Source organism: Poecilia reticulata, chromosome 12 (assembly GCF_904066995.2).
Source record: "Poecilia reticulata chromosome 12, P_reticulata-male-v2, whole genome shotgun sequence".
NCBI lineage: Eukaryota > Metazoa > Chordata > Actinopteri > Cyprinodontiformes > Poeciliidae > Poecilia > Poecilia reticulata.
In genome coordinates, this window is record NC_088841.1 from 18,786,877 (window position 1) to 19,075,234 (window position 288,358).

The 288,358-nt window shown below is 37.9% G+C and overlaps 7 protein-coding genes and 1 long non-coding RNA gene across 12 annotated transcripts; 4 read left to right on the forward strand and 4 right to left on the reverse strand.

Moving 5' to 3' along the window:
- The first annotated feature begins 30,207 nt into the window (after positions 1-30,207).
- mmp17a (matrix metallopeptidase 17a) lies at positions 30,208-134,419 on the forward strand. 2 transcript variants are annotated; one of them, XM_008423921.3, is made up of 11 exons: positions 30,208-30,453; positions 32,918-33,155; positions 82,986-83,118; positions 84,910-85,045; positions 95,952-96,238; positions 105,796-105,972; positions 106,433-106,535; positions 112,605-112,687; positions 117,635-117,787; positions 117,914-118,171; positions 130,047-134,419. In XM_008423921.3, exons 2-11 carry the CDS (start codon positions 33,006-33,008, stop codon positions 130,370-130,372), a joined length of 1,806 nt encoding a protein of 601 aa, XP_008422143.2. In that variant the 5' UTR covers positions 30,208-30,453; positions 32,918-33,005; the 3' UTR covers positions 130,373-134,419. The 2 variants fall into 2 exon arrangements, with proteins under 2 accessions (XP_008422143.2, XP_008422141.2); XM_008423919.3 differs by lacking the exon at positions 30,208-30,453 and having other exon boundaries at positions 32,390-33,155.
- Positions 134,420-142,600: 8,181 nt separating this feature from the next.
- Positions 142,601-165,175, forward strand: ulk1b (unc-51 like autophagy activating kinase 1). 2 transcript variants are annotated; one of them, XM_017307954.2, is made up of 27 exons: positions 142,601-143,279; positions 144,061-144,153; positions 144,830-144,871; positions 148,125-148,157; positions 148,698-148,734; positions 149,337-149,510; positions 151,062-151,135; positions 151,258-151,359; positions 154,007-154,065; positions 154,416-154,498; positions 154,697-154,747; positions 154,935-155,026; positions 155,193-155,358; positions 155,470-155,524; positions 155,682-155,768; positions 157,248-157,391; positions 157,532-157,677; positions 157,970-158,232; positions 158,344-158,522; positions 158,869-158,987; positions 159,330-159,449; positions 159,718-159,902; positions 160,114-160,298; positions 160,878-160,996; positions 161,098-161,255; positions 161,692-161,827; positions 161,972-165,175. In XM_017307954.2, the coding sequence occupies exons 1-27, from the start codon at positions 143,190-143,192 to the stop codon at positions 162,025-162,027; spliced, it is 3,048 nt and encodes a 1,015-aa protein (XP_017163443.2). In that variant the 5' UTR covers positions 142,601-143,189; the 3' UTR covers positions 162,028-165,175. The 2 variants fall into 2 exon arrangements, with proteins under 2 accessions (XP_017163443.2, XP_008422140.2); XM_008423918.3 differs by having other exon boundaries at positions 142,602-143,279; positions 158,317-158,522.
- Positions 165,176-165,762: 587 nt separating this feature from the next.
- On the forward strand, positions 165,763-169,896 carry ccdc74 (coiled-coil domain containing 74). Its single transcript, XM_017307788.2, has 7 exons — positions 165,763-166,307; positions 166,944-166,991; positions 168,051-168,153; positions 168,784-168,991; positions 169,138-169,238; positions 169,336-169,395; positions 169,631-169,896. Exons 1-7 carry the CDS (start codon positions 166,028-166,030, stop codon positions 169,755-169,757), a joined length of 927 nt encoding a protein of 308 aa, XP_017163277.2. The 5' UTR covers positions 165,763-166,027; the 3' UTR covers positions 169,758-169,896.
- A 4,989-nt stretch (positions 169,897-174,885) lies between these two features.
- Positions 174,886-185,220, forward strand: crkl (CRK like proto-oncogene, adaptor protein). The gene is made up of 4 exons (XM_008423916.3): positions 174,886-175,450; positions 175,601-176,080; positions 177,122-177,575; positions 183,145-185,220. The coding sequence occupies exons 2-4, from the start codon at positions 175,770-175,772 to the stop codon at positions 183,277-183,279; spliced, it is 900 nt and encodes a 299-aa protein (XP_008422138.1). The 5' UTR covers positions 174,886-175,450; positions 175,601-175,769; the 3' UTR covers positions 183,280-185,220.
- A 1,803-nt stretch (positions 185,221-187,023) lies between these two features.
- LOC145554143 (uncharacterized) lies at positions 187,024-191,125 on the reverse strand. Of its 3 annotated transcripts, XM_081613559.1 has the most exons (3): positions 190,953-191,125; positions 190,533-190,758; positions 187,024-190,412 (listed from the first exon to the last, which is right to left on the reverse strand). In XM_081613559.1, exons 2-3 carry the CDS (start codon positions 190,745-190,747, stop codon positions 190,211-190,213), a joined length of 417 nt encoding a protein of 138 aa, XP_081469685.1. In that variant the 5' UTR covers positions 190,748-190,758; positions 190,953-191,125; the 3' UTR covers positions 187,024-190,210. The 3 variants fall into 3 exon arrangements, with proteins under 3 accessions (XP_081469685.1, XP_081469686.1, XP_081469684.1); XM_081613560.1 differs by having other exon boundaries at positions 190,545-191,125; XM_081613558.1 differs by having other exon boundaries at positions 190,533-191,125.
- Positions 191,126-191,138: 13 nt separating this feature from the next.
- On the reverse strand, positions 191,139-194,397 carry LOC103473579 (T-box-containing protein TBX6L-like). Its single transcript, XM_081613557.1, has 5 exons — positions 193,761-194,397; positions 193,189-193,339; positions 192,948-193,050; positions 192,176-192,340; positions 191,139-192,076 (listed from the first exon to the last, which is right to left on the reverse strand). Exons 1-5 carry the CDS (start codon positions 193,798-193,800, stop codon positions 191,888-191,890), a joined length of 648 nt encoding a protein of 215 aa, XP_081469683.1. The 5' UTR covers positions 193,801-194,397; the 3' UTR covers positions 191,139-191,887.
- Positions 194,398-203,531: 9,134 nt separating this feature from the next.
- Positions 203,532-204,967, reverse strand: LOC145554383 (uncharacterized). Its single transcript, XR_014090352.1, has 3 exons — positions 204,713-204,967; positions 204,107-204,221; positions 203,532-204,012 (listed from the first exon to the last, which is right to left on the reverse strand). It is a non-coding gene; the product is annotated as an uncharacterized LOC145554383 (long non-coding RNA).
- A 1,454-nt stretch (positions 204,968-206,421) lies between these two features.
- LOC103473902 (matrix metalloproteinase-17-like) lies at positions 206,422-286,516 on the reverse strand. The gene is made up of 10 exons (XM_081613511.1): positions 285,936-286,516; positions 255,048-255,180; positions 254,812-254,944; positions 238,985-239,271; positions 223,216-223,392; positions 221,195-221,297; positions 219,050-219,132; positions 217,666-217,818; positions 216,509-216,766; positions 206,422-207,799 (listed from the first exon to the last, which is right to left on the reverse strand). The coding sequence occupies exons 1-10, from the start codon at positions 286,068-286,070 to the stop codon at positions 207,474-207,476; spliced, it is 1,788 nt and encodes a 595-aa protein (XP_081469637.1). The 5' UTR covers positions 286,071-286,516; the 3' UTR covers positions 206,422-207,473.
- Positions 286,517-288,358: the final 1,842 nt, after the last annotated feature.

The following is a 288,358-nucleotide window of genomic DNA, read 5'->3' on the forward strand; positions in this document are numbered from 1 at the left end:
AGGGAGCTGAGGCGTGATATAACCATGTCTTGTGGAATCAAGAGTTGTGGTCTTATTCAGAGGTGAAATTTGAAGCACACCTTAAGTTCCCTGGTATGATGAGCCAAATAAATATGTTATGTTGTTGTGCAAATGAGCCAAGCTACTTTGTATTCCAGCTCTGCTTCCTCCCTGGGTTTTTATTTTAGTGTGACACCCCAAGATCATCACTAGCTCAAATTCAGCAGTATTTAGAAACTTCCTGGATACACCCCTGTTCAGCAGTATTAGGAGGCATTTCATACATTAATATCCAAGCAATAATACCTTTAAATATTTTGAATATGACACTCTGAATTAAAACTCTGTCAAGGGTTAAACACTGCAGATCTGACATACAATAAATACTGTAAATACAATTTCTGCCAAGGGAGTCTTTTTTCAGACTTGTATAACTTTTGTTCTGTTTTTATCTTAACTTTGGTCTTTCAGAATGCAAAGGTATATTCTCCAGCTGTATTTTACACGCCTATCATTAATACATGCCTTCTCATAACACAAACTGTTACAGCAGAGATAGAATATTTTCTTAAAACAGAGACTTTAGCAGCAGACCTGGCTTTCTACTTAATTTCAGAAAGGGAAGAAACTACTTATGCAAGTTTGCACAGATTTAGCATCTCCTCATTACCTTATGAAATTGTCCATTTGCTTCTCTCAACAGTTGAAGATTGCCGGACTATTTAATTAAAAAATAAACTCCTCAATAGATACCAGCACATGGGTTAAGAATTTCAAGTATGTGATTTTCTTCTTCAGATGTACAGTACTGCTTTCCCATCTCGCTTCTGCTAATGACTGTATTTGCCTGGAAAACGCATAGATTAATTAGTGCATAATTATTCTCAAATGAGAATTTGAAAAGCACAGTCGGTTTGATATCGTTAAGCTTGGCAGCATTTTGACAGCTCTTCCCCAGAGACACAGAAAGAAATAACACATTTAGACTAAACTTCTAATGTCTTTGTTCATTTTTTTCTTTTTCTTAACAGAAATATCTCTAGCACAAAGACCAAAAACAAGTTAATTACACCAAACGCATTTTATTTTTTTACTGAGTGGGTTAATAACTGGCACAACCTACTTTAGGATCTTGTCACAGTGAGGTGTTTTCTTTGTACACTCGTCTCATAAAACCTCAGTGCTTAGTGCTCAGACTAGATCAGTGGAATGTACTGAAAACATGTTCTGCATGCACAGCCACCACCAGGGAATTGGATGAAGGAGAAATTCCTTAGAGTTTTAAGCACAGATGCAATCGTTAGCTCGCTTATTTTCCAGTGATCAAGCTACCACTCATAGGGGGATTAAAGCTCTAAAGGATCAAACATTATGTGTAAATGCAAGCTGGTCTGCTCTCAAGGTGCTGTTAAGGCATATGTTGATGGCAGCTTTTTACACATCAGACCGAACATCCATTTGCTTTATATGCTCTCTCAGCAGATGCACCTTGTAGTTGGTGTTGTAGCTCAGCATCATTCCAGCCATGACCCGTCATGTCAGGATACTGGTAGAGTGGCCGGCCTATTGCATCTATTATTAAAAAAAAACCCGTGTGTTAGCAGCTGTTCCCTGCCTCATTAAACCTAGATCAGAGCGGTACTGATGATGCATGTTTAGCTATGATCTGGCTTGATCTTTGAATGTTGCTCTACTGATGCCACAGAGCTTATGGGCAAAGCCACAACCAACATAAGATGAACGAAGGCATGTCATTTACTGGGACAGTTTGTCTGCTGTGGTCAAATCCCAGAGAGCTTTTCTTGTCTATGCTGTTCCAATAAAATATAAATTAACACACTGAAAAAATATTCAAGTTGTTGGTTGTGATCGTCTGATCTCTGGCACTGGTGGAAATTCACTTGAATTTTGCAATTCTCAAAGGTAGACCAACATCTGAGGTTTTACTACTCTAGGCAGGCTGCGGTAAATTTTCTGACAGAGCTTCTGCTGCGTCAGACAGTATTAACCTGACTGCTAAAGTCTTTTATGTTTGTCTTTTTGTTGTTGTTTTTCCTTTCTTTGGACAGGTTTCCTGAGGGTGCTCGTCCCAGTAAGGCTAAAGAGTTTCTGTTAATCATCCAAAGAAAAATGAAGAAGAAAAAAATAGAAAATTTACAGATATTGGAGCCTGCGGCAGAGAAACCTCACGCTTTTCAGATGTCTATTTATATGATTAATTCTGTTTCGACTGAACTAGCTAAGATGAGCCGACTCTACAATAAATGAAAAATAAAAACATGTACTTAGATTATATGGGTGGCAAGGAACAGAGTGTATAAAAAGCAGGAATAAACCAATTCAAGAAACAGTCTGAGCTTTAGTGACATTGTTCTCTCTCTTACATGGTGACATTTGCCAAGCTTTGTTGCAACTTGAAATCAGTTGATTTAAGTTTATAATTTTCCCTTTTGTGGAAGCTATAAACGTTTGTGGGAACTCAAAGAACTGGACACTTCACATGATTTGTTTATTTAAAAAATGTGAGACTTTCCTCAGTATAGGGCGAGGCCAGAGCAAACTGATCTCCTGATTGCAGCACTGTAATTATTTTCATAAATATGTTTTTTTTCTCCTTTTCAGAGCACATAGACTGCTTTAGCCTTTTAACGGCCCGAGGCAGCAAGACGACTGCCACTGTTGCCCCACCTGAGGAGGAGGGAACTGCAGTCTTTATGTTTGCTGTCATATTCTGGAGGAAAACATAAACCTTATAGAGTGGAACCCAAACATTTTCTATAGTTTTTCGTTGCTTAGTGCTTAGATAACATTTTACCATTGGTAAATGCAGCAGAATCACCAACTTTTGATCAAAAAGCCCTGCGCTGCAACCAAAGATACACTTGCAAACTGAAGAAGCCTTTAATGTCAAATTTGAAAAACAAAAAAAAAAGACAAATGTTGGAGAAGGGTTGTACCAGCTCTGGACTTTATTAGAGATGCTCTTTGATCCCCCTTGTGTCTTCTCAGGTGCTCAGGTTGCTGAGGTAATTAAGGAAAAAGCCAGAATCCCCCATAAGTCCTTTCTGGAATGGCCCATCCTGCCATTTACTCATATCCAGCTGCTAATTAATGAAGTGCTATGGAAGGGTCATCCAATCAAATCATTGTCTGAATAAATCAGACTTCCATTCCCATGGGGTGCTTGTTGTGTAATCAAAGAAACTGCTCATAAAAAGAAGCAGTAGATCTCTGAAATGGCAAATTGGGTGTTTTTCGAAGTGTTTGTGTTTTCTCCAGAGTGTTTTTGCACAGCAGAGAGTTGCAATGTTTTTGTTTTGTATGCTCACGTATGAGCGTGATGGCAAACATATATTTTTCCAGACTGGCTTATGAGACATTTTGAGTATGAGATTGCACTGCTCAGTCACACAAAGACCGGGACCATTAACCGGATTAATTTAGGAGATTGACTGTATGTGAAAGGACAGATGAAGGGAGAGCGGACAGAAACCATCGTGGCAAAGAAGGGTAAATGAGATGAAATGACAGGCAGTTGTGTGGGGTAGTAAAAGGACCTGAGTCACAAACACACGCACACGCACACACACACACACACACACACACACGGGGAGAGAAATGAAGAATGATGAAGAAAAAAAGTAGGATAGAAGGTCAAGATCATCGGGATAAAAAACAGAAAAGGATTGAAAGCAGGCAGGAGATGGTGGAACATTACCAAGTGAGACACCAGAAAGACAGGGGACACAGGGTCTTCCTGTGGATGATAATGGTTTCACTCTTCTCTCTCCTGTGCTCTACCCTGAAGGTCATGAGTATTTGTATCCAAACATTGTGAATTAACTCCTAGATAGCTTAGACGCTTTTTAGAGCTGTGGGATCCAGGTGCTAATCCAGCTGCTAATCTAGCTGCTAATCTAGCTGCTAATCTAGCTAAACTGAACGAAACAGAAAATACAATGGATGCTTTAATGAATCCTATTTTTTTAGAATTAGGACTGAATGAGGACAAGGCTTGCCACCCTGTTAACCCCTTGAAGCACGGGCTGTGAGTCATACATACATTCACCTGAATGGGTTTGCATTTGAATAGCAGGTTTTAAGTGTGCTTCACTGAGGCTTCAAAATAAATAAATTCCCACATTTTGGAGCCTGTCTAGTGTTTAATGGAACACTTAAAGAGTAAGCACAAAAGGTTCTATTACATATTAGAAAGAGTGCGCTCATGATTTTGTTTTTCAGCAAACCAGTTGATTAGAGAGTCTGTAATTGGAGGCAAAAGTCATTGAGCCCAATTTTGTTTTTACTGCAGTTGTGAATTTAGATCTGTACTACCTTTTGCCTTGTTTATGCCGGTCAGCTTTTATGGTTTGGTGTGGTTAACGTTCTTGTGTTTTATTGGTTTTTATAAGTGCCACAACATGTGTGGGTTTAGCTGCTATTAAAAGGAGTCCATGTTCTGCCAATGCAAGACAGGTATTGGTGACATGCTGGGTGTTTAAGACCTATCTGCTTGTTTTTAATTAGCAGTGTGAAGAACTGGTTCAGACTTCCTGTGCAACCACAGCAATGACGAGGGAGCCATGGTAACGTGGCGAGCACAAATTATTTATTTTAGGTTTGTGTCTTTATTCTTCATTCTCTACCATCATGCATTATTTGTTCCTATTGATTTGAATTGTCTGCTTCATTGAAAGAAATACGTTTATGACACCCTTAAGCAATTTGGGAAAGCCCAGAATTGGACAAATAAACTCTATGGGGAATTTTCCAATTAGCATAGTGACTGAGGAAGAAAACCAGTTCTGGGTTCTAGAGATAAATATGTTCAAGTGCCTAAAGTGTGTATCCACTCTGGAACAAAAGATATTATGAAGATTTTGAATGAGGTTGAAAAGAATCTTTAAAGGGTCTTTATCTGCAAGTTCTGTACTGATAGATGCTGAAACAACCTGTCCAAAAGTAAGATTTAAAAAAAATACTTGATTATAGTTTGAAATTGCACACAGTCACAAAAATATGTTTTCTAAGCATTGAAGGTTTCCAGTTACTTCATATGTAGTTTATGAATTCCATTTTTTTCCCTTTAGTTTTAATATTTAAGTGATTTCACTGAGCAAATTAATCACTTGATAAAATCATCATTTGCCTTCAGGCCCCCCATTTTACAAAAAAAAGTAACATTTGAACTTGCTTTAGTTGCATGTAAAATTATGAAATAAAAATGCAAATATAAATTAGACGTAGGGCATCAGCATATTTTAAAATAGAATTTCTGCTTCTTCTCTAATAAGTGCATGGTAAGAGAAAAAACAGAGGTTAGGGTAAAAAAAAAATCATGGAAAACTTCATTATTTTTAGAAAAGTCAGTTCACTGACTATTCTGCTAATGAGGAGTCAAGTTAATAATTATCCAGTTCTGTGTTAATTTTTGTGCTATCGTTATTGTTTTATCTTATAAAACCTGGCCAATATTTGCCATACTTAAGATTCCTCTCCACTGTTAAACATTCCCACATGTCGTCATTTGTACCAATGAGCTGTGTTCATCAGCTGTTCTTCTAGAGCTGATTGGATGAGCAGGGAATTTCAGACCAGGTGGGACAGCCTGAGGCAGCTTCTCCCTATGACAACCATCAGCCAGCCACATGCCCTGCTGAACCCATCTTTTGCCTCCTTTTTTTAATTATTTCACTTGGGAGCCTCCAGGACTATGTGTTTTTTTTTTTTTTTACTTTTAGTTTTGAGGTTAGCTTTTTGTTTGGTCTGAGGTAGCTTCTTGTTTATTTTTTAATCAACCGACGTCCTTTGGTTTTTTGTACAATTTTAACTGTTTACGAGATTAACCTGTGCACCTAATCTGACCTTCATATTATCAAGAGTTAATTTAGATGAACTCAAAAGCAGCTCCATTTTGCAAAATGAGTGTTTAGTAGGAGTAAAGTGTCACGTCTGCTGGGCTGTGTGCAGGTTTTGTGTGAATGTGCTTCTGTCATGAGTCTTCCTGCAGCAGGAGGGGTGTGGCTGGCAGTACAAATGGAGTACCAGAGCAAAGAGAAGATCGACAGATTGTTCTCCAAAATGGTGACAATCAGCTCTTCCCTCCTGGAAGTCATTTTTCTACTGCGAGTTACTTACCTCCTGCTTTCTCCGTGTCTTAGATCCTGCAGTCCCTAGTGCTTACTCTGAAGGTTTTCTGCTGCTTCCTTTGTTGTTCCAGAAGGTTTTTGCTCCTAAAATCTACCTCTCGTTTTCTCACAGAATATCCACCGATACCTTTGTTACTCAGACTTCCTCCTCAACCATGTTCAGTGCTCTTAATCTTAATCATTCTGAAACCCTCTAGTCTGCCTGTCCGCCCTCAGTCAATTATTCCACTATGCAGCAAAGATGGAAAAAACATGACTTGATTTATACCACACTGCTTCTTATCAATCAGCTATGACCAGGTATGCAGCTCCCTCGCTCTATGGATTCAAAGATTCTCCATCCCACATAGAGAGTACAACCACCTGAACTCAACAATCCTCTTAATTCACAAAATCACAAATCTTCCCATCTAAGGCATCACCTCTCCTCCCAATCCTCCTGGACTTCTACTACCAAAGACAACAGGGTAATCAAGCTAACTGTCTTTTAAACTGCTGGGAAGGAAGCAATACTAATGCTTTTTACAAGCTGTGCAATACTATAATTGGCCGAATCATTCTGATAAGACAAGATTTGCCCTGCAGTGCGTCTGTTGTAAATTACTAATCTTTCCCTGAATGGTGGTGCATATTTTGCTATTAAATATGGGGTTTATTACACTATTTGGTATTCAAACCAATTTGAAGCTTTATCACGAATGCTGTAATCAAGACAGACATTTGCATAGTTTTAGAAAAGAATAATGAATTAACAACCTTAATTTCTGCTCACTTCAATGACAACAAGAAACCATAGCGGTTGAGTACAGAAGGCATATTAGGAGAAGAAAAAAATTAAATTACTGAAGCAACTTTTCCAGAAGAAAACATACGGTTGTAATCCTCGTGTCATTTGAGGGATTTTTAATTTATGAATTTGAATATTTGGGGGGTCGTCCAGGATTGTAACAACCACGGTTGACCCCCTTTTTTAATGTGACAAAAACAAAAACTGTTCATTATAAGATTTAAATGGTATCTATTGCCATTCGCTCCAATTATTCACCCCTTATTAACTTTTGTATGTTTTACCTTCGTTGTCCCTTGGCATGGTTATAATCATGCAAAGCTATATAAGACACTGCAGTCAAGAACAATAGTTAAAGATCGAAACTTTACTACTTACAGACAGCTGTTGTTGTCAGATCAATACCACTGGTGATCCAACTTGAGCCGAAAAATTCAGCACCAAAGAAACTTTAAGGAGATGCGTGGAGTTTTGAAAACTGACATCCACTTTTCCGGTGAAGCAAGAGATATTCCACTCGCACGATATTCCAACCTTTTTATGGTTTTCGTGTGTATTGTAGCACTTTTGTCAATGTTGATTCTTTTGACCTTAAAGGAAAGGGAGAAAGGAGCAAGTGTTTTAAAATACAGCAATCACACTCTTCCTTCTCATTTGTGTCTCACGGAAAGAACAGAGGACATTCTCCCCAAGATTTACGAGGGACATCGTCTCATAGAGGATGCTTAAAGACTGCCGGTGGGCTGTGCCTCAGTAAATCTAAGAAATGACATTTTGAAGTTCTGACCCTTCTAAAGGGCACATTTATCTTTTCAGGAGCATCACATGCCAGTCTGAGGCCACCATGCTCTCCATTTCAGAAAAGGTAATAAAAGGAGCCTCGGGAGAATACAGGTTTAAAAAAATAAAGAGGATTTCTGCACAGAATTGGAGATTCGGGACGGTTTCAATTTGAGACACTCTTCTTGTTATACACATTTATTTGCTGCCACAGGAATAATGTATGGATTTGAAGTATCACACACTTAATTTCCTGAAAATAATTGTCTCTGTGAGATTGTTTGCTTAAGAAACTCACTGTCTGTCTGTACTGAGAAATAAGTGTTTGAAAGCTTTGTTAAAGGATCATGGAAGTATTTAGGATGTAGCTTAAAACTTGCCATATAACTTTTTAAAAACTTATTCCAATAAGCAACAAATAGAATGAACTAAAAAATACTTACGCTTACCGTATTTTCCGCACAATGAATGGCCTATTTTAAAAGATTTTTCATTATAAGGATTATAAAGCGCATAGAATAGATGCTACAGTAGAGGCTGGAGTTACGTTATGCATCCACTAGATGGAGCTGCACTAAAGTGACTATCAACAAAACAGTCCGACTCCGGTCGATGAGGAGAGCCTTCCGCGACTGGACCGGGGCGTGGTCGGACGATGGTCACCCTTCTCCGTTCGCGCACAGCATGTTCGTGGAGAACGTGGTGCTAAATGACCTGCAGACGACCTGATACTAGACGGTTGGTAGGTAGGTAGGTCAGTCAAACTTTATTAATAAATTACAAACCAGCGTTCTGACAACTATCCCAGCATGCACCGCACGCTTCTTCTTCTACAGGCAAAAATGAAGTCGGCGGCTGCTTACCGTAGTTGCTAGACCTGTTGTGGCTCAATATTGGTCCATATATAAGGGGCACCGGATTATAAGGCGCACTGTCGGCTTTTGAGGAAATTGAAGGTTTTTAGGTGCGCCTTATAGTGCGGAAAATACGGTACTTAAATTTACAAAGTTAGCAGTATATTTGATATCAAGAAGCAGCTGATCTCGTGGTCGTGGGAAGGGCAACGGCAGAGCTGTCTCCTTTACGTTTGCATCTTGATGTAGGGCTGGATCCTTTGCCGTTTTATACCTTTGTCGTTATATGCCTGACAGTCTTCCATCAATTTGAATCTGCCTGGGAGACATTTCATACTCAGTTTGACAACTGCCAGCCATAAGTAATTTCTTTTACCTTCCTCAGTGTCAACAGTAACAAAATATGGTTTGGTGCCCTAGGTAACTAATACCCAGCACACAAGCAGAACATTTTGAGTTGTTTGGGTTTGATCAGAGTCTGTTATAGTGTCAGATTTTATAAGAGTTGTATAGCCCCGCCACAAAAATAAATTAAAACAGGGTGTGGGACAAAGCAAACACTATAAAGTGGGCATAAAAAGTTTATGTATCCCTGCTAAAACGCTTGAGTTTTGGTACATAAAAGAAATGAAACCATAGGAAATAATTTGAGAATTTATTAATCTTTTTTTTTTTTCATGTTTTTTGAACCCATAAGGCAAGTAATACGTAAAGTGGCCTTCCCATTCAGGGTCGTAAACACAACATATCCATCCATCCATCCATCCATCCATCCATCCATCCATCCATCCATCCATCCATCCATCCATCCATCCATCCATCCATCCATCCATCCATCCATCCATCCATCCATCCATCCATCCATCCATCCATCCATCCATCCATCCATCCATCCATCCATTTTCTTCGGCTTATCCGGGGTCAGGTCGCGTAAACACAATATACAGAATCTTAAAATGAATTCTGAATGAAATGTGCGGTCAGCACAATGAGGCACCCAAAACACGATGTGCTCGTGTTTTGGGTGGCACTCAGCAGGCCTGTAGCAGCAGTTTGGACCAGGAGCAGCCCCTGTAATTGAGCCTGAGAAATGTCTGCGTAGAACCCATTCCAGTAATGTCATAAATTAATGAAGGCAATAACTGTCCATATCTAGACACTAAAATGCATTTAGGTTTGGCAATGATTCTTAACTGATTGTTAGCTTTGCCATCTCTGATCATCTGTTTTCCAGAATGGAGACGTAAATCTAGAACACCTCCCATGTTTTTCAGTGAGGCCGTGACAAATCGAGTACGCCGTTCCGTTTTTTTTTTTACTTTTATGTAAACGATGTAATAGCATTATTTTTTTTTTAAATCTTGCGGTTTAAACCACAAATAAAATAAAAATTAACTAAATAAGCTACACATCAACTTTAGAAGTAAAAAAACCCTCCTAATAACAAATTTGAACCATTACTGCAGGAAGACCCCACAACTTCCTCTTTTCTTCTTCCTTTTTTGAATTTTTTTGCATGATTATGTAACTTTAAAATCCAAAATGAACAAAAGAACATTTAGATCAGAAAAGTTAATGTTCAAAATTAGTCAGCTTCAGGGGTAAAGAAGTATGTGAATAGCTGACAGAAGATCCACCAAAACCTTTCAAATGGAGACAATCGTTTGTGTTTACCTTGTGTAGCAGCCGCAACGCTCTTGCCGCCTGTCTGACTCAGACAACACTTTTTATAAGAAAGCAGACCGAGACCCCAGTGACCACTCAAAGCATATCACCATGGTCTTTTGAAGCAGCGTATCAAAAGAGAAATTGTGGGAAGACTGGCGATGTTTTGAACACCTAATGGCGTATGACAGTACAGCTGGGATTTGTTGGGCACTTTAGGAATGTTGAACATGAATGAAAATGTCTTGAGTGCCAGGTTCCGCACCTGGGAAAAATTGAGGATTGTCTATCAAGGACCTGCACGAACTACAAACCGTAGACACAAGTATGAAAAATACACCGAAAAAAGCGCATCAGCAGTGATATTGTATGGCAGAGCTTTCTAATTGTCCTTCAGTGAGAATGCTAATGCATCATATGAAACAGCAGTCAAAAGACCCACTATACAAGCACTTAGAAAAAGCCAAACGATCTGAACTCTGCATAATTGCAATTCCATAAAAAAAAAGTCTCTCTTGGCTTCAGGATCACTTATCACAAATGACAGAAAAGGCCAGACTTTATAGTTTTTTTATTTTATTTTCTAATTTTCTCTTTCGGGACCTTGAGACTCAACAGTTGTTTTAAAGGAAAACAAAGTTGGATTTTTTTCTTTTTTTTTTTTTAAGTCAGAAACACATCAGGGACACTAAGATTATGGATAAACGGCAAAGAAGACACAGAGCTGCAGGCTCGCAGCTCTGTGTCTTCTTTGCTGCGAGAAAAAGACATTTCTCTTCTAAAGAGAGATAAATGTTGTTTCTCTCTCTTTACTTGCAGTCTGATTGTTCCATTAATGTTGAGTCACAGCTGTAAATCAAAACTAGGAAGTGGAATATATCTGAAAGCATAAAACCAAACAGGATAAAGTTGTTTGAAATTATGGTCAGGTAGAATTTTATATTTCTTCTTTCTTGTTTGCATTAATAAATATGTGCAAGTCCAACTGACAGCAAAAGGCTGATTCAGTGCAAGTTTTATAATTTATTAATATTTACTTGCAATTATGGATTTTCCAGTTCATACAAATAAATTTAGTTCAGTCCAACTAACAAAGCACCAGGATCCACAGCAGACAGCAGAGTCATAGTTAAACACACCGCTCTGCATCTTCTGCACCGGTCATCCACCCATTTCCCCATAGACACAGTGTTTTGCCCACGGCCAAAGTCAAAATAACAACAACAAAAATGACTCTAAATGGAGCAAATCATGAAACCATCATTAAGACAAATATGACTCTGACTGCGCTGGAAAAAACTAATAAAGCAATTAAAATGTGGTTTATTGAAAATAACATCCATCTCTTCAAAGACTTTGATTGCTACAAATCAAGTCATTAACCAACAGTGTGATTTATTCTCCTCGCAGAAACCTGGCTGCAGCGAGGGGATTTTTGTTTGCGCAAATAAGTCAGCTCCTAATCATTTACATTTTCACATTCCTCAAAATACTGAGTGGTGGAAGAGAAGCAGCAACTGTCTTCAAGTCAGAGTTATCGATTAATCTCAGGCCAATTTATTGCTACAGAAACACCTCCCTGGGAAGGTGCTTTGCTTTGGCTGGGCTACTGCTGCCAACAGTTTTAATATTCTCCTCCTATAGATGATACGCTTGGCACTGTTACCCAGCGCTTAGCTTTGTCTCTCCTAGACATAAGCACTGGCTGAGCTCTTACTGTGACTAACTGTATGTGCTCTCTTTCATCCTTCAGAAGTGAAGACTAGTTAAGCGTTTATCTTCTTAGGTCTGTTTCTCTCCTAGTTGAACTTACTAAAAGGGCTAAAACTGACATTGATATGTTACTCTTCTTCAACATGTAAAAGGCTCCTGGATTAGAACTTCTGAGTTTTTTGTGTGTTTAGTCTGTCTTCTCAACTGTCTAGAGCAACGCTGGGATGTATGATGTACGTAGGTGGCCCACTCCAACAGATAAGCTTTTGGAAACTTATTAGAACATTTTCAGTTTTTAATTGTTCAGAAGTAATGATAAAAAACAAGATTTCATATGGCCTTGGGGTGTTGAGGGTGTTTCTTAGCAACCTGGACTCCTTAAATGTTGCATAAAACTCCACATGGGGTGAGTTTTGTGAGTGGCAGACTTGAGCTGCATCGCCTGGAATCCTGTGTGCTTGTCCAGCCAGTGGAGAACAATAAATTATTCCTGGATAAAAAATAAATAAATAAAAAAAAATTACATGTTTTCAGTCACAATGTACTGCAAATAAAATGATGTCCCTTAAACGTTTTTCACATTGTGTCCCATCACAATGACAAGCCTCGATGTCTTTTCTTGACATTTTAGACCAACGAGTAGCCAAACATATTTCTGGAGTGACGGGAAGATGATTTAGTTTTGCTTTTCGCTTTACAACATAAAAATTGAAAAGTGGCCTTCATTTGTAGTCCTGTTGTCGGCTTCCCGGAGAACTCTGTACTCCTTTTGTTTTGCAAAATACCTCAATCTAAGTGCAACTGGATGCATAGAAGTCTGTCAGCAGCACTTTTTTGTCACACATTCTCAAATTCCATTAGGTCTGAACTTTGACTAGGCCATTCTTTGGTCTAAATTTTGCGTTGTATCTCTGGCTAAATATTTAGTGGTGTAGATCTGCTAGAAAGTCGACCTTTGCCTCAATGTAAAGTGTTATGAATTTTAAACATCAGCTCTGCTACAGTCTAATACTCCCACAGAATGATGCTGCCATAATAGAGTAAAGTTTATGATTATAACAGGGCAAAAAATGTGGGAATGTTCAAGGAGTGTGGATACTCATACAAAGTGCTCTAACAAATGCACACTTTTGCATTTAAAAACTTAATGTAGGGTGATTTTTCTCCCTGCCATTCTACCTGCCCAGAGCCAGTCTTAAATTTTGGTGGCTGTAATTGCTAATGAATAATAGAAACAAAGAAGCTGTAGTTAAAAAGTCTTACAGAAATACTGCAGCTTGTAGCTGTTCTTCTCCAGATCCCCTTTTTGAGTCTCTTTAATCACAGGTTAGTCCAAGCCTAATCTCCATCTCTAAAGTTAAAAGGGCTTTAACCCCTTAACATGCAGCAGAACGCAGGCATGCCGTTTTTCCATTTCCAGGGGTGAAGGTTAAGATAAGTCTACCACTTAACAGATTTTGGTTCTCAAGATGCAGCTTTTTAAAGCACTACCACTTTATTTAGAATAGTGTTAAATCAGTATAAATTAGTGGTTAATTTATCTTAGTTTAAATTGACTGGAATAGAAATCCATGTGGGGGAGTATTAATGTAAAAGTTTTCATTTTTTTGGCTGTAGTGCCAACAGAAAGGAGACATTAATTACTACCACAATGGCACTGAAAAAAACACTTTACGTGCCACTCCACATTTATTTTTCTTGCATGCACGGCAGCATCCATCATGTTTTTGTCAACTTAAAGGCCAGTCGACATGGGATCACCTTTGTTCTCATGCAGAAGCTGTGTAAAGGATCCTCGTCTCTGAGTGCGTATTTATTTTTTCTCAACTTCACTCATCAGAACACCAGAGCATATGGCAATGCGCTAGAAGTTCTTCATTGAAAGCCATTTCCACTCGTTTACTTGGTTGCGGTGGTAATTTGCAAGCACTATTACATTTTCCTCCAAGAAAAGGACACCCATCTGGTTAGTTCACTACAGATGGTCAAATATCCAGGACGTCTTAAGGGAATGGCATCCTTATTTACCCCTAACTAACACCATCAGTGTAAGCCAAAACTTTAGCACAGCTTCTTTATCATATGAGGGGTTTTAATCATTCATGGTGCCTTTGGAGGCTTTTTCTTCAGAATGATCTATAAGATAAAGTTGCACTTGAAGGTGCTGCAGTGCATTGCTCAGGTTCCACTCTGAAGGATCGTTTTAGTAAAGCTGAACAGAACATTGGCAGGATGGGGCATCTTTTCACCTCTGTCTTGTATAACCACTTCAAATTTTAATGTATTTATGTTCGATTTACTGTACACAAGTAATGAGATCAAATGGGTTTTCCTGTTATTTTTCATTTTTATTAAGGAAAAGCATTACTTTTCTCCCTTTAAGTTCACATTTTATAGTCATTAATATTATAAAGATCTTCAAACACAACTATCCCATATGTTGGAAAACACTTTTAAATAATCACATAACATAAAAAGAGTGTGTATTTTTCATTGCGTGTCCTTAAGGCTGGTAAAGTAAGGTTTTATTTGTCAGAAACAAGATGCTACTACTGCTCACAAAAAAGAGACTGAGGTAGACCGAACATTTTTTTTACGATTTCAGAACAATAAATGACTGAACTTTTGCTTCTCAGGGACACGCATCTCCAGGTCACATGAAGCAGCAGGTGACTGAGTTAATTCAAATCCTTCCCCTGCTTGAACATTTGATGAACTCTGAGTTTCAACCTTGTAAGTTGCTGCATTCAAAACATTTAAAACACAAACCAACTCCCTGCCCTGCACTTACAACACATGCCCTTGGAGCTTTTCCACCTTAGTCAGTTCACTGCAACCCAACACTTTAAAGTACTTTAGGTGGCTTTCATGGTACATCCATTAAATTTGCCTTAGCCTATCCCTGGATAGGCCCTTGTTTAAACTCTGGTGCAGATTATAAAGGCTTACTGTTGTCGACATGAAAACATGGGCCCCTGTTTACTTGGAAGTTCACCTACAAAGGGAAAGCAAGCAGACTGGCAAATCAAACAGGAAAAGCACGCCAAAGGAAGGAAGTGACATATGACTGACCGTGGATAAATGTGATCTCAAACGTCAGAATTATTTCAGTGCCTTGCTTGGGGCTGTGTGACAACATCAGCATTTATATTCTCTCTCTCTTTGTCCTTTTCTGAAACACTCAGTTTTGTCCCATAAATGGGCTATGTTCTCCACCATTACATTACAGCCTAGGCAGTGTTTTTATGGCTTTTGTCCTGTTGGAAGGTGAACCACAACCCCATTTTCTAGGCTGTTGCGGCTTCTCTCTGCCGCCTGAAGCACCGGGTGTCTGTGTGCCACATGTGGAATTTTGTTTGCGGGACAAAAAAATTGGTTCTCCTCTTGTTTAACCAGACGGCCCCCGTCATGACTTGTGGGCAACCAGGCTTATGTCTTTCTTTCAACAAAAGCCAGATTTGTGAGAGCACAAATATTGTCTGACCTGACACCAGACTGTCCCACCTGAGCAGTGAATGTCTGCTGCGGATGTCTGGCAATTGGCTTGTTTGCTGTTTTAGGAGGATGGCCTTGTCTAACAAGGCTTTCAGTTGTGTCGTGCTTTCGCTTTTTATTTTTAGATGATTGATAGAGCAGTTCTCTGTGAGATGCTTAATGCATCTGCAGTATCGTTTTATAAACCAACCCATCTTTAGAAGTTTCCACAGCTTCATCTCTGCCCCGTCTGCTTTGTTCCTCACTAGCATGTTAACAAAACCACAAAGGCATTCACAGAGCAGCAGAGTTTATACTGAGATTATATTCCTCACAGGTGGGCGCTCTTTGTTAGCTGGGTAACTTCTACAGTCTAATAAATGCGCTGGATTTTATTCAGGGGGTATCACAATAACTGGAAATGAAATCACGTTTCTTCCTTTCCTCAATTAGGCATTATTGCATGTTTTCCTGTCACATAAAATTCCAATAAAGTTTGTGCTTGTTGCACAAAAAATGTGGACAAGTAAGTCAGTTAAATTTTAATGACATGACCAAAAGACTTTGGCTCAATGGGAAAAGTAATAGCCGTCTTGCAATCGGGAAAGTTCCACTCACATGCTTGATTTCAAGGCATCTAGGGCCAAGTTGCCTATTGGTCTGTTCACTTATGGACGAGTCTGGTGGGGTGAATGTCGTTCAGGGGTTAAACATGGGACAAACAAGTAAGTTCATCCATTTAGCACTTCAATCCTCCCTTAATGTTTTAGGATTCCAGGCTCGCCTCACAAAACTTAAGAAAGACAACTTTCATTGGGATTTATTCAGAGGCCTAATACTGTAACGTCAGATTAAATATGTGTCTGTTGTCTTCAGTAGCAGTTGGAGACATGAACCTGGTGGAGCCTAAGGCCTTTCAGTGCAATGCACTGCAAATCTGCTCCTTGTACAATAGCACTCCCAGAATGCTTCAGGCTGGTAATTAAGATGGAAAACTAAATATCTATTAACCTCATTGTTTTTACTGTTACTTGCTAATATTAGAGTGTTTAATTAGACTTCCCGGGGCAATTTCTTGGCCTAATTCTGTCTGCTCCACAGAAAGTGAGACAGCACTTTCGTGCAGAGACTCATGCATACGTGAGATTTTAGGACACCGTGTAATGCGTTCATGGCTAAAACTAAAAACAGGAAACGCCACTTTCTTTCTTATCGTTTTTAATTGTTGCTCTTCTTGCACAAGCATTACCTGTGGAAATACCACTGCATTCTTCTTCATCCAGGTAATTGGACAGCAGCGCTCCTTCAGTTGTGGAATGGCACATAACCTTGTGGCACTCGCAAACTGCCTAGCAAATGAGGTAGAACTGATGTTTTCTTTGAACCTGTCTGGTTGCTTAACACTTGTTGCCGACGCTTTTTATTGTTTTGCAGTCGAGACACATCAGGGCCTTCAAAGGCATTCCACGAACACAGACAAATACAAATTATGAGAAATGCGTGAACGATGGAGAAGCAAGGCGTCTGAAGAGCGGATGAAAGCAGAATATAGAGAAGCAGAAGGAGTGAGGAGTATTGCTCCCATGATGTATTGGTTTGCCGCATCCCCCATGGTGCAGCTGTTTGTTATGTGTCAGAATCCCAGCACTGGGGAAGTGAGGAGGAGCGAGCAATGCTAACTAGTCCTTGCAGTGTTGACATTTATTAGCACAGAATAAATGATGCTTAATAGACCACCCGAGATCTAAACATATACACAAACAGACGAGCGGCAATGCAAGATAAGATTTCAAGACACAGCGGGTAGAGGGGTCTGCAGGTGGCTGCCATGGATACGGTCCCTGTCAGCAGCTAGTCATCAGCATGAATGTCGTTAGAATTTGTGGCTTGGATTTGAGACCATGAATTAAAAAAAAAAACAAGAATTTGATGCGTAGCTTTGAACTTAATGCCCACATAGTAAAAAATGAGATCAGAGAAACCACACACTTTTTGTTGCTTTCAAAAAGGTTTTGCGATCATTTTGACTGGATATTTGACCACTCGGCCTATTAAAATGCGTATAATTTTTTTTTAATCTGTCACAGTTAGCATGGGCGAATGTTTTAGTGGTTTCAGTCATTTGAGTGGTTTCAGTCAGAATCATTCCAAGTGTTTAATGTTAACTTCCTTTATCCAAATGTTTACAGTCTTGCTATTTTGGGGTAAATTTAAAGATTTCAGAGATAATCCTCATTTAATCTTCAACTTACTTTGGGCAGAGCACCAATGCTAGTAAAACCGACTCTTACCATGATTCTGCCAGCACCATAAGTGCAACATAATAGTCTGATGTTAGGTTTGAAAGCTTTACCATGAATGCTCCAAGCGTTATTTTGGTTAGTATGACCAAATGGCTCAGTCCTTGTCTGCTCTAGCTTAAAAAAGGGATCCTACATAGGTGCAGATCCCTTTGACTTAAGTATGCTACGTTTTAACTGCACTTGTCCTTATTGTACTATAGTCATTTTTTCTTAATCTTATTTTTTATGCATTTTTAACACTTTTTAGTATTATAAAAGGTAATACAGATAACATTGCTTTTTTTGTTATAGGGCTACACTTTTAAATATTAATAAATTCATCTGAGGAAGTTTAATTTAAAATGTAGCATAGCTTTGTAACCCAATGCACTTAACAAGCTCAGGCAAGCAAGTTAATTTGAAGACAATTTTGTATCATGTTGTTTTTTTTTATCTTCAAGGCAAACCTTTCCATGAATAAATCATTATGAATTAACTTTACTTTTTCGCACTTTCTTTCATACATGATGCCTTTAATTATGCTCAATTAATGAAACAAAATAAGTTTTGACTTCTTTTGACCAACCGGTTTGCACTGGAGAAGAACTTTAATGAAGACAACACTTGTGCTTCTTTTCTCCAACTGAGTGCCTATCGTAGTCATACTTAGGTGTCAAAAGAACACGAATCCTAATCTTTGTCTTGTCTAAATATTGTTCTAAAACTCCCAGCCTTAATGATAGAACATCTCGGCATATAATCATGTAGAAACATTAGTAGGTAATTCCTTTACTCCTCTGTGTCAAGGAGGCTGTAGGCAATCTATGGGCAATCACCTGTGAGTTCGCTTTGATGAGCTGGAGAGAAATCCGCCAACCCAGGGAACATGTGTTTAGGTGGTGTGTTTATTAGAGAACATTCTGAGCGGATTCTTACTCATCCCATGGTTCTGCACTGTGTGCTTTTTCTGAATGCTTTTTTTTTTTTTTTTAAACAGTAACCCGTCTTATAAGCCTGGACGAGAAGCTTGGCTTTCTGTCTGTTTGGCAGGATGGTGCTCAGACTCTCCATGAGCACTAGGGATGTGTTCTGGGTGTTAATGACCTTAAAAAAAAAAGAGAGAGAGAGAGAGAGAACTCTCAGTGGTTGCACTTGTTGTGAATGTACTACAGCATAAGCACCAGTTGACGGCAGACGAAAATGTCAGTCGTCTCATCAGTTTGAATGGCAACTAAATTGGTGCTCTTGCAATCCAACATGCAATCTAGCAGCTTACTTAGTACTTGTGTTGATATGCTGTCATAAATGGTTCCTTTCCTCAGATCCTCTTAGAGCACATTATCAAAGAAGGCAAAACAACCTATCAGTGCTCCATGGGCTGTTGCGTCAGGCCCAAATGACACACAAAATGTACAAAACAACTTTAACCAAACAGTTATCTTGGAGTATACATGTCGGTTTTTATACATCTAGATGTTTTTTGGACATCAACCACCAACTCAAAGCTGTCATTTTGCTCCAAATTGATATTCTGATGTCCTAATGTCAACCATGTGTGTTAGTGCTTTAACCATCACCAGTAACTAAACAAGTTAAATCCATTACGGTTTTGAAAACACATTAAAACCTACACACACTACTAGCTCTTCACCAAAATGTAGAGACATTTGACTTTTGGATGAAAATTGTGGAAAATGTAAAAAGTTCATGCTACAATGATCTATCATTAAATCATGTATTGAATCAATAGCCAACAACACAACATCACAACAAAAAACATTGAGGTCTCAATAAGTGATCACACTTAGTGGCCACTTCTGTCTGAGACCATTATGTTTGACGCCTCGCAAAGTTGATGATCTGATCAGTTGTCAGGTGTCGATTTAAACTCACGATGTCAAAATGTGAGCTGGATGAGAAAGACTGTTTTAAGTAGAAGTTCTGACTGAACCAGGAAGTGCATTGATTGACTCATGGATCAAACACCAATTGAGAATTTTGTTGTTGCTGAGCTCCCTGTTAGAGAACAACACGTTGTGCGAAAAGCAATGTAAACACGAAAAGGTGAACAGGTGCATTCCAAAGTTTAGAGAATGTCACATCAAAGTCATCTGTAAAGGTTAGAGAGCATTGTAGATTCGACCTGAAATTTCATCCAGAAGTCAAATATAATTAACTTTTTGTGAGGAATGTATGCTTGAGAAAAAAGGGGGGGACGGGGGGAAATGCATTAAGGGGGTTTTCTGGTATTGCTTGGAAAAAACCTGCTCACTTGTGTTGTGCTGTGCATGCAATAATACAATATGTAGCTGAAAACTCTGCTCTGAGTCGAAAACTTCTTGCAGGTCAGGCATTGTGTTCAACTTTGAAAGGAAAACTTGTCCAAGAGCTCTTCTGAATCATGACTGCATAGAATAAGACAAATAAATAATTTAACAATCTATCCTATCTGTTCAGTTTGTCTTTAGAAAAAGTGTCAGGGTTTGAAGTTAGGTATTGAGTTTAGGTTTTAAAGTTATGAATTTTGGAGTTAACGTGTAGCATGAAATTATAATTTGAAAACTGCCTGTCCTATTTTTTCTGGTTATTTCTGTCACATGTGTGTGTCTGATGATCTGAAATGTCTTTGTGCGACAGAAAGAAATCTTCGGGACGTAAATCCGTTTTCTCAGCACTGTATGTATCATTCTTATCCTACAAGTCCCCTCTGCTTCCCTGCACAGTTGGTGAAGGTAAAATTGCCCCATCTGCCTAACCAGTGGAGAAGCAGTGGGGGTTAGAAAGGTCCTCTCTTTTTCAGAGAGCTAAAGATTCTCTACATAATTAATGATCCATTTCAAACAGCGAAGACCTCTAAAGGAGCCCTTTAAGGTTGAAGAATAAATCTGATAACGGCATTATCCACTGCAACTGAGCCAAATTTCAATATATTATATAGTCGCTGTGAACCTCAGTGGCTTTTTCTGAAAAAGGATGAAAGGTAGCTATCCTAATTCCAGATACAAACCTCACTGTCACTGTAGAGGAAGTCAAGCAGAACCTCTCCTCCTCGCTTATCCCTCCCGCCTTCAAAGACACTGCACTGGGGCGCCTTACAGTTTAAGTGCCTTGGGTTTGGTTTCCATCCCATTCTTAATCAGTATGTGCAACCAGACTTTAGCGTTATGCAAAATGCACATTTCCATGAAAAATAAATGTATTCTTTCCATACTTACTGAAATAGTACAAACATGCTGAAATTAAAAAGCAAACTTGTCGCCAATGTCATTATACACTTTAAGGTGCATTTTGTTAAAAAGGTAAAATAAAGGTTTATTTTAGCTAAAAACAAACAAACAAAAAAAAAACTTCCTAAATACAAACAAAAGGCGAGGACAACTGTGCAGCTGTAGTGTCAGTGAAGCTTTTCAAATGATTTCAAATGCAACCTTATTCTTCTTTCTCTTGACGTTCTCTCACCTGTTCCAAATGATGAATTCTGGATGACCCCAGTGCCTCGGTGAGACTAGTAGGCAGAACCATGTTCGAGGAAGCGAATGGATCTTTAGGGCCAACTTATGATCGGAAGAGGGGCAAGCTGGGAGGTAAAGAGGATATGAAATAAAAATAAAGCAGCACGAGGCTTACTTCAGGCTGATGGACAGATAGTGAGGCTCTTTCTTAGGAATAGCAATGAAGACTGTGGCCTCTATTTTTGATGGGGACCTGAAATGAAATTTTGTTGGAGCTGCTAGATTCAGTTGAACGTTGCATCACTGAGGTATGTGGATCACAAAGCCACTTAGGGAGGCTGGGAGCCGGCCAAGGAAGAGCTCATACACAGAGAAACAGAAAGATACTGCTAATTTATCTGAAAACAATAAATAATCATCACAGCAGATATGAAGACATGTAAAGTAAGTTGCAAAATAATTTGTACTGTGGGCTGCACAGTGGCACAGTTGGTAGAGCTGTTGCCTTGCAGCAAGAAGGTTCTGGGTTCGATTCCCGGCCCCGGTCTTTCTGTATGGAGTTTGCATGTTCTCCCTGTGCATGTGTGGGTTTTCTCTGGGTTCTCCGGTTTCCTCCCACAGTTCAAAAACATGACTGTCAGGTTAATTGGCATCTCCAAATTGCCCCTAGGTGTGAGTGTGTGTGTGCATGGTTGTGTGTCCTGTGTGTCTCTGTGTTGCCCTGCAACAGACTGGTGACCTGTCCAGGGTGACCCCGCCTCTCGCCCGAAATGTTAGCTGGAGATGGGCACCAGCAACCCTCCCGACCCCACTGAGGGACAAGGGTGCAAGAAAATGGATGGATTTGTACTGCTAAATAATTTTAAAAATTATTTTTATTTTTTAGGATTTTTATGTGATAGTCCAGCAGAATGCAGAGCACGATTATTTAGGGCAGTGGTCCCCAAACTTTTTCCTGTGAGGGCCACATAACTTTTCCCTTCTCTGGTGGGGGGCCGGAGTCAGTTTGTAACAGAAAAAGTGTTACACGTTTATCACCTGCGCTGCCGGAAATTGTTGAGGGGGGATGGAGGGGTGTCTGAAGGTTGAAACTGTTCATCAGAAGGGGGAAGGGGGGGGGGTCGCGTTTCTCAATTGATTTTTACCCAGAAAGTACATGGGCAAAAACAGTTAGTGAAACGGTCACTGGGACTGACTAGTATATATTCCATTGAGGGAAAGTAACTTTAATATATGAATTCCTCATATTTTAACATAAAGGCTCGTTTTGAAGTATAAGCTGCTAGTTACAGGCACTGCTTCGAAGAATTCGACCTGGAACAACCATACTAATTAAATAACATAAAAGTCAAGCAGTTCCCTAAAAGTCCAACAGAAACAAAACACCCACAGTTTACGGGACACACTTCCTGCTAAAGAGCCCCATGGTGGTTGAAGAAAAATCCACGTATAAACCGGAAAATACAATATATGAAAAAAAATCTGAATGCTCTCTGGTATTGTTCAGGGGGCCGGACCACTGATTTAGGGGAAGGAAAATTACTCAGTTTTACAATAGTTTTGAGAAATAAAAATCTGGAGGATTTTGTGAATATTTTCTTAGACTAGCAGGTGAGACCACTTGCTGCTTTCCTTGAAGTATTGAATGTAAATATTAAATATTAATATTAAATACTAAATATTATCCTGCAGTCAGATTCCTCTACATGAGCTGTGGAACTTACTTAGCCTCTTAAGAATAACTTTCAGTTTCTTTGGCTGCTTTTCTGGTTATTTTATTTAGTTTAATTATTTTTAAACTAAACCCTGTTTTAAAGTTTTCCAGTCACTTTGTCACTGACCTGTTTGCTGTGTCCTCTGGTCTTTATAGCTTTGTTTGCTCACTAATTTTTTTTCAAACTAGGTGACATATGTTCGTAATTGATTGCACTGGGTTTTACCTGAGGTGTCAGAGGAAATGGACAGAAAACATCCCAGATTTCCATTTACTGTCACCAAAATCTGGACATTTTGATAATGGTCAGATGAATTTTAAAATATCCAGTTTCAAAATCCGAAAGCTTTTCTGCACTTTTTGTAAATTCTTCTAGCGTACTAGATAAATGAATTTTAGAAATTGTAGATCTAGATTTTTATTTGTATTTTATATATAAGTGTTGTTTTCCCAATTGCATCAGGACAGATTAAGGTCTTTTTCAAAAATGATCCCATATGTCTTATAATCTTTTCTGCAAGATGTTTCTTTCATTGTTCACAGGTAAACCATAAAATTCCACACATGTTGTAAAATGAGGATCAGTTCAGGTTTCAATAAATTATCCTGGAGCCACTTCTGTGATTTCTTGCCAGCTTGCTTGAGGCTGTTATCCTACCACCCCCTAAAATGCTGGGCGCTGCACACAATATATTCAGCTGAAATCGTTCTAAAAATTTCTTCATCCATATTTCAGAGTTTAGATCCTTGTCACAGAGGACTCTCTCACCGAAGACCTGCTGATGCCAACATGTTTGTTTGTTGTTGGATTTTTTTACCCTTTGGGCAGTAGGCTCTGTTTTTTTCTCAAAACACTTTGCTGTTGTTTTCTTAGGACAAGCAAATAAATGTGTTCCATATGATCAGAAGATTTTGCTTTCATCAAATGTTTCTGGTCATTCAAATACCTAATGGCAATGTCCCAGTTGGGCGGGATACCATGCGTTAGAATAATCTTTATAGTTATTTTTACAAGAAAAAAAAGGTTAGCAGCTCTCTGCATTGCAGTATTCATTACAAAAAGATACACAATTACATTTCCCATGAGACAATTAAGTTCTTATAAAGAAGAGTTCACAAAAAAGTACACAGCAAATGTGAGCAGCATATGGTCAGCTTAAATTACATGCAAAAGATGTTTGCATATAATGTTTTGCTAAATTGATGTAAAAAGGAAAACTTCAAGAATTAAATTGTTTGGCCACAGTGGTGAAGTCTTCAATTGCGCACTAAAAAAGGAGAATCATTCAACCTCAAGGACACAATCTCCACAGTCAAACATGGCGGAAAAGATGACATTTTTCGGGGGAGTTTCTCAGCCAGTATGAGAGGCAACTGGTCAAAGAAAACACCAACATGAAAAGAGAAGACTACATCAATGCTCTCAACAAAAATACCAGGCAGCCTACAGAAAACTAGATTTGGTGCAACACTGGAATTTTTAGGCTGACAATGACCCAAAACACATCACTAAACTGGTAATGACATGGCAACCCCAAAAATGTCTGGGAGTGGCCCAACCAGAGTCCTGACTTGGATCTGATAGAGAATCAGCAGAGGAAGTTAAAGATGAGATTGGTGGCAAGGAACCCTAACAAAGTCACTACAAAAAGATAAAATTAAAATAGCAATTAAAAGATTATGTTTGATTACTGTAATAACAGATTTCTCATTGGTTATTGAGAAGGATATGAGCTATTTTGTAAATTACATTTTTTTCATAAAAATAAAAACAGATTTTTTTTTTTTTAGAACTTAATATCTTTGCGAGATGCATTTTTTATTTTCAATCACAAAATAACTGATTGGTTCAGTGACTATGACTTTAAATGTCATTCCGTCAGGCTTATAGATAATGTTGGGAATAACTAGTGTCCCCAGTTTCTGTCTGAGTCTGACAACAAACAAACTAAATGGTTTGTTATCATGAGGTGGAAGGACTTCTTTTAATTAGTGCTCATTAATCACACTTCTATTAACAATAACGTTTGTCAGACAGCAAAGATGATTGATACAAACAGATGTTATGCATTGTTAAAGAAGCAGATTGAAACTGAGGGCCCACTGCTTGTGGTGCCGCCTTAGGAATCTGGAGGAGAATTCATAATATTCTCGTGATGAATGATGATGCCGGCACACCTGCGGATTGTGCTAAGGAGTGAGGAGAGGGCTGTTGATCTAAATCATTGATGGCTTTCAGTGATGGCTCATGCTGAGGTCCTACCAATGAGGCGAGCAGGTTCCTAACACAGAGCACGTTTTCTATTAGAGCAGTCCCTGTAACAAGATAGGCGCATGCGGAGGTCTCTTTTTGCAGCTATCCATTGCTGTAGGACTGACAGTAACAGATATCCTGTTGAAGCATGTAAGGCGGGAGGGATCCTAGAGGTACAACAACAGGTTTATCCAGCACTCCTACACACCACATTCTTACACGACTGATTATTCCTGTATGTTGATCTAAAAATGATTTGAAAGAAATGGATGTAGAAATCAGCATCTTGTTCTTTCTTGTGTAGTAACATTGTTATTTCCTATCTATATGGGAAATAATAACCCTAAGCCAGATGTTTCCAGCTGTGGAAACATCTTTAAATCTTACATGATCTGTCTAAAATTGTGCATCTTTTCAAGGCGTTCAGTTCCATTTTTAAAATGTATTCATACCCCATTTAACTGCTCCGCATTTGTCACATTGCAATCTCCAATGTGATTTATTGTGATATTATGAGATGAACTAATAAAAAAGGCTGTATAACTATGATAAGGGAAGAAAGTGATACATTGTTTTCTACCTTTAGTGTATTGTACATTTAGATTCAGCCCCTTTGGATCACCATTTGCTAGAACAACCTTTTGTTTTCCATTTGTTTTATGTAAAGAGCTTTCCCCCCCACCCACCAACACATGTAGCTTTCTACATTTACAAGAAAAACTTTCAATTTCTGTCTTATCTGACAAGAACATGTTCATCCATATATTTGCTATGTCCCCACATGGCTTCCAACAAACAGCAAATAAGAATTTTTTTTATCAAAAGCATTTTATCGTTTATCAAAAAAAAAAGCCTTCTTCTTTCCACTCCTCCATAAAAGCTGGATTTGTAGATAATACTGTTGAAACCAGAAGTTTAAATAACCAGAATAAAACAGAAGCATACCAACCTTTTCACTTGCAGAAGTTTAATCAGACCCAGTTTATCTCGTATTAGGTCAGTTAGAATTACAAAAATAATTTATAATATCCTAATTGTCAGAAAACGTGGCAAGAAGATTTCTGTATAATATTCTTCAAATTCAGAGGTTTACATGCATTTGCTCAGTATCAGTTCTAATTGTCCTTTGCACTATATGTCTTGGGGTAAATTTTTTTCTTTCCAGAAGATAATTGCAATAGTTTGCTGAAAATTCTGCCCTTTTTTCCAGACAGAACCGGTGTGACTGAGTCTGGTTCGTAGGCTGCCCAGCTCTGACACGCCTCTTCAGATCTACCCACAAATATGTTCACTTTGACTGTTTGCTTAAGGTTGGTTGCAAGATCCATTTAAAGCCTGATCATGTGCATGTGTTTGGTTAATGTACTTTCCAAACGTACGCCTCTGCACAGGGCTTATTTATCTTCCATCTTCTATTCTTTAGTCAAAGCTGAGCTCTGTGTCTGGCCTGAGTCACATTATGCAATTCGAAAACATTTGAGATTGATTTTGTCACCTTACGCTCAGCACCAAAGCATAAAAGGATGTCTCTAGATATTGAACAAGTCCCTTAATTTAATTTAAAGCTAGAGTCAAATATTTTTGGTTTAAGGGCAGGAAGAAATTTAATCTTGTGTCAAATAAAAAATATATATATTTATTGATCACACAAGGAAAATGTTTGCAGGCTTTACTATTTGCATTTAAAAGTAAATGCTGTGGAAAAAACTAAATACCCCAAATTAAAGCTCGAGTAGATTATTATCATTTTAGCTTTTCGAAGCCTAAGATTTTGATTTTCTGAACACAATTTGCTGGCAATGATACACTGATCATTGCCAGAGAATTCTAATTTATATTTTGCACTTTCATAATCAAATTCTTTGCTTATCTCAAACCATTTAGACCACATTTATATTTGAAAAATGGAGGACTTAAAAACCCTTTTCCAAATTCAAACTTCCCCCCGCGGTGACAGATTTGCATTTGTTACAACTCGGTTTCTCCCAAAATCAACAATGCTCTCAATCTCTATGCGATGTTTTCTAACGGTTTCTCTCATGCATGTTTGCATGAAAATGGCTGTATTGTCTTTTTACACAGACATATGCAAATGTGATGTTTTTGCTATTTCTTCACTGTTGCAGCAAATTTCTTGCATGCAGGCAAAGATATATGTATGAATGTTACCAAAATTTGCATATGCATTAATTTGTAATTAAAGGTAAAGTGTGCCACAGTGTCCATGTTGTGAATAATCAATGATCTGCAAGAAAACCATGCATGCTGGCATTTAAATTGGTATTACTTTCTTTGACACTTTACACCCATCTGAAAGATTTTGCAGTCCACAATCACTAACACCAAAACCACAACAGAAATATACGTAAATCTTTTTTTTTTCAAATAGTCATCATCGTCTAGACTATTTGTTTGATATATCTTATAAGATAAATAATACAAGACTGACAAAAAGTACCGTATCTTTCACAAAGTATTTACTCCCCTTAATCTTTTTTGTTCTTGTGACAACCACAAACTTTATTTGTATAGCACATTTCAGCAATAAAGTAGTTCACATGTTAGAAACATAACACAATGAACAAACAAATTGCTGTGGTAAAACAGAGAGAAACAATAAAAAATCTCTGCTTCTCTGATAAATGTTCTCCTTTTCTTTCAATTCTGTGTGGTAGTCTGGGTATGCTTGCAGTTTTGCCATGTCAATGTCAACCTTCACAGAACAGCTACATTCATATGCATATTTATGCATGCTCTGAATTATATACAATTATATCCTATTTAGAAATTAGAGGACTTCTGATGTCAATTACCAGATTGAAAGGTGCTGCAAAACAAAATGTTGAAAACTAGGTATAATTTTCCTTCCACCTCAGAGATATGTGCTGCTTTGTGTTGATTTATTCTGTGGGAGTTCACAGTTTTAACAAGACGAGGTATAAGGATGTTAAAGGGGTGTGATTAGTTTTTCATGGAAGACAGAGATTAAGTATGCTTGCATTATTTTTTTACCACGTTGGCATGACTGATGGAAGAGCCAATTAAATAAAGTGTAACTACTCAATATAAAATGTGTGGGGTTTGAATTTATTTATTAATATTTCATCTGATAGTGTCTCCATAATATTATATCATCTTATTAGATTTCATTATAACGTGGTTAATCACTCTTAAGTGGAAACTGACAGGGATTGATGAATCTCAAAGATGTATTATTTTTCTTTGGGGCTGTACATAACAATGGTCATGTACAGCCTCAAAATCTTGATCGTCAAAGTTTTTTGCTGCGGTTCTGATAAAACTATAGTGTCTCAGTTTGACCAATAGTTCTGAACACAGAAGGGGGCATAAAGTTAGCTAGATGAGTTGTGAAGAAGGTGAGAACAAAATTAAGCCGTTTTCATCATGCAACTGCGACAATGGGAACCAATTCTGGCAGATTGGCATTCAGACCATTTAGAGCCTTTCAGGCTTTTCTAATAAATTAAAGATAAATAAAAACTTAAAGTTGCATATGACATGCATGGATTTTGAAGTTGCCCCCCGATCATCTGCAACTTGGTGTAGGTCCTGACTTTGACAAAGGCATTCTAACACAGGTTTAGTTGAAACCAGTTGTGTCCAAACTTTTTGTCTTTTGAGCCAACATAACCAAGTGAATGTTCTCAAGGACCCCAAAGACACAAAAATAGTTTCATTGTTATTTTGTATATGTGCCTGCTCAACAGTAAATTAAACTCACAGTATTTTAATGGAACAGAGTTGTCTGCATTTTGTATCGTTAAAAGAGTATATTTAACCTGTTAAAAGAAGAAATGCAAAGTTCTGCATTTTTTACATATATTCTGTTGCTTTCTCTTTTCTTTGTCATGCAGGTTTTAGGCCTCAGCTCATTCCTATCATATTCACTAGAACATTAATGGCACCAGCTATCTAGGCTCACAGGTAAAAAGAAAAAAAAAGATTGATGTATTTAATAAATAGAAAGCAGCTTGAAATAAAGATAAACTGAGTAAAAAGGATTTTTTAATTTATTTTTATTTTTTTTGTGGACGCTAGAGCCCAGGCGCTTGTTATGCAACTTCTTTTAGAGTCCAGGCTGTGGCTGTCGTGCACAGAAGAAGAGCAGTAAATCATTAGTGACAGTGCGGTTAGGTTATGGATACTGTCGATCAAAGCAGATACAGAATGGTTAGGATGCTGGCATGGGCTGCCAATCTAAGGACTTTTTACAGAGGTGTGTGTATGCAGCTATATTGTTATTCAGGCCTAAAGCTGATAAGTCACCTTGACACAGCAGCTAACAATGACTTCCCAAAAACAGACGTGGGGATCTGTTTTTTGTAAAGAATTTTTTGTTTTTGAGGGAGGAGGCTAGAACTTAAAAAATATATGTTTTTGTTTGTCTGTTTTTTTGTTTTAACTTGCAGTGAATAGATTTTTGTGTGCAGGTAATGTTTTATTTTTAAGGTTTTCTACAAGTCCGTGAAGTAAACCTAAAAAGTTGGAACTAAAAAGTTGTTGACATGAGAGCATTTTACATGAGTGGAAAAAAAAGAGATTTATAATCTCCATGATAAATATGTTGCGACATACTGGCGACCTGTCCAGGGTGTACCCTGCTTCGCGCCCAGAGCGTTCTCTGGAGATAGACACTTCCTGACCCCACTAAGGGACAAGGGCGTACAGAAAATGGATGGATGGATGGATGGATGGATGAGAATTATGTTGTTAAATACAGGTTACAAAAAACAAAACAAAAAATTCCTATTGTCTGCATCACTGAGACAAAACATCTTGCTATGAAATATTACATTTTCCACCGTCTCTGTGAAGAGATTACATTTTTGCTTTCTTCTTAAAGATGCAGTATAATATATGTTCCAGCCATTTTTTTTAGCACAATCAAGTAACTATGTTACCTTCAGTTGTTATAAAAACGCAACATACATAAAACAACTGACACCTTAAAATGTTCCTCTGTCTCTTTAAGAAGCTCCTGCTCTTTCCAAAACTCTGCCTTCAGCTCGTCATCACAAGCTGGAATTTTATGAGTGCTGGGCTGAGCAGTAGTTTGTCTAATAAGCTCTCAGACGCACAGTTCCTCCAGGTGTTTGCTAAGTGATGCTGCTGCTAGTCTGTTGGAGCTGAGTGGGTCCTCTGTGAAGCAGAGCCTCGGCTTGAGACTACCACTCTAAGGAGGAGCTTTGAGTAAATATGTGAAACTTTGTATGAGGAAGCATTTTGGCACCCTTCAATGGCTGCCACGGGAGGTGGAAGACTCAACAATTACTCAAACATGCACGGAAGAAGCAAAGCAAAACTCCAGGTATGTTTTTGACGTAGAGGGGAAAAGCCTTGAGTGCAAAGCCCAAGATCCATGATATGCAGAATAATTCTTGTTGTAAGCTTGCTTGTAAGGTGCAAGCTTCTACATATACTATGACTAAAATGTGCTTTTTAGGCCATTAAAAAGACATAATGCATTTCATGTCATCCCAAAATGTTGGCCTCCAGACCAAATGTTTCCCTAATGTAATTATGTCACTATGCCATTAGACTTGCCCAGGATTATGCATTATATCCCATATGGAAAAAAAACAAAAAACAAAACAAAGCAAAACAAAAGACTAACAGCAGCAGCACCTGTGATCAATCAGCAGTATAATTTCTGGCACAACCTCAGATCACATTAGTAGGCTACTCTAACAATAAAGCCATTTCTTAATTAGCCTTTAGGACACTATCTTTTTTTTAATCTCAGATGAATCATGATCAAAGTCAAAAGACATTAAATAATGGACCCCTTCAGCTGAATTTAAATTCTCCAACAGCTGTTGAAATCGACTCATAGCAAAGTCAATGGTAAGTCAAAGGATGCTCGAGGACTAAACTTCAAAATAAAAGCACACAGAAATCCAGTAATTTTGGAGGATGGCGTTGATTAAGTGGGTAATTTTTCACTGGAGCAGAAAATCTTAAGGTCATAATGACTCAGGGGAATAAATACCAAATGTGTTAATTTCAAAATTAAAGCTCGTTTTGTTCATGCTCCCCTTTTAACAGCAGCGGAATATTTTAAAACTTAAATGTATTTAGATTTATACCGTAAATTGTGTAGTGAAAATAAATAAATACAAGTTTATGCCCAATGTATATGATTTTTGTATATTATTGTTCCTCTGGGTCAAACTTTGGACCATGTTTTCAGGGTTGATGAAGTTCTCAGAAATGGTTTATTTCACCATTGAGCAAAAGATAATCAATAAATAGAAACACGACTACATTTTCAACCTATCACACAGGCATTCTGTGACTAATAATTTAAGCATTTTAAATTATTAGCACCGTTCAATAAATTAAGCTCTTTAGAACAAATTGTTCTGATCATTAAGTTATGTCTTATTCAAAGTTTTTATTCATTTCTAAATTAAAAGATTCCTTTGGAGGTTTTTGTGTCTCGACAATATTTGATAATTTCTGTATCAACATCTTATATATTCAAAATGGTCGAGCCTCAGATGAACAGTGAATATTTGAAACCTAATTTGAGATTCATAAAATCTCTATTCTCTTTGAGGCCACTTAAAAAAGTTAGATGAAGTAGCGTCTCCCAGTGGGCCAAAGTCGGTCTCCTTCAGACTCTTTTGGCCAGACAGTCCTGAAAGATTACTTTTTTTTAACTTAAAAATTAATATCTATAATGACAATTTATTTATTTATTTATTATGTATATGTTCATATGCATTGACAGACATACACATATGTGTCAATGTTTGTCAAAGAAAAACAGAAATTGGTGCGCTTTCTTCTCTAAAGTGCACCAATTTAGAACACCCAACCTTGCATGTAAGCATAAGATAATGCCCCAAAATGGCCACTGAATATAAGTGGTGAAAGTTTTCTGGATGTGCCTCATTTGATTGAGTCCAGCATGAAAAATACAATATATAGAGCAACCAAATCTGGATTGAGTACAGTGTTGAAAGATGCCTCTGTCTGTCTATCTATCTTGATCAACTGTTATCTGTATTTGTTTTAGTTCTTATCATTTCTGGGCCTGTCAGGGCAGTTAGTGCCTGTTTGAGGGAGCATGGGGTGGAAGAAAAAAGAGTTTGCCCAAGCCGCTATTCGTGGAAAGACTTCCACTGCTCCTTTTTTCTGTCATCATGAAGTTTATAACATTGCATACAGAAATGCTCCTCACAATGTGCCTACTACATTTCATTGATTGATTTCTGAAATATATGGGACAATATTTGTATAAATATAATTGACAATAAATTATTTTTGCATTGTGTGTGACATTTCCACAATACATAATTGTGATGTAGTCAATAGGTTTTTCTTCCATCAATATTTTTACTTTGGGATTTTCTTCCGGAATTTGATTGGGTAACCGCGCCTGGCTTGGGGGTCCTACTTGCGCGCGACATAACCTCGCGCAGCTGGCGGTGGCTGCTTACATTTTTTTTCCTCACTTTGTGCTCGAGACTCTACAACGGAGCGCGGAGCTCGCGCGTGTTGCCACAAGGATCTCGGCTCTGACGGACCTGGCACGAGACAGTTATTTTGTCTCTCGCAGACAATATTTAGGTGTTTATTGCAAGTTTTTTGTTTTATTTTCGGGTGACAAAGTGTTCTGTTTGCCTAAAGTGTTTTACTGGCAGCGTGTTTCATGTGTTTTATGTGTTTGCGCTCAACAGTGAGGTAGACTTGTACTCCCGTAGTTTTTTTCTTTTTTCTTTTTTTCTTGGATTTTTTTTTTTCTTTTTTTTCTTTCTTTTCTACAGCGTCTTTGCTTGTGATTTATCCCGCGGATGGATGCTGCCGGCGGGGTGGACATTTGAGTCCAGCAGGATCAACCTGTCTTAGGGCATCATGAATTCTCTGGTTCTCCGCAAGTGGATGAGGAATATCTCCCATGAGATGCTGCTGCTGCTCCTGCTGCCGCTGGTGCCGGTTTGGTGTTTTCTGCCTCTGACCGGAGCGGCTCCTTCGCTGACGACCGAACAGCTGGACATGGGGGTGGTAAGTTTTTTTTTTTTTTTTGCCTTATTTTCCCTGCTTAATAATCAGAAAACAGCGGACTTAGAAGTTTCCCCTCCCCTTCACAGATTTTAATTTAATCATTCTCACGTCAACCCGGCTGGTTTGATCCTCTTTCTTATCCACTGGCGTTCTCTTGAACGTCCACTAAAAAGCAAGTGCCGTCTTCTCCAAATACTTGCTCTGAATTTTAATACCGCTCTGCAGTCCAATTCACAAAGTAGAGAGACGGTGTAGCATACAGACGGCATGATTAAAAATAAGACTCTTACACTCCAAAGAACAATCAAGTCATGAAAATAGGCATCGAGTTGTCTTTGATAAATGCACGTATTTGCCTCAGGGACTCCCTTTCCACGTTTCATTTCCTTCTACAGATAGAAAAAAAAAATAATTAAAATGGTCCAGTGGACTGTACAGCAGTCTGTGAGAGAACTGAAAATTCACATAAATAAAGAGAGCACTATTGATTAGAGAAACAGGCAGCTGTTTGAGTTGTGACTTCATCTTTAAAGTGTGTCTGTTTTTTCTGTTAAATATAGATTGCACCAGAGCTCTTTATTGATTTTAAAGGTTCTATCTATCTATCTATCTATCTATCTATCTATCTATCTATCTATCTATCTATCTATCTATCTATCTATCTATCTATCTATCTATCTATCTATCTATCTATCTATCTATCTATCTATCTATCTATCTATCTATCCTGTCTGGACCGCTCTATCATAATTTATCACAACATGTATGGTATACAATGTAAATGTAGACTCATTTGTGTGTGTGTGTGGGTGTGTGTGATCTTTCTTATGGAGGGATTTTGATGGAGAATGCATCAGAGCTGAATATGAGTGCAAGAATTTCTTTGAAAGTGAGTCCGTTTATGCCTCATAAAACTAGATTATCTTCAACATTTCCCTCCAACTAGATGCATTTTCTCCACGTTAATGTCTGACTTAAACTTTTCCCTGTCTCAGATATGCTTATTTCTATAAAGATATCTTTACTTGATATTTCCTTCAAGTTTACTCTGTCTGATCCTATACATTATATCTTTTTCCAAGTCATCACTTTTATCACACAGTGATTTGAACCCAACTACTTAGAAGAACATGTGAGGAAGTTATGTAATAGGAATACTAGTAATGAGCACAAACTGTACATCCAGCCAGCCTATTACCAACACATTATGATGGTGTGGAATACCGAGAGGCTCTGCTGTTCCTGATGATGAGAAAGCAGACATTGAGACATTATCTGATGCACTTTACTTCCAAACAAATTGTTTCCTGCCTTTCGAAAAGGTTAGTCTGGTCACATCTGATAATGTTTTCACCAAGTGCAAGCTGCATAGCTTTGGACGCAAACTACTAAAGCCTTGATTCAGGGTGATGCATGAACTGAACAGTTTTCCGTCCCTTTCACTTGTACCTCTATGCTTTGTTTTACTCTCTGGCCTCAACATGACTTTCTGGTTCTGCATCTGAACTTTGAGCCACACAAGCACTTTAGCTACTGAAAAAAACACAACAAATGTTCATTGGAACATTTTTAAAAACGGCTTTCAAGTCAGAGAGCCACATACTTTTATGTAGCGTAAGGGGATTTTATTACATCCTACCATGTAACCATCGAAGGGTTTTAGCATTTTTTCAAGCAAATAAACTTCTTAAAATGTGCCCCCTTTAATTTAATACCCCCAAATAAACTCTGGTGCTACAAGTTGCTTTAAAACGTAGCTATTTTGCAAATACATCTGTTTTTTGTGAAGGCTTTGTAAGTGTGGTAGAGAATAATAAGTCAAGTTTATTTGTCCAACACATTTCCGAAGGCAGTTCAAAGAACTTTATGATATATATGTGAAAAAATATAAATAACAGTGGCAAAACAGAGAGAAGTAATACAAAACTGTAATTCAGACTATAATTGATTTATATTTCAGTTATTATTAATAATCAAAGGCAACTCTAAATAAGAGCTTTTTAACCCAGATTTAAAGTGTCTGTTATGTAAAATTGACTTTTTAAAGCTTTATATTATATTATTATGTCATTCCCTCATCAAAAACACACATAGATGGTTGCTTTGATTATTTCATGCATGTTTGAGAAATCCTTAAATCTCCCTTGGCCACCATTTAGGGGTGCCTAAAGGCTTTCTTTCACTATTTCCAAAAAACTTCTTGTTTCCTGAGCTTCTGCCTCACAGAGCACTCTCCCCCGCACACGCCACACTGGGCTCCACCAGACTAGCAGCAGCAGTCTGCTGAGCTTAGCATACAAACTGCTTCTTAGCTGAACGCTCCTGCGGAGAGTTGTAAATGAGATGATGAAGAACATTTTTGTAATGATGTGCGGATGTTGAAGTTTCAGAAAGAGCAGGAGCTTCTTTAAGAGACAGAGGCCATTTTCAAGGCGTCTAATTGCAAAGTCAGATTTATTTTGAGTCATGTTTTTAACATTTGTAACCTAATTGTGCTATAAAAAGGCGCCATGTCCCTGGAAAATACAGAAGGGAACTCGGTGTGTCAACAGTTAGTGAACAAACAGGATTTGACAACACCAAGCAAGATAAGGCATAGAATTTCAGGGAATTTTAAGGCACTGGTAGGTTAAAAAAAACTGTATCGGAAACTTTGAACAATTCACCAGTCTATTTTCAGAGAACTGAAAGAGCAGGGCACTTCCAACTACTGTCCTCAACAGCTACTGTCCTGCAGAGCTTAAATGCATCGCTGTTCCAACACAATTTAATCTGCATAACTTGATGACTCACTAAAGACAAAATTCACTCCTTTTATTTAGATGTGTTCAAGTAGGGATGCATCTAATATTGGCAGAAAAGTAGCACTTGCAATCTAGAGAGAGTCACTTTAAAAGGGTTTGGCACACTTGCAAACTTAGCAAAACATAGAATGCCACCAAAAGCAGGAAAAAAAATCCCTGCAATGACTTGAGTGAGCTGCAGATAACAACTCTGGTTGTAGAAAACGTCAGCGATAATAGTTTTGCTTTTCCAATGAAATACATGAAGTTGGTGGTAATAATGTGACAAATTGCAAAGATATAAATTAGGGCAATGAATACTTTTGCGTACTACTGAATGGAGTGTGTGAAATTATACTTAAGAGATCATTTATTGTTTTTGTTGTATTGAAGTGCATCTGTTTTCTCAGACACCAGAAAATTGTGTAAATAACTATACAGTTGTAGAGTAGGGTAACGGCAGCAGGACAAGAAAACGGCAAAAGAGACCAGTGGCTCATCTATATTCATGTTTCTGTAGTAAAATTAGCAGTTTGTGTGTTGGTATGTATGCTGGATAAAAGCAAGAGAGTGGGAGAAACTCCAAGAACAAGGGATAAACATTTCAAACAGGAAGTATTGTGAGCATACAGACACATACTTGCCTGTGTGAATGCTCTTGACAATTATCTGTTATATCAACACATTCGGACAGTTTTCAGGCTTTGGACTTGAGAGCTATCCAGGAACTTCAAAGTCTGATCCATCTGATGCAAATGTCTGCGCTCCCTTGCACAGCTCCTCTGAAAAACATCTTGGAAATGTCATTTCTACACAGCTTGCACGGAAGCAGCCAAAGAATAATACTTGACACGGCCGTCTTTGTTCTTTAATTGCTGTTGACTTAAGAGCATTAAGTCGGAGCAGTTAGTAATGGTAAGTCTTGGACAAAGTTCTTTTAAGAGTTGGATAAACAATGATGGACGCACACAGCGGTGGCTGCAGATGAAAAGCTGTTACCACAGCAGAAAAAGTAGAAGCTCTTGCAGAATGCATTTGTTGACCACACTGTGCAAACCACTCAACTTCACTGCAGCTTTATGTCTGAAAGACTTCAGTTTTGATGTGGAGTTTGTGCTTTATTGAACGTTATGCCCCTGTAAATGCAAAATAACATAAGGTAGTTGTTATGTTTGCATTTGTTCTTCAGACTTGCGGAATATAAGCTTCAGGTGTGCATTTTATGAAACAGAAATGACACCTTTCTTGGATTTCCCTACTTTCCTCTTGAGGATAAAAAGCAAAAACATATTTTTATTGCTTTCTGTCACATAAAGATGGAACATTTGATATTTTTCATAAGGTTTGCATCAACCAGCAGAGTCTTGTGTGTGCCATTTTAAAAAGTTTTATACTTTGATAATTTCTTGCAGTTAGATAATTAAATTTGTTTTCCCCATTTCCAACTGTCAGCCGTTTATACTCTTTTCAACAAAGCTTCAATAAAATATATATGTTGTTTTTTTGGTTTTTTTTTTTTAACCTATTTTCATAAAATGAATGTAACATTGTGTTGTATCACAATTGGTGTCACAATCTTGCCAAAATGAAAAGAAAAATGTGCTGCAAAATTGTTTCAACTTTATAGACAACAGTTTGCATTAGTATAGTTGTTGCTTGCAGCACTTTTATAAGCAAATAAGTGGTTTGAAAAGCCTTAAAAATATAATTTATTGTGGTAGCACAAACTTGCAGTAAAAGAAAATCTAATGCAAAATATGTTTATTTTTGTAATACATAAATAAATATAAATGGTTTCTTTTTTGTACTTTATAGTTTTTCAAGCTCATCAGAGTGCCACAGACCAAATGTTTTTATTTTTATTTTTTATACCACATCTATGATAACGTGGCTTATCTGCTTTGGACAGCTTGAGGTGGCTTCTGATGAAAAAAGTAGATCAGGTACACTTTATCTGCAAACAAAGACCAGCTTTTGAAACTCCCTGTTTTGAGCGGACGGAGTCAACCATTTTTGCTGGCTAAATGCAACACACCCATCTCTGATGGAATGAATTGGTGAGGGTGCTGCTTGGACTGCTGGTTCTGTTGAGATAGAGATTGTCTTTCTGGAAGAAAACGTGTATTCCCATGAAACGCAGCCAGGCTGGATTTTTTCACTGTGCCATACATTTGAGAAAAAAAACAAAAACAAAAATGGAAGTAGCTTAAAAAGTAGCTGTGTTCTTCTGTGGTTCACCCTAGAAAGCCAAATGCAGGAAACTCTTGAGCCCAGAAACAACAAAGACATGAAAGTGGCTTTCAGGTTTGTTGTTTTGAACCAAGCTTGGCCGTTTCTTACATATAACCATGTGGAAGGAAACCTTGCTTGCAGTTCCAGGAGACATCTCGTATCTCTATCCCTTAGTTAGAAAATATATTTGGGATGCAGTATCTTCTGCTAATAGAAGCCAAAGAATGGAGTTCCTTTATAGGTATAAGAAAACTGTGCCGTCTTTTTAGGGTCAATCTCTCACTGCGGAGGTCAGCAGGCTGCAGAGTAAACTTCACTGCTGTGACCTTTTCACCATGATAAATGATTCTATGTCCATGTACATTACCATGGCTGACTGGTGCAAATAGGTACTGATGGCACAGACTTTATTCTTGTTTTCTTAATTGTAAAGCTTGTAGCAAAGAATTAGTGTAAAATAGTCTCCTTCAGCAAATAAAACAAATGAAATTAAGTAAAAATATGTCATCTTGACTGTTTTTGGACACTTGAAAAACTACGTACCTTAAAAAAAGAAAAAAAAACAATGTATAAGAATTATTATTTTAATTACTCTTACTATGGTTTCAAATGGTGATTATTTTGATTGCCTACTAATTTCTCAATACTTTTCCAGTTAGTTGGGACGTCAACGACTGTTTTAATTTCACCTTGAAGCCCCTACGTGTCATATCAAATCTAACAGTATTTCAATAAATAAGAAAATGTATACAAACTTTTGTTTGTATACAATCAGCTCTAATGTGAAATGCAAAGTAAAATCAATCGGAACAGGTTTATTTTTCACTAAATATAGATTTGCTTAATCCTAGAGTGTAATTAGTGAATCCTTTATTTTATTTGTGAAGGAATTAATTTAGTTGGCTTGCAGACCACCTTGGATCAGCTTTAGCACAGCAGCTGCAAGAAGCCTGCTAAAATAGATTGCTAAACAACAAACCCTTTATGTTATCTCACATAGATTGAAAGGTTTCAGAAGTTATTTGATTTTATTGATTTTCACTACACGTGAAAGTGTAGTCTTGATTTGATTTGAATTTGACTGAAAATGAAGGAATTGTAGGCTTTGATCCATTTTTGAGGAAAAGCGATGAATCAAACTTGATATGGTTTTTTATTCATTTCAAAAAGTACATCAAATGCATGCTGTTAGTTTAAGCATTTATGGACTGAAAATTCAGGGACTTTTTGTTTTGATGCAACTAATAAAATTGGAAGAAATTTTGAAATTTCCAGGATATGATCTGCTAAATAATTCCAATTCAGGAAAAAAAAAGCCAGATTCCAATCACCAAGTGACAAATTCATACTTCGAGACTAATTTGTGTAGAACAACTCAGTTCAGGTTTGACCAATATTTAAAAATTTGAGCTAAGCTGAACAAAGATAAGTCAGATTTCTTAAGATTCGATATACAAACAAAACCAGGAACAAATCTCCGTGGGGGCATTTGGAGATATTTTCAGATTCTGAAAGTGTGGATTCTAATCTTTCCAATGGCGTCAAACACAGTGGGAAAAAAAAAATCACATCACCACAGCATGACATCTGAGACCCTTTTAAGCTTTGTTCTATTTTCAAGCATTTCAACATCTAAAGAAACTATCCATTGGAAAAAATACAAGACTATGGAATACTTTGTAGCCCATTCCAGTTATAAAACAACATTTATGCAATATTTCAAAAGTCAAATATTTTTTCTTTGTACTCGATGTCATTGACTGGTCATTACAGCCATACATCACATTTATCAAAGTGATTCTATACCGAGGCGATTGCGGCTCAGGAGGTAGGAGTTCATCCTGTGACTGGTGGATTACTCCAGAGGAATGATTAGAACCTGGTGAGGTGGTATGTAAAAGTAAAGATTTGAATGTGTGAATGGCTGAATGGAGGATAAAATGTCTTCTGGACTAGTTAAAGTGCTACACAAGTACAGACAATTTACCATATGTCATCTAATTAAACTTTTTTGTTCCCTGTGAAAGACAGGAAGGGAATAGGGATATAGCTTTACTTTATTATTTGTTGACCAGTGAGATTTGCCATCACTGTGGGGTCAGACTTTAATCCACTTCACTGAAAGGTCTGTAAAGTGCAGAGATTTTCAGATCGAACACATCATTTTCTGTCTACAATGGACATATGTTTGCATGGATGTATGCATGCATGTCTGAATGATGGATGGCCACTCTGAACATGGAAACAACCACTAAACTGCATATAATTCACCTGACTGCTATCACTGCAACATCCAGTCCCATTAAACTCATATGCTGCTCATATGTTGGGTTTAATACATATTGTCTTTGTCTATTTTGCAACCATGCATTAAGTCTTTTGGAGCTCACACGCTTACTTGAGCACATCTCAGGAGTGTTCATTTTACAGCTGTGCAACAATCTAGCTTTATCTATTAGTCATTTGCGATTTAAGCGCTTAAGGGAATTACATCAGCTAAAATTGAATGTGCGCTGTGTTTTGTGCTCATCATATTATGTTTCTCTGGAGGAATATTTTCTCTACTGAAATGTAGCTGACAGCATCTCAGTGGAACTATTCGCTCACCACACAGAGCTCTCCCTCCAAGAAGAGAGCATCAGCTGACCAGATTAGCAGCTGATGAATTTCCTTAATCTGCGTATTTTCAGATGCATGGAGAGTCAAATCGATAGAATTACATCTGAGTAATGATTAGAAACAGGTGAAGCGGTATGAAAAACTAAAGATTTGACAATGTGATTGTTGTTGGTGGGTGTTTGCCAGCTTATTTGGCTGAGAAGTTCCTTTTTTATGATTTGATAATAACACTACATACGTACAATTAAGACGATACCTATAAAAAATAAAATTCATTAACTGATGGTTGTGACTTGCTTTGCTTCCTAAAAGGGGCATTTAAGCTGGTAGCATTGGGGACCTGGTAAATTCTGATGCTTCTACAGTGCTCCCTGCACACCTTTTTTTTAGGTAATAAATTAATTTTAGCGAAACACTTTGCAAGCTCTGAAGGGTAGGGCGACCTTAAATCCTGTCAGCATACTTGGAGTTGCCTCAAGGGCTCCATTGAGGCTACTGAGAAGCACTTTCTGTCTGTTTCCCATCATGCTGAGGTGTGGTTCAGTCTGTGTGCTTAAGAATGAGGAACTGGGTGGTAGTGAACTCAGTGGAGCTAGATAGAGCAGGATCAATTTCTTCAGGCATCCCTGGGCAGAAACACTCATGTTTACATTCAATGTTACTGCTACATAAGGGTTTATGGAAATGTATCTGATGGCAGTAACTTGAAATACCAAGCAACAAGCTCTTATGCAAAAACTATTTGAATAATTCGTAGGACTCCGTCAATCTTAACCAAGACCGCACCATGAGGTCTTTGTAAAGTCTTGGTCAATACTTTGCGCTCCCCATTTATGGACTAGGGAACATGAGACTAGCCTTCCAGATTGTCTTCATCGTGCAGAAAAACTTCTGAGGTGAAACTGTGTTGGTTTCATTAGTCTTGGGTGCCACATGGAAAGTAGCAGTGGCAGTTTAAATACAACCTTTGGACCTATTGCACCTGCATGCCTTGGCGATCAGACAATTTAAAATATTACTGCCGATGCTGGCTTTATCCCAACACTACAATTTAATCACGTCCACAATAAGCTGGCAGTCCTCCAGGAAAATTTATTGCACTCTTTGCTCCAAGCAAAGAGGATTCCAAATAGAATCTCACCAAGGAGCTACAATTAAAAATACATGCTATGCTCAGGTCCCCCGGTGAGAAACGCACATACCTCCCAATTGTGCATGCAGGTTGAATACAAGAATACTGAAGGAAGCTGTGAGATTTTTGGCTGCATCTCAGACACATTTTTTTTCAATGCTGTAAAAAGATGTCCAAAAATGTTCACTGTTTTGAATAGACACACCATTGACTCCCTCCTGCCATTTGGAAAAATGTTATTTTGAATTTTGAAAATCTATGCATGTCCAAAAGGACATGAAATCCAACAATTTAAAAAGGGTGCATTTTTGTCTAGCATTGCTGTGTTTTGCAACCACTTTTTCTGTGTTTCAAATTGTTCTTCCTAGACAAGAAAAGTCCAGATTTCAAAACTGCATAATTTTCCATTTAACCACATTAATGGCATTTTTTTAAAGCCTGTGCTTTCCTAGAACATGCTAGTGTACTTACCCTCACTGTCTCTCCCACACAGGAATAATTTAAGTTTCTGTTGACAGTATGTTTCTTCTTGCTCCCATGGGTCTCAGGGAATGTTAGTAACCTCACCTATGAATACCAAAAGATGGCCTATTTCCCACCTTGTCAAACACTTATTATTTGATGCTTGAAGTGAAAAAAAGGAAATATAAGAAGTCAGCCTTGTGAATAGTGAAAAGTCTTTCAGTAAGGACCACCAGGTCTTGCTAAATCCATTTTTCACTTTTGTTCTGCTGATAGATTTTAATAATTCATAGAACGATTAACGTCAAGAATCTGTAACCACAGGATTTTCGTTTTGCTCTCACACCTTGGCCACTCAATTCTCCCCGACATCTTATGTCCTGATATTTGATATCCCATTGAAGATTACTATGCAAAAAAAAAAAAAAGGACTAAAGGAGCTTTAAATAATTAAAATCAATGAATTATTTTGTGGTGACTTTTTCCCTCCCAATCTCAACTACTTTTTGTATTTTTATTTTTTGATTTAAATGTTTCAATGTTTTTTAAAGAAAAAAAAGCAGGGTCAATGAAAACCCATCATTCTCTTTGTAAATTTGTTTAATTATTAGTGGAACAGAGGAGCTTCTTGGATCACTTCATTGATATTTTAAGTTGTTTTTTTCTCTCCAAAAATAAAGTTGTAGCTTCAAATAGACCAAATTTATTTCCTTCACGCATCAATTTTCGACCAGCCAAAAAGCAGAAACCCGGGAGGTATTTTTATTATTAATATTATTTCCATTCAGAACAGTAGAAATCAGAAAGTTTGAGCTGGCAACCAACAGATCTTCCACTTTCATCAGCATCTCATATTTCTAAAAGTTTTAAAGTTTTCTCATTCATTCTGTGTTTCCATTCTTTTATTTTGCTCTTGCACGTCACATTGCACACTTTCCACCATGCTGCTTACTATAAAATCATGATTCCTCTGATTGCACGCAGGAACTGGGGGATAGAAAAGGCTGAATGCAAAGACTAGACACCGATTTGTGCTCTGGAATAACAAGTCGAGGAAAGAAGGTATCATCTAAATGGCGGGTGCCCAGCTGTAATCTTCGGGGCAAAAGTCCTCCAAGTTTGTAGTGTGTCTCTGCTCCAATACAGCTGATTTAAATGGTATGTCATAAAGACCTGCAGAGGCCTGCTGTTGAAGCATCAGGTGTGTTAATTCAAGGGAAGAACGAAAACATGCAGAATCCTGGCCCTGGAGGACTGACTTTGGACACCACTAGGATTCCCTGAGGACATTTTTATTACTTAACAATAGTTTTAAAATGAATAAAAACCATCCAATGGCCTTTTTTTCTGGTTCATTTCTTCTCATGAAATAAAATTTTGTGGGTTGGCCCATTCTTAAATGATCTATCTTCTTTAATGTGTGCGCTATAAACCTTGATTTAACTCAATTAAAGTAAGTAGTTCTGAAAGTAATCTTAAGAGGAAGGCGGCTATACTTTATAGAAAGTGCAAAAAACTGTAGAACAAATAATTTATCTGTAAATGTATTTATATTTATCAAGTTCAACAATTTTGTCTGGATAGGAAAAAAAGAAGGCTGAAATTTGTTATTGACAGGAATCCTTTTTTGTGAGTGCTTCTTTCTTCACGAAGCCGTTTTGTGTTTTTTCCATGTTAACAGTCTGAAGCCCGGTATCTGAAGGTTAACTGTGCTACATCCTCTCTTCGTGAAACTCAACAAAAAGTAATTCTACTTAAAAGCCTGTTCAACTATAGGGATTAGGTGAACTTCTGGAAATTAAAGTGCATTTTTTTGTGTGTGCCCATATGTAGTCAAATGGTTATTTTATGATTTAGTCACACATTTTTCAGTTTGACTTTTTATTTACTGATTTGAGATGATAAATGAAAATGTCCCCATTTCAACTAAAGTAATTGTGTGTATGGAAGAAACATGTTGGAACCAGGAACAGATGTTTTATCAAACTGGCCTTTTCTGTGTTGTTCACACCTCTTACCCTCATGAAAACCATATTTTTGTGAGATTTCCATAAAATGAAATGATTAAAAAAAACTTTTTTTTTTTTTAGTTTCTGTGTGCACCTGACAAACTGGCACTTTGGCAAATCAATAACATTCCATCCTACACCGTTCCTGCTCACACAGCTTTCTGTATTGGGCATGTGCTACAAACCACCACAACAATAAAAAAATGTTTTACAATTTTTTTAACATCTGACAAGATTCACCTGTACAATGTCACAATCAAATTTCCCAGGTGTGCACCATCTGAGGTTTTCCTGGTCAGTACTGAATTTTTGATGTCTGACTTGCTGGAATCAAATTTGACTGATTCTGATTTTTTTAAATGACTGTAACATAAAAGAGAAATACTTTTCTGTGGGCCCTGTCTTTTGAGTCCAACAGCAAATAAACGCATCGATGCACATGACCCAACCTTTATCTGATCTTCATCAAAGTACCTGTTGCTGACCGATGCATTTATGATGCAGTAAAGAAATACAAAAACACAAACCCATTAGGTTTTTTACTGCTTCACCTGTTTGTTTGTTTTTCCCATTCAGAGTCAATTACAATCTCTGCTTACTCATTTAGAACATTCACATTTTAATAATGAAAAGATTGTGCATTTTGTCATCTGATTAATTACAGAGATTGTCACCACCTGCTGGATCAACACAAATATTTCAATTGCTTTTAAATTCCACCATCTCAACTGGATTATTTTGCTGTTGACAAGGAGGAAAAGTATGTCTTTTTCTTTTAACCCTTTTTAAATACTTGATGTTGTGATGAAGGCCTTAAGAACAGTGGTGCTTCTAGGGCAAAAGCATCCACTCACAGCTCAAAGGTCCTATTTGCATAGTTTGAAACATCAAGGTGTATGCAGATATATTTAACAATGGATAAAAAAGGACAAAATACATTATTTTTATCTTCATCCAAAGCTTGGATCCTTTTGCTGTTCCATTTTCATCAACCAGTTTGACCTCCCGTCTGTAGAAATGTATCATGGGACTCATATTCAGGACAAGGAGATTATTTCAGGAACAGTCACGTGGGATATGATTTGAATCTCGAGGACGCAATATTTCTCCATAAAGATTGACAGGGAGCAATTGTTCAGCATGTTACACACAGAAGACATTCTCAGCTTTGCTGGAAGGGAGAGCAGACTACTTCAATCAGCGCACATCTAATCTGTCATCCATAGGCTGTGTTGAGCGGTAAAGTTTCCGAAAGGACATGCAGGCTCCTGAGAAGACTGTCAGCGTTATTGAGGAGTTCATGATACCCCCAGAAATCAATTCAAAATGGATTTCAAGGGCTCCAAAAGCACATGGTTGCCACTCGGTTGCATGGTGATGTTTTATTTATGTGTGGCACTGCCAAGACTTTTGCAATTTGGTGTGATTTTCTTTCAGCCAGCGATTGCATCAAAACACAGCTAAAACACAGCAGCATGTCCCTGCATCCTGAATTAACCGTCAGCTGTTCTCATGCTGACTTGGAAAAAACAATAGAATAATTTTCCTAAACGAGTAATCTGGATTTTACAAACGTGTCCACAAATGACTGTATATGGGTTTTGGCAGTTTGAGATATGAGAAGCTGTTTGCTGTCATTGAGAACAGGATGTTTTTTGGGGGGTGTAGTTGTAAACAACAGATGGATGTGTTTACCAAATAAATAGACACATGAATCACTTAGATCTGGTTGCTAAAGGCTGCATGTTGTGAGAAGATTTTGTATATCACAGTTTTTATCCATATTTGGCATTGTGTAGGTCATTCATACGACTGAGCTATCTTTTGTGCAGAGTGAATTTTAAGCTTTATGCCCCTAAATAATTCCAATAAAATTTGAATATTAGGATGTAAGAGTTGGATGAATGACATTGGTCAATTTTTTCTTCTTTCTAATTTTGTGCAATCACATGGAAATACAAATAGAAGCTGATATATAGAAGATGCTAAAGAAAGATGCTATTTTATGAGCAAAATCCTATATTATATATCCGAATGAACAATTACTGATAAGTGTTTGCAGGAACAGTGGAAAACCCCCCCAAAAAACATTGTGTTTAATTATAATTTTAAAATAATAATCTGAATCTGCTTAAATTAGTTTCACCAGCTTGTACAAAAACCACATATCAGTTACAAATTTTCTTTGTCAAGTTGCAAGGTGAACATTTGGAGTATTCTGAGGGAAATAGCTTACGGTAAATTTCAGTAATATGTATTAATTGCAAGTAAGGAGCAAAGTGACCGTAAACACAGGGCAGTAGTAAAATCTCCCATGTTGATGGTTAAAGCTTCATAAATTGTTGCTGTGGATATGATTCTCTGTGATTTCTTTATGTCATTGTATAATTGGAAACGTGTATGGTTAAGTTTTCAGACTCAAGGAAGTAATCACATTTTGGTCTCTATTTTAAATAACATAATTACTTTCAGTAACACTGCAGCTAATGCTTATTTATAATAACAAAGTTACTGATAGGAAATGTTTCCTTGCAAAATATGCACTTTGGTTCCTGTTTCAACATTTCTTCCAGTACCTTGTTGAAGCACCTTTTGCAGCAGTTGTTGTTTCCAGTCATTTTAGAAAGGATCCTATAAACTCGGCACATCTTTCTTCTGAAAGCTTCTCTCATCTTTTTGACAGAAACATTCATCTTTAACCAGATTGGATGGGGAGCATCAGTGCATAGCCCTTTTCAGATCATTGCAGAGATACTCTTCAGAGTTCAGGTTCAGACTCTAACTGGGTCACTCCAGGACTTTCTCAGAGTTTTATTTAGCCCCTTTGGTGTTTTCTTCTTCATGTGCTTCTGGCTGCTGTCTCATTAAAATGTGAACCTTAACCCGAGCCTAAGATGTCAGGAACTTTGGGGGGTGTGGGGGGAATCACAGGCTCTTTACAATTGCAAATACTCAAATGCTACAAAGGCTACATCTGTGTTGATGCTTCAAATCATGTCCATTAGATGAAAACGCAGGTAGTGCAGGACATGAAGAAAGAGTTCTAAAAATCAAGCGTAGATTACTAATTGTGTTTTATTTAGGCACTTCACTTGCCAAATTTAGAAATACAATCCATCTGAAAATAACAACTTTGCCAGGAGGACACCTTTGGGCAATGAATGAAATGGGTGAAAAATGTAAACAACATAATTTGAGACAGTTCATAATAATCAAAGTAAATGGTCTAATTTACTAAAAGTGACCAGGAAACTTCACATGATGATGATGATGTTGATGACAGATATGCTATAATATTTGGGTAACACTCGCATATGTTTCCATTTAAATAAAGTAATGTAAATGTATTGATGGGGAACTGATTAGATCCATGCCTCCTCTTAATTACTCCTGTCATCCACTCAGAACAAAGCCAGGCTTCAAGGGTAAAGTTACTTACATGGCTGCTTTATCTGAGGAGATGCTGTATGCTCTTCTTTCAGCCTTTGTAGCATAAAGAAAACACCCTCTCAGTATACTATAGCTTATTACTGTTCTTTTTCTGTCATTTCAAGTACAGAGTCTATGAAGAAAGCCTTCTTTCAAACACTCAGCTCTTATCATAATAGCCCGGAGACACAGGAGAAATGAAGAACCTTCTGTGTATTAGAAAGAAGTGTCTTGTTCTTGTGATCCCAATGCTATGTATCATCCGACCCTAGTGGCGATGCATAAGTTTACTCTTCAGTACAACCTTCACAGTTGTAAATCTGTTACTGCATATGATTTAAAGCACCACAAACATACAGCATCATGAAAAAGTATTCATCCTGATACACACTTCTTCAGTTTTTGCTTTTTTGCCACACAGCAATGTCACAGATTATGAACCTGAATAAATGCAGAAGATGTCAAATGCGGACTTTGTTGAATAGTGGCGAAAAAGCTATCCAAACCATCCAACCCTGAGGTAAAAAAAAAAAAAAAAATATATATATATATATATATATATATATATATATATATATATATATATATATATATATATATTGCTGTTATGCACAGTAATTCATATTGCAATGTAAATTTTTCTACTGTTTTGATGCTGTGAGAAAAAAACGACCACACTTCCTTTAAGGTGGAATAAACGTCTAACAGAACCAGGCTCTTTAAGACTCCTTATCAGCTGCAATCGCCTGAGGGGTTGAAAGAACAAAAGGGACTTGGTCAGTGAATAAAATCAGCTAATTTTCCTTTTAACGATCCTGACAGACAATCCAGTTCATTAAAAAGATCAAAACTTAAACATGTCTTTAAATGTGTTAACAAACAGCACGTTCTTAGATTCACTGTGAGTTTTCAGTTCAGCATAAATCAGGTATATATGATATAATACGTGAATATCGCGCTAATATTTCGATACAAAAGCACTACTTCTGCCAAGGAACCTGCAGTGTGCTCGTTTCTTTGCACCTCTTGTTTTAGTGTTTTGCATTTAGAACTATTGGTCTTTTCAAACACATGAATATTTTATGTCATGGAGCATCAAAGAAATGGCATAAATATGTTATACATGATTGACATTGCTGATGTTTTGACCATCAGACTTCTACAGCACAACACTGTCATTGTGATTCATGATGTCTCATGTCTATATGGCAGTCGGTCTCTGTAGACTTTTCAAAAAAAGTTCAACTTCTGAGGAAAATGCACAGAGAAGTTCACAACTGATGAATCCCATTTTTCCAGTGTTTTCTGTGTCAGAATAGAAGACAAAATTGTGAGAACAGTGCGCCTTTTTTGTTTTTCTGCAAAAGCCGGCTGTTGTTTTCATGCGAATTAATCAAAGTAAATTGTTGTTCATGATGACATGGAGCTCAGTTGCAGCCTTTCTCACGTTGGAAGCTGAAGATTTATTAAAATTTCTTTCTCGCTTGCTGTGTTCAGATGGCTGTAGGGGTCTGAACGAACAAGTTTTGTAACGAGAAGCTGATGCAGACACTGGATAAAGTAACAGGAAGGTAATTATAGGCAGATGCAGACTGATTAGCCGTCATTACTGCTGTAACCACAATAAACAATGTGGTTTTGATTTAAATGGTGAAAACGGTTTAATTAAAATGGTTAATCTGCACTTTAAGCCTCATTCTGTCTTTTCCTTCTAACTGCTGCAAGTACTTTGGGCTTGATTGGTTTTGGCAGAGGTGATAGATCCATGTAAACTGTTTGGATGAACATTGTTCGCTTCTTCTCTGAGTTTTTTCTTTCTTTTCCAATGCTTACTGTAACTGGTTCATTTTAAGAAAACCCCAAATCAGCTCCATGTGGCCTTTCTATTTTCGGCGAGGTGAACCGCCCTCCTCTTGTTATGCACCACATAAAAGTTGTTTGTCTGTGCCAAAAATGCCCATGTAATCATGGTTGCTTCGGGGGATTTACACACTGCAAGTTGAAGTTAAAATAATCATGCAAAAACTACCAAACATCTTAGAGATGATTGATTTTATTCTTCTGCTAGATTCTAAGATGATCAAATGTTTAATATAGGAACTTGACCAATTTCACCATTCCTGGAATTAGATTTATACTGAAATAAAATCCCTTCCAATCAGCAGTGATAATAAAATGATTAGAGATGACAAGTAGTGACATAGTCTAACATAAATATAGCATCTGCTGTATTTGTGCTTACTTCAACATGACTCTTCAAGTGGGCAGGCTGTTGGGACCTTGCTGACATACACTGTTTACATTCACACTATTTTTGTCTCTGGCATACCACAGCAGTCTCCTCACAGTGTTTTTCAAACCAAGTTGTCTTGTTTTTCTTCCTTCAATCTTGGTTTGACTCATTTTCTTTATGGTCTGCTGTGTGTTTGGCATTTGTTGATTGAGAGTTTGATCCCCTCATATTCCTTGTTGGCCCGCTCATTTGGGATGGTCACAGACATCCGGATAGGAACCCGCTACATATTTATAGTTTTACACATACTGCGCTTGTCAAATGTTATATATCTGGTTAAATCTCACTACAAACAAGCAACTCCAAAACAAGTTCTGAGATTTATGCAGCGTGAGAATTCAAGGGATTTTAATGGCCCCCTGCCGGATCGGGGTTCCTCAGCGGCACCTTTGTTTACTTATGCCTTCAGGCGGCTCAGGTAGAACTGATCCAAACAACTTTAAGACTGATGCCCTTTTGTCGACTTTCACCTCAATCTTAACTTAAGTTGATAGATTGATAGGTCATATGTGTTAGTTACAGATGTTAACAGAGCACATCTTTAGAAAACATTATTTCTCTGTTCATATACATATTCACACTGTTATCTAAACTAGGATATATATGGAGATATATAGTAGAATATATTTTCATATATATCCTAGTTTTTAAATGGCTGTCTTCCTGAGAGAGCCAGTAGATTGCATCTCATCTATTCTTAATTTGCTTCCTGATATCAATCCTATTTCAGTGAAAGGCAATAAAAAGGAAGAAACAACTTTCTTTTAAAAAGGAGAGATGGTGAGTAGAGACAAGTTCAGGTAACTAGCCTCATTTCGTGGCTTAAATAAGATGAGAATTAAATTTATGAGCAGGCACCTTCTAATTTAAATGATACCTTCTAAGTAATTAGTACATGTTATTTGTACAGTACATTGTACATTTTTTTCCACATACTTCCTAGATACTGGACAATGTTTACGTATTTAATTTTGACTTGTTTCCAGATCCTCTTTCATCTAATTATGTTTGTTCTTTATGAATATAAGATGCGTAACAAAAAAAAAAACCAACATGAGTTAATCCACTGTCAAATTCACCTTACATTATAGATTTACGCAGTTTATTTTTATGTTTAAAGTTGTTCATTTTAGCAAATGCCAGGTAACTTCTTGAATGGCATTGTTATGTTTTTCAGTTAATAGTAACACTTAGAAATTGTATATTCGCATTCAGCTGTTCTGCTATTGTTTACTATTACAGCAGCAGTGTTTTCTGCCTTTAGTATGATTGTGCTTCAGTTCATCATAATCCTCCGTCAGATGCTGCTCGCTTCGTGGGAAGTACGGCGCACACAGTTCACCATGTGATCTCATGGTCTATCACACTTACCTGAATTACTTAGGCCTGGCTTGACATGGTCACACCTCCAGAGCCTGGTTTGTCAGGATGAACTGATCACATTATGTCAGCCCTGGCTTTATCTCTTATCCTGGATTTCTGAATCCTGCTGTGTGAAACAGCCCTCTGCAATAGGGAAGAGAACAAAAAGACGAAGGAAAACCCAGTTAACGTCAGCAGTAACCTCTTATGTTGGCATGTGATTGGTTTGTGATAGGGAATACGGTAGAAGTATATGCTCCAAGTATCTGAAATTGTGCTGCTTTGTTATTTGTTTATCCCTTCTTTTCAATAAAAGAAAAGAGGTTTTACAGGCCTCTGGCCCAGCCGATGAAAGGCAAAGACAGAACTTTACTTCACGGTCTGAAAATGGCTGCATTGGGGAAAACAGTTTTTGTACATGGGCATATAAAAAAATGTGTTTCTTCTCTGCAGCGCAATGCATAATGCTTTTTATATCACTTATTTTTCCTGAGAAGTGATGGGCACTATTGGGTTTTGGCTGTGAATTAGCAATCTTTTGTGCAAAAACATAAAAAAATTAAAAGAAACCCTAAGAGCTGAGAATAAAATTTAACATTTTGACTATGGGTTCTAAGCTTGTCACCTCACAGAAAAAACTGGTTGTACAATTGCTAGTTACATTATCTCACATTTAACGTATTTTGTCTTAATGAGACTATACACATATGAACACAAACAGTTTCAAATGTATTGGTCTCCTTTTTAGGAGTGGACCATTGCATACTAGTGTTAAAGACATTCACGAGTCTAAAAGAATTAGCATCAACTTATCGAGTACTTGACATTTAGTACTCAATATTACATCATACATTATTCTTATGACTTAATCCAGTAATAATTTCATCTTAAGTTTTTATTTAAAGCTTATGAACTTTCACAACATGAACCTGTCTGAGCTTCACCCCCATTGATAGATGTTGTTTTCTGCAGCTGCATGTGAGCCAGACTGTCTCTAGTGTTTATGATTCTTTGTCCTTGGTATAAAAACGATGTGTTCTGACAGACTGTGTCTGTCAGAGCTTTTACTCTGACCTGTTCATGAGTGTCTGATTTTGTGAGCTCTCATAACATCCACCTGGCATTAATAAACCTGCCTGAGTGACATTCACCTTAATGCAGTTGAAACCAGAAGCTTACATGCACCGAATAAAAATACTGATGCATATTTTCTTCTCGCTGTCTGAAGTTAAAACGGACTAAACTTGTTTTAGGTCAGTTAGAATGCATCATTAAAAATTGCAGATGTATTGGTGTTGATGTAGTTACTGTTTTCTTGTGTTCAAATTGTTAATTTTAGCACTACACAATGCACTCGAAAGTGTTTTGAGGGCCAATTCTAAAAAAAAAAAAAGCTAACATCAGCTGACACTGATGCTATTGCTGATGTATCATGCATCTCTAGATTTTAGTGAAATTTGGATTGGCTATGATTAATTATATCAAAGCTATAAAAAAATCGGACGCAAATCACTAAAACAGAACTTTCTGTAGAAATTGGGTCCTTGGTGAAAATGTTTGTTTGTTGTCAGGTACTTTGTAGGACTGATAGGGTTGCATGTCAGCCTTAAATTCCCCATTAGCCATCTCTGATTTTAGATCCTAAATGCCTCCAGACTCGTCTCTTTCTATACTCCAACAGCTGTTGCTTAGCACACTTATCACGTTTCAGCACAATTATCTGAATTTGCTTTATTTTAAGTTTTAGGGTGCTATATAATTAACCCTCCGTGCCTTTTGCTTTCAAAACGTGGCTGGAATGCATCTGTAAGTCTGAGTAAAATTAAAAAAGGAAGACGGTGAGACACAGAAGCAATTTACACAAGTGGAAGACATTCAGAGTTTGGCCAGCGTCTGTGAGTAATGTGTTTATTAGAATTGCTATAAAGGCTCGGATACAATAAGCATTAAGGCGTAAAAATGTGTCCTTGCCACAGAGAGTCGGCTCCCTTTGTCCCATGGCACGGCGCACAGCAACATTAATTTGGAGAGTGACTACTTTCCAGATTGTATCTTGAGATGCGTATTAGCTCAGCAATTTTTCAACGGCTAATTAGATGTTTGCTATGTCTTTTTCTCTCCTCAGCCCATGGGAAAGAAACAAAAAGAGTTATTTCTCAGTATGTCTCTCCCCAAGTAACAATTAAACTAATTAGACATCCTCCACAAAAGAACAAGTAATTTGAATATCAGTTTTTTTAAAGCAGCATACTCATGGAAGTTCATGACTAAGAAATAGAATTGCTAAGCAGCGAATATACACACAAGTAAAACTGATCCCTCTTTGATGTTAATCGAGTGCAAATGTGATCTTAGAGCATTTGACGCTCTCTGAAATGAAAATTGAGAAATGTCATTACCAGTCTGAATTGACAGACGCCTATAGATTTTAACAGCGTTAACAATAGAACTGAAATTTAGCTGGTCCTTTTCCATAGCGGAACTGTAAATTCTCCATTGTCTGTTTTAGGAGTGGAGGAAGCCGTAGAGTTTCGGTTACGATCCCATCCCGATCGATCAGGTGGAAAAAAAACCTACAGACTGAACTAAAATAATTCCCAGAGCAGCAGCTGCACACCAAACCTGCTGTATGCCTCAGTCTGTGTGGTTGTTTTTAGACCGAGATGAAATCTTGCTATAGCAGAGGGAGACTAACAAAGTTATTAACTGAAGTAATGAGACGACAGTAAGATTAATCTGATACTTGCGCAGCTTCTTGATCTTGCCACGCTTAACCAAAATTAGATAAATAAAGATACTGGCCTAGATCAACTCACTGAGGATCCTTGAATAGTTCTTTATGCAGCATTAGTCCACTGCAACTGGATAGGCTTGTGCCTAACTGAGTTTACAGATAATTATAGTTGTGTATTTTCACATTGAGAATAGAAATGCGTGCATGTTAGATTGTACAATGAATGATAAAACAAAGCTATAGCTAAAAACTGATTGTGAAGAACTGCATCATGAAACTTTCAAGTATTTCTGCAAATCTTTCTGCATTCCCATCACAACCCGACACATCTTCACCAGGTGCTAGAAGGTCTCTCATTGCAGAGCTGGGAAGCCTCTAGTCTGTGTCAAAGCATCACACGCTCCCTGTCTTGTTGAATATTCTCACCGCTGGAGAGCATTCTAATTCTTTCCTACCGACAGTCCTAAAAACAAACAGCAAGCTCAATTTCGCTGCACTTTCAATTGATGCTGCAAAAGTACTGAGGTGGCCTTTTGTCAATAGCGTCGAGATAAACAGCACAATTTGAAAAATTGATCTATTCATGTATACTATAAAGAACCGTGATAATCACTTGTGCATTGCACAAATGAGCAGCATGCTCGTGTTGGCCACCTCTGCTCATTCACAGGAATGTAAATCCTGTCATGCAACGCAAGCTGTGACTGTTGATTGATTTTAGTTTAGACACCGACAGTCAGTGCAGGAGTACTCAGCAGCCTGTGGAGCCAATGAACTGTAGGAAACGACAGAAATGCAAATAATACAAATGTAAGCTTGTGTCATGTGTTTAATTAAAGCACATCTAAAGAGGATTTTGTGGATGTCTTTTAATATATGTGCAAAAACTGTTTATGTTCATTTGGTTTGAAATGAGCATAAGAGGTACGTAAGAGGTACGCAACAACAATGTTTGTTTAATGGAGAAATAGAAATTCATAGGATATTGAAATTAGTTATAGAAAATAAATATTTACATGATGCAGCAATAAGAAAAACTGCAAAGCAGCAAAAGTACAACCTCACTGCTTGGACAGAAAATTAGCAGTCAGATGCCGTTTGTTGAATTCAGTTGATTAAAGGCAGCTAGAAGCAGAATAAATTTCATTCTATTATTTCACTGTTAAAAGATAAGAAACAACACAAATATAAAATAAACGTATTTCTCTTCAGAATATTAATGTAGATTTTTGTCTTTGTTGTTAGTTAGAGCTGAGTTATCCAAATGGTTCAAACAGCAGATCTGCATTCAATGTATTCTTTTGAAACAAACATAATTGTTGTTTTGTTTTGTAATTATGGTTGTGATCTGACTGCTAGAGCTTGTTTGGCAGGTACGGATGACAAAATTCATGCCATTATAGATTTAGTTCTCGATTAGCAAGTTAAGTATTACACCCACTGTCATTTACAAAAGAAAAAAACCTAATCAAGTATGGTTTGCTTTCAAGGTTGCTCAGAAAGAAACTCATTGTTTTCTAAAAAGAATATGGTTTCTGAGTTTAGGTTTTGAAAGTTCCAATGTAGCAATGAACACAATGCTTCCAAACCAATGTTCTTTGAACGGACGAGACTAAAGAAAATGTGTTATTTTTTAATAAAGAGCACCAGGGGTGGACAAAACTAAACTTGCCATCTTTGCATAAAGACCTCACCCTAACTGAGGTGAGGTCTGTGTAAAGCATGGTGGTGGAGACATGATCATATGGGTTTGTTAAGGAACTTTATGCTGGATTGTTCTGGAGATGAAGCTAAAAGTTGACCTGAGCTGGTCCAAACATTGATCTCAGAGAACATCAGCAAGTCTGTTACAGAACAAAGAAAAAGAAAATAATTAAAGTGTTGCAACGATCCAGTTTATGTCCAGATTTTAACCTGGACTATTACAGCGCCGTGAGAGACATTCAAAAGGAAAGCATTGAATTTCCATTACGCAGCGTTTTCTTTTCTTACATAGACAGGCTGTGTGATAATATTTGACGTTTTTAATGTATTTTTCATGCATTTTATAATAAAACGATGGTGTAGCTTTACCCCATCGCAGAATCTACTAAGATTTATTTATAATTATGTACATAAAGATTCTCTGTTGTTTGAAGTGCTGCCGAGGAAAACAGAGACCATAAATAGCACAAAAGTGACAATATTAATTTTAAAATACTGTACAAGAAAGGAATACTCAAAACAGCCATGTCTGGATTATTTTTACATTTGTGGCCACAAAAAAAAACAAACATAAATGTGCGACTTAAAAGTAATTGCAGTAAAGTTTGGATATTTTTAAAGTCCACGCATTGAACAGAATAGCTATTTTTTGACTACCAGTCTGTCATGAGTATAACACAAGCTACTCTTGGATTTGTCGCCTACACAGTTTTATTGCTAGGCAGCTGGATTGTGGTCTGACAGACAAGCTTCTTATTACCTCACTACATCACAGTGTTACTTGGAGTGTGCTGAAAACACACACAGACACGCACACATCCAGCACGGCAAAAGATTTATAAGAATTAGAAATAAAGTGAATAACAGAATAAAATTAAGTTGTCCAAATGTGTTCCTACCCCTTAAACCTTTCCACATATTGCCACATTAAAACTATTGTATTATACTTTCGTTTTATTTGACAGACAGGAAAAGCAGAGCATAGTTTTGAAGTGGAAGGAAAATTATACAATAAAGTTTTTAACCAATAGAACTTTCAAAAGTCAACATTCATTTGTATTAATTCCCTGTGAGCGAATGCTTTGTAGAATCACCTTTTGTTGCAGTGACTGCTGTGAGTCTTTTGGGCATAGATTTACACTTCTATAGACTGACTTTTTTACCCATTCTTTTTTTTTTTTTTGCAAAATACCTAAACATTTTAGACTGCATGGAGAATGTCTGTGAATGGCAACTCTCAAATCACAGACTGTCTATGGATTTCTGTCTGGCGGTAAAAACTGTTTTGTTTTTGCTAGAAGGTCATCCAACTCCTTTTCTTCAAGGTCAGATTTGTTGAATGTACAAGTTATCCTGCCAGTAGATTTGCCCATTGAGTTGTGGATCTGTGCAGCTCCCCCAAAGTTACCACAGGCCTCTCAGCTTTAGTTGTATTTTGATAGGTTTGAGGTTGGTCTTAACGATGCTGTTTGTTCACTAATGTTTTCTAAGAAACCTCTGAGAACATTGCAAAACAGCTGCATTTATACTGAGATTCAACTACACACAAATGTACACAAATTTATAGTTTGATGACTTGTGAATACAATTATCCACGCCTGTTTTTTTTTTTTGTTTTTTTTTTTTTAGGGTTATCAAAGTACATAATTTTTTTAATGATTTTCTGACTCAGCTATGCAATAATTTGTGTTGGTTTATAAAAATTCACAAAAATAAAGTTGACTTTCTGGATGTAACATGAGAACTGTAAAGAAAAAAAAACATCAAGGAAATTAGGGCTGAAACGATTCCTCGAGTGATTCGAGTACCTCGATTATTAAAATTCCTCGAGGAAAATTTACCTGCCTCGAAGCTTCGTTAATTTATGTTTTATCATTTAGCGCACCGTGTTTCAGCCGGAACATTATTTGCGTTGAGCGGAGCTCTGACTTCCGCCTCTGAGTTGTTGACGGAAGCTACGTGTTAGCGGCATAATGTCCAATCTTCAAGTTCAGCCCGCGGGGATTTTACTGATTGGTGATAATTCCGGGTTTTCATCGTTTTTGTGGGATCCTTAAAATGACCGGCGCGATGCCGAGAGTTCAGCAGCCTTTCTGCTCCGGAGCTGCTGGTTGAACGGCGGGAAGAAGCTGAGGAGGATTTATACAGGTGAGCGGAGAGACTGAACATGGCGGGCGGCTGAGGGTTGATGCTTACAGGGTAAGAACAGCTTTACGGACGAACCGCACAATAAACTTATATCATCCCGGTCTGAACAAACGGGAGGCGGAACATGGCTGGTAGATGAGTTTCTGAACGGAGGAGCCGTAAATATCCCGTATTGCTCCCCCGGTCTACAAAAAAGTAACTGGTAGGGAAGCTCAAATGTGGAAAAAATAGACTGATGTTGATATCCGATAGTAACACTGGTGTTATGGAAGATTTACCAATATTTTATTTCATAATTGTTTTTATCCGATTACTCGATTAATCGTAAGAAAAATCTATAGATTACTCGATTACTAAAATAATCATTTACAACAGCCCTAAAGGAAATAAATACTTTTGCAATGCCCCATATTGTGTATATATTCTTTGTGGAAAAACCGTGTTAGCCCAGAGGTGTGGCTTTATTATTTGACCCTACTCTTTTTTTTTTCAGGCTGGATGTAATGCTAGAGAGTTTGAACTTTGACCCCATTTTCCAGGCTACAGCTATGTCGAGTTGCAAAGCAAGAAAGTTCCCTCGGCTCCTTATTTTCTCCAATTGATCTTTCCATTCTTCAAGTTTGAAGTTTTGTGACCTCTTGCCGTACAGACTCGCTGCTTTCAGTTACGATGTCTGGGCCGTGGAGGGTGTGCGTGATTCCCAGCCAGGCTGTCATCTCGCTGCAGGGTTGTTATTGCTGTAGGTACAGTACAGCTCCTCTCAGCCTAGCTTCCCTAATGAAACAGCACACATCCAGACACTTCATGGCTTCTTTTTTTTTTTTTTTTGCAAGGTGCAGCACAGATTCGCACGCTCGGCATCATCGCATTTCTTCCTCCCCTCTGGTACTGCTCCTCTTTTCTCTGAAAACCTTTCAGAGCAGTCACAATAACTACTCATCACAATAGATTTCCTTTTTGGCTGCTGGGCACAGAGCGAGTGGGAGGTTGTAAATAAAATACTAACTTTATGGTGTGTCTTTGATAATTTTTTTTTGTTAATGTAACAGGAAAAAGGTTTGTGCATGTGTTGGTGAGAGGGTTGTTTGGCACTTAAGGAGATGATCTGCTCTTTTTGTCAAATCACAGAAATCCCACACACAAGCAAATACAATGTTGTTTTCACATAGTGACGGGATCTCCCGAGTGCAGCATTTTAGCTCGCTGGATGGTGAACTCTGCGTAAAAGTTCTCACAATTAAGCATTGATTGTAGAGCCATTCATTCAGTACTAATGCAGAAGAGTATTTCTGCATCATGAGGCTCAGCTTCAGTACTCAACTGAGCTTTGTTACCAAAGTTTAACTGCCTCTGACAGATTGTGGAACAGAAAGCTATTACCATCATTTCACCTTCTCAAGGCTTTTTCAGAGTCACGGCAAAAGTAATATTCTTTCTTTCCATCCTGCCTTATCGTTGAAGCAGAAAGTTGCAGAGACGCTTCCACAATGATTTGTGTTTGTTTGAACCCAGCTCTGGGTCAAAGTGCTTCCTAATATATACATACTTTCATTAAGTACCAAGGTTCTGCCATTTCATTTTTTCCAGTTATTCCATAACCATAGACAAACCATTTTTGTATTAAAGAAACCACTGAACATCAGTTGTTTTGTTGTAGTTACTAGTGCTAAAACCTCTATTATTCTCATTTTGCTTAGACAAAACGTCACATAATTATGATATATTTGAACTCCAGAAATGGGACTGGCCTTTGCGGTGTTCTTTGTAAAACATTATTGTGAGCCTTATATATATATCACACACAAAAAAAATAGAAAAATGTTCACATTTGATCTCTCTCTAAACTTTCACCAGCATAATGACTTCCATGTGCAGATATGTTTTACAACTTGGAGGAAAATAGCTACGTCTTGGCATTTAATGCAGTGGTACTCTTTGGTTATTTGGCACACCGCACTTTTGCTCTGGGATGTTTGTGGGTTTTACAGAGCTGGAAACTCCAACATGGAAAAAGATCTGTTTCTGTGTCTGTATTTGCATGACCCTTTTCTACTAACCCTCACTGCATGTTGTCATGTTCTGGCTTCGTACCGAAACCCTCAGGCCTATAAATGACATACAAGCTCCATAAATACACTCACGCTTATTCCTGCAGTTTATTTGAACTTTAAGTTGACAGAGATGCAATTTCTCATTCATATGAATGTTTTATGAGCCAATAAACCTACACACAGAGCTACAGAGCAAAGAACCACATCTGACACTGACTTTCATACACTTAGTGCAGAAATTCCCTCACAATTTCACCCTCTCAGGCCCAGACTTAAAAGTCATCTCTCCAGGCAGGGAGCTCATATGTTGACAGTTGAGCAGATCTGTCAAGAAGTCAAGTGTGTGTACTTATATGCACATCCATTTGTGAGTTTTGCATATTTCGTTCTTATTCTAGCATATAGAATGAATGCCTCAGCAGGGACACTGGGCAGGCGTTATTTAATCCTTATGTTTGTGGGCTTTGGCTGGATGCCATGCCACATTACCGCCCACGGAAAGCGGAACTTCAAAGTGGGTTTGGGGGCTTTTATTTATTTTTTCGTTCCCCAAGTGGAGCCACTGAATCTTCAGCCTGTTAAAATAAAAATAAAACTTTAGTTAAAGCACACATCCGCTTTGACTCCTAAAAACATCAGTTTGTTTATCTGAAAACCGAGAATGATTATTTTCAATGGAAGCGCACAACGGGAATCTACGCTGGGGTTCATATAAAATATGCCATTCACTGGATAAATGTGTCTACTGTTCACCATAAGACCACATGATTCTTCCAGCTGAGGGCAAAGTTAAACTTTTGTTGACAGTGTGGTTCTCTTTGCTATAATAAGATGTACAGCTTCACACTATATCAAATTGCTTTGTCATTGTAATATCATTGTATGCAAAATTGATGTTGTAAAGTACTCCTAGATGGTGACATTTTGTGGGTTGTTATGTTTCAAATGTAATTTTTTGCATACTGGAAATAGGCTTGGACAATTTATGGCAAAGGCAATGGTTTCTAAACTATACCTGTACCTTCCCTGAGAGTATTTCTAATATTTAAAGTTAATTTATTTGGATTCCGGAAGAAATAGAGGGTTTTATTTGGTTATATGTGGCTTAGATTAAAATCTGATGTAATATTCTTGTTCTTCTGTTACCACTTATTGTGCTTAAGCAGATTTTCTGCTTAAAAGTCAATAGTTCATCTATATAGGCACTGCTTCTGCCTCACACGTTGCTGCTAGGGCTACATTTTTTGGGTGACACAAAACTAAAGGAGCGTGAGCTTTTCCTCTCAGGTAAGAGTGACTTAAAACTAGAGATGGACAAGTCAGTATGTTTCTAGCTGAAACTGATTCTAAGTTTACTTTTACATATCACCTGCTGGTTCAGATTTTTACCAATTCAGATGTACATGTATTTTATCTATAACCTATAAAAGAGCAAATTTGCTGTAACCTCTCCAATAGAGGTTGTAGCTTTGATGGCACAATTATTTTCAGTTGATGCATTAAAGCCCATCTGCGTCACTCCTTTCTGATTTTTATGTAACTGAAAACATACATGAAGTTGTGGGCTGATGTCTTTTTAGATAAAAAATGTTACATACTGTCCAAATAAATATGCAACATTGCAATCACAGTATTTCTTCATTTGCTGTCTTTACGGGAGCTAAACAACAATGTATGAAGTATTAATTTATAAATGGTAGTCAGCAGATGTAAAGTGACGTATGTTCTCCCTTGAGATGAATCGTACAAAAATAAAATAATACTACATACTGATACCATGTGTGCTTAAAAATTCTGAGACTGATCGTATGGTTCCTCTGGCCTTCAACTGTAGGATTTAATCAAACTTGAAGTGCACTGGTCGGGCTATTTTCAGCTGTAACTACAACTGTTCCTTTGTTTCTGTGCGTCTCCATGCATTGCATGGACTGCAGGATATGGGAAACACGAGGAAGATAAACAGAGGTGTGCTGTTTTCATCTGCACCACAATAGCTATATGACAGTGTGCCTTAATATTGAGCAGGCATTCAGGGTGCTGGAACTCATAAGAAGAAGTGGCATCAAGCCAGGAAGCCATTGGTCACTGCTGAGTGAAATAAAGCAGAGATAATACAATGCAGAAGCAAAACGCTGGTTGCTACATTAGATATAATTCTTATTGACACTTGTTCAAACTTTGGACCAGACTCTTTGATATGTCACCTAAAAACTGTGAGTTAAATGTTAAATGATGTTACAGGTATGCAAAATGTAGTAAAGTGGGAGGCAGCTCAAGCTTGAACATTGTGCGACACTTTATCTCACAGGAAATATTCTGCAGGAAATTTAGTTGCCTGGTAATAATGTTCGGTGTGGTTGAGCTATATTTCGTTTTGGCTTTTGAAGGCCTAATTATACTGAAAGAGAAAGAGCTGTGGCCAATGCCAAGATAAGAAGTGGACATGCTCCTGTGAGCATGCAGACGGAGACATATTTTATATACATGAGTCCTAAAAGTAATCGTTAGTGAGAACCGCAGCTTCTTTAGTGTTATCTGGCAGAATGCAACACATTAACCATGTTGCATTTAATTGTTCTTTGAAGTTCACTTGAAGCATATGTGGTTAGGAGACATTAAGTGTTGCTCACAACTCTGACATGTATCATAACAATAGACTGCAGTTGTCACACTTTAATTTATCATTTTAAATTCTGGTGGAAAAAAAAAAAATGTTTTGGAAAATATGTAAAGAACTAACTGCATTGCCTTATGAAAAGATTCTTCCATGAGTGACATTAGAGATTTTAGTCGCATTGTGGTCTCTGTAATCATTAGCTAACTTTGCTCTTTGCACACAACCTGAGACCCATTAAATGAATTACATTATATTGGTTTCTGTCAGTTACTTCCAGCATAGCAGCCTCTCAGATCAATTCCTTCTATTACCAGCCCCCTCTCAATCCTTCCAGTCTTTCGTCTCTCTTTGCTCCATATTTAACAGGATTGACCGAATGGCAAGCTCCATTTAGCAGACATGTCCAGGTCATTTAGTCTTGGAAATCTAGAAGAGAGCGGGTGCCTTTTTAAAATCCTCCTCTCTGTCTCCCTCACTGTCAGTCATTCCCCTTCTACTCCACTGCCTCGCCCTGCAGACTGCCGTTGTGTCTCAGCACCCTCTGCAGAAGCAGCTGTCATTAAGCCTCGGATTAAATGATTCACTTACCGGCCGCATGTTAATCCTTGATGTCACACTAACTCTCAAACACATTTTGTTGCCTCACGTGGGTGAAGGAAATTGAATTATGTCTGAATAATATTCAAGACAGATGCATGTATAAAGTGAAGCCTCGAGGTTTAAGCTGTTGAAGGGAATCGCGGCGAGAAAGCTGGCAGAATACTTTAAAAAAATTTAGCCATGTGTTTCGGTGCGAGCACATTAGATGGAGGTACTTGTCTAATGAGGTGATTGAGTGCCTCAGCTCACTGCCATCTGCTTGCAACAAAGTGGCTTTGAATTCAACAGATGAATATTAGTGCTTGTCACTTCTTGGCTCTCTTTGCCGCTTTACTTCTCTAGATGTCGGAGTGTAGTTTCCAAATTGATTTCATAATGCTTCATTTGGATTAATTGTTGGAGGAAAAGAACATTCTGGAGTGCAGTGTCTGGCAGAAGCAGCCGCACTGCTTCAAGTGTTTTACATCTTGTCATGCTACATTCATGTTTTAGCTCTCACACGGGTAATGTGTACTTCCCTGGTCTGCATTTATAGTTAACCCCCTTTACTCTGTTACCTTAGAAAATACTATTGAATAACTCAATGTGGAAATCATTAATTGAGAATTTTATTTAATTTATAAAACTTATTTGAAATGCTGTATTAATGTTTCAGTGATTATTTGGCTCGTCAGATGAACCCTAAAATCTGATTGGTTTATCTGTACAGCAACTAAAAACCAGACCTGTCACAATGTCTATTGCTGTGTTATTATTACCTATGAACTTTGGGTGACCTTGATGGATGAGACTAACTGATGTATTTTAATCAGTTAGGAATATGGAACTATAAAATAACTTGAAAGTGTTACACATTCTTTAACTTTTTTCTATTTAAACCATATTGTATTTAGTACACATGCTCAGTCGTTGTTTGTTTTACTGCTTCAACATGAGCTTTTTTTTAATGTGCCAGCCTGCACTGCTTCTGTTTTCTACGACGTCCCAAGGATATTATGTCAGTAAAGTCAGCATTTGGTGAGAATGAAATCCAATACAAACACAAAACAGACACTGAACACTGTTTTCTGCAAGGGGTAATCCAGATTTCATGTGTTTTTGTGTGTGTGTGTGTGTGTTTGTGCACAGATGCTACAGTGGGCTCTGCTGCACCATGAGGGTTGTTTACTCGTGCTTCTTCCTGTACTTCAGCAGCATTTGCTGATGACACACTCCTGCCAGCATCACAGATGTGATCCCCGCTTAGAGATGCTGTGCTTTGATAAATCTTAAAGCACAAAACTGAATTTTGCTCTTGCTCTTTATTTCTTACACACAAACATTTATTGCTTGCCTTTTTCCGCTTGTCCAATCGGGTCAACGTGCCTTTGTTGTTTATGTATGTTGTTGAACAAATTGTTTACAAGTTCTGTAAAATCAAAAAAACGTATTACATGCATTTATCTACTAGCTTTTATCTGACACTTCTAAATCACGGGTCTCCAACCCCAGTCCTCAAGATCAACAATCTTGCTCCAACACACCTAATTCAAATGAATGACTTGTCACCAGGCCTTTGTCAAAATGAATGACATGCGGAAGAGGTAATTCAATCCTTTGATTCAGGTGTATTGAAATATGTTCTGCAGGACAGGAGAGCGTGAGTACTAGTGTTGGCTACCCCTCCCCGAAAGAATGTCTTGTGAAACTAATTTGCTACAGAGGTTTGTTCATTTTTAAAAAGTGTTCACTTGTGAGTAACATAATCTCTGTTTTATTGTAGCTATTCTGTGAAGACCAAGAAACACAGCAGAGAGGTTAGAGTAGAGGTTTTAGGGAGGTTTGTCGCAGGGTTAGGTAATAAAATAATATCTCACACTCTGAATACTGAACACTGTTCCACCCATCATCAAAAAAGTTCATGGAAAGGGTATTACGCAACCACAAACCAGCCAAGACAGGAACATTAAACTGACAGCGCAGGAAAGGAGAACATTCAGAGCATCCTAAAGTGTCATGGTAACTCTGGAGGAGCTGCTATTATTATCAGCTCACAGCTGAATTATGCAGTTTGCCACTCATCCACAAAGGCTGGATTTAAAGACTAAAAGGAAGAGTATTTTATTTCACCAAACGAAAATAAAGGACAAACCTAAAAGAAAACTTTTAGTGGCTACAAAAGTCATGAGACAAGGGTGAAGATTCACCTCAGAATAGGCTAAAAGATTTCAACATAGATCAAGAGAGATATTAGAATGGTTTTGATAAAAGCTTTGTGCCTCAGCACTCCTACCTTACAGCAAGAAGCTCCTGCTTTGACGGCTGTTCGGAACTTTTCTGCTTGGAATTAGCCTGTTACAGTTTCCAGGCCAAACACAATGTAATACATGCTTACCTAAAAAACACTTATAACAACTATTAACAACTATAAAACGCAGCAACAATTTTCATAGAATTTTCCTATGAATATTTTCTAAAAACCCACCAAATGTTGTGAAAAGAAAAGCAGCCAAAATTCTAATATCCTGCCCAAAGCTGTTTTCCTAGGCTAGTGTGTTCAAAAGAAGCCCAGTTGCCCAATTTGGCAACATTGCTTGGGTTTCATCCCAAAACATTCTTCTTCAAAAACATGCATGCTAAGATTAATGTTCACTCCAAACCAGTCACAGGTTTGGAGCAGTGAGTAGTTATGTGCATCTGTGACAATACCGAAGAGGAGCGTGCAAAAATATAAGCAACATTCTACAAACATTTATGAAGTTCCCTACAAAGTCCGACACATAAGCAATTACAGATAAATAATAATGAGATATTTTCCCTCCAAAATCATTTGTTGTTGGTTGAAAATACATAGACGTTTGGAGTTGTTATTTGATAAAAGAGAAAAAAGTGCAAGGGGTAGGAATCTCAAAAGTTTCCAATTTAGATTGGCATAACATCTCAATTGTAATTATATAAATTAAGGGGGGCTTTTTGAACTGCTTTATTTGTATGGAAAAACTTACACGTCTTCTGCACAGATCAGTATAACTACTAACTAAATTTTAAATTTACTCCGACAAGATCCTCTGTTCTTCTGTTCATTTATTTTGCTGCAGAGGAACAAACAAGGCATGAATGCTTTAGATGAATTTCAGATTTGCAAAAGCAAAAACAGGGTACAAATGACATTACTGATATATATTCCCATACTTCTGCTTGAACAGTTAACGCCATTTATCGACCAGGTTGGATAAGGCCTTTGCTGCAAGGTAGCAGCTGGTCAATATTACATGGCTTGTCCCACACACAGATAATTGCTTTTCACCGCTGTTTTCTGTTTAACTTACTGAAAAGCTAAGATAAAGTGGAAGTGCAGATGCTGTGATTATTTGTTCTCTGGTGACCACTTTTATAAGCACACAGGAACTCATATGCACCATCTCTGGTGCCAACTTTTTATGAGATAATGACTGCAATATATCAAAATTGGACAGAGAGCGCACTATCACCAGTGCACTGCTTACAATCAGGTTTCTCTTCAGGTTCTCCCAAGAGTCTATCTGAACAAGCATGCATAGTAGGAAATATATTCCAAGCCTACCCTATTTCTATCCAGCGATATGTCCGACATATATATGTGTATGACCCTGTGTTTGTGGAAATTGTGCTTATAAACGAGGTGCTATGGATACAGTGTTTCATGATAAAACCCTGAAATACAATGAACTCAAAGAGCCAAACACTTAATAACGCCACACAAGATCAACACATTTCAGCTCCCTGCAGACGACAGTGCAGCTGGATATATCATTTAGAAGAAAAAGATTGATGAGATGCGATGTGTCATTCAAAGTTTGGGTCTTAACGTAAATAAAAGAAACCTTTAACTGTGAAGTTACCAGCAAAGTCAGACCTGTCCTTGCTTTGTGTAACTGAGGTGCAAACCTACCCGGAAGCAAAAGTTTGGCTTTAATTCACCAGGAGTTACAAGTGAGCTAAATGTACTGTCACCATTCTGGTTAACTTTTTAAAGATCTGAAATCTACTGCCATTAGATGAAAACTGCAGCGTATGAAGTTAGAGGTGTATGAAGAGTTATGCTCTGCAAGTGCTTTTTTATCTTCCACCGTGTGAATGGATTACATGTGACAAGTTGAGAACGCCTAAAGCAGAAGAGATTTGAAGTCTTTTTCTAAAATATTTCATGACATTGCAACCCATTTTCCATCATTTCTCCATTGTTTCTTTTTTTAGGGTTGAAAGTGCTTTTGCCCTCAATTTGTGGCCCACAGGCTATGTCAGCCATTTCTATTCCATTTCTTCTTTGTTTGATATCTAATGGATTCTTGTTTGATTTTGTCTACTCTACAGAGTTTTGGAGAAACCAACTTTCTCACCATAACATAGTTTTCCCCGAAAACAACTTAATTTTTTTTATACTTTGAGTTTTAGCAGTGAGCATTCCCTTCCTGTTTGAGCTTAAAGCTGCAGTGGGTCTGTGATTTTTAAAAAATTTTTATAAAAAGATGCTTTTCACATGTTTTCTAAAACTTATGATGTCCTGATAGTATAATTTGAGACAGATGATCTGTGAAAAAATGGATCTCCTCTTCCTCCTCCTTGTGGTCCTGCAGCCATGAACAGAAATATGAATAATAATAAAGGCTCAAGAGTGCCTGTATTTAGGTTTTGGTGCACAAATGACCATTACCTTTAAATTTGACTGATTCTGCTTTACTCCCACTGGTTAGTGGAAATCATCCTTATTTAATTGTCTTTTGTAGAATTTCTTTAAAAGGCATTTTATAAACATCTGTGTCCAATATCTGGCAGTAATTAGTTTGATGAATAGAAATACAACACAATTTATTGCTGACATGTCTTTTCACACTTGTTAATAAATCCCTTCAGATGCTGTATGTTGAATCTTCTGGGAGCTCTTTTTCCATTGGTAAAAGCTGTTTTGTCAATATCCCCATTGTGTCTTGAAGACAGCTACTTTATCTTACTTGCCACAATTCTTAAGTTTATCTATTTTTCTTAAGACAAAATAAAGCAGGTGGACTTAAATCTTCTGTTAGTACTTTTTACCCCCACAGATTCTCACTTTCATTTTGGCCTTTGTCTTTGTCTTGTTGACATCCCTAGAGGCACAGTTTTCAGCACACAAATGAGGCAACTAAACTTTGAGAGAGAACTAAAAAAAAAAAAAAACACTTAAAGTCAACTTAAATAAACGTAAATGGTTGCAGTAATCAGTGTGTTTGGCTGGCAGCAGAGTGAGAAACTCCGAACAAGGTTACTTCAAATTGGATAAAAAAAATTATTTCCCATTTACTTACAAGACCATTTTGTTCACTGTGATGCTAAGATGTATACAAGGCAACTTACTTGAATATTTTCAAAATATAAACTATAAACACAACAAACAACAAACATGGCCAAACATTTTGCACAAAGTCAGCAATAGATACACAAAGTAGTTTAATGTTGGCAGTGGATAGAATTTTCACGATAAAATAACATTGAGCAAAAAAAACAAAAAAAAAACAATACCTAACATAATCAAAGTAGTTAGAGCAAAATGACATGTATTTTTTTTATATTAATGTTTTATTATTAATATCCGTTTGACGTTTATATTTTTTCTTTGAATTTTGATGGAGCAAAAATCTTAATGAGGGTGAGACAGTAAAGTCAAGTGTGTTGATGTACTTCTTTTAAAAACAGAATTATGGAAGATGAATGGCTACTTAAGTAATTATCTGCTTAAATGCTTAACAGTGCTGAACTAAAAGTACTTTAATATGGAGAATAATCATAAATTCTTCCTATTCTTTTCATTGCTAATTACGGTAAGCCGCCTGAAAAATTGGAGTGTGCTGTTTATTTCACGACAGGCTTTGCTTGCTCCATTTCCAAACATTACCTTAAAATAAGATGCCTGGTCGTTCTTTTGTGGCGAAGAAATCGGTATATGTTTCTAATAGCAAATTGCACAAGTTGAGTACAGGAGGACTGTATCTGCTGACTGACGCACCAAAACACACGGTGCAGCAGAGTGGGAATTTTATTCTACATCGTACGCATGAAACCAGATTCAACTAATCTTGGTTTGGCACAGTGCATTGTCATTGATAATTTGAACAGCAGATATGCTACAAAATAACTGAGAAATGTACTACACCTTGAAATGAGAAACTGCTTCTCGACAAGGATGAATAAAAAAAAAGAAAAGAACAACTATACAAGTAAGTATGTGTAGATATGTATTAAGGCATTTAAAAATATTTTGAAGTAACTTATTCACATGCGTATGTCATACAGATTTTTTTGGGAAGTCAATTAATAAAATAACATTTTTCAGTTAAAAGATGACAGACGGTTCTTGCACACAAGCCTTTTAGTAAAAAACTAAGTGATACTCATTTCATGCAGTTCCATCATTTCTCGTGAGGCATCAAGTTTGCAAGTGTGAACATCAGACTACCCACACATAGTGACACACTTAGAGGCACATATGGCTGGAACATCTCAGATTAAAAATGACCCAGGGATCAACATATGCTGTTGGTGTTGTGTCTCAGTTCCCCCTCTCAATGCTCTTATATCCCACACTGAAACCAGCAACATGCAGAGACTACGCTCTGGAATTTTGGAGATGTTGTAGGCAGTAGCTAGTTTTCTGAGGATTTGTGTTGAAATGTACAAGTTTTACATTTAAAAATCTACAGTACATGGAAATAATATGTGGTGTTTAAGTGCTATGCAACACTTTTTTGTTTGTGCTCATTAGAATATGTTTTGGTATAAACAAAAAAGGCCTAACATTACTGTTTTTACAAGTACACTTTGGCACTGAAATTATACAATATTAATTTCTTTTCACAAGCGAATATCAAGTTTTTTTTTTATGATAGCTTAAAATCATGTTTAAAATAATAAGTATGTAAGGACCTCATTTGAGGTGAAAATAACACACAAAGGAAGTAAAAGGGCTTATTTAATGACACCGGTTGTACTCGTTGAGCAGGCAAGGTCTTTATAAATTAGTTTTTTGATCAATTTATTTCTATCCAAACATCTTTTCTGAGCAAGAAAATTGTGCTCAATTATGCCATTTTGCATGCATACTGACCTAAGCAATGTTGGTTGGACAAAAGTCTTCTTTCTACCAGTATCTGATGCACAGTGGTAGAGTGGTGGAAAAAGTCTTGTGAATCATTTTTGGTAGTCCTTGTACTGGATGCCAAGCTTAAAATCTCCTACTTACCTTCCCCCCTCACTATTGGTTGACAACCCACGCTAAATACCCTAATCGGACAACAGTTATGAAATCAATACTACACTTTTGCAAACAAATCAAGTTCTCTTAGGAAACCCAATTGTATATTGAACATGTTTTCTAAAGTATTCTCAGTTGGCATAGCCAGGCATGGCACAGTGAATTTGAAGTGGTAATTTTCACAGCACTGCATGATTTATGGGATTTTAAGTGACTTTCAATTTGCAGGTAATGATAAAGTTATAGTGAGGAAGTCAGGCCCTTGTTCATTTTTATCTGAACCCAGCTCTCACAAAAGTCAGTCGTGTTTGATGGGAAGACCTGAGACGACATTTGAGAAACATTCATTACAAAAACAGATAATGTGACTCAGCTTAATTTTTTTATTTTTTTTTCCTTACTTCTCCTGCTACTAAAACCTTTCAAAGCATGTTTCTAAAGGATGTGCAACCATCCTTGTATGTCAGCTGCAATACCTCTCTCCAGTTTTCTTATATTCTGTTTCTGTCAGCAGCTCTGTTTGCGCAGGTGAGACGGAATCCTTCATTTCTGCAGGAAACCTTATGTACTTTCAGGGTCTGCCTGTGACTTTCATTTTTATGAGGCCTTTAGTCAAGCACACAAGCTGTCATCATCTGGCTCTTATATCATCCCAGTGTAATGCTTTAAGTAAACGATTTTGCAAAATAAGCTGGTGAAATAAAATGGAAAGCTGCTTCAACTGATTAGGGAATCATAGTGTCACTACTTCTTTTGCATACTCTCCCAGGGTGTAATGGAAATCTGCTTTGCTGAAAGCTGTTGCTTCATGTGCAGATTCACAGTATTCTTCATTATTACACACTACATCTACTGAGGAACTCTAACCGAACCTTCACTTCTACAGATAATAAACACATCATCCTACATCAAGTCTGGGAGTGCAATAATTTCTGTTTGAGATTCGACACAGCAATGACGTTCAGAGGTTGCATCATCTGCTCCCGTTTCAGTTTGGTCTATTAGCTGAAAAGTCGGGAAGTTTTTCAACCAGGTTCTATGCTTACACCTCCCTTTCACGCTATTCTGAAAGTAAGGTGTCATTTGTAATTGGGAATACAAACTAAAGTGATGCACATTTTGTGGTTTAATGATTAACTATATAAAATTCTGGATAGAAGTTCAGGAAGACTTCAATATGAATTCCATATGAATTTTTCTAGGGTAAAATATTTGTACAACAAATAACTTTAAAAAAGATGTTTTTTATGAGCTAGAAATGGATTCATGAGTTTATGTAGTCCTTACAGACCCAAAATCCCACAAACTAGTTCAAATACATAGATGTAGTAATATTTCACTTGCAACCCTGGAAAATGTCCGTTGACCAGGCCAGAGGGAGGAAGATAGATAAGAAGCAGCTTATGTACTTATTTCACTATTTTATATTGTTTTTTGTTATGATGAATTAGCAAATTATAAACTGAAATAAGTGTTGTAAACCTTGTTCTGTCAGAATGTAGTTTATAGGGTCTGTTTTACATGAAGGAAATAAAAGATGATGGATCATAATCTATGCTTCATCCTGCACTATTTAACTTGCATCATACAGTTTTATTGCTCAGTGACTTATTTTGGGGTCTTATCATTGCAAGATAAGACCCCAAAACCATATTTAAAATCAGCATTCGAGATTGAACAGGTTAGGTTTCAGACTTAGTCGTCATAATGTTTTTGAAGTGCCTCGTTTTCCAGACACCAAAAAACGTTTGGGTTTTTTAAGGACTTGGACTGTTTTTAGGAGCAGTAGAGACCCAAATGAAAGTATACAAATATACAAAAGTGAATTTTGCACTTTGTATAAAACCTTTTGAAGATTATTTTTACACTTTTCTGGAAGAAGCAGCCAGCTGTTTAAAAACATAAAACTGTTATTCATCTTTTTGGCTTATCTTTATGAAATTAAATTAGGTGTATTCACAGTAATTTGTCAATGGTACACAATGTGTGGTATCTATTTGAAAAAGCTCGATAAGAATAGTTTTGGCTCCAGAAAAGGTCAAACAGTCGAGTGCTCCACAATATACTTTAATTCTGGTTATTTTCCAAAGTGTCTTTATCGATTTGCAGTCTCTCCATTGTATCATAAAACAAAAAGAGAAAAATCCAGGCAATCTAAGTCCCTGATCTAATGAAAACATTTTTTTATCTTTAATGTTTTGTAGTTTCACATTTTAGCAACTTTATCAAATTGCTAATTTAATACAAATTTCTAACACCAAAAAAAGAAAGAAAAATGTTTCCTTTTTTAAAGGTTACGGACATGACTCATTATTTGTCGCAATCTGTGGCATAGTTTAAAATATTTAGCTTTGTTAATTTACAAAATAGAAAGTTTAGTAAATCAGTATTCCTCACTTCCTCAGCCGAGAAAGAAAAAGTGAAACAAATATATAATTATTGGTGTTCAGTTCCAGTCAGGAATGTAATTTTGGTTTTGAAATTATTTCTTATTTGAACTAATCAGTGGGGTTTGAATTCCCGCTCTGTCAGTCTCAGTCGTTGTGTCTTTGGGCAAGACAGTTAACCTGCCCTGCCTGCTGGTCAGAGGGCCTGGTGGCGCTGGTGCATGGCAGCCTCTCCTCTGTCAGCCTACCCCAGGGCAGCTGTTGCTACAATCCAGTAGCTTGCCACCATCAGCGTGTGAGTGTGAGTGTGTGTGCATGTTTGTGTGTGTGTGTGAATGACTGAATGCAGTGTGAAGCGCTTTGGGGTCATCTGGACTTGATAAAGTGCTATAGAAGTACAAGCCATTTACCGTCTCCTAGCAGTATACTGGCTGGATTATTTTTACAGCTCTTGGTATTTTCTCTGTAGAAATGGCTGTTTTAAACTGTTAACAGAATGTAATTTTGTAGCAACCTTAGGAACCTCGAGGGGTCAACTCTGCCATGCAAGCTAGTAGAACATTAGTTACTAACATCAACATGAAATAAGAGACTCCTGGACAAGACAGAGCAATCTCCTCTGAAATTGACATTTTCAACTTGACTGACATGTCCTCAATGGACAAGTTAATAATATAATGCATCCATTCAGAAATACCGACTGTTTTCATATGTAGCGTTTTGTCAACATTTTAAGCTGTGTAATTCTGAAATAAAAGTTTTGTTTTCATTTTAACTGTGGCGCAAGACACTAACTCAAAACAAAACGAACTTTCTGTTGCTTCTGGTCAAACCTATGTAGATGTATAAAAATGGGATTTAATTTTCTTAGCAAAAATCCCAAAAGGCTGCACAAACTACAGAGGGAAAAGGGACAGTTAGGTTGTGCCAAATCAAAGAAATGAACAAAACAGGGCCTATCTGTAATCTACTTTAAGTGAAAAATAAAGGGAAAGAAAACCCTGATAATCTGATAATCCAGTGTGCTTAACAGAAAGAAACTGGTGTGATGGTAATGCACAGGATACCACAGACTTACCTGGTCCACTAACTCCAACCACAAATGTACAAGTGACCTGCTTGGGTCCTGATTGGTTCTTCTAAAATTTATGAGCCAATCAGGGCAAATTGGCACCAGTTTTCGCTCTGAACCTGTGGAGAGACAGGAAACAAAAAGGAGGGGGGGGGGGGAAACACCGTCAGGCTGACATGTTACACCTATCTATAATGTTGGATTGAAACGGCAATAATACCCCAAAAATTGAACCACTGTCTGAAGCCACTTCTCTTCAGTGTGATAAATGAGAAATGTTATCCTGAATGCCCATAATGTATACCTGCTTGGAATTTGGTATTGTATTGTATGGAGCTATGTGCTCATATAGCTCACAGAGAGCAATTTTGCAGCTTTATACATACAGTTTAGCTCTCTGATGCATAGCATTTGAAAATACACAGTTATTCACCCAGCAATATTGAAGCAATGCTTTTGCAGCTAACTTATAAGAAGCAGTAAATGTCTTGCATTAGTCTGGCGGTGAGCACCGTTACGCTGGAAAATCAGCTCTGTGTTGGTTCAGTTTCTCTCTCATGCTTTCTGTAATCCATTTCAAACACTATCTTCTTGATCTGGCACATAAATGCTCTAAGGCAGGTTCTTTTTACTTTAAGAAAATTAGAATATTGCAAAGATGTTTTTTTTTTGGCAAATGTGGAGAAGGGTTTATTTATGATAAAAGTGAACATAAATATCTTTTTTGCCAATCACAGGCTTGTGAGCTTGTGTGCAGTTGTGCATTCACTCCGTTATCTTGTGTTGATGATTTTTCTAAATTCAAACAGCTGCACTGAATCAAGCTGTCTCATTAGCAGTCAGATTAAACCACATGTTTAAAACCCACTGCACAACAAATGCAGAGGGACTCTGAAGGGCTCTCTTTTATTATTATCACACACTGGGACTATTCTGACCGTAATTCTTAACTAAACTCTGGTATTTTGTATTTTTCGATCCAGAATGACATGTTTGCTCGCTGTGTTGTTGTTTCACATCATTCCACATCACATCCATCTCACTTTTCGCCACTGCTTTTGTAAGGGATCTTCTGTTTCTCTTCTCTATGTTGACCTGGGGGTGGTAAGAAGGTCCAGCTGTCTCTCAGTTGCTCACTGTTGTGTTCTCATCAGTCTAGCCCTCTTTCCACTCTGTTTATTTTCTTTCCCCCTGTGCCTCTGTTTAATAGGAAACTGATTCAAATCAGGCCTGTACTGACTGACCTCATGTCAAGATGTGCAGGAGCAAGGCTGAGTCAGTGCAAGAGGGGGTGAGGTGAAAAAAAACGAGGAGTTGCATGTCTGTATGGCCGAGGAAGAGAACGCATTGATATTTTTGCTTGAATATGTTTCTCGAGGCAAAGAGATTGAAGTCGTGGTTGTTTATTCAGTGTAAAATATGTTTAAAGCAGAGAGAGAGATGCATTAACAGAATGTGCGCGTCTCCTGCCTGCTTTGGTTGCACCAGCTGTGTTTTTTTTTACCCTGTAGAAAGAACAACATGTCCATTCACATTGTATCAAAATTATCTGGAAAAATCCAGCACTTCATCTTATTGTGTAAGATATGTTGGCAAAATATACATATTCATTTTGAGCTTGCACCTCTCATCCACATGAAAGCACACATTTTGAGAGAACGGTATCACAAAAACACCTGCCAAAGTCTTGTGTTTCAGTGGCGCACAAAGGTTCAGAGCTTTGAATAAATAACACTCCATCATATTCTTATACATCTGGTGCTGTAGCATTTCCAATTTAACCTCCAACTAAACCAGACAGGGTGGAGTTTTGAACAAATAAAAAAACTCCAAAGAACAACTATCCAACAATATCATTACTTAGTCCCGTGAGACACTATGCAGATGCTGTGTTTTATAGATGAAGATATACTCGCATTGGGTTGAAAAACATTAGAAGTGGCTCCAACAGCAGGGAAGACCGACCTATTTTCTGGCAGTAGTTATCTGACCACTTGGGGGCGTTTAAATTTCGTCTCCAGATGAACATGGATGCAAATAAGATAAATATAAGTAGCAATATAAGAAAAAAAAAATTAAAGAGCTAAAACATGTATGAGACCGCAGCAGCAGTAACACAGTTGCACATTTTATCTGAACTTAAAACTTTAGTTGCATGTAGAAAGGTTTCATATCTGTTGCTGAAAATTCACAAGCTGTCCTCAAAATCATCTTCATTTGTATTTTGATGTTGTCCCTCGCATAGATGTTTCAGCATCTTTGGGGTTTCTGCTTTTTTCAAGATAAGAAACAAGGGTGAACCTTAGATTAGTCATTTGATACTAACTCCATTTTTTTATTTTCAAGAAAGCCAGTTTTTCCATTTTAATGCTTTGGTGTACTAACGGATCAATTCATTTTTTATGTTCTGATGGCAGATGCATTGATTTATTTTAATTTTTTAGACTTAATCGTACAATTAGGGATACAAATAATGTGTTTTTCATTTCTATTTTTGTAACAGCTGCTCTGAATTCTAAATTGTTGCACTGTTAACAGATTCCTGTAAATTTTATATTCTCATGGAATTATTTGGGAATTACAAGTCAGTGGAGAGTACAGATCAGATATTTTGAAGAAAACGCAGGCAATTTTCCAACCTTGACAAAGCCTGTTCTACACAGTTTACTATTTCTGGATTTCTGTAATTGAAATTATTAAGATAAACTTATTTATCTCTCTCCAAAATTCCAGAGTAAACAGTGAAACTTTATGTATTTACCCTGGTGCATTTTATTTATTTATTTATTTATTTATTTATTTATTTATTTATTGTAGATTTAATAAAAGTCAAGCTGACTGTTAAATAAACTGCAAATAAAACTGAAGTCCATGCTTTACAACCAACATCCTGCATTTGTTGATTAAAAATATTGGCTGGTAAAGACATTGTACTGGAACAAAACTTTGCATTGAGTTTTTTTGTTGTTTTTTTTGTAGAGTTTGCTGAATTGGAAACAGGTTTTAATGATGGAAAAAGTAATAAAAACAACCAGTGGAACTTCTTTAAGCTGCCTCACAGTAGAAGTTGTTGGGTACATCAACCAAGCCGGCATCATAACACAACCTGGGTGTGCAGCTACCAGCTGATCTCTGACCTGCCGTTCCTCCTTTCTTTGAAACACCACATGCGTTTTAGGTAGTTCATATAGAGCAATAGAAAGCATAATGGCCTGCATTGGTGTGTGTGTGTGTGTGATAAGAGCATCTCTGTGTGTTTTGTCGTCTTTCTTGTTGGCCCGCATTATTGATGCTCCTCATGCATGACTTGCATTTACACACTCCCGCTCTCTCTTGTGGTGTGTGAAATCATAGTCAGTGGTCTGGTTTGATGTTTACAAGGCCGTACAACAGAAAGCTCCCTTGAGCATACGCTGATGTTAAGACTCTAGAGATCTCCTTTTGTTTCACTCGGTGTCTTTCTTCTCCATCCTCCCTTTTGCGTCTGTTTCACTCGTCTGCTTTTACCGCTGTTTTTTTTGTTACTGTGTCTCTGTTCCGTGGGACGGGTTTTAGGAAGTAAACTTTTGACAGTTAGATTAATGACGGCGACTGGGGGCTTTTCTTAGTGTAGAACAACGACCTTGCTCTCAATACGCAAGCATAGCACAGTGGAGCACCGCTTTCCATTAGACAGCCTCAAGGTCAAACACATATTGGTCAGTTCTGAACTGAAACTGAAAGTTTTATGTAACTTTTTTTTTTTTTCCAGCTTTCCAGTTTTTATGTTGTTTACTCTCAAACTCTCACTTTTTCTGGAGAGGTCAAGCTGAGTCTTGCATTAGTCTCAAAGCAAAGTATTGGAGATTCATACAAAAATGTTTAAAATAATTAGCATTTCTGGAGGCATTAGGAAAGTGGATTGAGTGTACATAAGCTGGTATTTGCATTCTTGTTAATGTTTTTTTTTTATTATTATGCTTTGTTATTGGAGGGAAATTTGTATTCCCAAACCCTAAAAAAAAAAAGAAAGAAACATTTGACTGACTTGTTTATGTGCATTCCTGTTTCAGTTTGGCTGTTGGGACTTTATATGTGGACATCCTGAAACACAGGATGGAAGATGATTGTTCTTAAATTTTAAAGCCAATAGAGAAAGCCAATTCCACATCTGCATGAAACTGAGAACCAGCATGGCAGCGCTCATCACCCTGGATGCTTTTGTGTTGCATCTGATCCCAAAAATCAGGCCTTCCTTGAAGCACACATTGGGACACAGACACATCTCCTTCTTTTGGTTTCTATGTGAATTCAGAAAAAAAAAATGGAGTGCAAAGTTAAGCACATTGAGGAGGGCTTATTAGTGGTAGTGTAGAGCAATTACTGTATAAAATGGGCTTTGCCTCCAGCAGTGAAGTGTAACCAAATTCATCGTATTAATCAAGACACGAGAGCCTACAATGATCGGGCCTTGTAGAAGCTTTCAGAACTCTTGAACCTTTTCACGTCTTTGTGACGATATGACAAATCTGATTTGGGTTTGATCCTATAGACCACGCCAATGTTTTGAGTAAATGTGAATTAAAAAGATTTATTGTTAAACAATAAAAACGTGAAAAGTACTCCAATGAATAAAGTATTTTACTGGCTTCGGACGTATGCCATTTAGTAAATGTCTGCAGGAGCAGTAGAAGCCCTAAAACAACAAGTGTCACAAAATGCTACACAAGAAGGATAAACAAACTGAATTTGAAGCCATTTAAAACACAGAAACAAAAAATGATATATAAAGTTCTAGTCTTGCACTCCACAAAGAATGACGAGAAGAAAACCAATGTTGAAAAAAGTCAAGCTTGAACCAGCAAGTTATTTAAGGAACAGGGGGAATGTTTTGAAGAAGGTGCTCTGGTTATACGACACCAAAACTAAACTTTTTGGCCAACATGCAATTTGTTGTGCAAGGCAGAAAATGTAAACCTGTGCATAATCTCTAACAGAAGAAATATGTTGCCAGGGCTAATTTATTATTTTAAGACCAACATATTGATGTAACAGCTCTCTATTAACTCTTACTGGGCTTGAGCTATTTTGAGAAGCAGAATTGGAGAAATAAAATGTGGAAAGTTTATGTTGAAGGTGCCGAAAAGACTTGCAGCTTTAATTGAAGTGAAATGTGCTTCACAAAATACTGACATAGAGAGACAGAATACAAATACAGCACACCATTTTTTTTCCTAAATTTTAATAGTGAAAATAAATCATGTGTCTGTTTCCACAAATTCTGAAATATGTGTTATGGATTCCTAATCTGTCTTAAAATCCTAAATAAATTTGTAGAGTTATGAATACTTTTACAAGGCACTGTTGATGCACAAAAAATCGTATTATTCTTATGTGCTGAGCAGCATTTTTTTTCTTACTTTTTTTTTCCTGAACCTTCTGAATAAATGCAAAAATAAGAACCTTGAAAGCCATCTTTTCAGTTATTTATCTTCTTTTGCTGTGCTCTATAACCCTAACAAGAAATAAATAAAAAGAAATCCATACTTCTTTGCCAAACAGAGCAGAGTTTCTGAAAGATTTTACAAAAAGCGATTGTTCTAACAGAGAAGGTAGGCTTGGAAGTTAGTTATAAATGTTTCTCCCTCTTTTGAGACTGAGAGGCAAGAATGTCGCATAGCATTGCTTTGAATAGTTGTTGTTTGAGTCTATGTTTCTTAAAGGACGTGTCCTTTTTTTTGACACAGTTTCAGGAGGTCGTACAACTCTTGCCATTTTAAGGTGGCAGAGTGAGCCACTCCAATCAGACTTACTCCACTCTGCTGCAAGATGCCTCTTTTCATATTAGTAGCACAACTTTGTGCTGCATTGCGAACGGGAACTAGGACACAAATTACACTCATTACTTTCTGAAAATGATTATTACAATACGAGTAGAAAGAAATGCATTGCATGAGAGCTCACACTTATATTGAAACAGAGCTCATGGTACAAAATACCAAAGTGATTCATATACATGCCCTCTGTTTTTTTTTTACATTCTCTGGATAAGTGATGCACTATTTGATAAAATAAGATATGCATATATGTATGTGTTTAACTTTATTAGAAATTGCTTTGTGTTTACTTCAAATGCGACAGACAAATGAAAGGAGAGAAGAAAGGGAGAAAAGTGGGGTAAAATATTTAGATATTTAAGCGATAATACCAATCAACACTCTAGAAATCTGCTTCCACACCTGCAGAAAAATGTGTGGGGGGGGGGGGGAACGAGACAAAATTGGTAAGATTGTGTCATGTTGAAGTTGCTCTGTTCCCTGTGTTTGTGCCAGCTTAAAAATACATAAAATGTCAAGTGTTTTGCATAATCGAAACTACAATGCACTTTTCCTCCTCTTCTTCCTTTTTTTTTTTTTTTTTTTTTACCTAGGGATGCTAATCAAACATGGCCTGTAGTGTCATTTAATTTCCCAGAATTCATTGCTTTTGTGCCAGCATTAGCATCAGTACTATTTCACAGTCCCCCACTGATCTTTAAATTTAGACATTAATGCATTCGGCTAACTGCTGCAATGTGGCTTAATGCACAGTAGACTCTAGATTCTCCACTGTTATTAAAACATTTGCAATATGAAAGACACACACACACATATATATATATATATATATATAAAATATTTTTTATTTTTTTGTGTGTTTAGGCTACATGTTGAAGCTTTATGAAGGCTGCTATTTTATAGTTACCCCTGGGCTCCATGGAAGACTCAGGAAAGTCAACTAAAAATTGTACAAGAATCAATATCAGTATGTCAGTATGTTTGATGTATGGTTGAGGTGTGCTTTTTTTTTTTGCTGACTTATCATTCACTTTCTGAAAGAAGGATCACTTTCCAATGTTAAAGAGGTTTGTGTTCATAGTTACACCTGAAATTGAATTAGTTGTGTGTATCAAACTCTGCAAAACTATAGTTATCTTCACTCATGTCTCCAGCTTTCATGTTATAATCGCCTGGCATAAACACAGATTTTAAGAGCTCTGTGTTTATATTGACTCTTGCTTTGGTTTTACTGGCCAGAGGACCTCCCTTGTTGTATTTATCTAGTTATCTAGTTACCGTATTGTATACCGTATATAAGCCATGACTTTTCCCCCACACTTTGAACCATGCGGCTTATAGCCCTGTGCGGCTTTTCTGTGCATTTTTCTTCAACCACCACGGGGGCTCTTTAGCAGGAAGTGAATCATTGGGAGTCAAAATTGGAAATCAAAGAAGAAAGTACTGATTTTCATTTCAAGCACATGCTAGCAGCAGGTACAACTGAAAAATGTTTTCAAACTCATAGCCCTTCATTATGGAAACAACACAAAAAAGTTCATATGATGCCACTTTTAAGTTGAAGGCTATCGATCTGGCAGTACAGATCGATAGCCGCTGTACGTAAGCTCGGCGTGAACAAATCCTTGGTTCGGCGTTGGAGACAGAGGGCTGCGTCCTTAATAGCGGATGTATTCAGGTGGAAAACCGAGTGCGGCCGAGATTTTCCACTCTATAGTCCGGAAAATACGGTGGTAAAATATGTGGTATTATTTTCCAGAGAATGAAAAAAGAACTGTACACATTCCTGGTGAGGTTCCTGGGCTGCTAACAAAGGTTAGAAATGCTATGACTGTGTCTCAAGACATCAAGCAGAAAGTTAATGTATGGACACACAGACATTACGCAGATGTTTCTTTTCATATGCTAAATACGTCTGAGTCATTGTTTGATTTCTAAGTATCTCGTAAAAACCCGGTTTATCTTATTTTAAAGTATAATTTCACCATATTTTCTGATTCAGAAACAAAAATATCAATTTATTTTTCTGCTCATTTTGGACAGCAGCAATTGCCTTTGTCTTCTATAGGTGTTTTTTTTCCGTCTCCGAAGAGCAGGATATCTTGTTCTTCCTCCTGTTCATTGTAATTTCTGTGATTTCAGGTGAAAACATTTGTTACTCTGGGTTTTGTAACTGAAGAGTAAAAACATGCTTCTCATGCTGTACGTTAGACAATTGATGGTTAAGTCTGAGAGATTTGAAAAAAGACACAGACTGAGAGAATTTGTAGATTTGACAAAAATAATAATAATAAAAAAACACTTAAAATTGCAGCTACTGGAAATTGTATTCAGTGTTGCCTGACAAAAGGAGTTTTGTTAGAAAAGCTGAATCCAAATTAATTTGCACAGGGTCAATCAATTTAGTTTGTTATTCATTTTGTATGTGTAAACATGGTTTATTTGGACAATAGAACTGCTTGCACAAGTTTGAATTTATTGTGAATTTCCCTTAGTCCAACTAATTTTTGGTTAAATGTCTCTTAGCAGGTTGAAGCTTATCTACACACTTTGTAGTCATGAACAAACTGCAGTAAAGATTTTAAATATCTCCTGTTCTGCAAGTACAGCTCCAAAAGTTTGAATTTTGTGGAAAAAGTTTACAAAAAGAAAGTCATATTTTATAGATTTGTTGGACATACTGTGAGCTCTTTTAAACTGTTATTTATTGAAATGTTTATTATTGCAGCTTACAGATCATAAAAATCTAAAATGTAGTGTCTCTGTAAACTATAATATCACATAAAATCAATAAAGTATGTTTGCTATATGTATTTAATACTTTGTTGTGCCTTCTTTTGCATAAATGAATGTGTTAATGTGGTGTGGTTGTGAGAAGATTGTCAAGCTAAATCCATTGAAGAATTTGAAAGAGCTTCACAAGGCGTCAGCTGAGGCTGAAGTCGGCACGTTGAGAGCTCTTGTTTCCTTCTAATATGAGATACAGTTTTATCACGCTTTTCTATTAGGGCGTCATAATGTTAAAGTTGAAAAAATAAAACTCAATTGCGACTATATTCAGACACAAAAATCACTGTGAGCATAAAAACAGCTGTGTGTGTGTTGAAGTGTGTCTGCTGCTATTTCTCTTCCAGGACTGGCTGAGTAGGTTTGGCTACCTCCCGCCCCCCGACCCGGTGACCGGCCAGCTGCAGACCAAAGAGGCGTTGACCAAGGCCATCAAAGCCATGCAGAAGTTTGGAGGACTGAAGGAAACTGGAGTATTAGGTACATTTGTGGGCGTTCAGGTGCATTCCGCACAATCTGTTTTACTTTGAGACTGCAGAGGATGTCAAGCTAAGCAACAGTGAAAGGAAGTACAAGTGCTTGACTATAATGCAACAAAAACACAGAGAGTAGCTTTACAAGGAACTGAATCAATATATCTTAGACAAAACACTGAAAGGTAATATTTATTTGGGTTATATTTACTGGGTAATATTGCATTGCACAGCTGTCTACCCACCACAGGAGAGCTTGTAAACATGAATCACACTTGCTGTCACAAAGAGAGGGGGAGAGAAGAATGACAATACCTCCACGTGCGTACTGTACGTGATTGATGATGCTTATACGTGGGGAACAGAACAGTATATTGATTAGCATGCGTCCTCCTATTCTCTCCATGCAGTATTCTCATAATTCCCTGCAATTCGCATTGGCAGTCTTACTCACTCATAGGCACCACAACCCTCCTCTGCAAACAGTGCCATTATTTATCTCCCACATATACAGCAATGGAGCGTAGATGCGAGTAAATTTGAGTTGTAGAGGTTTGGGAGGGAGAAAAAAAAATACTGTTCTAGATGGCAGACACCCTAAAGAGTTTTGTTGCACATGTAAGCAGATATCTTCAAGAGCTTATGTATTTTATCAATTAAATGGGTTTAAAATGCATTGTGTTGATGCACATATGTTTGCATAGGAACACCTGAATTTCCAGGGTTGCTGGGGCAGCCAATTATAAATGCAGAAAATGTTGAGCCATCATTGCAGATCAGATGTATTCCTCTCCAAAAACACTAAAAGCCTTAAATCTCTTTCAGCGCCTTTGTAAAAGTACTTATGTCTGTTTGTATTTTACTGGAATTTTATTTAATAGATGACGTAGAAGGAAAATGATACATGGTTCTCAAAATGTTTTACAAATAAAAATATGAAAAACTTGTCGTCCACAGCCATCCTTTGCTTCTGTTACAGATGCAAGTTTATGTAGAAAGTTTTGATCGGTCAGACTGGATGGGGGGACATCTGTGGACATCACTTTATTAATCTGGCTACAGATGTACATTTACATTTAGGTTTGAACTTTGACTGGGCCATTCTAGTAGATGGGTGTGATTTGGCTTGTACTCCTCAATATTTTCAATTTGCCACTCTCAAGTCTTTTGTAATCATGCAGCTTTGCTCCCATTTTTGCCCTTTACTTAGCTCCACCCATGCTTCCCTGTCTCTGTCAAACAAAAGTTTCCCTGCAGCCTGATGGAGCCACCACCGTGTTTCCCTGTCACATAGTTCTTTCCACGCTGATGAGTTTAAATTTGGTCTCATCTAACCACACTACCTTCTTTAACATGTTTGCTGTGTCGCCTGTGTGGCTTGTGGCAAACTGAAAACATATTTTTTTCTTCCGACAGTGGCTTTCTTGCCTCCCTCTCTTAAAGGCTAGATCTGTGAAGTGCATGACTCATAGCTGTCTTCCGCCTTAGCTGTAGATCTCTGCAGCACCTAAGAGTTATCAGAGCTAAATAAAAGTGCATTCCTAACATTTCCAATTTTCATTTGAAAATAAAATGAAAATTTTGTATAATGATTTACCTTCCACTTTTACCACATAAAATCCCTAAAAAAACTACATTCAGGTTGTTGTTGTTGTTGTTGGCATTATGACAAATTGTGATTAAGACTTTAGAGGCATGTTCACTTTTGAAAGGCACTACAAGAGGATATTGTAAAGTTTTAATCATGGAATGCCATTTTATTTTTTAACTACTTCCTCTCACCTTCACTGTCCTTCAGACCCAGCCACACTAGGTCTAATGAAAACGCCCAGATGCTCTCTGCCAGATGTCTCTGATCCCAACGTGACGGCGGGGCGCAGGAAACGAAGCTTGAACACACAGAACAAATGGAATAAGAGGCACCTGTCATGGAGGTAGGAACATTTTTTGATCAGCCTACATGAAACCATTAGCCCACGCTCACCCAAATAATCCTTAAATAATAACCAAAGGTTACAAAGCCTTCAAAATGGAGCATCATATTATTTCTTGCTTGTGGAATCACTATAGTGTATGTTTGGACCAGCTACCATGTTGCAGCTCAGCAACTTATTTAAATTTTATTTATTTTAGATGTACAGTTTATCATTCAGTTACTGTTTGTTTCATTTTTTTTTTTTTTTTTTTTTTACTGAATTTATTACCATCTGGTGTAAAACGGTATCAATTGTGCACAGGGGCAGGCATTCCAATAGTATTGAAATAATGGGAATCATATTTAGTATAATTTATCTCACACTGTTGCGTATCGAACCAAGGAATGGAGGCGCGATCTGTTGAGAAATGAAAGCAAAATAATAACTAAAACTGTACACTGCACTGATCACACTAGCCCCACTATAACATGGTGGCAGCAGCAACATGCTGTACAGACTTCTTTGTTCATCAGGAGCTCTGGTTAGAGGTGATGGAAGGAAAGATGGAGCTAAATGCAGGTCGACCCTGAAAGAAAGGTTATAGGCTGCAAAGTTCTCTAGGCAGAAGTTCACCTTCCAGGTGAATAACAGCCCCAAAACACACAACCAGAATGGTTTAAATCACAGGATATGTTTTAAAATGGCCAAGTTCAGAGCGAAATCTGATATACCGTGGAAAAAGTGACTAATATGACTGAGGTTGAGCTATTCGGCAAAGAAAAATGGGCAAATATATCAGTGCAGCTGTAGTAGCAGTGAAGGGGGGTTCTGAAAAGTATTGATTTTTCTCATAACCTCCTTTTCACCTTTAACGATTTTTATACCTAATGCATTTTAAAAACCATATGTCACTTTCCCTTCACTTCACATTTATGCTTTGTGTTGATCTGTTATATAAAATACCAGAAAATACATTTGCTGCTATATTATGACAGAGCGCGAAACCGTTCAGTTGGTATTAATATCTGTAAATACGTTGCCGTCGATGTTCAATTTGAATGCTTATGTAAATGTGGACCTGAACAGATTGGCTGATAAACATGCTCTCTGTCAGGGGCGACTACGCTGGGAGACGGTTTGCGGGACGTTCATGCGTCTTCCAGCTTGTGGATCGTGTGTCCAGCTGGGCTGCCGAGATCAATGTAGTATATAGAAATACACATGGGCTCACCAAAATCAACCATCTGAGGAAAAACAAGTTGTGTAGGACACAATCACATACACACATACACACCTACACAATCAGAGAGAATCATTGTAGAGGAGATAAATTCTCTAGGATGCAAACATTTTCATTAAGTCTCATCACTGTTGCATAGCTAAGAAAAATCTCAGCACCACCTTCAATTTTATTTATTTTTTTATTTCTAAGATTGTGTTTACATAAACAGTTCAATTTTCTATATGATTAACAGCATGAGTGTTAGATTAGTAAATAAAACAAGCTTGCTCGCGGCGTTTTATTGTCTTTGCCCAGATAATTTATCATTTTCAATAGGCAGAAGTCCATTAACAGACAGAATAAAAAGCTCAACAGTTCACTTATCTTTTTGTGATTACTCTGGCTTTCCTGGCAAAACATTTAACTTAAGATTAACATTAAATGGATTTGGAAGAGAACCTCCTGTCTAGATCCTGATGGTGGGGGAGCTATCAGGGTGGCTGAGTCGTCAAATGAGATTTTTTGTGATGTCATGAACAGGTGAAGGTTGCACCACAGACACTTTGGAGGAGAAATCACAGAACAGAAACTCATTTTAAAGGGCAATAGACTGATAAAACTTACATTTTGGATGACATCATCTTGGGCCTGACTGATGGCAAGACTACTTTAATAAATATGAGTTAGAAGTCACCATCATAGTGGAAAATTTGCTAAAATATGACAGATTTGGAAACACTGAGTGACTTCACAGGAATGTTTGGATGGTTTTCAGCTACCATATTCACCTCTGATCAGAAACTTTTTTTTAATCATTATTTGCCCTCGTCTTTATGTCAGTCGAGGTTTACACAGAGTGTCACGTTGTATAGTGCTCGTATGTCCACATGTTCCTATTTGCCTTAAAATAAAATATTTTCACATTCCCTGAAATGGAAAGGAAAAGAAAGCAAAGAAAATTAGAACCATTTTTTAGTTATACAGCATAACACAACTACAGTAGAACAAGTGCAGCAGAAAAATGTGCTTCAGCATTAACATATTTGATAAATATTGTATGTAATAATCTGCTGTCATTCATTTTATTTTCGCCAGATACGCCTGAAGGTACTTTTAGTGAGACATAAAGGTGTGAAGGCCGACGCAACAAGCCAATAAATGATGAAATGAGGAGGCTTAATAGATGTAAGACAGGACAGAAGGAAAGCAAAGTCAAGTGAGATGAGGCAAGAAAGCAGGACATCAGGGCGCTGGAGGATTGAAGAAACAGGTCGATGAGCGGGAACCTTCAGCTGTAGGGGAGGCTATTGGAGCGAAGCTGGCAGAGTATGGAGGCTGTCCTGGTTAAAAGCAGAACAAAAAATGAAAGTAGAGTTACACAGTGGCGATCAGAAACCTGTAGGATGAAAACTGTTCTGTGCACATATAAATCTTCTTACTAGAAAAAAGTGAGACAATCATTGTAGTTTTGTTTAATCACTTTTGAGCAGAGATTCTCAGACTTTTTGAAGGAGAGGGATTATGTAAAGTCAAGTTTTCTGAGCTTTGCATCATGTTATGATGAATTTCCCCCGTCCAAAACATTCCTGGACTGTTGCTTTGATTCTTTTATGCATGTTTGAGGAACTCTTTTAATGTTAAATTAGGGTTAACGAAGAAACACTTGTGATAATGTTCTGAAGGCAGAGCGTCAGAAAGAGCTGGAGCTTCTTAAAGGGACAGAGACCCAATTTCAAGGAGTTAAATTGTGAAGTTAAATCTATTTTTAGTCATGCTTGATATTTACAGCATTCAACTGAAGATAACAGTTACTTGACAGTGCTGGCACGGTATGCCTGTAAAATACACACTACTGCCCCTTTAAGACATGTACCACACCTGTAAATACTAAGGTTTTCAAGTACTGCCATGTTGACACAAATTTGAAAACATTAAAAAAACAGAAGTTTTGTCAAGAGCATAACAATAAGAGTGAAAAACTCCTGTTTCACTTAGACCAGGCGTGTCGAACTCATTTTCATTTTGAAAATGGATTCTGAAAGTCCTCAAATGCCCGGTTGTGACAGAATGTATTGATAAAACTACCTATTATCAAACTGGTAAATTATGATTAAATAGCTGTCTCTACATTTGATGAGTACTTCTTAAATTGAAATAAGATATCACATTAATATATTCAAATTGCAAAGAAAAGAGACTTCAACATTATTAGCTTATCATGCTAGTATTATACACAGAAATTAGAACATCCCTCTGGCTTTCTGATTTGCAACCAGAACATGGATGAATTGGTTTTGCCCAGATCCATGTTCTGACTTCAGCCTGACTTCATTATTGGATATGCAGCTATGACGCTGATAAGAACCAAAGTAGGCACTAAAACCAGTATGAAATAGCTCAATAGCTGATGTGTTTGGTAGACCACCCCCCTGTAGCTGCAGTGGACATAAATTGAGGAAAATCACCCACTACTGATTCCCAGGGATACACGTCTGGCTCATCCAGCTGGAATCCGTGGAGCCGTGCAAGCGTTTTCAGCAGCTGCTCAGGCTGTGAGAGTGATGAGTTCAGAGGGATGAATCACCTGTCACCAGGGGCCAGGATAGTCATGGCTTATTGAAAACAAATTACCTGAAGACTCCTGTCCCTGCAGGCAAGGCCTTTTTGAAATAATCCCACCACATTTCTGAAGGCTCTCAGTCAGAGGTTCAAACAGATTTTGAGGGCATCATGATGGGAGCGTGCGAGTGTGGTCTCAGCTGACCTGGAAAAAGAGGTGGCAACCATCCGCCGCTGCTCGCCGTACTGGATTGCTGAAGTCAGCCTCTGCTCGAGGGGACCAGCATGCAGACTGCTGTGAAGGTCTGCTGTTAAATAACTGCAGCATTTATCCTTTTTTAATAGCCCATACCCTGCTTCTCTCCATCTTGCCACTGCCAGCCAACTACTGCCAATCTCCTGACCTGACCCCCACAGTTTGGCTCTTTAAAAAAATAAATGCCTTTCTTTTTAGCACAGTGGAAGCCACCTCTCTACTTTCTCACCGGTAGATACAGTAGACCCAAAGCGGGCATAATTTGCTGAAAGCTGAGCTCTAAAGAATGTATGTTGTTATTGGGGGTTTTTTTAAGTATGAAGTGTTACCTTTATTATAAGCATGTGCTTTATTAGATGTCAAAAACTTAAAAAAAACATACATGAAATTTTGTAAGGATTCTCTCTCTAAAACCCTCATTTCAATGTGAGGGTATTAATTATGTTATATGGGAAAAGGAGTTTTATTTGCTGATTTCTGACTAGCCTACCACAATGCCTCTGCCATTGGGTGCTGGACCGGATTGGGATGTTTTCTTCATACAACCTGTCGTTAATTTTTTTTTTTTTTTGTCCTTTGATCACTGTCAATCAATCACAACAAGGCTCAAAAGCCTAAACTGTGTTTTCAGGATACTTGAAGCATCTGCCACTCGGCTTATTTCACACCATCTACTACTTGAGCTTCTCCTCCTAATTACTCTCATTCTACATGTATGTATCTACCAGAGCCATTCTTTGACATTCTGACAGGTGTATTCTTTAAAAACACAACCTTTTTTAGTGTGATGGCAACCAGCAAACATTGTCTTGGATGCAACAAGGAAGTATGTGCGCTTTTCTCCAACTGGGAAACTTACAACACAAGAGCTCAGTGTGCATCAACATCTTTTCTTCAAGGTGACTTATCAGGGCGTAGTACTTTTTGTTGTGGAGAAAAAAAGTGGATTATTTGTTGGAGTTGCATGCTTAGATTATTTTTGATTGCATCCAAATCAGCAGCTGGATGCAACAGCAGTTGAGGTGCTAAGCGCGTGGCAGTAACCGTTTTGTGGCAATGCCAGCTGGTGAGCATCATAAAGGCTGTAGCTTTAGCACGAGACCAGCTTGTCTAATCCAGCTTCAGATTCTCCGACGACCAGGCAGTATGGATGTGTGTCAGCCCCACCGATTTGAGACAATTTGATTCAACCTAATAATTAATCGCAGCGTCCAAAATAATTTTACATAAGTTGTGATTTGTTATATCAAATATTTCCTGAATAGTTTTTTTTTTTCGTTTACCATGACACTTCCAGATAATGTACGATCAATCTAGAAACTTCAACTCTGCCTTTTGTGTTGGTTTCTCTTTGAACAACGTGTTCATTTAATTGGTAGCTGTTTGCTTGATTGATTTGCCAATTAGAAGTAAGGCCTCTGAGATTTCATTACAGAATGTTTAGATTGTAATGGTTATTTAGTCCTTCTAGAGATTGTACCTTAATGACAGCAGTTTTATTTGGTTTCAACTCAGCAATAAAAGGTGTCAGTAAGGGGAACCTTTAGCCCTCTGAACCAGATCAGATTAGGTTGTAAAAGGTGCACAAAATGTTCGTCCAAAAGGTAGGACAGCTGAATGGCTGAGACAGAGGACAGGTGATTACGCTCATCATGTATCAGAAAGCCGGAGGTAAGCTTTTATGACTCCTGACTCCTGAAATTTTAAGTAAAAAAAAAATAAAAACATTACGAAAAGATCTTTGTACGTTAAAATCAGTAAACATGAAGATCTACACTCAAAATGTGTTGCTTTCAAGTTCCTCTTTTGGCTTTTTTCGAAAAGTTACAAACAACTGCAAACTCATCCCGATCACTGGAAACTCTTGCTTGCATATTTCATCTCTTTTCTTGCTCTCACCTCCAGCATTCCCCTCAGGCTTTCACAATACTCCCATCTCTTTCCTCTCGGCCTTCTTCATCTCGCTCCTCTCCTCTCCTTCCCTCTGTTTGCCTGTTAAGCTCCATAGCAAATGATTCCGAGTCCATCCCGGACTGCCGGCTCGCAAGTGTCAGGGTGTTCTTTGATGTAAGCACTTCTTTATGTAGGTATTAAATTTGATTGATGTGGAAGCGTCTGACAGCACACTCTGTTCTCAGATATTTATTTGTAAGTCAATGATGCACACTCTGAAGCTCTTTTGCTGCTAAACAGCCCTCCAGCCACGGAGCAGCTGATGACTCCCGCTTTGTACTGGAGCCAAAATCTCCAGCGTCTGCGTTTTTGACTAAACCGTGCTTGCTAATGCCTTTATCGCCATATAAGTTTGCCTAAGTCATGATTAGAATATTATCAAGAAAACAGACTTTAATGCTGCAGTTGGAAAGCGATCAGCTTAATCCACAGACTTATTCTTTTAGAGCTGAATAGCAGCTGTCAGTGCAATGCACTTGTGCTGCTGCCTCAACTAGAATTTCAGGCTATTTAGTCATTCGTTTCACACTGTGCCGACAAGTATTTCTGTAAAAACATATCTCTCAATTATTGAACAAACATCTTTCAATCAGCTCTCTAGGAAAGGATTGTTAAATGGGAATCTGTGTTCAAATGTCTGACTGTGACCTTGTCTCCCCTCATGTGGTAAACTGGAGCAGTGGCCAGTGATGATAATAACTCCTCCTCAGGGAAAGCGGATTCTTTGCAGATGGATGTGAGAATTAAGGCAGGGTTTAATTAGCAGCAGCAGCGACAGCAGTTTTGGTAAGTGTCGGTGTGGATCTGAGGGCTATCCTTGCAGCCATGTTACACCAGAGATGCAACATAAAAAAAGTAAGCAGACTGCTTAATACTTGAATTATGGTTCTCTTTGTGAGAACTGCATCAGCAAGCTAAGGCCCAAAGTTAATTTGCAGCATGCACATATTTGGAGGAAAGGATCTCCACTGGCTCTGAGGAAACTGAGGATTCCTCTAAACTGTGTATTTTCTTAATTATTAATAATCAGTAAAAGAGAAAAATCCACATGCCGGGATTTTTTTTTTCTGATTATGTAACCGAAAATTTACAAATCAGTAGACTATCCATCCTCTTTAAACAGTTTTTATTCATTCTGATTGCTTTATTTCAACACACATTCCAGAAGATGTGAAGAATTCACAGTTGTTCTCCAAGGTGCATTTGTCTTCTGTTTACCACAGCAGAGCAACAGGAACCACGTTCCAAATCCCATCGCTAGCTAAATAAGTGATGAGGATGTTTTAAATGAGTCATAGCCGATGGAAAATGCAATGAAATGAGTCATCCCTTTAACAGGTTCGTTCTAAGATGAACAAACATTGGCTGATATTAAAATATATTTAATTGTAAAATGATTACACTCTGCAGTCTACCTGAATATGCTTAGCACTAATTTGTGTTTACTTTTTTTGTCAAAATAAAAGAGAAATTAAAGTTTATTGACCTTTTACATGCACTTTTTCCATTTCATAATATAAAAGAAGATTCTTAGTGTCTGTCATGGGACGGTGACTGTGCTACCATTGCTTTATGAGGATAAATCTTTAGTTTTGTTTTAAAAATGTATAGCATCAAAATGTTGCATGATGAGAAGGTTTATTTTTCAGATTTTAAATAATTATTAACAATGCCCCCGTTTTTGCATAATACATCACAAAGGTGTGGTCAAAACTACAAGAGCAACAGAGAGGCTTTTTTTTTACTTTAATCGTATTTTAATAGCAGAGCAGTCTGACAATAATAAGGATGCCAAAACTCTAGCTTACAGAGATTTGTCAAATATAAAGTCTTGTGTCACTGTAACTCATTTGATCTCACTCTTTTATTTTTTGTAAAATGTATTCTGGCTTAACTTACTTTTGTTTATAGACGTCACAACTGATATCACAATTTGTTTTCTTGACAGAAAAGATAAGAGATGTCTTAATAAACCAAAATAATCCTGGATCATTGTCTGTTGGTGTGGAGCGGTTTGTTTCTCTACCGCAGTATATTTGAGGGAAAAGGAAAAAAAGATGACTGATACATGCATTGAACTGTTGCAATCCTCTCACAGTCATAAAACAAAACTCTCAGGTAAACTGGTCTCTCTAAATGGTCTTTGGATGTGAGTGATCAGCTCTCTCCCAACCCTGCAAGGATAAGTGAGTTTCAAACGGATAAATAGATGGAGTTCTATAGACGAAGCATTATACTAATTAATTACACAGACTGAGGTTTAAAGCCTTCATTTTTGTGAATTACGGTGATTTTCTTCTTAACGCTAATAAAATGACCACTTAATGTCTTAGAACATGAGAATAAAATGGTACAGAAATGTAAGTTTAGTAAAAAATATGTTTAATTCCTGATTAAAGGTCATTTTCAAAAGATCCTTTGAATCTGAGAAACGACCGTCAGCTGAATGCATATTCCAATTTATATGTTGTACAGAGCTGTTTGTTTCTCTACAGCAGCATATTTGGACTTTTCTGCATTCTTCAGCCTTGTAACAGATGTTTTGACTCAGAGTTGAGTTACACTGTGTAAAAAAAAAAATTGTCATTGCAATGATATAACACTGTTTTTGATATCGTCAATAAATCTCAGTGGAAACAACCAGAACGTAAATTCATAGTGTTGTGGGCTTAATTAGAACAAGCTGTTTAATAAACATCAGATCTGACTGCAATTGGTTTCTTGATTAAATGTAATCAATAAGGCAGTTAGAATCAAGGTGTTTGACACACTGGCAAGTTCACACTCTGTAAAGATAATCAAATTTAAAGGAGGCACCATGGGGAAATGACACTTGCTTTAATTTTCATGCGAGTGTTGTCTCGGCATGTGGGCAGAGGCAATTCTCTGAGACTCCTTAGTTCATCTGAGATGCAGCGCAAGAGTGCTCTGACCTTGGCAGTCTTACCTGTAATTGCATTCACACACACACACACACACACACGCACACACAGTTGCACACGCATGCACACACAACATTTAGATGCACATACATGCTTGCATCTGACAAAACCATGCACTCTGCCTCTCCATCTTTCTCTCCCGAATACTCTCCCTCGAAAACACGCAGACATACACAATCACCCTCCCTCGTCAGTCTGAATTAGGACTAATCAGCAGGTGAATTGTCTGTGGAGGCGCTGATCCATTTGCAGTGACCTTGTCTAACTGTGGTTAGCAGCGACGGTCACACACTCAGGTTGTACTGTATGAATAAATAGACTGTGCAGTCCCATTTAGGTAAACAAATAAAAACAAAAGTTTTGTCTCACTGTACGCCACAAGTTTCCATCCAAACAAATGGTCCAATTACACGTAGCAGCAACTCGCTGCGACTGCATTTGCATATTAATGGAGAAAACCCAATTTTCAAGCGCCCAGTTCGTTATTGCTTTGAGCTAACATTGCATCCAACCTACCAGCGTCCATCTGTTTTGTGACAACATGTTGATACAGACATGTTTGCTAATTATTGCATTAATTAGCTGCACTAATGAACTCATTTGCATCACTAGATGGATTAAAGACGTTCTGGTAGCAGGAGAACAACAGACAGCAGGCAAGTGTGAAGTGAAGCCATGGATATTGGCAAGAATTCCTGAAAATCTCCGAAGGGTTTAAGTGGAACAATCTGGTATGAAGTGGTTTTCTTTTCACACCAGATATGTAAACACACTCGTATTATTTTCCAATCTTCTGCAGGGGCATCACAAAAGTATTTGTGCTCCTTGAAATTTCCAGTTGAACTTTTTCAGCCCTTTCCTGGAGAGTCAGGCAGTTGTTTTCCATCCTCTCTGAGATAAAACTTTGTAGAACAACACGCTGCAGCTTTCTGTACTGTTGTCGATAACGTTCCACAACACTCTAGAGTAAAATGATAAAATACAAAAACGCTCTTAAAAAGTTGGGCGAAATAAACTACCGTAGTGCAGTTTTCTTATTTACCTTTTGGGATAAGCTTGTATATACATGAAAGTAGAGATTTAAATGTGTAAAGAGATCAATTGCAGATATGAGCTCCTTTAGGTGTAAACATGATGATAAGCTACTAGTGATTCCACTCATGCAGGTTTAAATAAATGCATGGAGTGGTCAAATCGTACTCAGAAGTTTCATACTTCTGGGTGTGAAGTAAAAAAAAAAATCCCACCTGGACTACAAATGTAAGCCTCTACATCAGGCCTTAAGACCCTCTTTGATGTGAGGTTTGGCAACGAATGGCTCAGCTTTCCACATTGATTTATTCAGACCGGGTGTTACTCCCACTATGTGACAGGGCCAAAGGAAGTGTAAGACATGGAAATTTCAGTTTATTACATTTCAAACTTAATTACAGTTTGAAATGTGCACAGTCTCAGTGCGTCTGACTGTTTATATCCATTTCCCATTTTAAGAGGAAATCCATGTTAAGGTTCCATAACGTATTTCTCACCAGAAATTGCATTTTTTTTATTTCAATTTACAATAAATGCTGTAAACATCTTCCATTCTAGTTAGTTACTTAATTTACTTGAATTTCACTGCGTTGTTAAAATGTCCTTATCCCAATATTGAAAAACATACATGCTGTTAGTTTTTTTTAACATGTCAAAAACTGGATAGATGAAGAAAAACAAAAAAACAACTACCTTTTTTAGATGAAAACTGGAGAACATCTACAGCACAAGCACTACATACATCTTTAAATGATATTAATCTATGCAATTTGTTGATGAATAAATGAATAAGAAGCAAAATTCTTCATTTATTAACCCCCACACCAAACACATTCTTCTAGGCTAAAAACCTCACCTGTTCATAAAACCTCACCTGTCGTTCTGTGTGTTCTTCAAACGCTGAATAATGATCCCGTCTCATCTGTTATTCATCCTGCGGTCTCTTATTTGCTTTCTTAGAGTGAGAACCTTCCCCAAGGACTCAGCCTTGTTGGGAAGGGACACAGTCCGAGCCCTCATGTACTACGCCCTGAAGGTCTGGAGCGATATCGCACCTCTGAACTTCCACGAGGTGGCCGGCAGCGACGCAGACATTCAGATCGACTTCACCAAAGCAGACCATAATGATGGATACCCCTTCGATGGGCCTGGGGGAACAGTGGCACACGCTTTCTTTCCTGGGGAGAGGTTCACAGCGGGTGATACACACTTTGATGACGACGAGGCCTGGACCTTTAGATCTCCAGGTGAGGAATAAAGACTCTCTTCGTCCGTTTGAAGCACATGAACGTAAATGTGTTGGGTTACATGCTGAAGGAAAAATGTGGGTCTAGGAAAAAAAGGATATACAGTGGAAATCTGGTAGACATTTGCATGAGTCTGTAAAACAAAAACGGTAAAAATATATATATATATTCAGCATCCAGAAAATCCTAAAGAATATAGTGCAGCTTTTATGTTTGAAATCAAAACTCTGACTGCACCTGCAAGGCAAGCTGTGCTTTTGTCTTGTCTGGTCATGATCCAGATTTTATAATTAGCATTTCATTTGTTTGAAGTAACAGTATAACATTCGATGGCCTGTGTGTGGCAACTAAAGCGGCGCTGATTGTTATCACAAGCTTATTAGGAAACATAAAAGGTATCCTTTCATTTTCCACAGCTGCCAGAAACAAACAACTCACACGTACGCGCCTGCTGATAGCCATTAAATCTGTTTTTAGCAATCAGCATAAGTAATTGAATTTCACTGTCAGCTTTCATCGATTCCAATTTGTTTTGCCATGGGGTTCTGTTACATTTTGGTCTTTTACCCTAAAGTTTTGTGCAAGACAGAATGCAACTTACTTTGATGGAATTGTACATTTTACATAGATGGTGGTTTGTTTTTTTCTTGTACTATATCAGGAGCAATTTTTATCTGTGCTAGAATTTGAAGCAGCTTGGTGAGCAGTAAGGTCGTCTAGCAACTTTGCCAACTTATGGTCTTCAGAAGAAGGACACAGTAAAACAGGAAGTAGATTTCCCTCACTTTTTAACAGTTTCGTTCTCAATCCTTTAATTTTGTTGTTTTAAGAGAAGATAAGCAGTTCACACAATTCTGTGGCACTCATATTTGAACTATTCCATTATCTACTGTCTCAGTTCACATCCAATTTTTGTCCTCAGCCTGCATCAAGGGAAATGCTCAGTAAACTGCAAGACAGCACTTTCTAAATAATCATTACCACACCTGCTACAAAGATGTAATTCTTCATCCTCCTTCAGAAAATGGTCCTCCAAAGTGGTTAAGTGCTTTGAAAGGCTTATCATGAAGTATAAAGTAATTCTTGTACTTATTTTAGAGCCACATTGTACTAACATTTTCTCTGATGAGCTAGTCATCGACACACACACATTGATTTAAGTTTGTATCATCATTTCAGTGAGGAAACTAACCTGAAAACTTCCCTCTGCACCCGACAACTGGTCACGGAGACATTTTGCAGACTGCATGTGTAGATTTACTCAGCTTGGAGCTCTCCAAGAGTGCCCTCAGTGCCTTAATTTGATCTAAAGTCAATGTATGATGACTGTAGTCATTCAACTTACATATTGGGAAATGTGGTGGAGAAGCAAATTACAAAAGAGCTGAAACGACTACCTTATCCCACATAAAAAATAAAAACCTACATTTGCTGAATTTTTTAATTAATAAAATAAACATACGACCACCACATTTGCAATGCTGCTGTATGGTAAACATATGGTTTTTCTGTATAATAATGCCATATGCACCACCACTCAGGGTGTCCCTCTACGTGTTTCTATAGTTCCTGTAAATCCATTAGAGAAACGGAACAGATGAGCCCAAAAAGAGAGGTAGAGACATGAGAGTGGATGTCTTGCTTTTGAAGTGAATGTTAAATAATAAAGGGAGACATGCTTGTTGTGTCTGAGAGCTCAAAGTGTTAGGCTAAAAATACTTTTAATAAGATCCTTTGAAACATCACACATCATGTAAGCCACACTGTTTAGCAGAATGCTGCTGACCACAAAACAACCTCAGTGTAGGAACTGGATGTGTCTGCTCAATAACTGCACTGAACTCTGTTCTTTGGCAAAGAAAAATACAGTAAAACTTGTTTTAATTTTATTTTGTGACCAGATTTACTTTATGATTCTTAGAAAATAATAGGGGGAAAATAAAACAAACACATTATATGAGAATTGTGTAAATGCTATGATGCTGTGATGAAATTGACCCAATTCCTACTTTGAAGCACTGAAGTATGTTTACTTGTGTTTTGGGGATGTATGAGCTTCAAAGACCCAGGAAGTTTGGTCAGAACCAAAGGTATGATGAATGCAATGTCTGAATAAACACTGGAAGAAGAAAATGTGCACTCATCATTTTGGAGGCTTTGTAAATAATGACGTGGACGTTTCAGCGGGACAATGATTCAAAACACAAGTCCGGTTTAACCTGCTTCTGGCTGCAGCAAACATGTTGAAGTTCCTGGATGGCCATCTTCGTCTCCTGTCATTGATTTAAGAAATTTACTGGAATTAACAGAAACAGGAGGTGAGGTTTTTAGCCTAGAAGAATGTGGAGCTTTACAGTGCGAAAATACCAAGATGTGGAAACCAGAAAGGGTTTCAATTGGTCTTGATATTTAAAAATGGTCACTACATGGTAACAATGTATTAAGGTAGGAAGTTCCTGCTGTCATTAGGATTTAAAGGGGTAGACACAATTGCTTAAAAATAAATATATATCTTCACCTAGCCACTCACCAAGAGAGAGAGAACAATGTTTGCATAACAGTTTTGTTCAAATTCTCTGAAAAATGGCCCCACAAGTCTTAAAGTTTAATGTAAACTTAAGAGCAAAACTGTATACTTTTTACTATGTTTACTTTAAAGGTGTGATGATGCATTTTTACTATCACTATTACTTAAATTGTGGCCTGTAAAAATAAATGATGCATCTAACAATAAAGCTTCATTTAATATTTACTTTTTACACTCTTATCCATGGGTTTTAAATTTCTGTGACAAATTTGAGTACTTTATGCAAAAAATGATTATTCTAACTAAAATAATTGCAAAGTGTTTCACTAAAGATTTACATATTCAGCCACAAATTCATGAATTGCTTCCATAGATGGTTTGTGGTTCTTGGCAGGGCATTGGCAAGACTATCAGATAACCTCTGCAGAGTTTCTCTCTTGTTTACCTCCAGTGCATAATTCTTCCATCTCCCCCTCAGATAAGTGCCATGGATGCGCTGGTTTATCAACATGATTCATCAGTCCAAGCCACCCTCTTCCATCAGGCCATGGTCTCACTCTGATGCCTGCATTCCCATTACAGGCGTGAAAGCATCCTAACATCCGGACAAGCAATAACTACTTTGTGCTATGCATGAAAGTCGCTGCATGTCTTCCCATGTGTCTCTGCAATAACTAGTATTAGTTTTTAGCCATGCATCTCTCTTCAAATTGAACCGCACAGGTCAGGCTTTACTTCCTGTGTGGATCATTAAGTTCTTGTGTCCGTGACCTTAGCCGTAATAGCAGACTATCATGGCATCTGTTAGACATCTAGTTTATTGACCAACGCCGCATGTAAAAACCAGTGTAGGAAGCCGTATAAATACTGCAGTGATGTACAAAGTAGTGTGGAATTCTGACAATTTTATCTTTCACTTAAACTGTGGCTCTTATTGGGGTTATGGTTTCACAAGTTTTGCACCTGTAGACACAGAAATTTGCCTGGTTCTATTTGTAAAGATTTGTTTTATTTATTTCTTTTCAAAGGAAGAATTTACTTATAAGGTTCATGTAAATGTGCCAGATTTAGCTATAGAGAGAAATTTTCACCAGCAGTGTTTTGTTGGTAGCATTGAACAAGGATAAGTATTAAATACCATGGTTGTTAAATTATTAAATGCTGGAGAATCAATAAAGCAAACAAAAAATAAATAAAGCTACAAGCAGCGTTGGAGGCCCTCGCAGCTCAGCGCCGCTCTGGCCTCGTGGTGACTGCGGGAGCACCAGAAACGCCACCCACTTGCCATCGTCGACTGTCTCGCGCAGTTGGTTAAACAATGCTCTCCAATTTGTTGACCACTGATGATGCACAAAAAACTCCAGTGCAGATCAGTTGATGTATCACCTGTTGGAAAAATCTAGGGAGTGTAGTGGAGCATATTGGGTTAACAAAGGTCAATTATAATTATAAGTGGAGGTTATTCTACTTTGTGGGTGAAGTTTGGTGTGTTTTTAGATATAAGGTCTCCAAAAAGCTGCATACTTTGTCTGAAAAATAGTAATAAAAAAAATCCTAATGATTACAAGAGGCCTTCGCAGAGCTTCACTGCTCTGGCTTAGTAAAAATGTGTTCAAAATACTGAGAGACAGCCGAGATGACTCATTACCTCATCATTGGTATATCATAATATAAGATGTTTCTCCAGTTTTTTTATATTATCTATGTTTAAGCAGTTCTTGACTTAGATTTAACAACTAAAAGTTATTCTCAGCATTTTTACGACTACATTCTGGTGTATGTAAAACCTCTAACCTCACACAAATTTTTTGTTCTCTCGAGAGTCAGACCTAAAACCCAGAGTGAAAGTAAATATGATAATGATTCACTTGAAGCGCTATTGAGCATGTTTTACAATTTCTTCATTTGACTCAGTTATACTAGCACATTAGTACTTGCCCGCAGTTGGAAAGAAGCATTTGTACCTACAGGGTTTTATGAACGTGAGCAGAACAGAAAAGAGGAGAGGGAATCACATGTGTATTTTTGACCTGTGTCTGTTCATCTTTCCGAATCGTACAATTATCTCGAGCCGTATAGAGAACTAGGACAGAGAAAATATTTTCTGTCTCTGATCTGAAGTTTCTCACCAGGAGTGACAAGACAGCAGGCTGTGCTGTTCAAGAGAATAAAGCATGTCATTTGGCCTTGTTTGATTTTACTTCTTTCAAGGCCACGTTCCACTCTGTGACAGAAGGTGGAACATTGCTTTGTTAAAGCATATAAGACATTTTCATTCAGATGCTGTATGAGATATGGCTGAATGAAAGATGTCCCTGTGTTCTGGTTCTGGTTCAAAGGGAATTCAGAGGTCCTGTTTTCCTCTAAAAACATTGTATTGTTCAATACGATACAATTAATCAATTTCTTTACCAATCTGGCGACTTTAATAGGCAGTTGGTTGCTCTTTATTTTATTTCACGGTTTCAGATAAACAATGCATAAATGTGTGCTGCTTTTTTGAAAAAGCAGCACTTTTACACCAAATCCCAATAAAATTAGTCAAAATTTTTGGGTAAAAGTGACAGAATGGGCAAATGTTTATGTGATAAATAGGTTTCTAACATCTAACTCTTTGGCCTCACATGTAACTTTTTAACCCCCTATATTCACATTGTTTTCACTCAGTTTTCTGCTTGATCACTGCTCCTAATGGTTCCTTTTAAGCATATTTACAATTTCAGTATTTGTTTTGGGTAGCATTGAGTGCTAAATGTGTTGAAGGGGTACATTTGTACACATTTCACACACTCAGGAGGCCCTTAGCATCCCTGGCATTCCAGTAAAGCCATTTGTCTGTTTAGCAAATTTTAAACAATCAACTTTTTCTGTCAGCTGTGTGTTACATGCTTAAGTAGTAACTATAGTCAGAGCTGATTAAAATAATGAGAAGGAAGATGGAAACAAAACTAATGGATACACCACACTTTACAAACATAAACTTGGAGCAAAATGGAAAACTAGATGAAGTCAGGCTAGTTGGACTGTCTGCCAGCATAAAGGTGGACCAGTACTGACCTCAATGCAAGAGGAAAGTAACCTTCATGACAGCCAGGATGGAATGCTTATAAGACAAACTGAGATATTTTAGTTATTAATTGCTACGAGCTAAGATGAGACTGTCCCACATCTTTTCTTTTATCTGCCAAGCATTTATCCTGGTAATCAAGGAAATGATAGCTGATTTTAACTTACAGCCAAATCTCAGAGAGAAGTCATCCCAGAATGCAAATTTAGTAGCTCCAAATTGGCTTTTATGTTTAGTAGCAATGCCTGACTCGGTGCAATGGGGTACAGTGTGTTATTGGCTGATATCTGCAAATTTCTGCAAATATGCATCAGGAAATTGCAAAACGGCTTCCCAAAATGTAATTGATGCAATTTCGAACAACCGTCATGCATATATTTGTTGACTTCATGTTCTACTCAGTCCATAGCTTGATGACAGTTATGCAATTTCTAAGGTGCACCATAATTTACAAGTGAGAGTTTGAGACTCGACTTACAGTTTGGCTTCACATTTCAGAAGTCTGCCAGAGTTCATCAAACTTTGATTAATATTTCAAACTATTTATTTCTCTAGAGACTCTTTTTTTCATAAAGTTTTAATGATTCAAGTTTCTTTCAGCAAAGAAATGTCAATATTGGGATTTGAGTTGAACTGAAGATGGGAAGACAATAAAGGCTTTACTCTACTTTCCAATAATCTAGTACCTATGAGTTGTGCCATGCTTACTTTATGGATTAAACATGCAGCAATAAAAAAAATGTTTTCCTTGAAAATGAATCCCTTTTGTACAAAAACAGTCCTTTTTCTTCTCATTTAGTTCACTGATATGTAGTTACACTTTCATACATCCTGATCTTGGATTATAAATGATTAAATGGAAACAAATCAGCAGAAATAAACAGGTTTTTCAAATGAGGTTTGGGGTTTTTTTGGGCAAATTGCTGCCCAAAACAATATATAATTTTTTTTTTTAGCAAATTGATATAAAATCACTAGAGATGATTGATTGATTAGGAGCCTGGACTTCTTTTGGTTATCTCTATCTAGTTCAAAATGTAAAAAAGTTGGACTGAATAACGTTGAAGGGAATAGTTTCACACCAAAAAGATCCTTTAAAACACAGCTTGTCATTAAATTTCTGAAATAATTTTGTTTATGAAACACACAGAGGATATTCACTGCATTTGTAGCAGCAGAATCCCCTTCAAATAAGACAAGAATAAAATCCCAAATATCTCACTTTGTAGATTTTAAGAACCCTTCCCTGAGGAGCCACCTTTGACTTATCTCAGGTTCCATAAATATCATAATGTCTCTTAATATCAATCAATCAATTAATGCTTAACAGAATCCATCATTGTTTTTCAATTGTAGCTTTATCAGGATCAACTATTGATTTTTCTCAGATGTTCATAAATATATGAACCGCACACTGGAAAAAAAGTTTATTTTCATTCATTTTGTTATTAATGATAAAACATGATGTTTTGCTTGTATGCTTACTTTATGTCAAAATTAAACTATGGAATCTATAGTTTACATTTTTCATATAGGTATTTTGTCAGCAAAGTTGTTTTTTTAATCTTTTTTTCCCTTCTGTTTGTTCCATATAAACTCCAGTCATCTCCTTTACCAGCTCTTTCCTGCTCAGAGTCTTGGGGGGGGGGGGGGCCAGCAGGCAATGAGTAAACCAGTTATTGGTTCATCACGGAGCCAATGCATATGAAAAATGAATGTTCATGTTTTTGAAATGGACCTTTTTCTTCTATGATGCAACAGTGCTAAGAACTGTGGCAATGTTCAGCGCTGCTGTTCAAACTGGTTAAGTCTCGTTCATCCTCTAGAATTAAAATGACATATTTTCTTCTCAGGCCCTGCTCTCTCCCTCAGTCTCTACTTTATATCCACTTTTCCTGTCTTCTCCACATAGTACCGTGAATTAGACTTGACTTTTTAGCCTCTGGATGTCCCAAACGCTGCAAGCACAAGCATACCTCTTTTCTTGCCTTTTACTTTTGACGGAGCACGGCACTAAAATGCTCCTAAAGTAAAGCCAAAGAGAGTTTAACAGAATGTAGATTTGTTCTTAACCACCAAGGAGCTCTAAGCTAGCTTGCCTTGACACGCATGCTCTCACATGTTTGCAAATCTTTATCCCACCCATGGTTTTTTTGTCTTGCTTTGCAGAAGCAGACAACCCGTTTTTGGAAGCTTTCCATTTTTTTGACCCAACATCCATGGAAATGTGCTCTAATGGCCTGCAGCCTCTTTGGGTATCTTTCCACACATAGATTTTGATTGGCAGCCCAGGGGCTCAGGCAGTATTACCACAGTTATCTCACTGCAGCACATCCCAAACAGCACTCATAGCCACCAGAGCTGTCTGTCACGTCGGTTAGTTTGCAACCCACAGACATCTGAACACTGGGATGAAAATTCAAACCTACCCTGAGCCGTTACCACTAAAGAAAATATTAAGAGACATTATGATATTTATGGAACCTGAGATAAGTCAAAGGTGGCTCCTCTGGGAAGGGTTCTTAAAATCTACAAAGTGAGATGTTTGGGATTTTATTCTTGTCTTATTTGAAGGGGATTCTGCTGCTACAAATGCAGTGAAAATCCTCTGTGTGTTTCACAAACAAAATTATTTCAGAAATTTAATGACAAGCTGTGTTTTAAAGGATCTTCTTAGTGTGAAACTATTCACTTCAACGTTATTCAGTCCAACTTTTTTACATTTTGAACTAGAGATAGAGATAGAGATAGAGATAACCAAAAGAAGTCCAGACTCATTCAAGCAGATGAAAACTTTAGCATTGTTCTGGGCTAGCAGTGGCTGTGATATTCTAAGGCTGCGTTCACACTGCAGCCTAAAGTAACTCAATTATGTTTTTTTTTTTTTTTTTGACGTAATGCGACCTGTATCTGATCTTTTCATGACAGTCTGAACAGCACAGGTCGGATTCTTTTTCGAATGTGACCCATATCCGACGCGTATCCGATTCAAATGCGACCTAACGTCCAGGTCGCATTCATCCGAACTGAACGTCACTGATTCTCAACAAATCTCACTATTCTGCGTCCTGATGCGCGCAAGCGGGAAGAAAAACAATAACCATGACGGAGTATAATGAGGATTAAGTTGTTAATATGCTTCTCCGGCCGGACAACAACTTCAAATATGTAAGCTAAGCTCCACTGTTAGCCTCCATGTTTACTTCCGCAAACACTTCTTCTTTTGATGGCGGTTAGCAGAACACAGAGAACGCTGACGCTATTGCGCCCTCTACTGCGCATGTGGGACACATTCAGGTCGTTTGCGTGTACACACTGCAGAACGTATACAGGTATATGCTTATGGTATATGTTTATGTCGCATATGTTTGGCAGTGTGAACAGCCAAAAAATCCGGCCTGACAAAAAATCGGAATTGTGTCACTTAAGGCTGCAGTGTGAACACAGCCTAATAGTGCTCAGAAATCCTAACTTAATTTCAGAGTGGCTGACATGCTTCGAGGCTAACATTTGTTTCAAGGTTTGTAATCCTTAGAAAAGTCTTTAGTCACTTTATGAGTTAAAATGGACAGATTTAGAGCAGTTTCTATTTCCTTAAACTCAAAACATGTACAACCACAGCTACATGTTTTCTTGCATTTCCCATATTAAGAAGGGGTTTGTACAAATATCCCTGTTTTACATGAAACAAGATTTTATGGATTATAAATTAAAAGGTGAATCACACTCTGGTCAATTTAAAACTATTGCATGAATTAAGAAAAATAAACAGACATTTTAGATATAAATTGTGGCGATAACTTTTCTAACTAAATTCATATTGTTTTCATACTGTTAGATTATGCTTCTCCAAATCAGAAAGTAGTTAATTTTGTGTATCCATCCAGGGGTGCTGATGCTTTTAAAACGCACGGCATTTATCAAATAATAATCATTCTCATTGCCTCCATGTGTTTCTTTCAGACTCCCATGGGATGGATCTGTTTGCAGTCGCAGTTCATGAGTTTGGTCATGCCATCGGCCTGGTCCACACCTCAGCTATGGAATCCATCATGAGGCCGTACTACCAAGGTCCTGTGGGAGACCCGCTGAAATACGACCTGCCCTATGAGGATAAAGTCCGTGTCTGGCAGCTCTACGGTAAAAAGACACCTCCATTCTCTCTGTGTGTGTGGGTGTGTGTGAAAGGACACTATTGACTCCAGTGGGTGAGGTTATTGATTAATGAGAACATGGATGGAGTTAATTGGAACTCTTTATGGTATATGACCTTATCATACAATTCCCTGCTATGGAGAGGCCTGCAATAGAGAGAATAATGATCATGAAGGGCTGCATGAAAGGTGGGAAAGACCGTTAAAGGACAAGGCTGCAAGAATGGATGGTTTCTTTTAAATGAGGGAAATTAAAGATAAACACAAGCATAAAGACAAGAACGACAAACATTGTTGCCTCAGATTGATTGCAAAAGATAGAAAAACAAAAACAAAATATCTGTCTTATTGTTGCCATTTTATTTATATGCGACGAATCGACCAGACTTTTCTTTGTTTTAACAGCTGTTTTCTCTCTCTCTGGAATAATCGTCTGAAACATGCAGGTGTCAGAGACTCTGTGTCTCACACGAATCAGCCAGGCAGCCCGTCTCAAACCCCTGAGCCTCCCGTCCTCCTCGACCTTCCTGAAAACAGATCCACGCTCCTGTAAGTAAGAGAAACACCTAAGAAACATTGAATGATCTACGCAAATGTCTTCAGCTTTCATATGTTCCTATTATTCCCAACTTAAACTAATTTGATGAATCGGTATTGGGGAATGTGTTACAAGAGGTTCAGTTGAGTTTAGGTTCAGCCAAACATCCAAGTTAAAATACATGCTCATACTGGAATTGATTTTATTGTGATTGCATGTGATATAAACATCAGGAATGAAAAACATGAAAATAAGAACATTACAAATGAAAAAACAAATCTGAAAAGTGTGGTGGGTAGCATGGTGACCCAGTTGGTAGCAGTAAGAAGGTCCTGGGTTTCCATTTTTCATGGTTCAGTTTGGCTTTCTTTTTGCTTCTTTTTTACTCTCTTTTATAAGGGTGTGAGAGAAATAAACTGGTATTTTTTATTTTTTTATTTTTTTTGTAAAATTAGTTGAACCCTTCAAATTCACATCAATGTCCACTACAGTTCCAATAAGATGCACTGAAGTTTTTGGTTATGAAAAAGATGAAAAGGTATTGCAAAAATACTTTTGTCTGACACTGTATGAAATGACAATAGGGAACTCCTCCTCTAATAATATGCAAGGAGTTTAAAGATTGACTGAATCATGTCATTAAAATTGTCAGATTCAGAGATTACTCATCTCTTGAGCTGAAGGAAATATTAGCATGCTCAAGGCAATGTACTTCCACATACATATACATGGCGTATCACTGCTAATTTCACTTTTCAAATTTTGTGACCGTTTGGGCATTAACTCATCATTTAACTTCTGGAACGATATATAGTCTCAGCTGAAGTGCACTCGACGTCGAATGCACCAACTGTACCCACTGTAATAATGAGTCAGAGCTGAGTCTTGAGAAGAGGGAACATTCCAGTAAAAATGGTCGGAAATGGCCCAATGAAGCATAAAATGATTGGTGAATATGTATTAAAGGAGATTAAACTAAAAGAACAGGACCGATTCCATTATAGTCACTTTTTGTATGTAGTTTAGTAGAGAATTTTTGACTTAAGCTTGAAGATTGGGCGCATTTAGAGTCATTAGCGATCATCATACATCATCGGACTGGAGGTGTTGTCTGAACAGAAGCGCAGTAGACAGGAGGGATATGAAGCATTTAAAAGTCTTTAACTCTGACATTTTTTTACATTATGCAAGAGTGCACTGTAAATGTATTAATAACTCAAATTCTTCCACAACCTCACTATATTATTATTTTTTATTTAATGTGAAAGACAAACATAAAGTTGTGCATAATTGTGAAGTGAAATAAGAATCACTTTTGGGTTTAAAGTTTTAAAAAGTGTTCTGTCCTTTTTACTTGATCACCCCTAAATAAAATCCAGTGATACCAAAAGTCAATTAAATTATTAAATAGAGCCCAACTGTGTATAATTTAAATACAGCTATTCTGATTCAGATGCTTACAGAAAGTTGGTGAACAAAGAATATCAGGACCACAGCAGAGCAGATAAAGTTCTGGAGACGTTTGAAGAATGTCAGATTATAAAACAATGTCGCAAGGTTTCAATATCTCACCGGCAATCATTCAGACTGCCATTTAAAAGATGACGAGACACAAAGCCATACCTCTCTGGTAGTGGCAGCATCATGCTGCTAGGAGTTGCTTTTCAGCAGAAAAGGGATGCAGAGATGGGTGAAGCTAAAACGGGCAAGAGTTACATTTACTTAGTTACATTTATTAGAGTAACATTTAATACTCCTTGGAGTATTTTTTACTGCGCCATACTTTTTACTTTTGCTTGAGTAATATTATTATGAAGTATTGGCACTCTTACTTGAGTACAATCTCTAGCTATCTTCTATAGTATAGCACCAGACATAAATACACACTTACAGTTTATGTTTGAGTGAGACTTATTATCTCTATCTGTTGAGTCTGCTGTACCATTTGAAGGTCAATTGAATATATAGAAAACGATATATAGTCTCAGCTGAAGTGCACTCGACGTCGAATGCACCAACTGTACCCACTGTAAGCACTGGTTTCAAAAGTTTAATGGGGCGAGTAATTTGAAATTGGAAATGTGTTTCTTCTGCCTTGATGATATTTTATTGTGTATTTTTTCTTTAAAGCGATGCTACAATCACACTGTTATTCAGTCCTTCAATAGGCATTTTAAGTACTTTTTTTTTTCTCGTGAGTCAGTTTTCCGGATGACAACTTTTCAAGTTTTAGAAAAGTTGATGAGATTACATCAAAGCGTGTGGCCGTAACCTGACAAAAGGTGTACTGAACAGAACCTCAGCACACTCGTCACTAGATTCATTGTCCTTCAGTTTTAGCTGTTGCCTGTTTTAAGAAGCAGAACGTGTCTCACGTTTTATCTCGGTGGAGGCTGTTTCCCTACTAAGAAAATGCAGAGCCCTGTGTTTATGCATCACCGTAAGACGACTATATGCTGCATGCAGACTTCCAATTTGGTAGCAGTGTGTTTGACCATATAAATTAAGCTGCGTACTTAACCACCTTTAGTAGCAGAAAGCTCACATAGATGTGAGTGTTTGGGGGGGAAAAAATAATTCTTCTGAAATAATTCACATGCAAATTCTATTAAATGCATGTTTATATTCCTGTCACTGAATATTAGCATTGCCCTCCTCGAAATAACCTTGTTTATTGTTGTTGACATGAAACACATTTATAATTCGAGTAAACAATGCATTAACCTTCAATTTTTCATACTGCTAAGCAAAAAAAGCAATGCTTAAATATTCTTAGCGGCATATCCAATGTTTACTCTTTAGATAAGAAGAATCAGGAACAGCAATGGTTATGAATCTTAATAGATTTTACTATATATTATTAAATGTGGAGAGGAAAACCCATCGGTATGCACTAAGATTGGGATCATTATGTAAGATGGACGATGAAAGAAACAGTAATTCCCAAAGTTTGTCAAGACAAGCTGGTTTTAGTAACTAGTTCTAAGTCACTGTAATAGATTTAGGATTATATTCATCAGTGGTAAATGTGGTAATATAGAAACAGCAAAATGTTGGGTTTGTATTTAAGACCAAACAAGATCTTTTACACCTTAAATAAGTTTTGAACTCTAAAACAGCTATAAAAGAACCAAATATGTTGAATCCTGCTTCAAGTCCAGCTGAACATCTGTGAGGAGAATTGAAACCTACACCTGTGAGAAAGAAGCCAATAAATTTTAGATGGCTGCTGCAGTTTGTTCAAAGAGACGGTCAAAGCTACGAACTGAGAAATCTCATAAAGGGTTTAAAAGGCATTAGCAGAGACTCCCTTTATGTGTGCAACAAAATGATGGCTTTGGACGAGCTCCAGCAGTCTGTCTTTTATTTGTTTTATTCTGACTCTCCTTCATGCATTTTCATTTTTCTCCTCTACTCTGTCTTCATTTTCCTCTTTCTTTTTTCTGTTCTAACCCATTTTCCTTTTCCTTCGATCTTAGATCCTCCCTCTCTCTCCCCTCCCTGAACCTTTTCATGTTCTGCCTTCTTCCTTTTGTCTGTCATAATCTCTTCCTCTCCATCACAGTCATTCCCTTTCTCTTTCCATCAACATCTGTATTCTTCTCTTTCATATTCTTTCTCCTTCCTCCTCTCCTCTTCTCCTTTCCCCACTCTTCTTTTCCTATATTCTTTCTTAATTTTGTCTTTCCTTTCTACCTTCTTTGACTATTTCCTTTATTCTTCCCTCAACTCCTCCCTTATTTCTGACCTTCTTTAATTCTTTTCCTCCTTTCTGCCTTCTTTATTTCATTCCTTTGTTTTTTTTTCCATCCTTCATTCCTTCCTCTTTTCCCTCTTTCCTTCCTGGCTTCCTTCCTTCCTCGCCTCCTTAAGCTGAAGAAAAAGTATACACAAATTTAAAAAACTTTGAACACAACCCTGTTTGTTCAACGTTTCCTTCCTCTTTTCCTTTTTCATAAGCCACATTCATTTTGTTCTTATTTAAAACTATAATATCAGTGTCTCCTCTCCTCTGCAAGCCCAAGAGTTAATTATTTATCCGGTCTATTACTGTAGTTTTTGTTAATTAATGAGCCTTCAGAGGGTAAGTTCTTTGTCGTTTTGTGATCCATTATAATTTTGTATTATAAAGATGTGTATTTAAACATGCTTGCAGTGCAGATACAGCCTTGGTTCCTCGGAGAATATTCAGACTGTGATAGAGTATCTAACACATTCATGCTAAAAAAAATAAAATAAAAATTAAATTCTGGTGATAATACAAAGACTATCAGACTCACAGAGAAACAGCTGAGGTACTGATGGCTTTATCATTAGCAGACCGATGCCTCAGTGCTCCGAATCGCTTACTAATAGAACAACATGTTGCAGCTACTACCTAATGTTTAGCCCATTCGTCTGATAGAAACACATCCAGTGCAGTTTTACCTTTTTTTAGCCTATGTATTCAAATGACATTTAACTGATTTAGTAAAATAACTTTAGGTCTTCTAACCCCTGTCACACAGTCACACACTTGTTTTTCTTTTGTTTGAAGATACACAGCTTTCAGTAGATAATGTTCTATTCCTGCACTCTTGATACTGAAAATGTGTAATTTAACCTCCAGTCAAGCCAGACAGCCACAGATTCCTTTGGACATGATTTAAAATAACAATGTGGAATGAGCATCTCAACTCAGACATGCAAAACATATATATACTGTAAATATGCACCACAGTTTATGTAAGTTCAACACCAATGTTGCAGCAGCGACCCGATAATTACAATGTGCAGCTTTATGCAAACACCCTGTTGACATCGTTTGAAGTGGCAGGTCCACCAGGGGAGGTCATGTGATTTTCTTATTAATTCAGCTACAATTAATACAGCTTTCAGATCAGGGAGCTTTCTCGGTGTGAAAAGATTATTGAATTTTGAGCCCTAGATGATCAAATGATCATTAAGTATAGTAGACAAAAATGATACGGGTTACACCTCTGCCAAAATAAATACCAACATTCTTATGTAGTAGCACATTATATTTTTTATGCCTTTCATCCTATTACACAGACTGGATGTAACGGAGGCATAATAACACACATTCATGACAGAATTCTGATCATGTTTATCATTATTAAGAAAATACACGAAATTTGTAAGTGTAAGCTCATGGAAAAGGCATTTTAATATGTGACAACATACATTGCAAGACAGGTACAGTGATGATGATTTTATGCTAAGCGAGCATAGAGATATGTAAAGTTGCTGATGGGACATGCATACAAAATTATATAAGATAATCATGTATAAATTAAAAAACAACTTGGAAGAGTTTAAAGCTCCATGTTCAAGAGCAACGTCTTAACAAGCAAAGTAGCCTCAGCCAACCATAAAAATGATGGTTATATAAAAATGACAATGTAGTGGAAATAAGAAATGTCCTCTCACCTTTTCTTCACCCAACAACAAGATCGTCTGTGTTTTTTCAGGGTTTGTTTTGTTTTGTTGTTGCTGTTCTGTAATTGCTATTGTCAAGTGGTGGTTTACAGCCTCACTGTTTTCCCAGTCTGTGTCCCCATTTCATACCAACACATTGCCATTTCATACCAACCTGCTTCCATTTCATACCTTGGTTCTCGTTTATATCTGCTTGGTTCTTGTGCTCAATATTTTAAGGAATTGTGACAATAAATGATCATAAAACCCTCAGATCTCAAATAAAATTTGAAACATTTGCAGGTTATTGAAGGTTTTCAGTTGCACCTTATTGTGGCTCTGATCCTTATTTGGACTGGATCAACTTGAGAAAATATGGCAGGTTATGACATCCGTTTTAAACTAAAGAAACTGATAGAGATCCCTCCTGGTGTATGTTTATCAGATTTTCATAACTAGGTTTCATTTTAAAAAAAAGGCTTTAAGTAGATTAAAGAAAATGACTTTGAATCATCTCCTGTCAAACTGGGTATGAACCGTCCCATGGGGGCAAATTATTTGTGGCCGGCATGGCAGAAAACTCTGTTTTCATTCCTTGCGCTCTTCAAATACTGTTTTGTTCTTTCAACTTCTTACTCTTAAAATTGCTCTGTCTTTGTCAGACTGGCGCAAGATGCTCCGGACAGGTGCACCAGTCACTTTGATGCTGTAGCCCAAATCCGAGGAGAGGCTTTCTTCTTTAAAGGTAATTAAAATGGGGGTAGGTTGTGTTTTTCTTTAATATTATTATGATCTATTTTTTTTATATAAATATAGCAGATGGAACATACAGTATTTATCTGGTGCAAAATGATATAAAATCATTTAATTTACAGATGAGTAGGTACAGTGTGGTAAGTAATATCAGGTGAAGATGATCAACCAACCCATTTATTGTCCTTATAATGTAGCTCCTATATGCCGTATTTAATAGATGTTGAAGTATAATATCCAGAAAAGGTTTGTGCTGGGATGTCAACTGGAAGAAAAGTGGATTAAGCTTCTGTTATTGCACATAAAAGAAGAATCATGTGATATATACAAGTCATATAAGAGAAATGGAAAATGATAAAAAGGATGACACCTGAGGAGCACAGTGTACCTTTGCTTTATTTTTCATGCTTTACCATTCTAAATATTTTTGTTGTTGCAGTGTAATAAGGGAGATGCATGCATACGAGTGCATGTTTGCTCCAGATTCTTCTTAAGATAACGACAAGACAGAAAAAGAATATCAAAGGTCCAAAAACTAAATCCTGCGAGACACCCGGAGATGGATTATAATATGATTGGCCTATCAGGGAGTGTAATGAAAGTTTCTGTTTGCTTAAGCTAGAGTCGAGACACAGGAAACTCAAACTTCCATCCATCCATTTTCTGCCGCTTATCTGGGGTCGGGTGGCGGGGGCAGCAGCTTCAGAAGGGAGGCCCAGACTTCCCTCTCCCCAGCCACTTCTTCCAGCTCCTCTGGGGGAATCCCAAGGCGTTCCCAGGCCAGCAGAGAGACGTAATCCCTCCAGCGTGTCCTGGGTCTTCCCCAAGGCCTCCTCCCGGTGGGACGTGCCTGGAACACCTCACCAGGGAGGCGTCCAGGAGGCATCCTTACCAGATGCCCGAGCCACCTCAACTGGCTCCTCTTAACGTGGGGGAGCAGCGGCTCTACTCTGAGTCCCTCCCGGATGACCGAGCTTCTCACCCTATCTCTAAGGGAGAGCCCAGCCACCCCGCGGAGGAAACCCATTTCGGCCGCTTGTGTCCGTGATCTCGTTCTTTCGGTCATGACCCAAAGCTCATGACCATAGATGAGGGTGGGAAAGTAGATCGACCGATAAATCGAGAGCTTCGCTTTTTGACTCAGCTCTCTCTTCACCACGACGGACCGGTACAGCGTCCGCTTCACGGCAGACGCTGCCCCAATCCGCCTGTCGATCTCCTGCTCCCTTCTTCCCTCATTCGTGAACAAGATCCCCAGATACTTAAACTTCTCCACTGTGGAGTGAAACTCAAACCTGCTTCCTATAAATTATTTTTCATCCAAAGTGGAGACTATGAACTTTTAATTGTCACTGGTAGTTAGAACAGTATACACAAACAAGAAACCGATGCAGACGGCAGCAGGTGACGGTTTCTGGATCGGAGGGGCAACAAGAGAAGGTGTAAAAAGCAAGAATTTATTTCCAAAGACTGGAACAAGGCTAACAGAGACGCTGAGTCACTGTGCTGGCACGACGTGGTAGAAAGAGACCCACAAGACCAGGGCTGATTGGATCGGACTTGCAGGTGAAGCCAATCACTCACACACCAGGATGGTGTCTGAAAATTAAGCAGAAGGGGGAAAAGAGAGAGGGAGAGCAATTTCCCCAGCCATGGGAGCAAGAAACTGGCAGGCATGACTGTAGACCCTTTGCAGCAAATGCCTTCTGGCACAAAGTACTGGGGTTACAGCAATAAAAATCACTAAGGAGAGGGTTGGGTGATCTTTTGGGATGAGACCATCGCTCTTCTGGGCTATAACTCTTCCAATTCACCAAAAATTCAAAGCTGTGCTCAGAAGCTCCGCTGTCTGCCTTTGACATTGGGGGATGAGAGAGAGAGAGAGGACACTGGAGACGGAATGAGACCAATCTGAATTGAGACTCATTAAAGGAGGAATGATTGCAAAGAAAAAAGGCAACTTACGGCGGAAGGCTCATCTCTAATTAGTAGAAGAGAAATGGAAAAGTAGAATGTGCTAATTTTTGTATTTAACTTTAAGAAGTATTTTGATGTCATTCAGCCTTTTAATAGGAAACTGATTAAGTTTCTTGTAAAAAAAATTAATTTCATACCCGTTGAACTCTTCCACATTTTATGTGATGTCGCCATGAACATTGATATATTTTAAGATTTCATATAATAGACCAACACACAACAGATTTGCCCAAAGTTTAAGTAAAATTATGTTTTACTCATAAAAATTGTGTAAGAGTGACATACCTCTGTATCCCACTCCTTTCTTTCTAAATAAAATGCAGCACAAACCAGTTTTGAAGAGTCACCTAGTTAGTATATAGTGTGTGTACACTGTCTAATATATTCTCAATGTACAAAACAAGTTGTGGAAAAGTATAAAAGCAGGGTTAGGTTATCAAGCTTCTCGCAGAGCACATTCAGTTCGTCATTTTGAAAATGGAAAGAGAATCCCATCACTGCAAATCTACAAAGACATGACCATCTACCTGAACTGACGGGCTGGGCAGGGAGGGCATTAATCAGAGAAGTAGCCAAGAGACCAAGGGTAACTCTTGAAGAGCTGTAGAGATTCACAGTTCAGCCGTGAGAATATTAGTCTTACACTGCATAAATCTGACCTTTATGGAAGAATGCCAATGAGGAAATCACTGTTCAAAGAAGGTCATAAGAAGAATTTGCATTTTGCCACAAGTCATCTTCAGAGGGAAGAAAGTGCTTTTGCTATTTGCAACATATGTTTTTCTATAAATTATCAACAAATTTGTGTTGGTCTGTCACAAAAAAATCTCAGTGCAGTGCAAAAATGCAAATAGAAATGTGTTGGTTTTCTTTGTCCAGAGCATTGTGTGGATGTTCTGTGCTGCACAGAGCTCCTTGAACATGACTCTGTAACATCCTGCAGGGCAGGATTGGTCCTACTCTTTAGTTTGACTCTGAGGATATGATCATACAAACCCATGAGGAGGTACAAAAATACCTAAATACTCTGATCTTTGTGAGACAGGAACCACTGTTTTTACTAAGAGGTCATCAGTTTCTTTAGCTCGTGAAACATTATAGTCAGAACTTCACAATTTACCCCATCAGTGTGGTATTAATAAAGAAAAAGGTGACACGTTAAAGGCACTATTTGCTTTGTATTTGTATATTAGCAACAAGCATAACACTTGCCAAAATACAGTTGAGTATGTGTTGTCTGATTATTCAGCCTTACACCATGTTAAAACCTTACATCTCAGTTTGAAAATGTCAATAATTACAACAGTCAATTTTTACACACAAGCTGATAAAGTTATGGTCTTTGTACATCTTTCATTTTCATGCAGCTGTTTGATATCTTAAACTGAATCTTTAATCCTTAAATTCACAAATCTTTAATTCTGTACTTTATTTGACTTATTCGGTGGCCATCCTGTCCAGTCACCATTCAGTACTGAAAGATACAACATTTGGTTATGTGCTTTGTCAACCTGACTGAATTAATTTGATCTTATTTAGACTGTTTCCCTGCAGAGGTCTTGACTCTACTTTAGCATAAAGTTTAGTTTGATAAAAGAAGGGGAAGGGGGGATATTTGAAGGGGGCAGTTGTGTTTGCATTTCCTTTGTTTCCTCCTATACCTTGAGTTTTTATTTATACCATTCGTCTTGATTACATAGCACCACAAACTGAGCCAGGAGAATGTTTTCTGAATTGCAGCTCTTTATAAACCGCTCTCGGATGTTGTGATTGGTCTATTTTCCATCAAGATGAAAGAAGGCAACATCCATCTGCTGTGAGAGATCTGTCCAGTGTCACAATTTCGAAAAAAAATCTGTGCTTGTCTGCTTGGCTTGAAGATGTTTGAAAAGGTTAAAGGTGTGCCTCCTCGGGCTTTTGTTGGGTTGTACCAGAAGGAAACAAATAGTGGCAGTGTGGAGGAATAAAAAAAAAGAATGGAAAAGATGAAAAGAAAAACACTAGATCTGACATGATGGAGTGAACAAAGTGCCCCCCAGGGAAATTGATGGGTGTTTCTCCCAGGTATTGGCTAATGCACCATTAGGGTGTTGTAAATAAAAATAACCAAGAAGCAGAAGCAAAAGGGAAGCAGGGCCTGAGTCAAGTAAAATACTTTCATGACAAACTAGGAAGAGCTCTGGAATTCCAAGAACAATGTTAGAATGGGACAAAAAAGGATTCAACTCCACAAGCCCAAATGACAACAACTGAAAACAGGATGGCAAAAACTGTCCAACAGGAGAAACAGAGATTGAGTAAGGAAATTCTGGATTAGCAGCAGTTGTGCTAATAGCAAAGAGGGAGTTTCTGAATGGTCAAAATCTCTCCATTTGATGCATTTCCTCATAAATTCAGCTAATAATTATTTTCATCATAAAGTATGGAGGAAAAAACTTAGACGGTGACATGATAGCGGCAGTAATACATCTTGCCATGACACACCAGAAAACTAATTGTATCCAAATACACATGCTATGTACGAAGTGGGCGTACATTGAATGTTGTCACACTTAATTCAAATAAGTGACAGGACCTTTGCTCCTTCGTTTCTTGACATTTAAATCTAGTAAAATTCCCTGTTTAGGCACAGAAGTGGTAAAATAATCAGTGAAACAGCAGCTTCAATCAGACTCCAAGCCTCACCAGCCTTGAACAAGTTATGAACAAATTCTGCCAACTAAAAAAGGTTATTACATTAAACAATATTTTCTGCTAAAGTATAAACTTAATCTTTCCAGATAATTGTTAAGTTCTTTAAGTTGTTTTTATCCATTGTGAATTGTATTTGTTGCTGGAACACCTTACTTTTTTTTTTTTTTGATGAAAGCAGCCGAAAGAAGTAAAGTGCAGCCAACACTCCATTTGGCAACATTTCACCAAAATCAACTTGCTCTAAGAAAGTCTCTTCTGGTTCCTGTAGGGAAGTACTTTTGGAGGCTAACAAGGGAAAAGCACCTCGTGTCTCTCCGTCCTGCTCACATTCATCGCTTCTGGAGGGGGCTTCCTCCCAATTTGGATAGCGTGGACGCCGTCTACGAGAGGCCAGGGGACCACAAAATAGTATTCTTCAAAGGTGAGTATTTACTCCTGATTCAGAGTTGCTTTTGTTTTGATTTGCCTGTCTGTACAAGAACAAAACAACATTTGTATAGCTTTGTGAATTCTTTCTTTTATTGTAATGTTTGTGCTGAATCATCAGGTCAACAGTATTGGGTATTCAAAGACAATAACGTTGAGGAGGGTTACCCACGTCCAATTAGTGACTTTGGCCTTCCTGTGGAAGCAGTGGATGCAGCGTTTGTTTGGTTACACAACGACAAAACCTACTTCTTCAAAGATAACTACTACTGGCGCTATGACGACCACCTGCGACACATGGACCTTGGTTTCCCCAAAGACAGCACGCTTTGGAAGGGGCTGCCGCTCCAGCTGGACGATGCTATGAGGTGGTCTGATGGTGAGAAGCCACAAACATCCACACTTCATTATTTTATACTTTTATATTAGCTAAAAGATGGTAACCTATAATATTCTGCATGCTATGCAAACTTGTTCAGTGAATTAGAATATTATTGAAAGGTATTTTCAGATTGATGTTTTCAAGCTTTTATTTATGTTAATTATGGTGATTTTTTGTTGTTGTTGTTGTTTACAGCTAATGATAAAACCATTGAAGGTTAGAATAATACACCAGATGGATGCAAAGGCCATCTTTAATTTATGGGTTTAATGAAAAGTATGTTTTATACCTGAGGTTATTTTCAAAATCTGACAAACGAGCCTCATCTGAACGCTCTTATGATTTACAGAAATTACAATAACAAAGACATACAACCTAGTAACAATAAGAACCTGCATCCACGATTTTCTGACCTGTGCTCCACCTTTTCAATTGAAATTAAATTAAATTGCAATTTGAGCCTGATTTATATGAACATACAGAAAAGAACTGAATAACATCCTTCATTGCTGATACTTTACTTTGTTTTTATTATAAAATGTAAGACGTGTTTTTTTAACTTTCATTTCTGAAAAGGTTATTTTAGCTGCTGGTGTGGGTGCCAATCATTTTTCAATTTCAACAGGAATCCAACCATTTTGCCATATATTTATTACTTTTTGATAGTACCGGACCAATTTAGTCTCTGAATGTTTTTATTTTTCCATATTTTACAAACTGAGTGTTGGTAACTGGGATGTTTGTCCCTCATGAGCACATGTTGTTTCCCATTACTTAATGCCCTACGACTAAAGCCTTCTACTATAATTAACTTTTGGAAAATGTTTGTTGGAAAAAGGTTCATTTGCTGTTTCACATGATTGAACTATATATTTTTTGACTTTGTTTTTATTCCCATAATATGAGGAGTATTTTTAAGATTTACCAAGTTATGGTAGAGTTTAAATATTTGTTTTTCATTTTGCGATATTTGCGTTTCCCAATCCAATACTATGACATAGAATTTGTCCACTTAAAGATTTATTCAGGTTTTTGTCATATTTACATGTTTTGGATCGTCAAACACTTGTTAATATTAGACCAGTGGTTCTTAACCTTTTTTGAGGTACCGAACCCACCAGATTCATATCCGCATTCACTGAACCCTTCTGTAGCGATAAATAAAATAATTTTTTTTCCCAAATTCAAGACATTTGACCCAACTAGACAATAGTTGGGTCACTTTAAGAAGATCACTAAGTCTTCTTTAAAGGTAGAGTCTCTGAGAACAGTTCTTCAAAATATAGTCGGTGTTTTCAGCACAGTTGAGCTGACTGTCCAGGAACGACCCAAGGAATTTAAAATTTGCCACAGTTTCAACAGGTTGGCCATCAAGAGAAACTGGAACCACTTTAAGGTCTTGTTTAGATCATTTAATTAGCTCTACATTCTTAAGATAATGAAAAATGTATAATAAGTAATAAAGACTTTGCAGTATTCTGATTTAGTAATGTAATTATATTAGTTGTGTTACCACCCCCACACCACTAGAGGCAGTACCAACCCCGAAAAGATGCGACTAAGGAGCAGATTTAGAAGTATACCGAAAGCTATAGAATTTGGTAAAAACTGTGAGCTTTGCTGAAGTAATTAAAGACACAACTTCAAATCCATGCTGAGAGTGGAGCTTCTTCAATCAGTGCTCCTCCGCAGCTCTGATTGGCTAAGCAATGTAACATGATCCTCTGCAGCAAGTGATGGCAAAGCGGGGCGTCATCACGACTTTACACAAGTGTGTCTTTACCTCCACGGCAGAGGCTCCGCCAAACCCCTGAGACCGACTCATTGAACTCCTGGGGTTCGATCGAACCCAGGTTAAGAGCCACTTTATTAGACAAAGATAACCTAAGTAAATATAAAATATAGCTTATATTAAGGAAAAAAAGATTCAAACAAGCCTGGTCCAATGGTTCTTTGTTTCTTAGTTTTACAGGACTGTCAGTAATTATGACTGAATATCGCTTGTGAAATTATAAAAAAAAAAAATGTGGGCAATCAGAGTTAATTCATAATTTAACAATGGGTGCAATTATATTTCACGCAGAGCCAGGTTAAGTTGGACAGCCTTTTTCCCCCCTAAAAATTGAAGTCATCATTTAAAAGCTACTCTTTTTATTTAATTTGATCATCTTTGTCTCATATGTGTGACAAACAAAACAGAATCCGTAAATGCAAATACTAAAAATGCTTTTTCAAAGCACAGAAGGACCTAATGAGTTTTAAATATCGGGTCGCGACAAGTAAAAGATGTTGAACTTGCTTTCTAACATGATAGAAATCTTAATACTCTGCTCACTCTTTAGTTGGGAAAGCTTTGCAGGAAGTCTTATTGAAATTCAAATTTCCATTCGGAACTCTGTTTAAATAGCTCAATGTGGCTCACAAAGAACCCCGTAAAAAACTATGGATTAAATAAAAGAAAGCTTAATGAGGAGTCAGAAACAACATATTTTATTACAAAACAGGTTATTAAATGTGGTAGAGATTTTGGTTCCAGTTTCCTGGCAGATCAGTTATTTAACAATACATCCAGACCCCGCTGATTCCTTAATATTTTTAGAGTTTTTGAAAGCCAGGTGGTCAATTTCTATTCCCAGCATTGTTCCGTATTATTTTATTTATGAGTGCATTCTTGCACAAACAGCAGTTATTGTACACGCTCTTGGAAAAGAAGATGTGGCCAAGTGCTCCACAGCAGAAGCTATAAAGCACGCTGCGGTCTTGGAAAATAAAATATCTGGACTATAAACCTTTTAAAAACTAGCTGCTGAAGTTTAAAGACTGAAAACTTTTTTTCAATTACACTTGGTCAATGTAGCACAAGAGCGTTGGCCTTTCCACCATAAACACAGTAAAAATCTCTGTCAGGTGTCATGAATCCACTAGGTGCCACTGTGAGCTTAGTGGTTCCACAGGGAGGCACAGATGTTAAAAAAAAAAATCTAAAACGGGGTGACAGGTTCTCCAATCTCATCAAAGGAGTGAGACAGGGAACATTTCTCCAGCCTTAACCTCTGCACACGGTTGAGTCCATCATGATCCATTCCTCCAGATCTATCTACTGCTGCAACAACAAGGAATAAAGCAAAGCTTGTTTCAGACTGTTTGGATGCCACCGAAGCAGGACAAAAGGCTATAAAAGTAACGACTGATTTTGCTTGGCGGCTGCCCACTTGTTTCACTTCAGTTCAGTCCCTCAAACTCTTTAGCCCTTTCATCACAATCACAGTTTGCACCCACACAGGCAAACATCAGCAGAAACACACCCTGTTTCTACATTGTGCTGATGAAGCTTAGGTATGGAAATTAGAGGTTCTGTGATTTATATATATATATATATATATATATATATATATATATATATATATATATATATATATATATATATCCACAAGTCTGTGCTTTTACACATTGTGTTTGAAGCATTTCTATGAAAACTCATACTTTTAATTTCAGCCCTCATTTGTCCAATTGGATATCATTGTAATTGCACCGAGGCGTTTATTCTGATGGAAATGGCATTAATGCTGCTAAGGTATGCAGGTTAATCATTTCTACTTACATAATGAAACATGACTTTTTTTCTACATTTAACATTTTTTATTTACAAAGGTGAGACAATTAAGAGCTGGTTCTCACTTAAAATCCCAACTTTGGAAGAACCAGCAGTAAAAGCAAATACTACAAACATTATAAATTATAAGGACAGAGAGAAAATCAGAAAGCATCACTTCTATGCAATGCATCCAAATGAGAAGAAGGTGCATGGATCATTTGCAGTGAATTATTAAAGGTAGTCATTGGGATGTAGGTCTGAAGCTTTAACATGTTTTTGCAAGTCATTCCAGTCATTTAGGGCAACAAACTGAAATAATGAACGACCAATGGTGGTGCAGACCTTTGGAATGGTTCTGGTGATAAAATTACTGGAGCATAAATGTCTTCATTTTATGGGGGAAATTTAAAAAAAACAACATGCAAAGGTAAAGCAGAGTTTTAACAATGTTTGCCTTGTAAACTAATTGGTACCAACCTGCAAGAATATAGAGATGGCCCTGTTACAAAACGGACTGACTGCAGTGACATTCAGTTTATGCAGAAGGTCATTTTGATGTTACTAGACAGAAAATTGATCGCAGTTACTATTTGTAATGTGTGCAGACTTAAACCTCAGTACAATCTCTCAGATACTTTTATTTCAACAGAACCACAGAATGCAGAAGTGATACTTAGATAGTGTTTTATATTTTTTCTTTGGTTTTCTGTTACAGCTCAAACCTTTACAGAAAGATTCATTTCTAGTCATCTCAGTTTTAAAATAAAGGTTTGTGAACACAGTTGTGCTGTTTTAGATCTCATCCCAGATATCTCTGTTCCGTTTTGTTCCTCGTCAGTACTTGTAAGTTTTGTTACCTTGCAAAAAGGAAGGGACCGTTTTTCTTGCACATTTGTCGGAATTCAATTTTGTTAGAGAGCAAAAATCAAGAGAGATGGTTAAGGATTTTTCTCTTTTTTTCTTTCTTTTTTCTTTTTGCAGTGTTGATTCTCCCATTAATTAATCCCCAAAGAAGAACCGTGTTGTATTTGACAGGTGGATCTGGCTTTGGCTGTTAGAGCAAAGAGAAAGAGCTACAGCGAGAAGAAAGCTTGAAATGATGAACAGAAATTTGTTCGTTGGCCTTAAAAGTCAAAATAAATCTGGAGCAAAATTTTAATAAATTACAAATGTTGAGTAATTCTACTAAATTAACACTCTTAAAACCTACTAATACAAATGTTGCCCTTACTTCTACATATGTCCTTTATATATATTCTGCATGCTAAACATTGTGATCTTAGTTTTCTTTGTTGTTAGATGGCTGTTGGACAAGGTCAAAATGCATTTTTAACAATAGGCTGACTGATTTTAAACTAATTCACTGTCAGATCAGCACATCACACAAATTGCTTAAATTCATTGCCCATTATTTTGACAAGGAGCTAAGTGCTTCACCAAGACACACTGAATTTGAGAATAACTTTAAAACTGTGTTTGTGAATGTCTGATTATCCTTTTGGCGATCCAAACCCTCGGTTGTTATCGTGCTGATGGAAAGTTTTCTCCGTCTTTGAATCAGCATAAAAACCGGTGAATTCATCAGACCTGGGATTTATGTAATCTTTGAAGAAACGGAAAAGTGATTGTGGTTTTTGTGATAAGTGGTTCTCTGAAACAGGGATTTATTTCTCCAAGATTCAGCCTCCAAGCATTTCTCTCTACCTTGTTGATGTGTTTTGATGTATTTCCAACCCAAACATTTATGGTTGCGTACAACATTGATTCAGGATGCTGCGCCGGCTGATAGATCTAATTGCACAGAGCAATTATGATCTAAAGAGTGTTGTTGATTAAAAATGCGCCTCTCTACAATTCATACAACTAAGTTATATTGATTTAAAAAAATAAAAAACATCAGTGTGTATCCGTGTATAACAGCAGTGTCTGATGTATTTAGAGCCTAAACTAAACTTTATGGCACAAACAGGCATGTTTTTGTCCTCTTCTGGATGGGATACATCTGTTGTCTGATTCCATGGTTCAGGACAAGCATGTGTACTGCTACATCTCTAGAGATTCATGGATTTATTTATTTTTTTTAAAAAAGCTGCAGGCCATTGGTATTTTTGTTTTTGATTATCAAAAACCTCAGCAGGTCTGGATGTTGCCACTCCGCAACAATTTTTGTTGAGCTATTGGGTTGACAAATTCTCCCTCCTGTCTTCAGGAACTCCGCAGCTCCTACAGAGTTGCCACGGTTCTCTCGGCTGCTGCTCTGATTAATCTCTCTTTGCCCAGCCTGTCGGTTAAGGTCGACCACCCTGTTTTGGTAGTCTGGTGTTGTACCACGCTGTCTTTTTGGATGATGAACAGTCGCTTTACAAGTCAATCCTGCTTCAGCGTTCTCCAGAAGTAAAGCCCCGAGCTTTCTGCTGTGCTCTTTGGTCTTCTTCTTTCTGTTTCTTCTCCTATGTTCTCCATCAAACCTCGGAGGCCTTCACAGAAAAGCGGATGTGTATTGAGATGAAATCACGCACAGATGGACTCTATTTACTAGCTAGGTCACTTCTGAAGGCAACTGGTTGCACTGGATTTCATTTACCATTTTCAGAACACGGAGTGTTGAATAACAAAGTCAAGGATAGTTTCTTTCTGAGGGAGTATTCAGTGTGTTATAATAACTGATGCAATTACAAATTTGTAAAGAAAATCTTTGGATTCTTAAATGATTTAAACCAGCATAAGATACTGTTTCAATCGTTATTGAAATCGTTTTATTTTTGTTCCAACTTGTTTCTTTTCTAGATTTGTCAAACGTCCCAGCTGTGTGGTCTCGTAATATTTTTTTTGGTGTATGAATACTCACTCAGCCTGCAGCCTATACTTCTACAGCTTGTAGTTGGTCACAGTCAACACTCCATTGTTTTCAGCACTTATCTGCTGTCACCAAGCTGCAGAGCGTTAAAAAAAAAAACCATTGCGGCATCACAGGTGCTCCCTTTCTGTTTGCGTACAATTAATCACCTTGCTCAAAATGATTATTTTCTGTGAAGTTTCCCGAAAACATATCGCGGAGGGAGCCTCAGAGCCAGATGGATGACAGACGTTTTGTTTACTTCTAAATACCACAAATTGCCTCATAGTTTACTGACAAAGTGCTTGACAGTTGTTCAGAAAGGTCATCACCAATCACTGATGGCCCCTTTCGAACATAATTCAGCCTTTTGTGATCTTTTCTGCGCCGAGGCACACATGGTTCGCAGATTTTTCTGAGCAAGTGCTCTCTGCAGGGACTGTAGCATTTGCATTTTCCATTTAATAAAAAGCAGCACATGCTAAGTCAAGTGAGGCATAAAGATAGTTATTGAAGTCATTTTCACAAAAAACAGAATATTAATCAAAAATAGCTCTCACATCTCTTATTTTCCTTTTAGATGTGTTGCTGCGTTTAAAAATTTTGCTGTTTTTGCAACGGTTCCAAAAACTCCCACATAACACTTTTTATTTTTATTTTTTAGCATTTGAAATTGGCAAAACATTTACAGAAGTCCCTGGTGATTCACCTCCAGGATACTTTGCTTCAACCAAATGAGCATATGTGTTGTGTGAGCTGTTGGCAGGTCTGATGTCTCCTTCACCTCCCTATAACCTTCATCCCATCATCCCTTAATACTCATTTGGTTTCTCATCAAGTACCAGGTTTTAAAGGAGCACGTAAGGCGATGTGTGTGTGTGTGTGTGTGTGTGTGTGTGTGTGTGTGTGTGTGTGTGTGTGTGTGTGTGTGTGTGTGTGTGTGTGTGTGTGTGTGTGTGTGTGTGTGTGTGTGTGTGTGTGTGTGTGTGTGTTACCGGAGCTCATTATTCCAGGCAGGGCCAGTAATGTTTACAGGATGCAAATCCGTATTTCTTCTTTAATCTTTGATACAATATCATAATGTACAGAAAAAGGTAAATGCTTAGACTATGTGGTAGCATTGGAATGAGTAAAAAAATTGGAATGAATTGAATTGATTTTGGATTAAATTGGACTCATGCAGTTAGAAATGAATGGGACCTGTTTGTATGACATTGTCTTATTAATAAATTAATTAAAATGTAATTTATTGTAATGATAAGGTTTGTGACCCTAACTGTCTGATGCGTATGCAGGCATTACTAGTCATTTAACACAAATATTAATAACAAATCTATTGGGTTTTTTTTAAGTAGTACTTTTTCCAACTGTATTGTTGACAGAATTAACATCATTTTATTATCATATTTATTTAGTTTGATTCCTAGAGGGAACGTCAAGATGCTAACGTTGCTAATTCTCGACCCAAGGAGGTGGTCGTGATCCCAAGTTTCTGATCCACTGAACCAGCGGGTCAGAGTCTTCAGATATTTCTATAAAACATTTTTCATGTGCAGATTGAGTTATTTTTTGGAGAAAGATGTGACTCAAAAGATGTGATCCATCTGATTTTATTGTTCAAAGACTACCTCAAGCTGCCTTTTTGACTTTTAAGCTTATATCTGTCTTACGCTGCTCTTATGCCAACCTTTTGCTCTACAACTGCTGGAGATTCTTATATTATATTTAGACTCCAGGAAAACAAAAAGTCACGGATTGCTTTTTGAAAGTTCATAGACAGTCAGACACAGGTGGCGGAAAATAACTGAGCTTAGATCGTTTGTGATTTCCAAATACGCACGGACAAATTGGTGACAGCCAAACATCTGGACATTGTGATTATTGATAAGCAGCAGAGGACAGCTGTTGTGATGGGACTCTGTAGGTGTGGCCATGCTAAATGATGGGAAGAGGAGGAAAAAGGGAACTGTGGAGAAATGCCGAAAGCGGTGGCAGATAAAGGACGCATTTCTGCTTTCACGCAGTTTTGTCAAGAGATATAAAAGAAACAGTCATTTAATTGTGCTAATCTAAAATTTAGAAACTCCGGGACATGTGGACTCAGAGGTTCTTTATGCCATTTTTAATGATTAAAATATTTCTAGGTTTAAAACAGCATCACATCAGGAAGTGACAGTGCTCAGATGTGGCTTTGAATCAACTGCTGTGATAATAAAGTTGACGCACTTCATAAAACATCCCCTCTCTGAAGCATTACCATATTGAAACTTTAAAAAGCTTGCATTAAATTTATGCCGCCACACATCAAGGAAAGACACCCCGAGGTGTATGCAGACAACGGACTCGGTGCAACCTAAAACAGCCATCGGAGAACAAATAAAAAAGTTTAAGGACCTAATAAACGGGGAGTGAAATGGGGTCTTCGCCTGAAAGTGTTGTAAAGATGGGCGCTGCGATATGAGATATGAATATGTGTAAACTTTATAGATGTGCAGGTTAAAATTTATTGATTTAATCATATACATGTGATCATTTGGTGAGAGAGAATGTCTCCCTAAAAAGTGTCACATCATCACGGTTGTGACATTTTCTTCATCCCTCAGATGCTGGAGAAAGGTTATCTGTTATTACCAGGGACTTACGATAGGTCAAATTTTCAAGTGCTTGCATTGTTGCAGAAACACTTGCATGACAGAGAACACCCACCAGAATATGTAATTTACAAACAAATAAAAAAAAACACAATGTAACCAGGTGACCCACTGCAGGTGTGCCTGGTGTATTTCTCCTAGGGACACTCATGTCTCTATTTCTTTTGTTTCTATCGGTGCTGGTGCTGCTTTTCAGCTGCAAACCTGGCGCTCTAAGTGTGCTTTTAGACATTAGCCATTGATTCAGGATATGTGTGATTCATAATAGTGTGTGTAAAGCTTTTTTGGAGGGGAATGATGCCTGCTTTAGAACTTTAACTGCTGGAAACATTATTATATTACTTTTTTTGTCTGATTTAGTAGTTTGATATGCAGCCAGCAGAAGTCTCTCTCTGCCTTCTTATAAGAGAACGGCACAATGTGGGAGGACCCAAGTTTGAATGCTGGCTGCATTCAAATAAAGGGAGCTCTTTATTCTTTTAGATCATTACACTTTACAAAATGAGCTATTCACTAAAAGGTTCTCAGGAAACTTTTCAAAGTCACCACCATCCTTTGTTTTGCTGATGGTGTTCCACCATCATCTACTGTACTAAAAGTTAAAAATGTTACTTTGCTTCAAATTAGCTGCTTCAAATGACTGGATTACCTTTAAATCTATGTCATCAAGCTCAACAGGAGTCTTTCAGTGGACAATAGTTTGTATTCTATTAAACATGCTGGAAAGTGAACCACAAAGCTCTGACATGGGGCTCCTACACCCTCAGGGAAAGTAAAGAATTGTAATGGAAGAAAGAGGGAAAAAAGTGAATTTGTATTTCCGTCTAATAAGTTGTGTCCCTCCATCTGTTCCATTGATATATATCACTAGATAGGGCAGTGGCTATTAGCCGCTGCAGCTAATGATATGCAACTGCAGGTGCCATTACTATGCTTTCAGTCATATCGACAAAACCATACTGTTCTGATGTGGGGTGAGGATGCATCTGTCACAAAAATGAACAAAGCTTCTTTATTTCTTATCCAATATCTACAAAATATGGCAGAGAAAATTGGGGCTAATTAGTTCAATTAGCCCCAAATTGAACTAATTCAATTTGGGGCTAATTGAATTAGTTCAATTCTATTAGCGATTGAACCACTGTTTCTTTGTCAAGATGGACCAAAAAATTCAGAAGAAATGTACATCCGGATATGAACTACCATAGAGACACATAAAGTGTGAACAATATGTGGTATGTGCCATAAATATCCTCTTTGCAGTTTTATAATCAGTGATCAGTATGAGCTTAAATCCATTGCGATGCGTTGAATTCCAGCTGAATTTTTACAGCATAAAACCCAAAATTTTACACAACGTAGGGCTGTAGCTCTTATCATTCGGAGCCCCACTCTTGACAGTCCAGGCCGATATTGAAATAAATTGGAGTTATTGATCAACAGTATGCTATCAACAGGAGAAACTCTGCCTAGCTGGGTAATTATAAGCATAACAAAGGTGTAAATTTTCAGCTCAAAGCAATTAGTCTGTACCTCTTTGAGCTGTCACCCTCTCTGGAATTCTAAACACATGCCATACAGAGACTGACTTCATTAGCAGTATTCATTAGACCTCCCCGAAACACACACACAGCCACACACACGCACACACACACAGCCACACACATTGCACCATTGTAAGCTGTCTTAAAGAAAGATGGGAATTTATTCCTGCAGATTTGGTGCAAACTCTCCCAGCCTTCATAAACCCAGGTCTCTGACCAGCTTGCTCATGCTAATAGCTCATTATGTACACTGAGCTAACAAGCGTATTTCCTTCTTGGGATAATGACCATTTTCCGCTCATTACTTTTCTGATTTTTTTTTTTTTTTTTTTTTGCAGTTCTAGGCACAAAATCAGCTCTTTACGTTGGTCCCCTTGTAAACTCTCATTTTGGGTCATTTTCTTCACCTCACTTTTCTGAGAATCTCTCTAATGACATCACTCTGAAACTCCTGCTAATGCATCTACGTGTGCTGAAGTTTTAATGTGGAAACAGCCGCTGTGCTCCGTCTCTGCATTAAGGGCCAGGGAAGGGTTGCCTAACAGAAAAAAAAACAATGTAGTGCATTAATGGAAGAAAATGGATACACAAATAAAAATCTGATGGTTTTTTTTGTGAACTTCTATTCAACCCCTGTGATTCTGTGGTGAATCACTTCTGCAGAACTAATTTGCCACTATTACAGCTTTTTGAGAATGTTTCTGTCAGGTTTGCTCATATATGGCCTGGTACTGTTGCCCATGTCTCTTTGCAAGGTAGTTCAAGCCAAGACAAACTGGAAAAAGGAAAAGAAAAAAAAACATCTGTGCACAAAAAAAAATTAAGTTACAGATTTCATGGCTTCCCTGTCCCTACTAGAAAAAAAAAACACACAGCATGATGGCACCACCACCGTATATCGCACTGTGTTCAGAGTGTCAATCTTTCTCCAAACATGTTATTTTGTTGACTTGAGCAAATTATTTAAATTCTTTGCTATATTTTCTTATAATTTTCTTCCAACATTTTTTTTTCCTTTTGTGCCTCTCTTCTATGAAGGCTAGATTGGTGGAGTGCCAGGCAGGTTCTGGATTAACTCAGTATTAACCTAATTCATAATCTAAAAGTTTGTGGTTGCAAATGTGGCAAAATATGGAAAAGTCCCTTTGCAAGTTCCTGATTTCTAACTTTATGTTCTTTTGAGTAACTGTACCCTAAATACAACAAAATCCCAACCATGTTTTCTCTTTCAATCTCTACCTTAAAGGATCATCCTATTTTTTCAAGGGAAAAGAGTACTGGCGAGTGCCGGGCAGCGACATGGAGGCGGAGGCAGGATACCCCCGCCTGATTGCCAAGGACTGGCTGCTCTGCACCGAGATGCAGTCGGACTCTCCGGACACAGAAGCCAAAAGCACGGAGACGAGGGTCAACGTGCACCGGCACCCAGACCACGCAGAGAATGGATACGAGGTGTGCTCCTGCACCTCTGACACCGCCTCGCCTTTGGCTGTCCACTTACCCCCGTCTCCGGTTTGGCTGCTGCTGCCTTGTTGGACGCTCTTACTGACCTTCCGCAATGAACTGCTATGATGCTGAAGCGCGGAGTTAAGTACTTGTGTTGAGTGCAAGAGAGAGACTAATTAGCAGATGCTCTGCAAGAAAGAAAGAAAAATAACTGGAAGGATTGGATCATATAAATACGGTTTATTTAGTTTGTTTTGTTCTCTTTATTTCTCTTTTTTTTCCTGGGAGTTATTTATTTCACATGCCATCTTATGGCCACTTAAAGAGCTTTGCAGTAGCCGTTTTATGAACAATTATCAGTTAATATCCACTGACAGTGACAGTATTAGATGTTTCATAAGCCGAGTTGCACAGAAATACAAGTTAGCTTCACTTTCCAAATGGCCTCATTAATACTGAGAGGGCTAAGAAGAGGGGAATAAGTGGTTATATCATTACAGATTTAATGGCGACTTACTTTGAGGTATTCAGTTTTATGAATAAGAGCTCGTGGCTCAACCTGCTAGGGTTTGAGAGCATTCACGTCAACACTGACAGAGATTTGGAAATTACAGCTTCTTATTGACAAAATAAAAGCTGAATCTTTTATAAAATGGGATTTAAAGCAATTTTATTTATCAGAGCATAATGCTGTAATGCTGATACTGCAAATGTTTGCTTATTGGTGATTTGTGTAGTTAGTTAAAATGCAGCTTAAATTAGAAAGATAAACATTCATTCACAATGCTGATTATCGTTCAAAGATACCTCGATCTTCTTTAGGCTTTGGGTAGTTACTGGCATGTAGGGCTTAAAAAGTTATGGTTTCAAAACCTCCTTTCTATCATCCTAATCCTGCATTATGACGTTTCTTTTTTTAGATACGTTTTTGAAGCAATATGAGGCATAGCAGTACTGGCCCTCCCCCACTTGTTGCTTGTTGAATTCTTTTAGCCAAACTGATAAGACATTCTTTGTATCGATCTGCTTCACCAGCCGATTTTAAAACCGTTGGAATAATTTTCAAACAACTACAAGACCTAGAAAGCATGCTAAAAAAAGAAAAAACATTTTTGATCCTACTTCACAACAAAAATCTATAAATTCACTCCATTGTTGGTGGAGCTACAGCAGACTAAGTCCCAAGGTATTTGTTGTTTTGATACTACCAGCAGGCTCAACCAACCTAAATCTGCATAGAAACACAAACACAGTTCTGCTTTAAAAACAGCACTAAACATAAAAGTCTTTTGTAAAATTGTATTCTGTTATATATGCAAATTTCCTCAAAAGTAACCTTATCACCCTGAAAGCGGTCAAAAATAGATAACGCAGGCCTTCTTTGGTTCTCATATTCCACCACTCTGAGAATATAGTTCCTTATTTTAAAATATAAATTAGCTTTTGTTGACAATAACTACACAAAACCTCTCAATCTACCAAATCTAAACTGTGTTTATTATGACCATTTCTTCAGTAAAAAAAAAACCACGAAAACAAAACCCCACCTTCTCAACCCAAAGTAACAAAATGCTGTCACGACAGAGACGCTCGGTGGATTCGGTTGTTGCGGAGGGGTTTGTTTATCCAAAACTATAGCCTCTCGATGTCCAAGTGTGCATCCTCAAACTCCTTTAATAGTTTGACTTGCATGTTCTGAAGCTATCTCAAGCGAGCACACGTTTACCGTTGGCCTGCACTGTCATCCAAACTGGATCCATATTTGTCTCCGTTTGATTGAACGAAGCTGTCGGCTTACCCCTGAGGTTAGCTGTAGCATGGAATCGAGGGGCGATGCCAGGAGGTGAGTTGCCTTTTTTAATGGAATCACTTCTCTTTGAAGTCTTTTGAAGGGTGAACTAGATAAGATTTGATCAGCGTATGCCATGTTGACGACTTTAAAGTTTTATGATAAGATGTTAAAGAAGCAGAATGCAGCTGATCCACGTGTGAGTGTTGCCCACTAGAAGTCCTCTATAGGCTACAGCAGCTGTCGACTCCAACCAGCATATCTGCTAAATAACTGTAAATCTGAGCTAATTTATTACCAACACAATAATGAACAAAACAGCAACAAAAGGTGTAATATCTTGAATCCAGAACCAAAATGACGATAAATAAATCCTACAGATAGTGTTGCCATACTTGTAATTCTGAACTTGTTCCATTATTTTGACAGCAGCAGGAATAATTGTAGCTTCTGCGCTTCCAATAAATCTATCTTCTGAAAAAGCTGTAATTTCTAGGATGTTTGATCAAGTTGAAAGTGAATACTCTCAGATGAAAGCTAGATTTGTTCTGTATAGCCAGTCTTCATATATATGTATATATATATATATATATATATATATATATATATATATATATATATATGCCAGTCTACATGGACAGCATCTTGGAAAAGTATTCGTTTGACAAAGTGTTTCACGCCTTTCATTGGGATTTTCTGTGACAGACCACTACTAAAAGAAATGTAGAAACCCGTATTTGGCTCTCATGAGAAATTACTCTATCCAGTCACCTTTCATCTGCAAATATTTTGTAATAGCTCTTTCTGAACAGAGGTGGACAACTTCATAGTGAAATATTACACAGTTTTTCTCAGCAAATTAGCCTTAAACTCTGTCAGATTGGTTGCAGAGTGTCTGTGAACGTCAGTTTTCATTGCCACATTTTTTACTTTTTTAAGATGGGAGTAATCTCTGATCTAAAGTACTCTATTATAGCAAAGGCTGCACACTTATAATTGTTTTATGATTTATGGGTAACCTCTGCCCCAAACCCAACTATTTTTTATTCTCTTAACATGTTCATTTTAAGAATTGGATTTCGTATAGCTCAATAGATTTCTTTTCACCTCTGACCAGCTTCCCTGTCCCACAGCATGATGATGACACCTCGTTTTGCAAAATGGGGATGGTGTTTTCCAGATGATGTGCAGCGTTTGTTTTCCACCCCACACCGAGTTTTGAGCGATGCCCTAAAAGCTTAAATTTGGTCTTGCACGCCTTGCCTTTAAACAGAATGTCCTATTTCTTTCTTTCAACCATGACTTTCTTCTTGCCACTCTTCTGTAAGGGCTAGATTTGTTGGGTGCATTCCTATTGTCAAAAGCCAAGGTTTCTTCCCATCCTTTCCATGCCCTGCCTGTCAGTTTGGGTAGATGTCCACGTCTCAGTATGTTTGCAAATGGTTTCCTTCCCATTCTGCACTTTTCACTAGTTCACGTCGATCTATCACACAAAAACTCAATGAAATGCATTTAAACTTTGTGGTAGCATGAAAAAGTTCAAGGGGTATGACTATTTTTCTAAGACACCAAATAAGCCGGGTTGAGATTCAGATCAGCCGATCCCAGAGGAAGAGACGGGATCCCTATTAATCTGAATATAGACTCCCACCAGGGGAAGAGCGACATCCCGAGGTGTCATTGTTCGACAGGCGACTGACACTGCAGCGCCCGTCTGTGCAGGCAGGTGTAATGTACTTTGGGATGTATTGCAGAGAGATGGTTGGGTTGACAGATCAATGGCTCTGTGGGAGCTTGACGTGTTGAAGACACATGAGTGGCGTGCTGGTTTTCAACAGGTACACGCACAGTCAAGAGGAAGACAAGGGAACATGGGATGTGGGGGAGGAAGACGACAAATGAATGTCGGACAGAACATTCAAAACCAAGATTCCTGCTGTTGCTTATTGACATTCTTCTTGCTTTCTATCCGTTTCCTGCACTCCCCCATCACACAGGTGGTACCTCCCCTGTTCAGATTTCTCACCCCTGCCATAACCAGAGGTAGTATTGGTTTGCTGTATTTTTTATTTTTTTGTATTAAGTATGAATATATTGTGAGCTATTGCTTTGACGAGACGACATCCCGTGGAGCATTTCCGACACAAACCCAAGCTCCGTTTGACGACATCTATCGCAGACCTCACAAAGGCAGCAGATTTGTTATTGTTGCTGATATATTTACCTACAAGTTTAAATATAGACAGATATATTTGAGTCACAATGTTCCATGGTTACTGCAAACCAAGTGGACTGTGTATATTTCAAGCTGTGTTTTCTAATGTAAAATATTTTTGTAGAAAAAAAACAAGAAAATAAAGATTCTGAATGGTTTCCCTGGCTAATCATGGTCGCATGTGTGTGCAGTACGAGAGATTACTTTGAGTACTCCGTCTTGAGGCTGAGTACGTAGTTATTTTGCGCCATTGAAAATCAACCCATGCTTGAAAACAGATGAAGGTAACAGAACAGCTTGCAGACACCAACTGCTGGGAGTTGATATCTATCTCTGTGGTGTTCTTAAGAATGTTTTTTCATACTTTTATTTTGTAATCATGAGTGTTCATGAATATTGCAAATTGTGTTATGATAATCACCACACAAAATCACTCTTTTTGCCGTTACTTTTGTTCTTATGTTGACACAAAGGTGAAAACGCTGCATAGTTTCTGAAGATGTGCATGAGCCGAAGAAGACAACAAAGTGAAGACCCTCTATGGACTTTTGGGGAAATCACAGTGGCAATTTTGAGAATTTATTCTAAGAAAATTTCAGATTTTAGGCAGTTTTTACCTTGCTCATAATTAGGAGGACGTATTTCTATTTTCAGATTTCTTTTTTCTTGTTTGAGAATTCTTTTTCAAAGCGTATTTCTGAAGATACCAAGAACCACATTATGCTGAACAAGGTTAAGAGCCGTCATGTCAGATTCACTTATAATGCGTTTTTTCCAACATTCAAATAATTGGTTATAACAGCAGTAAAGTATCTTAACCACAACCATTCATCTATCTGCTAGTTCATCAGTTAATTTACCCATCCATCCATCCATCCATCCATCCATCCATCCATCCATCCATCCATCCATCCATCCATCCATCCATCCATCCATCCATCCATCCATCCATGTTAAGATTCCATTTACACTTTTATTTATTATAACATTCTTAAGTAACTAAGTTTGTAACTTTGAACATATGTGAACAAAAATACCCATATGACATTATAAATTAATCAATTGGTATTCTCTCCACATGCTGCCTTTGACACAACTTACAGGCCACGGTGTGACGGCACTGAGAGCATTATTCCCTCCTCTTGACACTCTCGAGTGGTGTTAATTAACTGGTGTGTCCCGACCGCTGCCAGAAGAGCACAAAACTCCCTGGAGCAAAAATGATACCAGGTCAGTCCTTATCACTTTGTTCAGCTGATCCTGCTTGATCCAGATGCTAAGCGATCGAGTTAGTAGCAGTACGTACCATGCAGGTATTTCACTGTTTGTTTCTACTATCAAGTTGATTGAAAATTAAAAAAAAAAAATGTAAGGGGTTTGGATATTTAATTGAGATTCATATATATCAAGGTGGTATGGACTCATGGAAATAATTTTATTTGTATAATACTTAACTGATCACACCCAGGATAACTTTGCTTTTTTTCTGCAGAGAAATTCTCCACCTGAGGCATCTGTATTATGGCTTCTTCTAGTTTATAGATGTAATGTTTTATCTCTGCACTCTGGAGACAATTATTGAACAGCTCAAACAATGGCTTTTTAAACTTCAGGTCTTCAGGCATTGCTATGTCTCAAACCCCTCTTAAAATATATTTCATTTTACTTATCAGTTCTACCACAATGGGAAAGAAAAAATTGGATTTCTTGAGTGTGTTGGAAATTTATAGAAAGTGGAAAAACTTGAAATATAGCATTCAAAGAGCTTACATATAATTCAAATTCACATTTTCCCTCTAGGGTAGCCCCAAGTCTTTAGGGAATGGAGTTAACAGCGTCCCCAGAGAGGTTTTGCCTGTTCTACCTAAATATTCAGGGAGGATTTATTGCAATTTCACGTCCATATAAATTACACTGGAATAAAATTCACCCTGTGCCACAGGGAGTGCAAATAAAACAAAAATATAATAACACTGAACAATGCAATTTGAGGACAGCAACTGAATTGGATGGGATGTCAGAGTAGCTATTTCAACGGTGCATTTTCCATGGACAATATGACTCACCGCCTAGGGCATCATTCTATCTGGGGCAGCACAAGAATCAGAACCACAGTCTAAGTGTCGTATAAAATCTTCAAAAATAATTTGCAGTTAAATTATATTAGAAGTCAGATTTGAGCCTTTTTATTAAGGTAACAAATTCAAAGACATAACTGATGGAATGAGCGACTTTCTGAATTGGATCGTTGATCGTGCGTAATGATGGGAAACAAGACATAATTAGTCCTTCTTGGATGAAAAATCTTCATTGCCGATGTTGGACATTTCAACCTGTTGCCACTTTAGACACCTGTGGTTGTTATCATTTTAAATGTTGCTGCCTTTCACTGCACATGTTGTACTGACCATGCATCAATTCATAGCCACCAAGTGGATGTTTCTTACTTTCACAGCCAATACTTTAACGCTTCCAATTTTCTATATCATACACATAGTCTACTGTTAGAAAATGTAGCTATTTGATTTAATCACAAAATCTCAAAGGTAGGCGATTTTAAATTATTACTGTTTGGGCAGAGGACATGATGTTTCATACTTTATTTGAGTCAACATGCCCAGAAAATATAGTTGAACAGAGTAAATATGTGGTTTTCAGGTAACTTACATTTGAGTTAAAAAGTGAAATTTGTGTTTTATGTCAATACTTAAACACAATGTGGTGTAAGTACTTGGTTAGGAGTGAAACGGGTAGGTACCAAATAAGTGTGATGTACAATGGACATGTATATTGGTATCAAATGGTTTATTTATCGATGCAAAAAGGAATTACGAGGTGACAATATAGCAAAACGGAATAAGGAACAGGCAAAGAAGAAAACTATCCCAAAGTTTCCCAAAGATCATGAATACTGTCAAAAAGGGTTTTCTAAAAGCAAAAAAAACACAATCTTTTTGACTTGGTTTTTACTCCCACAGGACCAGTTTTATACTGTATGCAGCAAAACGTAAGATTTGTCAAATGCAAAAGGACGTTTACTGAATATGAATGAGATGCACTTTTGTCAAGATGTGTTTCATTGAAACGTCACATAATGGATTCACAAAACCAGTGTCTCTCTCCTGGCAAACAGATCCAACTCCCAAACTTTCAGTGACACTGAAGAAAAAAAAAATCTGATTAGAGTGTGGGGAGAAAAGAAAAAACTGACCTACGTACTGTGTATATGTGAGTGTCACACTCCGCCGTGGTGATGAGATGCTGTCAGAAAGCTTAGCTTGGCTTCTTCTTGATTCATGCTTGGTGTACCATTGAGGGAAGAATCTGCAGACTTGTCGAGCTCCGGCAGTTCTCCGCTGTCACATTCCACTAGAGGTCATACTGGATTCAACTTCTGCCCACACACGAGCCGAGGAATATGCTGGGACTTACCCCGGAGTTTGAGTAGAGGTTTCACCTCCACTGCGGCTGTAGGGATGGAGTTCCAGGGATAGACGGGAGATCGCTCACTTTAATGAAGCAAGTGCAAAGAAGGGTTTTTTGCTTTTTTAAAAAAGGCATGGATCGAGGCTTATCCTTCTGGACAAACTAGCATTTTTAATCAGATAATGAGCAGTTCGAACGCCTCTGACCATTTTAATTTAACTTAGATAAAATAGGAGCAAAGTCAAAGGGGACCAATTTCAGTGAGCCACCATACACAACACTACCATCCTGAAATTAGTCCAGCTAAACAGAATGCAGTCTTTATTTGTCAGAGGCGCTGGTGCTCGTCCAGCATTAAATTGCCTAAAACGGGGAGAGGGGGGGAATCCAACAACAAAGATGTTTTCACCTGAACCTGGAGTTACTTATCACCACGTAAAAGCTTCAAATCCAGTTTATGAATACAGGATGCCTCCCTCAAGTATAAGTCTCCCCTGTTTGTAGTAGAGAGTATTGAATTTCCTTGAGATTCTCAGTTTAATTATCTGCCATGACCTATTGGCAGGAATTACAAGGTTAAGCGGCGCGGTGCGCAGACAAAAGTGTTATGCTGATAACGTCTTGTACGTGCGTTGCAATGCAGAGTTGGGTATGAAGAGGCGGTGACCTTCTTGGCCAGATTACTAGCCATCTGTCTGCAGGAAAAGCTGAAGAGATGAGCGAGGCACGGCGCCATGAAACCCAACAATGGTTACTGAAAGAAAAGATTGCAGGAGGCAGTAACCCTTTGGCAAGCAATGAAGGCAATAAAGCTTATCATAAACAGCTTATCTTGCCCAGGATGGGCAACTGGAGGGATTTAACAAATAGAAAAGAGAGTAGTGAACAGATTTAAGTTAGCAGGTGATACTATATTTCATAACAGTTACAATTGGAAGAGTTTAAGATGCAGTTTGTCTTGTTTGCCAAAAAAAAAAATCCTGCAAGGATGAAAAATGAACTCCAACATTGTGTTGCATGGATTTACTTATCAATACATAATAATTAAAAAAAAAATCTTCTACTCTAAAAATAGTCAGTGCATGACATATTAAACCATGTCAGTATTTCTTTGCCAAAGACTTAGTGAACATTTAGAAAAAATAAGTACACCTAAGGATTAGATAGCCTGCAAAACCTCCTTCAGCAGATGTTAAGTTTGTTTCTGTAGGATTTAAACCTTAAGAAGCATTGTCTTAAATTGGAAAACATTCAAAGTTTAAAATCAAACAAAAGAGATAGACATTTATGGCCAGGAGGTGGCACTGTTGAAGGAAGCTGGAGCTGATGCTAACTGCTAGCCCAAAAGAAGCTAAGATCAAAGGAAACCTTTACTGTCTTAAGATAAATTAAGCTTCACAAACATCCTGTGTGTGCAATTTATAAATAACTAAAGTATCATCACATTTAATAGGTGACTATATGCTCTACTATGGAGGAAGTAGAGCCATTTTTTATATTCCTGTGAGAAACCTGCTCTGTTTCTAGCTCAGTCAATGTCTCATACAAAAGCAGAGCAGCATAAAAGGTTAAATAAGTATAGTGGTTTAAGTGAATGAGCAATTAACAATGTTTAAGATAAGATAGTAACTATGTAAGCTTTTAACAAAAATCCCAAACTACCCCTGAAACATGTCAAGCGAATGCTGTCGCTTTGGGTATGCAGACATGGTTGAGTCATTCACTAAGGTTGCCCAGGTGTAGCAGCAAAATAAGCAGCAGCCCACATCATCATTCTTACACTACCATGTTTTCCAGCTAAGATTTTTGTGTGGACATTGGGTGATCAGTTTTCATCAAAAGTGATGGTTCAGTCGTCGTATTCAAATCTGCGTGTTGTTTTAGGAGGGAAAATGTGCCTTGCACAGTACATCAAAGCAAGCCATAACCGCACTAGATCCATGTTTTTCAGCCAAGGACTGAACACTACAGTGTGAGATGCAGCTCTCAGATGTCTCTGCATTTGCATTCAGGCTTGCACAGCCTGGCCTACAAGTGGAATCACAGCAGTAAATTTTATCTTTGGTGTTCTTCACTGCAAATATGTAAATAAAAACAAAAGATTAACAGAAGTTTGTTAGATTTCCCCATATCATTTCATCTGTGTTTTATCAAGTTTTGTGCTAAATATATGACAACGTAGTTGTAAAATGTCTACACACCCTGGTCAACTGCAAGTTTTTGTGAAGTAAAACTAAGATAAATAATAGTCTAACTTGAGCTTTATGTACATGGAATTATTGAAATGATAATAAATAAATTTTATTAGGAAAATATATACCTACACATATTTTAAATTCTAGTAAATCTGATTAACTTGACATTCAGCAGTCCCAGATTAGGGTTGACAGACATAATTCTTTTTTCTTTTGTTTTCACAGAAAAAAATCAAGACCCCGTAAAAACATAAGACCTTGTAGAATTATGTTTCATGGTCTGATAAAACTATCCTCAAAATGTTGTCTAAAGTTATGTTGGGCACCGAAAAAGACGAGGTCCACGTATCATTTTTACTCCCTGAAACTTTACTGAGCGAAAATGTTTGACTTTGCCATCAAAAGGTTTAAAGAAAAGGTGATAGTGTCTGTAGGGGGCTGTGATTTTTAATTTTTTTTATTTTTTTGTTACAGGCATGATTGCCGTGAGTGTAAATATTTCATTCACACACAAGATCAACAAAACCCACCTTCGAAATCTGTATGCAGTGTGCACGTACTTTAGGACCCGTCTGGCTAGGAATTTCCATTTCTACCCAGAGCGAACACCTGAAGGCTCTTCCGCTGACTGACACAAACAGAAAGTTGAAGTAGGCCAGGAAGAACCAATCAATCATCCTGTTGGAGCCACAGAGCGACAAAAATAGTCAACACCAAAGCGAACTCCTGCAGAGTTAGACACCTGTAAGGTTGTGTGGTGTGTATCCTTCTGCAGAAACACCAACTGTCCTGCTCAGGCAAAAACTGTCTGGCGTGTTAAATCAAGCACAGGACTCAAAGCAGAATCATCATTTGTTTACTATTTTGTAAATCTGTCACTGTATTCGCCAGACTGCAACTTGTCAGCTTGCAGCTGTTTTTGACTGAGATTAATCAATGTGACTGTAGGAGTTTCAAATAATAATAGTAGATATAAATTCAATATTTTTTCTGAATTTATTGTTACATTTTCTTTCTTTATGTCGCCTATTGTTTTATGTCGTTAATATTTACATTATTATGATGTATATGGGAAAACTATTAAACCAGCAAACAGAAAAATAGCAAGGAAGTTTGTAATGGAATTTAAATGTTCACTATTTCTGGGATTTTCCCAGACTAAGGCACTCAACAGTAAAAATGTTGAACTGAAGTGGTTTACATTACATCACTGCCCTCTTCTGGTAGTTATATGGAACCTTTTTGTAAATATTCATCAGCTGACTCCTATTGATACTGAATGCATTCATATAATTTGTTCTTGTGGATACATTCGGTGCAGTGAGGGTAAGACCAACTTTTTCCTGTCAGCAGTATGTCTTCTAAGCATCTAAAGGTGCAGTAAATATAGTAATATAAAAACATACCAGAGGTTGTTTTTATATTACAGTTTTGGACTTACAGTGTGTCTTATAAGTCCAAAACACATACAGTGATAGAAATTTGATAAATAAGTAAAAATTATGTCGTATGGTAGACTTATTCGGTGCGGTATGTAGTTTCAGTCAAGAATTGTGAGTTTTATGAGTTGCTATATATTATGGTTTTCACCCAGCGTATACTTGGTTAGGTTTTCTTTCTTCCGTGCAAGTTTTTCCAAGTCTTTCAACACCCAAATACCAGTGACATCAACTATTGATTAAGTGTATAATTACTAGTTTCTCTTCACTTTGCATGTTTTCTCGCATAAGTATTCTACCAGTGGTTATTATTGTTTCTCAACTTCGCAGATTTTCTTAGACAGAAACCCTGTTTTAAGTCTTGAGATGTTATTTTAATATTTGCAGATGAAGTGCTTTCCATTTAATGTCATCTATTTTGTTAAGTGCACTAGTTGCTCCTGCACAAAACTCCCTCACAACATAAGGCTGCCACTATACTTCACAGCTGGAATGAGAGTCTCAGATTTGCTACTGTCTTTTTCTTTTAAATCAAATGATGGTCATTATGAGCCAACACTTCAATTTAGTTTGGTCAGACCACGGGCCTGTCTCAGAAATGAAGGCCTCTGTCCCTGTGTACTTTTCAAACTTATAATCTGGATGTTTATGTTGCGTCCCCCTCACTGAGTGGCTTTTAAACCTGTTGTTTCACTTTATGTAAACACACTCTCTTACCAACTTCAACAAGCATCTTCATCAGGTAGTCCGTTCTGGTGTTGATATGAACATTTCACAACAAGACACATTAATTTCTGAAAAATCAAAGTTGGCTTCTTTTTAAGTGGTTGGTAACTGGACATTCTCATACATTTCAATATTCAAAATGGTGAATGCGGAACCTTCATCCATGAGGAAATTTGACCTGATAATGAACCAAAGTTGTGTAGGATTATAATTTTCATCTTGATATCTTGGTTTAATTTTAATATTTGTATTAGCTGAAAGTCAAAATCATCAAAATGAACAGAAATAAAGGACATAAATCTGCGTAATGCGCGAGTTTAAGAGCTTAGTTGCAGAAAATAAACAAACGTTTTGATGACATTGTATCATGTAATGTTTCCTTATTTTTGTGTTGTTTACTTTCTTGTAAATTCAATACATTTTGACTTAAACTATTTTATCTGAAACATCTGTGTTGTAATAACAACTTTCCTAAGTTGATTGTATTATTCACTTCGATCTGCGGTTTTCGTTTTATGGCTGCTGAAGAAAAACGAGTGACGTCAAACCTACAGCTGTAATTGAGATGCGCATGCGCATTTGCCATCGAAAGCAGATTCTGCTTTGTTGTGAGCGTCGATGCTGTGACTTTCGGCGAAGTCAACTGCTATTTTGAAACGTATTGAGAGGATTTTTAAAAAAAATGTATCGCACTCACTGGACTTTAAATGTTGTCAACCTGTTTTAAGCTCAGTTTGTCGTCTTTTCGCCGGGTGGAAGTCTCAGGCGACAGAAGTCTGGACCTCCTGTATATAAACAAAACGCAGCAAGCTGCTTCTTAAGGTGGCACGCCAAAGACAGCTGTAAAAGGGCTACAGTCGTCGTCGGCTTCCAGTTTGTCAAGTTAGCTAACTTCGTGTTAGTCGCTTTGCCAGTGATGGAATTAAACGTACAGCTCTGCTAGGAGTTAAACTCCAACAGGGAACCGTGCGAACATGAGAGAAGAGGACAATTTGCTGTTGGGAAGCCAATCCATGGCAAGCGAAAGAGGGGGTAAACGTTCCTGCAGCAGCCCCCACTTGACTGAGGAGGAAAGACTATCCAACGAGAAGGGTGACCTGAGGCCCCCTGGTTATTGGCCCAGGTCTTAGTTGGAGAAATTCGGACTTTCGATATGGAGACGGTGGGGAAATTTGAGTTCAGTCGGAAGGACCTGATAGGACATGGCGCATTTGCTGTCGTTTTCAAAGGCAGACATCGAGAGGTGATTTTCCTTTTACACTTACGATGTAACAATTATGAATGACTAATATAGGATTTCCAAATGCTTTTGACGCATTCTTGAGGGATTATTCTCATTTTCCGGTCATTTGGGACGTTTGTTATTATTGTACGGCCTTAAGAGGCCTGGTCTAAAAGACAGGATATTCCCTGAAAACCACCAAGCTATCGCATAAAATGCTTAACTAATCTTCGCAATTCTTGCTAAATGTTTAAAGAAGGCATACATGATTGCTTTGTGGCCTTTTCCGTTTTTGTCGCCATAGAAATGTGCAGATGTTGCACGTCGACTTTGCAAATTCAAATATAGGCCAGTAGACTCGTATTGTTTCCTATGAAGCTCTACTAAGGCCAGTGATAGACATGTTGAAACACGTACTGTACACAAATGCATATTAATTATTATGGCTTCATTTACTTAACCAGTTTATTTCAGTAATATAAACAATCTGTTGGGTCAAATAAACCTGAAGGAGGCTAAATGAAATAACATAATGTAACTAAACCAAGTAATGCATGCTACATTTCATGTTCCTATGTGCAAACGCTGGACATGTCTAAACACATATCTGTTTTAGTTTTAAATCTTTCATTTCCATGTAACTTAAGTTGAATGCATAATGTTGGCAAATTTATTTTGCAGGATATATCGAATGAAAATACAAAAAAATCTGCACAATTTCTTGAGAATATCAGACAACTTTGCACTGCAGTTGTTCCCTCCACCCAGAAGGTGATCTTCTGTGAAATATATTTCCTTCTAGAAACTCGACTGGGAGGTGGCAGTGAAATGCATAAACAAGAAGAACTTGGCCAAATCTCAGACGCTGCTGGGGAAGGAGATCAAAATATTGAAGGTGAGCCAGAGTTATTGGGATTGCTGCATGTGGAAACATAGAAATACCAAATTGATCAACAATCCACAATTGAATAAATTGACATGTTTGTTTTTTTTTTTGCAATAAATAACCAGCATTGCCATATTTTGCAACATGGTGGTGGTAGCATCATTCTGTGGAGATAAATTTTTTGGGGGACTGCTCAGAGTTGAAGGGAGAAGATGAATAGATCTAAATACAGAGCAAACCTATAGGATAACCTTCTAGGAGTGTAAATGTATTGCCAGGCCTACAGTGGAAGGTGTAGATTAAAGCATAGTCTGTGTATTAAAATGGTCCAGTCAATGTCCAGACCGAAATTCAAGGACTTTGTGGCAAGACTTGATCACAAACACTGTCTGTCTAATCTCACGAGGCTAAGCTATTTTGGAAGGAACAAATGTGGGTAAAAATGTCTGGCATGTGCAAAGCTGATAGTCAGATGTGCTAAATTTGGCAAAGTATTCATCAATTTATTTCCATTTTACAGTTATTCCCAATTTATGTGTTTGATCTGTTACATAAAATCCCAATAAAATACTTTAAAGTTGGATGTTGCAATATGACAAAAATGTCATACTTTATGGCACTGTGTATCTGTGAATAGTCAAGGCTTCAACCTAAAGCCAATATTTATTTTCTGACATTTCTACAGGAACTGAAACATGAGAACATTGTTGCATTACTGGACTTTCAGGTATGTATGTATTTAATTAGGGCTACAATGCCAAATACAGTTTGGTATTTCTATTTAGTTAGAAATACCATCACATTCTTTCTTGTCGCATTTCCCTTGGTCTGCAATTGGAAAATGAAGATACATTCTTGCATATATGTTTAATATTTGCCTTCCCCCGTTCTCTTTTACTACATATGTTTATTTGCATTTTTACTCTGTAAAAGAAGATTTTCTTCATTTCTTTGCTTCAAAAAGTTTTGGCTATCTTCTGTCTGACCCTCATTCTTCAGTAGAAAACAGATCTTAGTGTCAGTTTACACCCTGACTTTGTGTCCCTTTGAGCACAGTCATCACTTCCTGTGTTTACATTTTGCACGCAGTCACAAAACCCGATCCTGTCAGTCTTCATTGTTAAGAAGCTCTCTGGGATCTGTAGTGCAAATTTTACCCATAAATCATGCGTTTTGGCATTCTCTGCAGTATTTACATCCAGACAATCGGGTAGCTATACATATTGATCTGTTAACTTACTGTCAGGGCAGCTGATGCGTTGTTAGGGGACAAACCTGAGTCCTTAGTGACATTGATGCTGTTGCCTGTAGCCTAGTTACCAATCTGAAGCGGCCTGCTGCAACACCTCCTGGATCGCTGTTATATCACGTCCCTCACGTCTTCTCACAAAATGTTATCTGATCTCAGCAGGTGTTCCTTTTGATTTTTAGTCCATAATTAACACCCCACCAGCTGGGTGAAAAACACAGCGCTACTTTACATCATACTAGCCTAAGCTATGTTAATGAGACAACAGTTCACTGTTTGTTGGAGGACTCTTTTTACTTTGCGGTGAAGCATTGCTGTGTTTTTTTTTTTTTCTTTTTTTTTTTATCTTTAATCTCTTAAATGAGTTCAGATGTTTAAGAGTTGCATTTTTTAAATCCTTAATTTGCAAATAATTTAAAACTGTACTGTGTTGTGCATGTGATTTCTGATTTTGGATGTTTAATTGCCTTGTTGGCAGTTGTTGGTTCCACCTCTGAGAATACCTTTTGTTCTCTAAACTCTATTTTTCTATAGATAGCCCAGCAGGACCTGCTGGCTTTTGCATGACTGGTTCAAATGAACTGAGCTACAGTGCTGTTGATGAAACTGTAGCCTGGTGTTGTTGTTGTGAAGTATGCAACTGCTTTGCTAGGTCATCACCAGTAGCCTGGTAAAATAGCAAAAAAAAATATCTCTTTAAAAAAGTTGTCACATTTGTGCCAAGCGCAACTGAGCTGCACTCCTCACTGACAGCGGGTGGCTGAGAGCGACAGGAGCTGTTCCTTCATAGGACCGTCCAAGCCAGGCCTCTAAGATTACAGGTTTCTGTTGATGTTCTTAGCTGGGGATTAATCTGTCCATTGATCCACATCTCGGAAGGTCACAAAGAAAGTGACACCAAACGAAGCACTGCTCTCCAGCAAAGTCCAGGCTTTCGTATTGAATCTGCTTTTTAGACTGTCCTGCAAAAGAAAGATGAAAGCCAGCTAAAAATCTTAAATAATTTTAAATGTCATTTCTTTGAAATACTTCACATTTCCGTTGCTTGCAAGAAAAAAAACAGATTTTTTTTTTTTACTGTTGCATGAAAACATTGGCAACTAATTGGCTGGAAGTTTGAGGCTTTGACATACATCTCCACATCTGTGACCTCAAGCTGGTTAGATCTCACAGTCCCTTTTTAAACTATTTCTAGGTCGGTTGAATTACAGTGCTCTACTTAGATTTACAGTTTTTCCTACAGTGTCTTACGGGGCGATTTCGAGCAGATTTGAGCACTGTTTACCGGAAGGACAGGAAGCACAAAGCAAAATCATTTCTTATCTGAATATTAATGTTGTTTTGTGTTCTTGTAGTTCCTAATAGATAAAGTGCCTAGCAAATCCAAGTGGGCCGGTAAAGATGGTAGAAGTAATTTCACACAGGCTTCACGGTTGGGCGGGTGGGAAAGCGGACTGGGGCGTATGGGTTAGGTCTAAAGGAGTGCCACAATCACTCTTTTCAGGGTAAAGATGTTTGAAAATTACGGTGGATGAACTACCAGCACCGAATCTTTTTAAGAAACTAACTGAAGACTAGTTACCTCAGCAGATAGCCCAACTAAATCAACCAGCTAATTTTAAGTTTGTTTGACTTTCGGTGTTAAACTATAATAATCAGAATTGCAAAGGAGTAAAATATTCTCCACACTAGTAAGCGGAGTGGATGTGGTTAAACTGATAAATGTCAGTTGTAGTAGTTGTTTGATCGCCATTTGGTCCAACAGGCCATTTGGTCCTGTTGAGTGATTTTCTTCTTGACAAGAAAATATTTATTGAGAACTCTGCAAAGTGACGAAATGGTTTGACATCATGCTGAATGCGAGCTCCTTTTGTTGTGAAACCGTTAGCAAGAAGAGCAAACATTTTATCCACCTTTATCTGCCTCAGTTCTTTGAGAAAGCCTCTGACCTCTGGCTCTCTGCCGGCTCTCTGCCAGAACCTGTTTGCTGTCCTTTTTCTCAGTGAAGCCACAAGCAGCCAGCGTTAGAAGCCCTGACTCAGCTGAGCTGCAGAAAACAGTCTGCCCTTTGACCGCTGCATTCAAACAGATACTGAATCGGGGTCAGAGTGAGAGATGGCTGTCATCTGTTGCTATGTGATAAGAGGGTGTTTTGAAGTTAGCTGAAGTATGTTGTTGGATTTTTTTTTTGTTTATGTTTTCCTCCAAACTGTTTCGAAAAGATTGTGACAGACTAAAAAAAAAAAACATTTTGAGAGCTTTCAATCTCTCTGAACAACCATATCATCTTATATTTCTTTGTTTTTTAAAATATAAACTAGTTAATTTAACTTGTTGACGTGAATATTAAAGTCCCCATTTCAAGTGTTTTTATCCTGTTGGCTAAAACAAACAAGTGTTGATCATTTTTCCCTTTTCTTTGGGACAAAATTAAATTCAAAATTCAAATGTATATCAAATTTGGTAGCTTATCTAATATCATTAAAATATTAACTAGGAGTAGTCTACAGTTCTTATTTTCTCAGTTTTTTTTTTATTGTTTTTTATTAAATTGTGCAAAGAGTTGATTCAGCTTCTACCAAAGATTGAATTAGCAAAGATTTCATGGTTGTCATAAGCTTTGTCTTATCCTCTGTAGATATTAGCTCAGTTTGTTCTCTTGCAGGCTGTTTTCTCGTTACTGTTTGACTGAAATGTGTTTGTGTACGGCTCTTATCTGTTCCCTCTTTAGGAAACTGCCAGCTCAGTGTACCTGGTAATGGAGGTAAGCTTTGCTACGACACGTTGCTTTGTTTGCTTAGAACTGCATTGTCTCAATAATCTAAGGGGAGGAGCCACTCCAGGCCTGAGCTGACCCCTCAGGCCTGGAGTGGGGGTTAAATGGTTTCCAGTCCAAAAATGATCGGTTGCTTTTGCAACTGCTGGGCCAGTTTGCAAAGCCTTCTCAAATGAAGCTCAAACTTGAATGTTTTTCATGCTAAGTCCCCCATCGCTCAGTTTAGTAATTTGTATACTTTTTGGTGCTCCACATGTTCTAGTCCAGTTAAAAATAAATTATGGATGCTTTTTATGCAGATTACTTTTAGTACTTAATTCCTATGTTTCTATCTTAGTGAAGAAAAGTGTAATTAGAGCCTCACTTGCCACACCTCATTAAATTTATTTTAATACTAGGTGTGAATGTGTGAACACATTTATGGAGAATCCCTTCTGTTGTCTCCACTCCATTAGCCTCTCTCTGAAATCTTGAGAAAGTCGTAGTTTTAAGATAATTCTCAACAATTCCTTTTCTTTTTGATCTCAGTATTGCAATGGTGGAGATCTTGCTGACTACTTACACTGTAAGTATAAAAACGGATCTACTGTTCGATTAGCAGCCAATGTATTTCAATGGAAATTAGTGTTTTCTTAGTGGAAATGACTGCATCTTCCATGAAACGTGAATAGGTCACATCAATAAAATACCAATGTGTATTTGTATTCAAATCCAGAGTTTTTTAACCTGCTTCTTGGAACATGGTTTCTCTGCCGTCAGGAAAAGTATACGGAATTAGATCTAGGTATTTTCCAGGTCAGGATAAATGGAGAATATGGGAAAATATAAGTTTGATCATCTTGTTTTATTCCCCACTGATATTAGAGCTATTTCATATAAAAATCTAGAAAAAAATCATATGAAAAACAAGAAGATTTGCAAGAAAACAGGCAAAACATGACACATTTTAAATATTGTTGATTGAAGGAGGAGTTTATTACCCGGCTGAAAGTTAATGCAACCTAATGCATGCTGAAGTCGCTGCTCGTCACATGAGCTGGGAGAAGCTCTTTTAATGGTCTTGGGTAAAGAAGCAGATTTTACATTAAAAATCTGCTTCTAATGGGAAAACGGAAAGCAATTATTTACGTCAACAAACACCTTTTGTTTTCCGGTTGGTCTCTGCAGCCAAAGGCACACTGAGCGAGGACACTATTCGGGTTTTCCTGCAACAAATTGCAGGGGCCATGAAAGTCCTACAGACCAAAGGAATAATCCATCGGGACCTCAAACCCCAGAACATTCTGCTCTCCTACCCACCGGGCCGAAAGTCTCACTCCAACAACACCTGCATCAAGATCGGTAAGTTTCTTATAATGAGTTTCCTCATTGTTGGCTCTCTGTTTTCATTTTGACTGTTTAGAGCATATCCTAAAAATGAATGGCATTAAAACCTAATAAATAAACAACCAAGAAAGAGGGAAAAAGGTCTGTGACAAGATCTATTACTATTGTGAAAGCCTCTTCACTATTAAAACAGTTTTTAACTGATGGAAAAGTGTCAGAAATTTCGGTCTAAATGTGTTTACTGGAAATGTTATGACTTTTCTCTTCCTTGATCTCCTATCTGTGTCAGAGTACGTCATGCATTATTATCAAGGTTATTTCCTTCATGCCAACTAGATGTGTTCTTTAAAAATGGTTACAGCTTTCTTCTGTTTGCTCGGTGTTAATTGGCAACACTCCCAATCTCTTATGAAATCCTTTTATCAGTGTTTTTATGTAACCTAGATATTTGTTTTCACAACAAACTGGGTTACATGTGAGAATAAAAACAAGTTGGGGTTGAACCAAATACATTTTATGGCGTGCCTTATAACAGGGAATAAAATGATACATGTTAACAAGCTTGATAACAACTTTTTAGAATTATTATTTTTATATTGAGGTCCAATTCAGTTTAAAATGTATTTATTTATTGTGTTCATACTTGTGTTTGATTTTTCTGTTCTTCTTATGGATTACACACACTTCCTCAACGCAAAGGAAGAGTTTTTCACAACTTTCTGTAGGGAAAGACATTGTCTTTCTAAAAACTTTGGTCTTGTGAAACATAAGTGCCAAACAGTGTATTGGTATTATCCATAGTACATTTTATATATTTATAAAAGTCATTTCCCAGTCACCATTTACCCTTCTAATTATGTAAATGACTGCTTGGCATGTTTCGCAGTATCTCACCTGAAACAAACACAGTTTGAAAACTTCCATGATCCGCTCTTTCCTTTTACAGCCCTGAGAAATCCGTTGTGTGTTCCTGTAAGATTAGAATAAAAATTGTTGGTAGAAAATTCCCCCCGCTCCCCAGCTGTAATTTTGAGTCTTATCCCCACACCTGTGATTAGCAGTGTTGTGGCTCATTCTGTATCTGATGAAAGTCGGTGCAACTGGGAAATTTAGAATTGAACATTTATAGTGATAACCTGAATCACTTTCATGCTTTTTGGGTCGCTGAAGGTAATTTTGTTGGTGATAAAATTACTCTGGTGTGTTTCCAGTTCTCTGTTTCTGGTATTTATTACCATGAATCATCTTTAAAATGATCTAATAATAATCTAATATTTATGATGACATTTTTATAAATTCTGCATATCTGTACTCTCATCTCTCTAGTTATGTACATAATTTGTTATCTGATACTTTTGACTGGCTGTCTTTGGAGATAAGTTCCAAGTCTTTAAAGTTGGATAATCTCCTAGAATAAGTTTATTCTACACTCTCTCAATAAATTTTGTTTCACTTTGAAGTTCCATTGGGGATCCAAACGTAATTTGAAGCAATGTGCAGCTTTTCTCTTTTGTGCATCGGATGTTCACTTGTCCTTCCTCTCATCTTTTTCCCGTCTCTTTGTAGCGGACTTTGGCTTTGCCAGATACCTTCAGAGCAACATGATGGCAGCTACACTCTGTGGCTCTCCCATGTACATGGTAATGTCAACATCAATGAATGAGTCTTCCTTTGACTCATTTGTATTTACTGCACTCGCCTACAAGTATTCCTGTGAGCAGAATTGTATATTGTTAAATCTCACGTTTTATTTCCCCAACAGGCTCCTGAAGTTATTATGTCCCAGAACTATGATGCCAAGGCTGACTTGTGGAGTATAGGAACCATCGTATTTCAGTGTCTGACTGGTAAAGCTCCTTTTCAGGTAAAAACACACTTCATATGTTAGTGAAGAATGCCATGAGAGACAGAAAAACCTTCAAGCTTAATGTGTGGCAAATGATATGATGATACAAACTGTTTTGTATTTTGTATTATTCAGATCAATATGATTGTTCAATGAAGGAACTTCTACATTTCTTACTATGTTGATTGAAATCTGAAAAGCTTCTCAAAGTGCTTAAATGTTATCTTTTAAAGTAGGATAGCAGCACAGTCTGTGGTGTGGAGTATCACACCTCCTCCTCCCTGTGGAGGAAACCTTCAGGCATCATTCTTCTAAGCTTACCAAGAAGGAAATACAAACTTCACTATCCAGTCCTTCCAGTCTGTAACCTGTGTTACATTCTAGGACTATTAGGATTATTAAAAGAAATAATCCAAGTTAGAGTCAATCCAAGTGATTCTTAAAACTAGGGTCGTCTGCTGGAGGAAGTGGCAAATTGTAAAACACAGAGACAACTAGATGGTGCAAAATTGGTGAATTGTATTAATATTTACAATATATACACAAGTTAGTCCACCATTTAAAGTCCAGAAGGGTTCCTTAAACCAAGGAAGTCAGCAGTCTCTTGCTGATGATGAAAGAAAATAATCCAATTCTTTCTGGAGGGAGTCAGTCCAGAATGAAGATTTTATGGCTGAATCTCCAACCAATTCGGAAGAAGTTTCTTGATGATAGGAAGTTTGATGTATTTCTGTGATCCGCTAATTGGTTAGCTCGCCAGTCTGGTCGTCATGATACCCAGACAATCCGTGATTTTTCCTGAATCCTGAAGCAGACTGCTTGAATGGGAGTCTGCAACACACCTGGCCAGTTCCCTCTTGACAAACCGTGATCGCTACAACGTTCGGATGAATGATCACGCGACTCCACATCAGAGTCCGACAGCGTCTCCTAGCTAGGACGCCGATTTGCAGCCATATAAACAGTAGCTGTCAATTTGGGACGCTGACGTGCAACCGTCACGTGACGTTAAAACCGCGCGAGAACAATGTTGTTCTCGCTTGATTTAGTTTGTAAAAAATAAATTAAAGAAAGGAGGGTTTTTATTTCTAATTAAATCTTTAAATCTAACAAAATGGAAAATAAAATAAATAAACTGAATCTAATATAGAAAAATTATCCTGGTTACAAGTCCCTAAGAGGTTATTTACTAAATAAGATAATAGACTGTTATTGTTATTTATGCTGATATTTTTTTTTCTGTGCCTCTGAAAACACACTGAAAAAACAAAATTGGAAACAAACAAGAAATTATCCCAGCAGCATTTCTGTTATTAAATACTTAAAACAAGACAGGACTAAAGCTCACAAGTTACACTGCATTAGTTACTCTAATACGTTTCCTACTGGATAATTACTGAATGGACAAATATCTTCTGTTATCTGGTAACAAGTATTTTCCCCAGCTGACAGAATGAGTATCTTCTCATTTCTTAAACACCCATAAGATCGATCTTGGCCTGTTCAGGAAGGGTCAAATTATTGGCATCAAGCAGAGAAAACGTATAAGAATATTGCTACTACCTACTAATATTGGGTTTAAAACTGTCCGATGCATCATTAAAAACTGGAAGGATGGAGGGCAGCCATCGTCTTTGACGAAGAAATGTGGTCGTAAAAAAAATCCTAAATGACCTTGATATCTGGCAACAACAGAACTCAGGGTAATGTTTAATAGTGAAAGCAAGAGCATTTCCACATGCACAACGTGAAGGAAACGCAATCAAGGAGACTATCTGGAGAAAACAAAGATTTCAGTGTGCGGTGGAGTATGAAGATTGGACTCTGGAGCAAGGTCATGTGGTCTTATGAGACCAGATTTACCCTCTGACAAAGTGATGAGCGGATCAGGGTGAGAAGAGAGGCAGATGAAGTGATGCATCCATCATCCCTGGAGTCTCCTAGGCTCTGCAACATTATGTACCCAAAGAATGAGGTCAGCTGAAAACACTGCATGACCAGGTTATTCCATCAATGGATTTTTCCTTCCCTGATGGCACGGCCATATTCCAAGACGGCAATGCCAGGATTAATCTGTCTCAACTTGCGAAAGAGGAGTTCAGGGAGCATGACGCATCGTTTTTCACATATGGAGTTCAGACCTTAACCCCATTGAATGTCTTTGGGATGTTCTGGAGACAGTTTTGCACAGTGGTTGGACTCTCCCATCACCAATGCGAGATCTTGATAAAAAATGTATGCAACACTAGACAGAAATAGATCTTGTGACATTGCTGAAGCATATCGAAACAGTGCTACAGCGAATGTAGTCAAAGCCTAAAGCGTTCCATGAAATATTAGTGTGTGACCTTTATTTAGGTCTATCACTGTATGTACTGAATCAAAAGTAATACTGTTTACTGATCATGTACAAGGAATAAAAAAACTTTATAACTGAGACTTATTTACAGCATGGGCTTTATCTTTCTCATCTGAACTGGCCCAGCAGCAAGTAAACGTGAAGCATGTCTGTTCTGTTCGTATCTAAGTGTGCTGTGTTAGAAACACAAAGGAAGGATGAGTCGTAACAGACAGAAGTGCTCAATAATAAACTTCCCTTGTGCTATTCAGTAGCTCTGTGTCGACATGCCATTGATATTTGCATATTTTGCATCATCGCCCCTAGGCCAGCAGTCCCCAGGACCTCCGGCTGTTCTATGAGAAAAACAAGAATCTGAGTCCCAAGTAAGAGCTGCACCTTTTAAACTGAACAACGAAATGTTAGCACAACAGTGTTTTGTGGTTAACAAGAATAATGAATGTGAAGTTCCTTGGTTTGTTGCTAATAATTGTTTTTCCATTGGCTGCCTTACTTTTGCTTGAATTTAGACTTGGATTGCAAACTAAAATGTTACAAAACAAGTAGGTCAGACATGCCAGCTGTTTACTGTGTCTCATAAAAGCTAACACTGACAGCCATGTTCATAGTTTTTGAGATTTTTTTTTGTTAATGATTATTTAAGGTAGAACATTGAGAGCAAACAAGGCTATTAGAAAAATCCCTCTTTAGATTTTAATGTTTTATATATTTGCAGCATCCCCAGAGAGACTTCTAGCCATCTGAGGAACCTGCTGCTCGGTCTGCTGCAACGCAACCACAAGGATCGTATGGACTTTGGTCGGTGACAATCAGCAGTTTTAACCCTTTCAAAATGCTCTCTCATAAAAAGAGTCAGATAAAACTGGTCCATATATATGAAACCTGATTAAACGAGTGTAAACATTTTCTAAACTGTTTCTGTTTATTACTTTGAATTCTGCTCAGCTTTTTCTGCATTGCTCAGTACTTATTCTTTATTTTATTCTCTTTCTTCAGATGAGTTTTTTGCCCATCCTTTCTTGGATGCAAGCTCATCCGTTAAAAAGTGTAAGTAAAAGTAAATATTACTCTTTTTAAAGCTTGGTTGGGTGTGATCTGGCATATTTTTATTTCTTTTAAACCAAAGGTTTGATTAAAAAGTGATTATGATTACTGCTCACAACCAAAGTTGTTGTTTTTTTTCCCCTTTTATTTATGTGACTCATTTCAACAATTGTTTTGCGTTGTATCACAGCCGTCCCTACAGTGACCATGACCTGTTTGCCCAGTTCGGCATCAGCCAGCTCTTGTAGCAGCTCCTCCACTTCTCACCTTGCCTCACCACCGGTTTGTACTCACTTTTTCCTCTTATTCCTCTGCTTCTGTTTGTTTGCATGCAATTTATGAGTCTGTACATAGTCTGTGGCTGTTCAACCTTTCCCAAATGGTATGTGTTTTACACTTTATGCTCATACTCTTCTTCTGGTTCTTTTGTGTCTGCTTCCTTCTGCAGCAGTCTTTAGCTGAGACTCAGCATCTGCGTGCCAAAGTTCTGGCCTCTCCAACGCAGGAGGCTGCAGGTTTTCTCCTGAAGGACTCGTCTGGAGCAGGCGGCAGCAGCAAGAACTCCTCCTCTTGCGACACAGATGATTTTGTCATGGTGCCGGCTCATTTTACAAGTGAGGATATGTGTAAATAACATCAGATGAAACTGTAAAAGTTATTAAATATATTGTTGTAATTATTGGGAAAGCTTTTTTTTCATTGCTGTGTGTTGATTGACTTTCCAGCAGGTGAACTGACTTGTGAGAGTAAAGTGCTGCAGGACAGTTTGATGAACAGTGGGTGAGAGGCACTGACTTTATTTATCATGGAAAATAAATGTTTTTTTCATCCCAGAACATTTACAGTTATTTAAAAAAATAATCAAAGGAAGTACAGTTTTTCATGATCTGATGTTCTCTTCCATCTTTTTCTTTCTTTTTTTAAAAATCTTTCTTAGCTCTCTTTTGGCTTCAGCTGGTCTGTGTAACCAAGCGAAAACACCACCACACTCTCCTTCTTACAGTGACTCTCCAAGTCTTGTCAGGTAAAACGTCTGAGTTAAAATGTTGAGATTTAGCTGTAAAATGAAAGTTAAGCACAAAATGATACTGACATTTTAAAGTGAAAATGTGTTAGAATGACCCAGTCAAAGTCCAGACCTCAGTCGTATTTAGAAATTTTGGCGAGACCTGAAAATTGCTTTTCACAAACGCTGACCGAGTTTGAGCTGTTTTGCAAAGAACGTTTTGCAACGCTGGTTGAGACATACCCTAAAAGGCATGCTAAAGCAATTTTACCAAGAAGTGGCTTCCAGGGTATTTGTTCATGTTTTTATTGGTCACCGCTATTCAAAAACCACCTGTCATTTTCCTTCCAATTTACAATTCTGCATTACTTTGTGTTGGTCTGTCTCATAAAATCCAATAAGATACATTGGAATCAGTAGTTGTAAGGTGACGTAAAAAAAGTTCAATGGATGCAAATACTTTTTCAAGGCACTGTGTGTGACGTTATCCAATGTGAGTTAGCACTTTTTAAAAAATCATTTCCTATTTCATGTCTTGAGCCCATAAACATACAGAAACTGATTTTTAAAGATCAGCTTCTGGATCTACACTTTCTTTACAGAGTTTGAAGAATCCTTTGTTGTGATAGAAGAGAAAATAAATCTAGTGATTAAAAACATCCCTGTCCATCAGAGGTTTTGGCATCCGATCTCACTTTCTGTTACTGAAGCTGACTATTCAAATAAACTGCAGATATTAAAACTACCAAAAGAAGCTTGTGCATAAGACTTGAAACATAACCGTTTCATCGCTTTATTTTTTTCTCTCTGCAGTTTGAAAAACCCACGGCTTTTTCTTTTTTTTACCTCCCACCCACATCCTGACTTTATCCTCCTTTAAAAACTGAAACCTCTAATTTTCAAATTAACTCAAATATTGTTTTTATTTTACTGAAGGTGAAGCAGATGCCAGTACTAAAACATAAGCTTATCTTTGCAGTCCACGTTGAAATCCTTAAGCTGTTCAACATTATGATTTACTTTCATTCAGCATTTAAACTAAAGATGGTAAAATTGATTCATTGAAGTTTACCGTAATCCTTCAGGTGTTAAGATTGGACGCTTTCAGCCCAATCTCGTCTTCAGAAATCTTCACAGCTGTTTGATGTGTTTACAACAGGCCTGTAATTCATCCTTCTCAAACAGAGAAAAGCATTTTCCACAACCTGAGGCGATATCTTCCATTTTGCGCCTCTAGGAGCTTTTAGCTGAAAGATAATATTCCCTGCCTAGTTACTTGGCTTTAGCCTGGCGATGACCTTTTATAAGGATTTCAAGAGTTTTGGTTTTAAACCCATTAGTAACCTCTGAAAGCTTTAACCATGAATAACAGAATGCCACATCTTCTAGATGATGCTGGGCTTTCCCAAAAAAAGCTGTCATGAAAACATAACTGTCTGCTGTTTGTGCTCTGAACATCCCCTCCTCATGCTCTGTCCTTCTTTCTGCTGTTTCCAGGCCCACCGAGTTTCCTGGCAGTAATTATTGTGGTAGCTGTGGAAACCATGTTCACTCATTGCCTATCCCAGTCCCCACTCAGGTCCAGAACTACCATCGTATGGAGCTGAACCTTCAGTCTACCAAGCAGGACGGCTCACCACGGTCTGTATCCAGACCAGCACACAATCCCACAACCAAACAATTGCACATATAAAATTCTGAAACTAATGATGAAGTTTTTTTTTTTTTAGAGTTTCTCAGCTAAACTTGAGTAATATACTGCTTTTTTTTTTTTTTGTCAGGTTGTCGACAGCGGGGCGACGCGGCAGCAGTGGGAGCCTGGTGGGCCACGCTAGAGCAGGACCTTTGGCCCCGTGGCAGGGAGCGGTCCCCTCCTCCCGTAGGCTTTCACTGGGAGGGACCAGAACATTCCAGATTTCTCCTCAAGGTACTAAAGGAAGCTGCATGTTATATAAACCTCTTTTTTTTTCATGTAATGAGTAGATTTCAAGCATTTCTCTTTTAAATACATTTAGGGTTTTTATGAATGATTTTAAAAAAAAGTTTGCTCTTGGGGTTTCCTTTGAACCTTTTGTTGCATTCTGACATGCAGATAAGGAATTATTTGAATTGATAAATCTGTAGATTGAACTTACCTATTTTTTTTATTTTTTTTAATCTACATAAATAAAAACAATTCCAAACATTGCAAAGGGTCAAAGTTGCTTTTCGCTCTCCAGGCCCGCAGCACGTTGAGTCGAGGCAGACGTCTCGGCAGCAGCAGCCACAGGCACCGGGGCTCGGCACACGGCTCCACAGTGCCCCCTGTCTGTCGGACTGCGCGACTGGCGGCAGCAGACAGAAAATCAAGAAGCAGCATTCAGACCCGGTCGCTGTCCCTTCAACCGGGCTGATGACCCTCCGGCCGCTCCACTCTTCCCCCAGACTCAGCGAGCTGATGCAGCGTAACCCTCTACCGACCATCCTGGGATCCCCGTCCAGGGTGAGATGACCGTCTCTGTGAATTTACTCCACATGCACAGGGCAAAAATAAATTTTATGTTTCCTTACTTGTCCGCCTTCTCAGGCTATCCCTCCTTTTGAATTCCCAAAGCCGCCAAGTTCTCCAAACCTCGTGACATTCCTGACTCAGAAGGGTTTGGTTGTTGGTTCGCCCGGCAGCAGGACCGCCCCGGGAGAGCTCAGAGACCTGGGGCAACAAGCGCCGGCGCCGTCCACCCACCAAGCCTACTGCATCCACAGAGTGAGCGACGACGGCAGGAGCTTTGGAAGGTCAGGTTCATTCATTCACTGTTTATCTTTTCAATCACAAACGAGTTGTTTAGACACAGGAATCTTCTCTTTAAGTATAAAACTAGTCATGAACAGGACATCCATCGTTATCTATTAACTGCTTCTAACTTGTTAGTTCTAGATCGAAATTAATTATCATTTGTAAAACTGCAGTTGAAGTGATTTGTCTTTTTTTTTTCTGGAATGGAAAAAGGTCAGAGTAGTGTTTAACCTTTTCAGAGTAGATGGATATGGACAAACATAAAGTAAACAGATGAAGAGAATTGATGGGAAGTGGATGGGAAGATTTATGAAAGCAAAGCTGTTTCTCGTCTGCTTGCTTCAGGTCACAGAGTGCCGGCCGTCTGTCTGACATGCTGCTGATGGCTGCGTTTGGAGCAGGACATGCAGGAGAACGAGGCAGCGCGGAGAACCTGGCCTCAGAAAAAGCCATAGACATAACAGGTCTGCATGTATCTTACAGAGGATGGATTAAAATGTTGATTTTATTAAAATTTTTTCTTCTTATTCTTTCTGCTATGCCAGTTCAAGGTGAATTCAGGCTGCGTCTTCAGCATTTTAAAAGCTGAGAATTAAATGGTTCCAGACATCAGCAGATTTCTTTCTCTATTTTGAAGCCATGAGTTTGAACTTTTTTATAATTTTCAGAAGAATGCTAGTAAAACTGTGAGGGAACTGTTTTATCAACACTGCCATTGTTTTTTTTTCTAACTGTCTTGTATATTTGTTTTTTCTCTAACGTGAATTAAACAAAATAAAGAGAGCCAATGTTTTTCTGCTCATTAGCTCCTCCTGGTGGCGGCTTTGCACCTGGTTCTTGCAGCCCCGCGCAGGTGGTTTTCACTGTTGGCTCTCCGCCAAGTGGCAGCACCCCACCTCAGACCTCCAGACACAGGAAATGTTCAGGTAACACAATAAAAATGTCTGAATAAGTTCAATATTAAAAAAAAAAAAAAAATAGAGGTGAAACATTCTTTGTTCGCTAAGATCTAATTTCACATATCTGGATAGATATAAAAAAAAATCCTATTTAAAACTGATATATGGTTTAGTAATCAACAGCAATTTCCTCGGAAGCCTTATGCATTGTAATTGCTTAAAATATAATTTTTTATTAATTTCACAGTAGGTGAATTGAAAGAAAATGTCTTCCTTTTTTTTCTGACTCATGCAGGCTCCTTCAGTTCAGGCAGTCCTGCAGGCTCGTTGACCAGTCGCTACCCCCCAACAGGCACCTTTCCCGAAGGCTTTGAGGCCTCGCCCAGCCCTCGCTACAGTTTCACTGATTCTATCACTGCTAACATGGGTGGCGCTGTGACCTTCGAGGCCCCCGAGCTGCCTGAGGAGACGCTGATGGAGGTGAAGAACTAGTTTCCCCACAAACTGTCAGATTGTTGACATTTTTTAGGACTGGAGCTTATTTTAGGATACATTTACCTATAAAAATGAGGATCGATATTTTCTTTCCAGCAAAGCAGAGTCTGTAACATCACGTTCTGTTGACACATGATATAAATTGTCTCTAAATTACCACCCCTTCCCTCTTTTTCTGCTTTCGTTGGGAGTTCAGCAAGAGCACACAGACACGGTGCAGCGCCTGCGTTTCACTTTGGAGTTTGTCCTCTGTCTGATGGAGGTGGCTAGCACTCGCGGGGCAGTCACAGCGGGGGGACAGGGAGACGGCTCTCACCCCGCTGTCCTTCAGCAGCAGAGCCTGGTGGCAGATCAGATAAGCTCGCTGAGCCGAGAGTGGAGGTAAGGTCAATGTCACTGTTTGTTGATGATTCAGTTTTGCTCCATTTAGACAAATAAAACCACCCAAAAGCCGTGTGTTAAAACAGCTACTTAGTTTGTTTTTTGCTTATGTCTCTGATGTGGCTATAGTAATAGAAGAACGGTGACACGGTGTTTGAAATTGGTGTCAGATATTTAGTTATTATAATCTGGCAGTGTGTATATTTTATTACTTCACTGAGAAGTGAAGTTGCTTGATATTTTGCTTCTTTGCCATTTCATACTTGTACAGTTTTGGGGATATTGTGTATCGTAAAAAAGGGGGAAAAGTCAGAAAAATCATATCTTGATTGAAATTTTAAGCAATACAATTTTTTAAAATATTATCTATAAAGGAAATTGACCCGTAGGTGCCTAGAATTCATTTAAATACTTAGTAGAGTGAGCTAAAGGTGAAAGTTTTGTGTCTAACATGTGTGGATGCACACCCTTTTAGTTCAGGATTCAGTCCCAGGAAGTAGTGATTTTTTTTTTTCCCCTGTCAGTTTTACAACACTTAAGTTTTACTTAAGGGACGTGTTTTTGTGCTTCTCTCCTCAGTCACGCAGAGCAGTTGGTGCTCTACCTTAAAACCGCCGAACTATTGTCTACTGCCTTACACACGGCCATGGAGCGAGTTAAACAGGGCAAACTCTACCCCTCCGCTACTGTCAAACAAGGTAGGAGGCTCTTCATGTCACAAAAAGTCTATAAGATCTCTTTTCCTTTGTGAGCCACCCAAAAGCAGAAACCTCTTTTCTTCCAATCTCTGTATTCGCAGTGGTGAGGCGGCTGAATGAGCTGTACAAGTCCAGCGTGGCATCTTGCCGCTCGCTCAGCACTCATCTGGAACACTTCTTCTCCAGGAAGCATCGTCTAATGGACCAAATCAGCTCCGTCACAGCTGAGCGTCTGCTCTTTAGCCACACAGTGCAGATGGTAGGCTAAAAGGAAGGGCAGAGAAAAACCGTTTCACATGGCTCTTTGTTTTACGGCTCTCACAGAAACCCAAACTAATCATGTAAAACACCGTATGTGGCAACACAACGTAACCGCACACCGTTTCTACTGAGAAATGTAGCGGTGCAGCAGCGATGAGAAAGCTGACTAGAGTTGAGAGTAAATTAGACTAAAAGTCTGAGGCAGGACTTGAAAGTTTGTGTTTACAAACTCTCGCCAGAGAGATTTTGAGTTATTTTGTAAATAAAAAAGGGGTAAATGTCAGCCAAAAGTAATTCTACAAGTGTAAATTAGGGTAACAAAAACCCATTACATGTCTCAGTCATTTATTTGTAAAAAATAAATAAATAAATGTTTTTCACTATTTTTAAATGAATAGAACAGACCATTAATGTCTCCCTGTTTGTGATGTTAGGTTCAGGCTGCTGCGCTGGATGAGATGTTCCACCAGGGGGAAGCATCGATCCTGCGTTACCACAAGGCTCTCCTGCTAATGGAGGGCCTGTCTCTGCTCCTCACTGAACAGGATGACATCCTTAGTGTTAGCAAATGTGAGAATCTCTTTCAGCTGCTCAACATTTGTAGTATTTGTTGTTCTTGGGGGAGGGGGTGTGGGGGTTCAGCTTAGAGAACTGGAGGCTTTTGTATACGCTGCGCTAAATATTCTCTGTCTTTCTTTGACCCTGTTTCTGCAGGCAAGGAGTGCATTGAACGCCGCCTCACAGCTCTGCAGTCGGGTCTCTGTGTTTGACTTGTGAAGCCGTACAACCCTCCATTTGCACTCTGACACCAAATCTCCACCCACATTTCATGGTTTCACATAGAAACGCTTTCGTTTTCGCAAGAAAACCACAAAGTTTACTCAGACACCGGAGGGTTCCGCGCATGGAAGATCTTTCGGTTTTCAGGGTTGGACTGTGACAGAAACATCTCAACTCTGGAGGTTGGCCCAGTAATGGACATAGGGAGGACTCTGCTGCTGAAGATGGAAATGCCAAGAAAAAGATTTGCACCTAGTTACTGTTGGTCTAATAAGAAGGAGCGGTTTTTGCCAAGTAGTCACATTCCTTCATGTTGTGCTTATCTAGCATAAGAAAAAAGCTTTTTAGGATTCATGCTAGATGCAGCGGGATGAGAAGATTAATGCAGTAGAAGCTGCACAGCTGGTGACACGTTCTGATAAGGACTCCCTGTGGCTAAATGTTCCCATAATGTGTGTTTTTTGTTTGTTTTTTTGGCTTATATTTCTAATTTCCTCCCATGTTTGTTCAGTATCTTTAATTCTTTCATGCTTATTGACAGAAAGTACGCATTTATAAAGCATAGCGAAATTTAATCAGCAGAACTACGAACAAGCATTATTATACAAAACCACAACCAAATTACTTTCGAAAGACTTTTGAAGTAGATTCAGTGTCTGCCTCTGCTGTTTTGATTTAAAAAAAAAACAACAACGAATGAATAAGAATTTGCTCATTCAGTATGCGCTTAAAATTATGAGGCCACAACCTGCTTTTCACACTACGAGGTTGTGAAGTAAGTATTTAAATTCTGTTCATGAAAATCGTGGCTTGCGTAGGCATAGAGAAAACGGGTCAGGCTAACGCTGTAGATTTAGATGCAGACGGGTCTGAATCTGATCCATCTACATCTGCCATCGCAATCCTGTTAGCAAAAATGTTGCAATAAACGGGGCTGTAGAGGTGCACCTTAATAAATTAGAATAACATTGAAAAGTTCATTTATTTCAGCAATTCAGTTTAAAAAAAAAAAGAAAAAAGTTAATTTCTGTTCATTTTGATGATTGTCGCTTAAAGCTTTTTACATTCTTTTAAAGGTTGCTGTTACCGTTTTGTCAAACTGTCCTTCCAGCTAACTTTGGTTACAGCACTCTGAGAAAAGTTTTTTTGTGATTTCTTCACCGTGTGGAGGATGCCAGTGACTGTGTGCTGAACAACTTTTGCCTTTTATCTGTTTTGCGTCATTGACTCTTGCGTGTCTCATCTTACTCCACACCTTCTCTGTGTAGTTTAGGTCAGGTGATTTTGCTTGCTAATCAATAACAGTCATTCAAAATGGACTATGACAGTTTCTTCCTTCGACGCTGTGAGTCGCTAGCTTTATAATCTGCTTATTTTGCTCACACGCCGTCTGTGTGAGCAAAATAAATAAGTTTATCTTAACTAAGATATATGCTTGGACAATATCACATTGTACGAATGTGTAGAAAATATGAGTTTAACCAAATTAATTTACTGAAATGACTGGACTTTTTAGCAACATTCAAATTTCTTGAGCTGCACCTATGTTCATCTGACACTCGTAGGCTTTCACACTCATTGCAGGTGTTTTCTGCAAATGATTTCCAGACTTTGTCACGGGGATTTTTTATTTTATTTTTTTGCATTTTATCTCTCAATGTTGTGGGTGTTCAGCGAGTCTAGTCAAATATGAATGTAGGGGTGTCAGGAAAGAAGCAGCATTAAAATCAGGCTGAATGTCGAAGGGGGGGAGGTCAACATTTAAGCTGATTTTAAGGGCTGGATGTTTTTGCACTGTTGACGTACTGTATAAATAGAGGAGTTTGCTAAAAGTGTGCAGTCTGTGTAGCCGTGCTTTTTTAGAGACTTCTGCTTATTCGTTTTAGTGTAGTTTTAGTTGCTTTTGCATTTACCCTCATAAATTGTATATGTTTTCATGTTAAGGAGTGTTGAGAAGGAAGTTGTATAAGCTAGTTTTCTAGAAGACGAAAGAAAAAAAAATTCACACTGAAAAAAATGTTGCAGTTTTTGTTTTGTGCTTTATTTTAACAGTTATTGTGTGGTTTGGGTTTTTTTAAGGCTTTATGTCGTTTTCTGCTTGCTTGATTCATTTTAATTGTGACTGTTTTACTTAACCACGTGTTTCCCCTCACCCCTAATTATTATTATTTTGATTATTCTAAATTTGATTGACTGATTTTTGAAGGTTTAAATCCTACAGTAGTTGTTTTTCATGCTGTGTGCATGCAAGTGTGAACTGGTAAGCCTGATGTTTAACACGGTAACGTCAGTGGGACACGTTAAGCGCAGAACGTGCTGCATAGATCTGACTGTCGTGAGAAACAGAACATGTCACTCTGATGTAATTGACATCCAAACCCACCACTACCTTATTTTACTCAAGATGTCATTCCCGTTGCTGCGCAAGGCAGAAATTGAGTGCATATTTTACAAAACGTTTGCGTGCGATTTTGGCTCAAGAGGCTGAACTGAAGACGCCTTTTTAGCGTTGCAATCGGCAGGATAAACTGGAGAGATAATTTATCTGAACAGACATTTTGTGTGTTTACTTTGTTGCCTTTTCATGTTGTGTCCTAAATGATGTCTTTGTCTCTTAAGTATACATTCCTAATATTAATTAATTAGTTCCTCCGCAGACGTTCTGTCACTACACTTGCTGTGCTGTCCTTCGACGAATCAGATGACAGAAAAAAACCGATGCATGTGTCACTTTTTATTGTTCCATACAATCTTTATTCCGATTAGGGAAAACAATGCCCTTTGATCATAACCATCACGTCGATTTTATTTCCGTTCGTCTCTTTTATATTTTTTCTAACATTCCAGGATGTTTCCGTTTTATGTTTTTCCCTTGACTAATTCTATGTTGCCTTTTATATGTCGTCAATTAAGTTATTGTATATTCAACTCTGGGGAGACGATGGGCCACCCGAACATTCCCAAAGACTATTAAGCTTTTTGCTTGTTCTTCCACATTCTCTCTCTTGCTGTTGCAAAAGCAGTTTTAATGTTTTCATATCCATAACAGACGCACTATCTTCTGTACCCCTGCTGGTAATGTAATCTTTACTGTTTGGGGAGCTTCGTCATGAATAAAGTGAAAGGACAATTTCTTCAGGATGTTGTGTTTTTGTTTTAGTTAAAAGGAAAATACTGCATGCTTTATTAGAGTTGGTTTATTTCCTTGATTTAACATCAAAACCACAGGCTGATGTAATTCATGAAAAAGGAGCCCTGGCCAGATGTTGAGTACATTTACTAAATAGTACATATACTTTTCAGTGAGCTGGCTAATCTCTCTCAAAGTTTTTTTTTTTTTCTGAGAATGTATATAACTCAAATTTTAATAGCAACTTAATTTTTGGTTTTCATTCGCTGTATAACAATCCTCAAGCTAATATGAAAAGGATTTTAAAGTACACCACTGTGTTTTGTGAACTTACTGAGTTTCACTTTTTAATTTATTAATGTTCCCATTTATTTAGACGCACCCATACGAGTTATGTTTTTGTAGAAGATAAAAACTGATTTTACTGAAATAAAAAAATAATCATATCACCCAACCCTACTTGTAAAAGAGAACGATTAGAAATTAAATTGTTACTTTTTAATCGTTTAGAAAATATATAAACTTTTTGTTGCTTGTGTGAAGGTGCTATATTCTTTAGTCACCACAAGGGGGAGGAATACAACTCCGAACTTTTCCCAAAGAAGAAGGCTTGCTGTGGGTCGCCATGGCAACGTTGTTTTTCTCTGTGCACTTGGTTTGAGTGCAACGCAAGTCAAATAAGTCAAAGAAACCCGGGAGACCCTCTAAGCCGTTTACTGCTTTTGTGTTGTCTAATTGGTTGTAATATAACAATGTGGGTTAAACTGAACTTTAACAGGATGTGGAAAAGAGCTGCCAGCTAAACCGTGTAGAAAAGAAGCCAACTAGTTCCATTGAATGCTGCAAAAAAAGAGGAAAAAATGGCAGGTAATGATCTCCCACCCATATTTCAGTCGACATTCAGGACCAGATTTGAATTCAGCAGGGCAGCGAGTTCTCCACTTTCTCGCCCACCTGGACACCCAGTGCCTGCTGTTTCGCTGATTATCAAAGGAAACCCGCCAAATATTTCCCATCTGAGCGACGTGGATCCCCAAATCGTATCCCTCCAGAAGAACATCCTATATCTCCAACATCAGCAAACGGAAACTCTCGAGAAGCTCCACGCAGAAATGGACTTTCTCAAAAGGGAGAATAAAGGTGGTTTTTCCAGAATTTATTTATTTTTCTTAGAATGTATCCTAATTACTGAATAATTTTCTTTTCTATATACAACAAATATTGCTATCAAAGCACCCTGGGTTTGTTCATAATGTTGCAAATTTATGTAGGCTACTTAAAAAAAACGTGCATTGTGGTAAATGTTAGTCTGAAAGTGTTATTTGTAATTTTTCCCATTTGGCTGTTTCATGAAAGATGGCTAGATAGAATTTAGTCTTTCCCAGTGGGTAATCAGCAGGGTTTTGACATTCATTAATGAATCAGCCAGCTTCATTGACCTGATGCCTAAGAAATCAGCCACCGGCTGCACATCATTATTTTCCATCTACAAGGGTTGGATTTGATGACTCGGGGTATAATGAATTCAAGCCAGAGACCTGACTGTCCCCATGATAAAGTACTGACAAGAAAAACACTCAATCTGGGCACACTGGTAGCATAGCAACTCCAGGGTTTTGACTGGTCCTCAGCTGGGGGTCCATGAAGGGTCTGGTGTCTGAATAGGTCTAAGTGTCTAGCCACCTTTGTGAGACATTAACTCCCCAATTTTTGCATCCCGATCTTATACAGTGGCTGTCCCTCAGTGCAAACTGTTCACACTGTTTTCTCTTGCAGAGCTGAAGTATAAATTGACTATGGACTCAAGCAAAGGAGGCAAGAAAGGTAAGATGCAATCCTGATTTATTATTGTTTCCATTGCACCTTCAGTGGCAGTTTTGTTACATTTTAAGTTATTTTAACCTTACTCACCTCCCTGAAACTTTTTTCCCATATCGCCATGTTACAACCACAAAATTCGGTGTATTCATATTTTGTTAGGTAGGACAATAAACAAAGTAATTGTCTGAAAAGTGTGGCCTTCATTTTTATGAATTAATACTTTGTAGAGCTACATTTAACTAAAAATTGCTGTTCCGAGTCTTTTGGGGTACAACTTCACCAATGTAACGCCTCTTGAAACCGAAAGCTGTTTTTAGTCAGGCTGGATGGAGGTAGCCTCTGATTTTAAGTAAATTTAGAGCTGGACTTTGATTGGGCCATTGTAACGTGTGACTAAAACTATAGCCGTCTATCTCTGGCTTGTGTGGTTAGGCTTGTTGAGCTGCTAATTTACTTCTGCTTCAGCCTCATGTCTTATGCAGCAACAAACAGGTTTTCTTTCTGCACTGCCCTGTACTTGGCTGTGCACGCTGAAGAAAACTACCCCAGCATGATGCTGTCACTGCCGTATTTCGTAATAGTGCTTTTAGGTTGAGTTTATTACGGTATCGTCCCATCAACAGATTCCTCTGAGCTGTAGACCTTGAATCCTCATCAGACTTCCTTTCGACCTCTTGGCTGCTTCTACTAATGATCAGCCTGTTTAAACATATACTTCTAAAAAAACTTTGAAAACCATATGTGATTTTCTTCCCACTTCACAATTTTACATTAATTTGTGTTGGTCTATCGTGTAAAATTTCAATAAATAACGGTGACGATTTTGGTTGTGACATGACAGAATATTAAAAAGCTTGGGGGCGTGAGTATCTTTAGAGTCGCTTCAGATTCTTGAATCACTAAAAACCCCACAGGATTAGTGATTCCTGATTTGCAAAGAAGCCAGACGTCCTTGATCTTTACTCATTTGTCGTTGTAGTTATTGTTAATTTCTTCAGCTAAATGTCTGTAATCCAGATAGCCTTTAGAAAGATTGCTTCAGCTTAGTCATTGTTTTTGTAGGAGCAACATCCAACAGAAATGCAAAATCTCCCTTTCAACTCCACTCCGGATTCTATGTGGACGAGCTGCTTGAAGACTCACTGTTTCAAGACCAAGCTTCAAGGTGAAGTTCTGTCCAACCACCATGGATTTGTACTTGAACTGTATCCTGTGTTAAAATGAGATCCAAACTGCAGATGTGGTCAATTTAAACATGGATATGCAAAAGAGGCAGGGCTACTGAATGTTTTATTATTACACCCAACTAAGAATAAGTTTTTAGCAGTCATACATGACTTCTACATTTTTTTTTACTAAATGAGCTCACTGTTTTGTTTTTACCAGGGAATTATTTGCCTATTAATAGCAGAGACCAGAGCAAGATGCAGATATTACTATGTGGAAACAGTGTGCAGTGCTATTATGTTTTGACAACATGGTCACGTTTCCTTGGCTGTTTTTGACATCAGTGCAATACAGTGACTCCTACAGTCACACATAATTGCTTATTTGACTCTGGGACGTAATTCATTTGCACATAGAGTCATAGTCTAATTTGCACATTAGAATAAGCCTGGAGTTGCGTAATTACACAGAGAGCTCTGGATATCCTACTCTACTCTATATGAGTTGTTATAAACAAATATGTTTGGCATAGTCTTAAAAAAATGGTGGATTTTGGTATTTAGCTTACACAACCAAAACTGCCATTTTTCATACTGGTTTTAATTTACAATATTTTACTCCTCTTTAGGGAGGTTAACGAAAGTCCGCGATCTGTACAACTAAACCATCGTGGAGAATTAACAGGGCTGCGAAAGACCGTTTTAGAGCCTGTAAGAGTCAACAGCAATCCGATCCCGATTCCGATTCCGTCCGACCTGCCACGCCCTTCTACAAGGCAGGAGTGTGAGGCCGTCATCCAAGAGCTGTCCACTGTAAACCGTTTACAGACTCAGGAAGTAAGTACGCATTGTTAGATGCTGTAAAGCATCCCTTTACATGCCTGAACATTTTGTAAACATGTTACTTGACGATGCGCTTTTAGGACCTTTGCTATATTTATTTAGCAAAACCTGACCTGAATCTATCTGTGTCCGCTGCATAGATTGCACGTCTGAAGGAGCTGCTTAGTGATATAATTCTGAGCAAGAAAATCACGCGGGAACACCAGATTTTGAGCAAAGCCTACCTTGCTAATGAGCCATGGTAAGGTGACATAAACATGTGCTTTATTTGTACCATAGAATCAGATTTGAATATATTCTAATCTTTCTGCTAATTTGATCTCTTTTGCATGTTGCAGCAAACTTGGTGAAAAGAAAAAATTTCACAATCTTGGTTCTCGCCCAGGTCCACCAATAGTGTATGTGCTGATTTGTCTTCCACTGTGAAGTTTAGGTCTGAGGTGATGCCCAACTAGTAAAATGCAATGTCTTATTTATTTATTTCTAAAGTAAATAAATTTGTAGCTTTAAAATACACAGTTATTTCTTGGTTTTCAGACGACCAAAAAGATAAGATTTCAAGCAGAAATAAAGAGGGGGTTTTTTTTCTAACAAAATGTATCCTTTAAGTTAAATCTACTTATCTTTCCCCAGTCCTGGACCCTCTCTTCCTGGTGTACTTGTCCCTGGTCTGAAGCAGCACTTCGGTTCCAATGCTGCAAAAAGACAGAACAGGCTCCTGTCAAGTCACCAACACCACATCCAACGGGCTTTCCGCTGACTGGCAAGAAAGACCAAAGTCTGGATGTTTCCATGGTCAAAAACCCTGGTCACCAACGCATCTTTATTAAAGACTCATTAAAAGCAAATTCTAAGCCATAAGAAATATTCTATTAAACTGAAATATTATTTTTATGTAACTTTGAAAACTCTCTCTTGGTATCCTTATTGACGTTTGCTCTTCGTAGTAAACCACCACCACAGTGAACCAACAGTTTGTAAAGCAGGACCTCCTATAAATGGAGCACAGTCACTAGTAATACGCTGGTGCTTTTCAAGCTTTAACATATCAACGTATAAGCAGGTAAATAAGTCTGTGACCCAGTCCTGTTCTCCAACCTGACAGCTAATCACTGGACCCTTACACACACTGACGTCAACGGTGTAGTGCTGAAGGTCTTCCGGACTTTAAATGAAATTATTAAGCTGCACGGTGCATGCTTCTTAAGCAAACTCTGTGTTTTGAAACAATAGGGCAGTATTAAGAAATTAGAAACCCCATCTCTAAATACAGGTCTGCTGTAGGATTAGTCAATGTCAACGAATGTTTTCATCAGTATATCAATCAATCAATCAATCAATCAATCAATCAATCAATCAAGTTTATTTGTGTCAAGAGCTACAAAATTAGCAACTCAGCAAGAGAAAACTAAAACATAGGGATTCAAGCTAAAATAAGAAATAAAAAGGAGAGAAGGCATATACTATTTAAACTCCTTACGTCTTAGTTTATGCACAGCTCGTGATTTGTAGAATCCAGACTGTTTTTACCAAAAAAGTTTGGTAAAACATTTTTTTGGAAATTAGAACAGATAATCCAAAGCTTAGGAACTTGCGTGGCTAAGCTTTGTGAAGCCTTGATCAGACGTTTAAAATCTTACTGACAAGTCGACTGAAGAATGAAAGTAATGAGATCCATAAAAGAATTATACAGTAACATAGGGAGTGTTAAAAACTTCTTGCGTGACAAGCAGTTTCCAAGTTGAATCAGGCTCACTTCTTCCTTAGAAGTCCAAAAACATCTGCTCGTCATCAAATGAAACAGGTCTAATACCTGTGTTCATTTGTTAGAAGGTCACCGGGTTTGTGATTGTTTCTGATAAGCAGGACCGACCCAGAGAGCTGAGTACGAGACTGAAAGTGTGACCTGACATGTTTCTCAAGGCCTTTTAATATATATTATACTAAAGCAGATTGCATCTCTTAAGAATTTTCCTCTGCTCAAGCAACACAACGACGGCTGAACCGCTCTGAACGCATCTAGAACTTTCCGTACCACATCTTATACAATAAATGTGACTATTGTTTATCTTAGGGTGATACCTCATTATCAGCTCACATCAGTCATATCTATCTTTCTGCACACATTCTACAATACATCCTTCACTCTGTCCTCAGTGCTGCCATAAAGCTCACTTATTTATCAACTAGTAAGTGACGCAGTCATCTTAGGTGTTTCTAATGAGAAGGTGTGACTGTCAGCACAGCTGAAATCATCCTGCCAAGATAATGGCGTCACCTGCAGATAGCAGGAACATAGGAACATACCGAACAGGCCAGAGTTAAGGTTGTAAAGAAGTGCGTAGTGGTGCTAGGCTATAAAACAATATCCTAACTTTTGAATGTGTTAGATTGAGCTAAAGTACATACCTAAATAAATTCAACTGGAAATGTTTGCTTAATTGAGTTTAATGTTTTCCAAATAAGCAAAACTTTAATCGCTTGGTAGGTACCCAAACCTGTAGAGCCATGCGTAATACAAATCTGTGCCACATGTTTTTTTTTTAAACATATTTTTCCTACAATTTCACAATTATGCACTAGTTTGAGTTTCGTCTATCACATAAAATACTTTGAAGTTTTGGATGTAAACATGACAAAAACAGTTTAAGAAGAATTAATATTTTTCCAAGGTATATTTCCAAGTATGGCTGATGACACTGACTGGAAAGATTTATCATAATTTATTAACTTATTTTGATTTCATTATACATATATGGAGAGTACATATTTATGTATTTATTTATTTACTGGGATCGAATGTTTGTATATTGTTTGATTTAGCTGAGGGGCTTCTATGTGGCTTTTTTGTGACTGTTGGTGTTGATAACTTTTCATAGCACTGCTGCACATTAACACTCTATGTTTCATGAATAAACCCAATAGTACTGCCAAGCATATAGAGAAAGCCTTCACTGTCTCCTAAAGGAAAAATTCAAGCCTGTGAGTGTAAGGAAATAAAATATGAAGTTTTAGTAATAGATTAATCTCTTATCAGATAATCCTCCACTAGATGGTGTTGTTTTTTGAAAGAATCTTCAGTGACCACTGCCTCGGTAGAGTAATACACATACGTTCCTCAAAAATGTTTCATTTGAGCTTTAAATCTGTCCTTGTGACTCCTTAAACAAAACTTTACTAGTATTTATCACAGCTTTGTAATAAGTTACCTCAAATAAGTAGATTGGAACCCAAACTATCAAAAAAATATATAGTAACTATATTTATCTATAAGCAAATTTCTAAAGACGATAAAGCTTTTTTCCCCCAAATTTGTTTCCTTGACACTTCATTGTTAGAATGTGGGAATTGGCAGACATTAGCAGTTAAGACACAGTGGGTACAGAACTATTAACATTCAGACTGCGTTCCAGGGGTGGGAGCTGCTCTGTGCCACCTCTAGTCTCATGAGACACGGCCACTGAAACCACAAGCACAGGGTTACTGCTTTGTTTTTATCACTGGGCAGCAGTAGCTTCTGTGCGCACTAAATGTCTTGTCACACTCAACCAATTTTGTCTGATGCATCATTTTATCCATGTTGCATTTTATCAAGGCTTTTTCCCCAAGGCACTGCCCTGTGAATTTAAATAGACTCTCTCCCTTTCAGCACACTGCGGTAGAGAAGTGGCTCCAAATCAATGTGTCGTAGTTCTGTGCCAAAGAATTCACATTATGAGATTAAATGGAAGAGGAAGTTATAGAGCAACAGGAAATGAAAATAGGGAATTATGTAAAGATGCTTTACTTGTGGCATGAAAGAGTTTACTGCAAAAACCTACTGTACGCTTTACGGTTGGGAAGTGAGGTGAGCTAATGTCATGATTTATTACAAAAGAATCGCCACTACAATCAGTAGCATCTATTATGGACATACGTTCTCCTCAGTCATGTTATGGTTGCAATTCCTGGCATGTTTCTGCTAAATGTGGCAGTCTGGGTTATAGTAAAGCATAATCCTGGTTTCATTCAGAGACGGCTGCATAAAATAGGAGGAATTAGTTTTTAATCACCTTGTATTTGTTTCTGTATTTTTAATCTATTTCTGATTAGTTTCCTTCTGATTCATTATGTAGTTTGATTTATTTCGTCTTGCAACCTTGCCACATAAGTTGTCAGTAGCTCCCCACACTCACCCCTCGTCACACTAGTCTTTCATTTATGATCAGTATAATTGTCCTCAGTAATCTCCTTCCTCAGCACTTTTACTTCCTGCTTCTCTCATGTGTATTGGTTTGTCCAATCCTCCTATTTTCTGAACATGTATTGTTTTGTTTTATTTTTGCTTTTTGTTTTGTTGTTACCCTTGAGTCTCCAATTAATGATTAAAGTTTCTCCAAATATATCTGAATCTGTTTCTTTTCTCTAGCATAGTGCCACAAGATTATGTTTTGCTTTTTGAGAACCGGACAGGTCCACCAGTCCATAGCAGTGCAACAGACAAACAGGACATAGAAACATTCACACACGCAACTCACATCTAAGGACAATTTTAGATAAACTAATTTGCTTAACAGCTACCTATTTGAACTGCGGATGGAAGCTGAGTACGTATGCAGTGAGAACATGCAAATTTCATGCGGAAAAAGCCCGTGTTGGGATTCAAACATAGAATGACTGGAAGTAGCAAGAAAAATATTTGTGTTTAAGAAAAGTCATGAGAAATCCCATTTGCAGTTTTTAATAGACCATGAAGCAAAGTGTAACTTTTTGGCCAAGATGCAAAATGCTGTACTTGGTGGAAAATGTACACAGCACACCACCTTGAAAGCACGTGGTTATGGTGACACACAATGGTGGCAGCATCATAGTGTGGGGGAACTTTTTCTCTGAAAGTACGTGGAAGTTGGTTAGGGTTGGGGGAAGCTAGCTTGGTAAAAGACACAGCCCCTTGTTGGCTTCATAAACATGGCAGGCATTCTCGGCTATTGAGAAATGATTGCTTGCTGAAGGCGTGGACAAGCCACTGAAGTTGTAAACGATTGGATCTCATTTTAAAAATGCATCCTGAATAATGCAGCTCAATGAAACAAATCCCAGAAGGAGCACTGAAGGGAGAAGAAAATCAAGCGGAACTGCAGGAAGGAAATGGCCAAGGGAAGCTGGAAGGAGGTAAAGCCAAACTTCACTTGTTAAAGGGTGACAAAACATAATTGAGATTGGAGCCCAGGTTTACCTTCCAGCTGGATTGCATTCAAACAAATCACATCGCATAGCTTATCAGTTTATTTATGATTTATAAACTGAAAAGACATTTTTTTTTATCTCAGCTGGAAAGGTCTTTCCTTAAATTTTTTTTCCAACTCATTTGTGCAGCTTTGTTTCATACAGATGCTGTGTTTAATTTGACCCTGATTGCACCTTCGTTTACTTGAGTGTATTTGATCCACGAGAAATGTTAAATCAGTGTCCGGAAAAAGTATTATTTTTGGACACAACATGAACTGTGTTTTACTTCGACTTTTTAATTAATTATTATCAGCATTTTTTGTGTTATTGTTCTTGTAACGGTTTTTATGCTGCTGTTGCCAGCTTACAATTTTAGTTGATAGCATTTAAAATAAAAATACATAAATACAAAAAAAAAGTTGCTTTTAGAGGCTAGCCTGGAATTTGTACCCTCTTGTTATGCATTGGTGAGTGATATAACTACTTGTGATAATAACAGTTTTCAGGCTATTTCATTTTTCAGTGCAGCATCTTGGAAATTAGAGTAACATGGAGCCCGTATCCATGAACGTATCCCCACCCCCACCCGTGCTCAGTCACTCAGCTGCCCACCCCCCATTTTCTCAGCCAGTCCTCACTTCCTCCGCCCACCTCCCCCTCCAGTCATCGAGTGACGTGCTGATAGAAAGCGGGACCAGCCCTCCCGTCGCCATTTTTTTCTCTTACACTCGCACTTCTGGTTTCTCGGGCGAGCGGAGGATAAAATAAAAAAAACAACGGCAAGTTCAGGACAAATACTCGTCTGGTCGGGATACTTCGCTTGCGGTAAGGGAGTGCAGCTCCTGAGATGCACCAGCAGCGGACAGACGGCTGCTCTGAAGTCACTTTTTGTGTGAAGACGTGTTGCGGGCCGCCATTTTTTTCTTGCGCTGCCTCTGAAGTCTGCTCGAACCCGAGAGAGGGAACTCACAGACCTGTTTCCGTGCCCTACCGTTAAGTCGAGAGGATATAAAGTAACTATCTGTGTTTCCCCACCTGCGGCTAATATTGGCCTTTTTTATTCACAGCTATGATGATTTCTCAGTTAGAAAACTGATACCACCTTTTCCGCTTTTATATTAACTGACACTGACGGGAGGAGATAATTATTTGAAGCCTTGTGTTTTTTTTCTCGGAAGGCGGAACGAAAAGGAGGAAGCTTAATTGATCATTTCTTGCTTCGGCCTTCCTCGGCGTTTTTCTTTCGTAAGTTAATTTTCTCGATTCTCGGCCACTCAAAGCTGAGCCAATATGATCCAAAGTTGGATCAAGTCAGTCTTAACCTGTCCCTAAAGAACCACAGGCTGTTTAAAAAAAAAAAAAAAAAATCATTTTTGTTAATTTTGTTTTAATCAGGTTGAAGAAACCTTCAGTGGTTCTGCAGAAATTACTCGAAAACCGCACAGGGGCGACGAATGCCCTGCCCTGCACCTACTGAATCATTCACTTTGGATCAACGCTGAACTCTCGTCAGTACCTTTCATCATTTATATACATCTACTAACTTATTTTTGGGGGAGCAGACATGTCATCGGCTCGGTTTGACTCGTGTGATCGGTCCGCCTGGTACTTTGGACCCGTTTCCCGACAGGAGGCACAGAACAGGTTACAAGGACAGAGGCATGGCATGTTTTTGGTTCGAGACTCGTCTACCTGTCCCGGCGACTATGTCCTGTCGGTGTCTGAAAACTCCAAAGTGTCTCACTATATCATTAACTCATTACCCAGCAAGAAGTTTAAGATAGGCGATCAGGAGTTTGAGAACCTCCCGGCTCTCCTGGAGTTCTACAAAATCCACTATCTGGATACGACTACGCTAATAGAGCCTGCCCCCAGGTAAGGAAGTCACGCAATACCCCCTTTACTAACTATTAACCAGACAGTTACTTTATAACAAGCAGCCTACTTGCAGGGAGCTGTGTCATAAAGCAGTTTGCTTAATTTGCATTCGACTCATTCAGATTACTGTTTGACTTGAGCGTTGTGCTTCACAAAGACACCTTTGATGGAGGTAAACATCTCCTAGGAGACTGATTTTAATTTATTTTGGACTTCACATTAAAACAAGATTTTGTTTTAAGCCAGTGCAATGCTTGTTTGTGTAACTTCAAATCCAGCTAGACCTGGGTAAGTATGGTGGCATTGAGTCAAAAATATTTATACAAAAATGCATCTACTACATTTATATCCAAGGGAGAAAAGCAGTAGCAGCTACAAATGTAAAAACTGCCTTAAGATTGATGGGTGTTACACGCCTTTAGTTTTCACACCAGGCCTAAGTTTTTTAAACAACTGGCAGTGCACAACAACAGGTGGGGGAGGAGCAGCACTGTGCTATTGGGCTTTTGTTTATTTTCTTAAGTTTTCAATTAGAAATGCACTAAAAAAAGCACATTACCTGGAGTAATCTTGAGCAAAGATCCAAGATACATTGTGGTTGATATTGAATATGGTCAACTTTACAGGTATAAACTAGTTAATAATTGTGAATGCATTCTTTTGTAAGTGAGGAAGGCATGTAGCAGGCTTCTTTCAGCCAGCTGACAGATGGTACGCAGCAACACGTTCAGGAGGGGCAGTACTGTGTTGACTTATTCTGAAAAAAGTCATTAAAACCTTGTTTGGATACATTTCAAAACACCCTAGTTGATCTTGTAAGTTGGGGGAATAAAAGTGTATCGTACGTCTGTCTGCCAGCTGACAGGCAGTGGTCAGCAGCACATAGAGAAGGTGTCGCTCTGCTATAATGCCAAAATTCCTTTAAAGGAATGTTTACTTCTCTTTTTAAACAGTTTTTAAAAAAGTTATTAGCCCTAAATGCACAAAGATGTCCTAGTGACTAATTGACATCCCTTTTGACTGCGTTGTCCTGCCAAGGTACCCAAGCACGATCACTGGCGCCATCCAGACCATGGTTGGTCCTGAGGAGAACCAGGAGTACGTGCGGACATTATATGACTTCACAGGAAGCGACGCAGAAGACCTCCCGTTCAAAAAGGGGGAAGTTCTCATCATCCTCGAGAAGCCCGAGGAACAGTGGTGGAGCGCCAAAAACCGAGAGGGCCGCGTCGGGATGATCCCCGTCCCCTACGTGGAGAAATTGGTGCGACCGCCTCCCCATCCCGGCCAGCCTACCCACGGATCTCGTAACTCCAACAGCTATGGGATCCCAGAACCTGCCCACGCCTACGCTCAACCCCAAACGTCTTCGCCGGGCACGCCAGGCGCGGTCATCACACCCCTGCCCTCCATGCAGAACGGCCCAGTCATCGCGAAGGCCATCCAGAAACGAGTGCCTTGTGCCTACGACAAAACGGCTCTTGCTCTAGAGGTATAGTAAAGTCTGTTTTTAAGTCTTGGAACAACTCTTATTTCTACATTAAAAACTTTCCAAGACTTTTTTTTCTTGTATCAGAAAGCCTGATACAGGGCTTTCTGACACCTTGTATGAATTATTATCCAGAATTATTTTTGGGGGGAACTTGAACAGTTTTTACGGCTTACTTTTTTTTTCTTTCTCCTCCTTATGGTCAAATTTGCCACCGATGTCGATCTTCATCAAGCTTTTTTTCTAAAATTAGCCAGCACATTTCAGTTTTTCTCCCCTAAAATTGTTTTTGCTCAAACCATAACCCTACCAATAACAATCCTCTGTGTATTTTTTCATTGTGAATAAATGTCAGATGGAGAGGAGGGATGAACAGCAGCACTGACGGGCGCAGTTCTGCGGGCTGAAGGTGTAAAACTGTCCCATTGCGTCTCGAGTCATTTTTCCAGTGTTGGTTACCATCACATTTTAAGTTTGTGGTCACACCACAAGATGCGACTAAATAGTTACTGCCTAGCTGCTGCGTGTTTATCTCGGGGTTTTTTCTAAAACGGTAAGAATTTGCATGCATGTTTTCCTCTTTAATCTTAAGTCAACCTATGTTCTACAGTTCTGTTTGCTGAGAACTGTGGCTGCCTTCGGTTGCGTAAAAACCCTGAAATCTAGCCTCCAGTTAAATACGTTAACTTGAGGTCAGGTTGGTCAGTTTTACGTTTTAGTTTCTTTTCGTTAAACGCCGAATCCAGAGCAATTCATGTGTGTTTTCTTTGTGTCTGACGCTAAAGAAAAAAGGTCCAAGTCTGACAGCGGCATTGTCGTATTTCTTAGCCAAGTCCTCTTGGGTTGCTCTTTTTATGACAGCGTGTCTAAACTTGCGCTGTGCGCTGGAGAGCTACAGCAGCTCTCTGTCTTGCTGTGGTGATTTCCCCAGGCGAGAGATGAGAATGGGAGTTATTTTCGAGCCAGCTCGGCTGCCGTTCAGTGACGTCGGCGTGTGTCAGCAGTTAAGAGGAAATGAACTAGCTTGCTGAGAGTTGTGTACAAGGATGCACTTGGTCCCTGTGACTCTTGCACACAACTCTGTGGAAAACATTAACAGAGCAACCAAGATTTATCAGTGACATGTCAAAGGTTAGTTTGCTGTCCCCAAAAAAAAAGAATAGAAAAAAAATACAGTGGTACTTTTAGTAGTTTGCTGTGTGTGTTCCTTTGAAATCTTAAGGCGTATGAAAGATCAGATAAATGTCCTATAATCTGTGACTGTGACCCAGTCCTGTTACATTAATAAAAATGATAAAATACATGAATATAAATACAGGAAGTAAATGAGTGCACCATCGTTGAAGCAGCTATGTATAAACTTGATTTACATAATTGCTATATTCAAATATATTTAGAGTTTTAAATAGTACTGTGCATGGTACTTGGTATGCTCAATATTTTGTTAAATAAAAAAAATATAATTTTATCCATGAAGTCCTGCAGTTCTTAAAGCACTTAAAGGTTTAGTTAAGTTTCAAAAAAATTAACCTGATGAGTTATTATAAAAGTTTTATAATCTAGTCTAAGTTTGCATTAATATAGACACTGTGTATTTTGGGAGCAAGACTTTTAATGTGAAGCTGTTCAATACAAAAAAAACTATTGGTTAATTTTTTTTTGTCTTTGTTTATTTCTATGTAGAATCCAGAGCTTCAATAGCAAACTAGATGCTGTAAAGAAGTGATCACATTTTAAGACATTAGACAAAGCTTTAAAATTGTATTTTTCTTTATTTTTGTAAAAAAAAAAAAAACGTAATAACCTTGTTACTGTTAGTCCTGCATGAAACAGAACACATGTTGTAACCTCTTAGTGAGTTTAACAGATTAAAGTCCAGACTTTAATCTGTTTTTCCACTCAAGTTTATAAATGGTTTTGTGTGAGATGGTTATTCCCACTGCTGCAAGAACCCAACTCTAAATATGACTGTTGCAACGTTATTGATGTTGACTTTGTAAGAAATCTAGAACAAACGCCCATTAAATGGCGCTGCAGTGTTCAAGTGCTTTTCACAGCAAACGCAGTCGTGGTTTATTATTCTGTTCTTCGTTAGTCAGGTTTTCCGCTTTGGTAACCACTCTGCTGCTGTGGGCTTCTATGCAGTTATCATTAATAATGTCCTTACCTTTTGTAGAAATGTGTAATGTGCATCAATATGCATCATCAATTTAGCTCCGATGAGCTAAAGATTGTGTAAACTTTTGGGATTTTTGCACCATTTGTGCAGCAGCACTGAAGATTGTATCTTTCAACGTCTCTGGTTGGTTGAAAATGATCTTGATTGACTCACTAACTCTTAAATACAGATGAGTGGGGCTTGATTAGTTTCTGTAGCTGTTTTTTTCTCACAGTATTTCTAAACAGCAAAGTTGTTTCTTTTTGAGCAAGAGAAAAGTCTAGTGCCGTTCTTTCACCCAGCTGAAGGTGAACAGCAACAACTAACAGAGGAAGGACTAGGCATTAATCTGTACTTTATGCAGAAAACTTCTTTGTCTCCTTAAGTGGACTTGGACGTTGAAATATTATGATTGAAAATCATGTCAAAGCAATTTTTAGACTGTCTTCTTTTAAAACCTTGAAACACCCGGATAGAGCTGACTGCCTCACCCTTACATCGCTTTTATGTTCGCTTTTAGGAATACCACTTATTTCAAAAATATTTTTGGCTAAGTCTTGCTGTAAAAACCTTTAACCTTGCACCCTGAAATTTTTGAATAAATTTTCCTCTGGTTGTTTGGGGACCTCAGGTTCTGTTAGAAAGCAGAACTTGCATGACTCGAATTGAGATCAGTTGTTGCAGAAATTGCTTTTTTATGGTTGGTTTCTGCTTTTCTGTTGGAAAATCGAGAAACTACTGTTTATGGAATATGTGTTTATGGGCATCTAATCAGCTTTAGCAATACTAAATCTCTTTTTTTCTTGAGATGTGTTCAGTCAACAGCCTGCTTGGGAACTCTTCTTCTGTTGCAGCGTGCATTATGGTCCAACACGCTTCTTGTGCATAAAGTAATAATCCAAGCAGCCATATCTGCACCGTCACTGTAGATTCCTGGTTCACTTATTTTTGTCTTCTCAAACTTTCCAGTAATGGTTCTGACATTATGTGACACTAAAGGAGTATTCCAGACAAAAAACAAAAACAGCTGGAACGGTTCGGATCAAGTGAAACTACTAGGGAGCAGCCTCTGAAGACATTAGTACTGTACTGCATTGCAGTGCCTGGACAGTCGCTGCCCCTCTGGGACACCTTAGTTTCTCTCCAACTGGCAAAGGAAGCATTAGGGAAACGGTTTCCAGGTTTTTTTTCTTCTGTTTAATTGAAATTCTCTCTTTTTTGTAGTTTTTTTTTCTGTTAGTGCTGGTTCTAATCTTTAGGTATTGGCCTTCTGGGAAGTTTTGTTCAAGCTACCAAGAGTCATTTCAATTGTTGATCAACCAAACCTCAACTCTTGAGTGTTTTTTAAAGTTTCAATTCACTACCAGTGGTAATTAGCTACAATGCAATCTTAATAGTTTCATATAAACCAGAAGTTTATATTATCCCTAGTTAATATAAACTTGTAAAGTTTATTTTAAGTTTGTATTTTAGCTGAAAAGTTTGATGCGGAGGAGGAAGCTGCTATGATAGCAAACTGAGGCTGGAGAATCATTGGGGTTTTTGATATGCAGGCTGGTGATTTGCTTCGCTCTGTGACAGTTGTTCGCTCCCAGGCTGTCTCGTCGCTGCTGCTTGTCTGCTTTAAGCGTCTGGTTAAAAACACATCACAGACTCCAGAAAAAACCCTTTAGATCTGTGCCGTGGCTACATTGGGGCCTTTGAAAGTCGGGAAGCCGAAGCAATGAGTCATTTTACAGCAAGTCAAATTTAATAGTCTCTTTAATTTTATTTTTCCTTTTATTGTTGTTGTAATGTAGTTAAATAAAATTAATTAATCTTCAGTTCACAAGGTTAGAAATTCTATAAACTGCTCAGATTAAATACTTATATTTTGTCGTATTTTATGATTAACTATTGAGATTTCATATGCTAAACCAATACAAAGCAGCAATCATTTTGAAGTGGTTGGAAAATGACTGTCACCCTCTTTGAAAAAGTCCATTCTTTATAAAATCATGTTTTGCAGCAGGAACTGAGTCCAAACTGTTCCATTGAAGTTCTGGTTGTAGTTTATAACATTCACTGCATTTCACAGAGGGCCACCATCGGTTCTCTGTTGCCGCTTTGACTTTCAAAGCCTTCACAGTACAGACGGGTTTATTTTGAGTTTAAGGTGGACAGCTTCAGTCTGTTTTGTCAGGCTGATATTTATTAATCAAATATTTTTGGTAAATATTTAATTTTTCAAAAATCAGAATAAATTTTTTTTTATTCACCAATGAAAGTTCAGAGTGATGTCAGCACGCCCAGAGCCGCCATCTTGTTTGCCAAATGTCTTTTCACAGCTTCTATTTATTTGGACTTTTAAGTCAACTCGACAACAGGCTAAGATTTACTGTAATGTTTTAAAAAATAACTTCAGGATGTTACAAGATTACAGTCATAGTAATTCTAGAATAAAGTCGTAATATCACCAGAATAAAGTCGTAATATTTGGTGAGTGAAGTAGTACTTTTGCAAGGATTCAAACATGAAAAATAGAAAAAAATAGTTTAGCTTACTAAAATGACTTTTCTTGCAAGTTGAAGAGATTCTTGTGGTAAAATGATCTTTATCCTGCTAATATTGTGACAACATCCTAGTAATTAAACAAAAAGTCTTGTATCCAGGCCACGATACTGGTTGTACAACTCACAGAAGGAATGATTTGAAATAAAAACAACTTTCTTTTTTTTTTATGGAAAAGAAATCAATAAAAAAATCTTTTAAAACATTATCTGGTATGGGGGAAAAAAATCAGAGATTTTGTTCTTAACTTACTTTGGAGCATCAAGAGTAAAAGTGGGTGAATTAAAATACATTCCACACTAGACTTCTCATATTGTTGACGTTTGTGGTTGCAATCTGTAGGTAAATTTAGGAGATGAATACCTGGCAAGTTACTACAAACTTTAAATTATTAGAATTTCATGTAAAGCTAAACTTTTTTTTCCCCCATTCGGATAATCCTTGCCGTACCCGTTTCTCTGAAGGTTGCTTCAGATAAAATCCTAGTCTCTACATCTTTAAAGCTTTTCTTTTTTTTTTAAATAAAATGCTGTGAATAATCTAGTTTAAATTGAAGATTTAATCTTGGTTTCGTTGGAATAGACTTTTGCTCTAATCCTAATCTGAAGGGAGATTCGACCTGGTCAGATCAGGGTCACGTTTTGGGCCGTGCATCCGTTCTCCTGCCGTTTTTAAACCGCCATGTGGAGTGCAAGTGGAGATCTGACACGAAAGTAAATCTTCCCACAAGTTGTGTAACATCACAGGTGGATCGTTGCATAACTTCAAGTCGCACCAATGAAGCCCCCCCGACTGTGTGTGTCCATGTGTTTAATGTATGGAAACGTGTAGAAAGACTGAAGCTTTTTGTCTTTCTCTCCTCAGGTCGGCGACATCGTCACGGTCACACGGATGAACATCAGCGGCCAGTGGGAGGGAGAGGTGAACGGACGCAAAGGCCTCTTCCCCTTCACGCACGTCAAAATCATAAACCCTCAGAATCCGGATGAAAGTGACTGACCTGGGGGCTCGTCCGGAGCCTCTCGGCGGTGTTGACGTGTACCTCAACCCGCTGGCCCCTCTCCACCTGTCCCGCCAGTGTCCTGGTTATCCGCTTTCCTGCTTTTGAGAGGAAATAAAAACAACTCCCACCTCCTCTTCATTTCCCTGCCCCTCCCCCCCCCACCACCTCTGTTTCCGCCGGCCTTCGCAAGGCTTCCTGACTGTTTACAGCTGTGGACTCCAGACTTAAATTAAAAACCAGACCTAACCTTTGCTAGTTAAATTTTCAGGCAATTTTTCTTTCTTTTTGATTTGCAGAGCTTCACTGGGCATCAGCGTGAGTGTGTGTGTGTGTTTGTATGTGAGGTTGCTCACAACTGATTTCTCCCACATTGCATCACAACATGTCGGTCCTCTAGGACTCTGAATATTTGTTATGTCAGTTTTTTTTTTTTTTTTTTTTTGGGCTCTGAAAATGTTTTTGACTGTGTGAGGAAAAATTGTGCAGTAAGTGGGATAAAGCAGCGTCCATACGGATACAGGAGAGCACTGAGGCACCGAGGAGCTGGCCAGCCAATAAAACCACATTACTGCAAACAATCAAGTCACTGTTGTACCTTGGCTATCAACTAATTGGTCATGGGGTTGGACTTTTTTTTACTTTTTTTTTTTTGGGGGGGGGGTGAATTTTGATAAGTGTTTTTAGCGATGCTTGGAACGTGTCAGTAGAAGAAAAACACGGGTGGGAGTCCTGCAAAGATTTCATTATTGATCACATTCTCAAATCCTGACTGGCTATTGAACTTATTTATGCTGGTGAGAAATGATGTGGCCAAAATTTCATCCTGTTTTTCTATTGGTGTGCCAGAAGATGCATTTACCTCCTCTTGTTTTGAGACCTGAGTGCATGTTTGAGGCCAAGTCTACCTGCCTACTTTGAGTTCAAACAAACCATTGGAGTAATTTTTTTTTTTTTTTAAAGAAGTGCCAAGCATTTTTTTTTTTTTTTTTTAGCTAAGCAGTGGCTGTAGTCTAGATCAGCAACTTTGTTAGCATCTAGCGGCCTGTCGAGCGTAAGAATGGAACTTTGGCATCCAAATTTTCCGTTTTCTTCAAGGTGAAATAATTCTTGCGTTTTATTTAATGTGCTGATTCTATTGAGTTGAGATTATGTTTTTATTTTCACATTTCTTGAAACGGGCCCGAGTAGAGCAGTTTAAAGTGTCCATGTCCACATTGTGCAACAGGACCCCCAAAGATTAAACAGTTCTGCAAACGATGCAGCTTTCTGGAGAAATACGAAACCATTTCTCCATCAATTAAATTTTTTTACTGCATAATGTTTAAATCGACGCTCGGCCAAATACTCCAAGATATTGTGCAGCTTTGAACTGTAACGTTTCTCTTTGGTCAGTTTTGAATCAAGTATTTTAAAATGAGTAATGTTATTTAAAGGGTGACTTACTAAAAGGGAAAAAGAAAAATGCCTGCTGGTTGCCTACGTGCATGACCTCTTGGCCAGCATCGGTGGTCTCGCCTGGTCACATGCTGCTTGTTGTCATTTATTTCATTAAACAAAGTTTTCCTTTAATAAATCCAGAATGTTTTTTTTTTGTTGTTTTTTTTTTTTGTGCCAGGATTATTTAAATCTAGTTGAGCAATACACCTCGAGTATTTCCCTACTTGAGATGAACTTCTTTTCTCTTGCTTTCGAGTTGTTTTGTAATGGCATTAACAGTATTACTGTGCTCATTTTTTGTTCCCTCATAATTCTAATTCCTCAGTCTTTTTTTTTTTTTTTTTTTTTGAAGACTGTCCTTCAAAAAAAAAAATCAAATTGTGCCTTTTTATTTTCTAATACCATTTACATGTGTTAATATTTCCCATGGTTAACACCTGTGCTGGTAATGACCCTTTATGTACAGAACAAGTAAATAAAATTTATGTCTACTTCTTTAAGCCGCTCTCTCTGGTATCTTTTCGCTGTGCCCTACATGTGATGTGACAGATGGGTGGGTGGTTGTTTGCAGCAGCTCTGGCGTCACCGCTTGTGTTTCTGGAGCACAGGACAGTTATTTTATTTTATTTTTTTTTCTTTTAGAGGAAGCTCCAGTTTTGACTCTGCCTGCACCCAGGAGAAAGAAAGCAATTAATGAATTTTAATGAGGTGCTAAGAAAAGAACGTCAGCTGACCCAGAGACGGGAGCAGGAAAAGTTTTCAAGGGCAGCGCCGCGCGTGCGTCCATGTGGCGTGTTTGTCTGGCACTTTGCATTTGTTATTCAGTTCACAATGCGGTAGTTCTGATATATTTGGATGGTACAGTTCGCCACACAAAGATGCTATTGAAACTCTTAAAATTAAGCTTTGAACATTTTGACAAATGTTGGACGTGTTATTTGCTGAGCAGTGACGTCTGCATGCGAGCGGGTTTAGAAGGTACGCCAACGATGTGGCGTTCAACACCTGAATTTAAATAGTTTGTATTAATCTCCACTAACATTTGTTAGTGGAGATTAAGGGGAAACGAAACCTTGATTCCGTTTTTGTCATGCGAGAGTATCTGACTGAATTTTCATATTGGGTCAGGAGATGATTCTGTAAAGATGACTGTAGTCCCAACGCTTTAAACAAAAAATATTTCTGCAACGCAGTCAATTTATTTTTGTGCTAGTCATTAAATGTGCTTGTAAAAGGGAAGCAAAGGGGGAAAATATGAAATGATTATGCATTTGCTACCTTTGCTTTAGTGATGAATTGACAAGAAATGCAGAGGGCTGCAAAAGTATTCATAGCCCTTGAACTTTTCAGCTGCTCATGTTGCAACCACAAGCTTCGTAGTATTTTTACTGGGACTAGAGCAGTGATGTCCAAACCTTCTGCCATGCTTGTCAAAAATGGCAAGTTGAAAGTACTAGAAAATGTATTATGATTTCTTTTGTTTGTTTTATACTACTCAATAAACTAAACATTTTTAAAGATTTCTGAGGCAGTAGTAGCTTTTATTTGCAGCACTTGGGACAGGAAATGGGCAGGGAGAAGTGGGAAGACGTGCGGCGAAGAATCGAACCGAGGACAGCTTCGTAAACAATGCTCCCACTTTACCACTACACCACGCACCGCACGTGTCTTTTTGTTTGACTACAAAGTCGTCGAATTTGACTTGAAATCAAGTAAATCAGAGATTCCAGACATGCTGGTCCTGTTCAAAAGCAATTTCCTGTATTTCCTTTGTCTAGAAATGTATTTTTAGTTTATTCTTGGCAACAAAACCAATGATCTGGGTCACTCCTGCTTCAGAAAGGTCTGCTTTATTTAGCGAAGTTTAGGTAAATAACATTAATGTGTAACTGGTAGAGATGCATGGTAGCTGGGTTTGTTTACTACATGCCACACTTCAAATTTTATTTGCAAATATTTCCACATCACAGTCTTTAGCTTTGCTTTTAAGTGATTATCTCCACAAAATGCAGTTTTGGGTTATAACATAAAATATAAAGAAGTTTAAGGTGTGTCTGTGAGCTGTATCTTTTAATAAGTGTTAATCCTGTTTCTATATTTGCCCTATATTGCATTCTCTGTGCATCTCAAAGCTGTTTTTATGTATCGAGCCGATTTGGTATTGGAGCAAATCAATGTATTCCTCAGCACTGCATGTGATTGGCTGTAGCTCCAGAGTAAACAAGCTTAATGAATCTAACTTAGTCGAGTCTGACCTCTCCTCCGGGCTCAACTTGTGTGTGTGTGCGTGTGTGTGTGTGTTTCAGGGTCGATGTGCTGCAGTCCATTAGTGCTGCCTTTAAGTCAGCTTCACTGCCTGGGAACATGCAGTTTGACCAAGTGATGCAAGGTTACTGTACAGAAATATGAACAGGACGTTGGATTTTACTTTTGTAGTTTTGTGTCTTATTGCATCACATGGAAATGAATGAGTAAAGTCAAAATTAAGGTAAAAAATGGAACTGAAAATATAAATCGCTAACACAAATGTGAGAATGGAGATTGGCTCCTCAGAGGGAGATGTTATGAATGTTCATTTTCACTCCTCCAAGCTAACCTTGTTAAGAGGTTGACTTGTTTTCTGCACACTTGCAACAAGAGGAAGTTCAAATTATATAGCCTGGTTTATAAATATGTTTACTAGAGATGTCGTCATAAAAGTTGAGTCTGACTTTGTCACTGTATGAGCTTGAAGCTGATAGTCTGTCAGACAGAAAAGTGAAAAGTGCTAAAAAAGCAGGGATTTTTTTTACAGGGTGCTTCAAATCCAGTTCATACTGTTCAGTATTAAGGGATGATGAAGTGAAACCTTGAACTGTGGTGTACTGTTAGTGTCTGCAACTGTAACTATGCAGTCTGCTGGAAAATCATAAGTATTCTTAAAGTCCTCAAATCTGACATTCTGAAAATATGAACTTTGCCTGTAGTTTCTGAAGAAATGCTTCCCCACTTCATGATGCTGCCACTACCGTATTTCATGGAGAGGACTGTCTGTTCTTGGTGATCTGTTAGTTTTCTTCCACATGTAGCATTTTACATGTGGACGAAAAAAAGTTCAATATTTGCCTTACATAACCAGAGAACCTTCTTTAACATGTTTTCTGTGTTTCCCTACATGACTTGAGGAAACATAAGCAGGTTTTCATAATGGTTTTCAGTTTACAGTGGCTCTCACTGTGCTACTCTTCCATGAAGGCCGATCTCTAGATGTCTGCAGCTCCAGAGTTTAGGGAATTGGTTGCTTTGGATTTCATTTAGTAAAAAAAAAACAGCATTTTCAAATTATTTGGTAAAAGAAAGATAAGTATTGTCTGATGCACTACTATAACATGAAAATCTAATAAAATACGTTGAAGTCTGCTGTGAAAATATGACAAAATCTGGAATAGGGGTGTGAATACTTTCGTGAGGAACTTCATTTCTGGAACACCAAACAGTTACATAACCATTGTGTAATCAAACTCCCTCTTATTCACGAGCCGCCATGTCTTTTTGTTAAACCCTCAAACTCATCAAGTGACTAAAACCAAATGTCCTCCGTAGCTGATACGTCTCTGAAAGCACTTTGTATACAACAACGTTAAAAGGAATGGCTTTCACCGAAAAACATGCCCGTGAATGTGCTTTAGGATGTCTTGTGTAGCGACCCAGCTCCCTGAGGCTCTGTGTGTGTCCCAGATAGAGCTTCTCGTCTCCATCTTGTGAAACATTTACAGTGGCAGACGTTCCGGCCGTCTGCTGGGGGTAGAATGCCAGAGCGTGAGGGCGACTCCACGTTGAGCTGCCTGTCATCTCTTTCTCAGGTCAGATGCTTTGCTTTGGGGGAATCTAATTGCTTTTATGCGTCCTCCAGCCTCAGTAGCATTATGTTGCATCTTGCTTTCACGCAGAAGATTTCAGTATAGGTCCTTTTTGTGATATCTAAAGTGTGAAGGCACTAATAGCTACTCGGTTTCTGCTTGCTATAAAAACTTTTTTCGTTTTTGGAATTTATGAAGGATTTTTTATTTATTTATTTATTTATATTTCAGTGAGGCTACTCAAACTTAAATCATCCTTCTCAACATACCAGGAAGTGGGGAGATGGTCTTTGACTTTGGAAGCCAAAGATTTGGGGTTGGGTTGGGTTGGTGGTGGAGGAGGAGCCGAAGAGAACAAAGCAGAAAAGCAGGCAAATAAAGTGCAGAATACAGCTGGATGTTTTGCAGCTTAAATAATCCTTTGGGTATGTGTGATTTATCCTCAACAGTTTGATAAAAGTCCCATTTAAGGCAGCAGCGCGGCTTGAGATGACTCCATGACTTGCAAACGTCACCTTGTTTGTGAAAAAATGCACAAAATCGCATCCACCGACCCATCAGTTTGTATCAAATCAATACTTTTTTGTTAGTTGCCATTGCCTCTGAGAAGTTATGTAGTTGTTGAATATCAAATATAGATTTTGGAGCCAAAAGGTGGCACAGGATGACAGCTTAGCTTATAATATGGTTCTGCTGCAGGGGTCGGCAGAAATGAAAACGGGAGATTGGTGTGACTTGCAAAGAAAGCCGTGAATAAAACATGGACAGTACCAAACATTATTAATCATAACTGAATGAAAGGGAAGTTTAGCCAGTGAGGTACATGTGCGGTTGAAGAAATAAAACCTTAGCGTCTGATTGTTGCAGGGGGTCTATGATGGCACCATGATCCCTACAAACATTAAACAAACATTAACTATTTTGAGTTAATGCTTAATAGACATTTTCTGGTTTTATTGTTTTGAAGTGGTTGTACAGTCACCCATCATGCAGGAGTGATTCAAATCAGCACATTTCATTTGCCCGTCTAGCTTTAGACTTTAGACCAGAGTGGCAGCTCAGCAGGCTGGATACATTCTTGACTGCTACTGGTCAAGAAACAGATTTAACCCAAAGCACATTCCATTAAACACCCCTCATGTTAATAAACCAAAATAAAAGGAATAATGTAAAGCCAAATAGTGCCTTGTATTTAAAGCTGTTCAATTTTTTCCACATTTTGTCTCATTACAACCTCAAACTTTAGTAAACTGTGTATGTGGTAGATCAACAGAAATTGTGAAGTGGCCAGAAAAGTATTAAAAAATTTCCAAACTGCAAATACAAGATTCTGAACCTGAAACATTTGTGTTTGGTTTCAGTGATGCCAATCACCTTCAGAAGTCACCCGCTAAATAAAAATGTCGCCGACGTGTGGCTCAAAGTGAGCAGGAACGCAGCCTCACAAACTGTTGAAAAGCCAACACTTTCTGCAAGGAGTATTGTGCAATATGGAAGAAATGTGGGAGAATGTCGCCAGCATTCCTAACTGCAGAAAAAAAGACAGAAAACAAAGGCAATTCTTTTCAAAGTTTGTCAAATTTATTTAACTGTATCCAAATGTAGTTAAAGGCCTTCTTCTGACGAGGCCGTGACTGAACGGTGTCCAAGTTCACCAGCAAGAATAGGAGAACAGCGGGTACTGGCTCCAGTCTGCTGGGTTGCTGTGGGGGCCCTGCTGGTTGCCGTAGCGGCATTCCTGTTGCTGGGTGCCGGGCTCCGACGTGGAGAGCGGGTGAGGTGGCGCGTGGAGCAGCGCCTCTGTTGGATCTCGGTTCCTGGGAGGCAACGGAAATCTGGGGTACTCCACTGATCTGAAGGGAAGAAACACATCCAGTAACATGTTATACAGAACATGGCATTTAGTTAGCTATTTCTGAGTATTGGTGTTACTTGTCATCATATTCTATCATGACTGGATGCTTATTTGTCACCTATTTTCAAACCTGTAAGGTTGGTAGGCGTTGGATGCAGGCACCAGCTGTTCTTCGCCGCCGTAGTCGTACTCCCGCTGCTCCTGGCGCTCAGTGTGGATGCTATCTGACAAGTCCTGCTCCGGTGCCCAGGGGGAAAGGTGACCCGCCTTCGGTGACTGCTGTGTGGAGGATGGCTTCTTTCTGACCTGTGCTGACTGAGAGGTAGAGGGCATCCTCTGCAGGCCTGACAAGGAAATACAACATCTATTTGTGAGATATGATCATCCACGCTACCTTGTGGTCATTTCATAGCCTGAGGTTTGAACGCAGATCGCCAGCTCAGCAGGAAACCTATTGTAATCACAGTACATGACTAATTTGGTGCATTAGCAACAGTTTGTAAGCAGTTTATTTGGGGTAAAACGAAAAAGAAAATACCTGTTGCACTGTGAGAAGGACTTTTCTTGTCTTCTATGTACTTTTTTGCAGGAGAACCTTTATTTGAACGGCATCTGAAAAAAAACAAAAAACAAACTAAAAAAACAGTAGTGTCATAATTACCGTAATGTTACCAGAAACTCTTAAGGACAAATACAGGCAGAGAAAAATACCCAAAGAGGCAGCTGCTAATGTCCGATAAAAAGCCAAAACATGTACCTTTTACTGTGAGAATGGGTTCCTCCTTCCCTAAATCCCTTTGCAAACGGATTGTGATCAATCTTCAGCTTGGTAATCTAAACAAAGACAGGAGAAAATAAATCCCATTGCATTCGTAGGAAACAGCCATACAATTGTGAAGCAAATCAAAAAATCTGCTGCCCATCCTCTAAATGGCCATTATTCAGTCTGGTTTGTGCACATCTATCACTGTGTGGTTCGGCTCCGAATGAATCCAAACTGCAACAAACAACCAGACCTACAGAGGGAACCATCAGCCCTGACTTTCTTTCCATCTACGACTTGTACAGGTCAAAACAGGGCAGATAGCATTGCTGTAGACCCCACACATCCTGGACACAAACTGTTTAGATGTGGTTATTTAGAGGTAAGCACGGAAAATTGTTCTTTGCGAAAAATAAGTCGCCACAGAGATGACTTCTTTCCCCAGGCTGTTTCTCCGATGAAAACTAACCAGCATTTCCACATTGATTCCATGAATGTTTGCACTAATTTAAACCTGTTTTCCTCTTTTGTAAAAACTCTGCATGTATAAGAAAAAAATATCTCCCAAACATTTTATTTATACATTTATATTTAAAACGTCAGGAAGCACCGTGCAACCAAAGTCAAATTCCTTGTTTGTGTGCACCAACTTGGCCATGTTCAGATTCTTTTTTCAGATAAAAGGTTCAGTTGGTCTCTACAAACTTGTTTTATGCACTGTACATGGGAAAGACGTGACGCCTTATTGGTACCTTTGGATTTTGGTAAGCAGTAACAGCAGTGAAAACCGTCTCTGGGAATGAGAAGGTCTGAAACGATCCCCAACACACAGTGTGTGGACTGTCTGCCTGTATCACATGAAACCGTGGGTAGTAACGATGCATGGAGTGAAGGATAATCTAAAAGGCAAAACAAGGAAAGTGAGAATAAGTCACTCAGCATAAGGAGAGTTTAATGTTATATATATTAGGATTTAAGGTGTGAAACTGTGTTTTTACATGACCATGCTGATCCAAGGTGTTGTTGGTGAGCTTCATCTTGAGGAAGGACAACGACTGCTTCATCCAGTGACTTCCTACAGCCGGGGAGTCCGGGTGAATGTATGTCCGACATGGGGGCTGGGGCTCAGACTTCCCTGCGACCTCCCACTGCTCCTTCTTCCACTACAGAGAGACAGATGTGGGGGGAGGGAGAGTTCCAGCATTACCACATGAGAGACCTCAGGATATCAGTAATTAGTCAAGATGCTCCAAGTAGCAAAAAAAAAAGAGAAAAAAAAAATCCATTTTAATTTCTCTTAATGTTGGCATATTTCCAGGACTGTAACAATACTTTTATTTCTCTAAAGGAAAGTAATCGCTCAGTTTTACATCTTGATTTTAACATACCCCCAATCCCCCCAAAAGCTCTCCTGGAGAGGTCTGATTTGCACTACACTGTCTTCAAGTGCGTGTTGACAGCAACTGCTTCGACCAAATGGGCCGCAAAAAACGATAGTGGCTGCTGAATGTATGGGATGGCAGACTGCTCCCCGTTCATCGACTGTGAATGAGGCCGGGATGCTAATTGATTGGGCTTCCAGCCGGGAGTGCACAAACAGGAAGCAATGAAAGGCTTTGATATGCGGCAGTGAACGGTCGCAGGCAGACAGGGCAGAACTGTGTCTGACTGCCAACTGCTGTCTCTTATATTCTGCAGCGTGGTGGGTTTAAATCCGCAGGGAGAGGGGAAAAAAAGAACATGCTGGGGATGTGTTGAATATGATCATACCTTGTATTTGACATTGTCTGCAGGGACGATATCCACCATGATGACATAATTGGCAAAAGGCTGAAGCCCAGATAGGCTTATGCTGCAGTGTGGAAACATTCTCCTAAGATAAACAGTGTTAGAAGTTGCTTTAGATGGTTTTTTTTTGTATTTGTTTTTTTGTTGTTTTTTTTTGTGCAAATGTTTTCCTCTTTAAAACAGAACTCTGCATAAATTAGAGTTCATTGGAGAAGCTCACTACCTTCCATGTTTGGTTATTATCATCTCCGTTCCAATGGTGTGGAAAGACTTCCATAGCTCCGAGTCCTCCAGGGTCATCCGGATGCAGCCCTGCTGGTAAGAGTTAGCGGCTGATGAAGACAGCGGCATGCCAGGATTCAGTCTTGGATCTGCTGGAGAATCGGTAAGAAGTGCAGAAAGAAATTAACAAGAAAAGTGAAAATGTTCGTGCAAAAGTACATTAGCTACATTTGTCGTCCGAATGACTGAAACGTCTTAACTGCAGTGCAGAAAATTTTGTGTAATATGCAAAATGTCTCGCAACGTCTGCTAAACTGGCATTTGTCTACACTGTTGTTTGTGCTTGAATCCTGATAAGTTTCTATAAAATTTTGATCAGGTTAGTAAGACATAAAAATAATTTTGTACAGTTAAGCAGCTTTTTTGGGATAAAAATGTAAAATATAAAGAGTTAATTATACAAATACCTTAAACCCAAATATATAACAACATCCGTATTAGTTGAAATACGTAGGGTCAGTGTCAGAGAGCATGCTTACAATGCATATTCATCCTTTCAAAAATCCATCTTACCAGAGATGTTTGGAATGTTACTGCATCGCGTTGTTATCATCACCAACCAAACCACAGGGGAAACACTGCTTTCAAATATTTGAATAGGGTCGGGATACTTCAGGGACTTCTATCCTGGAGAGGTCTGGGAAAGGTTAAACTTGATTGGTCATCACTGAATAGGTGTGGTCTAACCCGCCTGGAGGGGCAACAGAAAATCAGGGAGAGGGACAGAATACTTGTTCTGTGCAAATTCAAACAATGCACAGTGCTGATTTTTAATAGAAATACAGCTGGCGCCTCAGAGGATTGTTAGGGAATATTGGTGCACAAACGCCATCGAGGAGACCAAGAAACACTGCGGACATGTCAAGGATAAAACTGTGGAAAGGTTGTAAGCAGCATTAGGTTATAAAAAAATAGCCAGCCTAGAGATAACATGTGATCTGGAGCTGTATAAATACACTGAACCAAACTGAATACTCTTGCAAGGAGCTTTATTATTTGCAATGCTGAGAATGCAAAGACTCGAAGTGATCTGGCTTTTAAAACTTTCCGAGGAACGGGAAGGGCTCTTCCCTGCTGCTTTGAATGCGTATTGGATGCAGGATGTGAAATCACAGAGGCAGCTGAAGTTTTAGGTCTGGCCTTGATAATGGCTAACTCTGCTTATCCCGCCAAATGGCCTCACCACATCCATCCCCCATGTCTGCAACCTCATATCTTTCAAGTATTGTGGGGAGGAGAGCAGCCTCTCTTCTGCTTAAAAGCCAGTTCACAAGGATGAGTGAGAAGAGGAAGGGGACAAAGGCAGGATTGTATGCAAGAATGAGTTGATGTTTATGTTAAAATCTTTACAATCCGACTTAAAATATTTTCTGAAAGACTCACCTTGAGCCTCAGAGGTACTAAGCAACTTGAAATAATGTATTAAAACATGGACTGGTGAAGGATGACTGATCATCCATACGTCTTATTCTCAATACATTTACTTTAGCATGGTGCTTTAATATTGCACATCCCTAGAAGAGTTCTGATATGCATTATCATCATGGATGAATTGTGTACTAGTGTGACTGCAACCTTTAAAAAAATATCCTTTGGGTCTACTTACTTTTTCATAAGATTACAGATATGGATATCTGATTAAAGTAAACCAAGAGTATTCATCTAAAAAAAATGTGTAAAGCATAAAACCTGGTGCAGTTCTGTTGTAGCAACAAATTACGTTGTTGTATGACTGTTGTGAAAAGCACATTCTCTACATTTTAGAGTATCTTTTGAATTACTAAGACGCTGACTTGGTGTCCTAACAAGAACTTTTGGTTTCAAGGAAAGACAAGTTGGAACATTCCTCTCCTGCCTGAATCAACTTTAGGCCTGAAGATGGAATTTGTTCTGTTCCAGCCTGTGGCGGGTGTCACCTCTTCAACTATGCAACCACATCTGCCTCTGCTAATGATGTTCTGCCAGACAAAGTGAAGAAAAGAAAATAATTAAAAAAAAGATTGTTTTAAGAGCAATGCATGAAATGTTTTGTCTACATTCCACAAACTGTGTAGCTGAATTGTGAAGATGAAACCTCATTTTGTTGTGATCCCGGGGGTTACGGCTGTTCTTTGTTATATTTATTCTGCATGCTCAGCTGCATCAGAAGCCGCTGCACTCAAAGTATCTTATAACACAGGAAATGCTGTGGTAGCCTGTTAAGCTGCAGTTGGAAGATGCAGAGCATAGGTCGTGTGTTTTGGTAGAGCGTCAGATGTGGTGTGTGTTTGGTTCACCATCTCTGGATGCAGTTTGAATGAAAAAGTTTGGAAGCTTCTGAAATGCTGAAATGTTCCAGTAAAAAAAAAAATTTCATTTACAGAGAAAGAGGCAGATGTGGGTGAGAAAAAAAAAACAAACTCTGAACCACAATGGAGATTGGCAACAGATAATGGTTTGGATAATCGATTTGAAATGATAATTGATCTTATTAGAATAATGAAAGCTCTGAATGAATCACCAAACGTCAAAGTGAAAGTGAGGGTGACCAAAAAACAGGATGTCCAACATGTTTCAAAAAAGAAAACTCATATGACCAAAAGCTGCAGTTTGGTGCAGCTGAAAACATGAATCTTCAAAGTCTAAAGAGTAAAACAGACACGAGCACATCCATTCTGGATGAATATGTTCATTGAAACTCCCTAATTATTACTGTAAGCACAATGTGATACATCAGAGTTGACAAACACATTGCAGAGAACAGAAAAAAGGCTGACCAATCGCAGAAAGGTTCACTTAAATCTTAATTTGCTGTTAATGCCACCTGCTGGAATACCCTGAACAAGGCAGTTTGAACATAGATTTGAAACAAAGGAGGATTAAATTGAGGTTTTAATGAAGACATTTTAATGTGTTTTATTAAAATGTGTTGCACTTTTCTGACCCCATCTTGAGGATAACTGTGCGGCCATGCTAATGCTAGCTTGTACATAAACAGGAAGCAGGTAAATGGTTATAGTGTGATTTCTATAGAAATGGCTAATGAGACTAACTTGTCTAACTCTCTATCTTGAGGGTAAAGCTATGCTGCAATGCTTAACAAAGTGGGGATTTTGTTATTTTGCACTTCTCTATAAGAGAGGTACTATTTCTGTCAGCATTTCTACTTTTAAAAATATTCAGTATCGTTTGCTGCACTTTGCTAATGGCTGTTAAGTTACGCATCAGCCATCACCAAGAGGAGTGGCTGCAGCCTTAGTCGACTCCTTCTTCACAGCCTATTTAGTTTTATTGATGTAAGATACACATATTTAATTATAATACATATTTAATGAGCATAAGTGACAACACCTCTACAGAGCATAATCCTGAAAAATAGACATCAGCCAGCAAACCACTGTGTCTGTTATTCCTTGTCGGGGTTGCAGCAGAGAAGGTGCCTATCTCCTCAGGTCAATAAGCTACACTCTGGACAAGGACCACTCAGCAGTCCATCCATCACAGGGACACACAGCAATGCATGCAAACATTGTTCCGAAGGGTGAATTAGAATCCCTGGTTAACCTAACAGGGATGTTTTGACTGTGGGACATTAGAGAAAAACCCTTTCAACCCAAGCAGTTATTCCAACAACAGGGCCAGATAAAAAAGTGTTAGGAAGAGTCAAAAACAATTGCTAGGAAATTATTAAGACATCACTAAATATTATGCAACACTAAACTTCAGGATTAGGCCTACAATAGGCTTCGGTCAATTAATACAATTTAATTATTTTGATATCTCATGTCATAGACTTTTATTGTTCTGATAATCCAGTCAAACGTAGTCTGTCCAGGAAGGTTCTTGCTGGACAGACAAACAAAGCCAGTTGTTGTCAGTTGTGCTTTGGGTGATCATTATGTGAGGACAACAGTTATCAAAAAAAAAAAAAAAAAAGTTTTCTGACATGAAAAGGTGCTGGCTTAAAGACATGGCTTAAGGAGACCTGTGAATGATGATGATGATGATGATGATGATGATGATGATGATGATGATGATGATGATGATGATGATGATGATGATGATGATGATGATGATGATGTGTCACTGTGTTAGAAACCTTGTCGTGTACCCAGTGATGAACACGGACAGAAAGGTATGAATAGAACAGTGGAGCCATGCAAAACCTTAATGTTGACATTACAATAAAAACACAAACACCTTCTATGTGTATTTTTCTATCATCTGTGCTACCAAATACTGGAGATTAAGTAGAAGTGTACGAGAAATGTTGCTCGAAAGAAATAGTGACATTCTAGGGAAAAGAAAAGAGCTGTAAACGGGTATAAATATTCACATTGTAACCAGCAGAGGGCAGCACAACACAGAGAAAACATGGAAAGAAGTATTTGTAGAGATTACGGTTGTTACTGTATTTTCATGTAAGAAATTTGTATATTTAAAAAAAAAAAAAGTCAATAGTTTTACCAAATATAAAAGTCCAAAAATATGGACAAATTAATGTCATACAATCAAAACAACCAAATTTCACAGTTATATTTACGTGAAGACAACATTTCTGCTCGTTTGATTTTGGTTTATTTTAACAATAGAATAACAGCTATGGAAAGGCCTCGTTTATATCAAGAAAATTCTTCCTGCGAGTATTGTATCCCACAATTAACAGTGTTACATCCTTTTACACCAACACTGGTTTCACAGGAAATTGCTCCAGCAGCAAATATTTCAGCCTCTGTTTGCTTCACTTCAGACTGATCGATTGGCTCTACCCGACCTACAGGAGCCCTGCCAGTGATAATAGCAGCCGCGGGCCTTCAGGTGCCGTTTCCGATTAAACGAAAGGCTCCGTGCACCGCCAGAGGTGCCTCGCACATTTAAATAAATTTCCATACCTGTGGTGATCACTATTTAAAGCATACTATCAGAGGCTAATAGGGAGTCAGCTGTTTTATGTCGAATCTTATGAGCAAGGATTTACTGATTTTTGAGTTGCTTCCACTTAGTATTCATTTATACAAGCGCCCCCAAAACCCCATTACCTCAAACAATCTCCTACAACTCAAATGTCGCTCTTTGGTCAGCCGTTCAGAGGACAGCGCTGTTTATTCAGCACCTGCGCCGACTTCAGGGGTCCTGCTTTGATGTGCATTTGCGGGCAGACGGAGAGCTGAATGGGCAACGAGAACGACAGCTGCTCCTCTCCCCAAAGAACGCCACCTCCCAGACTTCGTTAGGGGGGTCTTCCCTTAGAGCCCAAATCTTAACATTGTATCTGCAAGCAGAGAAACAACCAACTGAGCATAACATGGGACTGACACAGGAGCGGGGGTTGGGGGTTGGGGGGAGGGGGGGATTGCTCAGAATACATCCTTGGCTAAAAATATGTAAATGTTGGCCAAGCAAATATAAAACTGCATTAGTTCCAAGCTAAAATCTAGTGGTATTTGTTAAACATTCTCAGACATGACCAGGCTAGCAACAATCATCAACACAAGCCAATAGCAATGGGTTTCCTAGCATTTCTCACTCAAACAAGAAACCTCAAATCCACAAACTTGTTGTCACTGTCAACAAGTCAGTCAGAGGTGATGGATTTTTTTTTTTTCTTCATTCTGCACCAGAGCAGAAAAAACTGCAGAATAAAAGCGAACCGAATCAAATGAAGGAGTGACATTTTTTTCATCATTCCCAAGCCAAGCAAACAGAGTTCCCTGGACTCTCGGGGTTATGGATGTGGTCTGGTCGTTGTCTCAGCATGGTCTGAGTCAGGTCTACTTGGTTTGGAAAGGTTTTCCACTGGTGGCAGCTGTGGTACCAGTCCCTGTTTAAGAACCCGAGTCACCGAGGTTTCAAGAGACCCATGTTTGCCGGAAAACTCAACATTTTAACCTTTTGACTAAAGGTGTTGAGTCACTGATTGCGTCACTATAGCAACTCTCTCCCACTCTGCTGTATTTGCCTCACTGCAGTTTTCTTTTTGGCGCTCTTCTTTGAATTAGACAAAAAGCAAACTGAGCAGACTTTTCAACGTAGCTTCCATACCCCCCATTTTTACTCTGTTGTGTACAGATCATGTCACACTACTTTTCAGACTCTGGGGCCAATGTGCTACCCACTAAGTGATAACTCCACCCACTGCTGTAATGGGTGGAGTTGCTTTTTTTTTTCACATGGTTAAAACCAAAACTAACTGAAGACTTGTATGTCGTTGTTATAGCTTCCTAACAAAAACAAGACTTTTCCAGTTCACTTAAGGGAACCTGTTTTTTTTTTTTTTTACATTTCAAGTTTAATTTCTAAGTGAAGCTTCCAGTCCTCTAAGTGAAGGTTCCAGTCTTCTAATTCTGCTACATAACCTGCTATGCCCATTTCACCTGTAAAGATGATTTAGTTTTCAGTCCCTGTTTCTGTTAGGACTATTTAAAAGAAGGAAAAAGAAACCAAGCATTTGGCATTTTACATTTTCTAAAGCATGACCTGAAAACCAAAGAGTGTACTGAACCGTAATTTAGATTTACCTTTAAGTTCCTTAAAGAAAAGATCCTGGCCATTGCAAGGCTCTCTATGTGCAGTTTCTATGGTTTCAACACAAAAACAAGAAACACTCAAACTGAGTCTATGTAGAAATTTTTTGAATTTCATGGCTCAGTTACTGCATTAAGCATCTTATCAGACATCTAAAATCTATTATCTAAAATTCATTAATTTCTTCACGAATCTAACAAAAAGTGGCCTCTGTGAATTGTTTTAAACCTGTACTGGCTATAGGCCTATTCTCAATCTAATATTCATGACCAACTACGCTAGCTAACAAGGTAAAAAAAAATACCTTGTTTACAACATTGTCATCTTAAACTTCTTGGAAAAAAAAATACATTATCAAGTGAAAACATTTTCTCCATCTGCCTCTAGGATTACATGTGCTAACAGTCAGATAGCTTTTATCTTTCCTGAGGTCACATTTCAAACCTTCCACATTTTGGCTTCACTCATTTCTCTGTTTATTAGTCGTTTTCGCTTTCTGGCTTGCAGTTTTCCTTTTGCTTGCGAGTCTGTGTCTAACTTCTGTATCAACGAATTATGCCGACTTTCAATTTTTCCTCCACTTCCTGCCTCGTTGTTTCTGTTTGCTCTATGCTACCCTCCACCACCCCCGTCCCGTCAGCAGTTCCACTGCCAGGCTCTCGGCTTTGCATGCAATTTTGCCAAGTTCTGAATATTTTAGTTACAAAGTGATTGATTGGTTCTGCCCTGCCCCTCTTAAGCCTCTGACAGTGAAAGTGTTAAAGACTGAGTATATATTCCCCCTCGAATATATTGAATTATTCTAAATGTAATATGTGGATTCTTAATAATTTTCCTTATTGAGGAAAATTATTAAGAATTTGCTAACACACACACACACACACACACACACACACACACACACACACGCACGCACGCACGCGCGCGCACGCACGCACGCACACACACACGCACGCACGCACGCACGCACACACACACACACACACACGCGCGCACACACACACACACACACGCACGCACACACACACACACACACACACACACACACAAACACACCCAAAACACCCAGTGTTTGCCTGTGGGTACAGGTGGTCTCCACCAGTTAATTAACACCAGCGGAGTGTGTCAGGAGAAGGAAAGGAAAACATGCTGCTGTCGGCAGAAGCAGTGAATGAGTGACTTTGTAAACTCTTAAACTTAATTTTACCTCTATAGGAATAAAGTTGTGAGATTGCATTTTGCAGGGTTGGGTTGAATTTCTAGCCGTGGGGCAAAATACACAAACAAACATCCGTAAAGATGCTAACGCTCATCAGCATCTACAATCTGCACTTGTTATTAATGATGGAATCTTAAAATGGTTGAATCGATATAACTTGTGGTTCTCACTATAGGTTTTTGATTTGTGCTCTATGCCTGAAAAGTTTAGAAGCACTTGACGTCTAGCTGAATGTGATGCTCAAGTCGAATGTGTCAGAGCATGCAAATAGTTTTGTATCATTTTTTCTCCCTCTGATTCCTATGAAATATCGGCATTCTGTACAATATTCTGTCACCGGATCTCTTTCAGTGTGACCTATACAGTACATTCTTGTAAAAGCACCAGTTATCGCCTTAGAAAAAAAGTGGAAGGACAATAAAGAGATGGAAAGCAGCTTTTGTCATCTTCATCTGATTAAAATGTTTGTCATGGGAATGAGTTTAGTTATTTTTGGACTTTTATCAATTCATTTAATCTAGGGTGGATTTCTCACATGAAAACATCAGTGAATTTAGTGAAAAGGTTTGAAGTTGTGGTTTTTCACTAAACCACAAACGTATGCACAGGATCAAATACAGCAACTTCTAATAATTGTTAAACTGTAAGATTTTGGGGATGTAAAAAGAACATTTGACATACAAAAAGCACATTGTTGAGATATAAGTTGCTCGAGTCTACAATGAAACGCCAAAGGTTTACATATGAGCATCGTTAGTGCATGTAGAGGTTGGGTTGAGTCTACCCAATAACAACAGCTGATACAGCCAGAGGTGTGTGTGTGTGTGTGTGTGTGTGCTCAAATGGATCCAAATTGAAATCAAGATGAATAAGAATTCACAAACGTGAGTCGTTTATATTATTTTATTATTTTTCTACAAAAATATTATACATTAAAAACACAGCTTAAAATATACACAGTCCACTTGGTGATGCAATAGCTGCAAAAAACATCTCCAGTCAAATATATCAGTTTATAGGTAAATATATCTTTACAGCAAGAATAAATCCAGCACCCACAATGATGCAGCTGCAGGCAATAAAGTAAGCAGGAAGATGGAACCTTCAGTTGACAGCAGGGAGGTTGTGAGAAACGCTTGCAGATGAACAGGAGGTCCTCAGTTTGAAGCGCCGTCAACAGATTATGGTGAGAGGAAACCTGGTCCACCAGGAGGAGGAGCTTTCAAACATTCATCCTCCTCAGAAGCAGTTAGGAACTCAATGGTTCATATATGTTTGAATTAATTGTAGATTTCCACTTTGAAAGGTTTTTTTTTTTTTTTTTAGTGATTTAAATATCTTTAAGAAATTTTAAGTGCAAATAAAATATCGTTATTTTCCTTTGAAATTAGATGTGTTGGGCCTGGAGCACTTTGCAAGACAACAATCTGAATTTACAGTTTTGCGAAAATGTATTTGTTTACAGATTTCTTCTGTTTATGTTTTATTTTTGTCACACGTCAATGTTTCCGGTCACAGATGTTGGTTCAGTTTGACAAGGCATGAAGTAAGCTAAAAAATAAAAATAAAAAATCTTGTAAAGCAACACATCGCGCTCTTATCTAATGCAAGTTAAGAACAGATGATTAACAAGGTCATTGAAATATATCAGTCTGGGGCAGGTTATAAACCATTTTTGAGGTTTTGGGACACAGTGTGAGCCATTGTCCACAAACGGAGAAAAAGAAGAAAAAAAAAAAACATGGAACAGTTCGCTCCTGGTTGAATCCACAATTCAACCAGGAACTCACAAAAGAGCCCAGAACAACATGTAACACAATGCACACTGCAAAAAGTCCCCTTTCAAAAACAAGAAAAAAAAGTACAAAAATAGGGTATAATTTTCTCAAAATAAGAAAATTATCTGCCAACAGAACAAGAAAATTTATCTTGTCAAGATTTTCTAAAACAAGAAAAAATATCTTACCAAGATAAACCTACAATATCTTAAAATTAGTGTATTTTTACTTAAAACAAGCCAATTTTACTTATACGAGTAAGATATATTATCTTATTTTAAGAAAAATTATCTCAAGTAAAGAAAATGTTACTTGACACTGAATTTCTTAAAATAGCGTAAAATATTCTTATTTTAAGAAAAATGTTCTATGTATTAAGAAAATAAATCTCATATATTCTATTTGTATTAGTAAAATTGGCTTGTTTTAAGTACAAATACACTAATTTTAAGATATTTGTAGGTTTATCTTGGTTAGATATTTTTTCTTGTTTTGGAAAATCTTGACAAGATAAATTTTCTTGTTCTGTTGGCAGATAATTTTTCTTATTTTAAGAAAATTATACCCTATTTTTGTACTTTTTTTTTTCTTGTTTTTGAAAGGGGACTTTTTGCAGTGTATACCTAAATCTAGTTTATTTTTATTGTTGCATAGGATTAAAATATATATTTTGTCACAGCTTTACTCAAGGTTCTTATGCTAAGACAAACATCCAAAAATTGATCCTGTGAATACTGGAACAAGAGATGTTATTGGCTTGCTGAAATGAAGACATAAGTTCAATTACTTTTAACATCTTTATTACGTTTAAGTTTCACATAAACACAATAAAACATGACTACTGGTCAGAATTTAAAGTCTGGATGGGCATCTGATTCTGAAACAATCCTGTAAAATGACAGAACAATGAAGATCTGACACATCTGCTGCACTAAGAGTCAAGCAAACCAAATTGTCCAAAGCAAAAAAAAATCTTGGGATTAGATGTCAACAATAGGAGCTTCCCCCGCAATGAACTTCTTCCAATAAGCCATAGCCTTTTATATGTGGAAGTCTTGCCTCAGTTACGGACGGCGTTCTCAAGACGTCTGTCAGCAGCACAGAGAGGAGTGGCCCCACACACGGATGCTGAAAGGTGTAGTAGCTATGATGTCCTCCTTTCAGAAGATCAGGGCAGGCATGGTTCCAATGGCCAGTAGAAAGTTGGTTTCACGATCACCACAGAGCTGAAAAGTGATCTTGTTTGAAGTTGTTGGGTCATCTGCTAATTGGAGCACAGACATAAAAACAATCACAAAACAAACCACGTTTTAGGGACTAATCAGTGTAATGATGAATCAGTATCATAAATTTCTTACCTCAAGAATGTGAAGGACGTCGTCACTTGCAATTCCCAAAGTTTCTTGTAGATGGTGCAATACGTGATTGGAGACTTGTCTGGCATAGACTTCACCATGGCAACAGTTTGGTTTACTTGAAAAATAAAACAAGTCTTATTTTAGTTCATGTGCTCAATTACAATATTACATGAATTCAAGATGGCAAGAAAGTTATTTTAATTAAATCAAACAAGGACTACTTAAATTCACAAATCAAAAATAGTGTTTAAAATATCCTGGTAACAGTGTGGAATATCTAACCTTGGCTTTTAGACTCATTGCATTTAAGTTTTTTAATTACAGCACATCAAACACCCTCAGTTAGTGAAATACTAGGCGGAATTGCTCTTTAACCATTTCCCGAATCATAAGCTACGAATGAGAAGCCACCTTAGCTATGTTAAAAAACGGAAGCTACCAAGACTCGTGTCGATATTTTTAAGCCACAGCTATTGTGGTTAATAACTGTTCAAAGCTCATATTCACAAGAGCGGCTCTTTAACCGCGGATGAAAATTGGCATATCACGACATGCTAACTAGCTTCAGTTAGCTTATCTTAGAAAGACAGACAACTTTAAACTTACCTCTCAGTACAGCAGCTGTAGGGTCTATACACGTAAAAAAGTCCTCCATCTTCATTCATGTCCAACCGAGATTAGAGAATTTGCCAAAAGAAAATCTTATAAAAGTACAGTAGATAAAAGCTTAGTTACGCTGTTACAACTGAATTAACGGTTAATCAGGGCAGTTAAATGATCTCTGGCGTAGCCGTTAGTGATGTGCGGATTGATACTGAAATATCGATTCTTCCGATACCAGAACGTAATTCTTTAAAATCTATTGTCAGATCCAAGGATCAATACTTTCAACACTTTAGTAATTTGAGATAATGTAGATTAACAAGAGCAAGTTAGAAAGTAACAAAATTATTGAGATCTTGCCGAAATGAAACGTTGTTAATGGGAACTACTTTTTCTTCCGCCTGGTGAGTATGTAATGTGTAAGGACGTAATGCCCAAGCGCAGCGTGCTGCTGACGCTCACTCACTCAGAAATGAACATGTTGACAGATTATTAAAAAAGTGACATGGAGCCATTTCAGCTGTCATTTTGTAGTAGTTTTAATAATTAAACAAGGATGTGTTTAGTAGGGTTATTACTTTACTAATTTACTTTTTTTAGTTTGCAACTCCATTTTCATATATTTTGTATATTTCTGCTGAATTAAAATAGCTTATAGTAAACGAGATTGCTCAATGTACTTCTGAGTTTAAAATGAGTGCATCAGAGTACATTGTGTTCTTTTTATGAAGCCAAGATATGGATTACATTTATTTTTATTTAATTAAGAAACAAATTAATTGTCTTTTGCACAAAGTATGGGATCTGTATTGCCGATACCACCTTAAATTTTACTCGGTATTGGATCGGAAAGAAAATCTGTTGTATCGAACATTAATACTATCTCACTGACATTTTGGGCGCTTTCCCATTTGGATTGTATGATGTCATAAAAGGGGTTACAAACATGATGAATAAAATATTGTTCAAACTAATATTAGTAACTTATAAAGTAAGAATTTGAAATATAAACCAAAAGTTAAAATATTTATCATGACATTGAGCTAATCAATATTGTTGATTCTAATCTCATTGTGTGGAATACCAGCCATTTCAAATCACACATCAATAGAAATTTCATGACATGTCAGTAAGAGGTTGCATCAAGAAGATCAAATTAAGAAGGTCCTTAGCAGATGGAAACATGCCAAGAATTATCTTGATATATAAACTGATATTGTTTCTGAAATTGTTGTGTTAAATGTCAATCGTTTAAATATTAAATTATAATTTCCTGTACACTCTGCCAACTTATACAAGAATATAAGTTCATGGGTTTTTTTTAATTTTTCATTGACAATAACACAAAGGATTCCATTTGGACATAGTCTGTTTTAATTATCTGAAAACATTTAATTAAGTATGTGATTTCGCTTTCTGTGCTTGAAATAAGAAATTTTTACTTATATAAAATAAGTTCTAGACTTGAAGTTTGATTGGTAAATATTGATATTCTAGATTCTAGCACATATTTACTCATAATAAGTAATATTTTCTTAACATTAAGCTTTTATATCTTACTGAGATAATTAAGTACAAAAACACTTAAAATAAGAAAAATATTCTTACATAAATCCCTCTTGGTGAGAAAAATTATCTTGACAGAAAGAAAACAAGAAAAATCTCCTTAATTTAAGATATTTAATCTTACTAAGATTTCAGTTTTTGCAGTGCAGGCCTCATTTGCCTTTCAACAATCAAAAAGGAATGGACAAAAATGGCATCCAATGGGATAATTCATAAACCACTACTGACCAATAAGAACACAAAGGCTCATCTCAGTTTTCTTCATGATCCCCCCAAAAAATTTTGGGAAGAGCACAAGATGTATAATATTTTTTTTTTTACAAATGGAATAGAACTAATAGCATTTCCAGAAAAGAACATCATAACTGTGACTACTTCACTGCTTTGGGGACTGGATGTTTTTTTCAATTGATGGAACCACGAATTCTGCTCATGCTCAGAAAACCTCGAATGTAACTGAGTTAAAGAAAAGTGGGGAAAAAAATCCCTCCACACTGATATAAAAGACAGATTGCCAAATACGCTAAATGCTTAATGGAAGTTGTAGCTGCCTGAAGGTGGAACAACTAAAGGATATTAAACCGTAAAAAATTTGGTTTATCAAAGTTAATTCATGATGTAAGAAAATGAAATCATCTTTCGATAACTGCATTTTGTAGATACTTTGGCTATTTATTTCTGGTGTTCATATTTGTTTGACCAGAACCAGTGATGTGTGACAGATAATCAAACAGAGGAAAAATATGTAAGGGGAAATACTTAGGACTGTATAATGTTTAGGTGTTTTGGATTTTTCTAATTCCTCCCACCTATTAAATTGATTTTCTACCTCATATATTGAAAGTGGCTCACTTTTGCACATACGAAAGCTTTGAATGAATAAACTCTTAATGCTGTGAGAGTTCACTGAGATAAACCAGGTGCACATGGAAGCAAAACAAATCTTGAAAATGCTTGTTTTGCAAAACCTTTCTAGCTGAGACGTTGTTGTTGATCATTTCATTAAAAATGCCAAAGCATTAAAAGTCAAATGGTACCTGTACCTTTGCTGACAGCAAACCCTCACCCCTCCACCTTCGGAAAAAAAGCTATACTGAATAAATAGCTGCAAAATAAGAGCAAATTGCTACAAAAAGAGTCATGTCAACATTAATTATTGGTCAGTCCGCTTGAAAGAACTTTGACCCGTGCTTCAGCATCATAGCAGTTCAGAGCAGAAGCTCAGTAAGAGCGTCCACAGAAGCGGCAGTAGCCATAGTGATAACGGGGTGGGCCGGACGCCCAAAGGCGAGGCGGTGTCAGAGGTGCAGGAGCACACCTCGTATCCATTCTCTGCGTGGTCTGGGTGCCGGTGGACGTTGACCCTCGTCTCCGTGCTTTTGGCTTCTGTGTCCGGAGAGTCCGACTGCATCTCGGTGCAGAGCAGCCAGTCCTTGGCAATCAGGTGGGGGTATCCTGCCTCCGCCTCCATGTCGCTGCCCGGCACTCGCCAGTACTCCTTTCCCTTGAAGAAGTACGTTGAGCCTTAAGGGAGGGAAGATAGAGGGCTAGAATTACTCTGAAGTTTTTTAAAGTTTTAATTAGTTAAAAATGCAGTGTCTCTTACATATGCATAAATATTTCTGAAAGTGTGACGTCACATCACAGCAAACTTGATATAAACATGTAAATTAGCAGAATTTTCATCTTTAGGCATATTAAAAACTATTTTTTGACATGAGATTTATGAAAATGTTTGTTTTTTTGTGAATGGAATGATTTTTAAACATGCAAATTCAATCTCTTTTTTGTTTTAATTACAATTAGGTGTACAAGTTCTAATTCATTATGGATATTCTCCAGTCCACATGGGGAGAAAATAGCACATACAAGCTTAAACATATATATATATAAATTGCACCTCCAACTCTTTCCAAACGAACCAAGTTAACATTAATGAGCCACCGATTACATTTGTCTGCAATGAAATTGCAAAAACAATCCAGTAAATTGGGAAAATGATTTTCTGACATGGGCAGTGCAAAACCCAAATTCCAGTACAACCATTATTCAGTTGATATACAACAAATAATAGCCACACCAGCCAGGATAGTGTTACAAATAATGTGCTATCACAAGCTTGTATTTTGTATGTCATTATTAAATGTACTATAGCACAGTGCCCAACCCCCGGTACCGGGCCGCGCAAAAAATATTTAAATATTTCCGTTTTATGTATTATTTGAGTCTGGAGTATATTTTATTTAGAAAATCCTTTAACTGGATTATCTCGGTTACTTGCGAGCCAACTTTGAGCCCACAAGCAGCAAAATGAGTAAGAAACGGATCAGATGTCTTTGGAAAGTTTCTTTGCAAAGGGGAAAAAGCCCAGAGAAGTGACAAGAGAATGGATTTATCCTGGACCGGTAGGTGAGTCCCACATTACAAACCCACTCTGCGTAACATGCAGCGACTGGCTGCTAATGAGGCAATGAAACTGCTTCACCACATAGAGACCAAGCACCCTGTGGATATAAGCAACACTTCAGGTGTCATTGTCTCTCATCACTCCCAGATGGGACCGTCTCGTTGCAGAGAAACAAGCTCAGGGCTCCCGTTAGTCATTATCGTGAGTTAAAATTTTCACGAAAGTAAAATGTTCGTTTTTGTGGCACATCTGCATCATATTTTGAAGGGATATGGGATTCCCCTCTGTTCTTACGTCACCGCGCTTTCTGATTGGCTACCTGTCACATTCGACAGGTTGTATTTGCGTCCCCAGTCAGGGACACCCCACAGGCTGCGATAAAAGGGCCAAGACAACCCAAATTGGGTATATTCAGGCTTTAGCGGAACATCAACATGCAGAAGCCTTATCTGACGGTTCACACCCCGCCCCCCGCCCCGGGCCGCAGCAAAATTTCCAAGTCTTGACCGGTCCGCAGTAATAAAAAGGTTGGGGACCACTGCTATAGCACAGCTGTCATCCAACCGGAACAAACAATCAACACCAAATACCTGAGTAGAAGCACGTATAAACAATCCTAATTAAGGCAATGTCACTATCACAAACACACTAAGACATACAATATATGGGTATCTGTTTGCCTTTGTGGAATTTTATCTATGTTCCTCTGAAGAACAGCACTGCAGCTTTGCTTGGGTAAAATAAATTTGGGTAATTTTCTTGGCCAGCTGACCAACAAAGCCAAACCTTATGAGCATTTTTCCCCTCATAACTGTAATGTTTCACCTGACTGTTACTGATATGCTCAACTCTCCGTCTGTTCTTTCACCTTGGGGCACTGAAGTTAATTGGAGTCGCCAAAATACCAAATGTAGTCTGGCTCTGTTCACCGTGGATGAAAATGCCACTTTGTTGTGCGCCAGTATGTGATGTGCTGATGTCAAATTTTAGGTCAATATTCCACAGTCAAAAGTTGATTCTTTTTTTTTTTTGTAAGAATGTTTATCTGGAATTAGGTCCACAGCTCTCACACCGACCGATAAATTTAATGAACTCCATTTATATCTCCATCCAGAGATATAATGCTTTCTGAACTCATTCGTTCTCCCATGGGCCTGAGACAGAGTGTGTTAAGTGGAAGTCAACCGCCTTGGCCAAGGCCAACTGAGTCACATACATTTTCTCCATTAACTTATTGACTAAGCCAAACAAGCAGAGCAGGAAATAAACTGGTTACTATAGTATGCTTCATTAACAAGGGTGCACAAAATAAAGAATATGAGCGAAATGAAAAATGTCCTCTCACCAGTAATAGTTCACATTGGAAAAAATCCAAGGTCTGTAACACTTTAGTACTTGAGTGAATAGTTTCTCAGCAAGAGAGATGAGTAAGGGCAGATGCCTTTGATTTATAACTCCACGCTTTTGCCTTGAAATTAAATGGCAAACACACGTCACACAGTGAAAGCAAATCACATAAAATTTTACACAATAGATTTGCTTTATGGGGTCTGTGACATTTGCATTGGGTAATGGAAACAATGAAAGTGCCCAAAAGTCAGCATTTGGCCTCCGGTCCCTACTAACCCACTGAATTAAGATATATTGAACACAAGTTAATCACAAGCTGTCAAAACTGCCTTAGAGCTTATAGCTATAGAATTTACTAGACCTCCATACATCCTGTGAAGTTCTGCATTTTTGAGATGCACCAAGTCATCTGGTGACTGAAACCAACAGATATCTGACTAAAGACCTAAAATAGACCCTGTTTCCATTGGTGAACACACCACACCCAAATGCTAACAGGTTCCTTAGTGTGGAAGCTGTTACTGAGGGTAGAGGATTCAGTTCGTATTTTCAGGACCATTGAGGTGTTTTAATCAGCTATGTATGTCTAAACACTTGGCTATTCAAGTTCAGAGGTTATGACTTTCAGCAGATAATACCAGAATGTACTAAATTGTAGAAAATCAAGTACAAATAACTTTGATATTTCTTGAACAATAATTTCTCCTTGAATCCATATTTTATAGAAAATAATAATATGTTTTAAAGATGATATAATACGGCTGTTCATTCACCAAGATTATTACACAAGAAATTTAAATTAATAAATATGTCCTTGTTGTATTTTCTAATTTAAATTGAGATCAAATTATTTCACTAATTTCCTGAAACATTTGTCTGTAGAGTGGCTTTACAATGACATGGGCTGGAAAGGCAGTAAAGTTATTATGATTCAGCCGCAATCAGACGTCAGGGTTTCTGGGGTTGTTCTTCCATTCTTTGTCCACCAGAGGGGGTTGAGAGACGGTTCTCCTGGAGGGTGTGTCCATGCTGATGCTGCACGCACCTTCAGCATATTCCTCATCAGTGGAGGGGCATATCAGCAGGGAGCTGTCAGTACTTCGACGCCAGATTGTTGACTAGTAATGGTATGGTGAGTTCTCTCGTGTAGATCTGTTGAGAATCCTCAGTGATCGTTTTTGTCTTGTGCATCTCTTCAGATACCCCCTGTGCTGAAGGAGACGTTCTCCTGGAGATCTTGAGCTACCAGTCCACCGGTTTTTCAAGTCTCCCTCCACACCGTGGAAGGTTCTGATGGTGCCAGAGCTCCGTTTCCAAAGCTATCAGATCCGATTCCTCGGACCCTGGTTGGGTCTCAAGTTCCCTGAGACCCAACCAGGCAGTTCTTCGAACCTGAATCATTTTTTCATTGTTTGTATTTTTGTCAATAAATCTAAGAAACCTTTTACCTGAACCTTGGAGTATTTTCTGCATGTGGGTTTGAAAATTGAATGAAATCATGACAAGACAAATAAAATGCGTGTTTGTTCTTGTTGGGTCATCCTGGAGTGTGAGTAGTTTAATGTGCCTTACAACTTAACCAATGTTAAACAATCAGGCCCTATTATTTGACTAAATCTTTGCTTTGCTTTCAATTAGAGGTGTGCCGATCGGCCGATTTTGGTGAAAAAGTGTATGATCGGTGATCGGCGATCATTGGCTCTTGTTGCCGATACTGATCACCTGCATCTCATTTCGCAGCCTGCCTGTGCAGCTGGTCTCCTCTTTCTTTCACACTGCACAAACGCGCAGCAACAAATCCTAAGCGATGTGGAACTATAACGCACTGAGTGAATGGGGAAGTTTGAAGCACGTCAAAATGCATCAACACAACGAAGCGAATACGACATAAAAACATTGCCATACTTGACGGAGTTTGGCTACATCGAGGCTCACTGCAGTAAAAAAGACATATGGAGGATCAGATAGCAGGCAAAGCAGCGCACAGCTACAAACACTCACCCGGATTAGCATGACAGTCAGAAAGCTAAACAAATAACCCGCAAAATTATTTAAGTCTTCGAGCTGCGATGTGGTTCTGTTGTCACTGTTGAACCCCTGCTACGCGCTACAGGTCCAACAGCGCGTAGCAGGTTTAACAGACGGAGTGCCGCTTCTGCTCCACCTGGTAGTGACTCTCACACCGAACCTCTGTTTAAAGCTGCAGCATCTAACTTAAAAAAATTAATTTTACATACGTTTTAAAACTTTCGCTGTCCTAACATGAGAAAGATAATCTCTAAAAAAATAATCGATCTCCTCCCTGTTCTGCATAATTACTCCGCTCAGTCAGAAACAGCCACTTTAAACTAGCAGTAATCAGCTAGCCGCCATGCTATCAGGAAGTTTTTATTCAGTAACTCAGGATTGTTTAATGGATCCTGTATTTGTCTTTGAATGTTAAGTTTTATACTTGAATTTTTTTGGAAATGTTGAGAGGTTTTATTTTGGCTCTTTGCCTTATTTAGCCTCTTCAGAGCCTCCATATGTTTTCAGTCTGTTAAAGATAGTATTACTAATAGCAGTACAATTTGAACAATGCCTGTTTTGTTTAGTTTTCTTCTTGGAAAAAGTTATTAAAAACAAGTTTTTGTCTAAATTAAGGTGAATTCATGGTTCCTTTTTCCACATAATGTAACCGGTAGTGTTTGTGATAATAATAATAATAATAATAATAATAATAATAATAATAATAATAATAATAATAATAATAATAATAATAATAATAATAATAATAATAATAATAATAATATGATCGGTATCGGCATCAGCAGGAAAATACCTGATCGGCACATCTCGACTTTCAATACTTCTGCTGCCTCCTCTGAATGGAAATTACTGAACTCACATAAACCCTACTGTTCATGCGTGATACTTTATGATGAATATGAGACCTTTCATGTCTCACAGGACCATCTGTGACATCCGTTTCTCTCTGCATTTTCCCTGAAAAGCAGCTTTCTCAGAAATGATGACTAAATGTTATGCATTTGCTTTCTACATATTACTTTACAAAGGTTTAGATTATGAAAAAAATGAATGCAAGCCCATGGAAGGTCACCCTCACTTAAAACCTAAGTACTTACAATTAAACACAATAATTTCTTCTTCAACTTAGACCTAGAGCTGTCAGATGTTGCTGAATAAATTTCGTTCACTTCTGACTGTTAGCAGCTACTTTTTTCAGAATAACCCATCATGCCCTCAATATAAGTTAGCTTTATTTTCATTACTGCTTTCTTTGCCAGCAGTATGCTTATTTAAGTTTGCTTCATCAACTTCAACGTCTGCCTATTCATTGTAGTGAATTTCTGTGACATATTTACTAAGAAATCTACAGTCACAAGTTTTGTCAGTGTCACATGTTTTTGGGCCTTTTCCTTTATGGATTAAATTTATGTTTCAACACTACTGAAGAAGGCTTAAAAGCATTTCATAAAATACAAAGGCTTTTATCTGTAAATTCAAATGTATTTTGATATTAGACTTACAGTGTTTACCTTTTCTACAAGTCTCCGTGACACATTGGAACTGAAGTAATTCCGTCTGACCCATGTTTTTTTATTTTTTTTATTGAGGTATTAAACTGATCACAAGTTGTTGGTTTTTGAGAACCGGCTCAAGTTAACAACTGGGTTAGAAGCGTCCTGGTTGCAGTTCCAAAAAAATTCTCTGCTCTTGGTCAGAATTGAGAGTAAGTAAACCCACAGTCATGTATAAAAAACCCAAAACATCCTAGCAAAAGGCTTCACTGTTGGCAAGGCAGGGGTAATGCTCGCTCCCAGCTTTTCTCCTCTAAACAGGATTGTTTTTGCAAATATTGCAAACTAATGATAACTTATTTCACTTTGCATAAACCCATCTTTATACTTTCTGGAATGTCTTTCCCCCAGACAATAACTATTTCTTGCCACAAGGTTATCGTCTGAAAGATTTTCCCTCACTTTGACTAAACGCTTCTACTTGCAGCCAGTGTTGCGTAAATTCTGCAAAGGTCAGCAAACCAGTTCTATAGTTCACCCCTAGGGAATACGTCCAACATTGAATCTTGATTGTAACCAAACCTGTCACTTTATAACACTTGATGGCCTGAGGAAGTTGTAGTTGTGCTAATTTTATTGAGAAATCCATTTCAGTCACATCATCCCGATCTTTTAGGGCATGTATCCAAGTTGCACGTCATAGTTACACTGTAAAGCTAATAAAGCTCTTTTAATAATTCAATATGCATCTGATCACACTGTAATAGTTTAACAATATGGTCAGTCAACATAAAAATCTAAACTAAAGAGTTTGTATAGACTGTGCCAATTTCTTCTCATCTTCAGAAGTCAATAGTAGCACTCCGTTTGCCTAAATTAACATAATTGCTAGTCCATATAATACTTTTGTATCCAACATATTGTCAGTTTTTCCGTATGATATCCTTTGGTAAAAACCCAAACTCTATTTACCAGCAGTTCCTATCTTTATTATGATATAGTTAATAACTTACTCCTTCCTCCTCCTTTTGATCCAGCTCTTTCCCGTTATTGAGTTTTGACTCCCGGTTGTCTATAAAATATTGGCTCTCACAACATAATCCAAATCATCCCCTTCCCATAATATTTTCCCACACGTTCAGGTTAATTGTGTCTGCGTTTCATCATCCTCTTTATGAGGTCATCATTTTCCCACAAATGTTTTTATATTTTCTCACTCTTGCAAAATTCACGCGAGTATAACTTCTGTATTTAATAAAATATCATAAATATTACATATGTTTTATTTAGTAGGAAACAGTAAGTGCAAAAGGTTGAAAATTATTGAAATAAAATAAGTCTTTCTAAACAGCAACAATAAGGTTCCCAGTGGGGGGGAAAAATCTTCAGATATTTTAAAGTTTTGTAAAATTAGAAAGAAGAGAAGAAAGGGTAGTGAAAAAAAATATAACATATACAATATAAATGAATGTTGTTTATTTGCTAGGACAAATGGTCTAGATTTTTTTTCATCCTTATTTGTCACACTGACGAACAAATGAGATGTCAATACACAGAGCCTGATTATGAATTCTCGTTAATTTCAAAAGTGTTTTTTTTAATTCATAAATATATGAAGATCAAACTACTGATCAGCTTTGCATACCAACATGCTGTTGTGTCACTGTCTCCTGTTTCTGCTGCGCTATCACTCTCTTTTCTCCTCGTGTGTCTGTCACCGGGTTTTCTCTCCTCTGCTCTCTGGCTGGTGAAACAAACTGAGAACAGGCTTTGATGTGGCTCCAGTTCCAAGGCTCCCTCTGATCTGTCTATGTGCATTTGTGCGTGCAGGTTTAACCTTCTATGCTCTGTGGTGATAATGGCCGGAGGTGAGACCGAGTGAGAGCCGTGCAATTGACTGGACTCCACTCCCTCTCTTTTTTACTCACACACACTGTTACACTCATACAAGAGCATTCAAACTTAAGTGTCCACAAGCTCAGTCAACAGAACATAACCCACTGAACACCTGACAGGGAAAGGACTTCCTTCCATGCAGCTGCAGTTAGACGGGTAGCAACATCCTGGTAGCAGATGTGTGACCTGGGAACTGCAAAACCCATTGGCTGATTTTTGAGGGGAGGGTGTTTCAGATCACACCACATTATGAGCACAACTCCGATCCTAAAATACCAACCTATAAACCTAGAAACAGAATAAAACCGCTCCCGATTCTTGATCAAAATGTTCTGAACCATTTTACAGCTCTTGCTTTCATGGGGCTAGATAACTGTAAGTATAATGCTCCGATGGAGGCCGTCACTGTGACCTTGGTGTGGTGGAGCTGCACAGTGTGCAAACTGGGCGAGCTCCAAGGTTTGAAAATGTTTGACTCTGTGAATGTGAAGCCTGGGTGTTGGTGAAAATAAACAAAAACTGATGGAAAAATAAACTCTTTTGACAACACACAGCAGAACTCAATAAACGGATACGTCTGCACACTGTGGCTATTCCAAAGAATCATGTAAACTGAAATTAAAGTAAATCAACTGCATGATTGCTGATAAACATCCACACATACTGAAAATTATTTTCATCATTTGTGATGAGATGTTTATTACTACGAAAGACATAAGTTCTTAAACAACACTATTAATTCTCTAGATTAGTATTTGTTTCAAGCAGATTTTTGAAGAACTGTTCAGGGTCAAAAAATTAAAGTATTTAAACTTGCTACCGGTAGCCAATGTAATTCAGCAGAAACTAAAACATTTATGGTCTGGAAGTCTGAAGACCTGCTGATGTGATGAATATGTGTGTTTGTGTGTTACTTTATTCTTTATCTACTTATACAAAATATGTATATATTGATACATTTTATTTTCAGAATCTGTAAAGCATTCTCCAATGCTCTGTTGTGCAAAAAAATTGATTGAATGATTGATTGATTAACTGATGAAGTGCTGTGTTACTCACCATCAGACCACCTCATGACATCATCAAGTTGAGATGGCAACCCTTTCCAGAGGACGCTCTCCTTGGGGTAGCCCTGGTCCATGCGCCGTAGGTGGTCGTCATAGCGCCAGTAGTATTTGTCCTTAAAGAAGTAGGTTTTGTCGTTGTGAAGCCAAACAAAAGCTGCATCCACGCCCTCCATGGGCAGACCAAAGTCACTGATTGGACGTGGGTAACCCTCTTCAACGATGTTGTCTTTGAACACCCAGTATTTTAGCCCTAGTCAGTAAAAACAGAGAAATGGGTTTAAGAAATGCATCATTTATTCGTAGTTCTCTCAACATGTATTGGTTTCACTACTAAAAATGTGTAAATGCATAAAACTAAATGCATCTTTTATTGAAGTGCGACAATCTCCCAGTGAAAATTCAGCCTTAATCTAAAGTACATTTATGCAGTGGGGAAAAAAATCCCACTTTAGAAAGTAACTATTTTTTTAAAACAACACCAGGACTCCTAATGAATTGCTTAAAATAAATGTGACAATGCCATTTTTTTAAATCCATCATTTTATTTCTTAAGTGTATCCAAGTGTCTAGAAAGTGCTTTTTTTATTTATTTAACAGTGTTTAAGTTCCTGTTTCAATGGTAAATAAAAATGATATGATGCAGAGATCAATTTCTCTTAGATACACTTCAAAGTGGGGAAACATATGAAAATATGTCACAGTCTCAGTTATTATTTATAATGATGAAATGATTCTAAACCACTGAAACTGTGACAAACGAAGCTGAAGGGGCACCCAAGTTTCTTTTGCCGTGAGTGAAGAATATAAGGGAGAAAAGAAAAATATTCTGCAGCAAAGGGAGGAATCTTGGGTTCACCATTTTATTTTTTTTTAGGGCTTTCGCTGACATTTTTACCACAGGCAGTAATAATAACTGCTTTAAAATATGAATAAATGTTACTCATAATAAAAAAGAAACACACTTCTTACTGTTAAAGATCTAATGCAATGCCACTACTCCTAATGATCTAGGACAGTGGTAATTACATAAAATAAAACAAAATAATAAAAAAATATATATATAAAAAAAGAAAGGAAAACAATTAAAATGCTCATAAATTTGCTACATAATTTGTTGTATCTACAAAATACAGTCACTTGTAAATGTACCTTTAAAGAATACTATTTTGTGGTCCCCTGGCCTTTCGTATACGGCGTCCACGCTGTCCAGATTGGTTGGGAGGCCCCTCCAGAAACGTTGGATCTGTGCAGGTCGCAGAGACACCAGGTGCTTCTCCCTCGTTAGTCGCCAGAAGTATTTTCCTGAGAAAGTGCAGAAAAACACTGTTCTGGATGTTGATTTATACGTCAGTCATAACTCTGCATACTTAGTAATGTAGCTGCAGCTTTACGTTTTTATTTATTTGCTTGGGGCCACTCATGTAAGAAGTTTATTAATGTCCAAATGAACGTACAGCACTTTGCAAAATATCTCTTAACGTTTTCGTCTTGTCATGTGACAACCACAAACTCATTTGTATCTTATTGAGTTCACTGCCTTATGAATATACCTAATATGGATTGATTTATAACTAAGCACATTCATGGGTTAAAATGGTCCAGTCAAAGTCCAGGCATAAATCTGTTTGACAATTTCACAGTCACTTCCCATCCATAGCTTGACATACTTTGCATAACATCATCAGCAAATTTCCATCCGTAAACGTAAAAATCTGATGTGGACGTACACCAAAATATTTGAAGTGGTGGTAATAAAAAGTATTAACTCGAAGGTCTTGAAAATGTTTTCTATGTGTATATTTAAAACCAATCAAGAAAACATAAAATCGCAGTACTTTTTACTGAAAATAGCAATGATGATAAGCTATGATTAAGCCACAATGTCAAATGTCTTCTCTTTCTTCTTCTTTATTTCAATCTCTCAATCTCTTATCACCCAGGCCAATTAAGAGATCTTAAAACTGGTCATATTATTGGCATAGAAAGTGAAGTATAAAGTATGATATCCAGTCAAATTGCAATTTTCCAAACATCGATATCGCTACGGCTTTAGTCTGAACCATAAATAAAACTGCCATCTTTTTTTTTCTGTGTCAGTTGAAACCACATTTAACGGACAAAATAAAAGCAGCAATGATGCATAAAGTTTTAATTGTTCCGTCAGCCTTATTAAAATACAGGAGATTAAAACTGGTCTTTCAGCAGAGCCACAGTTCAGTACGCTTCACTGACACTTGTGCTTCTGAAAGTTTAAGTCTGTTTCTTGTTTCTATTGTCAGTGGGAAGCTTGGGGTCATTCCTCCAGAGAGCAGACATGAAAGCCTGATGTAATTTTTGGATTGCAGTCTTTCAGCGGCCCGCCAGCCGCAGTCGGGCATCTACAGCTACCTCCCCTCCTTCTCATAGTCATTTTCATCCATTCACACTCTCCTTTACTTCTACTCCTTCTGTACTAATTTAGCTAAGCACTTTTTGTGATTCCCATTCTGTTGTGGTGCTTTGCGTCTTTATCTCTCCCTTTGTGCTGCTGTACCTTTGAAAAAGAAGGCCTCCCCCCGTATCTGGGCCACTGCATCAAAGTGAGTGGTGCATCTGTCTGGGGCGTCTCGTGCTAGCCTGGCAGACAGGGCAGAAGAGCAGAAATGAGAAACGTAGGAAGAGGAGAAACAAGAGTATTTTAGGAGAAATTATGAATTTTTTTCTTCTGTTACCAACTATTTTGGGAAATATTAGCACCACAATGCATTCAAGATGTGCTGCTGTTGTATGAACCTTCCAGACCTCTCAGGCCTTCTGGTTCCGGTCTGCTCTGCATCCACAGAGTCAGAACCAAACACGGAGAAGCAGCATTCAGCTTCTATGCACCACAAATCTGGAACAAACTTCCAGAGAACTGCAAAACAGCCGAAACATTGAGTTTCTTTAAATCTAGACTTTACATTGTTTGCTTTTTAAACATTATAAACGAGACATTGATCAATATTCTGAAGCGTAACGATGGCAATTGACAAAATGTAATGCTTCAATTATTGACTGTGGGCTTTAAGTGTTTTTACAACGTACAGCACTTCGAAATGCCTTGTTACTGATATGTCCAATACAAATAAACTTGATTGATTGATTGACATTTTAGGGATGTTTTCATTACAGGCCTCTACAAAAGCTGATGATACTGCACTAAACAAAAAATCAGTCAGAATCCCTAGGTGCCTTTTTCCCTGGGGTTCTTAAGTGATTTAAAGCGCCGACGTGGCCTGCCTGCCAATGATGAAGTTAATAGCACCACAGGGCCAGGAGTGGGAGCTGGCCAGGCCTTATATTACCAACAAGGGTCTCTATTCAGAGCTCTATTAAAACTACATCACTACCGAGTGGACGGATTGGTGCCCATGTCAGGCCTTATTCAGGCGTCTCACTCATTATCGTTTAATGAAATTAGATAATATTTAATGATTAAAGTAATGGTTTAAACTAGCAGGGATATGTGGAAGCATATTCAACTAACCACCTGTTTGGTGACATGTACGTGTGTGTGTGTGTGTGTGTGTGTGTGAGGTGGCAACCAAAACATCAGACTTTCCTATTAAGGAGATCATTAATAAATATTTGTTTCTAAATCTTTTAGGCGAGATTACAGTTGGAACGTAGTTTTAGAGTGTTAGAGTGGTCACCTGGAAAGAAGATATAAATTAAACAATTAGTCCAAAGACACTTCAAACAAACAAACAAACAAACAAACAAACAAACAAACAAACAAACAAACAAACAAACAAACAAACAAACAAACAAACAAACAAACAAACAAACCCATATACATTAAAGCTGCCAGATCTTCTTTTGATTGTTATTTTTTATATATTTTTTATAGAGCAAATTTTGGTTTAGTTACAGCCTTTTGACCGAATGGTGTGTAGAAGCCATTGTGTTGCTGATACAATAATAATATCTCAAAACGAACAAACAAACAAACAAACAAACAAACAAAAAAATATATATAAATATATATATTACATCTGGTTATAATTTTGTAAAGTTTGTATAAACTACATTTGCAACAATTTGTGTGGAAGAACAAATACAAACGTAAGGAAACAAAATGCCGAATGCTCCCAAAACACTAAAAGGCTCATCATACCATTGAAATGAAAGAGGATGTATTTTCCTCTTATGCTGTACCTGTATCAGGAACATGGAATAAAATAGAAACCCACCAAAGGTGCAGTTTAAGAGTAAGATATAACGAACATGGTAGAGATTTGTTTGGGTTTGCGTTTAGTAGCTTTTATCAGTTCCAAGCACCTGCGAGAGGAACCAATAAAACATGGCTGAGCCAGTATACGCTCCAAACTGGTATTGCATTTTGATGCAAAAATTTTACATAGCCAATTTTCTTTTATTGACATTCCTGTCTGCTTCACTCCTCAGGGAGAGTGATGATGAATAACATTTACTGAGAGAATATTTGAAGGTTTAGAAACACTTACTCTACTCCAAACAAGAATGATGATGCAAGAACAGGTCTCGTGATATATATATATATATATATATATATATATATATATATATATATATATATATATATATATATATATATATATATATATATATATATATATATATATATATGTATATATATATTAGCACATGAAAAAACTAAAAATTTTAATCTTTTACTTACATGACAATGGATCTGTTTTCAGGAAGATCAAGCAGGACAGGAGGCTCGGGTGTAAGAGAGGGGTTTCCTGGTTGATTCGTGTGGGAAACTGATTCTCTGACACCTACAAGATGGGATGAAAAAAAAAAAAACATTAGAAAATGTTTTGATAATTCTCAGTAATATAAAATCCTTTCATTTCTCACTTCATGCATATATTTCAACCCACTCCACTTTTGTCCAATTCAATTTCTTTCCTGCCACATTCCCTAACCCAGCGGTACACACTTTGCATGCAGATCATTTCCCCTTCTTTTTTTTATTTCTCACATTGACACTTCCTGCATAAAGGCGAAGCATGATAAGGTCACATTCCATAACAGGGTCCAATTAACTTCTTCCGTGTTTTTTATTAAATCAATATCCACGCTCTATAAAACTCATCAAAGGCTGCTTCCTCCACAACGAGGCCTCTGCACCTTGAGTCTCCTGAGCTGATAGATTCAATATCAAAACAGGGAATTAGTCTTATGATTGTTGACCTACTTTAACAGGCAAAATTGTTTCTTTCATGCCAGTTGGATTTAACTCCAGGTTTTGACTCTCTGGCTACAAAATCTTTATTTTATTTTCTTGCATTGGTAAAGAAGTTGCTCGTCTTCATAGCACAAACTGATGGACAGATAATTTCCTTCAAATTTGTTTTTTTTTTTTTTGGCAGAGAGCAAAATTCGTGGTTCCAACAATTACGTTAAGTCGTCCGGATCCTGAAAAAGCGAAGCAGCCACAGATCCCCACACTATGACCACCGTGTTTGAAATGCTGTTTTACATTTTCATCGGACACAATAAGACATAACTTCTTGTCAGTCCAAAAAAATCTATTCTCAGAACTCTCGGGAAATCATCAAAATCTATTTTTGGTAAATGTGAAGCAGTCCTTTGTGTTGTTCGTCCTGATCAGCAGTTGTTCTCACATTGCAACTCTCCCAAGGCTGCCATTCTCGCCCTGTCTGCTTCCTATTGATTGATCATGAACACTGACCTTAACTGAAGCAAGTCAGTCTTCGCAGTACTTGAGATGTTGTTCTGGGTTGTTTGCAGTCTGCTGGACAAATTGCAGATGCACTCATGAAGTAATTTTGGTATGGCGGCCATTCTTGGTAGGGTTCATCACCGTTCGATGTTTTCTCCATTTGTGGATAATGACACTCACTGCGGTTTGCAGGAGTCACAAAGCCTTAGAAATTGCTCTGCATCTTTCTCCAGACTGAGGAGTGTGAACGACTGTTTCTCATCTTCTTGAATTTTTTTAGATCAAGATTTTAAGAGATTTTTATTCCTTACATGTTATCAGGTTGAAGTTAAAGTGATTTTTAAAAATTATTTTACAATACTTGTTGTGATAAGTCTGGGCATGTATAATTAACCTAAAAAAAATGAAGCCCTCATTTGAGTACTATTTTTAAAATTTAAATCAGGTTAAGCTGTAAAATTTGTTTCTTAATCTGAAACATTTATTGTGACCATAAACAATCTACATCCCTAGTTCTCTTTATTTTTCACCAGAATATCTTAAAATGTATTTATTTGCATATTTACTTCAACTTTTTAGTTTTCCCACATACGGCTCTGGAAAAAATTAAGAGACTTAAAAATGATCAGTTTCTCTGATTCTACTCTTAATAGGTGTGTGTTTGAGTACAATGGACTTTGTTCTTTTGTTCTACAAATTACTGACAACATGTCTCTGAAATTCCAAGCAAAAATGTTGTACAGTACTTATTTTGCAGAAAATGACAAATGGTCAAAATAACAAAAAAGATGTGGTGCTTTCAGACCTCAAATAATGCAAACAAAACAACCTCATATTCATTTAGAAACAACAATACTAATGTTTTAATACAGGAGGAGTTCAGAAATCAATATTTGATGGAATAACCATGAGGTTTTCAATGAGGTTCAGAGCAATGAGCTCTTCATTTTTTCCAGAGCTGTATGTAACGACACATGCACAACAGGGAAATTCGTCTTCCTGCATACCGTAGAGTTGCCACACTCGTACTTTGTCTTCATAGGGGAGATTGTACTTCAGAGGGTCCCCTACAGGACCCTGGTAGTACGGCCTCATGATGGACTCCATGGCTGAGGTGTGAACGAGGCCGATGGCGTGACCAAACTCGTGGACTGCAACAGCAAATAGGTCCATCCCATGAGAGTCTGACAGACAAGAAAAGAAAAGGTAGGCCTGCGTCAATTCTGGATGAAAACATGACATAAAGGAGAGAAAAAAAATCTAAAGTTGTTGCATATTGAATAATACTTTATCCTATGTGAATCTGTTACTATCATCTCTCTCTGCTCTCTTGGAATAAAGGTCCAAATGTATTTCTGTCAGTGAGCATTGAAATGCTAATTAAATCTGCTGGACTAATTAAATTTACTGGATCCACAGAAGAAGACCAACAGTTACAGTTGAAACCAGATATTTACAATCACCTAATAAAAAGTCACATGAAATTTTTCCCCCTTATCTGAAGTTAAATCAGACCAAACTTCTCTTGTTTTAGGTCAGTTACAATTAGCAGTTATTTTGGGTTTCGTTCCACAAAACTCTGGTAGGTTTAATGACACAATTGAGTTTATTGGAGGCCCACCTGTCACACACCTGTGGAGGAGTTGTGGGTCGTTCTGAAAAGGTGAGTGAGGTAAACTACAAACCCGGCTGAGTTACGTCAGTTCTGTCAGAACTCCACCAACACAGGAAACACCAGCAGCAAAATTGTCTTTGTCAGAAAGTCCTGTATGCAAACCACACAGTTTACTATGAAGTACTGGATACAGTGTAAATAACTCATCATAACGTTCATCTGTTCTCCCAGAAATATCTGGCAACAGACATTAACTGTAACTACAAAGTACTTTGAAATGATTAAAGTCTGTTTAAAATTGTCTTGCCTCAAGTTGAGAAGCGCTTTCAAATCAGCAATGTCTCCCCATTCAACGCACAAAAGCCTTACACAGCTCTGCAGTCAGATTGTCACAGTGTTGTGCTTAATGTGCTTAATAAGCCAACATGACATGTCCTCGAGAATAACTGAACTAATAGCTATCTAGAAAAGCATAAATGGCGAATTATCCTCAGCTGGTGATCATGACATTTCTGAAATGTTAACAGAATTGAAAAACGAATCTTTGTAAAACACAAGAAAATAGATCATTGAAAGGTAGCTAAGAATCTTAGTGTTGAATTTCTATCAGTATGTCTGAATATCAAAAGGGGCGGCAGAGGATTCAGCATCCAAACGTTACGCTGGATGTTGGTGTTTAGGCAGGATGTAGTATGTGACTTTCTCCAAAAAATTTTATTTACTCTTATTTCACAAAAAAATAATATGCTTTATCCTGTTATTGAAATGATTTTAATGCCAGGCAGTCAGGGTTATGCATCTTTACCTATGTGTAAGCGTATGTAAATTTAACATTGCACTCGCTTTATTAAGAAAATACAATCTGTTAGCTGAATAAGCAAACTATATAAAACAAAATCTGAGACGCTCCATCTTAACCCCCAAAACTGACTGATAAATGAAAAAGAAAAAAGTCTCTTAAATAAAAAGCTCCATGGTGACAGTGACCCATCTCCTCTGACTCTGTGCCCTAAATTGACCATTTTCAGTTACTTTTCATCTGCTTTTTATAGAAATTAACAGGCGTGACAGACAGCTGAAAGAAAATAAAATTATAAGGGCTATTGGCTGTATGGCATGGTGAGATAACCACAGTAATACTGCCTGAGTACTTGATCCGCCAATCAAAATCTGAGTGGGAAAAGGTGCCTAAAAAGGCTGCGGGCTGTTAAAGTGCATTTCCTTCATGTTAAGCCAAACCATGAACAGAAGCCCCCAGAACTCCTTGTCTGAGTCTGTGAGGAAGCACAAAACCTTGAGCTTGGAGCTGTAGATTTGCAAACAAATGGTGAGACAGCACGGCAGGCCAAGCTAGCTTAGAGTTCCTCAGCGACTTGGCTAAAGTCAGCATTTCCGTTAACCTAGCTTTAGCTTCAGCTTGGGACATGCAGTCATGCTTGGAGCATTCACCGGGGGCATTCGACAGACAAATGCCAACTCTAATCTACAGGAGCACATGGTGCAGGTGAACAAAGGAAGGATAAGAGAGAGAGAACAGAGGCTCAGAGCGGCGGATCTAGTGTGTCATCGTATTTATGGTTTATGAGAAACTGACAGCACAGATGGAACGCCTGGTGGACAGAAGCAGAGCAGGAAGTGTTGTGCGGATGAACCGGATTCCCTTTTCTAAGGCAAAGAACAAAGACAATGTAGAGTTTTTTTGGAGCTCCACTGACTGCTGAGGTCTTTGGGGCTCCAGCTTTGTTCTTCTACATCCACCAGTGACCCATTAAGTAGCTTTTTACCAAACCAAATGCTTTTATTGCACAGTGCTAAGAATAGATTAAGTGTCTTATTCACCAGATACCTCTAAACCTTCCCTTCCCTAATTGTTATATTCTTTAAGTCTTAAAAACGGCTTTGATCTTGGTTGGAAGGACATATGAAAGACTTGTCCACTAAGTAAATGAATGAGTGTTTCAATTAAGCCCCATCGTCAATAAGGCAATTTAACAAAAAAGGATTTCCAATGCTATAAATTCACATGAAGTCAGAAATATTTGGAATGCCTTCTAAACATGAGCGCTGATGTGGACAAAAAAGTTCAGTTTTGGTCTCATCTGACCAGGACAGTTTTGTGAATCTGAAAAGTTGTGGTATGCATGTGGGTTTATATCCCTTTACTTTGAAACCCCTAAATAAAACTCAATGGAACCATTTTACTTCGACAGGCACCCAATTAGTAAATATATAACTGAAAATGAAATGTTTCTTAATCTTAGATAATTAGGCTTGATAGGGAACATTTGTGAACAAACATAATAATGAAGACCAAGCAACAAGGAAGACGTATTATGGGTAGTGTTGTGGTGATGAATAAAGCGATACCAAAAATCAATATACCAAACTTTGAACATCTCACTAATAACGACTGGTCAATCTGTCATCTGAAAGTAGAAAGAGTACGGGACAGCCACACACTTTTAAGAGTTGACTGTCCAGCTAAGCTGTCGGGCAGGTAAGGAGAGCATTAATTAGAGCGGCAGCCAGGGGTAATTCTGGTGGAGCTGCAGTGATCCACAGCTCCGCTGACAAGACAGCTATTAGTCTTGCAATGTTGAGTGCGGGTAGAAGAAAGCCGACATTGAAAGGAGGCCATTAGAAGTCAATTTAAAGTTTGTCCCAAGCCATGTGGGGGACACAGCAAATATTTCTTAGAAGATGTTTGGCAACATAAAGCACTATGTGTGGGGGAAAAAAACTGATACTGTTCAGAGTGGTTAGAAACCCAGTCAAAGTCCAGACCTAAATAATACTGATTCTATGGTAAGACAGGAAATTTTATGTCTTAGACAATATTTCTATGTTGAAAACAACAATGGGGAAAACTATTAGTCTATAATCAAATTATTGCAGGGGAGATTTTTTTTCCAAAAATAACAAATCTAGGAAGGCTGAATATACAAGTAATTTCTGGATTTTACTTAGGGGTGTCAGAGTAAAGGGGGTGTTTTGTTTTTTTTGTTTCTTAAAATGTATGTTTCTAGAAAAGCATACCCAAAACAGCATGCAGCTGTAACTGCAGCAAACGCTTTTGTTCTATCGCAAGATTTCAGATTTTAAGATTCAAGGGAATGGAGAAGATAAACACCTTTGAAAACTATGCAGCGTTTTTCCTTTCACTTCACAATTATTCACTACTTTGTGTGTGTTCTGTCACATAAAAGCCACCAAAGATGTAATACGGTTTGTGGTGGTAGTGCGACAACAAAATGCGAGAAACGTTTAAGTGAAGCACTACACTATGGATGAAATTTTATACTCCGTGCACATACGAAACTTACAAAGCTTTACAAAGGCAAAAATATTGTAGTGATGAAACCTTGTTTCATATACTCACCACAAAGCCCCAACAAAAACACATTAGAAAACTTTTGCTTTTAGGGCTTAAAGCTTCCAACAAGTATAACAACAATATTTCACCTTTCCTGAACTCATGAAGTGTGATGACAACATACCGGCTTTCACCTTTAGTGCTTCGGATGAAGCGACTGACTTTTCTGATGCTGTGATGTAACCGTTGTGGCCTTCGGTACTTTCTCAAGCAAGCAGCCTAAGGTGTCTTTACATGAAAATGTGAATCCTTGCAGTGATGCTGTCAGCTGTTGCAACATTTTCTCCTGATTTTTTTTCCAAGCGCTAAAATGTTCAGCAATGTTTTTGCAGGTTAGTTTTTCACTGGTGTGTATGATAGAGTCTCTGTTTGAAATATGGCAAATAAATTTGGCGTTTAACTTATGAAGAAAGAGTAGTATCTATTATAGGGTGTATGCCCTTTGTTTTAGAGGATCAATAAAATAGATACAGTACATTCAGTAAATAAAGTTTACTGAAGCAGAACGTCTCTCCACCCGCCCCCTTGGTTTTTTGTATCTGCAATAACAATGTGGTCTGTTTTTATTGTCTATATGGATGCTGATCCTGCTTCTGTTTCCTAGCACTAAATTGTTCTGCAGAACTCTCTGCTTTTTTTTTCTTAACTTGTTTGCGCTGTACTTGAGTCATTTCTTTTTGTTTACCTGAAAAAAAAGAACATACGAGTGAAAATGAAGGCAAAAACATGACAATGATGAATATAAACCGCAAAACAAACTGCAAGCGGAGCATTGGTTTTTCAAAGCACAACGTAAAATTTTGAAGTAAGAAGGGGTAAAACGCAGGCCTACCGTTCTTGAGATACAATACACCTATTGGTAGCACAGATACTTTTATTTGCGAAGGTAAAACTTTCTCTTGTTCTTAACCAAATAAAAACAGAAAGGAATGGGGAAAACGTAGAGCAGATAGTTTTTTTTGACACATTTCATGCAACTAAGCCTAACAGAGACAACAGACAGAAAAGAAACAAAAAAATAATTGACAGTGTCTGTTGTATGCACTTAATTATGGCTTTATCACAACTCTACATTCTCTATGCTTAATGTCACGGGTCTAAGTCGAGAAAATTAAATGCTGAAACTGAATCAAAAGGTGGATCAGAATTAGTTTAAGAACATGCAAACCTAAGCCATCAAGTCGCGGCAGCGTCTTTCGAAAATGAAACCCCCAAACCCATATGCTCTTCTGCTTAGCAGAAGAGCATATGGGTTTGCAAGTTTATGTTCTGCAAGCAGAACATAAACTTGTTCCGGGTTTTATGTGGGGCCTTACAGCTGAAAACATACTTTGAAATATTGAAATGTAATCTAATGTAATCATGTCAGAATTAACAGGTGTTTTAGCAGTGGTGTGTATGCTGGGATTCACTGTAGATTTGTAGGAAATATGTGCAGCTGGGGCTGCCATGTTCCTCCTCCACTAACATCATCCTCACAGTTGTTGGGCAATTCGACGAGTGCAGCTTCTCTGGAGACATTTGCGGTAATCCTCTGAATTAAGTTTCCTGCACCATAATGCAATGTGTAGAGTGAATGCTGACTTGGCTGAATATGGAATCAAATGAGTTAACCTGTGGAGTCAGTCATAAATGACTCATTGTCTCAAAATTTGTCTTTATTTTTTAGAAAAAAAGAAAAACACATTTGAAACACTGTGACCATTGTGAAATTCTTCTTAAGATCTAGTTACAAGTTACATTTTGAACTGGTGACAACACTCACCAGAATTCAATTTGGCTTTGAAAAACAGAACAACCCCGCCTGTCCTGTGTAAATATCTCACTAATGAGCTAAAGCTTGTGATTAATGATGAACAATGGATAAATGGGCACTGAGAGAAATGTATGGAAATGACACAAATAGGGGGGAAAAAAAACTTTTCAGGAACTGTAATGACTTTCTGACCTTTCAGGAACTTGATTTTTGTTGTAGAACTATTCTTTTCCTCGAACCCGGTTGTTACCATGGATTATTTTGTGTGTTTAAACACGGATTAGGTGCTTTGAAATTTAGAGTAAATACCGACAAGGCTGGGATATAAAATCAACACACAGGATCAAGGGTAATGCAAGCAGATGTGTCTTTTTTTTTTTTTTTTTTTTGCAGCTCGTGTGCAAATGAAGCTTAGGTTTTGCAAACGATTCCTTAAAACTCCTCTGCACGTAAACATCACAAGCCTCGCATGTGTTCCTTCCCAAACAATGCTCTGACATGAAAAATTCACCTGCCTAATGATGCTTTTGTTTTACTTGGGTTAATTCTGCAGAGGCAGATTGTTGTCTGAGTGATAATTAATAAAAGCAATCTGCTTCCTGTCAAAGCACAACAACAACGCTCAGCCGAAACTTTTTTTTTGATGTTGCTAAACCCCTCCCCCCCTTACTACCCCCACACGACAACTTTTAATGGATACGCGAGCTATCAGTCTGCACAGCAGGGGTGAACTGTTCTCCTAAATGTGGTGCTTAATTTCTACAATTCAGCATCATCGTGCGCATTAGGGAGACAGACTTAGTGGACCTGGATTTAGGCTCCCGCTGAGAACAATGCAGCAGGAAATGGGGGGAAGGGAATTAGCAAAGGCAATTATTCAGCTACGGATTTGTATGATAAGCTTCATTTTGTCCCCCTCAAGATTATTACACAGCTCCACAATTTGCTGAAGCACCAACACTGACTTTTTACCTCCCGCCTGACCTGACCAGGTTGCAACTTTTCAAGGGATTTTCAAACCTCTGAAAAAGTTACACAGGTCAACAGTACGGGTCTGTTCTGGCGGTGGTAATGTGCTTTCGTGTCGCCTTACGAGAAGATGGATATGCAGAGGCAGGGACATTGCATCAACTGAGCAAAGTCTCAGAGAGACACTGACGATGTTAGAGGAGGATGTGAGATATCAGCGAGGTGAGACTGGCAGAGTGTGACGTGAAGAAATTAGGGGCCGTTTAATTAACTTTTTTTCCCTGAGGTTTAGAACATCAGCTTGGCAGCTTCACTGTGGTAGAATACGAAAAATTCAACAGCTAAACAAAGTAGTGAAAGCCAAGATTCCCCCACTATAAATCTTATTGTATAATGTGGGGCAATTTTGGCCATGGAATATGACTAAACAGTTATTGTTAAACATTTATCTCACTAGTTGTTTCAGCTAAGTTGATATTAACAAGTTATGGAGATAAATGAACAAGAACTGAAAGGTGTCAAAACCTAAAAGAGAGTTAAATGTCTTCTGGCAATTAAGAACAAATCTTTTACAGTGAATCTCAAAAGTATACAATAACCATAACCATTTAACTTCTTCCACCTTTACAGTTTCATCCCAAGTTTGCCTTAAACCACCAGACATCCAAGTTTGTGTGGCACTATTGCCTATTGATGCATATTTAGTCCACTCCAAAGGCAATTTTGGGAGCACTTTGTTGGTTGAATTTGTTGCAGAAAGTAGCAGAAATGATCAGAAACAAACCAGTTGCATGTCTGGTCTACAAGAAGACTTTGTCTTAACACTTCAGTAAATCTCTTTAGAAGTTGAAAGTTGTTTTTCCAGCCTACTGAAAGTACTACTGTGTACTTTTTGTGCTTTTGATAGACACTGAAATAAACATTGGATGTCTGTGTAAGACTGTTCATGGTTCAGTCAGCTAGCTGGAGCGCACTTGAAGAGTAGGTTAGGCAACAAAGTGTTTTGTGTCTTGTAGGCATTTCTTTACTGTTTAATTTGTGTTTTTAATGTTGTAAAGTGTCCTTGGGTGCTTTGAAAATGCGCTGTCAAATAAAATACTTTATTAAAGACACATGCTTGAGGTTAGAAGTTTTAAAGAAAGGAAGCTTGCAGTCTGCTTTTACTTACAAACTCTGAAATTGGTTTTGAATGTGGATAAGACAAAAGCAATGTTTTTTTTCACACTCTAGAAAACTACCAGAAATCCCTCTACTGCTTACAACTGCTGTAGGAACACAAATTGAGTTTGTCAGTAATTATAAATATCTTGGCCTTATTTTAGAGAAAGAGCTTTCTTTTAAAAATCACATAGCAAATTTGTTACGAACACTGAAAATGAAGATTAGGTTTTATTACCGAAATGGTTCTTGTTTTTCTCTTAAAGCTAGAAGTAAATTGGTAGCTGCAACATTCCTGCCACTCCTGGATTATGGTGATGTTTTATATATGAATGCTTCGACCAAATGCCTTCAATCATTAAATACTGTGTATCATTGTGCTTTAAGGTTTGTAACCGGTAGCAGACGTCTCACACATCATTGTGAGCTGTATGCAAAAGCTGAATGGCCTCCTTTAAGCGTACGGAGAAACAATCACCTGATGATCTTGATAGATCTGTTAATTCCCATTCTTTACACTCCAACAACATTTTTCTTTTGCATGTTCCACGTTGCCAAACTGAAAAAGGAAAGCAAGCTTTCAGTGTGATGCTCCTTCAGACTGGAATCAGCTCCAGTCTGAACTCAAGATGTCAGAATTGGTTTCACTGGACTCATTTCAAGCGATTCTTCAAAACAGGCAACGAGATTCTTTTAAACAGTGTCACTGTTTTTAAATTGTTTTATACTGTTTTATAATTGTGCATATGTATTAATGAATTTTATTTTGTAACCAGGTTGCTGTGTACTGCAGATTTCTGCCCAGGGCCCTCTTGAAAATGAGATCTGGATCTCAATGGGGTTTACCTGGTAAAATAAAGTGAAAAAAAACAAAAAACTTCTGCTGCCTTTTTCATGCTGATATTTGTACCTTGGATCACAAGATAGATAAGCTATATATACACCCAAATGTATAAGGCAAGGCTGTGCTTTGTGACTATGTACTGTATTTTTTGGACTATAAGCCGCTACTTTTTTTCCCCACGTTTTAAACCATCCATCCATCCATCCATTTTCTTGCACCCTTTTTCCCTCAGTGGGGTCGGGAGGGGTGCTGGTGCCCATCTCCAGCCAACATTTCGGGCGAGAGGCGGGGTACACCCTGGACAGGTCGCCAGTCTGTCGCAGGGCAACACAGAGACACACAGGACACACAACCATGCACACACACACTCACACCTAGGGGCAATTTGGAGAGGCCAGTTAACCTGACAGTCATGTTTTTGGACTGTGGGAGGAAACCGGAGAACCCGGAGAAAACCCACGCACGCACAGGGAGAACATGCAAACTCCATGCAGAAAGACCCCAGGTCGGGAATCGAACCCAGAACCTTCTTGCTGCAAGGCAACAGCTCTACCAACTGCGCCACTGTGCAGCCCAATATCAACTCTGTGGGAGTTAACAACATAATTTCCAGTGTTGATTTAACTCCCACAGAGTTGATATCAACACTTTTTCAGTATTTATATAGTTCACACTCTTCAGAGTTAAATTAACTCTGGGCTATTTGCTGTGCATTTTCGATTTCATCCAAACTTGTCAAAATGTTTAACTTTTGTTATTTTTATTTGTTTTGTAGTTAAAAAAAAAAAAAAACAGAATTATGTGGGATTTTGCCTTGAAGACTAGAAGTGAGAGGAACTTTCCTCCAAAATTACAGAGAGGCTTCTACAAATGATTAAAGGTGCAGACCCTACCATGAGTGTCCTTTATAGAAGGCTGAATGTTTCAAGTATAATTCTCCTTGCTTTATTGATAAAAAAGATTGTCGCAAATGAAATATATTCTTTTAAAGAGCTAAATCACAGTGAATGAGCAGAGTATCCTTGAACATCAACGTCTAAAAAGGTTGGCGACAGTGCAAAGAATCCATCAGGTTTTGCACTTTTTCCTCATGTTGAAGGCCAGTTGATAGTTCCTGTGAAATCATCAGTCAGTCTGTCAATTTTTTTGATTTAGGTCAAAATTAATATAATATTAAAATCTGTAGGTCTACAGAAAACATGTTCATCACTGTGACTTAACCGAGTTTAAGATAACATTAAAAGGTCATACAAACAGACTTATACCTTCTTTTTTTCCCCTTTCTCACTCCTTTGTTCCCATGAATCAAACCTTCGTCTGCACAGCTGTTGTTGGGCCCTGCCCTCACTTCAGACACACATCAAAGCCAGGCTACACTTCTGCATCGCCTCCTCCTATGCTGCTGGTGCTGCAGCCTGGTGGGAGGTCTGATTGGATCAGATTGAACTGCTGTCCCGCAGCATATGGTTTACAGCCCCGGCAGCTCAAAACAAAGAGGGGAGATCAGCGAAAGGGCGCTGGCCTCACCACAGACACCAGCTGGGTTAGAAAGCATAAATACACTCTCCGCTGCTCAGACTGGGGTTTTTAAATGCACAACGGGCCACTGAAGCTTTCCCTTATTATCGATAGCTGTGATTAGAATGGCATATGATTACCAGGCTCTGGATTTCTATGTGAAATCTGATGAATTCTCTCAACGCAAAACCTCTTCTCTACAAACATTTATGTCATCTTATGGGGAGTTTTGGTCAAATAAACAAATGTATGTGGAAGCTCACACATACATCTGAAGCGAGTCTTCTAAATAACTCTCACAAACATCCACATGAAATTATATGCTGATCCTTAAGCTCCCAGTCAATCTGTTTAGACAGCTGCTCAAATTGAAGAGTGGTGATATTGGAGGTTAAAGTGGAGTGGTTCCTCTCCACTGTCACCCAATGCTTGCTCAGGATGAGGCTGTTGATGCAAAGTCAACAACTCAATGCGTTTAGTTGGGCTTTTTAGGTGCAATTGCCATTCACTTTCAATTGAATAGGGGTGAGTATAATTTGATCTGAATCTGAATTTTTGATTAGACGGTATTAAAAAGAATCACACTGATTTGATTTTAGGTCGGACTAAATTGGATTCTGTACAACTTGATACAAATCAGACCTGTTTGTCTAATAAAATACCTTGAAAATAGATCAATTTAAACTGAAAATAGGTAGGGTAAATTGGGTTTACGGTATTGTCTCCATAAAAAAAAAAAAGTATTGACAGTTCTGTCCCCTCCTGAGATGCCATTTGATTATAGATTTCTTTAATTGTCTAAGATCAAATACCCATGCCATGAAGCCATCCATCAGTCAGGAAATGTTTGTGAAGGTTGAGGGTTTAAAGGTTGTGTTAGAGACTTTTACCCAGATGATGTGACCCTGTTCCAAGTAAAAATAAAATCTTGAATGTAGAGCAGTTTTGATCTTCTTTACCCACTTAAAGTACCATTTTAATGAGTGATGGTAAGGCAGAACTCTGAGAACAATTCCCCCTGCCTTGCCCCGCTTCAACACAGACATCAATAGTAGGCAAAACTATTTCAGATTAAAGTTAACCAATCTGTCATGTACAAATTTAATGAACTTAACCTGCAACATCACCCACTGACTTTCTTTTCCTTCTGGAAACCAAATCTGCTCTAGGCAGTCTTACACTGTTCGCTTTACTTGTTATTTCACGAGATAAGCTTCTTGGATCATTTATCAATGCCACAACCTATAACCAATTAAATTTGAGTACCTGCAGTCAAAAAAAAGAACAAAAACAACCAACAACTTAAATTTAACAAGCATGGGTGTGTAAAATGAGGTTGGATCTTTGGATCTATCCCTTCCTATCTACACACACTATCCTCTCTGACTGTGCACTTCTCAATCTTTATCATCATTGTCTAACTTGCACCAAACGTGGCTTCTGAATCTATCTTTGCATTCAGGTAAATCTGAATGTGCTGTTAGCTTACTGCGTGCAAACCCAGGCTGCTGCCGTAAATTTGAAATATATAAAAATTTTAAAGATTTATTCCACAGAGTTATCCAAACTAACTTGTTGGGTTTTTATATTTTAATGATCGCGTTTGGAGGAATGCAATAGTTTGGTTGTTTGTACGTTAAATACTTAAACGTATCAAGGATCATCGCAAAATGTTGAATGCAGTGTCTCTCCCCTTTGTTCTGATGCTGGGCTGTACATCCCCCTCTTATAAAGGAGAATACAAAAGGTACAAAGGATGTAAAAAACAGGGGTCAATATAAGTTCAGTGATCCAGAAGAAAGGAAAAATAAAAAAAAGCAAGAGAACTAGTGATTAAGGCTGTCAATTGTGTGGCTGTACAGAGACAGTCCCTTCCTGGTGATGCATTCAGTAGACTACATCACTCCACCCGGTGATTTACTTCGGATGAGTGGACTCCTAATGTTGCCCCACCTTTTACCATTTCCCAGCCCCTCTCAGCAGAGGGAGGAAAAAGGTTAGGGGACACAAAATGAGGTTGATGCTTAGTGACAAGAAAATGGTCCCATTGTGCCATCAGCCCTCTTTTTTTTTTTTTTTTTTTTTTTTGCAGCTGAGCACGCACAGGCGATTCTTCAAGTTTTAGCAGAAGTGCAAAAAAAGGGCAAACCAACCATGAAGTCCATAGGATGGGATATATTTTGTATTCCATAGTTAATGAGTGAACAAATGAATAATAAATCAGTTGCTATAAGTGGCTCAGAGACCACGGCTTGCTGTGTTTTCCAGAACTGTCTGAGAATGACGGATATCTTTAATATGGGCTCATCTATTTTTGATTGGCAGATCTGATTGAATTCTATTTTAGAGAAGCAGTCACTACGTCCTCATTTCAAACTCGCACATCTCTCATAGTGTGTAATAAACCTCTTTCAAAACAGTTTGATGAGACAAATTAGGCCAGATCATTCAGGAGGCCAAGGTAATTTATTAGCCCACACAGTACAAAGCAAAAACACAGAATGAACGAACATGCATCATTGGCATTATCACGGGCTTTGTGTTTACGGCAGCTTTACAGAACTTTTCCATAAAGTGAAATGCTTGTGATAATTAAAATAAATTGTAAGCGGGTTAAGTTAGAAATGTACTGTCATTACAAGAAGAGTGAATCATCATCCATGTTTTGTCTTGTCTGTTTCTCTCTTTGAACATCTCTCATAATATGAGGCATGCGAGATGATAACTGTGAAATTACAAATGTTTTTTTCCATAAATTGAATGTTGAAATTATGACTTCACTGACAAACAGAAGAAAAAACTTGCAAAATTAGACTGCTTATTCTATTGTATTTTGCGATTGACTGAATTTGTATTATAATTTTACTTGCTTTCCAAAATAGCGTGTTACACACTGGTTGCACAAATGTTTACCGTAGACCATTCCAATAGTAATTGAAAATTCCTGCCTTTTAGTAAGATTTATGGTCCACTCTAATTTTATCTCTTCTTGTACTTTTGGGTCCACCAAGATGTTTTGCAAAAAAGATCTGCATAAAAAAGCCTAGATTTTTAATTGTTGTTAAGGTCGCTCATAAACCTCCCAGTTAAAGCGTGGGACCAAAAACAAATAACAACAACAACAACAACAAAAGCCTGTTTGCAACAGAGATATGCTATTAGATAATTTGCAGCTCTGAGATCACAATGACAGAAAAATTGCACTGATATCACATAGGGGAACACTTTAATCTTTTCTTTTCTTTCTAAGTAGACAGTTAACAAATCAGTGCATTAATACCTCATATATGAATGATTGTACTTTATTAATGCCAGAGGGAAATTCCCATATTTCGGTACAATTCATCCAAAACAACACACAAAAAAACCTCAGACATTTAGAAAAGTGCATGAGGTTGTAGCCCTTCACCCAGAGGAGAGGCGCCGTCCTTCAGCCGTGGAACTCTGCAGCTTTATGAATTTACTCATTTTCTCTGTTTTATTTCAAAAGTATATCAATAAAAACAATAAGTATATACAGCAAAAGTACACAAGAAAATTCAAATGACCAACTTATCCATGCTGACTTCTGATTATTTCAATTAGCTAAGACAAATTGAAAAGATCAAAAATGTCCTTGGGAGGAGTTTTAGTCAGTGTGGTTTAAAACACACTGTCCTCTTTTTAAGTGCTGTTGCCATTGGGGATGATCTGCATCCTTTCTATGAATGTGTAAGAAGGTGGTACGTGACAAAGTAAAGAGTGAGTAACATTTTAATCAAAGTTTTCCACATCGCCTATGAGGTATTGAGCAGAACCAACGTATATACTATGTTAAAAGAAAAGACATTCCACTTTCAACCAAACTTCTCTAATCAACAACACATGGCAGCGTCACAACATGTACTCAATGGCTTCAGACAGTAAAAGAGCTAACTGTATGGTAGCAATTTAGTGCAATTAGCGAAGACAGTTTGCTGAAGCTCAAACCAAGGATCAGAAAAGGAGAAAAGTGACAGCAAGGTTGTTGTTTCCCGAAAGACGAGTCGGATTTCTCAAAAGTGCAGAGCTGCTGGGATATTCATGCACAAGTATTTCTAATATTTATAGAGGATGCTCAAAAATGAGGGAAAAAGTGAAGTGAAAAGAAATTTCTGATTGGAATGCCAAAATGCCTTGCTGATGTCAAAGGTCAGACAGGCATGCACACACTTGTTCAAGATGACAGAAAAGCAGCAGTGACTAAAATAATCACTCTCCCTTTCCAAAGTACGTGGAAGGTCATCACTGAATACTCAATGTAAACACTGAGACAGAAGGGCTAGAGAAAAATACCACTATGGTCAGCTAAGAAAATAAAACTGAGGCTCACAGAAATGGACAATAACTTGTTGAAAACGGGTTTTAAGTCCAGCCATGGGATTCAGATGGTCGAATTTAGCATAAACGATATAAAAACAGATTCATTCGGACTTCATTCTGATAAGCGTAGTTCTGACTGCGCTTATCTTCTTATGACAGTGATTCAAGTTGGTGGTATAAGAGTTTGAGGGCTATTTTCTTTGGACTCTTTAAGTCCCTTAGTGCAGACTGCTGACTGAAATCCTTTTAAGCCAGTTTCTTTAATATGAGAATTAATTCACTGAGCCCAATCTCAAACCAGCAAAGCACCGACGAAATTCAGTGCAACAGCAGATTTGAATGATGGACTAGTTGCAGATAAACTCTAATAGAAGCTACTGTATGATTTCAACAAGCATCAAAATCAAAATCTCTCAGAAATGCTAATAATAATTGAACACCTTGCTCTATTTCTACCGTGAAAGATTATCATAGTACTGAGGGCGAAACGAGGCCAAATCGTTTCGCCCTCATAGTAGGTTTCCAACATGAGTATGTTCAAAAATCACAACTTGATTTTCTACACTGTAGATTAGACCTCTTCTGGCATAATGTGAAACACAAAAAGTCGGCAGTAAATCATCTATTCATACTTTCAAACTCTTACTGTAGAAGTTTTGTTGTAGAAACTGGGAACGCAAGACACAATGAAGTGAGTGTTCTCAATTAAACAACAACCTTCAATTGATCAAAATGCAGGAAACATGAAACAATACAATGAGAAAGCTCAACGACAGCTTTTATGCAACAATTTAGATAAGAAATATTGGGTAAGCTGTGCTTTATCTAAATGTAGCTGTAAACACATTACTCACACCTCAGTCATATTGTTTTTTTGTTTTGTTTTGGGTTTTTTTTAAATCAGCATCTTGGAATTCAGAAGTGAGATTCTCATTCACACCTCTCCAGATGAACCAGACTTTCTAGGCTAACCAAGTAGAGTTTGACTGAAGTGGACTAAAGAAGGCTGGTGTGAATGCATCCTAAGTTTGAAGTTGCTCATGACCAGGGAAAGCAACTGAAATGAGGGACCAACAGCAATTTTTAACTTCTTTGAGAACCAGTGCACCAAATCTCTTTTGAGGCTGCAAAGCGTAATTATTAGTTTTTTCTCCTGCATTACGTCCACTTTAAAAATTATGTTATTTTAAAATGTTTCCCACCTGGTGATCTGAAGGTCCAGGGCTCATCATCATCAAAGTGTGTATCCCCAGCAGTGAACTTCTCTCCAGGGAAAAAGGCGTGTGCCACTGTTCCCCCGGGCCCATCGAAGGGGTATCCATCATTGTGGTCTGCTTTGGTGAAGTCGATCTGAATGTCTGCGTTGCTGCCGGCCACCTCGTGGAAATTTAGAGGCGCGATGTCGCTCCAGACCTTCAAAGCGTAGTACATCAGTGCCCGAACTGTGTCCCTGCCAAGTAGGGCTGAATCCTTTGGGTAGGTCCTCACTCTGAAAAGAAGACAAAGGAAACATCTTAAATGTAAGAGAATAGATAAGCAGAAGAGGGAACTGTGATGGGAAGAGTGAAATAGGATGGCTCACAAGAAACAGAAGGTTAGACTTGGCATATTAAAGTAAAGCAGAGAAGAAATGAAGTAAAAACTTGTAAGGTTAGCATCAATGCTTAAAAGAGGGCATCGTCATGTAAATGAGAGAATTATTCATGAAGCAGAGGAATCAAGTTCTTCATATTGTGGCATGAACAAAGATCATTTCAAAATGAATAGCAGTCCATTAAGATGTGTAAATTGTTTTAAAATGAAGCTAGCAGAAAAATAATAATAATATTGATTCTGGCACACAGACATGCCAATTTCGATTAACTACTTTACAAAATGGGAAGGACAAGAGAGCATGCCATCAAGTCAGAACTACGTTTATCTTTGTACGTTAAACATTAAAAAGTTAAAAACATGAATTGTCTTAAAATTCATTTAAAGATGGATTGATGCATTTGTCACGTTACGTTACTGTAATAAAATATTCATTTATCTTTTTGCCCATCCCTATCAGGGTTTCTGTTAATGCTTCAGAGCTCAACCATATCTGCACGCTCACTGTAACGTAGAACTCAAAATGTAAGGTTTTGATAAAAAGTGAAACGTCGCTAATCAGGTGAAGTAGATTTAAACATGTAAAGAAATGGATATATTGAGTTGTTCTTGTTTTTACTGTCTGCGCCTCCTGCCGTTCCATTGAAGTTAAGCAGTCGACGGACGACTGTAGGATGTGTTACATTCGCACCATCTGACCTGAAAGTGGTGCCATTATGCACACCCGTCAAGTGTGTTTAACTGAACTGTCAGAATGTCAGACAATGTTAACCATGGACGATGTCAAATGCAAACTAATTAGTTATGCTTTGTCTTGAAAAACAAAAACAAGAGCAACTGTTTTCTCACAAATCTTATAATTTGGATTGTATGCATTTAGTTTCATTATTATGTCTTTATCCTAAATGTACAGGTTTAAGGTAGATGGAAAATGTTGTCAATTCCCCATCTGCTTACAGGCTCACGGATTAAGAAAAGTGATAGAAAGTGCCGCCAAAGAAGCAGGAAAATAGGATGAAACGCAAGAAAGGCTGGCAGCCAAAGAGATGGATAGAAATTGCTCTGAATTTAAAGCAGCAAAGGTCAACCACACAATGTTTTCCACTGGTGGAGAGCTGCACAAAAAGTCCTGTTTGCATATTTCTAGCAGTACCGTTGGCTTCAGTATTTCATGCTCAGGTGCTCCTGCTGCTTACACATAATATGCTGAGCATACAATGTGCCTTTGAAGAGATTATAGAGTCAGCTTTTGGGAACAACTCATAAGTTCTTTTCCCATCTTTCCCATTTCCTTATTAAGTTTTCATTCTTCCTCACATCACCTCCAAAGCTCTGCAGCCTTTTTCTTTCTGACAGCTACAACAGAAATGGGACATGTACAAACTGAAAACCAATCAGACATCATGCAAAGTTTTCCATTTTTCAATTCTTTGATGGTCTCTTTCATCCAATGTATTTCCTTTCCACTCATTGGTCTTTACATCCTTCTACGCCTTTGCTTCTGCGTGAGGGACTTGCTTTCCGTGTCCCTGCAAGTGTATTTCGGTCTAAAACTACGGAGCCGTGAGGTTGTTACAGGCTGCCGTGGGACATTTAATCAGTGACAAAAAAATATCAGCGGAGTGATCTCTGCCTCAACTAGCTTTCAATCTGCTCGGAAATCACTGAAGTGAGAGGAAGTTGTGACTTATCAATGCAAAAAACATGCACAAACAAGACAGAGTCAGAAAATGCTAAAAAAAAAAAAAAAAGTGCTGAAAAAAAATAACTGGAACTATATTGTCCTGCAAAAACAGTCATTCTTCTTGCTTTTTCACATTTTGTCAACTAGGACCACAACTCTTGCTGTGTTTTGATGGGATTCCACGTGATAAATCAACACAAAACAGCCCATTCAGCCCATATGAGTAAATACATTGTGGAAACCCCTTTTGCTGCAGTTCTTTGGAATAATGTCTCTACTAACGTTGCAGGTCTCGAGATGGATATTTTTGCAGATTATTATATATATATATTTTTTTTTTTTTTTTTTTTTTTTTTTTTTGCAAAGTAGCCCAAGCTCAGTCAAAATTGATGAAGACCGTCTCATTCCAACTGTTTTAAAGTCTTGTGAAAGATTCTCAACTATGCTTTCATCTGAACAGTTTTATTATGGCTCTGGCTGTAGAATCACTGTGCTGCTGGAAGGTTAACCACCCCACTAATAATACGTCTAAAGGAGCCAATGACAGGGCATCACCAATGATTGGATTACATTTCTGATTAATTATCTCCTTGTCTACCGGTTTGGGTGGATGTCCATGTTCTGGTTGGCTTATGGTTTGCAGCACTCTTTCCATTTTTAAATGCCCCACATTGTGGGATCTTCAAGTCTTGAGTCATGGTTTACAACTTTGCTATACTTTAAACTCCTAAGCTTAACTCCCAACTATGCTGAGATTAAATTACATATAGATAGACTCTCTTTATAACAAGATTTTATTTAGGGATATCACATGCTTGATTACTGCTTAAAATAGCATACTTCTCAAGTTTGTAAAGAGATTGTGAAAAAAAATGTATTCTGTGAATGCAAAACAAGGGTATATTAGTTCACAAACATACAAGGCACTTAATGTAGTGGAAACGGCCTTAAAACTCAATACATTGTTGGTTTGCACAATATAAATATACAACAATGTACAGGCCGTGCAAAAATTTCAATTTAAATACATGGCAAGTTACTGGTGAGCTAATTATTATTATAGTAAGTTCAACATCTTTTTCCACTGTTGCATCTTTCAGCCAATCACACAATAAAAGCATAAATGTAGATTCACAGACTCATTTTTAAATGCAGATGTCAGAATTTGAATTGTAGTAACGTAAGGTCAGAGGTCCTACCTTAAGCAGTTACATTATGCAAACTCTAACAGGAGTTAAGTCTGAAGGGAAAACATGCCCAAACACAATATGCAAAGCGAAAGTAGACGAGTGCCCACATTCTGAGTCTCAGCTTTGCTCGTACCTGCACCAAAGCTTCAGCAACCATTTGTCAGAACACCTGCATTACTCACTTCTGCTGCAATTTACATAAAGGAAAAGACAAGAACACTGAAAAGGAAAAAGCCAAATCTGGATGACAGCTAATGTGTATAAGGGGTGAGATGAAGGTAAGTATATATTCATGTGAGCTTAAGTTCTATTCATAAATCCTGCGTTAATTCGGCCTGTTTTGTTGGTATTTTAATCCCTCCTTTATCAAGAAACCAGATTTCCTCGCCTCTGAATGTGTGTCAGCTTCATTTTAGAGAACTAGATTACCTAATTGGAACAGGAAACTGGATAAAAATAATTCTACATTATCAGGTTGTTAAATACAAACAACCTAGCCACAAATAAAGCTAAACAAATCTGTCTTGTTCACTGATATAATCAATAATAATGAAACCTCTCGGAGCTGTAACAGTGCAGAATATCCTAGCTTTCTACATATACAAGTCTAGGATATAATAACAATAAGACAGGTTGTATCGCACCATTGTAACACATACAAAATCCTATTATAATTCCTAAAAATGCACCGATGCATATAATGCAAACAAATAAAGGAATTTTCACCAGGATAAAATGATAGATAAGAAAACTACATGCTACATGTTTATATCCCTACCGGTAGAAAAGGAAAACTGAAGTCAGACTTTTTACAGCTGGGGAAATGTGATGTTTTCCATGTGTTCGGTGTTGTGGAAGGATTTAAAATGGTTTTAAAACTAGCCCACAAATTAAACAGACAAATCAAATGGAAGGCAATGTCTCGCATAAAAAAAGTCTCACGAATTAAAATGGCTGCAACTGAAGTAATAATTCCAGCCTTGAATGAGCTGTAGTTTACACTTCACAGAGCTTAGTGCAGCTCTGTAAAGTGTAAGCTGCTTGGCGCAGCTCTGTGAAGTGTAAACTACATTACCTTGAATTTAATGTCTTAGTGTTGCCTCATATTAAAATATTGCAATGCAACAACAGACTGGTGGGTTTTAATGAAAAGCAGCAACTGCGATTTGCAAGAACAACACGATCATGTTTGGTACGTCTTGGCAGTGGTTCAGTATAATAAAAATAATCTTTTTAGATTCTTTGCTACTTTATTCCAACTTTGAAGTTTACATGCACTAAATTTACTATGTCATTTTAGACACACTGTCAGCTTTTAGTTTATTTGCAGCTCTTACGTAAAGGGGAGACACATTTGTGGATGTATTTTCAAGCAACATCTCAAACTGAATGCATTAAATTGTCTCATTATGAAAAAAATAACAAAAATCAGCCAATATGTCAAACATGAGAATGTACAGTTATGATGGAGACAGGTTCTGTGTCTTAGAGATAAATGTGTTTTGGTGCAAAATGTGCAGATTAACTCCAGAACAAAAATAAATAAATCACACTGTGATAGAATTTTTAAATACTGATAAATTGAAATTAATATGTGTAAAACATATTGCGGTAGCATTCTTTCATAATGTTATCTTGTTGAGCTTCAGAACAACCTCCTTTGTGTCACCAATCATTCAGGAATGAAAGCCAACAATTATTTTGCAAGGACAAGGAAATTAGTCCCTCCTAACCGCATAAGTCTGACAGAAGCAAAATGTCTGTTCTTGCAGCTGTGGTGTGGGATTTCTTTTTTTGTGTGATGTCAGTCAAATTTAATATACAAATGCTGTAGGAAAAGAAAAAAATATGACAATTCCCGCGAGTTCTGCACTTGAATTCTTGTGAAGTATGAAATATCCTGGCCAGAGAAAACATTGTTATTGTTTATGCGGCATTGAATAAAAGAAAATTTTTCTGTGTTCTAGAGGAATACAGGCCATATGGCTGAGAATGTTGCTTCCTTTGTGTTCTTCATAGCACACACAACAAAAGCCTCATTATTTTTGATGCTTTTGAACAAGCTGATCTAGCTGTGAAGGTGTCAAATGCAAACTATGAATATGGTTGTAAATATTGAGGTCACAAATAGGTTCAGGCAGAAATTCTGACACTACAAACAATCCCTACAAAGAGTGTTATGTCAATTCTCTTTCTTCTTTTTTTTTATCTGTTCAGATCTTATTTCCTGTCAAGAAATAATAAGAAAATTGTTCTCTTTGTGTTAAAATCTTTATCAAAAGAACTTTTTCAACAAGTTCTGGTGATTCATGTGTTTGAATGATGTTTCCTGCCTTTGTTTTTGTGTCTAAAAAGTGGGTGAATACAGAAATGTTTCCCCTGTACTTTACTGAAGTAAACCTCAAATGGAGTGGTATTATGTACTTTGAAGGGACATAGTGTAATTTTATACTGCACAATAAAGCAACCCTGTTACCTTCAGTTGTTGTAAAAATGTTCTATATATCAAAAATAACTTTGAGCTCAAAATAAGATGCCTTGAAACTGGAATTGGGCGTCTGTCTCTTTAAGAAGATCATACTCTTTATGACACTACCTTCAAACCCGTTTTAAAGGTAATCGCAACATCCCACATTAAATCTAAATTATAAATCATCTGAGTGAGGCTCAATACAAGGTGTGTTTAGCAAAGTAAAACTGGTTATTCATGCTTCCAAATATCTATGTTGATAAACTCAAGTTATGGGACTTTAAATATATATGAATCTTATACGAAATACATGCAATACAGGTCAGAACAAAAAGGAAAATAATGAAAGCGGTAAGGATGCCAGGAGAAAGCGTAAAATAAAACCAGAAGAGTAAGCAAAACAGAGAGCAATAAGCAGAAACGCAGCAACTTTCCTATTGCAGTCATATTTCTGACAACTCCCTATGGCTCCATGTACCACGGCTCTAACTTTAGTGAGAATAATGCTGTGTGTTCTCCAAGAGAAAGACGTCGTCCTTGTTTCAGCATTTCTCCCGGCTACTCCAATCAGATGGATCAGTGATCACACAGGCACATTTCTATCTCTGACAGACGGGCTGATGCCTTCATTTCTCACCAAACTTAAAATGTTGCTCACAACCTTTGCTAAAGATGTATTTGGTGCAATGTGTACTATAGTGGAACAAAAGTGGGGAAAAAGTCAAATGATGAATATTTAAAAACTTGGAGATCTCAGCTAAACATTTAAGGTTCATTTGAAGGGAAATACTAATCCTAAGCATCATGATTACATAATGCTTTTAATAAAAAAAAAAAGTGCATTTTCAAAACAGCTGAAAAGTCTGCTTATGTCAGGAAACAACACATTACTATTCAGCACAGAATTCAACAAGCTCCTCCAGATGGTGAGGGCAGCCTGTACATACCCCCAGAAATGAAGCGTGTTGGGTCTTCAGTGAAGCGGAGAAAACAGATTCAAATCTGTACGACCTCGATGACTGTATTATTTCTAAACTGAAAAGTAGTAGATTTCATTTCCTAAACAAACACAGACCATTTGTAAAGCCCATAGATAAAAAAAAAAAGAAAAAAGAAAAAGGCTCAAAGGTTAAATGTGAAAATGCATTAGTTTAACTTGGTGTGAGTCAGTTACTGACGATTGAGAATAATGTTTTCCTTTTGGATTCATTCACAGTTTTGTTCGGGAGCAGAATGTTTTTGCGGGAGTTTGTATACTCCAAAAAGTAATATGATGATAGTGAAGCACGGAGGGGGGAGCATAGTGATATGGCGCATAGAGGAAACGAGCAAAGCAGAAAAGCAACTTTATCACATCAATTTGACTTCACCAGCAATGAAAGGAGAGAAAGTGAGGCAATAGACGGATGAGAAGGTTGAACATTGCGGTTTAATGGAAACTTATAGTGGAAGCTGGTGAAACTTGTGAAGCGTTGTACATGATGAGGTCTGTATCACACACACATGGTTCTGTGTCAGTGGTTCTCTAGGAAGGTCAACTCAGAAAAAAGGAAGCCAGAAACTACAAGAGACATTGATAGGAATGAACAAGGACAATGTATTGAATTGATTTATTCTTGGCAAAGCAAATTAGATTTTTATAAATTAAGAGTTTCAAAGTATTTTGATTTGGAAACTTTTTGGAACTCCGATCAATTGGAAATAAGTCCTTTTTTTAAATAGAGGTAAATGATTACTTAGAAGAGGTGAAAGGAAGGATCAGGGAGGAAGAGTAGGATAAAGTAAGATGAAATGGGGTCATGAGAGGGAAAGTAGGAAAGTAAGGTGATGCAAAAGGATTGTAAAGTAGGGTGAGTAGCATGAAGTGAACAAAATGTTCTTTTTATGAAAAAGAAATGGACAAAGTCAATGAGAGGAATAAAAAAATCCATAAAGAGTGATGAAAATGTAAAGGGGAGGAGAAAGTAGAGAGGGATGAAACATATGAAGGAGAAGAGGAATGAAACCAGGTTGTAAAGAATGAATAAAATAAAATGGGATGAAGCGAATTGAGAAAAATTGTCATAAAGACTCATGAACAGAATAAATGAGATTAAAAAGGTTAGTAAAAACAGATCAAATTAAAAACAAGCAGATAGGCTGGATTAAAAATGGTTATAAAGAGAGATAAGGACCATCAAAAGCAACACAGAATGCATGTGGTAAAAGAGTCTGATATGAGCAGAAATGTTTGTGTAAAAGGTGGAATGAACAGGGAAGACAGGATAAAAACAAGTATGAGTGAAATACAAACAAGTCTTAAAGAAGGAGGAGTTATAGCTGAAAAGGAGTTGTAAAGAGGCGTGGGAGGTGTGGAGAGGATCAAAAAGAGGTCACAAAGGGGGATGAAAAAGTAACTTATAAAGCGATGGGGTTAAATAGAGTGTGAGTGAGGAATGGTTAGGAAGAATGGGCTATCAGGTGTGTGTAAAAATGTGACGTATGGGTGAAAGGAACAAACAGGAACAGAAGACTGATCCAGTCATAAAGAATGAGGAACAGGAAGAAAAGTCATTGTAAAAAAGGGCGAAATAAGATAAATGAGGTAAAGGCCTTTCAAGCGAGTGAAGAGGGATGAGTGGGATAAAAAAAAAGTTTATGAAAAGTGGATGCAGCGAATGACAAAAGGGATGATAAGAAATAAAGGGAATAAGAAGGGATTTTAAAAAAGGATACAAGTAAGATAAGGCGATAAGGGATTAGGGTGAAAAGCAGGATGAAAAGGATTGCATGGATGTATTGGATGAAAAAAGGTTTAGAAAATGCTTAAGGTGGATGGAGGGATAGACAACATGAGGTGAGGGCGAGTGGAGGAGGGAAGGGAGCGTGAAGTCGAGCGTGGGTGAGGTAATGGCAACCAGGTGTGTCAAACAATTCAAGTTATTGCTAAAATGTCATAATGCGCCTTTGCTTTCAAACCACATTTATCACAATCAATGCATTTTTTTAAAAATTGTTGAGAAAAAAATTACTCAGTTCCCAGGAGTTCTACAAAATAAAAGGCTAAACCTGAAAGACTCTGTATGGAAGACCTCTGACCTCTGACCTCTCTAGTTACTGAAGTAACTTGGGATGAATCAATATGTAAATAGTTGATCCAGTGACGTATTGTCAACCTGTACACTGCGTACCTGGAGACTGGCAGAAGATGACCTGACTTGTAAGCAAGCAGGTGTAGACAATGGATGGATGAACTACACAGACTGAGACTCAAATTTCTTTCCCAAAGTAGCGCAGGATCAACCTGAAGGAGAATATTGCGAGTTGTTTAGTCCTCCAATTGCAGCGGGAAGCTCAAGAATTTTGAGTATATGTTTCCGATGAACCCCTCTAACTACCTGCAATAAATGTCAGGGTAAAAGGGATTAAAGTGACTTTGAAATTAGCTGGATGTGCAGAAGCCTGATTAGGGATGACTTCATTTTCCTGACCTACTTAATTCTGAGACGTGAGTCTCACCTTGGTTTGACAAATGAGTCAGAGGAAACCGGGGATCGGTGGGAGGTAAATGTTTGCATGCTTTCTCAGATATAGACACACACACAGATTTTCGTGTCACATTTCACCTGAGTGACATTCATTTACATGCGACTTGCTTCTTCTGAACATCTCCACTGTCAGCTATGATTCAGATAAAATGTGGCAGGAGGGTAAAAAAAAAAGAGCAAGAGCAGTAAAAAAAAAAAAAAAAAAAAAAAAAAAAAAACCTTGTAAGACTTTTTGCTGTCCCCTGCCTTCATCTCCTCTGCAGGTTCCTGCCTCCTGTGGCTTCACTACTCCACAGACATTCAGAAGTGATGATAAAAAGTGCACACAAGTACAGAGGCTGAGGGACCCCATCATCTCATTTCATCCTTTTCTATCGTTTTGCAGACATAACCTGACAAACGGAGTGGTCAAATGATAACGGTCATGCATGCTCGTATGCATTTATACACGCACGTAAGACAAACGTAAGACAGCACTGAAAACTGCTGCTGGTACTCTTGCAAACACATTCACAAGCCGCGTCAATCAGGCTGAAGATAAAAGACGTTTTATTAAAAGGCTGTGCTGAAATCTCTGCTACTGCTAAAAAAAAAAAAAAATATATATATATATATATATATATATATATATATATATATATATATATATATATTGCTTGCCTTTTTTGTCTCCTTGTTGTCTGTCTATCTTCCATTCTTTCCTCACCAGCTCTGTGACGGTGATTTAAAATATGAAAATAATATATATTTTTGACAAGTTTCTAATGAGATGACAGCATGATTATACTTAAGGCTCTACCAAGCAATTTCACAGGTTAGTGGCCTAAAGTGACGGCAGGGAAATGATAAATGAGCAGTTAGAAGAGAGAGAAGGGGCTTTGCTTCGGCTAAAGATTGAAAAACGTCTGAAAAAGACACACATCGATCAGTGGTATAGATAAGAAGGACTGCAACGTGCAGAAACGGTTCAAAGCTTAAAGTTTTGGTGTTGTCACTATAAGAACAAAAATATCATTTTTCTTTTCCATTATTCCGTTAAGTGAATCTAGTATTGATGATATTTATAACTGTGTTAGGATTTCTCATCCCTTCATTAATATTGAAAATAGCTTTTCAATATTTGAACGGGTTTGCCAGTACTAACCTGTCAATCTGACGGGCAGGATTTTGAAGCCTGTGCCTCAGAGCTCAGATGATTTAGTTTATTCAGCAGAGGCTGGTAACCAATGTTTTAATCTGGAGTGCAATATAGGAAAAAACAAGTCCTTGCTTTATGTTGTAGGTGTTTTAAACTAATTTGATGTAAGTCTGGATTAAAATTACTTTTTTTTCTTGTAGTGCCTTGAGATGAGGTTTTGTGATGATGATTATAATAAAACTGTTTAATTCTGAAGTAGTTTTCAAGAGCTTATTGGACCAACTATTGTACATTTTTCCATCATGCTGCTTGTTCTAAAGCAACACAAAGAAAACATATTAATAAACCAGTTGCTTAACAGACATGCTCCTCAGAGGTTCCTAATTGAAATTGTATTACAGGATAATATTAATACGAACCTAAAGTAAGTCCTTATTGCTAAAATATTTTTGAACGTTTGCCATTGAGTATGAAGCGAAGGGGAAAAAACACAGACTAACATTTGTAAAATCAAATTATCATAATTATACTCTGTTCTTTGCAAAGAGCTATTTGGATTCCCACCTGCAGATCTCTAGTCATTAAGTGCGTTGAGCCTCCTGTTCATTTTAGGACTTAGTTGATTTATTTGATGAAAAGGAAGGTAAGTCAATGGAGAGATGAGTCTTGATGAATGTGAAGTCCAAATAACAAGTAAAACTTAACTATTTTATTACATTTTGGAAATAAATTAAATTAGACAGCTTCCTCCTCGTGCCCCCCCCTGCCCCCCCAACCCTCTCCTTCCCCCTCCACCTTCTCTCATCCTCCACCCCTTCATTGTGCCTCTTCGCTCAGCTGGCTACACCTATCTGTGTGAGTTATCAGTCAAGCTGCTAATGACTGCCAGGCTGTCTGCTGTGATAATGGCCCAACAATATGAGGTAATGGGCTAACAGTGAGCCATTACACCACTCAGCTTTTAATGTCAGCGACACACTCGACCAAACAGACTGTGGAGAAGCGGAAAAAAAGGGAAACGGCAGAGTGGAGTTAAATTGGGATTAAGGGCTCAGCCTCGTCACAAAAGCTCTCAGACGCCATCAGGAAAAAAATTTAATAATTTACTTATTTCGATTAAGAAAAAGACATTGTTTGAATTTACATCCACCAAATGAATAGTTACTCCACTGAGCCATTTACCCTTTCTTCCTTCCTGTGAAATAACAACCTCTGAGCACAAACTTTTCCCACATTTTCAGAGCGTAATGATGTGAATGACACGTGAGAACAAGCAGAGAAGAGCATGAAGTGCCAATCAGGCTCTTGTCAATTGTGCTGTGGCGAGCTGAATCAGGAGGGAGTGGGCGATGCTGTACTTCCTACTGTAAGTAAATGGGCTGTTTTAATTAAACACACGCAGATAATGCTTCAAACTTCCGTTTGATTAGGTAAATCCATTATGTGCAACACTTTACATTATGTGCTGAAAATAATCACCATCCTTTCCTCAGTAAATTTCTAAATGCATTCTGAAGAACTTCTCAAGCATTAGTATTCAGGGCAAATGTATTTTAAGACAGCATCTGCAAGGACGGACATAATGTACATGTGAAAGACAAGTTGTTTACAACTCCTATTTTTACAATGTTATGCAGATCGTAATATCCGAACAAAACTGGATAGGCCGTGGGTCACTTTGTTCTGCCATTTCGTGCTTACACTTTGTTTCATATTACTTTTCCAGCTCCATTTTCTTCTTGTAATAAAAACCATTTTGTACCAATAGATTGCAGTTCAAATCAAAGCCCTTTCCTGTCTGGAAAAAAATATTTTTTCCAGACAGACAATACATTACCTTGGGCTTAAATTCAGTTTATTATGCTAACTGGTAAAAAAAATTAATAAATAAAAAACATATATGTTCTGGTTTTCATTATATTCCAAATGTTATATGAAAATAGTGTTTCAAAATGAAATATCAGTTAAAGAACCTCTCCTTGTATGGTGAAGTTCTTCAAATTTACCTTGGCCATGTGACCCTTATTAGTTTTCTGTCTGACTATTGAGGATAAGTGGACTGATAAATAATCAGAACAATTGTGAATATCAATTATATTAATTCAATTAGCCCCATGATTTTGAATGCTGAAGGAGTGGAGTTTGTTTTTGATGTTTTGGTACCTTGACACCAGATAGCTTTGATCTTATGTCAGTTTCAAATGTCCAGGTCTTAATTTATTTAATTTTTTTCTCAGACAACCAATAGTTTAAAAATGTCAACGCTGCCATTTGTGCCCGTACAAATCAAGGATGTGAAGGTAAGATGGACGAGAAAGCAACAGGCAGAAACATTGTCATGTGCAAATACGTATATGTACGTTTTTTATGCAAAGTGCACAAAGAAAGAAGTCTAAGGGAGTTAAGTCATCCATCTGCATCTACTCTGCTTTTAGCTACTGGCAAGGGAGTTAATGTTAGCCAGATGTATGGGCTCTTCAGAGTTATCTATTTTCAACTTGTTACCAGCTTGTCAGATTTATTGGACAGGTGGAATGTAGTTGGGAGTCTGCTTACATGCTAGTTTGGTTTCACCTAAATATTGTGAAAGGGCAGCTAGTACAGTCAGTTAGACTGAAGTGTTGTTAGGTTAGCTTGTTAATGAGCTGCTACTTTTAGATTTTCTTTAAACTTTTGCAGCAACAACTACATTATTATGATTACAGAAAAGGCTTTTTTCATTTGGGGCATGGACAAAATGGTCTTTTTTGACTACAACACCAATGTTATATTTTTTTAAATCAAGACATTAATTGGAATTAATTAATATCTTGCTTACTTTTAGTTTTTTTTTAGGCATTTACACAATATATGCTAAGCTAAATGTGAACGAACTTGTTGAACAGATACACCCAGGAGAGAATGTTATGTTTTGATGTGGGTTCATATTTTTCCATTAAAATCTAGAGCTAAGATATAGGGTAATATTATAAAAGTGTTGTTTTTTTGTTTCATATTAACTCATTCTTCAGTTCCCTCACTTGAGTTTGCCAATGGAAAATTACTTTCTAACACAAATTAAGATTGAAAACCAAAATATCTATTTTATGGCGATTAAAAACAGTTATTATTTTTTGTGGTCTCACTGAAGTGTTGCATCACCGCAAGAACATTTATTATTTGTGTCAGGTTACATCTCAGTCATTCATAGTTAATCATAGCTTTACTTTATCACAATTCCTAGATTTTACTTTCACATTTATTGTAATAAAGCAGAGGTATTGTTAAATGTTGCATCATGAAACCAGGCCGCGAGGTGATGGGCATGCAAGTGGAACAACATTCACTTAACACCAAAGGGAGGAGACAGAGAAAACTGCTGGGCCAATGTGAGCAGAATATAAAAGATTTTCTTCAAATCTGCCACACGTGAAAATCTCTCCGGATTAGAGCCCGGTACATAACCAACAACGGTTCTTCTGTTCACTTTTACAAATCCGACTGCTGTGAATATGAAGGCGTTTCATCGGACTGAAGACCCGGCTGTCTTATTTTAGTGTGTAGCACGCTGACAGGAGAGCTGCATGATTGGCAGGAGTACAAAGGAGGAAATGAAAGTTGAAGTCCACCAGGAGGAAAGCACACATCTGCACAGGGGAATGTATACTTCATTTGTGAAGGTGTATTTTGGATTTCCCTGTTTCCCAATTCACATGTGTATGTTACATATGTATTGACTTGAAGAGATACTTTCTACCTCTACTGTTTCAAGGCAAAATATCCTGCTATATTTTTCATAAGCTGACACAATTTTATGCACTTTAGTCTGGATGTCTCTGAGAGGAAACAGAACAGCTTTTTTTCTAAACATAGACTATACTCTTTCTTAAAGGTAATGCTTATCTTCTGTCTTTACACTCAGCCCTACACAATAAAATACAGAATGAACAGCTTGTAAGTCTTAGGTTTACGAAGATCTGCCATTAACAGCGACGTAAAAAAAGAAAACTTAAAGTAACTTAGACTCCAATCAACATCTATGGTTAACACTTCTTATTGAGCAATATGAGATTCTTGTTGGTTGGAAACAGTAAGTAAAAATACTAAAGACTTACTATACTCAAAAACCATTGAAAACAAAATTGTATCAGATAATACAAATGCTTTAATACGAGGCAGATATATATATTTAAATATGCTATTTCTCAAAATCACAGATGATGATTTTAATATTATTAAAGGGCAGTCTTCTTGATGAATGTCCCACCGTAAGTCTGGTGTCATATGGGTTATTTGTTATTGATCAGCTGCCAAACAGCAATGCGCAGGTGAGAAAACAGACGCTATGAAGGAGCAGAAAAAAATGGCTGCTGAGACTGCCTGAAAGGTCACTGCATAACTCTCATCCCTGAGCGCACTGGGGTTTAAATCATAGCAGCCTGTTTGCGTGACGCTGTTTACATTCCAAATAATACTTTAGGAACACTTTAGAAAAGAAATACAACTGCAGGTTGGTTCCCTGATAGCCATGTTTCCTCCCATAGTCCAACGATAGGGATAATAGAGTTACGGATGATACTAAATTGAACATAATGAGAGTTTGCATGATTGTCTTTAAGTGTATTTGACTGGCAATCTATCTGAGCTGCAACCATCAACTTGCCTAGCCCCGTGGTCTGAGCAAGATGAATGTGATGAGGTACGTCCCCCTGTGGGTGATTATAAATATGCATACAAGTTTTAAAATCTCAAAGCACTGTTCTACACTTAGTCTCTGCAGGTGGGATATCCTGATTGCTCTAGAGTATTTTATCTTTTAGATAATAGCTCTGGACACACATATCAAGCAGTTTAGGCAGACTTTCCTTTAAGTGAATTTAGCTAAGCTTAATTTTCTTTAGAACAAAGTTCAATGACACCGCAGGAAGGGCTGAGTTTAGTTTTAATTACATTATACTTCCTCTTAGACAGAAAGAAATTCAAGATAAACTGGAGTGACTTCAGAGAAGAAATCCTTTAATTAAAACATTGGCATGAGCTTGCCACTTAATATTCTGTGAGTTTATCAAATGACACTATTGCAAGTCTTTTCATGGACTTTCTGTACTTTGCTGATCCAAAGAGAGAGAGGTTCATGCTGAAATTTAAACAGGTATCCTACTGGGGTGATATGCTCATTGCCTTTTTATTAACATCTTTCTGGACAGAATGTCGGAGTTATAAAGTACCTTTACTTAGATTTTGTTTTAAGGATACATACACTAAGGAAACACTTTGAAGCTGGCAAGCTTCAATTGAACTACTTTTATTTTTATTTAGATATACTTCCTTTATAACAAATGTCTGTTTGCACTATATATGCAGGCACAATTCCAGGGAAAGCCGGGAATAAATTGAATAATGTAAGATGGAGTTATTGTCGAATGGAGATGGTCAGTCGTGCCTTACCTCCAGGAAAGATGCCTCTTATTCCATTTGTTCTGAGGAGTTGGACTTCGTTTTCTGCGCGTTGTCACCTCCGCCTGAGACATGTCTGGCAGGGAGCATCTCGGTGTTTTCATCAACCCTAACGTGGCTTGGTCTGCGAAGAATAGAAAGAAGTATGAGGTTTGGATTTTGGTAGCAAGGTGGTGAACCGACTTCAAGGTAACATTTGAGACATGGGTAGATTTTGCAAAACATACCCAAAACTCCAGTCTCTTTGAGCCCTCCAAACTTCTGCATGGCTTTAATAGCCTTGGTCAAGGCCTCCTTTGTCTGAAGCTGTCCGGTCACTGGGTCAGGCGGCGGGAGGTACCCAAACTTACTCAGCCAGTCCTGTAGATGAAAATAGTAGGCATACAAAGTTCAGCGGAGTTCATTTGAGGCATTTCAAAGAGCTCTAAAGCTGCTGGGATACTGACACCTGTGCTTTACTGTCTGTGGATACTGTGTCGCTATGTGTATGTATATATATAAAGATCCCAGGATCCGTGTGTAATCTTTCTCAACCATAGATTCACACCACTACTTTTCAAAAACCCCAATTCATGTTTAAATTGATATGCAGATATAGATAACTTTTTAGAACTTGATGGAAAAACTTTATCATGTTTTTGTGCCAAAAAAATCTTTAAAAAATCTTAAAAGTAAGAAACAAACATTCCACCTTTTGATTGCTACTCAGCGGAAATATGCATTTCTGACACAAAAAACTGTTTGGAGCAATGCCTCTGAAACAGAAGGGACCTTATCAAATATACATGATAAAATTGCACATTCAACTAGAGACCACAGCGATCAATTCTGTCATACTGAGAATAAATACTCTCAGTATTTATTCTAGTTGAGTGGATAACCCCCCTTTGGGGACACATAAAGGAATGGAATAAACGCGTATTTTCCCCAGAAATCAGGTAAGACAATGTGATGTTTTAGGATGTTTGGTTATTTGATGAGTTTCTTCATTTAGTTGAATCAATAATTCATTTCTTCAAATGTGTCTCCCACAACTTTACCCACAATACTCAGCAGTAGAAACATTTTTTTTCATTGTGTGTAAACCAAATGAATGACAAACTGTACATTTCTACTCCAATTTTCCTTCTAGCCACCATATGCATCGCTTGGCATCTAGCTTGAAGTGACTTTTAACACTAAACCAGAAAACTAACCGTAGATGGAGTAATTTAATTTGATTCCATAACAGATGATCAAATGACAAATCACAGCTGTATTATCTTATGCAATTAATCTGTCATGAATAAAGCATGTGCTAATAATATGTAGAAAAGCAAGACGCTACCTCCGTACATTATGAGTTTGGAAGAAAATTGGTGCACAGGTGGGTCAGTAGCAGAGCAGAGAGTAAAGCATCTCCATAAATACTGTCAGAATTCAGGCAGTTGATTTTAACAGTTTGGTTTGTTTGTTTCTTCTTTTTTTTGTCACAAGAGGTCCTTCAACAAATTGGCAAAATACAGCCTCATCATGTAACCTTTTCAAGTCCTGGGAAGGGTGCCAATCTGTTAGTTCTCCAACTTCTGCTCTCTGACACATTTTGTCCTCCTCATCAACAAACCAATCACAAGCTGGAGACTTTGCTATTTTGAAGTGACAATTGCTTGTTGTAACATACATACATATAAACACCACATTTATTTTTGACTTTGCATGTTGTAAATATGCATGAACATAATTGAATAGAAAACTTTTTAAAAAATGCATTTGTTGTTTAAGTGCACGCCAATATTTTGTATTTGTTTCTCTTCACCAATAAGTTGTTTGATTTCATATGAAAGCATACTAGAGATACAGCCAATATAAGTTGTTTCATGCACACATATAAAGTAGCAAGGTTGAAAAATGATCACAGCAAATCTTAAATTTTAAATAAGAAATTTATACTGCCATGCCTAAGAGGCATAATGTCTAAAGGGCAAAATGACAATACAATCAATCGGTCTGGAACTCATAAGATGGAGGTATGGGAGGTAAGTTTCATTCTCCTCTCTCACTGCTATTGTCTCCATTTTCGCAGCTTCTCTTTCTTTTCCTCTTACCTTTATTTGTCTCTGCTCCATTAAATTGCCCTCCTCCTCCATCGTCATGATCTGACAGCTAATCAGAAAAGGCAGATTTTAAATAGGTTTTTGATCAGCACTCATTGGAGGTGAGTGACACAGATCGATAGCAAGGCACCCCCCTCTGGGGGGGCCTAATGACAATGCTGGGAAAATCCCATTTACCCAATGACTTCAGATTTACAGAAGTACTACTCTGCCAAGTTTTTACCTCTTCATGCTTTGCTTCACCGTCTGTCCAAAGGGGCTTGTAAGAATCGACACAGGAACTGAACTGAACCCTCTCTAACACTGCAGAAGCTGACAAACCAAAGTTTCTGGAAATAATATAATGTGAAAGTCAAATGGGGGAGGTGAGCGAACATGAGCTGAAAGGGCTCTATGAATTGACAGTTTGCGAAATTAAAAGTGTCATAAATCATTCATGTTCCATATGTGCCATTGAGACCAGAAGCATTTTAGATATCTCTCTGTATTTCCTCTCACAATGAGCACTATGGTCGCTTTTCAGACGCTCTAAAACCAGAAGCATTTTCACAAACAATTTGGAGTTCTGTTCTACAGAAAAAAATATGCAAATATGTGAATTATGAATAGGTGGGGGTTTATTGTATCTAAACTCCAACATCTACATCTAGTTATTTGAGTCAAAACAGAAGTACAGTGTTAATGTATTTCGTTAGAGAAACTACTAAAGAAACAGTAAAAAGTATTTTCCTTATTTTCTTCTAATTTTGAGCCACTTTTAGCCTATATGGTTAAACATATAGATAATAACAAAGCACTGGCTGTTTATTAGCCTTCCGGTAATGTTGTGTAACAAATTTGTCTACAGTAGCAAAATGCCACCTTGAAAAAAATTTTAAAATAGAAAAGATAAGAGTACATGCCATACAAACAGGACAGACGTGTGTTGATCTTTATGAGTCAGGGAATCAATATAGAAAAATAACATTTTGGCTAAACCTGCCATGGTGCTGAACCGGATGACAATGTATTTCTCATTTGATTCCAAAGGCCTCTAAAAATTTACGAACCAAATAAGTCCTAATGTTTAGATGTGGTATACTACATTTAACGTTTTATAACTTCAGTGGTTTCATTGTTGACACTACAAGGTGTCTGTCTGGTCGATCTTGAACTAAATTGAAAGAGAGAATGTGAATTTTAATGACTGTTGATGAATAAGTGCTTTTCTCTTTCATTCCATCCATGTTTATTTGGACTAATTCACAACTTTACAGGAAAAACTAAACCAAGTCATATTCTGTCACATAGGAATAGGTCAATCAGTGCATTAAAACAATATTATGTAAACAGATTCAAGTCTAATTACACTGAAAACCCTTTAGTCATGTCTGCTAGTGTAGTCTAGTTAGTGTAGTCCTTCACAACATACTCAAGTGGCAAAACAAAATTCCAGTTTTGTTTTGCCATTGTTTAAGACGTTCAAAACAGTTTCCCAGGCAGCTTCTCGGTATGCTCTGCACGCCTCTTTAACTTGGATTGTTATTTGATTAGTTCCATCTCTGCACATGCTGACATTGGCATAAAGTCTCTCTCTGCAGCCATAAAAATTAAATATTTTACTGATTAGCTAAAAAATAAATAAATAAATAAATATCTTAATGGCCTTCATATGACTTTGCTTCTGACTCTATATTTTCTTTTTCTTGTTTTTAAATAAAGTCTGAGGCACCATCCATATGTGTCATGTTTCTGGCCCGTCTGCCTGCTATGTTTCTCTCCTCAGTACTCCTCTCATCAAGCTCATCTGGTTCACCTGCATGCTGCTGCGCTGGAGCACAATCAGGCTCATGTCTTCCACCTGTTCACCAGCAGTTATATTCAGCTCTCAGGCAAGCAGACTGTGCCAGATTTTTGAAAGCCTCTGAGTGAGTAGATATCCAGCATTTCTTTCTGACCTGACCACGATCTCGAACACATTTTTGTCCCTTGGATTTTCCTGCCTTGTCTTGCCCACGTCGGATTCTTCACTGGCTTCTGTTTTCTGGTCTCGACCCCGTTTCTGCCTTTTGACCTCTGCCTCCTGCCTCGCCCTTGGATTTTGTCTGCCTGATATTGCCTGCAAGTGTTGGACCCTTTTTCCGTGCCCTGACCACTGCTCTTCGCCTGACCCTCAGATAAGTTTTGCTTTGTCCTGCCTGCCCCAACCCCTTGCCCTCCTAGCTCTGTCCATCCCTGGGTGTGCCACTTGTCACTACCACTGTGCTACCTGGACCCCTCATCCCCCACAACACAAAAAGTTAGTGATTTTTTTTGTTTTTTCTATTCAACTTTTGGCCTTCCCCTCCTAGAATACAACCCTCTAACCTGTTTCTCTGTCCTCAGAGGTTCCTGTTCCATTGCTCATGGTTGCCTGTCCCATACCCTGATCCTCAATAAAGAACTTATTAATTTTTACGTTGTGTCTGACTGAAATTTCGGGTCCTCAGTTCTGAGCATTATAATATGTGTATTAACAGAAGACTTAAATGCACTGTTTCCACTTTGAGGCAAAAGCCTTGCTGTGCCAGCAGCTTCAGTAGGACTTTCTAATGAGATGGGGAAAGGGCAAAACCTGCATGAAATCGTGAACTTACTTGTAGACCAGAATGTAAGTTCTTGAGCAATGGTTTATGGTTATAATTAGATTTCTTTTTGCCAAATTTGTATAACAATAGCCCTTAAATTTAACAAATTTAATTAACATAAACATTGTTTTGAGGTGGGACATGGAGGTTTGTGGAATTAAATTTTGCACCAAGACATCCAAAAACGGTACAAGCTGATATTTAAACTTTTCAAAGAGACTCAAACATTCCAAGAGTCACCTCGTTATCTAGTCTTCACCTCGTAAAGAGACACCCACTTAAATAGTTATTCAGACTGTATGATATGATTAAGCAGGTTTGATTCATATTTACCCAGCATTTATGCTGCTTTTAGGCCAAGACAGTTATTATAAAATAACTTGCATACGGTAAAAACAAATCAAATTTATCCAACATTACTTTCATTAACCATATAGTAACTCATGCAAAATTCAGGATATTTTTGATGACATTCTGAACTACAGTCAGTTTCTCTAGAAGCTTTTCTTAGCTGTATGAAATCAATCAAAACCACATTTAATCACTGCCAGTGGGAAGACTGTTTTTAAATTTCTATAGACTTTATGAGACAGAAAATTGCGATTCCCTGTGGTCCTTTAAGCTGGTACAACATGCATTAAGCACTGAGCACCAATTTAAGGTAGCTTAAGATAGAAAAGGCTAATCAGAGGGTGGATGACTTTTTTTAAATTAATTTCCTCCAATCAGTTTAAAAATCTCAACATACTAAAATAAAGTTTTAGTTACATATGCATACATTTCTACAATCCCTAAAGAGCACATGGTTTTGTCTTCAAAATCCAAACTAAAATGAAAAACAAAAGGTGACACTACAGCTGTTACAGTTGAGAAACAAGCCCCGGGTCTTTATGTAATGGATTTTTGGTGTAATGAGATAAAGTACTCTGACCTTGGGTATTCATTTCACCAGATTATCTGAAAAGCAATTTGTTATTCATATTCAACAGCTTCTCAGTTAACACACTGGGGCATGAGTAAGACATCAGTTCACCGATTCATATCACTTGAATGTAGAGCAGTGAAACCACAGTGTAATTCGGAGGGTGTCTTAATGGTACACAAAAGAAAAAGGCAGTAATCAAAAACGAAGCTTCTGAATTTCCAGAAGAGAAACTGCAGATGTAGGGGACAGCAATAAATCTCTAGGGACCCAAAGGGAATTGATAACCAAAACGAAGCCACAAGAACTGTGAGAAAAACAAGTATCTACAAACAGTGAGGAAAATGCTAAAGGGGGATACTAGGAACCAGCTACAATCAGTCATGTCCTGTCAGTCCTTCAAGCAAAGGAAGAAGGTAGGAGTCACTAATATCAAGACAAGAAAGCCCCTCAGAATGCACAATTCCTTCTACCCAAAGTCCAGCAACCTATGGCAGTAGGCAATCAGGAGGATTGATGGGTTTTATGTCTCAGGCAGCAAAAACAAACCATAGAAGTGGTAGAAGAGAAGGAACCATCATGAAGGGATTAGCCTTGATTTGTCACTGAGCAGCTGCTGAAATGACCTACATGGAGACACCAGACTCAATGGAAAAGAAACCTAGACAAGAGGACAAGACATGGGCACTAATCATTGTAAGACAAGACTAGAAGAGAGCTGGCTGTGTCACATCAGAAAAGACCCAAGATGCAGCCTGGAGACATATTACCCATATTACATATTACCAGGTTGTACCATGCAGATTGACAAAAGTATGCACAGAACTGCATCTTCAGAATGCTATAAAAGCATGAAACTGTGATAGTATTGTTGAACATTGTGACAATAACATATATTGTAATTATCTCTATTTTTTCCTCCTTCCTTTCATTGTTTGCCATCATCACAATGCCCCTGTCACGCGCCTGGATTTTCACCAATACAATCTAGATTAGGTGTAGGCAGGAAAAGCAATGAGAATCTGTCCAATTAACCAGAAATGCTTTTTCACAAACTGAACTTGAATGGCATCTGAAATATTTTAGCCTACCAATTACTGCAACCAAGAAGTACTTAGCAAATGCAGTATTTGACATAATAAGATTGTGATGATAATTGCAACTCGGTGTACTCTGCTGCTCTACTCAGAGCATTATAAACCAGTGGCTAGAATTCAAAGGACATATTTCCAAAAGGTGAAGGAGGGCTGGAATCCTAAGGCCCAACCAGAACCAAACTGCTGATGAGAAACCAACAGGTCAATGACAAACTGACTGCAGAGATTGACCTGACAATAAAAAGTGATCACTGCACCCAGAAGAAGAAACACAAGAGGCTTAACAAATACCTCAGGCTCAAAGATCCAACAGCGAAGTTGTAGAAAATCAAGGCCTCAGTGGTGCCAGTGGTCATTGCAGCAGGCAGGGCTGTGATCAGCTAAGGGAAAGTAATTCCACCAGGTAACCGGAAGAACACCAAATGTTTTACAGTCCTGCAAACAGCTAAGATACTGTGAAAACCTTTAGGAAGTAGTGGTAGGATGCAAAAAATAAATCTAATTTCTTAAAGGTTTTGGAAAAAAATATCTCATTCCCACTTCATGAAATTGCAATATTTTGTAAAGTGACCAAACTTTTTTCAATTCAAATAAATTGGTTCACAACTACATCAATATGCTGACATGTCTGAGAGCTTGAAAATTCAGACTGGACAAACCCTTGTTTTGACCATTTCAAAGATTGTGGCTACAGCCACAGGGCAGTGCTCACAGCAATATGTCTCTGATAACAGTTTTAAGAAATATGTAAAAAACAAATATTTCTAATAAAAATAGTACATACTGTAGCTATCCATACTATAGATGTATGAAGAAATCACCATTCTTCAGAGACTGAAGCAAAAAGCAAATGCAGAAGTGCTAAAAACATTTTTTTTTCTCAAATGTTTGTCAAACTGTTTCACCTCAAAAATAAACAGGATCCAAATAAAAATAGTCTGTACGGCTTATTTCTTTTCACTTGACAACCGTATGAATATGTACCACATTATAAATCACCTGAGTGAACTGAAGATGTACTTTTTCTAAATTAAACTTTAAATGCAAAAATAAGCCAATGTAGGAGTAAATATAACAAAAAACAAATGTATTGCCTGGATTGAAGAAAGTACATCTTAGGTGTGTGGTTGCCCAGTTTAATATCCTTATATATTTCAGTCCAACATCTCATAATAATGTATTTTGACAGATCAGACTTGCTTCATGTTACACAAGCCGCCCAGTAAATTGCAATCTCAAATTATATGACCATATTCAGACACTTCTCACATATCTTGCCTTTCACCGGCATACAGATAATGATATAATTGAAGCACGAAGCAAATATTAAAGGACCTGACAGCTGCGCAACAGACTGTACATGTAAATAACAATTTACCTCAACATTCCTGAAGACTTGTCCCCGTGATCTGCTGTTAGAGGGGATCTGAACAGAGAAAATGCCGCTAATTTAAGTAGCCAGTTACAGAGCAAAGGTACAAGGAGACAGAGTTTCTTACAATGCTTGAGGATTGTTTTAATATTCAGAACAAGTGGGACGACATATTTCCTGATGTCAGTGGTGATGATATATACTCTCCCTAGATAAGTTATTGATAAGACATTATGATGTGGTGTATTTATAGTATTCCTTTTTAGGACCTGTTGGAGATGGGAGGCAGGGCTGTCTGGCACAGAAAAATGACCCAGACTTACCCTAATTAAATAGCTGTGAACAGAGAAAACAAAGTGAGACAACTGCTCATTCTCTGCCTACAACCGAGATGCTTGTTCATTTCGGTAAAGAGAAGGGGGCTGAAAAAGAAAAATCAAGCGTCGTGCGTGAATGAAATATTAATGAACTGCTCATGCGTTAGTTATTAATGATGTGTGTGTGTTTGCATTTTGTTGTATTCAATCAGGAGGAAGTGAAGTAATAAAGGAAATTCGAAGAAAGACGACCAAGAAAAAGCCGGTGATCTGGATGTGACTAATGGGTTTTCTGATTATACTGAATTACAACAGAATTAAGTGCTGAATAAAGTATTTATGAAATATAGCATTTACAATGCTATATTTCATAAATACACCAAGGCCAGTGTTTTCAAATGGTGGGTCCAAGTACTGTTCATAGTACTTGGACTAACTTTAATGGTACTCCCAAAAAGTTTGATCTATTCTGAAAAGAGAACCAAATTGGTTCTCTCAGATGTTGAACTAAGAATAACATTAAGGCTACACAAATTTCTACATCACAATAACATTAATTTCAGTCAAAACCAACTAAATATTTGCTAATTATTGAAGAGGCTCATTGCAGTTCTCCGTATTATATACAATTAAACGCTGTAGCAACATGTCCATTAAACTACAGTAAATGACTTGGGGAAATTCAAGCTGAAAAAAATCATTAATAAACATTTTATTTCTGTAACGTTTTGAAAGTGGGGCAACCATTTTGGATTTTAATGTTTACTGCTGATAAAAAACTAAATCCTTTGCCACTTAGGATTTCTGTTTACTTTAATACACATGGGATGTACAATACAATCGTATCCTTCAGCTACTCATAAAACAACACTTAAAGTGCACATTGAATTAGTTTTTTTCATAACAAAACACTCTACTTATTTTCTACTGAAGTGGTACTTGTAATAAAAGAGCACACTGCACTTAACCAAATGTTAAATGTAGGGCATGTTTTTTTTTTTGTTGTTTTTTTTGCCAAATCCAGTGAACACAATAAATTGTGTTAGTCATTCTCTTGTTCTTCAGGTAGTTCAGTGTCCCTGCATCTGGATAAACTTTTCTAAAACTTTTTTAACTTCTAGTTCTCTCTAGCCATATAAACATTCCCCCATCCTTTATTGACTATAACTGAAACCTTAGCAACAGCCGAACTAAAGAAAATAAGCTGCAAGTATCAATGTTGCCCACACCTGTATATATACAAAAGCAGTCCAGTTATTCCTATATAGATTAGTCCCAGGCTTTACAAAACCACTTAACATTCCCTCCATTGCTAATAGCCCATATGGGCTATAATAAAACAAAAAAAAATACTATACATTTTCTCTGCTTAAATGTTAAAATTTCAAAATAATATTTTAGAAATACATTAATATTAACATTTTTTTTCTGTAGTTGTATGGAAAATGTTTTTTTTATTTGCTAAATAAGATAAAATTATATGTTTTGTTTTAAAGATTTGCATTGAAGGATCTCTTGTATTTAGACATACACTGAACATCTCTTCAATCTTGACTAGTCACAAATTATGTGGGGTTTTTTTGTATTTGAACAGCTAATAAAAATACAAGATGATTTGTTAGCAAGTCTACAAAGATCCTTATTCTAGGATCCTTCTTTCAAAAACATCCTGTAACATCATCCAATTTGTAATACATCAGTATTCTATAGCAGGATCCTTCACAAAGCGTCACTTTTAACAATATTTGACCCGTGGCATCATTTCCGTTGGTTGTCTATGTGTCATAAGGCTGTCAGTCGACAGAAACTCACTTAATGAGCTATGAGACGATTCACATCGCCACATCAACTTCCAACTGGATTTACATACATGTGTGTGATCTCTATCATCTCACAATACCTCCCTGTTTAGCCCTGATGAACAGCTGCCGAGTTCCCACATCTTTTCCATCGTGACAGGAAATGACTCTCTGGGAGGCATTTAACCCCGAGACCTCGCTGACTCTCCAAGGGTCACAAAGTAGCACACTCCATTATGGGGTTTTGTTGTTCTTTAATACCTCAAGAGTGAGGTCAGATCTGTGAGCCACCTCTTGGTCTTTTAAAAGGTTAAGAAGCTACATGAGGCAGAAGAAGAAAAGGTTTTTTTTTGTTGAAAAAGTCAGAGCCATATTCACCATATTTAGGTCTATTAATTAATGCCACTTTTAGTACTGTAAAGAGCTACCCACATGTCAAAGCAATCTGAACCTGCTGTATTTCACCATTAGCATGGTTTCTTACAGGTAGCAGTTAGCAAGTCTGTAAAAGTCATTTCTGATCTTTTACTGTGAAAGATCAGAAAATCTTTCACAGCCTGCATGGACCATACCACAGGAAAGAGACAACCTCCATCCTACCACCGCTTGAGAACAGGACCCCACAATGCTAGAACTCTTCTGCTTGAGGAAGAAACTGCCTCCAACCCTTAGGGACCAATCCCTTAGGGTTGGTCCCCATCCACCAAGTGAGCACCATGAGCTCAGATGTAGAGGAGCTCATGGTGCTCAAACCACCTGTTTTACAAGTAAAGGACAGCCCCCTAAAATAAACCACAGCATTGCGCCAACTGAACAGCCACAGTGTGCTCTGTGGGGGACAGTCGCAAAGCCTTTTCCAGATCCACTAAACACAATTTGACTCGATGACTGAAGTCCCACAATGCTCTCAGAAACTCTGCAAGTTTATTTGGACTAGAGACTGGAATAAAGTAATGATATTATAGTGACTAAGCTGTAGGCTTCAGTGGAACTTCAGTGGAAGTTATCAGATTCCTGTATCTGCTTAGAGCCCCAGATTCTCACGCCTCTGAGTTGATTTGGAAATTCAGTGCAGGAAAGTTTTTATTTTACAAACTTGTGCATACCACTACAAGCGTCAATATTTGAACTGGAAACAACTGACTCCTGTAATCAGAATAATAGCTAATTTGAAAAACATTACGCACAATCAACCAGCCTAATTGATTTTGAATAACTGACGAGTGCTGACAGGTGCAGTTTTTGTTCTTCTGCTTTCCATTTTGCACTTTAAAACAATCCCTATCAAACTCCACATCGTGACAACACATTCTGATGTCCATGTCGCAGTTTTGTATGTCAATATTGGAACTAAGCAAACATTACAATGTGGAATGTTGGAGCTCAGAATGAAGATAAGAATAAAAGAAAATCAGACAAACTTCAAGCAAAAAAAAAAAAAAAAAGAGCCCAGATTGATTTTTGATTAGTAGCAGCTTAAACTGCACACACATCCTAATCTTATCTTTTATTTAACACAATCTTTAACTAAAAGACATACCGGGTGAGTCAGACAGAAAACGCCTATCACATAGATGTAAATGCCTCACATCAAGCAACCCCAGACGTTAGATGCTGCTCTCCACCGAGATCATTTCTTTCAAGCAGCTTCTATCAGAACATCCATGAGCCTCGCAGCAGATTCAAAGATGCTGTCATCATTTAAGGCAGCTGAGAGAACTTCCTGTATTATATCACCAGCGAATACCCCAGGAGAGAGTTTACTCTATGTACCACACTGAGACGAGGGAGGATCCAAGGAACGAAAGCCTCCTCAAGTGCGTTTGACTGAGAAGATCTTGAAAGCAATCCGATGGTATGAAATGTAAACAGTTTAATGAAGAAGTGAAGGATTTAGTCTCATTTGTACAAGCAGATAAGTTCAAAGACAGAGAGTGGCAGGGGGGAGAAAGTGAGAGAAATTGGGGATGACATGCAGTCAGAATGACAAATTTAATGGAAGAGAAAAATTGAGGCAGGAATGTCAGATGGAAGAAGCGCAAGAATCAGTCTGGGCCTTTTTCTTGAAGTTTGGCATTAAAAATCACTGACACGCATTAATCATTTATCACTGATCCTTGTTTTGTTTATCATTTTAATTAGCTTCCCTATGTGCCGGGCTACTGACAGAAAGAAAATAAATGGGGTTTTGTATCAGCCTACATTCGGGTCAACAGCTGCTGCCAGTGCAACTGGATCAGTGAGACAGTAATAGTTTAGATCATGATGACCATTGATCTGGTCACTGAGTCTTACTTTCAAGGGCAAGCAACCAAACATGAACTCGCTGCTGCCTAAAAAAAAAAAAAAACAAAACAAAAAAAACTGAAGAAAAATCTGGACTCATTTATTTCAGGTCTTAATGTTCTTGTCTCAAAAACAGAGCAACTTTCTGACTCACTTTACAATTACAGAGAAATGCATCTTTTTTTTATGGGATAAATAAACCCCGTTTGAGGTTGATTTCAAGCTAATTAAGGACTTGAGAATTTCTAATGTACCAGAAAACAAAAGAAAAAAAAAATTGAGACAGTTTCCAGATTCTGTCAAACCATTTCTGTGGTTTAAATTCATAGCAAAAAGATAGAAGAGACAGCGTGGGGTTTTCTCTGGTTGTATGGAGCGTAAAGTAATGCTCTACTGCACCCACTTGCTACTTCAAGCCATCAGACTGTAAAAGACAAAAACTCCAAACTTTCCTCTGTCTGCGCAGTAGTAAAGCATTTTCTGTTATTTTTTTTAGGATAGCGTGTCCCTGTTCCTCCATTGGATGGTGTGAATTACCATCAGCTGGAACAGCAAGATCAAATTACAAACGTTTTGGCCTGCTGTTTGAGTTTTTTTTTTTTTTTTTGTCCAGTGGTGGAAAACGGAGCTGCCACAGGAGCACAAATTATTACTCTGAGGATGTTGGTGGTTTGAAACAAAACTTTTTTTAAAGAAACACTAAAGAAGAAAAGCATACCAACTCCTAGGATTTACTGTAGCTTCCAAAACCAATATAACCAGCTACCATCAGTGTTGCTTCACAAACTGCAACAACCTTCGTATTATCTGCCATTTTAGAAACACCTAAACATGATTCCGTCTTTAACGTGTGTTCAGTTAAATGGTTCTGAAAATCAGTGATTGTCAAGCAAGCATGTTCTCTAACTCTAATTATGTGAATCTATGAATCAAAATTAAGAGATGGTGTTTGGTTGATGTAACCTCAACAATAAATGCAGATGCAGAGAACAGCACGGAAGAGGTTTTCTTAAAATAGTGCGGTAACATTTTGAAATTGCAGAAAAATGCAATAACTACACTGTCAAAATTATAACCTAAAATGCCTTCCCTTAAAAAAAAAAAATTAAAAATCTAATGTCCATGACAGATAGGTGAAATTACATTAGAGATGACTGTACCCCCTCCCTTTTCTTACTTTGTTTAAATACTTCTGTTTGTCTTACTTTCTTTAAAGATGTTGACTGTACTCTTAAGCTGCGCTTCTGCTCGAGCTGGGAGATGCATTGGACTGCAGTTGCAGCAGTTCGCCACTAGTGGGCACATAGAGCACAGTGAGCCCTCCTGATTCAGCGGGCCAACGGCAAATGTAGCACAGTAACGGCTGGTCAGCGGAGGCGCTCACTGTCGCTGTTGTCTATCAACAGGTAAATATCAATTAGCGCTGCTATTTGTGGGGGAAGTGAGCTGGAGTAGTGGAGTGGCGAGATATTTGTGTGGAAGTTTTGAGTGAGCAATTGTTCGACTTATATTGTACATATTTGTTTGTGAGGAGGGCCAACGGCAAATGTAGCACAGTAACGGCTGGTCAGCGGAGGCGCTCACTGTCTCTCAACAGTGTTCAACAAATAAAGACCCTGCGAAAAACACACTGACTAATCATTAGGTGTGCAACATATACATTTTTCAAAGTTTTCTCTTGAATTTTGACACAGTGTTCTTACTACTAGAATACATATTACATGCATTTCTTTCCACAAAACACTGATTTTAGCTCCACTCAGAACTGCAGCATCCTCTTGCTATAGTACAATTGTTTTTAAAAAAATCCCTGGATTCATTTTTGCAAAACATAAAGATTCAGGAAACAATGAATTGTTATATAATTAGATCTACCTCTTCCACTTTACATGCTTTGTAATAAAGCATTTGCAAAGTGTCTGCGTTGGATCAGGCACATAACACCACCTCTGCCTAAAATGTATGTGACAAAGCCTCCCTAAGAAGTGGGTGTGAAAAAGAATACACATAAGCATTAGTAGGAGTGCATGTGTTTTCTCTTCCCAAGCATTTTCCTTGGAACAGTTTCATATCATGGATATGTTTTTTTTTTTAATCATGTAGTTTTTAGCCTTAATTTAATCCTTTAGATCAATTACAAACAGATAATAACAAAAGATAAAACTCATCAATATGAAATGTGTTCAGTGAAACAAACTGAAGCTTAATTTGGTTATTTTTCAACATTTTATCAGCAAATCTACCTAATCTACACTTAGAGTGAGTTACAATTTTATCTTTTTTCACTAATTGTATGCATGCAGTGAACAGGAAACATAATTTAATGAAGTAATAATGTCATAAATTGGGATTCCATGATGTTCCACTGAACTGCTTTGCAAGCAGATGGTGCATGAACCATCCACTTGAGAACCCATCACTCTATCTTTTTTGCAGACACAATGTGCATATAGTGTGACACAAGTCTGCCTCGTCGACAGAATGTAATACATTTTCATGGACTTGCCTATTCTAACACCCAATTTCCATGCTGGTGAATCTGTGAGTGCTTGGATCCTGGACACTTTGGAAGGAAATCAGTCCTTGTTTGCCTGTTTGGACATGTGTGGACCAGGATTTTAAAATGTGAGCGTAAGCCTTGACTTAGAAACCGCTTTTTGTCTACAAAGAGGTGAGACTGAAATTCCTGTCTATTCCCAGAGGATGCAACAAGAAAGGTGAAGAGAAAGAGGTTTCAAGGAAAAGAAGGAGACATGCCAGAGAAGAGAAAAAAACTTCAACAAGCATTGATACCAGGGAGATAAAATAAACTGGTAGATTAAAAAAAAAAAGTAAAAGTAAGTAAAATGTGGATGAGAGATGGCCAGAAGAAGAGAGGGATTTTGTGCAGCATCATATGAAATGTTTGACTGGGAAGTGAAAAAAATGAAAGACATAAAGGAATCCAAATATAAAATTGCATGAGTCAAATAAACTGATGGAGTCAATAAAAACTACAGTGGATTTGATTTAACATTGAGTGCACTCAGGGGGAAACCCCCCAAAACCCTTCTTTGAAGTTCTTCTCTCTATGGGTGGTAATGTGGCATGGTGCTGGGGGAAAAAAAGACTGAAAGAGACATGAACAGAAGGGTTGAATAAAACTCAGTCAGGGTCCGCTGATGATGAGGATAATAGAGGGGGCCGTGACGTTACACATACAAACAAGCACAACTTAACTATTAGTGTCAGTCCTCAAGGCATTTCTTCAGAGTACCAACTCATAAATGTTTTATGGACAGAATGTCCAGCTATAAATCTTCATTTTATTAAAGAACCAATAGTCAGAATCTCCATCATGGTGTTTAGCTGTACTTCTAGAGAGAAAGAGCAGCTAAGTAAAAACTGCTAAAATGTTCAATGATGTAAATATGAGAAACTGCTTTGTTAAAAAAAACAGAGTTGGTTTTTGTTGAAAAATTGTCAGAACTTTTTATGTTGTGTTTCCTGAAATACAGTTATCAGTTTGTCACTATGTTTATCCACCTGCACCCACTTTTCTGTGAAAAATAAAAATGTTGGATTGATGAAGTGACAGGCTGACTCAAGAATAAGAAGTTTCTTTACTTTTAAATGACAACCTTTAAAAAAGCATAAATTGAAAGAGAGGAAGGGAGGCACAGCAGACCTGTGAATATTTGCACTTCAGTCACTTATTTCTTTTTGTATTTTCCTGTGGAACTTAACTTCCAATTATTCACTAAAAATATGCCTATTCTGAGATTTTTCCATAAAACATATGTAAAATATTCAAAACAAAATACAACTTGGGAGGCTGCTATGCTAATTATTAACATTTCAAGTTGATAATTAAGCTTGATGTGGAGCCAGCCACACACCTAATTACTGTTAAATGCCAATACAGTGTTTCTCTTCAATCCATCTTACTTCCTCCATCATCACTGAAGTTTTCAGTGTGACTCGAAGGAGTCACAATGAAAATTGCCAGTACAGGTACATGTACTTTTACTGTCATGCACATGTACATTTTAGTTGTCTGAACTGCAGTTGGGTCAATTGCCCTTATTGTTTGTTTGAAAGAGCAACTAAAAAAACAGGAATGAAACTCCTTAAAAGGAAAACACAATGCTGTCTTTATATCGCCATATGCAGTCGAGTTGTTTCCTTCATCCAATTACAGATGCACCACTGCTGCTTTCTGGACTGGCTTGTTTACTTGCACAGGCGCAGATCATACATCCAAACTGACAGAGTGAAGATGTCTTTCTGGTGTGTTATGCTATTTTTGCCAAGATGCAGTCAGCGTGAGAATGCTCAGTAAGGGGCCTGATGTCGCTGCTCGTTCCTAACGATGGTTTTGTGTATAGCAGCCTGAGGACCTATTATACTGTCTAGTCAAAGCTGACGTAGGGCTTCGGAGGCTGCTTCTTTTTTTTTTTTTTTTATCTTTGCAGCAGGTCTGTGACCAGGGAAATATGTTGGTCTAAACATTTTAGAAGAACATTATGCTTTTGAACATCTTTGATTCAACTTAAACAAAGCTTTAACCACAGCTGAACTTTTTATTTTTTGTTTATTAAAAAGCCTTGCAACTTCAATCATGTTTAATTGCTGTGACCTTTACTAAACTGCTAAAAAATCATTAAAACACTATTTGTAAACAGAAAAAAACTGAAACTATACTGTAATCTAATACATTAACGACAAAAAGGAACTAGTCAGTGTAGATAGCGTGTCAAAAATGTAAGTAGATTTTAGGCTCTTTAAAGAAACTTTTAGTCCCAGTTTGATGTGGCAAAATGACAAAAAAGTCACTCTTCATCATAGTAAAATATTTTGAGGTTTTAAAACAGCCCATTTTTTAATATTTTGTGATGCTTATGAAGATTTATGCATGCTGAACCTTTGATTATGTTTTATTTGAAGAAGAAAAAAAAAGATGAGTCAGTGCTCCTGAGTCATCATTGCTGATGAGTCAGCAATGACTAAAAACATCTATACACATAAATTTATTGTTTACAAGAAGCAAGCATTGCAATAAAAATGCTAATCACTTCTAGCATTAAAAAAAACACAATGCAAGAGAGGTGCGTAAGGCCTGCGTATTCCCAGCAAAATACATTTTTACGTTGCCATGTTGGACTGCGTGGTGGATGGCAGGCTTCCAGTAGCGGTTTCAAGTAGCGTTAGTATGCATCCTTGGTGATATTATAATTTTATAACTGAATCTCTTGTGAAATACAAGCAGCGGACATGCGAAGGATTAAACTTTGCAGATTTGAATCAAGTCCTTTCCTCGTCATTGGCAAGGTGAGTCTAGTCTGCTGCATCATGTGTCGTTAAACTTGGCTCTGTAGAGCCAAATTCCCAAATAGGTTTAAGGTTAGATGAATGATAAAACAATATGCAAGCAAAGATTAAACAAAAAAGCATAAGTATTATCAATTAACAGAAAAACTCCACATTCAAGCACATCTGAATAAGTAAGACCTTGTAGGTGTATGTGTGCAACCAAAACAAGCATGGAAAATAACTTTTTGTGTCAGGACGTTTCTTACAAGTTAAATATATTTATTATCAAAACTACAAATTGTCACAAACACACACAGTTGTGATCTTAGCCAGACAGGAAGTAATGATGGGGTGCTTGTTATTTTGCCCATTCTCCACTTCATACTTTTGCAGGTTCAATAATTTTGTATCTTGTTTTTTTTAAAGTACCAAAACGATCCATCTGTAGCAGATCATTTCATACAGACCATGCATCAGTTCTTATCTACGTTTTTGACATTCTGTGCCCACTTTGACAACCAGTAATTTACAGGCTACTATGTGACTCAGATAAGCTAGCAGCAGGGGGATGGTCATTATTATTTTAGCTTGTTAATGGCCATGCTCTGTCATGTCTCACTAGTCAAAGGCCCAAAACTTGGTCTAGTCTAATAGATGGACCAATCAAATCTGGAGTAAATTATTCTACATAGATTACATATTCTTTAAAAGTTCTTTAAGATATTTGCCATTATAAAACCACATGCCTCAATGTGTCTCTGAAAGTGAGGCGCTGCAGAATTTGCAAGTTGTTGTATTCTTTCTTCTGGATGTTGTTTTACAAATATGTTCTTTCTGATTTTTGTGGCTGATTTAGATTACTGAAGATTTTGACTCCCGGACAAACACGGCTCACTTTCTTGGAGAGCAAGTGAAAGTAGGTGGGGCTGGGCGACAGCGGCAACAGATATACACAATCAGCAATTTGTCTTGTTATTGCTTGGATTTGAATCAGCATGTTTTACATCCAATGAAAGCATGAATGTTAGCAAATAAATTGGGTCTGTATTCTGGCAATATAGTTGTGGTTTTAACTGGTTTTTAAATAAAAGTGGTCTGGAGACAAAGTACTACAATACGAGTTTGCACCTTTTTATAACTGTTCACAGGGGAATAAGTAATATGTATGTCAGGATGTATTTATAGACAACCCCTATACGCACTTCATCGAGCTCAGAAACGGGATGCTCCATGTTACTATAGCAATCTTTACAATGTCTCGTGGGGTTTAACTGTGGAATGCAGACAACTGGCATCTCCAACAGCACATAGACAAACACACAGCTGACATGCACGCACGTGCATGTCAAGGTCCAGTTCAATATGTAGTGGGCTCTATTTTAAACCAGACCCCAAAAGAGCAGAGACCCACGCTTAACAATAACTCAGCTGCAAAACGGAGCTCAGTCCAGACTGTCCTTCATGCAGTCAAATGCAATATGATTCACACAATAATGAGAGCCCCTTGTATTTCTGGGGACTATTAGTGCCTCATTAAATTCACTTGAAAGGAAGTTAAGCATCAACTCTGGACTGAAGAAAGTTGGTCTAATTGCCAGTGATAGCTGGACAGAGAGGAGGCTTATCTCTGCCACCCACTCAATCTCTCCTGTTCTTCCTTTCACTCTTCCATTCACTTGCACCCTCAGAAAAATGGGATCACGAACAGACAACTTACAAACTCCAAGAAGCTGACTCCAAAGACGATAAGCAATCATCCTCATCTCTATTTCTTTTTTTTTTTCTTTCGTTTTTTGTTCTATCGTCGGCCCAGCTTGCTAAGAGCCTGCTATTTAGAGTCAAACTGTGAGATCACTGGTATAACAGAAACCATCACACACAAACACACGCAGTCATGCATATACCGACACAAAAATCACCCAGGAAAAACATGCATACACACACAAAACCACATTTATTATGATTCCCGGAGATTCTGCAAGTAATTTCAGAGTAGCTTTGTTGTTGCTTTTGGGTTTTCTTGATCCAGCTATTAAAGAAGTCTATTGGCAGCTCAGTTGGCAAAGCTATAGATTATTTCAGGCTTCGGCGTATGAGCCAGCACAACACCAGAAACCACTGTAATTACAAGATCTAGTCGGCCTTTTGAATAGAAATGGCCAGTGAAGTCTTGATGTGGTCAAAGACAAGGAGGAAGGCGAGGCTCCGTGGGTTAAAATAGAACTGCCCACATGGAGTTGATTTGAGGTTTTCTATATGGGGAGCCCTGGAGTGGGTCTGCAAAAGTAATGAAGTCAGTTAAAGCTAGTGGAAAAAGACCACTGCATGTGTCTCTGTAGAAAAAAAACCCATCACCGGTGAAAAAACGATGTAAGAATAGATGGTACAAAACTACTGTGTTAAGACTACAGATTCACTTGGAGTTTAGAAATAGAAATCAGACAACTTCACATGAAGACTAAATTCTGCCGTCAACCCAACATATTATCCCCAAAAACAATCATATGTTTTTACAATTAAGTTGTAGGCTGTAAAAGAAACCACACAGTTTTATAGCGATATTCAGATCCTTTACTTTGGTTGTCTTAATTGTCTTTCAGCTAAAGAAAAATAAAGTCAAGACAAAGATCACAGGGTCTTGGTTTTATTAAAGACTAGCAATGTAGTTATATTTCAGCTTCAACTTTTCCTGTTTCTGTCAAATGCCCTTGTTAAGTGATTTTATTTCCAGTTTCCACAAACATCGACAAAGCCATGTGTTTTGATGTGGCGCGTGGTCAGCTGTGGCTTTTAGGCTAGATTTGCTTTTCTTAAGAATGTTTCCCTCCAACACATTCAAGGCTGTCAAATACTGCTGTTTTAGCAAAGCCTGCAGTTCAACTCAAAAAGCCCGCTTGACACATGAGAAACATTAATATTCACTACATTATAAATCAGTCAGATTGATATATTGGCTGCATTATATCATTCAGTTTGGCTTCTTTTTAGATGTTCCTCACCATAAATGCAGGCATTTCTGTAAAACAGGAATGAAAAACTGTGAAAATATATAGAACTCTTTTTATTAAAAGCTTCTTCATATCATTTTTTATGGCATTAAGTTTTGTCAGCTAACATTCAATTGCAGGTCACAGATCAAACTTTTGATTTTTCTTTTTTTTTTACAATATTGTCCTCCACATCCTAACCTCATATGCCACACTTAGATAAAAGACAGACTGACAAACATCCAAGCTTTTTATGAAGCTTGTTCACCTTTGCTTATTTTAATACTTCAAAATGTTTCAAAAAGGTGCACTGAGCTGAATTAGAAAATTATAAAGCAACTTCGAAGACTCACACGATCCTCAGTTCACATGGTCATCTTAATAACAGATCATTTTGACAACTGTTTTATGATTTAGCACGTTCCATAGAGTTCCCTCTATTTTGAATGTCTTTTTTTTAGGAAATCTATGCCTCAATGTGGAAAAGTAACGACTACTTCAAGTAGTAAAGATACGGCTAAAACACTTTTTGATTCTTTCCAAATAAAATCGCAATGTCAGAGAAAGATAAACGATGGTGGTCAGTTTTATGACTCATCACTGTTCTGTGGTAGTATTCATAACAACACCAGGTCTCAGGGACAGAAATGACAGCTTTTCAAAACAACAGCTGCATTCACTTTTTTGATTATGCCCACATTTGTAGCGGCCTCTCTAGCCCCAGGAAGAATACATTTATTTGTCCATCTGCTACAAAGAGGAACGATTTCCCAGCTTTCGACCATGATAAAGGTAACCTTCTGTATATTGCAAAGTACATAATACAGATGTGAAGGAGGGCCTGCACACCCAGCTAATGAGACCAAGTGAGGAAGCAGGGAATGCAGTGTGCTTGGAGATGGAGGCTGGCTGGTAGAGCCATTAGCTATGCACAACAAAGAACTGATACAAATACACCATTCCTCGTTCCTCCTAATGTTTAAACTGTGTGTATTAGAAGTAAATGTGTTGCCTATACAGAGAGACTGCTGTGCCTTTTTAATACACTTCATAGCCCAGTTTAAAGCACCATTTGCCTTACAAAATAAAACTAACGGAGTCAGTGCTACAATTTTAAAGACATAAATGAAAGTTAAATGGTACTGGTATTAATTTATCTACACAAAATGGTAAGTTCTGCTTACCAGCTGATAATAAGATAGGTTAATTGAGTATTTACATTGAACATCCAACCTCGCCATATTGTGAAGGTCCAGTTTCATCCTGACTAATAGGGAAAAAAAGCACATCTGAAAGAACATAATTTATACTTTGACTTGTGTGTCTTGACCTATTATCCACAGCATTATTTGACACCAAAAGTAAATACAGACTGGGCTATTTATTTCTGAACAAATAATAAAGCACTTAGAAGAAGGCTAGAGGGAGCTGTCACAGTACCTAAACTTGAAACCAGCTTAGGGCGTTTGTTGTTTTCACTTCTTTGTTTCCAATTTCCTTTTCTCATCAGTCTCTGTCATTCTTTCACCAACTGTTTGTTTCTTTTTGGCACTAATACAACTTCAGTGTAAGAAAAGGACACTTGGATTTAGCTTTTCTAGCACATTGTGGAAATAATGTTTACATGTCTCATTGAAAACAGTGACAAAGTGACAGTATATGATGTCATCAACCATTTGTCTAACAGAAAATGAAACAGGCTGTTCCAATTAATTTAGGAAAAAAACAACCCACTGAGCTAGCTTTTTTTTCAGAATTTCATAACTTCTAGTCTTGCAAAGATGTGCACAATGTTTTATGTACAAATATCGGTAAAGGAAGAGCCTCAACTCAAAAGAACCTTATTAACTAGAATGAAGTAATGACAAGATCTGTCCTTGTAAATCAGGTCAGCCAGATTGATATTTGAAAGAAGTGAAAAGACAAAAGCTTTTACTTTGAAAAGAAAGAAATCAGGAGCTGCTGTCTTCTAGTCTGTAAGCTGGCATGCCTGTAATATCAATTTTAAATCATAAATTCACAGGAAAGCATCTTAAGTTTACCCAGAGAGAAAACATCAGGTAAAAGTGTTGTCACTGTCACCTTTTTACTCCTACATGAGCCACTTACGAGTCAGGGCCCTTAAGATGTTTCCTCAGATTGCTTCTAAGTTTACCAAAGACTCAGATACTCTCTTCAGAAAATCTCAAGAAAAAAATACACTTAGTAAAGCTGTGATCGCAGATATAGGCTTGGAAAGATTTGAAATGGTTTATTTCAACAGAACCTGGAAATATGCATTTTCACGATGAACTATAGCAACTGTTGGTAAATATGACATATACTCTCCTCCTCCCTGCTGTATGTATAAATACTAAGTCTGAGTGTTAGAAAAAACAAGCCAAGGTTCCCTTGGCCTGTCTCACTAGGTGGGATAACCCAGGACCCTTCTATCCCTCACTCCTTCTTAGGCCTAGATGTTTGGATGGACTCATGTCTGCCTAGTGATCTGGGGTTCTGTGAGGGGTTTCCTCCTCTCTGGCTGGCCTGACATGCTGCCGTTGGTTTGTCAGGGACTCTGACGTTTCATCCCAATCACGCATTAATTGGTAACCATCAAAATCATGCACCAACTACAGATGGTTCTTCTATAATCGACACGGATTATTGTAAGGAGATGTTCTTTTATGACTCTAATAAGTGGCATATATTTTAATGAGGGAAAAGTCATAACTGGAGGGACGAGGCGGAAACAGAAACAGCAAGTGAGGAACAGGACTACGACGTAGCAAATATTGACCTACAGCTTTGCCACATGAAATTGGAATATGTTTAAATGGTATTTGATGTCGTTCCCAGAATGATGTTCCCACTTCAGAGGTAAGAAGCTGCTTGTTTTTGGTTCAGTGTTTAACACTTCATTTGAAGTTCATGGGCTCTAAAAGGTTTCTGATTGAAGCCAAGATTATTCCCTGCTTGAACCACTCATCTTTTTTTGGCTATTTTAAACTGTGTATTAGCTTTACATCACAGTTAATGAGCTTAAATGGTTGATACCAAAAAATTTTTCAGTACTACTGAAAAACAACCTAAAAGACCCCCCCCCCCGTTCTGCTATTCATTCAGCCATTCAGCATGACACTCTAATCAGCTTAACTGTAAATAAAGTGCTATTTCTACTATTGGACACGGTTTATGAGACCTAATTAATCTCCAAAAGTTACAAAATCAATGTATCCCTTTAGTATGTCTTATTGATCATTCTTTGTGTGTGTGTGTGCGTGTGCGTGCGTGTGTGTGTGTGTAGCAATCCTTCTATTCCAACTAGGTGAAACTGCTTCTGCAGCCGATTTCCTCTATCAGCTTTGTCTATCCCTGAGCCTTCAGGAGTAATCAGAAGAACCTTGATGAGCTGCTGAAAGGAAAGCCTCCAATCCAACCTGGATTGTCAGACGATAGCTAAAAGAAAAAGACAGAAGCTGAGGGGAACAGAAAATAATGGTGGTGAAACACACACTTTAGGGAGGCAAAGACAGAGCTAATGAGGAGCGGTGGCAGTGGAGCTGAGCAGGCTAGTTGCATGAGAGTTTGGTATTATGAGGTCTAGTGGGGAAGGGAGATGATGAGAGGGTAGTGGTAGAAGTGGGTGGAGGAAAGTGGCTTGGAATTGGGTTTTTCTCTTTTTTTTATTTCCCTGTTCTACTCAATGGACAGAGCAGATGGTATTCTCATTGAGGAAATTAGGAGGCAAAAAGGAGAATTAGAAGCAGCCTGGCAGGGAATGGTTGTCCCCTTAGGCGTACAACACACATTCATTTGCTTTCATTTCCTGTAACGCATGGAGTGCAAGAATCAGACAAACCTAATCTTATTCACTGAAGGTGATTTGATACGATGAAAACATTTTTTAAGTTTGTACAGGCTCAAATAGCTATTGAGGCACCTTCAAAAGCAGTGGGAGCTCTGATGAGACTCTTTTTATGTGTGAGAGAAACCTTTAGAGACATGGAAGTAAATGTTTAAAGGAAAGTTTTTAAAAAAAACTAGACTAGAAGATTAATTATTGATTTTGAAGTATTTTTCAATAGAAACCAGACTTTGCAAGTTAACTGACTATCTATCAGTCATTGTAGACTACACACCTATCATTTGCAGCACACAGCACTGCTTTAAAAGCTGTAGAAAATCAAGTTATCATGTAGAACTGTGTACTGCCTCCATATACCTATATGTATTTGCAGGTGCATCTGCTCAGTGCAAATTGGAAGGTAATGGACCAAACAAAAATCAGTCTGGATAAAATTAAAAACATATTTGATTTTAATGAGTCGTGGAAGAAAAGAAATAAGATACAGTCCTACTTTTCTTAAGCTGTGTAACGTCATAGGGCATAGCCTGAATATTTCATTATTTTGATGTGTTTTGGCACACTGGTGTTCAGTTTTGAAACTGCTTTTTTTCCCCCTCGAACAACCTTGACCACCCAGCGTCATAGTCAATGAATGGGGATGTAGAACCTATGTGAACTATGTATGTGGCTGTATTGCTCAAGTGACACCACGAGAAACCTGGCTTACAAAAAGCACACCCACTTGTCCAGCTCTAATTTATGACATTTTAACATCAGGCTTAGTTACAGAATCCTACTGTATTGTTAATTTGCACACTTATCATTCATCTATTTATCTATTCCCAATCCTTTTTTTTTTAAACCCTACAAACTCATTGTTGTGACATGATTGTCTCCACTAAAGGTGCAAAAGTCGGGATGTCTGTCAGCCTGATAGTTAAATGTGTGTTTGCATCACTAATGAGCTTGCAGTGAGCTCTATTAATCCAAACATTTGTAACTACGTTTTTGTAAAGAGTGCGTAAAAAAACGTATTTGAATCTGCTTGGTTGCAATTTTTGGTAGAATACTATCGCTTAGGTGCCATGCATTCACATTCTGCCTTTCGAGGACATAAATGGTCAGTTTATGCCTACACCTGATTCATATTTTTAGTGGCTGAGCTGCTAAAGCTCATGTAGATTGGTGGTGACATTCCATAAAAAAATAAAAAATAAATAAAGAGGTTTAAAGAGCTTACAAATCACATTTTTGTTGCCTTTGAGATGAAATTCTATCACCTCTGGCACCTTTGTGAGAGGACAGAATGATGGATAAAAACCTTGTGACAAACAAGATAGCAGCAAATATTTTGTAACTTCTGTTCTGTTTCTACAGTTGTGTTGTGCTGATATTCGTGTTTGCTGCGACAACAAACTGTTTCTGGAGGCAAACAGGAAGTCACTCATTCTAAATTAGTACTGAAGATCGGCCTGAAGGATTAAGTGACACTGTAAATGGAGCACACATAGAGGTGATTACATTGTAGCGTATAGAAGCTTCCTCAAATGCTATATTGCAAAATTGGTGCTTTGAAGTCATGTTCAAGGCTGAATCTATGTAAAATTGGAAACTGGACGCCTCAAAACCACATTGAAGTTTACAGCACAGCTAATTATGGTCACTGTGTACAGTAGTTAAAACGGGGGGACATCTAGTGCTGTAGCTCAGCTAAATGCCTTGTCAGGGCTTTGAAGTGTGACAGGACTGTGGAGCAACAAAACTGAACATCAGGACACGCTTCCGCGGGCAGACGACTGTTTTTGCCGGCTGAGTCCCAAGTGCATGGCAGTTATGAACACAAATGGACTGAGATGCAGTAGGCCACTGAAACCCTCGACAGCCAATTATCCACCTGTTCTCAACAGCTGAGAGCAATTTCATCAATGTGGGAGAAAGTCTTATTTAAAAGTCAATCAGCCAGTCGCAGGGGAGAAGGGCGCACATCTGTCAGTCAGCTTGTCTGACTCCCATGATCACAGTAAACTCTCTAAACAACAACAGCAGACATACCTGTCTCTGTCCTTGATAAAATAAACAATAATTACCCTTACACTACAAACTATGAATGTTAAGTAAACATAGTAGCATCTAGGTGGAGATGAAATATACAACAAAGTAAGAAAAGGAAAAAGTGACAAAAATGTTCTATTGACAATTGTAAAAAAAAAATCTTTTGACAGAAAATATTTTTATATTTGTATTTATTTATTTATTTTAAATAAAAGATTAAATAGAGTTCCTGGGAGAGAATTGTCATATCTGAGCATGTCAGTAAAGGAAAAGAGACTGTGAAAAGCATCCATTATTTGTTTCTCTCTTAGCAGAAAGTGAGCAATAACCCAAATAATCCAAACATATCTCAAAAACAAAATAATATTTGAATGCTTTTTAACAAATACCCATGACAAATATTTCTAAATTGGTCAAAAGCAAAGATAAATGCCTCACTTTAAAAGTCTATTTGGGAATAATCTAAAAAGAGCATATTTAGTGCTTCCATAAAATTAAAAATATATATATTTTAGGTGTAAGGAGTTAAAAAAAATTCCTTGTAAAAGAAAGGATCAAATAAAAACTAAAATCACAATACTACACAGTCAGCTGCCTGAGGCTGCAAGCTAATCTAAGCTACTGGTTTTAGTTATTAGGTTCCTAAAAAAAACATGGACGGGTGCTTCTTGCAACTTGGCTCATACAAACCAACGACCCAATAAATAGTTGCAAGAGAATGTAAACACATGTCAGGATAAAGGAGTTGACAATTGTTAACCTTTAGATGCATGAGTGACTGCACCCTACACTCTTCCATAACTGGGTCAAAATGGACCCACATTAAAATCAATGTGTTTCAATCAGTGTGCACACGCACACACAATAATAGAGTCTTTCCTCTCCACCGTTTCTACATGCATACTCTGTATGAGGGATTGCTGTAAAGTCAACGACACAATGCAAGAGCTTGTCCACTGTCTCTACCTGCTAGAGCAGGAGGAGTGGATGCTGCAAGTCCATAACTCAATGAAATATGCAATATGGATGGAAACTTATCAACCAATTTCAATAATAACCTGAACTTGATGCACTGATTGATAACTAAGATCAATTGGGATGCATGACTGAATTAAAATAACTTTGCCTCAAGATGATGTGTTGTGAATTGGTGATATTGTAAATTGTACTGACTAAAATGCGCAAGATTACTTAGCAAGCAAGAGCTAATCTTTCTCTATGTCTTTTTCACAGAGTACAAATACACACAATCACTGGGTAAAACTGAATATAATGCCTAAATATATCGAATATATATAATATATATCGAGGGTTGGGGTAGCAATGCTTAAACTTAAATTTTGTACAATGTACTAGGGGTAAGCTCAAATTATAAATGGCAAGATGTTCATATCCCATTTATGCAGAATATCTGGAATATGAAATAACAACAGCTTGTTGTCATTCTAAACTCACTTATTCTTCTAAGGGTTAATAATCTAAACCTTCAGAAAGTTTTGCAAACTTAAAAAAAACACTTCATTTTTATAACTTCAAATGTGATCATAATTCAACAAGATAATTTAAACATCTTTAAAGTATGTAATAAAAACACTGGGTGCCGAATAGGTGTGATTGTTTATTGGCACTGGAAAAAATAGAGTGAACACTTTTACTTCCCCCAAAGATTGTAAAAAAAAGGGGGTTGAGATTTAAGAAATTAACCAGATGAAGATAATTTTTCTCATCCATCAATAACACTCTTCTTGTTGAATTTATTTATTTTTTTTGCAAAAATGTTTTGCTTTTTCTCTGATCAGAAATGTGTTTAATTTAAAATCCTCTTATCTTTTCCTGTATCTACTCAGCACAAAATGCATGCTAATATCAGTGGAACCTGTTATTATGTAAACCAATAACCATTTCCTCTAAATGTTCCTCCTGTATCTGTATCAAACATCAGATGAATTACGGATTCATATCAGGAGTTTGACTTTCTATCACCAATTATGGATGTATAATTAGATTCAGGTGACTTTGTAAGGCCAAAGGACATTGTGAGAAAAGTAAACACTTTACAGAGTTTGAGTGAAATAACACACAATTCCCTCAGAATAACCTTTTGACTTCGACATTACTGCAGTACAGTTAAACTCTCCTGAGACAGAATGGACAGAATACAAGTAGAAAATTGAGTGTCTTGGCTATTTCAATTTAGTACTGCTGCAATGCTTTACACAACCACAGTGTGTGATAGAAATGTGTTATTTTTTAATCAAAATATCCCATGTGTATCACAGTGAAAATGCAGGTCAGAACCAAAGCAGAAATGACACCATCTACCTGATGCCTGCAAAAATTCTAGTTTTCCATACTTGAATTTTTTTTTACAAGTGGTTCATCACAATAGCAAAATACAGGTAGCAACTGCTTAAAATAAAGAGCTTTTATAAATCTCTGGTTGTGGGGAAAATTTGTCAGGTGAACTGCTCTTAAACATTTCTCCTCTATTTTTCTACTTACTACACAAATTGCCAGATACATTTTTGGTTAATGATCTCACATGTTTGCTAAATGGCAAGCATGACTGAAAGAGATACATTCCAAAAATAATGATATATGCCCTGAGCTAAAGTAGACCCATCCTCAGTCGTAGCTTGTCATCTTTGAGGACTTGGTACTCTCTTCACTCTGCGCAGCACAATGTAATCCTCAACGGTGTGAAATTGTGGTCAAGTCGTCAAGTCATGTTTGCAGGTTTGGTAAACAGAAGAAGATGAATGACTTTTTCCAAATCAGCACCATCAAAAATACATCCACAGTTAAAGTAGGCTAGAGTACGAAACAAATCCAGCCCTGCAGCTGATGACAACTGGATTGTTATCACATGACAAGAATGGGAGAAGACGAGAGACAAGAAGACAAGTGACAAGAAGATGAGAGACAAGAATCCAACAGTGATTTGAGGAGGGAGTGTGTGTTAAATTAGTCATTTTTATGGTGCAGAATTATAAGACAATCCCTCTAGTCAAAAAACAAAATTAAGGTCATGATTCTCAAGTGGAAAAAATAAAAAATGGAATGCTCCATCCAGGTCAGGGGTCGATCTCTGCCTTGAGCAGAGAAGTTCACAAGTGGTGTCTTGTTCACAAGTGATTGTAAGTTGCTGTAACCATATCCCAGATACAAATTGCTTAAATAAGCTTCTGGAGTAGGGTAGAGACACAATTAGTTTTGGAGACGGAGTGAGCCGCTCCACATCCCTGGAGAGTTTGGAGCCGAGCCTCTGCTCCTCTGCATTGAAAGGAGTCAGTTGAGTTGGTTTGTACATTTAGACAGTATTTCTCCTGAAAGTCTCTCTTTGAAGGTTTTTTTCAGGCAAGCACAACTGCTGAAGGAGCTACCTGGTTAAGTTCAAAACTATTCACACCACTGCACTTGCAATTTGGGTCTAAAACATTCTTTCAACTATATCCAACATATTCTGACTTTGAATAATATTAACATTGTGTTGTCTGGACTTGAATCTCATCCCTGAAAATTAGTGAAGGAAACGACAAATTAGGAAGATGATGAGAGGCCTTCCGAGGACTGGACCTGTTAGCACCGTCACCCGATCTTAAATGGATGCACGATAATGCATGAACAGAAATTAAAATTAACACTTTTCAACTGTCAGTCACCATCAGAGTCAATCATGCGAAAATTGGATATTTCCGATCTGTGTTCCTTAATTGGTGCATCTCAATTACCACAGCTGTCCATTAAACTACCAACACTCACTACAAGCTTGCTTTCTCACACCTCTATACAAGGTAACTTCACATACAAAGTGAAACAACTTAGTACTTTTAAAAAAATTACTTAATAAAAATAACATTCTTTTGGGATGTTGTACAGGAATGTGAATGAAATCAGTTACACGCTCCAGACTTCAACCTGTAAGTTGAAGTCTTGGATTTTATCTAAATATATTTAGATAAAAACTATTTAGATTTTTTTTTTTTTTTTCAGAGCCAAATTGTCACCAAATAATACTTCATCGCACCTCGTTGTTACACCGCTTGAACTGTTGAGATAAATGCTCCTTTAACGCCTTCAGGCTTGGGGCGTCTTTGTGCTGGAAGTGAGACCCGATTGCAATTCATCACTGCAGGGTGTATATACTATGTCAGCATGCTGTGGGGGAGGTCGATATCCCGCCTAGGCAAATAAATATATTTACATTTATTCATTGGAAGCCATTACATGAACAGTGATTTGAACTCAAGAAATCACTTTTATCCCCTCAGTTCTTTCAAGCAGCCCGTAAGGCAAAGATCCCCCACCGATGCGGAGACGGTCTGATGCGGGGATCAGAGAGCGACATCTGAAAGTGATGGCAACTGCACATCCAACACTTTTAACTGCACTGGATTCAACTTCTTTCAGCCTCAAAGAGCAAAACTTCCCACCTCCACGTAAAAATAGTCACGTCCACTTACCACCCCCGTGTCCAGCTGCTCGGTGGCCAGAGAAGGAGCCGCTCCGGTCAGAGGCAAAAACCACAAAATTGGCAGAAAAATCAGCATCTCCGGTGAGATGTTCCTCATCCGCATGCGAAGACGCAGAGGAATCATGATGCCCTATGACAGGTTGTTCCTGCTGGGCTCACACAACGACCCCGACGACCGCATCCACGGGATAAAACCACACGCCGAGACACGGTGAAAATGTGCCAGTTTACCTTACTGTGGAGCGCAAACACATAAAACACATTAAAACCGCGGGCGGTGGGTGCGTTCGGGATTTATACAAGTTTGGTTCTCAGCAGAACGATACTTGGAGCCATCAACTAATGGGTCATGATCGCGGGGAAGGGCTCGATCCTTCTCAGATTAGTCCACTGGAGCTGAATATCCCAGCAGAGAGAGAGAGAGAGAGAGAGAGAGGCGCTCCACTCCTGTCTGTGCAGACTCTTGCACTGAGGAACCACAGCAGCTGCATGGGGCTTCGTCCCGGGCTGAAGGAGACCGCTTGTTGACGCGCGCAGCAGTGAGGAGCGTAGCCACCGTCCTGAAACACTCCGGGGGGAGGGGGGGCAGGAAGGGGGGCAGCGAGGGGGAAGGGCGATCCAGCGCTTTTCTCAGCCACCCTGGAGACTGGCGAATTCCTGATGCGCGTCCTGAGTAATCTGAGAGCGTTGCTGGGGTTTACACTTGAAACGTGTCGGCGCTGTTCATAGTGAGACGCACATTTCAATTAATTTCGATTCACACAAAAAGAGAAAGGAATGTCGGAGATTAAAAAAAGAGACAACTTTTTAAATCTCTTTTTAATGCCGTTATTTCTTGCTCTTTTTCTCCATATGATATGGATATGATATCCATATCCATAAGGATTGCATATGATATCAGTGAGGAGAGGCACAGAAGTGTCTCAAAGGTGTTCACACCCCTTTGGCACGTCATAATCATAAACTTCAACGTGTTTTAATTGGCTATTATATCATAGACTGACAGGTAGTGCAATTGCTAACTGAAGGGAAAATAATTGGTTTTGCTATTTTAGCAAATAAAAAAGCTGAAATCCTTGAAATCCTGCTTCATAGAATGACCAAAAAGTCTCTTGGAGTATATGTCTAACACCTTATAAAATACGATTTTCACAAAGACTCACACTCAGAGACTTTGAATGGAGTGTGAACATCAACTTTCAAGGCATAGAATCACAATTATATTTAGGTTTGGTTTTTCTTGTGCCATCCTAACACTTTTTCATGCTTTAATTTAATCCATTCCACCACAGCTCTGGGTCATTGTCCCATTTGAAAGGTGAACCTGTTTCAACTCTTTTTTTTTTCGCAGCCTCTGACAGTTTTTTTTTTTTTTTCAGAATGAACTGTTTTTAGCTCATTAACTCTGAGAAGCTCTCCACCGCCTTCCCCCTGATATTTCCGCTGTGCTCCTTGGTCTTCATGATACTGTTTCTCTCCTAACAAATCACAAATGCTTTCACAAAACAGTCATATTTGTAATAAAATACACTGTATTTTATTAGTTACTAAGTAGGTAGTTTCTGAAGGAAATGATTGCATTGGTGCTCACCCAGAGGTGTCAAATAGCTAAACATTTCTAAAACCTTGAGTCTTTGTCCCATTACTTCAGAATTAGGTGCTGCTCTGTGTTGACCTACGGAGTACAGAGTGTGCCAAAAAATCGAAATGATCCAGCTTCCGCACACTGAATGCATGTGGCATTGGGCTGCCAAAATGTGTATATATAAAGGGGCACTAATCCTTTTTGTAATTTACAGTATATTTTTGTGATTATTTCTGTCCACTTCCAGAAGTGTTTTGAATAATGTCTGCCATTTTGTAAGTCAATACTGCCAGCTGCAGGAACATTTAAAACCGTTAAACATATCCACTCATCAAAAACTTTAAAGGAAAACAAAGTTCTTCAAGAATCCACAAGTGTCTTGCTGGAGCCTTTTTATTTAGGGGTCGAGTGCAAACTAACAGGTAAGGCTCAGAAATAAAGTTTAGATGCAAGCTTTGAATAACGTTTTTAAACGTCTAAGAGAAGCTGGTAATCCTCAACAGCTCTTATGGAACAGAGTGGAATCAGTGACCTTGTGGATGATTGACCGAGTTGTATAGTATATTCAGTAAGGTGACTCTTACTTGTTGTGGAGTTGCTACATTTAAAGGAAAGGTTTTGTAGATCCCAGTATGGCTAAAAACGTTGATAGAGTTCTTTCTTATGCAAGTATCTTTACTTTTGCCATTTCTAAAAAAGAAAGTTATATTAAACCAACTGCCAACTTGACATTGTCCTGCAGACACCCACCATAAGGAGGCTAAGCCATGAAAGGTCACCGCTAAAGAAGGTGGCCTTTTACAGAGTGCTGTTCCAAGCATATTGAT

What these genes read in the sequence shown, in the direction of transcription:
- ulk1b (XM_008423918.3), top strand. Translation starts at nt 143,190, where the DNA reads ATGGAGACGGTGGGGAAATTTGAGTTCAGTCGGAAGGACCTGATAGGA. An exon ending in CTGGTAAAGCTCCTTTTCAG is followed by an intron (nt 151,360 to 154,006) that starts GTAAAAACACAC and finishes CATCGCCCCTAG; the next exon opens with GCCAGCAGTCCCCAGGACCT. An exon ending in AAGCTCATCCGTTAAAAAGT is followed by an intron (nt 154,748 to 154,934) that starts GTAAGTAAAAGT and finishes GTTGTATCACAG; the next exon opens with CCGTCCCTACAGTGACCATG.
- ccdc74 (XM_017307788.2), top strand. Translation starts at nt 166,028, where the DNA reads ATGGCAGGTAATGATCTCCCACCCATATTTCAGTCGACATTCAGGACC. An exon ending in TCTCAAAAGGGAGAATAAAG is followed by an intron (nt 166,308 to 166,943) that starts GTGGTTTTTCCA and finishes TTTCTCTTGCAG; the next exon opens with AGCTGAAGTATAAATTGACT. An exon ending in TACCTTGCTAATGAGCCATG is followed by an intron (nt 169,239 to 169,335) that starts GTAAGGTGACAT and finishes TGCATGTTGCAG; the next exon opens with CAAACTTGGTGAAAAGAAAA.
- crkl (XM_008423916.3), top strand. Translation starts at nt 175,770, where the DNA reads ATGTCATCGGCTCGGTTTGACTCGTGTGATCGGTCCGCCTGGTACTTT. An exon ending in CTAATAGAGCCTGCCCCCAG is followed by an intron (nt 176,081 to 177,121) that starts GTAAGGAAGTCA and finishes TGTCCTGCCAAG; the next exon opens with GTACCCAAGCACGATCACTG. An exon ending in AAACGGCTCTTGCTCTAGAG is followed by an intron (nt 177,576 to 183,144) that starts GTATAGTAAAGT and finishes TTCTCTCCTCAG; the next exon opens with GTCGGCGACATCGTCACGGT.
- LOC103473902 (XM_081613511.1), bottom strand. Translation starts at nt 286,070, where the DNA reads ATGATTCCTCTGCGTCTTCGCATGCGGATGAGGAACATCTCACCGGAG. An exon ending in CTGGACCTTCAGATCACCAG is followed by an intron (nt 223,393 to 238,984) that starts GTGGGAAACATT and finishes CTTGTCTGTCAG; the next exon opens with ACTCTCATGGGATGGACCTA. An exon ending in TGTCATGAGGTGGTCTGATG is followed by an intron (nt 207,800 to 216,508) that starts GTGAGTAACACA and finishes CCCTCCCTTAAG; the next exon opens with GCTCAACGTACTTCTTCAAG.
- LOC103473579 (XM_081613557.1), bottom strand. Translation starts at nt 193,800, where the DNA reads ATGATAACAACGCGATGCAGTAACATTCCAAACATCTCTG. An exon ending in ATAATAACCAAACATGGAAG is followed by an intron (nt 193,051 to 193,188) that starts GTAGTGAGCTTC and finishes TGTTTATCTTAG; the next exon opens with GAGAATGTTTCCACACTGCA. An exon ending in CCTTGGATCAGCATGGTCAT is followed by an intron (nt 192,077 to 192,175) that starts GTAAAAACACAG and finishes TTTGCCTTTTAG; the next exon opens with ATTATCCTTCACTCCATGCA.
- LOC145554143 (XM_081613559.1), bottom strand. Translation starts at nt 190,747, where the DNA reads ATGCCCTCTACCTCTCAGTCAGCACAGGTCAGAAAGAAGCCATCCTCC. An exon ending in CCTTACAGGTTTGAAAATAG is followed by an intron (nt 190,413 to 190,532) that starts GTGACAAATAAG and finishes TCTTCCCTTCAG; the next exon opens with ATCAGTGGAGTACCCCAGAT.
- mmp17a (XM_008423921.3), top strand. Translation starts at nt 33,006, where the DNA reads ATGAATTCTCTGGTTCTCCGCAAGTGGATGAGGAATATCTCCCATGAG. An exon ending in GAAGGAAACTGGAGTATTAG is followed by an intron (nt 83,119 to 84,909) that starts GTACATTTGTGG and finishes ACTGTCCTTCAG; the next exon opens with ACCCAGCCACACTAGGTCTA. An exon ending in TGCTATGAGGTGGTCTGATG is followed by an intron (nt 118,172 to 130,046) that starts GTGAGAAGCCAC and finishes TCTACCTTAAAG; the next exon opens with GATCATCCTATTTTTTCAAG.